The sequence below is a fragment of the Lynx canadensis genome, chromosome X (assembly GCF_007474595.2).
Source record: "Lynx canadensis isolate LIC74 chromosome X, mLynCan4.pri.v2, whole genome shotgun sequence".
Classification (NCBI taxonomy): domain Eukaryota; kingdom Metazoa; phylum Chordata; class Mammalia; order Carnivora; family Felidae; genus Lynx; species Lynx canadensis.
Window position 1 is genome coordinate 99,005,375 of NC_044321.2, and position 288,358 is coordinate 99,293,732.

Consider the following 288,358-nt stretch of genomic DNA (forward strand, 5'->3'; position numbering starts at 1 on the left):
AACTTTTCACTACACTGCCAAGGCAAACCTTGGAGGTCAGGAACCATGTCTTCCTAATCACTGTGTTCGAAATGACTAGCATGCTGTCTAGTCCATTAATAAGCACTGAGTTAATTTTTTTGAGTGAAGGAATGGATGAAGAAATTAATAAAGGAACCGATTGGGAAAACCTCATTTAAAAGTTGTGCATTGACAAATATAATACAATCCAGAATTCATACTGATTTTCTACAAATGTCATTCCTTCTTTTTAGAGTTTATTTATGTATTTTGACAGAGAAAGAAAGCGTGAGTGGGGGAGGGGCAGAGGGAGGGAGACAGAGGAACCCGAGCAGGCTCTGCCCCGCCCGTCAGCCAGCCGGAGGCGGGGCCCAAACTCTCAAGCCTGGAGATCGTGACTTGAGCCAAAGTCAGACGCTTAACCAACTGAGCCACCCAGGCGCCCCAAATTTCATTCCTTTTTGTGAACAAGTATTAAACACCTACCGGGTGCCAGACGCTAGGGGAGCCATTCTGTCATAGAGCGCCGAAGGGCAAAGGAACTGTATCTAATGCGAACTGTTTGGGGGAGGGTCTCAGGGAAAGTGCTCTGAAGGCGGGACCCTTGAAATAGGCGAGGAGGTGGGGAAAGGGAGTTCCGCCTAGGAGAGAAGCGTGTGCAGAGCCCAGAATCAAGAAAGTCTGACCTGTCTGAAGAACTACAAGTGGGGGTTTTGAATGAGAGGTTTGAGGCCACTGACTGCAAATTCTCAAGGGCGCTTCATGTTGCACTAGGGGTCCTGGGGGACACATTTAGGATATATTTCGGGTCTCCTCCTACAGATGAGACCGATTGAAGCTGGTATGATGGGCTTTGAATTTCTGAGCAGGAAACATGTTTGTTATTTTCTTTTTAATGTTTATTTTTGAGAGAGAGAGTGCGAGTGGGGGCGGGGCAGAGGGAGAGAGGGAGACACAGAATCTGAAGCAGGCCCCGGGCTCCCACCTGTCCCACAGAGCCCGACGCGGGGCTCGAACCCACGGACCATGAGACCATGAGCTGAGCCAAAGTGGGATGCTTAACCGACTGAGCCACCCAGGTGTCCTGCCCCTGTTCCTTATTTTCTGAAGCAGGTTTTGTGAGGTGTGTTGGGGGATAAGGGAAAAGATACTCATTCACTAGGCAGCCATCACCTGAACGAGGCTTTTGCTGGGGCTGAATGGAATATATGAGTCTCACACAGGCACCTTTTTATTTGAAATATATATTCAAATTAAGCCACCTTGTTCCATGAGTTAGCTGAAACCTTGTGTCACTTCATTGCTGGCCTCTACCAGTGTCTCTTAATCCTGTGAAATCATGCCAACAGTGTGCATTGTTCTCAGTGTACCCAGAAATTCTGGGAGATAGTGATAGGAGAAAATAAGACCGAGGCATGGCCCTCCTGGAGTTTACAGTCTTGTTAGCAAAAAGAGATTTGCATTCATCATTCACAAGATATTCCCCCTTTCCAAACATAATAAATACATGGGCCACTGGCAAACGCGGTGTTGTTTAACTCGAAATACCCAAGGAGCAAAAAAGTGTAAATACAGGGGCACCTGGGTGGCTGAGTCAGTCGAGCACCTGACTTCGGCCCAGCTCATGATCTCACAGTTCTTGGGTTCCAGCCCCGCATCGGGCTCTGTGCTGTCGTTGCAGAGCCTGCTTGGGATTCTCGCTCTCTCCTCTCTCTGATCCAACCCTACTCGAGCTTTCTCTCTCTCAAAATAAATATATAAACAAACAAACACAAAGAGCATGGGGCGCCTGGGTGGCTCAGTCGGTTAAGCGTCCGGCTTCGGCCCAGGTCATGATCTCGTGGTTCATGAGTTCAAGACCCACGTCGGGCTCTGTGCTGAGAGCTCAGAGCTTGGAGCCTGCTCTGGACTCAGTGTCTCTCTCTCTCTCTGTCCCTCCCCCGCTTGCACTCTCTCTCTCAAAATAAACAAATACTGAAAAAAAAACTTTTGTTAACGTTTATTTTTGAGACAGAGAGAGACAGAGCATGAATGGGAGAGGGTCAGAGAGAGAGGGAGACACAGAATCCGAAACGGGCTCCAGGCTCTGAGCTGTCAGCACAGAGCCCGACGCGGGGCTCGAACTCACGGCCCGTGAGATCATGACCTGAGCCGCAGTCGGCCGCTCAACCGACTGAGCCACCCAGGCACTCCTGAAAAAGATTTTTAAAAAAGAGTGTAAATACAGTGTGACAACATTGCTAGATCATGTGGTATAGCCTATCACTACAACAGGAACACGGAAGGCTAAATGAGGGTGTGAACCAATAATGAGAGTGGGTTTCATGAAAGCGGTGTGACCAGAGCTAACAGATCTAAGATTATTGAAGGCCGTTCCAGATACTAAAACTTTATGACTGTATGTGACATATTTGTTGCTTTGTTTTGTTCTGTATGCAAGGTTAATGACGGAGGACAAAAGGACCCACTTGGGCTGTTAAGCTCTGTAGGCTTATCTGTGTGTCCTGGCAGGTATCTTAGAGGGGATTTTAATGTATCTCCATACATTCCATTGAATAATAACTCTTCGAACAGCATTCTGTCTTAAAAGGAATTCAGCCGCCCTTGCTTTCGAACAAAAAAACAGAAGCCCACATTCGCTCAAAGCACCGCTCTAGCGTCCCCTTTTCGTTTGGAAATGGTCAATTAATTCAAATGACAAATTGGAAATAGGAGCAACTCAGCAGGTGATTCTTGGTATGACTGAAGGGGCCTGGTGACCTTTCTGACTCAGTTTCTTCCTTTGTCCGTAGGAAGCGATGGTCTCACAGAAGTGTTATGAAAACTAATTGAAGTCGGTAGCTAGCGTGCTTTGAGATTCCTGCATGAGCCCTGCTTTTTCAAGGCGCGTGATTGCACCCTGCGGTGAGTCTCTGACTGGTTCCCTCTCCTCGGTCTTTAAAATGACCCAGCTCAGGTACATTTTCCTTGTTCTCAAGTTACCACTACTATATTTAGCCCTGATGCCAATTGTCTTTATTTATTTGCTCATGTTTATTTATGTTGAGAGAGAGAGTGTGTGCATGTATGTGTGTGTGAGTGTGCAGGGGAGGGACAGAGAGAGAGTGCGAGAGAATCCCAAGCAGGCTTCACTTTGTCAGTGCAGAACCCCAAGCGGAGCCTGATCTCATAAACCTTGAGATCATGACCTGAGCCGAAATCACGAGTCGGTGCTTAAGCAACTGAGCCATCCAGGTGCCCCAGCAGTTGCCTTTACAATCAAATGCAGCCCACGGTAGTAGTAAGGACCCAGACTAATCCTTTGGCTTTAGGATTTTTTTTTTAATGTTTATTTGAGCTCGAGTGGGGGAGGGGCAGAAAGAGAAGGGGACAGAGGATCCGAAGAAGGCTGTGGCACAGAGCTCGAACTCACACACCGAACTGTGAGATCACGACCTGAGCCAAAGTCGGATGCTCAACTGACTGAGCCATCCAGGTGCCCCTGGCTTTAGGATTCTTAATGTCTTTCCTTCTGCGGAGTTCAGTTTTCCAGACCACTCTCTACCTACATTTGTCAATTTTCCAATCGACTCACTCATCTCCTCCCTGATAATAATCCCAAAAGGTTGTAAAAGATCATCTCAGTGGCTTCTCCAAAACCTAAAAGGACACCCTTCTTGGCTTTGCTTAATACTTGCTAATTTCTTCTATGCCTTTCTCATTCCTTCCCTCCTCCCCTCTCCCCCATTTTAATTGGCCTGTGGGAAACACACAGCAGGTGAAATTCTTTAGATGACTCCACAGCAGGAGAAGAAAAGAGATGCTAAAACCCAAATGTTGAGTTGTTGAATGGGGGGGGGGGAGTGGGGCAGGGAGGGGTGCTGGGATCGGCCAAGCAGAAAACTAGAGGGGAGATGCGAGCAAGACCGCAAGACCGTGTGACCACATCAGAATCCTTCTGGATAGTAAGGGAAAAGCTAGAAAAAGAAAGCCAACTGAGAACACTGGAAGAAAGGACCATTGACCCCTACCCTGAGCCACCTTCCACAAACTCGCTTTGCCATTTTGCCATTTGAGAGAGGGAAGCAAGTGAATGTGATACCCTTCCCCATCACAGGAAAAACGTCAAGCTTATATATCCTAATGACCCTGGATCCATAGTGACATCTTTATGTTCAAAGGAAACCACGCTTTTTCTGAGCGTTTGCTTCTAAGGATGGAATATAAAATGGAATATGAGACTATGAGTGTAAATCAGGCTTTTTCTTGAGCTCAGTTTGAATTGTGTCAATATGTATGACAATTCCTTTAACTTTCTATTTTGAAATCATTTTAGAATTACAGAAAAGTTGCAAGAATAATACGGGATTTTCACATTTATCCCTCACTCAACTTTTCTCTAATAGTAACAACTCACAGAATTATTGATAGGGGAACATCTGTTATAAGATGGCAGGCAGGACTGATAGGGAAATTCCAGTCCCTGACCGAAGACTCCCCTTCCAGGTTCTTCTTCCGACCCTGCTTGCCCAGGCACCAAATTACTACTAATGCGGAATGTGGATGTGACAGACTATAAATTGTTCCCTCTGCTTACACGTGGAGTGCGGACCTCTGGAGAGTGATCTCCTCTGAGCCCACCGGTGTGACATAAACCTCCTGCCTTCCGAGATCTCCGAGTGCCACTTGGTTCTTGTGCCGGGTGATCCAGACCAAGTTCCGTAACATTAAAACAATAATGTAAGCCAGGATATTAGCATTGGCGCAATACACAAAAATAATACTTCACGGTAAACGGCTGACCTTACTTAAATTTCACCAGTTTCACTCCTAGCGTTCATTTTGTTCCTGGGTCCAGTCCAGGATCCCACATTACATATAGTTGTGTGTCTCATTAATTTCCTTCTGTCTGTGGCATTTCTCCATTTTAATATATTTTTAAATGTTTATTTTGAGAGAGAGAGAGAGAGAGAGAGAGAGAGAGAGAGAAAGAGAACGGGGGATGGGCAGACAGAGAGAGGGAGAGTGAATCCCAAGCAGGCTCCACACTGTCAGCGGAGAGCCTGACTCCAAGGCTCGATCCTACCAACTGAGATCATGACCTGAGCAGAAATCAAGAGGCAGATGCTCAACTGACTGAGTCACCCAGGCATCCCAGCATGTCCCCATTTTAAACAAGAAAATAAAGCCTGTTGGCAGTGATGATGTTAAAATGCAAGATAGATGTAAGAACATACAGATGAACTGCCTCCCTCCCTTCTTTTTTTTCCTTGCCAGCAAAAGTTAAATATTAGCTTTATTTTTATTTGCTATATAACTGAAGTAAAAAAATAAGTTATGATTTTTATTTTAAAGTAAAAAATGCAACTGATAGTTTTAAAGGGTTTAAAAGCTTCAAATAATCTTGTAATAATCTTACAATTGATTTTACTATGCAGTAAAGAATTTAACCTTGCCCGAAAAGAGGTCTGACCTTTGTTCTTGGCTTCTGAGAGGTTATCTCTAAGCCCTTGGAATGTCATGCTTGATAAGAGTGTCTTCACCTGCCTGGGCAATATGTGTGACAATTTTGACATGAATCCCAGGCACTTTCTTTCATTCTCTCGAACCCCAAAGTTATGTCTGCACTACCTGGGGGAGAGTTTCCTTTCATAGAAACCACTACTCAAAGAAGTGCCCATTGCTGAGTGGCGTCAGTTACCATTGCAAAACTAGAACTTTACCAGACTAAGATATCCAGAGAGTGGGTCAAGTTTCCTTTTACCTCGCAGGTAAGAAATATTTCCCTCTGGAGTAAGAAACACCAAGGGGGCTCGGCTTTTACGAAATGCTATAGCACTGCATATGCTTCTCACTTGAAGTGCAGAAAACTTCTGTTGTTTAAAATGTTAAACGTTTATTTATTTTGAGAGAGAGAGAGACAGGGGTGGGGGGTGGGGGAGAGAGAGAGAGCCGGAGCCAGGGAGAGGGAGAGAGAGAGGAAGAAGAGAAAGAATCCCAAACAGGATCTGCACTGTCAGCTCGGAGCCCTACGTGGGGCTCTATCTCACAAACGGTGAGACCGTGACTTGAGACGAAATCAAGAGTCAGATGCTTAGGGGCACCTGGGTGGCTCAGTCGGTTGAGCGTCCAGCTTCAGCTCAGGCCATGATCTCACGGGTTTGTGGGTTCCAGCCCCATGTAGGGCTCTGTGCTGACAGCTCAGAGGATGGAGCCTGCTTCGGATTCTGTGTCTCCCTCTCTCTCTGCCCCTCCCTTCTCACGCTTTCTCTCTCTCTCTCTCTCTCAAAAATAAATAAACATTAAAAAAAATTAAGAGTCAGATGCTTAACTAAGTGAGCCACCAGGTGCCCCCAAAACTTTTGAATAGTATCTATTTATATAACATTTTTGAAATGACAAAATTTAAGAAATGGAGGACAGCCCGGACTCCAAGCTGTATTACAAAGCTGTAATCATCAAGACAGTATGGTACTGGCACAAGAACAGACACTCAGATCAGTGGAACAGAATAGAGAACCCAGAAATGGACCCACAGACATATGGCCAACTAATCTTTGACAAAGCAGGAAAGAATATCCAATGGAATAAAGATAGGCTCTTCAGCAAGTGGTGCTGGGAAAACTGGACAGCGACATGCAGAAGAACGAACCTGGACCAATTTCTTTCACCAGACACAAAAATAAACTCAAAATGGATGAAAGACCTAAATGTAAGACAGGAAGCCATCAAAATCCTCCAGGAGAAAGCAGGCAAAAACCTCTTTGACCTTGGCCGCAGCAACTTCTTACTCAACACATCTCCGGAGGCAAGGGAAACAAAGGCAAAAATGAACTATTGGGACCTCATCAAAATAAAAATCTGCACAGCGAAGGAAACAATCAGCAAAACTAAAAGGCAACCGACATAATGGGAGAAGATATTTGCAAATGACATATCAGATAAAGGGTTAGTATCCAAAATCTATAAAGAACTTATACAACTCAACACCCAAAAAAACAAATAATCCAGTGAAGAAAGGGGCAAAAGACATGAATAGACACTTCTCCAAGGAAGACATCCAGATGGCCAGCTGACACATGAAAAATGCTCCACATCACTCATCATCAGGGAAATACAAATCAAAACCACAATGAGATACCACCTAACACCTGTCAGAATGGCTAACATTAACAACTCAGGCAACGACAGATGTTGGCGAGGATGCGGAGAAAGAGGATCTCTTTTGCATTGTTGGTGGGAATGCAGGCTGTTGCAGCCACTCTGGAAAACAGTATGGAGGGTCCTCAAAACATTAAAAATAAAACTACCTTACGACCCAGCAATTGCACTACTAGGAATTTACCCAAGGGATACAGGTATGCTGTTTCGAAGGGGCACATGCACCCTAATGTTTATAGCAGCACTATCAACAATAGCCAACGTGTGGAAAGAGCCCAAATGTCCATTGATGGATGAATGGATAAAGAAGACGTGGTATATACATCCAATGGAGTATTACTCGGCAATCAAAAAGAATGAAATCTTGCCATTTGAAACTATGTGGATGGAACTAGAGGGTATTATGCTAAGTGAAATTAGTCAGAGAAAGACAAATATCATATGACTTCACTCAAAGGAGGACGTTAAGAGACAAAACAGATGAACATAAGGGAAAGGAAACAAAGATAATATAAAAACAGGAAGGGGGACAAAACAGAAGAGACTCCTAAATATGGAGAACAGAGGGTCACGGGAGGGGTTGTGGGAGGAGGGATGGGATAAATGGGTAAGGGGCACTAAGGAATCTACTTCTGAAATTATTGTTGCACTATATGCTAACTAACTTGGATGTAAATTAAAAAAATAAAATAAAAATTTTTAAAAAGAAAAGAAATGAAGGACAGCTTAGTGGTTGTCAAGGATTGGGGAGGGGAAGGCAGAGGGAGATGGGTATGGTTACAAAAGGGCAACTGGGGCAATCCTTGTGGTGTTAGAACTATTCCGTGCCTTTTTTTAAAAGTTTTATTTATTTAAGTAATCTCTACACCTAACGTGGTACTCAGACTCATGATCCTGAGATCAAGAGTTGCACACTCCTCTGACTGAGCCAACAAGGCACCCTGGAACTGTTCTGTATCTTGACTGTGCTGGTAGATGCATGAATCTACATGGGTGATAACATTGTGTATAAATTTTTTTTAATACTTAAAAAAATTGTTTTAAGTTAATTCTGCTCCCAGCGTTGGGGCTTGAACTCACAACCCTGAGATTGAGTTGCATGATCCACTGACTGAGCCAGCCAGGCACCTCCAAATTGTATATAAATTAATATACACATGCACATGTGCATGCATGCGTGCACACACACACACACACACACACATTAGTACAATTAAAACTGGGGAAGTCTGAATAAGACCAGTGAATTGTATCAATGCCAATGTTCTGGTTGTGATATAATGCCGTAGAGGCCAAGGGCAGGCTGCCCCAAGATAGGCCCCTTTGGTATGAAGATTATTTTGAATTAAAAGCAATATAAAAACCCAACAAATTCGGGAAAAGCTCTTTACCTCCCCCCAACTGCCTACTAGCTGTACCAGGAAGAGAGCTATTACAAGAGATTCTTCTTTACCTAAGAAGCTTACCTGTATAACAGGGCAACTTTGTTTTCCAGACATCTCTTCTCACCTTCCTGTTAATGGTCTTCCTCCCATTTGCATACCCAGATCCTACCCCTCTCCTTAGCTCAGAATGTCATTTAAGCCTCATGTTGCCTGTATCTGAAATTTCATGCCTGCGTGGACTCCCCATATATACAAAGCTAAATTTAATTTTCTCCTGTTAAATTGTCCCATGTCAATGTGATTTTTGGTCCAGCTAGGACCTTGAAGGGAAGCGCAAATTTCTTCCTTCCCAGCAATACTATAGTTTTGCAAGATGTTACTGATGAGGGATGGAAGCAGAAAAATGTTCACCTTTACCCCAGAAGGCTGACCTATAGCCTGCATAATTTTTTTTTTAATTTTTTTTTCCAACGTTTATTTATTTTTAAGACAGAGAGAGACAGAGCATGAACGGGGGAGGGGCAGAGAGAGAGGGAGACACAGAATCGGAAACAGGCTCCAGGCTCTGAGCCATCAGCCCAGAGCCTGACGCGGGGCTCGAACTCCCGGACCGCGAGATCGTGACCTGGCTGAAGTCGGACGCTTAACCGACTGCGCCACCCAGGCGCCCCTAGCCTACATAATTTTAATAAGGATCAAATACATGCTAGTTGCTACATTCTATAAGGGTTTCATTACTGCCTGTATATCTCACTGATGGTTGATTTCAAAATGAATGATAAGCACCAGAGACATCTTATGAAAGTAGTTTTACAAGTAGAAATTTGATGAAGACTTTTATGACCTGCCTACACGTGCCCTCCTTCTTGAGCACTAAGCATATAACCACCAACTTCATACATCAAAGGTGGAGCACTTTCTGCCCAAGGGTTCCGTCCCTGTGCTACTCAAATAAAAGTACTAAGTTGCACCACACAATATCTCAAGAATTCTTTCCTGACCATTGTACTCAACAACCGCCCAACATTACCCAGGGGGGTACCCAGGCAAAGTGTACAAGGGATCTCTCTGTATTATTTGTTTACAATTACAGGAAAACCTCGGTTTGCGAGCCATAATTCATTCCAGAAACATGCTTGTAATCCAAAGCACTTGTATATCACAGCGAATTTTAAGAACCATTGGCTCAGTTGTGATCATGTGACATTCAGCATCACATACTACTCATATTGCAAGACATCGCTCGTTTATCAAGTTACATTTATTAGAAATGCTTGCTCATCTTGTGGAACACTCACAGAACAGGCTACTTGCAATCCAAGGTTTTACTGTATTTTTATGAATAAGGGTAGGGAAATCATACTGATATTTAGACAGAAATTTACCTTAACCCAGGTGCCATCACTGTAAAACGATTGGTTCAGATTTGTTTTGAGAAACGAATAAATCTTATAAAGGTGACATCTTCATACTAAGACTATCAAGTGACAGCAAATGTTGTAGATCCAGGCTTGTTTTGTAAATGAAGAAATATTAAGTCTAGGTTTTGAATATATATATTCGAGGGGCACCTGAGTGGCTCAGTTGGTTGAGCGTCTGACTCTTGGTTTCGGCTCAGGTCATGATCTTTCAGTTCGTGGGATTGAGCCCTCAGTTGGGCTCTGGGCTGACAGCACAGAGCCTGCTTGGGATTCTCCCTCTCCTCTCTCTCCGCCCCTCCCCCCACTCGTGCGTGTTCTCTCAAATTAAATAAATAAACTTGAATATATATTTGAACCAAAGAGGTAGCAGTAGATAGGACCAAAGTGAGAAAGACTCCAGTTGATTTACTCTGTTAGATAATTATTATGTTGAGGGAATAAAAGAGGAAAAACCAGCTCAGCCCATCTGTTTGAGTATGAAAACCTTCTTCAATTAAATTATTCTGTGGGAGTCAATAATGAGGTAATTCAGATAGCATCAAACTAACAAATACCTTGATATAGAACTGAAAAGAATTCTGGGTCAAAGTCAAATCTCTGCCTCGTATCCTATTGGTGTAATACGCAAAACTAGGTGCGGCTGAACAATAACAGATAATGCATATACTGAAAGTCCAACCACTGTGCAGATATTCCTGGCAAATTACAGCATTCTTTCAAACAACATCCTGAAGGCTCAACAGGATGATATTTTCCATCCTCAGAAAGACTTGAAGGATATCATCCAAGCAAGGAGGAAAATAATTTCCTGCAGGCTGAGTTAGGGATCTCAGTGCCAGTGTGGAATAGGAGAGAGCTCATAACAGAGCAGACACAGGGTCAAGATCACCGTGTTGGGGAAAACATGGTGAGAGAGGGACATGCTTCTCTCCTAGACGTTTTCAGAGACACGTGGGCAAAATGGAACTGACAGCTAGGTACACTATAAAAGAATTAAAGGGCTATACAGTAGTTTCTAGGGAGCCAGAAGAAAGACTGGGTGAAGGGAATTGAAAAAACAATGACTGAAAGCAAAAATGGGAAAAAGAAGCAATGAAAACCTGATGGAGAGGCTGCAAGTGTTAGCACAGAACTGATTCCAAGACCTCCGAATGGCTGAGAAATTATACATGAATGGAAAATGTATAAAACATAGAGCCAGTGCTAGGCTGTAAGAAGAAAATGAAAGGAAAATAATTAATAGGAATTTTAAAAATGAGGATTTCAGAAACGTATTACATAGGAGTTGGAAAGGGAGTCTGACTATATGTAATTCGGCTTTTTTGGAGCAAAGTTTACATTGACATTCAAGTATCCCGGGTGGTCTCTAACCCAAGCTGGTAGCATCAGGCCAATCACAGTTTCATGGCTGCTTAAAAGCTTATGGTGTATTATTTCAGAAACAAATCAAGGGTCTTGGTGGTAATTCTTTCTGTAAATACAATATTGTCTTAGATAATAATGATTATTTTTTTTTAAGTTCATTTATTTTGAAAGAGAGAGAGAGCACAGCGAGTGGGGAAGGGGCAGAGAGAGAGGGAGAGAGAGAGAATCCCAAGCAGGCGCCACAGTGTCAGCGCAGAGCCCGATGTGGGACTCAAACCCACAAACCGTGAGATCATGACCTGAGCTGAAATGAAGAGTCAGACGCTTAACCGACTAAGCCACCAAGGCACTCTTAATAATTACTATATGGAAGCCTCTTCTTCCTCTCTGGGGCTAAGCATGCTGTATTATAATTTTCTACTGCTCATCAAGTTCACCAGACAGATTATAAACTCCTAGAAGGTAAAAACCATGGCTTACTTTTTCTGAATCCCAAGTATCTGGGATATGCTAGGAATTCAATAAATGGTTGCTTCTTTAATAAATGAACAGCAAAGAAAACTTAAGAAAAATGAAAGGGGGGGTGCTTGGCTGGTTCAGTTGGTGGAGCATGAGACTCTTGATCTCAGGGTTGTGAGTTCAAGGCCCAAGTTGGGTGTAGAAATTACTTTAAAAATAAAATTAAAATTAAAATTAAAATTAAAATTAAAATTAAAATTAAAATTAAAAAAAAGCAGTGCACCTGGCTGGCTCAGTTGGTGGAGCATGCAACTCTTGATCTCAGGGTCCTGAGTTCGAGCCCCATGTTGGGTGAGGAGCCTACTTGAAAGAAAGAAAGAAAGAAAGAAAGAAGAAAGAAAGATGAAAGGCAACATTAACCTACCCACTGGTCACCAGCTAAATTCTGACCGTGCTTCTTAGTAATCTTTACATGAAGGCATTCAAGGAAACTAGATGGTGACCTAATCATTTCTTTGAGGGAGTTTGGGAGAAACGGTTCACAAAGCAACAAGGAATAATACCGGAGAAACACAATTCCTGTATGACATTCTAAGATGTGATGTAGACATAGTTCAGCAGTAAATTACAAGTGGTAACAACACCTTTCCCTTCTAGACTTAGATTCAGCTTCCCCTTTTCATTACCCACTCCCTGAGGCGCACCTTCTGTTTTGTTTTTCTTTAACGTTTATTTATTTTTGAAAGAGCACTAGCAGGGGAGGGGCGTGGGGGGCAGGGAGGGACAGAGGATCTGAAGCGGGCTCTGCACTGACAGCGGCTAACCCGATGCGGGGCTCGAACCCACAAACCGCGAGATCATGACCTGAGCCTAAGTCAGACCTCAACCGACTGAGCCACCCAGGCGGGCCTCCCTTTTTTTAAAACCACAAAATACCATTTGTCTTTCCTGAGATAGGCTGTGTCCTTTCAGTCCTCTATGCCTTGGTTCGTAATATGCCCTCTGCCTGGAAAAGTTCTTTCCTCCGTTATCTTCCTAAAGAATTCTTATTCGTCTTTCTAATTGCCAAGTCCCTCTCATTTACCTATTGCTGCATAACAAACTCCCCCCCAAACTGAGTGGCTTTCAACAACTTTATTTATTATTTCCTGAATCTGTGGGTTGTCTGGGCAGGTCTGCTGGTCTTGCCTGGGCTCCCTCCTGTGCCTGCCGTCAGCTGGTGGGTCATGGGGGGCTGGGCTCAGCTGGGACACTGTCACACCTGTCCTCTCTCCATGTGGTCTCTCCTCCTCCAGGGTCTCTCTCTCCACACAGCCTCCTCCCAACAGGATAGCCTAGACTTTTTGCCATAGTAACTGGGTTCCAAGAGCAAAAGCAGACACTGCTAGTTCTCTTAAGACCTGCCTAGGATCAGAAATCCCAGAATGTCATTTCTGCTGCATTTTATTGGTCAAAGCAAATTCCGCAGTCAGCCCAGATTCAAGGGGAGGGGAAATAGAGTGCACTTCTTGACAGGAGGAGCTACAGAATCACATTGCAAAGGGACAGGAAACAAGGGGAGGCATCATTCATTGGGAGCCATTTTTAACAATCATACAGCTGAAATGTCACTTCTTTGTTCCTTATTTGTGATACACACGCAGAGACCAAGAATGAGAGAGAGAGAGGGAGAGGGAGAGGGAGAGAACCATCACATTATCTCATGGACATGATCTCATTCTTGTGTCTATGTCTTTTTTTTTTAACATTTATTTATTTTTGAGAGAGAGAGAGAGAATGGGGGAGGGGCAGAGATAGAGGGAGACACAGAATGCGAAGCAGGCTCCAGGCTCTGAGCTGTCAGCACAGAGCCTGATGCGGGGCTCGAACCCACGAACTGTGAAATTATGACCTGAGCTAAAGTCAGATGCTCAACCAACCATATAGGCGCCCCTCTTGTGTCTATGTCTGTTCCCCTTAGTATACTGTGGCATACTCCTGACGCACTTGAAGGAGGCAGGGGGTTAGGAAACCAGTCTGAAAGAATACCTTTTGGTAATCGGATTTGGGGGAAGCTATACCGGCAAGATGCAGTTGGAAATATAGTTTAGGGCCAGATTGTGGAGGCCCTTGAATGTCATGCTAAGGAATTTAGATTCTATCTTGCAAGCACTCAAAACCTAAGTCAAGAACATCTCTCCCCTAACTGCTTCTCCTATATTTCCTATCCTAGTGAATGGCAGAAGTGGAGACTCATCTTCTACTTACCTCATCCAAATGGCCTCCAAGTGCTGCTTATCACAATTCTTAAATATCTCTTGACTGGCCCGTACTCCATCTACACCGCCATACCATTAGCCCGGGGTCTGCCTCATCATCTGCAGATGTTAGCCTCTTTATCACAAACCTTCATGGATTTCTATCACTCTCGAGATACAGTTCAGTCTTTAGCACTGATTACAAGGGCCCTCCATGATTTGGCCCCTGCCTAATCTCCCTCTACTCCCCTCCCCCCCCCCCCCCCCCCCCGCTGCCCTTTATATATTAGCAATCCAAACTTCTTGTAGCTTCTCAATTCATTCCATGCCTCCTTAGGTCTTGGTGCCTTTGCCCATGCTAGACTCTGTGTCAAAAAACGTTGCCCTCTTCTCTTGCCCTCTACCCCCTGTCATTCTGTATGTATGAGGTGCCTCTCATCTGTGTTATGATAGCACCTAGTTCTTATTGCTATCATAATAATGATACTTATTGGGGCGGCTGGGTGGCTCAGTCGGTTAAGCGTCCGACTTCAGCTCAGGTCACAATCTCACGGTCCGTGAGTTCGAGCCCCGCGTCGGGCTCTGGGCTGATGGCTCAGAGCCTGGAGCCTGTTTCCGATTCTGTGTCTCCCTCTCTCTCTGCCCCTCCCCCGTTCATGCTCTGTCTCTCTCTGTCTCAAAAATAAATAAGCGTTAAAAAAAATTAAAAAAAAATTAATAATGATACTTATTGATCACTCACATACATGAATAACTCAATTCGCATACTGACCACACGAAGGCAGTTCTTACCGTGGCAGCTAGTACGTGACAGAGTTGGGACTTGAATCCAAGTGCCTGGCTCAAGGACCTACTATTGAAATCACTGTACTACTTTCCTGCTCAGGCAGAGCACACATCACACTGTATGGTAACTGTCAATTTGCCTGTAGGTCTCCCCCCATCTACTGTGAGTTTCTCGAGAATAGCAATTGTGTCACATTCATCTTTTTATCCTCAGAACCTAACATAATGCCTGTCACATAATGGGCACTCTATAAATGTGCACTGAATGGATGGATGGACAAATGAATGAATGAATGACTCCTGAAACTTATGAATGATTCTTCTTACTCTGTTGTTTTAGCCATTTTTTAAAGATAAAAATGCCTACCGAACTAGACACATACTTTGATAAAGACCCAAATTATATTAAGGAAAAGAACAGAGGACTGCTCATAGGTGATAAATTTTCTGTTTACTGATGTTCTGTCAAGAGTTTAAAAAATGCATGCAAAATCGTTTTATTAAGTAAAAACATACAACAGTGGAATGAAAAAGGCACTAGATAACAGCAAGAGTTTAATTCTTCCTTCAACTCCTCCCCATTAAGGTAAGAAATGAAATGAAGTCCACTATTAAGGTAATCCAGAGAGGGACACAAAGGCTGTCCAAAAAAGATATGTTTGACCAGAATGAAGATATTCATGATACATAGAAGTATAATGAAATGATACACTGGAAGGTGGCTTAGTTGTGGAAAGCGCATGTATTTTGCATCCTAATAAACCTGTGTTTGAATCCAGGCCCTGACGCTCCTTGGGCAAGTCACTTAAACTCTCTGAACCTCGGTTTTCCCATCTGTAAGTTGGGGATGATAATATCTATCTTAGAGGGATGTTATGAGATGTACAGATAAGGTGCCATGCCTAGTCCGGTGCTTGATGTAGAATAGGTTGTCGATAAATGGTAGTTTGACTTAGTACTTACTTGGTTCTTTATATGTCTCAAAGCGCTTTCATACATATTGTCACAGAGTGAGTTAGGGATAGAGAAAGAAAATGTCATGAAAAGCGGCAGTGTACTATGGAAAAAGCACAGGGCTTGGAAACCATGAGACCCAGGACTGAATCCTGGCCTGACCATTTCGGAGCTTTGTGACCTAGGGCAAATTCCCTTAACCTCTCTGAACCTCAGTTTCCATATCTATAAAATAGGAGTGACAGTACCTAGTTACAAAATAAGGGAGTTTGTTCACCTATACACAGGCCTGAAAAACAATAAAATCAGGGGCACCTGGGTGGCTCAGTGTCCAACTTGGGCTCGGGTCATGATCTCATGGTTCTTCGTGAGTTTGAGCCCCGAATTGGGCTCGCCATTGTCAGCGCAGAGCCCGTTTTAGATCCTCTGTCCCCCTCTCTTTCCACACCTCCCCTGCTCACCCTCTCTTTCTCTCAAAAATAAAAAACATTTAAAAAGACAATAAAATCAATCAGCATTTCATTTGTGAGCTCTGAAAATGCATACTTTATTTTTTTAATGTTTATTTATTTTTGAGAGAGACAGAGACAGAATGCAAGTGGGTTAGGGGCAGAGAGAGAGGGAGACAGAATCCAAAGCAAGCTCCAGGTTCTGAGCTCAGTACAGAGTCCGACATGGGGCTAGAACTCACGAGCTGTGAGATCATGACCTGAGCTGAAGTCGGAGGCTTAACCGACTGAGCCACCCAGGTGCCCCTGAAAATTCATACTTTATAGTTATGAACGATAATGAAATGTAAAAGTCACAAGCATCAGAAGACATAAATAATCTAGTGCAGTCCTAAAGACTTTGAGAAGACATTCTTGTAAAAAGAATACGAAGTAATATGGAAAGCAAGAAGAATCTACCTTCTTATACTTGAAGTGGCTTCAGTAGTATCTGGATACTGAAAACAGGGTGTCTCAGTGGGTGCACCAGCAAAATGCAGGCCCTGCATCTGCAGAAGTGAGTTCTGGACTCTGAATTACGGTGATTTCCTCCAAAGGATAGCCACCCAGCAAAGCCCGTTTTGGATGAAGAGCTGATCCCCTGCCACATTATCTCTATCGCAAGTCTCTCTATCAAAAAGCAACTGTTGACAAGATTGCACACAAACCAAACAGACTAGCTTAAAACAGTTTTCATTAAACTAGTTCTTTCCCCTTGAAAGAATTATATACAATTGCACTTCTAGGTAGAGAAACATCCCCACGTGTGCACAAAGATATTTACTATACAACTGTTGTTAGTAGGGGCGCCTGGGTGGCTCAATCGGTTGTGCCTCCAACCTCTGCTCAGGTCATGATCTCACGATTGGTGAGTTCGAGCCCCAGGTCAGGCTGTGTGCTGACAGCTCAGAGCCTGGAGCCCGCTTCAGATTCTGTGTCTCCCTCTCTCTCTCTGCCCCTTCCCCGCTCGCATTCTGTCTCTCCCTCTCAGAAAATGAATAAACATTTTTTAAAAATTTAAAAAAGAACTGTCATTGACACTAACAAATAGAAAACAATCTCAGTCTCCATCAATACAAGAATGACTAAATACGGGGTGCCTGGGTGGCTCAGTCGGTTAAATGTCTGACTTCGGCTCAGGTCATGATCTCATGGTTCATGGGTTTGAGCCCCACCTCTGGCTCTGGGCTGACAGCTCAGAGCCTGGAGCCTGCTTTGGATTCTGTGTTTCCCCCTTTTTCTGTCTCTCCCCCACTCACATTCTGTCTCTTTCTCTCTCTCAAAAATAAATTTAAAAATAAAAAAAAGAATGACTAAATAAAATGTAGCTTATTCAATGGAACGCTATACGGTAGTTAAAAGTCACGAATTAGTGCATGTATCAACAGGGATAAATCTTAAAAACATAATGTTGAATGAAAACCACAAGTCACAAAAGGATATGTATGGCATGATACCTTTTATGTAACATACTACACTACTATTTATTTTTGTGCCTATTTAGGTAAAAGTATTTAAAAGATTTATCTGGAAGGGGACACGTGGGTGGCTCAGTTGGTTAAGCGTCTGACTCTTGATTTCAGCTCGGCTCATGATCTCACGGTTCGAGAGACGCAGCCTTGCATCCGGCTCTCTGTCGACAGCGTGGAGACAGCTTGAGATTCTCTTTACCTCTCTCTCTGCCCCTCTCCTGCTCGTGCTCTCTCTCTGAAAATAAATAAATAAACATTTAAAAAAAGAAAAGATTTATCTGGAAGAATGCTCATCAAACTAAAAAATGTTTCTCTATGGGAAGAAGGGAGAGGGACAAGCTGGGAAAGTGGCCAAGGGGAGGGTCTGTGATGGTTAATTTTATGTGTCAACTTGACTAGACCACAGGGTTCCCAGATGTTTGGACAAACATTCTCGAGGTGTCTGTGCGAATGTTTTGGAATGAAATTAACATTTCAGTCAGGGACTGAGTCCGGCAGATTGCCTTCCCCAATGTGGGTGGGCCTCATCCAATCAATTGAAGGCCTGACTAGAACAGAAAGGCCGACTCTTCCTCCTGCTTGATTGCTTAAGCTGCTCAAACTGAAACATTAGTTCTTCTTGGCTCTCGAGGCTGTCAGCTCTCCCAAGTCTCCAGCTTGCCAACTACAGATCTTGGGACTTCTCAGCCATAATTGTGCTGAGCCAATTATTTATTTATTATTTACTTACTTATTTTTAAACAAGATTTTTTTAATACTTATTTCTGAGAGTGAGAAAGTGCAAGTGGGGAGGGGCAGAGAGAGAGAGGGGGACAGAGGATCAGAAGAGGGCTCTGTGTTGTTAGCACAGAGTCTGATGCCGGGCTCGAACTCACGAACCACGAGATCATGACCTGAGCTGAAGTCGGATGCTCCACAGACTTAGGAGCCCTGTGCTGAGCCAATTCTTAATGATCAGTCTCTCTCCCTATCTATATATCTCTGTATCTATCTATCTATCATCTATCTATCTATCTCTCCACATATACATATACATGGTTATAGGTATAGCTATATGTATAGATATATAGATATCCTGTAAGTTCTGTTTCTCTGGAGAACCCTAATACAGAGATTTTAGCTTTATCCTTTTTAATGTTCTGGTTTTGTGAAAGGAGAATGGATTCGTGTGTTATATTTATTAACTTTATCTTCAAAGAACCAAAGTGTGTCAAGCCTGTCTTTTTATTCCCAGTTCACAGATAATGAAACTAAAAGGTTAAATGATTGCCTCAGTCTTTCTCCTTAGCTCCACATACACAATTCGAAGGGAAATTGCAAAGGCAAATGCAGCATTATAAAAGAAAAGTACTTAGAGCTCCTTGTTAGGACATAGAAATTAAAGGTATCATTTTTGATTTTTCCTTCTCACCTTCTTTTCTCAGATCTTCTACACCAAAGGGGTGAAGTCACACACATGGAGAAAGAGAGAGGAGGCAACAAATGTCTCATAAACACGGTAATTAACTCTATGTTACTTTCAAGATTTGAGGATGTGCCAAAAGTTGACCCCCAGAGTGTGGAGTGAATACTGCTTTGGAAATCATCGAGAATCAGTGCTTCAGAAACATAATTTACAGGCACAGTAGCTAGACAGCAAGATTTGCAGTGGAAAATTCCTCTCACTCCCAGGTTAAAGGATGGGGATAATTCTCCATCCTTTCTGGACAGGAAAAATGTGCTTGGAAATATGTAAGAGGAAGGCAGAAAAAAGTTTAAAGGGGGGAATCTACATGAATATTTATATGATCCTGAACTCTCTTGACTATTTCTAGGGAAAGATATATTGACATGAAATCTACTTGGAGGATTTTCTATTTTACTTAAAAGGGGAAAATAACCATAAAACTGTTTCTTTCTCTTGTCAACAGCAGTAGAAACCCCTTTTCCACCAAATGAAGTAAAGGCTACTGTGTCTTAGATTTTGGGAGGTCTTGTGTAACTACTTGAATGTCTGTAAACAGGAAAATAGAATAGTCCCCCTTCTCTGCCACATCCCAAATCAATGGTTTGACCTTTAAATTAAAAATGTTGTATTAGTTGTTACAGAAGCAAAATGCCCTATTATCCAAATAGAATCATATGTTTTTTCAAACCTGGTCATTTAAAAAATTTTTTCTTAATGTGTATTTATTTTTGAGAGAGACACAGAGAGTGTGAGTGGGGGAGGGGCAGAGAGAGAAGGAGACACAGAATCTGAAAGACCCTCCAGGCTCCCTGCTGGCAGCGCAGAGCCTGACACGGGGCTCCAATCCACGAACTGAGAGATCACGACCTGAGCCGAAGCCGGAAGCTAAACCAACTGAGCCACCCAGGCACCTGTCAAACCTGGTCATTTATCAGAATACTTCTGAAACCTGATTTCAGAATTCTTCCTTTGCCTTGATTGAATAGAATCTTTTTAAACCATATAATTTAAAGGTATAAAAGAACAGCATTGCATTTAAGGAATTCCAAAATGGTTATGTGGACTTCTGGCTTGAACTTGGACATGATCTCTCAAGAGACTGCATATGTGGTACTTATATGATGTATGCTAGTGCTATTGTATTGAGAAGTTTTCATTCCTTTATCTGTAGAATCTAATGTTTTTAGAGTGTATCACTGAGCTTTTATGAAATACCCAAATGCATTTTAACTGAAATGAAAAAGGGTATCCGAATTTCGCACAATCTTTATTTATTTTGTATTATTTGAGATCCAAGACAAATAGTCTGGCTTTATAGTATTTCATTTCTTTTATTTATTTGTTTATTTATTTATTTATTTATTATTTTTTAACAGAATCATTGGTCTTTTTTTTTAATTTATTTATTTTGAGAGACAGAGACAGCGTGAGTGAGGGAGGGGCAGAGAGAGAGAGGGAGAGAGAGAGAGAATCCCAAGCAGGCTCTGTGCTGCCAATGCAGAGCCAACATGGGGCTTGAAATCATGAAACCATGAGATCATGACCTGAGCCAGAGTCAAGGGTCAGAGGCTTAACTGACTGAGCCACCCAGGTGCCCTCATTTCTTCTTTTTAAAACTTTTTTTTTTTTTAATTTTTTTTTTCAACGTTTATTTATTTTTGGGACAGAGAGAGACAGAGCATGAACGGGGGAGGGGCAGAGAGAGAGGGAGACACAGAATCGGAAACAGGCTCCAGGCTCCGAGCCATCAGCCCAGAGCCTGACGCGGGGCTCGAACTCACGGACCGCGAGATCGTGACCTGGCTGAAGTCGGACGCTTAACCGACTGCGCCACCCAGGCGCCCTAAAACTTTTTTTTTTAAGTAATCTCTAGGTGGGGTTCAAACTCATGACCCTGAGATCAAGAGACGCATGCTCTTCCTACTGAGCCAGCTAGGCGCCCTATAACTTCTGTTTTTAAAATTATGGAATGTTTTACATATACAGAAAAATATAGAGAATGATATTATAAACTCCCATCTGCCTGCTGCCCGGGTTGTCAAATCTTAAGTTTCCCATATTTACTGAAGATCCTTTTTTAAAAAAAGAAAGAAAAGAAATATGACTTTACAGATACAGTTGAAATTTCCTGCCTCCATTTATTTCCCATCTCCCTTTCTCATAAGTAGCCACAATCATGGATTTGGTGACTTTCTTTTTTTTTCTTAAATTTTTTAAAATCTTTATTTATTTTTGAGAGAGTGAGAGAGAGACAGAGTGAGAGCAGGGGAGGAACAGAAAGAGAGGGAGACACAGAATCTGAAGCAGGCCCCAGGCTCCGAGCTGTCAGCACAGAACTGGACTTGGGGCTCGAACCCACGAACCGTGAGCTCATGACCTGAGCCAAAGTCGGACACTTAACCGACTGAGCCACCCAGGCGCCGCTTGGTGACTTTCATTTCCATTCACCTTTTTGTATTTTTATCACATGGGTGTATATCTATAAATGTATAGAACATTGTTTTGCCTATTTTAAACTTTATTAAATGGCATCATACAATCAGTAGTAGAAGCAGTATAATGCAATGAATAAGAGCACCAAGGGGCGCCTGGGTGGCTCCGTCGGTTGAGCGTCCAACTTCGGCTCAGGTCATGATCTCACGGTTGGTGAGTTCGAGCCCCGCGTCGGGCTCTGTGCTGACAGTTCAGAGTCTGGAGCCTGCTTCGGGTTCTGTGTCTCCCTCTCTCTCTGCTCCTCCCCTGCTCATGGTCTGTCTCTCTCCCTCCTTCAAAAGTAAAAAAAAATAAAAATAAAATTAAAAAAAAAAAAAAAAGAGCACCAATATTGGAGCCAGAGGTGCTCTGGAATTTCTGCTGTACATGTTACTAGTTGTGTGACCTTGGAGAAATTACTTAATCTCTCTGTGCCTCATTTTTCTCATCTATAAAATGGAAATTCATAAAAAATATTTAACTTATAAGGTTGTTTTAAGGATTAAATGAGTTGATATGTGTAAACACTTAGAACATAATAAACTAAGCATAAATGTTAGCCATTACTCTGCACCTTGATTTTTTTTTTACCTAACATTGATTTTTTACCTAACATTTTTCAGATTCACCCATGTTGATTCATGTAGCATTAGTTCATTTTCACTACTACAAAGAATTGTCATATGAACATATTGCAATATATCTCCTCTTCTGTGATACACACGTAGGTTGATTCCATTAGAAAAAGTGCTGCAATGAGCATTCTTGTAGATGTTTTTTGTGCACATATATATAAGAGTGTCTCTAGAGTTCTTCATCTTTAACTTTCTTTTTTTTTAAGTTTTTATTTTTTTAGTAATCTCTACACCCAACATGGGGCTCAAACTCATGACCCCAAGACGAAGAACTCTTCTGAATGAGCCAGCCAGGCACCCCTCATCTTTAACTTTCTAGAAAGATACATTTTTAGAAAATATGGCTTTTATTTCTTTTTCACAGGCAAAGGAACTATGTGTCTCATCCATTTCAATGTCTCCAAAATCAATAGTCATATTATACACCTGAAACTAATCTAACAGTGTATATTAATTACACTTGAATAAAATATATGTATATATTTAAAAAACCAGTAGTGTTTGTGACTTTCTAACCATTTGCAGCTGCCCTGTTGAGCATCAAAATCACAGTCTGGTTAAAGTGATGATGTCATGACAGCAAATACTGGTCTTACTGTTTTTTTTCATTGCCTTTTAATTTTCACACACTGCAATCTGCAAACTGAAAGTGTAGAACCTGACCTCCAATCAAAGAGCATGCCATTTCTTATGCTTTGTATAAAATCCGATTTTTTTCATGCATAGTGATTGATCATTGTACTTGAAAGGTCATTATACTTCAAAGGTTTTTGAGGTCTGTGTCACAACAGTTGTAACTAATGAATGTCTTTTCAAACTCCATTTTGTTATTTCTTCTTGGGAAGAGACTGAATTGGTCAAGTGGGTGTTATATTGGTCTTAACTTGCTGAATGGTAGGCTGTAAACCTTAAGAATGTTTCGACAACTCATAAAGGGATAAAGACCCCGGTTGAAATGTCTCTGATGATTGGGATCTTAGACTGCTAACCTCATTAAGTTTCATCTGGTAGTCCCTTTGAAAATTCATTCAAATTTTATCATTTTCTCATCCTGAAGATTGTAGGGAAGTGTTATTTTTTTAAAAATAGGGACAACTTCCTTTTTTTTTTCAAACAACTTCTGATAGTCATTATTTCTTGCATTTTCTTGTGCCAGTAATTGATACGCTTCTCTTTTAAGAATATCTAAATGGCTATAATGTTTTGCCTTGTGAAGTGACTTTAAATGGATTCTCAAAGTGTTCTATAAACCGTATTTAAATCTGAAAGAATAAAACCTCAGTAGAGATTCCAAAGCTGATCTCATTTTATGATTTGGCTCCTAGACATTTGGATGTCCCACCCTCTGTGAAACAAGCCGTCTACTTTCATTGTTGGTAGCCAGCTCTTCATTTACAGCTCTAAGAAAATATGTCAGGTTTTATGGCTTCGTAAATAAATCTAAAAGCATCTTTGAAAAAAAGCAAAAGTCTGTGTGAAAGGCATTCCAAACTAATGGATATATCAAATGTCTATTGAGCACCAAGTTTGACTTATCTACTGTGCTGGATAGATGTCCCTATTCTCAAAATGAGTAAGCACACTAAGTTTGGCCAGCAAGTAGAAGGCTATGATCCAGTATCTAAAAGTGGTCTGGAAAGTGTGTTCCCAGTGGTGTAGAGAGATAGCCTAGGGTTTGGAGAATGAGAGGACTAGGGTGTTGCTCCTAGCTCTGTCACTGGACCCTGTGTTATCCTGAGGACATTGATCTCTTGACTCTTCAGTTCCTCCTCTGAGAAATGAAGGAGTCAGTCTGGATGCTCTATGTATCTTCTAGACAACTCTATGAACTGTAAGGAAGGGACCAATGTGGAATGTAGTATTCAAGAGAGACATTATGGAGAACACGAAGCTTCACAAAGTCCTGTGAAGGATTCAGATGCTTGGGAGGCAGTGTTCGGGCATAACTAAATCGGTTTTTACTGCTAGATATGATTGCTTTTAGTTTACAGTGTACAAGAAATAATTGCAAAACTAGAATAATGTACATATTTACCTACTTTCCGGGGTAGATATGTTTGAAATGTATTTTCAGATGATTACAGGATGGCATATGAAAATAAATTATTATCATTACTATAATTGTTGAGATTTAACATCATTAGGTTTTTTGAATGTATCAACTCAGGTTAAAAGGAAAAGAGAATTAAATTAATTCTGTCAATTATAACACACAAAAAATTCATGACTCTGGACATTATCTTTGACTTTGATCCATGGCAAATACGTTTTAACAACTGGCTCTCCATGGGGGAAAAATAGCCCTGATTCTCTTGCATTTGCTGATTTGCATGGTGTAAATGCCCTCACCGTGTCTGATTTCAAGATCCCAATGTGAGGTCACGAACTGAAGTCGGGAAGACATGTGCACACTCAGCTCTTGTGAGCCAGTGCTAGCAGGCTCTAGCACACCACCATAGTATATAACACGGATATAAGGAATATATTTACCTCTCTTTCTTTTTTTTTTTTAATTTTTTTAACGTTTTATTATTTATTTTTGAGACAGAGAGAGACAGAGCATGAACGGGGGAGGGGCAGAGAGAGAGGGAGACACAGAATCGGAAGCAGGCTCCAGGCTCCGAGCCATCAGCCCAGAGCCCGACGCGGGGCTCGAACTCGCGGACCGCGAGATCGTGACCTGAGCTGAAGTCGGCTGCTTAACCGACTGAGCCACCCAGGCGCCCCGATTTACCTTTCTTTCTGACCCATTTGAGTATAAGTTGCTGACACAACGCCCCTTTTACCCTTATATAGTGCAGTGTGTATCTCTCAAGAATAAAGACATCTTGTGGCACCTCTTCACCTCCATCGGTGAAGCATGCAACTCTTGATCTTGGGGTTGTGAATTTGAGCCCCACATTGGGTGTGGAGATTACTTAAAAAGAAAAAAAAATGAAGACAACCTCCCAATAACTACAGTATAATTATCAAAATCGGTCAATTAATATTGTTACAATATTATTATATAATCTAAATAGACCTTATTCAAATTTTGCCAGTTGTCCCAATAATACCCATTATAGTTTAAAAAAAGGGTGTGGTCCATCCAATCCAGGGTTGTCTACATTTGGGGGATAAAACGTATTTTTTCAGAAGTTTCTCCTTCCACTTTGCAATTCTCCCTTCATCTTTTCTTCACACCTCTTAATCTTTCCACGAGGAGTTCTAGCATTAATTTCTAGTGTCTAACATTAGAAGTGCTATCAACATATAACAACAGTAAACTTGCTACCAATGATACACATCAAGTGCTTACAGTGGTTCTAGTGTTTGAATTTTACTTAATGTTGGTAGTTAGTAATAACAAATGCGCTTAAATTCAAAGAATAGTCTTTGTTGTTATTAATGGTAGTGTCCTTCCTAGTCATTAATACGGTCTTAGCTTTATAAGCCTGCATGCGTGCCAATGAAAGAGAGTCTTAAAAAAGAGACAGTCTTATTGGAGGTCCTGGGCAATGCTAATTTTAACCAAATGACTTTCAGCCATATATGGAAATATGTAAAAAAAATATTTATTTTGGGGGCACCTGGGTGTCTCAGTCGGTTAAGCCTCTGACTTTTGGTTTCAGCTCAGGCCATGATCTCACGGTTCATGAGTTCGAGCCCTGAGTTGTGCTCTGCGCTGACCACGTGGAGCCTGCTAGGGTTCTCTGTCTCTCCCTCTCTCTCTGCCTCCTCCCACCCCCTGCCTCTCTCTTTTCTCTCTCAAAAATAAATATTTAAAAGAACTTTAAAAAATATTTATTCTTGGGTGTGTGTCTGTTATTCTGCTAACAAGAATGCTTCTGCTTACAGTACTATTTCTATAAAAAGTAGTATCCACCAAGGAGTTCCACAGAACAACAAACAAAATGAAGAATAATGTAATCATTAAATGTGTATAGGTTTATTTATTTATTAAAAAAATTTTTTTTCAACGTTTATTTATTTTTGGGACAGAGAGAGACAGAGCACGAATGGGCGAGGGGCAGAGAGAGAGGGAGACACAGAATCGGAAACAGGCTCCAGGCTCCGAGCCATCAGCCCAGAGCCTGACGCGGGACTCGAACTCACGGACCGCGAGATCGTGACCTGGCTGAAGTCGGACGCTTAACCGACTGCGCCACCCAGGCGCCCCTAGGTTTATTTTTTAATTAAAAAATTTTTTAAAAAATTTTAATGTGTATTTTTGAGAGAGAGAGAGAGACAGAGCATGATTGGGGGAGGGGCAGAAAGAGAGAGGGAGACACAGAATCCGAAGCAGGCTCCAGGCTCCAAGCTGTCAGCACAGAGCCCTATGTGGGGCTGGAACCCATGTACCCTGAGATTATGACTTGATCCGAAGCTCAACCAACTGAGCCACGCAGGCGCCCCTTAAAACATTTTTTAATGTTTATTTTTGAGAGAGAGAGACAGAGACAGAGACAGACAGAGCTTGAGTGGGGGAGGGGCAGAGAGAGGGAGACACAGAATCTGAAGCAGGCTCCGGGCTCTGAGCTGTCAGCACTGAGCAGGATGTGGGGCTCAAACCCATGAACCGTACCGTGAGATTATGACCTGAGCCGAAGTCAGTCACTTAACCAAATGAGCCACCGAGGTGCCCCAAATGTGTATAGGTTTAAACTGATAAATGTCTCTGGAACATATTGAAAAATCCTGCATCACAACAGGGCCTTTAAAATAATCCATAGGTCTGAAGTGATAGGTTTGCCTGTGCCTTGATGTCTTTTCTGTTGTTGTTTTTTAAATGCTGGCACTCAAAAAATAATGCAAATGTCATCTGTCTGCACAACAAATCCTATGACATGTTTAACTACTTAATACAAATAACTAGGACCAGTGCCAGCATTAAGTGATGAAAGAATTAGCTGCTGATAGGAATGGATTATTTTGGCTAGTATTTCTCAAATGATTGAAGCAGAAGGCAGAAGGTCGTTTTTTCCTTGAAATTTCCAGATATTCATACTAAATTTCTACTTTGCTTCCATGGAGATCTGGACATTCAGTGAAAGCTATGTCTTTATATGCAAAAAAAAAAAAAAGTTGAATGGATGATCAAATAAAGACAAAACAAAGACGTTCACTGTAATTACCTTCTTTCAGGCCAAAAAGCAGCACATGTGCCCTGTCTAAACCCTGAATACATTTTTACTTCCACTGCTTAGTCTAAGCCTCATCACCTTGAAAGAGGACTTCAACTACCTCCATTTTGACCTTAAACTTTCTAATTGATTAAATTCTTTCCAGCTTATCTCTTAACTCAGGCAAAAGACCCGGTGGGCAAAGCATCCAGTGCTGGGAACTGAAATTACCCCCTAAAGCAATAAGGACTGCCCTGACGCCAGCAAGACCCCTTAAATCCCAAGACAACAATCGACCTGACCTTTCCTGCCCACCTGCACGTACCCACTGACCTTTGTCTCACATTTTCCTTATATGAACCTGGAAGGATTTTCAGCACTGGAGACAGTCTTGGAGACATTAGTCCACTGTCTTCCCCGTGTTGGCCTCACTGAAATGGATTCCTTTCTAGTTTCATCACCAGTGCCTTCGGATTTTGTTAGAGGCAAGCGCTGAACTTGGTCTGTTTGGGATCCTCAGCGCCGGTTGCCCTTGTGCCCATGCACACTGGCTACAACCTCTTAGATTGTCTATCCCTTTCCGATCCATCATCCAGAGACGTCTTTCTAAAATGTCAAACTGAGCATGTTGCGTCCATGGCACACCGTTGCCTATAGGTACCAAGCTCCCTCCTTTACATGGGCATCCCAAGGGGCCCCTGTGATCGGGATCCTGCATACATCTCCAGCATAAACTTCTCCAGCTCTTTTTTTTTTTTTTTTTTAATTTTTTTTTTCAACGTTTATTTATTTTTGGGACAGAGAGAGACAGAGCATGAACGGGGGAGGGGCAGAGAGAGAGGGAGACACAGAATCGGAAACAGGCTCCAGGCTCTGAGCCATCAGCCCAGAGCCCGACGCGGGGCTCGAACTCACGGACCGCGAGATCATGACCTGGCTGAAGTCGGACGCTTAACCGACTGCGCCACCCAGGCGCCCCACCAGCTCTCCTTTTAACAGAGCTCTCTGCCCTCCACTTCCTAGTCGTTAGCCAAACGATTTGTAGTTCCAGGAGGAGAGGGGCTCTCTGTTGTGACTTTCTGTGCCTTTGTTCACACTCCTCCCAGAGTAAAGCTCTTTATCTTTTGTTTGCCTAATGAACACTATGTAATTTCAACTCTTACCTTCCTTATAAAGCCTTTTCTAACTCATGCCCACATTCACCTTTGTACACACATTCTATTTCGTCAATCTTCTGTAGTAGCACCTATAACACTTGATTGGATTTATTTGATCCTGACTATCTTTTCTTAACAGGTTGCAAGCTCTTTGAGGTCAAGCACCATGAATTATTCATCTTTGTGTCTCCAGCCCCTAGCCTATTCTGTGTCTGGCACATGGGAGGTACTCAGTAAATACTGTTGAATGAAGAAGAGTTGTAACTAAAATTGTCTAGATAGCTACTGTCCCGTACGTAGCCACTAGCCACATATAGGTATTTACATTTATATTTTAATTAAAATGAAAAATGCGGTTCTTCAGTCACACTGGCCACATTTCAAGTGCTCAGTAGCTACTTGTGTGTATCATACTGGACAGCCCAGATAACAGAAATTTCCATCATCGCAAAAGGTCCTAATACATAGTGCTGATCTGGAAAATTCTTTATTTTCCTGTTTCAATTTAATGAACATTGATTTTCTGCTATAGGCTAACATTTGTGCTAGGCGTGGTGGTTATCGCAAATGTGAACAAAATGTGAATACTATTATGATTATTTGCAAGGCATTTGAAATCTGGTAGGAGGAAGCCTTGTAAAATGAGAGAGATTATTTCCATATTGGGACATCGGGGAAGGCTTCATGGAGATTTTCTCATTTAAACTGGGCATTTAAGGATGGAGAGTATTTGAGTAGGGCAAATCTTAGGAAAGGAGAGAAAATAGTGTGAGCAAATGTACAGAGGTGGGAAAGTACTAGGAAAATGGGAAGTAATTTAGTTCCCTTAGAATATATGGTATATGAGCTGGGAGTAGTCGTTTAGTTTATTAATTCATTCCTCAAATCATTCAATAGTTTTTGAGCACCTATCCTGTTTCAGGCTCTATACTAGGTCCTGGAGGGGTGCCTGGCTGGCTCAGTTCCTACAGCACAGAACTTGATCTCAGGGTAGTGAATTCAAGCCCATGGAGCTTGAATGTGGAGCCTATTTTTAAAAAGAAAAAAAAATGTATATATATCACACACATACACACATACATACTGAGTGCTGGGGATAAACAGAGGCTATACAGACATCGCCCCAGCAGAGTTCACAGTTATGAGTGATGAGATTTGGATAAAACTATGGCAGGCACTGAAAACTACCCTAAAGAGTTTGTACTTTGCTCCTCTGGCCCTCACACTCAAAGTGCGGACTTTGGACCAGCAGCATGGGCTGGGCATGACCCGCGAGTTTGTTAGAAATGCAGAATCTCAGGTCCCACCCTAACCTCAAACCTACTGAATCAGAATTTGCACTTTAGCAAGATCTCCAGATTATCCTTAAGCACATTAACGTTTGAGGAGCATTGTTGTAGGCCAACTGAGCCAATAAGAGAGTGTGCAAGTGAATGAATTAAAGTAAAGGAGTAAGGATGTAGGAAGTAAGCAAGCATAAAAGTAGGAAGTGAGGTGGTATTCTAATCAGTATTGGGTTGAAAGCAAAAGAAACCGGACGTGGGCCTATTACTGTAGAATGAGATGAGAAATGGGAGGGGTTGGGTGTGAGAGACAATCAATCTTTTGTATACAGGCACAGCTTCCGCTCCATGAACTCATACTGGAAATATTGTCTGTTATTCAAAGTGAAAAAAATCAGCAAATTCAATAATATGGTATCTGAGATGTCTTAGAAGGTGCCAGCTATTCGTTTCAGAAAAGGCTTATTGGTAGGTCTACTTCCTGTTGACGCCACAGGTCCATAGTGTACTCCTGAGTGTCAAAGTATCAGGCCCTTAATCTTATACAAGTTCATACAGGGATTATGATAAGGGATTCAGAAATTAAATCACTGTACCAAAGTTCACAAAAAGCTGATTTATAAACGAGAAATTCAATTGATACAAATTTTTAAAAAACATTTTTTAATGTTTGTTTATTTTTGAGACAGAGAGAGACAGAGAGAGACACACACACAGAGAGAGAGAGAGAGAGAGAGAGAGGAGGAGGGGCAGAGAGAGAGGGAGACACAGAATCTGAGGCAGGCTCCAGGCTCTGAGCTGTCAGCACAGAGCCCAACTCTGAGCTCAAACCTACCAACTGCAAGATCATGACCTGAGCGGACGTTGGAAGCTTAACCAACTGAGCCACGCAGGCACCCCTAGAAGCTCAATTTATTAATTTACAATGGAGTAATTACCTTTCCACTAGCCAGAACTTTCTTTTATTACCAGCATTAAAATTTTTAAAAGTTTTTATTTATTTATTCATTTACGTGATCTCTACACTCAACGTGGGGCTTGAACTCATGACCCTGAGATCAAGAGTCCCATGCTCCACCGACTGGGCCAGCCAGGTGCCCCTAGGTGTATCACAATTTCTTTAACCAATTTCCTTAAATGATGCCATTTCTATTTTCAGTTTCTCTTTATTACAAAGCTACACAGATCTTTGTGTAATTTGTACAAGCATCTATGTATGATAGATTCCTAGAAATAGAAATGGCAGGTTAATTTTACATCTTGTATGCTATGAGATACTTTTTAAAAAAATGTTTATTTATTTTGAAAGAGAGAGAGAGAGAGAGAGAGAGAGAGAGCGTGAGCGGGGGAGCGGCAGAGAGAGCTGGAGACAGAGAATCCCAAGTAGGCTCCAGCTGTCAGCACAAAGCCCAAAGCGGGGCTCAATCCAGAGTTGAAAGCTTAACTCACAGAGCCACCCAGGCACCCCTGGGATACTTTCTTTTTTAATGTTTATTTATTTTTGAGAGGGAGGGAGGGGGAGAGGGAGAGGGGAGAGGGGGAGAGAGAGAGAGAGAGAGAGAGAGAGAGAGAGAGAATGAGTGGGGGAGGGGTAGAGAGAGAGGGAGACCCAGAATCTGAAGCAGGCTCCAGGCTCTGAGCTGTCAGCACAGAGCCCCACTCTGGGCTGGAACTCAAGAACCGTGAGATCATGACCTGAGCTGTAGTCGGATGCTTAACAAACTGAGCCACCCAGGTGCCCCTGAGATATTTTGTTTTTAAACAATTCCCACCAATGGTACGTGAGAATTCTCAGTGCCTCACCAATACTGAGTACTATCAAAAACTTTTAATCTCTGGGGCACCTGGGTGACTCAGTCGGTTAAGCGTCCGACTTCAACCTAGGTCATGATCTCGCCATTCCGGACTTCAAGCCCCTCATCAGCGTCTGTGCTGACAGCTCAGAGCCTGGAGCCTGTTTGAGATTTTGTGTCTCTCTTTCTCTCTCTCTCCCCTCCCCCATTCACACTGTGTCTCTCTCAAAAATAGACATTAAAAAAATTTAAAAAATTTTAATCTTTGCCAACCTGGTAGGTATTTAGTTTGCATGTCTTAGTGGCGGATGAAGTTCGGCACCGTTTTATGTATTTATCAGTCATCTGCATTTCTTTTCCAGCAAGTTGACTCTTTATATTCTTTCTCCGTTTTTTAAAAAATTTTTTCAAGGGGCGCCTGGGTGGCGCAGTCGGTTGAGCGTCCGACTTCAGCCAGGTCACGATCTCGCGGTCTGGGAGTTCGAGCCCCGCGTCAGGCTCTGGGCTGATGGCTCAGAGCCTGGAGCCTGTTTCCGATTCTGTGTCTCCCTCTCTCTCTGCTCCTCCCCCGTTCATGCTCTGTCTCTCTCTGTCCCAAAAATAAATAAACGTTGAAAAAAAAAATTTAAAAAAAAAAATAGAAAAAAAAATTTTTTTTCAAAATTAAAAAAGAATTTTTTTCTGACACAGAGAGCACGCACGCGGGGAGGGGCAGAGAGAGAGGGGAACAGAGGATCCAAAGCAGGCTCTGCACTGACAGCGGCAAGCCTGATGGGGAGCTCAAACTCACGAGGAACCATGAGATCATGACCTGAGCCGAAACTGGATGCTCAACTGGCCGAGCCACCCAGGCGCCCCCTTTCTCCACTTTTCTACTGGAGCATTTTTATCTTGTTGATTTGTGCGAGTTCTTCATATGTGTCATGCCTTTCTCATTCATGTAGCAAATATAGTCTGCTCATACTTTATCTTTTGACTTTGTTTATTGTACCTTGCTATACATAATTTTAAATTTCTGTGGGCTCAAATTTATTCACCTTCAGGCTTCTGGATTTTAGTTCACATTTAGAATGGTGTTAGAAAATACAGACTATATATACATGCTGCCTAGAGTAGGAGACTATCTAGAAAATTTAAATTATAATCAGAAGCTTGTTCCATTGGTATAGATGGAGTTAAAGAGAGCTGTGGAATGCTTTATTTAGATTGTGGTAAGATAGGAAGATTATCTCTGCTACCCCGTGGGGTATGCATTTCTAGTGACCAGAATATTTTTGCATCAAATAGTGTCTTGTCCCTTAAATAGCATCAAATGTTCTAAGTATTCAACTTTCCTTTTTCTTATTTCTCATCAGGCACTGAAAGTTTCTGCTATTATAGTATTATCTCATGAAGGAAAGTTTTTTTTTTTAATGAAGGCTATGTTACAAATAATTAGATTAAAGCTTATTTTACATCAGTTACATATTTCATTTGGTGGCATTTTCTCACTTTGTCCTCAAATTCAAAGGGTTCCCTTTTTGGTCTCTCGGTACCCTATGAAATACATTTCACTTCTTAGGACAGGACTGGGGCACACAGCACTATAATCTGTACATATTGAAAGCTCAATAAGTATTCTTGTGAATAAGCTCTAGAAGAAAAGAGAGGCTACTGTGAAACACTCAAACATCAGTACAAATTTGCTATAAAATTTTCTTCAGATGTTATACCAGTTAGTTACTGGTTTTCTTAAATGGTATTTTTCACAAGATGAAAGAAAGTTTACTAAACAGAGGAAGTTTTCAATGTTTTTTCAAGGTATAAAATTGTTTAAAGTCTCAGTTGCTACAAAGACAATAAGATAAGAATATGAATTTACAAAATAGGTGAAAAACTGCACCATGTACTATAAATGTGACGTTTGGAGCAGAAAATCAGTAGTTTTCAGCTAATACTAAGGCAGGAAATAATTTAATATCAATTGATAGTAAATTGGCACAATTGAACTAAATTAATGTAAAATGATTTGGTACAGAGCCCAATTTTTCTATTACTTTAAGTGGAATTTTGCATTAACTTATGTAACTGTAAATTTTCCACTACTCCCTATTTAATGTTCTAGCTGCATCATTCCGTAACTTGAATCTATTAAAAACTGTATAACATTCTACCAAAGATGGTCTATAAATGAAATGGAAATTTATTTTGAATAGTATTCCACTCCCCAAAGCTTTAGAGGTAAGTAAAAACGTCTCGGATTTTATTTGTTATTGATATTTAGATGTTTCTGTTTAACTTTTATTGTTCAGTTGATTAAATATACCATAACTCTTTTTTAAAGTTGCAGAAAAAAAACAGTAAGCACACAGAATGGGAGAGAAACTAAGGCGTGTTAGGAATATATTTTGAGGACTGAAATTAATCATTATATTCCATTAGGAATGCTTTGAAGATGATATCGGGTGAAATCTCCTCGATTTACACGGGGCTTTCGTTATTTCTCATTTGGAAAATTTGTCAGTAACATTTACATTTATTCCTTTTCTTGTAACTAAAAGGTAATTCAGTATCAAAGGAATACTCTAACCAAAATTTTTTAAAAAGAAAGAGGAACGACGTGCCTTTAACTACACACTATTGTGGGAACCTGGGAACTTCTCTAACAGCAATGGAGACACGGTAATAGGTCACTTCTTCCTGTCCTAGGAAAAGCGGCGCTTCGGAGGGGACAGGGCCTCCCCGAGTTTTTCTCCCCCGCGTAGAGAGTTCTAGGTGGTCAAAGGTCCGGGACGCTGGATTCGAAACAAACAAAAAAATAAAAAGGGTGATAAAGACTGGAGTTAACAGGGGGGTCAAAGGAACGTAAGGGCTCCTTTCGCACTTCAAACACCTTGGGATTAGGGGGGAGGGGGCAGGACAAGGAGGAACCAAAATTCTTAACAAAGTCGTGAGGCAGCCCTGTCCCACGTTTCCAGGAAGACAGTGGATCAGCGGGGAAGGCGGGGGAGGACGGGGAAAGACCGGGCAGGTCCCTCTCGACTCCTTTAGCCCAAATTTTTGATTTCCCTCCACTTCGCTCCGTCCCGTTTCCTCCCCCCACCCCCGCCCCAAGAGTCGAGAATAAATTGGTCGAGCGCCCGGCCTAGCCTAGTAGCCCAGTTCCTTAAATCTCTTAGACCCTAGAGGGGGAGAGACCACATTTTCTGGGAGACGGGAATAGTGGGCTGCAAATAAAAAAAAAAAAAAAATTTTTTTTTTCCTCCAGTGTCAAGTCTTCCCGGTGAAAAATCGGCTCGCTTTCTCTCCACAGCCGAAGCAAAAAAGCAAAAACAGAAACTCAAAAAGCGAAGCTCCTGAATCACTTAGGATCAGGTGCCAGAGTTCCGCGAGTAGACTTCTTTCGGTGGGAAGGGGTAGGGACCGCGGGGGAGAAGAAGGTCCCGGAACTAGGGCGGAAGGCCCCTCGCTGGGGCGTGCCAGAGGAGGGGACAGGGAAGGGTGATGCCCGGCTGGGCTGCCAACCTCGGGCTGCGCTCGGGGCACAGGAGCCCGGGGGACGAGTCCCGCGCGACCCCGGTTTCCGATTTCCCACGGCCCGGGGCTCTGCCGGACATTCCTAACGACCTCCTTTCGACCCCCCCAAATTAAAGAGAGAGGAAACGCGGCGCGATCGGGTCCGCGGCGGAAGCGCGGCCAAACGAATGAGTAAGTCAGGCGCGGGCACGGAACCGTGTTTACCCCACTCGGCGGCGCGCCCCTGCGGGCGCCTCGTTTGCAGGCGGCGTCGGAGACGCTGAACCCGGGAGGCAGTCGGCCACGATTGGTCGTTGATAGGGAGGAGGACGCTGGGAGACAAGCGTTGCAGTGTCAGCTCGCTGCCGCTAGATGCCGCTCCCTCCCAACAGGAGCCGAGCGCGGGTTCGTGGCCGACAGATGGCGCCTGCGCGTTCCATTCGCCTCCAAGTCGCCGAAGAGCGAACACCCCAAACAATCCCGAAGCGCCACCAAAAAAAAAAAAAAAAAAAAAAAAAAAAAAAAAAAAAAAACAAAAAAAAAAAGAAAAAAAAAAAAACCCGCCGGATCCGACCGCCACTTTCAAAACCCCCCACCGCTCTAGAACCGCGGGAGCTTCCGTCCCTGAGTAGAATTCGAGGGTGTAAAGAAGAGGAAGGGGAAAATATCTTGTACCAGCCCAGGGGTGAAGAAGCCCCCGGCCTGAGAAAGAAGGAAGGAGGAGTGGGGGAGGCGAACAGTCTCGTTGCTGCCTCTGTGTACGCTGAGGGGGGAGGTAAGTTATAAAATGGCGGAGGCGAAGCTTCTAGAAGTTTGGAGGGGCACCCGGAGGGCGCGGGGCCCACCGTGAGGTGTGTATGGTTGAAGCAGGGCGCGAGAGAAGAGTTGGGAGGGAAAGAGAATGGGCACTCTGTTGCCACTTAATTTCCCCTCTACTCCCTTTGCCCCCAGCGGGGCCAGCCATGGAGCGGGTGGCCAAGTCAAGACGGGGAGAAGCCTCCCCGTCCCCGCGTAACCCCCAACCCTTCTTTCTTCCTTCTCCCCCCAAGTGGCCACCTCAACACTACCAAGGAACTTCCAGCCCCCCTTCCTCCCTACCTCCTACTCCTAGAGTGGCTTTCTACTGCACGACTCTTCTTTTCGACTACCCTCGCTGAAGATTTTCTCTTCCTTCCCTCGCCCAACTCTCCCTCGGGGCCTCCACGGAGACCCCCCCCCCCCCATGGGTGGCCCAAAATGGAGAACGCGGAGCAGCGCAAGATGGAGGCTCCGCTTCTCAGTGTTGCATTAGATTTAGGTGCCTTTTCTCCGGCAGGCTCTTAAGCCTGGGAGAGCCCAAACTGGAGGTGGGGTGGGGTGCGAGCCATAGTCGGGGGAGGAAAGCCGGGGAGGCTGTGGCTGGGGTGGGGGAGAGCGCGGTATCGTGGAGAGGGGAAGGAAGAGAGCAAAATGGTGGTGCTGGGAACCTAGGGGGGAGGGGAGAAGCGGAGGCTCAGTTGTGTATATTTGGGCCTCGGACCGAGGGAGGCGAGGGAAAATCTACTCTGATCACACCCCTCCCTCGTGCCCCCTCCCTTCTCCCTTCCCCTCTTTCCTTTCCTCCCTCCCTCCGCTCCCTCCCTCTCTTCCTCCCTTCCTAGAGAGGGAACAACATTCATGTGACGGGCCCCTCTGCTTCTCCCCCGCCCCATCATCTCCAGCGCGTGGTGGGGGAACTGCTTGGGAAAGCGATTGGCATCGATCTCTCCATCCCTTCCGAGGCCCGACTTCGGTCAGTTTTCTTCGGGCAACAATTTTATAAATAGGCTGGGGTCTGGCAGTGTTGGCCCCCGCGTGCAGACCTTGCCCCGAAGGGGGCCCTGCCTGCCTGGCATGGGAGGAGGGGGGAAGGGCGGGAGTGGAAGGCTGTTTGTTGGGGGGTTTTGGCGCCACTTTTGTTTTAGTTTTAGTGCTGCTTTTCGTTCCCACCCCCACCCGCACTGTCTTTCTCAAGGCAGGAACTGAGCTGATCCTTGCCCCAGGTAGGCAGCTTCTGTTTTTTCTCTCTACACTTTTATTCTTGCTTGGGGTTGACTTTCTTTTTTCTTCTGTCGCGTACCCGGTGATCTGTGGCCGGCGATTTTAGCACGAAAAGGGTCTGATGGGCCATGGGAGAGAGAAGGTGTGGGAAACAGCATCAAGTAGTTCCGCAAAACTTTGAGCCCCGTTCCCATTTTCTTCTGGCCTACATTCGTAAACGTATTGTTGATTTCTGCCTTTTTTTTTCCCTCGTCGCGAGAAGGTCTTGTTTTGCCTTTAGTTTTTTATAAACCGCTGTACTTTCGACATTTAGTTTCCGCTCTCCCTTGGTGTGTATGTCATTTTATTTTTAATCCTGAACTATAATGGGTTTTATCGTGAGATTTTTCATGCTGCAGTGTTCAGCTTTAATTTTTAATATTGCATTAGTAGTTTCATCCGGTTTGTGAGACTTTCTCCTGCGTGGCCTAGAAATGTTTTATATCTTGTTGCCTACCACCCTTTCCTACCGTCTCCCTCCTTTCTCTCGGATGGTTTCTTAATTGAGGGTCATGGTGTTTGATTAAATGGTTATTTACAGTTTACACGATATATCTATTAGAAACTTTTGATCTGTGGGATTAGGTTTAAGTAAACGAAAAGCTTGTGTTGCTTTGAAATGGTTCCTTAAAATGCGCGGGCCGCCCCCCCTCCCCTTGGTAAAGCCCCATCTTCCCCTCATACTGGAGTGTAAATTCCATACCCCTTTTCTCCCACGGACCGCCGTATTTCACGGCAGCCACACCCTGTATTTGTCTCTGTGGATTGGACTCATTATCAGCTTAATTTAGTGACTCTTAAACCACCATGATGGGACTTGCTTAAGCACGAAGCTTCTTTTCCTGTTTAGTCCTAGTGGTTAGTGTCGAAAGAGGAATAATCGAGGTTTCTTGATGAAACCTGGTGCGGTCCAACCTCTGCCTTTTTTCTGTTGTCTTTTTTCCTACTCCGGGCTGTTGGCGGTGTCAGCACCGCTGCTGGGGGCGGGGGTGGAGGGGAGAAAGAGTCGGGTTACCGAAGTGCGTCATTCCTGGCTCTAGCAGGGCCTGCTCGGGAGCTGCTGGTGTTTGTTACTGTCCTCGCAGCACTTTCCTGCCAACCTTCTCTCTCTGCGTATTGGTTAGGAGCAAGAGCAGGAGGCGGTCTTCTAATTCTATCTGTAGCCTAGCGCGTTGCGTTTCAGGGTATATGTGAACTTATTAAAAAAAAAAAAAAAAAAAACCTGGGCCCTGGAAAGTGAATATACATTTCTGTTTAATGACATACAATTCAGGTAGTTTAGACTTGCTTTCATATATTTTCCAATGAACGGTGGGGTTAATTTTGAACATTTTAAAACGCTTACGTTAAAATGCCTGGTTTTCTTTTTACATTGATATCAATCTGTAATTAGGGATCAGAAGGACCAGTTAAGGCATAAGCATTCAGCGGTTTTTCAAGTGGTTGAATTGTAATTTTATGATACATTATGTTAAATAGTCTGTTTTTTTTTTTTTTTTCGTTTTGAGCCGAGGTGCTACATGAATGTAAGCTAATTGCAGATATTTAAGTTCATTTTCACCACCTATTCCTATTTCTCCTTTTAGGTATAATTTTAAATATGCCTTTTGGATCTTATGGACTTTATTAAAATTCTTAAAGATGGCTATTTCTTTGTTTTTAACTGAATTCTTAAATTTGCAAGTAGTTGTTTTAGGGTGACAGTCACTGTTAAATTCTTCTTACTAGTCTTTGATACTTTAGCATCTTTGGGGTTTTTTCAGGGTACTTACCGAGCACAGTGTCTTCTTAATTCTTTTCTGAAGATAATAATTGGAAGAGAGAGTGGTGGGAGGTAGAGATGAAACAAAAGTGGCCTTGAGTTGATCGTAGCTGGATGAGTACAGGGGAGCTTATTGTACTATTATTCTCTCTACTTTTTTGTGGGTACTTGAAAATTTCCACAATTAAAAAAATTGGAAGAAAAAATTTCAAATTGGCTGGCAATTTTGATGTGATGGCATACGTTTGTATTTACCTATCAGTTATCTGCGTGGAAAACTTGGCGTTTTGCATAAGTAATTACACAATGCCTGATATACAAACTTTCAAAAAAATATTTAATTTGAACCAGTATAGAATAAGCAGTATACATACTTACAAATCGGTTGAACTCTAAATGTTTGTAACTTAGTCTGAATGTATTCTACTTTTAGTTTCTTTTTTAATCCTTTGAAAACGGGAAAATTCCATTCTCAGATTTTGTAAATTTTGCTTGTTGTCTATTTCATTAAGTTGGGGTTACAGTGAGTCAGTATGAAAGGGATTTACTATTAATAGGAGGGGCTTTGGCAGTTGCAATAAGTGACAGTGGAAGGGATTCGGGTGCCCTAGGGCGCATTCCTGGTAGGAACATAGAGGTAGGAGTTGAATTCAGTTTCAGTATTTGGTGTTTAATGAATGGGTAGAGACTAGGATTGGAAAGGAAATGTACTTATTAGCCATTCTATCCTACTGTGAAATAACTATAGCATTCTAAGGTTATCAGAGACTGGCAGTGGGGGTGGGGTGGGTTCTTTAAAAAAAAAAACTGATATGAAAATGAACATTTACTTATAAAGTGAGTTAAATCACACTCCTCACTTTAAGGATTTAGTGTAGTTAAAAGTCGATATGTAAAATATTCTAATGTTTTTCTATTAAGGCCATTCTGACCATTACCCATCAACAGTAAAAGTGCATTGCAATTAAAATCCTCAGTTTCCTTAATTAATATATTTGTGAATTGCTTCTACATTCTTTGAAGGTAAGTGCCTTATTTTCTGCAATTTTGTGTTGTTCAGTGTCAGGCTTTTTACCCCTATAAGATGTATTTTTTTTAAGATTTTATTTTTAAGTAATCTCTACATCCAACATGGGGCTTGAACCCACAACCCCAAGATCAAGAGTCACATGCTTCACCAACTGAGCCAGCCAGGTTCTCGGATGTATTTTTGAATATGTCAAAGTTCTAAAGGAAATCCAAAATAATGGATATTTAAGTTTTATGTTGGGTGAAGTGTGTTCCCTCATCATTATTAAAACAAAATTCCACCCTAGTCTAGGAAGATATTTCATAACTGTTGATATTAGTCTGTGTATTCATATGCAAGTTTTAGCTTTAAGAATGTTATGAGAAGACAGATGACATTTTTTGAATTCTTGTATGCAAATAATCTTAAGTAGATGATGAAGATTGTGGCTTCAGATTTATTGTGGAAGGCCACAGCTAAACTAAGCCAACAAATTACGAGTTTTGTAACTTTGAAGTGTATTTAGTAAGGATTATTAATTTTTAAAATTTTATTTATTTAAAAAAAAATAAGTAATCTCTACACCCAACATGGGGTTTGAACTCACAAGATCTAGAGTCGCATGCTCTTCTGACTGAACCAGTCAGGTGCCCAGTTAGGATATTTTTTAAAGCCCAAACACTAAAGATTTGAATGAAATTAAGTCTTGCATTTCTTTTTCATAATTTTCTTTATCGATCTTACATTATTGACTTTGGTGGTTGTCTGAGGACCTATGTATTAAAATGGGTGGGGAGAAGTGGGGAGTAGGCTCAGGCTCAAATAAATTATCTTTTGGGAATATAGCATTAGATGTGAAAATATGCCTTGGACGGTTTAGTAGTGCTTAATATTCTGCATGTTTAACTGATGCCACCCACAGTCATGTGTGGGAAGAGAGTAAACAGTGAATAGTGTATTCTTTTTGCTTTGGGCTCTATAATAGATGGAAGACTTCAGTTTTTGATGCTGCAAGTTAACTTTTAATTTAGAATTTACATTAAATGGACACCTGGACACTTGGGTGGCTCACTTGGTTAAGTGGCCAACGTGGGGCTCAGGCCATGATCTCATCATGAGTTCAAGCCCCACATAGGACTTGGCTGCTGTCAGCACAGAGCCTGCTTCAGATCCTCTATCCCCCTCTCTCTGCCCTTTCTCTGCTTGTGCACACTGTCTCTCTCAAAAATAAATAAACTTTGAGAAGAAAATTTATGTTAAATGGACACCATGATCTGTTCATTACATCCTAGCGGGATAAGATTCATATCTCTTTAATATTGTGACTTTTGTGTCTCATGTTTAAAAACAACAACCGGGTCTTATATTATTAGCACTTTGAAATTGCTATTCGTAGATTATTCAGATATTTGAAATGACAGCTCATTGTACAATGGAGCACTATTGTATACCCATTTTGGAAATTGGGGGAGCTTAGCAAAGGAAAGGGATAGTCCCAGTTAGCTATGGGTATCAGTATATCCTGAAATGTGATTAATCATTGGAGAATAAAGAAACTTTAAAGATACAGGCAAATTTAAAAGTTCTTTACATTTTCCTTTTGTAGTTTTCTACATCTGATACATGCATTGAACTTTTAATTTGTGGCTCAGTACTGTCCCTGTATAATAATTCTCTGTGTCTCTGGCTATCATGAGCAGTGGTTATTGCATGTTTCTGTTTGGTAAAGATAATGTGAGAAAAAATTGTCAGATTTTTTTTTTTAACATATCCTGGGTTGCCTGCTTTGCATTTAATTGAACCAAATTTTATATTCCTTCTGTGTAAGTGGTGTTGCTTGTGGAGTCTTAATTTTTGAATATGTGCATTAAAAAAACCCCTACATCTCTAGCAGCTGTGGTGATCTGCTACCTGAACTGTGTTCTTAATGTATGCTTGCTATAGTTCCATCTTTGATACTAACCAGAAGAAAACAAGAAGTCTTTACATATAGTTAGTCAAGAGGTTATTGAACTTGTTTTACACTCCTCATTCCTCCAAAGGAAGGGAGGGTGAGTAATGTCAGTGCTCTGTTCTTTTTTATTATTTGATTGGAAAATGCATTACTAGGATTGATGAGACCAACTAGAGAGATATCTGTAAGTTCTGAATAATCTAATGTAAACTCAAAGTAAAACTCTTTTATAATGTCAGAATGTTAGAGGGGGAAGAAGTAAGTCTTGTTTACACTAAAATTTTGCATGCACAACATTTGTTGTAATTGGGTTTGACCTCTAACTTGTTGAATCTTGAGATATTCTAAGAAAGAAACTTAATTTAGTGTACTTTTAAGTTCCTTTTGAATGCCAATAACTGTTTTAACATTTATTGTTTTATCTTCTCAGCTGCCTTGCATGATAGGTGGTTATTATCATTTTACAGATGGGAAAATTGAGGCTCTCAAAGAATAAATGACTTGTCACATAATAATTGACAGCCTGAATTTACACCCAAAGTAATTTGGCCTCAAAACCTTTGTGTGTGTATTTTTTTTAAGTTCAGTAGTTTCCCTTAACTGGTTTAGGTCTTGGGTTATTTATCACCAGAAAGCATGCCTCATTTTAATATTACAAAATGAAGATTTTTTTTCACATACAGTGCAAGGGAAATACAGATTTTTACACAGGGTTAGATGAGTTGTTGCCCGATGAAACGTCTAAATTGTGTTTTACGCTAAGAGATAGTTGAAAGAAATCTGAGCCTTGGTTTTGTTTGTGTGTGCTCATTATACAAAAGTTAATGTGATAACATGTTGAGTTATAGTTTTGACTTTTTGGGGGTAGGGGTCATACTATGGTAGATAGAATGGTTTCACTGAAAAATTTTTCCCTTATGTCATTTATGTTCTATACAGAATGGAAGCTGAGTGTGTCTGAGAATAGTTCCCCAGTCATTCAGCTTGTTTATTGAGTGGTTTAGATTTGAAATAAAAATTTATGCAACTTTTGTAGTTCACTGCTCTGATTGATTCTGTAAGGGGATTTTGTTGTTATTTAATGGTACCTTAAAAATACTCTTTCCTCCTGAGTGTTAATATCTTCTCTGCTTCTAATTTCTAGTTCATCTTTTCTCTTTATTAAATTTTCTTGTTCTAATTTGTATCAGGTAATAGTTAATATTGGTGACCTGGATTATTAGTAGGTTCATTAGTCTCAGCTTTCTTTGCTTTTTCCTTCTTGCTTTTCATAAACTACAACTAGAACTTTTCTTATCCGAAGGACTGCTAGATGTTGGATATCTGGCCTAAGATAAATTAGTGGAGATGAGGTAAAACAATGTATAATGTTTTTCATAGCCATGAGTGCAATTTATATGTTTTATGTTAATTATTCCCTTATTTTGTCGGAGTGATGCAGTCTTCTGTCCAGATTTCTTTGTTCAATATTGAGTCTTTTCATCCATATTTTCCCCTTTTGTACTCCAAGAATACCAAGACCCTGGTGTTCTACAACGGAATTATGCCTCAAGACATCCATTGTACACAATGAATTAGTTTCTCTCCTGTGTATCAAGGAAGATACTAGTTTTGTACCATTCTTGGGAGAATTCAGGAAATTGTCACTCACATTATTTTCTGAGTTCTGTGGTTAACCTTGTGGAACCCTGGATGAGAAGGGCTGCTAGAATATTAAGGGACTTGGTTTGGTGCTAAGCAGTTTTACTTTTCACAGTTAACTTTCCTGTCAGTAACCCTAATATAGCTCTACTAAACTTTTGTATGATAAAATGTGAATGTAATTGATAATATTGTCATCTCTGTGGCATAAGTTGGATAAATTGGTTAGTGTTGATTTCAAGCAGTTAGTGCTACTTAGTTGTTTCAAAGAATTGAATGTGGGAAGTTGAATAATTTTATTTGTAAAAAGGAATATTGTAGGAGCACTGTTCATTATACAAGTCAAAACTTAAAGTTTTTTTTTAATGTTTGTTTACTTTTGAGAGAGGGGGAGAGAGAGAGAGAGAGACGTGAGCAGGGGAGGGGCAGAGAGAGAGGGAGACACAGAATCTGAAGCAGGCTCCAGGCTCTGAGCTGTCAGCACAGACCCCGATGCAGGGCTCAAACCCACCAGACGTGAGATAATGATCTGAGCCAAAGTCGGACACTTAACCCACTGAGCCACCCAGGCGTGGCAGTGCCCCTCAAAACTTGTTTTTTAAGTTTATTTATTTTGAGAGAGAGAGAGCGTGTGCATGTGAGAGCGAGGGAAAGGGGGAGAGAGGGAGAGAGAGAATCCCAAGCAGGTTCCGCGCTGTCAACGCAGAGCTCGACGAGGGGCTCTATGTCACAAACTGTGAGACTATGACCTGAGCCGAAATCAAGAGTCAGACGCTTAACCAACTGGGCCATCCAGGCGCCCCTCAATTCAAAACTTCTTATAAAGTATTTGATGGTGACTAACATAAGGAATAGTTAACACTAACTGAATTCTTAACTCTGTGTCAGACACTGTTACAAATGCTTTACATTGCATTACCTCTCTTAATCTTCATAACCCTGTTACCCATTATCCTATAATTTATTGCTCAAATCAGGATACTTTTTAAAAAGTTTATTATTTTGAGAGAGAGAATGCAAGTGGGGAAGGGGCAGAGAGAGAGGGGGAGAGAATCCCAAGCATGCTCTGCGCTGTGAGTGCTGAGCCTGAGGCAGGGCTCAAACCCACAAACCAGGAGATCATGACCTGAGCTGAAATCAAGAGTCAGACACCTAACTTGATTGAGCCACCCCGGCATACTTAGGAGAATGAAAGGGGACTCTAACTAGATGGCATTCTGGGATAATAGTATAAATGGGAACTGTCCCAGAGAAGCTAGGATATATGACGTCCCTAATGAATACCCCATTTTTCAAGAGGAAACCTTGCCTAATTAGTAAGTGGTAGGAAGGGATTCACAGCCTCTACAATTTATTTGGGCATGAAAGTGATTTAATTACTTTAAACGGCCATATTCTGAGAGTTTGTTATTTTTACTTGGAGGAATTTCTGTTGGTGTGGGGTTGACAGTAAAAGACGAGAGACAGTGTTTTTAAAATTCTACCCAGGAGAATTTCCAGTTGGCTTTTTTCAAGTGACTATTGGACTTTTGAGTCACTGTTAAAAAAAAAAAAATAGCTTCTGAGGTCCACTGAAATAAAAGGAAAAAACCAAGATAACTACTTTTACTGTTTGAAATCTGTAAACAGATTTTCTTACATTTTATTCAGACTTCCTTTACTGTTTTCTAGGGAGGAAATGTTAATTGTATGCTTTTTCATGGAGGTTTTTATGTGGGAAATCTCTTCCTAGAAGAAAAGTGAGAGAGAAATAATTTTGTGACTAGGGAGAAGTGGTGTTAGAAAAGAAAGAAAAACTTACAGGTTAGACACTTATTTGAAGTTAAATTGATTCTGTAACATAATTTGAGAGTTGTCTTGTAGAGTTTGAAGTGTCATTTCATAAAATTAATAGTTCTCTTTTATTTTGATGACTTTTATACTTGCCTTATATTCCTGCCTGTTTATATTTGTGGTACATCCCCCCCCCCAAAAAAAATGATTACTGTAGGTGAATTCAAACATTTGGAGAAATGAATTCAGCGTAATTGCAGATTATACTCTATTGCAAACGAAAATTCCCTCCCCACCCTTTTTAGTGGGGGTGAGTGGCAGAGAGCTGATCTTAAGAGGACTTTAAGTTTTTTCATATTTGGCTGTTTTGATATTTTGTTGAGGAATTTGTGTGTTTTTTATCCCCTGGCTAGTTTACTTTTGGAGGTTTTGTTGGTGTCAATATCTTATAAACAACTGCATGGTTAGTAAGTAGGTTTGTTTAGTTTTGTAAATCTTTTAATTCATTAAAAGCTATCATGAAATTGGAAGTGGGGGGATTGCCTGGGTGGCTCAGATGGTTGAGGATCTGACTCTTCATTTTGGCTCAGGTCATGATCCCAGCATCGTAGGATTGAGGAGCTCTGCATCCAGCTCTGTGCTGAATGTGGAGCCTGCTTAAGATTCTCTGTCCCCCTCCCTCCCTCCCTCCGTGTGTCTCTCTCCCTCTCTCTCCCTCTCCCCCTCTCCACCCCTCTCCCCCTCTCCACCCCTCTCCCCCCTCCCCTTCTTCCCCCCCTCATGCTCATTCTGAAAAAACAACAACAACAACAACAACAACAAAACAAACCACTATGTACTGGGATTACTATATATAAAAGGATATTATTAGGCTAAAACCAATAGTCATCAATGCAGGTTTTATTTTTTTTTGATACAGTGCTCTTAATTTGAGATAGTGACAAGTATTTTTTTTAAGACTTTATTTTTAAGTAATCTCTGCACCTAAAGTGGTATTCAAACTCCCAACTCCAAGATCAAGAGTTGCTTGCTCTACCAGCTGAGCCAGCCAGGCACCCCTGGTGACAAGTATTTTTAAGGACTACTTTGAAAAGTTTTGGGAGAAAAAACAATTGACTTTAAAAAAAAACATTTTTTTTAATGTTTATTTCTTTTTGAAAGAGAGAGAGACAGAGAGTGACTGGGGGAGAAGCAGAGAGAGAGAGACACACACACAGGACCCAAAGCAGGTTCCAGGCTCTGAGCTGTCATCACAGAGCCTGATGCGGGACTTGAACTCACAAACAGTGAGATCACTACCTGAGCCGAAGCCAGACGCTCAACCTACTGAGCCACTCAGGTACCCCAACAATTGAGGACTTGTAAGTGTAGCGTTAGAATGCTTCAGTTTTTGGTGGTGGTTAATAAACTAAATTAGGGGCACCTGGATGGCTCAGTCGGTTGGGCATCCTACTTTGGCCTAGGTCATGATCTTGCAATTTGTGAGTAGAGCCCCATGTCAGGCTCTGTGCTGACAGCTCGGAGCCTGGAGCCTGCTTCAGATTCTGTGTCTCCCTCTCTCTCTGCTCCTCCCCTGCTCATGCTGTCTCTCAAAAATAAATAAATGTTCAAAAAAATAAAAAAAAAACTAAAAGAGACCACGATCATCTCCTATAACTAGTTACTGTTATCCAAAAGTTGAGACCTAAATGATGTTATGGTGTTGTGTAAAAGCAAAAGAGGCAATCAGTAGTCACTGTTATATGGCATTCTTCTGTGTCTTTATTTCATGTTGTAAATGCTTGCTTTTAAATAGGAATTTTCGGGTGCCTGACTGGCTCAGTTGGAAGAGCATGTGACTCTTCCAGGGTCTTTCAGGGTCGTGTGTTTGAGTCCCATTTTGGGTGTAGAGATTACTTAAACTTAAAAAAAGGGATTTAAAGTTATGCATGTTTGTGTTTATCTTTTTTTAAAATTTTTTTTTAACGTTTATTTATTTTTGAGACAGAGAGAGACAGAGCATGAACGGGGGAGGGTCAGAGAGAGGGAGACACAGAATCTGAAACAGGCTCCAGGCTCTGAGCTGTCAGCACAGAGCCTGACGTGGGGCTCGAACTCAGGGACCGCGAGATCGTGACCTGAGCCGAAGTCGGCCGCTTAACCGACTGAGCCACCCAGGCGCCCCTGTGTTTAACTTTTTGACTTTGAATTCTTTGTTAGAATGTTAGCTTGAAATGTCTTCATAGCACTATATGATACTCATTAAATTCATTCTCTGAATATGATATACATGATGATTTAGGTTTGGTGTATTTGAAGTATTTCCATTACAGGATTGGGATGTATGATACCCTCTTTTCTTGCATTTCTAATCATTTTCCCTTTTTCAAAAGCAAGGAGAGTTTTTCTACACTCACCAGTGTATCTACTGCCTTGTACCTAATTTGCAAACTTTGTGGCAACTAGAATATTATTACAAAGAACATGTTTAATATCCTCTTCCTAAAAAATGCCTTTTTTTGTGGTTTAAAGAAATCGTATTAAAGATAGGAACATGAACCTTTGAGAATTTCCCTTTTACACTAAAGAAGTAACGAAAATGTAGGGAATATTAGCAAAGCCGTAATATTTTTCCTTTGGGATATATCCCTCCCTGTTTCCACTACTCATTCAGGCCAAAAGGCATTCCTCAGACTTTATTCCTGGCAGGAGAATTGAGGAAGTGGTGGTAGCCATGGTTGGCAGGGAAGCAGAAGCATGAAGGTATGTTTTTGAAAAGCAAATTTGTCAATGATAAATGGATTTTTCCAGCTCTGTGTATATGTACTTTTTTGAGTTTTGATTAAATATCAATGCATAAAGTGCTACTATTCATTGAGGAATATTCAGTAGTTGCATTCATATTACGGTGTTCTAAATATACTTGAAAAATTTCAGAGGGATTATTTGGACAATATGGCATTATATTAGAAAAGATTCTTTAGTAGGAAATTAGTTCCTAAACTTTTGAAGTTAGATTGAAACAGGTATCTAGGTTGCTGCAGAAAAATAGCAAATCTAACATGAGAGCTAATTATATGTGTGTGTATAAATATATAGTGTTTAAATGTACAATATTGGTGAATATTCATTTATCTCTTATAAGTAGATTGTTAATTTCTTCTGACTACGAATTGTGTTTTTATCTAATTTTGAATCCTTGTGTCATGTACTATATGTTATACAGATTCTCAAGTGAAGATTGAATTAAACCTTAGGTTTTCTAGAAATTTAACCCTGCATTATAATTACATTATTAATATTCACATTAAAGGGCTGTATGTTGGAAGAGAAGTAGTTAATTTCCTCTAGTTGGCTTTGCCTTAATGAGAAATCTTAAGTTTGTATAGGATATCATTACCACATCTACTACGTGGCAAGTTGTACATTCCCTAACATTGACTTTTTTTATTTCTTTCAACATCCTGTGAGGCAGTTGGTGGTATTTTCATTTACTGAGGTTCCAGAATGGTTAAGTGACTTGCCTAAGTTCACTCAGCTAGTAAGTGGCAGAGCCTACTTTTGAATACAGTTCTTTCTGCCTGATTCCAGCGTACAGTACTTCTTTACATGGTGATACACTGCCTCCCAGTGGGCTGATTTATAGATTTCATAGTGATAATTTTTTTGGGGGAAAGAGAATAAAAGGAGACAATAATTGGGGTGCCTGGCTGGCCCAATTGGTAGAGCATGCAACTCTTCATCTTGAGGTCATGAGTTCAAGCCCCACGTTGGGCATGGAGCTTACTTAAAATAAATAATTTTTTTTTAAAGAGACAGTAATCCTGAATTGTTGAGACTGAGGAGGAAGTTAAATTTCTCAAAGTAGCTAGGGAACTTTTGGAAATAAAGTAGGAGCAAGGCTTTTTTTTCTGCTTTGAGAATTAAAAATGCATGAATTTTTTTTAAATTCCAGTATAATTAACAGTGTTCTATTAGTTTCAGGTGTATAATATATTGACTCAACAATCTATACATTACCCGGTGCCCATCACAATAAGTGTACTCTTTTTTTTTTTTTTAACGTTTATTCATTTTTGAGAGAGAGAGGTTGACAGAGTGTGAGCAGGGGAAGGGTAGGGAGAGGAGGAGACGCAGAATCTGAAGCAGGCTCCAGGCTCCAGGCTCCGAGCTGTCAGCACAGAGCCTGACATGGACCTCGACCTCACGAACCGTGAGATTATGACCTGAGCCGAAGTCCGATGCTTAGCCGACTGAGCCACCCAGGTGCCCCACAATAAGTGTACTCTTAATCCCCTTCACCTATTTCACCCATCCCCCTATCAACCTCCCCTCTGGTAACCATCTGTTCTCTATATTTAAGAGTCTATTTTTTAAAACTTTTATTTTTGAGGGGCGCCTGGGTGGCTCAGTCGGTTAAGCGTCCGACTTCGGCTCAGGTCATGATCTCACGGTCTGTGAGTTAGAGCCCCGCATCGGGCTCTGTGCTGACAGCTCAGAGCCTGGAGCCCGTTTCAGATTCTGTGTCTTCCTCTCTCTCTGACCCTCCCCTGCTCATGCTCTGTCTCTCTCTGTCTCAAAAATAAATAAACGTTAAAAAAAATTAAAAAAAAATAAAATAAAATTTTTATTTTTGAGAAAGTGAGAACATGAGTGAGGGAGGGTAGAGAGAGGGAGAGAGAATCCCAAGCAGGCTCTGGGCTGTCAGTGCAGAGCCCAAAGAGGGGTTCAGTCTCACAAACTGTGAGATCATGACTTGAGCTGAAATCAGGAGTTGGACGCTTAATGGACTGAGCCAGCTAGGTGCCCCTAAGAGTCTGGTTTTTTTCGTTTGTCTGTCTCTTTTTTTCTTTGTTTTGTTTCTGAAATTTCATGTATGAGTGAAATCATGGTATTTGTCTTTTCTGACTGACTTCACTTAGCATTATATTCTCTAGATCCATGTTGTTGCAAATGGCAAGATTTCATTCTTTATGATTAGTATTTCATTGTGTGTGTGTACACACCACGTCTTTTTTTTTAAGAATTTACTTAATATTTAAAGTAATCTCTACACCCAATGTGGGGTTCAAACTTAACCCTGAGATGAAGAATCGCATGCTCCACTGATTGAGCCAGCCAGGTGCCCCTCTATCACATCTTTATCCGTTCATCTATTGATGGACACTTGGGTGCTTTCATATGTTGGCTATTTTAAATAAGACTGCAATAAACATAGGGGTGCATATTCCAATTAGTGTTTTTTTAAATGTTTATTTTTGAAAGAGAGAGGTTTTTTTTTTTTAATGTTTCTTTTTGAGAGAGAGAGAGAGAGAGAGAAAGAGAGAGCATGTGTGCACATGCACAAGTGCGGGAGGGGCAGAGAGAGACAGGGACAGAGGATCCAGAGCAGACTCCATGCTTGACAGCAGCAAGCCCAATGTGGGGTTCAAACTCAGGAGCTGCGAGATATGACCTGAGCCGAAGTTGGATGGATGCTCAACTGACTGAGCCACCCAGCCACCCCTCTGATTAGTTTTTTTGTAATCTTTGGGTAAATACCCAGTAGTAGAATTATTGGATCATATGGCAATTCTATTCATTTTTTGAGGAACCTCTATACTGTTTTCCACAGTGGCTGCACCAGTTTGCATTCCTACCACCAATGATCAAGGATGCCTTTTTCTCTACATCCTTGCTAACACTTGCTGTTTCTTGTGTTTTTTAAACTAAACTCTACTCCTGATGTGGGGCTTGAACTCATGACCCCTAAAATCAAGAGTTACCTGCTCTACCGACTGAGCCAGCCAGGCACGCTGTTTCTTGTATTTTTGATTTTGGAGAAAGGCTTATTTTCTACCAGTAGTTGATAGAGGATAAATCATTCTTAGTCTGAAGTTACATGTGATGTTTCATATTTTATAATAAGTGTTGAATAGCACCTAGAAGAGCGTTGGATGGGGGGAAGATGATAAAGTTTATTATATTGTATTTGTTTTAATCCTCAGTAAAATGACATCTGAATTAATTTTAAGAAATTAAACTTGCTATAAACTATGAAATAAAATGTTGTCTAAAGCACTGTTGGCACATATCTTACTGCTAGTGTTCCTACTAAAGGACAATAATACTAATAGGAAAAATCTGTTCAGGTAAATTGGTTTAAGTCCAGGCAACATTATAATGCCACTTTGTGGTAGTGTGTGTGTGTGTGTGTGTGTGTGGTGTTTTTTTTTTTTTTTTCTTCTTCATTTTTTCCTGTCTCCATTTTCTGCTGCTTTTCCACTTCTGGTGTCTTTATGATTTCTAAAATTCAGCATGGGAAGTGGAAACATTTTGATGATTTAAAAAAAAATTTATACTATTACTAATACTAACACTACATAACCAAATGCTGCGCACTGAGATAGAAATGATATCAGAAAGTAACCCATTTAATTCTCCCAACAACCCTGTGAAGTAGGTACTATTATTATTTCCTGTTTACAGTTGAGGAAACAGAGGTGCAGAGCAAAAATGTAAACTGCCCAAGGGCACTTACCTAGGAAGTGGTGGAGCTTTGATGTGAACCCAGGCAGTCGGGCTATAGAGTCCATGTTCTTAAGCACCATACTGCTGATTGGTTGACAGTAATGTGAAAGGTTTCCTCATCTTGGCTGCGATTTATTTATTTATTTATTTATTTATTTATTTATTTATTTATTTATTTGGAGATGGAGATAGCACAAGTAGGGGAGGGGCAAAGAGAGAGAGAGAGAATCCCAAGCAGGCTCCGTGCCTCTAGTGTAGAGCCTGACACAGGGCTTGAACTCATGAAACTGGTGAGATCATAACCTGAGCCAAAATCAAGAGTGAGAAGCTTAACTGACTGAGCCACCCAGGCATCCCTTGGCTGTGTATTATTTTAAGTCATTTCTTTAGTTGTAGAGTGTTTCTTCATCCTCATAGGAATTTTAGGTGTCCACAGAGGATTGGACAAATTTCTGATTCTCAGGTTTCCCAGCTGTAAAAGAAGTAATGCTATCTGATTTATGTTATTATGGGGATTATATAACAGTACTTTTTCTGAGTGTTTCTGTGTGCCTGACAATATGCTGAGGGTTTTGCTGGTATGTAATAATTTCATTTATTGAGTACATTCCATGGGTCAGATATTTGATGTAATATACTACCTTTACTTATATGGTGTAGGGGATGTTATATACCCAGTTTACAGATTGGAAAACTGAGGCCTAAAGAAATTAAGTAATTTGCCCAAATAATTTGGTTCTTACCTCAAGGCCTTTGTATTTGCTGTTCCCTTTGCCTGGCTTGGTTCATTTTATCAGGACACATTTTGCTCAAGTAATTAGCCTTTCGGTGTAGCATTCCTTGGTCATGTTCTGTAAAGTAATATTCTTTGCCCCCAGCATTCACTTTCCTCCTTACTCTGCTTTCTTTCTCTGTGTGGCTCTTTTCACCATCAAACACAACTTTACATGATTTGTCCCTTTTCTGCCTTCACTCCAGCACTTAGAACAGTGCTTGGGACATAGTAGGTTGTATAAATATTTGAGTGGATGCATTATGTGGTATCGTGAGATTATAGACTGCATTTGTGAGCTGATCCTAAATTAAACTGATTTAATCTTAATGGGCCAAGATGCCCATTCCCTGGAGTAAAGAAGTGCTGTGGCATGTGCTTGGGCCTGTTCTGGGGTGGGAGTAGGGAGATAGCAGAGTCTTTAGTAGTTTTAGAAACCTTTCTCATGAATTGTCTTCAATTCCAGGAGGAGTATGTGCACTCAGCTCAGTTTCTAGGTTCTGTGAAGCCTTTTATCTCTTAGTAGAGGTCTGCCTTCCAGCTTCTTCTTACGGTCTTAACTTTCAATCCCTCATTTTGCCTAAAGATTTGTTCATTGAGCTTTTATAGTGCATTTGTAATGAATGCAGTATGGAGCTAGATATGAAGTAAGGAGTTGGCTTCAGAGAGGAGGATTCCTAGCTTTGCCACTTACAATTTAGTAGGAGATAACATACATACACACATACGTACATATGAGTGTATGTTTAAAAAACCGCCATGTATTGAAACTTTCAATAATAATATTTTAGTTAATATTTTGATAGCACATAAGTCATTATTTTATGATGTTCTGGAATGCATACCTCTTTCTTTGTTTCTACTTCTTGAAAAATTTCTTGCAATAATTTATGTAGTTGGAACACAGTAGTGATAATATTGTACTGTGCTCTTGCATTTAAATGGTAGCTGATTTTGGAGAGAAAGAGATGAATTATATTTTAGATACTTCAACCTTAAGCTGATATTATGCAACTGGAGTTCAGTAGATAGAAGAACAGGAAATATATGTTAGGGATTCCTATGCATAGAGTACATTGGCTTTTAGAGGGGAGAACTTATAAACAGGAGCAGAGGGTCAGGGGTGAAAATTTCATTGTTAATTGGACAGGAGCAAGAAGTAGGACCATTGATACAGAGTGGTCAGGGAGATAGGAGAAAATCTAAGAAAATGTAGAATAAAATCTGTAAATATCTGAAATTTGAAAAGAATCCATTTCTCATCTGGGAGATGCTTTTAAATTGTATACAGTATAAAAACTTGTTCCAATTGTGTCAGGTTGAAATTCTCTTTAAAGCTGATATAATCAATGGTTATCCTCATGTAGATTGTTTTCTTTGTGGCATCTCTTGGGAGTTGGGTTCTTCTTGTACACTGGGTCCCAGGTTACCAAGAATAGCACTAAGCTGTGAAGTGGTCTGGGACAAGAAGGGAGGGCATACCTGGCTTATTTCTTTCTAAAAATTCAGTGGAATTATTTTGTCTTTTTAAAAAATGTTTATTTTTGAGAGAGTGAGAGTGGGGGAGGGGTAGAGAGAGAGAATCTCAAAGCAGGCTCTGCACTGTCAGCACAGAGCCCGACATGGGGCTTGATCTCATGAACCGTGAGATCATGACCTGAGCTGAAATTAAGAGCCCGATGTTCAACCGACTAAGACACCTGAGCACCTCTTGGAATTATTTTGTATGAAACATTTATGTTAGTGTGGATAATCAAAGAATTGATTGTTCTTGTATGTGAGCTATGATAGTTACGATTGGATATGTTGGAGTCGATTTTTTAAAAAATTTTAAATGTTTATTATTGAGAGACAGAGACAGCATGAGCATGGGAGGGGCAGAGAGACAGGGAGACACAGAATCCCATGGAGGCTCCAGGCTCTGAGCCGTCACCACAGAGCCCGACGCGGGGCTCGAACTCACCGCGAGATCATGACCTGAGCCAAAGTCAGACACTCAACCGACTGAGCCACCCAGGCACCACTGTTAGAGTCTACTTTGAAAAGGAAAGCCTTTTTTTCTTTGCTTCTATGTGAAATAAAGTTTGTAGATAATCACTTCAGTTTTCTTCAAGTTTTTGGAAAAGCTATTTTGGGTAGAAATAACGCCAGGCTGAGTATCTTGTAGAATCTTCTCACTTTTCTGCTTCTTGGGATAACATTTCAAAGAAAAATTATTGATCTGAAAAACTACCCAAATTCTAATACTTATTACTTCATTCCAAAAATACTTTTTCTTGGTGAACTTATATTTTACCATTTTAAGTGTACAGTTCAGTGGCGTTAAGTACAATCACATTGTTGTGCAGGTATTACCACCACCCATCGCCAGTGTTATTTCATCACCCCATAATGAAACTCTGTACCCATGAAACAACTGCCTCAGACAGTCCCTGATAAACCAGTGCTCTCCTTTGTGTCTATGGATTTGACTATTCTAGGTACCTCATCTAAAGGGAAACGGAATATATGTCCTTTTGTGACTGACTTCTTTCACTTGTCATAATGTTTTCAAGCTTCCATCTATTTTGTAGGATGTGCCAGAATTTCCTTCCCAGTTGAAGGTGAATAATATTCCATTGTGTATATATAACATTTTGTTGATTCATCCATGATGGACATTTGGGTTGCTTCCACCTTTTGACTATTGGGAATAATGCTCCTGTGAATATGGGTGTACAGATATCTGTTTGAATCCGTACTTTCAGTTCCTTGGTTTATATACCCAGAAGTACAATTGCTCCACAAATATTTGAGTGTCTAGTATGTGGCAGGCATTGTGCTAAGCACTGGAGATAAAGCAGTGACCCTGGTCCCTGCCCTCAAAGAATTTAGTCTACTGTTGGTAAAAGATATTAAATCAGCGGTTAAAATTAAGTATTTAAGTGTTAGAAAAGGACAAGTACAGAGTGCCATGTGTATGTTTTACATGGTTGTAGTAACGTATATATTATTAGTGAGAAGAATACATAATATCAAATGCTTTTCCATATTCCAGTATAATCCCTGCAGCACCCCGCTCCCCCACTCCCCCACCTACCACCACCTGGGAAACTTCATTTTTTCAAGTGTAAAAACTTAATGCCTGGGGGCGCCTAGGTGGCTTAGTCTGTTAAGCATCCATCCGACTTTTGCTCAGGTCATGATCTCATCGTTTGTGAGTTTGAGGCCCATGTTGGGCTCTCTGCTGTTAGTGCAGAGCCCACTTTGGATCCTCTGTTTCCCTCTGTCTCTGCCCCTTGTGCGCATGCTTTCTCTTTAAAAAAATAAATAAACATTAAAAAAAAGTTAATGCCTGGAGTTTTTTACTATGATGTGAAGTAGGGCTGTTGTGATATTGTGATTTATAAGAAGTGTGTGTGTGTATGTTTGGTCTTTGACCCCATTCCTGGCGCAAAGCTCCTGAAATCCTTGGAATTTCCTAAGTGTTGAGAAAGAGTAACGTGTTTTTCATTATGTTAATGAGGTTACTTTTGGAAAGCACTTGGGGATGGGACTAGTTGGTTGCCAGTGGTGCCAACCTTGTGCTTTGACGTCTGGAACCTTCAGCTCCGCCCCCCCCCACGCCTCCCACCTCCCGCCTCCCACCTCCACGGAGTGGGGAAAGGGGCTGGAGATGGAATCCAGTCACCAGCTGGCCAATGATTTAATCAGTCTCCTGCCTCTGTAATGAGGCCTTCATAAAAACCCAAAAGGACAGGGCTCCAAGAGCTTTCAGGCTCGTGAATATGTGGAATTTCAGGGAATGGTGAGCTCTGAGTGGGCAGGGAAATATGTCCTTTCTCTGTACCTTCTTTTATGTGTCTCTTCATCTAGCAGTTCCTGGGAATTATATCCTTTTATAATAAACCGGTGATCTAGTAAGTACAGGATCTCTCTGAGTTCTGTGAGCTCCTCTAGCAAATTAACCGAACCCAGGGAGAAGGTCTTAGGAGCCTCTGATTTATAGCCAGTTAGTTAGCAGTACCGGTAACAACCTGGACTTGGAGCTGTCCTCTGAAGTCTAAGGATGTGGTCATGGGAATGCCCAGTCTGTAGCCCATTGTCAGAAGCACAGGTAACCTGGGTTTGCAACTGGGAGCAGAAGATGCTAGTGGGGCGGTGGGGGGGGGGGGCAGTCCTGTAGGACCGAATCCTGAACCTGTGGAATTTGATGCTATCTTGCAGTAGATTAGTGTCAGAATTGAGTTGCATTGTATGACACCCAACTGGTGTCTGGAGAATTACTGGGTGCTCTGTGAGAAGAAAAACACATTGGAATTGGGTCTCAGAACCAACTTATGTATACATACTTTTGTCTTTTTTATGTTTATTTTTTATTTATTTTATTTTTTAATGTTTATTTACTTTTTGAGATAGACAGAAGCACGAGTGGGGGAGGGGCAGAGAGAGAGAGGGAGACACAATCTGAAACAGGCTCCAGGCTCCGAGCCATCAACACAGAGCCTGACAGGGGGCTCGAACTCATGGACCACGAGATCATGACCTGAGCTGAAGTTGGATGCTTAACTGACTGAGCCACCCAGGCACCCCTATTTTTTATTTTTATTTTTTTAATTTACATGTTTATTTTGAGAGAGAGAAGGGGAGGGGCAGAGAGGTGAAAGAGAATCCCAAGCAGGTTCCACACTGTCAGCACAGAGTCTTGATTCCATGAACCCTGAGATCATGACCTGAGCCAAAACCAAGAGTTGGACACTTAACCGACTGAGCCACCCAGGTGCCCCATTTTCGTCTTTTTTTTTTTTAATTTTTAATGTTTATTTTTTAGAGAGAGAGAGAGAGCGTGTGCAAGCAGGGAAGAGTCAGAGAGAGAGATGGAGACACAGAATCTGAAGCAGGCTCCAGGCTCTGAGCTGTCAGCACAGAGCCCGATGTGGGGCTTGACCTCACGAACCGTGAGATCTTGACCTGAGCCGAGGTCAGACGGTCAACCGACTGAGCCACCCAGGCGCCCCACATTCAGCCTGTTTCTTGATAGTAATGATCATTTTTAGTTATGAGCAGGGTAGATAAATTAAAAATGGCTGTTAGACATTCTTTTTAAAAAATAATTACATGATTGCATTTATGGTTATGTCAGATGGTGGTTCATATTCTACTTTCAGGAAGAAAGTCCATAGGCTTCCCTATTGAGAATTTGTCAGTGCCATGGCCTGGTGAAACCTATGGAAAAAGATACTCTTCTTTCTTTAGGATATCTGAGAATGTTCTTGACTATTTAACTTTTTTTTAAAAAAGTTTCACCCTTTACTATTTTTTTTTAAAGTTTATCTATTTTGAGGGAGAGTGAGAGAGTCTGGCAGAGGGGCACAGAAAGAGAGAGAGAGAGAGAGAGAGAGAGAGAGAGAGAGAGAATCCCAGGCAGGCCCCACACTGTCAGTGCAGAGCCTGAGGCGGGCTCAGTGTGGGGCTCGAGGCTCAAACTCACAAACCTTGAGATCACGACCAGAGCTGGGATAAAGAAATGCTAAACTGACTGAGCCACCCAGCTGCCCCTGGACTATTTAACTTTTGAGTTATTATTATTATTATTGTTATTATTATTATTGTTAAATAGGCTCCACAGTGGGCATGGGGCTTGAACTCAGGACCCTGAGATCCAGACCTGAGCTGAGATCAAGAGTCAGATACTTAACCAACTGAGACACCCAGGCACCCCTAACTTTTGAGTAAATAAAGATGCACTAGTAACTTAAAAAAAATGTTTTTAACATTTATTTTTGAGAGACTGAGAGAGACAGAATATGAGCAGGGGATGGGTAGAGAGAGTGGGAGATACAGAATCTGGAGCAGGCTCCTGGCTGTCAGTAGAGAGCCTGACGCGGGGTTCGAATCCACGAACTGCGAGATCATGACCTGAGCTGATGTTGGACGCTTAACCCACTGAGCCATCCAGGCGCCCCATCAACTTTTTTTTTTTTTTTTAATTTTTTTTTCAATGTTTATTTATTTTTGGGACAGAGAGAGACAGAGCATGAACGGGGGAGGGGCAGAGAGAGGGAGACACAGAATCGGAAACAGGCTCCAGGCTCCGAGCCATCAGCCCAGAGCCTGACGTGGGGCTCGAACCCACGGACCGCGAGATCGTGACCTGGCTGAAGTCGGACGCTTAACCGACTGCGCCACCCAGGCGCCCCCCCATCAACTTTTTTAAAGTAAGCTCTATGTCCAGTGTGGGGCTTGAACTCATGACCCTGAAATCAAGAATTGCTTGCTCTACCCACTGAGCCAGCCAGGCCAAGCCTGCACTAGCAATTTTATAGTGAAACAGTTTGCAGGTCTGGGGAGAGAATTTTGGAGCAAATGGAAATACAGAATAGTTAATTTTCAGACGCTCTATAGATTGACTTATTTTAGTTAGATACATAAAATGTATTTATAGCTTTAGGTAATATGTGCAAATGATCCCCTCTCAACACAATCACCTTGTTTTATTTTCATGGTAGCTTTTACCACTGCTTGGTATTTTCTTGTTTCTTTGTGGTCTTTCTCCCCCCACTAGAATTTAAGCACTGTGAGAGCAGGGACTTTGTGGTTTAATGCTGTAACCTTTGTGGCTCTAAGTTGGTAGAGCATACACTTCTTTTTCTTTTTAGATGTTTATTTATCTTGAGAGAGAGAGTGAGCGCGCAAGTGAGCGTGAGAGCATGTGCGCATGCTTGAAGCAGAGAGGCAGAGAAGGAGGGAGAGAGTCTCAAGCAGGCTCTGCACTGTCAACACAGAGCCCGACTCGGCTTGATCCCATGAACAGTGAGATTATGACCCAAACTGAAATCACGAGTAAGATGCTCAGCTGACAGCCACGCAGGTACCCTGAGCACGCTACTCTTGATCTTGGGGTTGTGAGTTTGAGTCCCATTGGGCGTGGAGCCTACTTAGAAGAATAATATTACTTTACCTGGATACTGATAAAGTATTTAGAAGTAAATTCAGTCCTAGTTGTGAATGTAACTAAACTTCTGAACTTTCAGAAATCACTCAGGGTGTTTTGCTTTTTGTTTTAAATCTGAGAAGTGGAAAAAGTTCTGAGATCTGAGGAGCCTTGTCAGTATTACTATAAAATACAAGAAATTAGAGGTGAGGCTAAAAAAAGACTCCAGTCTCCAAAGTCCATTAAATAAATGTTGTGCTGTATGTAACTATGTCTGAGCTCATTATCTGAGTTATGACTATTAGCATATTTTCTTCTGATCAGTTTTATCTTCAAGTTAAGGTAAGCTTTTTCTGTTAAGCATCTGATTTGGTACATTTCCAAACTTAGCTTCTTTTGCAAGTTGCAGAAAAGAAATGTGAAAAAGGTGAGAAAAGAGTAGTTAGAAACTGTATTGCTTTTTTGCCACCATCTTGGAGGAGGATCAGGGGAGGGGAGTTATGTTTGCTTGCACTTTATTTTCCAGTGTTGAACATATTACCTAATATCAAATTCCAAATGTACTGCTCATTATGTGTGTTAATCAAGTGTAACAGTAGCGATGATTCCACCATAGTTTCAGTGCATTGTAGAGTTTATTATAGCATTTTCAGTATGTCCTCATAATAATTCTTTAGAGGGGGGGAAGTCTTGTGGTATTTATGCAAATACTTTACACATGAGGAGTTAGCCTTTCACAGGTGCCAAACATGGCCCAAGGTCACACAAGTAAAATTGGTAAAATAAACTCTAGAATATACATCTTGTTTCCTGGTTTCGTGTTCTTTAGAACCGTAGAATTTTAGATCAGGAAGAAGTTTTAAATACTCTTAATCTCGGGGCGCCTGGGTGGCGCAGTCGGTTAAGCGTCCGACTTCAGCCAGGTCATGATCTCGCGGTCCGGGAGTTCGAGCCCCGCGTCAGGCTCTGGGCTGACGGCTCGGAGCCTGGAGCCTGTTTCCGATTCTGTGTCTCCCTCTCTCTCTGCCCCTCCCCCGTTCATGCTCTGTCTCTCTCTGTCCCAAAAATAAATAAACGTTGAAAAAAAAATTAAAAAAAATACTCTTAATCTCATATATATATATATAAATTAGGAAATAATTTAGCATTACAAAGCTAATGTGCCAGTATTCCAATCCAGCTCTCATCCTCAGATTGGTTCTGTATTGTTTCTAATCTTCCATGTCTTTGATCTTGGAGATATGTATGCTACTGAATGAATTGACTAGCTGATAGCAAAGGTATTTGGGTTTCTTAATAGTTTTCTGGTTCATGTGTATACTTGTAATGGTGAATGGCTTCCAAAAATATTTGAATGTATTTTGAGGCATCTTGGAATAGTGGAAAGAACATAAGCCTTCGAGCAAAGCAAACTTGTTGGAATCTTAGGACTCCTTTCCTCAACTGTTTGACCTTGTGGAAATTACCTAACTTCTTTGTTTTTTCATCTGTAAAATGGACAGGATATCACCTACCTTAAAATAAAGATAGCGTATTATGTTAAGTTTCTGACACGTGGGATATACTCTGTTAACATTACTTTACAAAATGTCACATACAAAACTTTTTTACAGTATAGAAAGGAACAGCTAAGATGAAAAAACAAATTTGGGGGCACCTGGCTGACTGAGTTGGGAGAGCATGTGATGCTTGATCTTGAGGTTGTGAGGTTGAGCCCCACATTGGGTATAGAGATTACTTAAATAAAACAAAATTTGGGAATGCATTTATAGCAAATACGACCAAAGGTTTTATATTAGAATTCATACAAATTGATATAAACAACTATTGTCATCTTAAATGTTAGTGGACTTGAAGGTTTTAATAATATTACTACCATTTACTGAGTCTTACTTAGTGAAGTGCTTGACAGCTGTCACTTTAAATCCTTAGGCAGTAACCATGCAAAGAATAGGTGCAAATCTCCCATTTTACAGATAGCCAAAAATCGTAAAAATGTACCTTGTCTCTAATCAAGAGCCCTGGAATAAATGTTGATCTACTTGGATCTAATAATGAGAAAATCAGGAATAATTCAGCATAAATCTATATGTATATAGGAAGCAGTGTTATAATGAAATAGTGGAGTCAATCTTAATGTCTAACAATAAATAAATAGGTTATAGGACATCATATCTGGTGGAATTTCATGAAAACATTAGTTTTTATTATGAATATCACAGAGGTGGTAGAAGTGCATATATAGATGGAAAATTATGCACTATTAATCCACTCTGTGTTTACAGTTTTGAAAAGATTTACATCTAGGCATTTATGCACACATATATAGACAAAGCCTGGAAAGAAAAATGAAAATAAGTGATTTATCAGGGTAATGGATGCTGTGTGATTGTTCTGAGTTTCTTAAAGGTAATTTTGTGTGTAATTTTGTGGAAACCAAGGTAATAATGCTTCCTGTGTAGTGTACATTGAAGAACATTGCCCTTAAACTATCAGGGGACTTGACCTCGAGGACATGGTCCAATATACTGTACCTTCTACCTTCGGGGGACTTTAATACTCTTAACTACTGGTGTTTTACTTTTTTCTTCCAGTAGACTTTCAGCACACATTATCAGTCAACCTATTGTATTTTACCGTGGAGTTTCAGGGTTATTCTTCTTCTTGAAAATCATAGCTACAATAAGTAGACCTACATATATTATATAACTATTTTTTCCCTTAATGGATTTATTTGAGATTCTTCAACTTCTTGGTGAGATGAAAGAAGCATGCTTATTTAAGCCCCAGATATATGTCTGTCCCACTGCAGTATTATGAGGGAAACCATCCATTGTAATCTTCTATGCCCATTGCCTTTTGTGGAGCTTGTCTTGTCAATCAGCAAAGCAAATAACTTCACTGCTCTCTGCCTCCCAAATTACTTCATATATTTTATGGTTGATATATTTTATGGTATGTGTGTTCTTTTCTGTTTCATTGCTTCCGTAAAAAAGACTGGTTGAGGTGTTAGTTTTGATTCCTTCTCTTTTTCCATTCATCTGTACTACAAGACACAGTGCACCATTGATTCTTGTATTTCTCATTTATATACTGATTTTAAAAGAAGCTTGTTAGAATTTACTTGTGTAAGGGGCGCCTGGGTGGCTTAGTCAGTTGAGTGTCCGACTTCAGCTCAGGTCATGATCTCACGGTTTGTGAGTTTGAGCCCCGCATTGGGCTCTGTGCTGACAGCTCAGAGGTTGGAGCCTGGAACCTGCTTCTGATTCTGTGTCTCCTTCTCTCTCTGCACCCCCCCCCCCCAACTTGTGTTCTGTGTCTCTCTGTCTATCAAAAATAAATAAATGTAAAAAAAAAAAAAGATTTTACTTGTGTAAATAGTATGATGGTCGTGGCGGTTTGAGAACTTACCAGAATCCTTTTTCAGTTGTTTGCACTTGTGTTCCAGTTAAGGGTATTACTGTTAAATTGATATCCCCTGCCTTCCCCCAATGTGTATGCTTGTGCATGCACCCCTCTGATTGGTTTTAAATTTTTTTAAGTTGATTTATTTATTTTGAGAGTGTGTGTGTGTGCGCGCGCGCGCGCGCGCGCCTGCGTGCAGGGGAGGGGCAGAGAGAGAGGGGGAGAGAGAATCCCAAACCAATTCCAAGCTCTCAGGGTGGATTTGTTTTAAATTAATATTCAGGGAGCGGTGCCTGGGTGGCTCAGTGGGTTAAGCATCCAACTCTTGATTTCAACTCAGGTCATGATCTCACTTCCTAAGTTCCAGCCCTGCATTGGGATCTGTGCTGACAGCATGGAGCCTGCTTGGGAATCTCTCTCTCCCTCTCTCTCTGCCCCTCCCCTACACATGGGTACATACTCTTTCTCAAAATAAGTAAATAAACATTTTAAAAAATATTCAGGGAGTGAAATCATTGAGAGTTCTCTGTACTGTGATTCTTTGGAATGTTCATATTTCTTGTATCATGTATTTTACACAACCATTGTTTGGAAAATTTACAGGTTGTGTTGCATGGTCTTCATGTCTTCCAAGGATTTAAGAAGGATTTTTAAAATGTTTAGAGCAAATTACTTTGAAAGAAGGAGTAACTGTTGTATAAAAATAATGATATCTACCCATGGTAAAAATTCAGTACAAAAGAGGCGTAACGTGAAAAATTCCAATGTCACCATTCCCAGTTTCAGAAGTAACCACTGCTAATAGTTTCTTTGGATCCTTCTAGAAATTTTGTTAAGCATAAACAAATTGGATCATATTTGAAAATTGTGGTCTATGGGGTACCTGGGTGGCTCAGTCGGTGGAGCATGCAACTCTTGATCTCAGGGTTGTGAGTTCAAGCCCCACATTGGGTGTAGAGATTATTTAAAAATAAAATCTTGGGGGGTCCTGGGTGGCTCAGTCAGTTAAGCGTCTGACTTCAGCTCAGGTCACGATCTCATGCCTCATGAGTTCGAGCCCCACGTTAGGTTCTGTGCTGACAGCTCAGAGCCCGGACCCTGCTTCAGATTCTGTGTCTCCCTCTCTCTCTGCCCCTCCCCCCCTCAAAAATAACTAAACATTAAAATAATGTTTAAAAAAAAGTCTTAAAAGGAAACATATGTATTGGTCTGTAATTTGTTCTTTCTACTTGATGACACTATCCTAACATTTAATAATATCAGCACATTTTTTAGCAGTATATGCTTTATGAATCTAATTATCCATCATGGCTTTTAAAAATGCACATTTTTTTCTGGGAGTACATGTAATTTAGTGTTTTTTTTTTTTCTTCCAGAAAAAGTGGTATTGTATTATTCTCTATACTAAGTTCTCCTAAACAGTTTTTGTTGTGTGGGAAGTTCATGGGGATGTGATTTAGGGCATACCTTATTCCCAGAAAAGAACTTTATTATAATGGTGTCTTTTCAGTGTGAATTGTGTATAAGATGCAGTTTTTGTCCTCAAAGAGTCCACAGTCTGAATACAGAAGGTAGCTAAGGAAACAAAAACATTAAAATATAGGATCATTATTGTAATGATGGAAACTTGTGTAAAGTTTAGGAATAGAAAGAGGTAGTGATTATCTGGAAAAGTTCAGGGAGTATGCCTTACCATAGTGATTGAGATTCAGTAGAAGTTTATCAGGGCATTCCAAACCAGCCAGCCATCCCCCTCTCCCCCTCTCCCCCTCTCCTTACACATTGTAGTAGTATCCAACTGCTCTTAGTTCCCTTAAACATACCACGCCGTTTGATGCCTACATGTTTCTTTGCTTGAGCTTTCTAATGCCTAGAATATTCCTGCACCCACTTGCCATCATAACTGTATATGTCCTTCCAGATTTAGATTGGGGTCACATGGGAACCATATCTGAGCTCCTTTTTCCTAGTTAAGAGCCACTTCTTTGTGCCCTGGGGCTTCCTATGCATATTTATGCCAGTGTACTTTCAGTATACTCAATTGTGTAATTGCTTGGGTGACACCTTCACTGTACTGTAAAACTCATTTGCAGGGGTGTGTGTATGTGTGTGTGTGTGTGACTGTTTTATGCATCCCCCCATATTTTATTATGAAAAATTTACAATATACATAATTGTACAGTGATCACCCATATATCCATCACTTAGATTCTGTCTTTAACATTTTGCTATAATTGCTTTGTCAGATACCATCCATCTAGCCACTGCTCCCTTCTATCCATCGATGACCTTTTTTTTGGTGGGATTTCAAAGTAAGTTGTAGGGGCACCTGAGCGGCCCAGTCAGTTAAGCATCCGACTTCAGCTCAGGTCATGATCTCATGGTTCGTGGGTTCGAGCCCTGCATGGGGCTCTGTGCTGACAGCTCAGAGCCTGGAGCCTGCTTCAGATTCTGTGTCCCCCTCTCTCTCTGCCCCTCCCCTGCTCGCTCACTCGCTGTCTCTCTCTCTCTCTCTCTCTCTTTCTCTCTCTCTCTCAAAAATAAATAAACATCAAAGTAAGTTGTAGACATTAGTACCTTTCTACCCCTAAAGACTTCAGCATTATGGTCATTAAATGGAGTCCGTGTTTTATTTTCATCCTTTTTTTACATTTTGAAAATTGTACCTGTTATTTTTATCAGGGCTGTCACAGTGCTAATATAGAGGTGCTTAGTATTTGAATTGAAATCCTTAATTTTGTGCATTTAACTATATATTGCACTTGAAAGGAGCGATTTATTAAGGGCTGGAGTAGAGAGAATTTCATAGAACAAGGGTAATTATTATGATTATTAGAATAATTTATAATTTAAAGGCTGAAATAAATGCTAGGTAAATAGAAAAGGGTAATTAGGAAATGGATTTGGGGATAGAGTGGGGAGGACTAGCGAGGTTTGAGAGGATGCCAGGAGCTGATGTTAGAAGCTAGGGTTTTAATTGGGCTTTACAGAATGGTTCTAGGTTGAGCAGAAGAGGGTGGTTATGGTTACAGACTGGAGAAACAGAGATGGGAATGAATAACTTTCATGGAATAATGAGACCAGCATTGTAATTGGGATTATAGGTTTGTTTTCAATAATAAAAACATTAGTTTCTGGTCTTTGCCGGATCTTCTCAAGATTGGGAAGTGGCTTGTGTGACAAGTGCTCAGAGATTATCTTGTATTTTTCTTAAACTCACAGCTTAAAAAATAAACTCTTTTTATCTGATACTTTTTTTCAATTAAGTAAGCTTCTGTCTTGGGTTGTTCAGACTTCAAAAAACAGGCAGCGTCTGGTATTTCCATAGAATATAGAAATTGGAAGGAGGAAGATCCCAGTGGCAAATGAAGCCTATATGGAATAAACTTCTGGAGATTTACAATCTTGATTAACTTAAATTTGGGCAATATCTTATAGAAAAGACCTATTTCCTTCTTGTGGAAAGAAGAGTGGTGTGGTGACCACCGGTGGCTTCGACTCTGGGAAGCTTCTTAAGGACATTTTGGGGAAGTGCATTGAGCTGTGGGTTTCTGGCATTTGAGTGAGTAAGGTTCAGATGATTAAGTGGCCCAAGGCAGGAAAGGGGAAGTGTGTTTGTTTCTCTTCCCAACTACTCATGCCTTCTCAGTCTCTAAAACTGGGTCGTTTTGTATATTAGAGGTTGCAGATTCTATGGCTTACAGCAGCTTTTCTTAAAGTGTGATATGGACCCATCTGTGTAGGGGATTTATAAATAATACAGATACCTGAGACTTTAATACAGATTTACTGAAGAAGTCTCTTGGTGTGGGTCCTGTGACCTTGCATTTTAATAAGCATTTTATATGATTCTTACGCAGTTGGAATTTAAGAGAATCACTCTTATACATAGACTTTTCCATTATTTATTTATTAAGTGATCACCTGTAGACACTATGGTGGGGCTACTGCTCCCCTTCAGAAAAGTACAATTATAGGTGGCAAATGCCTATTTGCTTTATAATATGATTGATGGTAAAATGCAGCTGTTGTTGATTTTCTGCTGCTCTAGATTTTGCTAGAGATCATTTTGTGTACACAATTGTAAAGAAACAATCGTTTTTATTGCATGTATTGATCATGGTGTGTAAGATATTTCGGCGTTTTTTCTATGTAATTGTTTTAAACATTTAAATACAGAGGAAGGAAACCAACACCTCTCTTATATTTGAAATGGACTGATTCAGAAGACTTGAAGAGCATAATCTCATTTATGTTCTGAAGATATGGTATGTGAATTAGCCTAACAAGATACCCATCTGTCCCATCTATTTGTGAAGCAAATATGCAAAGACAGGTTCAAGCCCCAGATTTCTGCCTCTTACTATCTGTATAACCTTGGGCAAGACTCTTAACCTTTTAAAAAATATTCAGTGTTGATGAGTGTTTACGGAGAGTTGATGATGTGTTGTAGGAACCATGTTATGACATTGCTTAAATATTTTGATAAAACTTTTGCTTTTACCATGATGTGAGGGATGTTTTGGGTATGATGCAGAAATAACGAGGTGAACAGGAAAAAACCCTTTGCAAACTTTTTTTTTTAGCGTATTTGGTGACAGATAAAATGTGCAGATCACAAAAGAAAATATGTAAGGAGGGTCTGTAGTGCATCCAAGAAGCATGGAGAGTGGTGAGCTAGCTTAAGAGGGGATGGCTGATCTCAAAAATCTCAAGTGTCCTTTGTGGGTGGCAGTGGTGAGCAGGGTAGAAGATAAAGCTTTGGTAGACAAGGTTTAGTCAGACTAGGAGAGATGATAGGGTTGTATATAACAACTATTGCATTGCCTGAGAAAGGGCTGTATATAACAACTATGGCATTGCATGAGGATGCCATATTAGCAGGAAGTGATCTGTCTGTGGAAGCAGTGGAGAGAATCTGTGGCTTCTCAAGCCTGAAAGAATATCCTGACACTTAAAGAGATTTTTGAAGTTGGCAAGAAAGAGGTCATTAGCCTGGTGTAGTCAGTCTTTCTCCACATCCTGTGCCCCTGGCAAGCAGTGATCTGTTTTCTGTCCATAGTTTTTACTTTTCTAGACTGTCATGTAAATGGAATCCTACAATTAATAAGTAGTCTATTGAACCTGGCTCCTTTCAGTTAACATAATGCATTTGAGATTCAGTGGAGTCATGTGTATCAAGTTTGTTCCTTTTTACTACTGGGTAGTATTCCATTGTATGGGTGTAACATAATTTGCTTATCCATTCACCAGTAGGATTTTTGGATTGTTTTTCTATTGTTTAGTGGTTAATGAATCACTTTGAAGTTTTATACTTTCAGGTTTTTACACTGACTCTAGCATTCATTTTGAGTTAATTTTTGCATATGGTACGAGGTAATCGATAAGTAACTTCTTTTGGTATATGGGTACCCAACCTTTGAAAAGGACCTTTCTTCATTGAAACTCCTTGGTAACTTTGTCAAAAGCCAAGTGACCATTTGTGGTGTGGGTCTGTTTCAAGTTTGTAGTTCTGTTGGTCTCTCTTGATCACCATTTGCACTGCCTTGATTATCGTAGCTTTATATGAAGCTGTGATATAATGTATAGTGGGAGTCCTCCAAATTTGTTGTTTCAAAATTGTTTTGGCTGTTGTAGGGGCGCCTGCGTGGCTCAGTCAGTTAAGCGTCTCACTTCAGCTCAGGTCATGATCTCACGGTTCGTGAGTTTGAGCCCTGCTTCGGGCTCTGTGCTGACAGCTCAGAGCCTGGAACCTGCTTTGGATTCTGTGTCTCCCTCTCTCTCTGCCCCACGCCTGTTTGCACTCTGTCTCTGTCTCTCAAAGATGAATAAACATTAGAAAAAAATTGTTTTGGCTGTTGTAATTCCTTTGCCTTTTCACCTAACACAAACCATGAGACAATGACCTGAGCCGAAATCAAGAGTCAGACACTTAACGACTGAGCCACCCAGGTGCACCACCCCCCATACTAGGATTTTAATTAGACATTTTAAAGTTTTATTTTGGTGTAATACTAGAGTCATAAGAAGTTGCCAAAACAGGAGAGAAGTCCCATGTATTTTTCACTCAGTTTTAACCAGTGGAAACATCTTGCAGAATGATAATACAATATCAAGACCAGAAAATTGGCATTGGTGCAACCCATAGAGTCTATTTATTTAGATTTTTACAGTTATATGTGCACCCATTTGTGTGACAGTGTGTTTATAATTCTGTCCAGTTTTACCACATGTGTAGATGAATGTAACCATCACCACCAAGATAACAGAACTGTTCCATCATCACAAAGATCCCTCATACTACTTGTTTATAGTTATTTTCATCCCCCTCCATCACCTTCCTCAATTCTGTCCCTAATCCCTGGCAACCACTAATTTGTTTTCCATAATTGTGTCATTTTGGAGACTATTATAAATGGAAATGATATAGTACATAACCTGTTGAGATTAGCTTTTTTTGCTCAACATAATTGTCTTGAGTTCTGTCCAAGTTGTTGCATTCCAGTAGTTAAGTCCTTTATATTGCTGAGTCATATTCCATGGTACAGATGTACCACAGGTTAACCATCGACTCATTGAAGGAAATTTGAAATTAGTGTTCATGTTAATTTGTATTAGTTTGCTAGGGCTCCCAGTACCAGAAAGTGGGTGACTTAAACAATGATAATCTATTGTTTTGCAGTTCTGGAGGCTAGATATCCCAGAGCATGGTGTCAGCATGTTGGTTCCTTCTGAGGGCTGTGGGAGAGAGTCTGTTCCATGCCTCTTCCCAAACTTCTCATAGTTTGCTGGCAATCTTTGGTGTTTCTTGGTTTATAAAAGCATCACCTTGGTCTCCTCCTTCATCTTTTACATGATGTTCTCACTGTGTGCATGTCTGTCTCAATTCCCTTCCCTATTAATTTTTTTAAATTTCTTTATTTTTAAATGTTTACTTATTTATTTTGAGAAAAAACATAAGTGGGGGAGGGGCAGAGAGTGAGAGGGAGAGAGAATCCCAAGCAGGCTCCACACCATCAGTTCAGAGTCCGAAGCAGATAATTTTTTCTCTTACACTTAAACTCTTGATTTTTGATACCATTACACTTAAACTTTTGATTTTTAATACCATTAACCTGATTACTTATTTGCTATCCTACAGGAAAAAGAAAATAGCTTTGGACGAACATGATCAGTATTATAACAAATGATAAAAGTATTTAAAATTTTTTTGCCTTAACATTAACATTTATTTATTTTTGACAGAGCACGAGTGGGGGGGGAGGGGCAGAGAGAGAGGAGGGACACAGAATCCGAAGCAGGCTCCAGGCTCTGAGCTGTCAGCACAGAGCCTCACATGGGGCTCAAACTCACGGACCACAAGATCATGACCTGAGCCAAAGTCAGATGCTTAACTGACTGAGCCACCCAGGCGCTCCACAAATGATAAAACTATTAAGTAAAGTTTAAATTTTCCTTAGATTTCATTTTGTCTTTGGAATTCATCACACTAAGGATGTTGTGTTGTGTTTTGGAATCTTAGTATAAGCACTTTCTCTGTATATTTGTGTTATTTATTCAGTGTACATGATTAAGTTTATTTTTCTAAATTTTTTCAACTTCAGGCATTTCAGAAATTCAGTTTCATGTCTCCAATAGATAATTCATTTTCCAAAATCAGAAGTTAAAATTCAACATAGAAGGGCATACATAGAAGTCTCCAGAGACTCCTGCCTTCTCTATTCTTTCTTTTTTCTTTTTCTTTTCCTTTGGTAAATATTATTTATTTATTTATTTATTTTTTTGAGAGAGGGTGAGCACGAGTGGGGGAGGGGCAGAGAGCATATATCAAGCTGACAGTGTGGAGCCTGGTGGGGGCTTGATCCCATGATTGTGACCTGAGCCAAAATCAAGAGTTGGACGCTTAACTGAGGAGTTGGTCCTCCTCTATTCTTTCTTTCATCCCCTTCCCCTCACAGGCAACCTAAAAAATGTTTCTTGTCAATCCTTCCAGTATTTCCTTCTGGGCAGACAAACACATCCATGTATACATTCTTATTTTACTATACTATCTTGAAAGTAGTATACTAGTCAAAATAATTTGTTACATGGGAATGCAGCCATGGTAGAAAACAGTATGGAGGGTCCTCAAAAAACTAAAAATAGAACTACCCTATGACCCAGCAATTGCACTACTAGGCATTTATCCACGGGATACAGGTGTGCTGTTTCGAAGGGACACATGCACCCCCATGTTTACAGCAGCACTACCAACAGTAGCCAAAGTGTGGAAAGAGCCCAAATGTCCATCAATGGATGAATGGATAAAGAAGGTGTGGTATATATATATATATATATATATATATATATATATACACACACACACACACACAATGGAGTATTACTCGGCAATCAAAAAGAATGAAATGTTGCCATTTGCAACTACATGGATGGAACTGGAGGGTATCATTCTAAGTGAAATTAGAGAAAGACAAAAATCATGACTTCACTCATATGAGGGCTTTAAGAGACAAAACAGATGAACATAAGGGAAGGGAAACAAAAATAATACAAAAACAGGAAGGGGGACAAAACAGAAGAGACTTATAAATATGGAGAACAAACTGAGGGTTACGGGAGGGATTGTGGGAGGGGGGATGGGCTAAATATGTAAGGGGCACTAAGGAATCTACTCCTGAAATTATTGTTTCACTATATGCTAACTAATTTGGATGTAAATTTGAAAAAATAAAAATAAAATAATTTGTTACAGACATTGATATTAGGTGCCAGACCTAACAGAAGAGTTGTGTTGATGATGTCTTCCATGGTGTGAGAGTTGAATCTGCCATACTGACCTGAACCATTTCATGATCTGTCTGCAAGTTATGATCAATATGAAGTAGTGAGATAGTTTCACTAGTAACTGTGCTAATGATTAATACAACATTGGAGAAATCTGCTTGTTACTATGTAATTTTAGAAAGAAAATGAGAGACAGATGAAATATAGTTGAATACCTAGTAAGTGGTTATTGCTAGCCAAAGCAAGTGGTAACAGGAGTAACCTATGTGTGTGGGGGTGCACAATGAGTGGGATATTCGGCAAACCTTGGCAGAATAATTTGCAAGAAGCAGTTGAAGAAATCTTTTTCTTGTTTGAAACTTATTAATCAGAAAAGCTGAGCATAATCTCGGATGGTAGAGAGATTGCTTTTCATGATGAAAAGAGTACTTTGAGCACTTTTGCCAAAGTAGTAATAATAGAATAAAATGGGAGATACTTGAATATGAAGAATCTCCTTAGGCATGTTGTTCTCAGATTTTGCTAAATTATTTGGCACTTTTTTTTTTTATAAAGTGGATCGTTACACACGTTTTTCTATTGAAAGTTTTCTCTTTTTTAATGTTTTTATTTATTTTTGAGAGAGAGAGAGAGAGAGAGACAGAGAGACAGAGCGTGAGCGGGGGAGGGGCAGAGAGAGAGGGAGACACAGAATCCGAAGCAGGCTCCGGGCTCTGAGCTGTCAGCACAGAACCCGATGTGAGGCTTGAACCCACGAACTGCGAGATAATGACCTGAGCTGAAGTCCGACACTCAACCAACTAAGCCACCCAGGCACCCCAAAAGAGTTTTCTAACTGAAAAATTTCTTTCCTTACTAATGACTTCACAGATAAATCATCAGTGCAACAAATTCCATCTTAAAAGTAAGGGTGCAATAACTATAAACCTCTCCAATTTAAGATAGTAGTTTCAAGTTCTCTGCAATATAGTATACTTTCAAGTATACCTAATACTAAAACATTAGTTCTAAGATATATTTTCCTTTAATAACATATCGTTCTTAATATTAAATGTGTACTGAGTCATTATTTTGCTTCCTTTTTTAGCATTTAGATAATCCTTTTAGGGGAAATTTTGTAGGATGCTTTAATATATTTGTGGTGGCTTAGAAATAAGGTGGTCTTTTGGTCTCAGTTGCTCTATGAGTTTAAAAAATTCCCATCATCTTAGAGCTCACATTGAGAGTTGGTTTTGTTTCCTTCTTTTTCACCATTGGATGGCATACTCAGGTGGATGAAATACACTTACAGGGATATGGGATATAAAGGCACTAAAAATGGAATAGGTTACAGGGCAAAATGTGGGGGCCCTTTGTAATATCTAGTATCAGTAATCTGTATATGTTTAACATTTTAATATCTCTTCTTACTGATCATCTTCATGAGGTATGCTAATGATTAGCTCCCCCCACCAAATTTAATGGAACCACATGCTACATTCTAGGGATCAGTAGTAACTCCTCTAATTCCTAGTATCATCACATGATGCAATTCTAGCATGTTTAGCCCTTGACTGCAGCCTGCTTGATTGCTGCGAGAAGGTTCTTGTTGCTTTTTTCCAGCTTTAAGTTGTGTGCTGTTTTCTTGTGGGAAACTATGAAACTTGTACCATCAAATTTTATAATTAATTTTTTTTTTAACATTTATTTATTTTTGAGACCGAGAGAGACAGAGCATGAACGGGGGAGGGGCAGAGAGAGAGGGAGACACAGAATTGGAAGCAGGCTCCAGGCTCTGAGCCATCAGCCCAGAGCCCGACTTGGGGCTCGAACTCACAGACCGTGAGATCATGACCTGAGCTGAAGTCGGATGCTCAACCGACTGAGCCACCCAGGCGCCCCTCAAATTTTGAACAAAGGAGAGAAACATTGAACATTTATTAAATGGGTTTCAATGATCATTTTTATACTCTGGTTTGTAACTTTAAAAATATAGCTAGGCCTAGCTTACCTTGTTCAGTCTAAACAAAAAAGTGCTTCCATTTTTTTTTTTTTTTAAATCTGGATGTTTCTTTGGATCTTTTGCCATAAAGTTACACAAGCTTTGGTTCATTTTTTACCATATTAAAGAGACAAAAAAATCTGTTTGCTAAAGCAAAATACTTTGAGTGTAGGTATAAATTGTTAGTGTCTTATTTATAAAACTACATTTCAAAAGATGTCAATAGTTAAGGTCTGTAGTATGCTTATTCAGTAGAAAGGTGTTCTCAAGTGTCTGGTGATACAATCTTGTGAGACTGTATGATACAAGAGATGCTTACTTGATAAAAGGTTAAAATTTAATTTTATTGTGGTAAAAAACTTAAAATGTACCATCTTCACCATTTTTTTTGTTTAAAAAATTTTTTTTAAAGTTTTATAGAGAGTGCAAGCAAGAGAGGGGCAGAGGGCGAGAGAGATAATCTTTTTAAAATTTATTTTTATTTTTTGACAGAGAGCGCAAGTGCACATGCGTGCGTGATTGTGAGCAGGGGAGAGGCAGAGGGAGAGAGAGGGAAAGAATCCTAGGCAAGGCTCCATACTCAGCGCAGAGCCCCATATGGAGCTCTGTCTCACAGCTGTGAGATCATGACCTGAGCGGAAATCAAGAGTCAGACACTCAACTGACTGAGCCACCTAGCCCCCCACCTCCACCCCCCCGGCCCCCGCCATCTTTACCATTTTTAAGCAGACAGTTCAGCAATTAAATTGACATTGTTGTGTAACAGATTTCTAGAACTTTTTCATCTTGAAACTCTGATTTAATGATACCCATTAAACAACTCTCCTTTTCCCACTCCCTCCACCTCCTGGTAAACACCATTCGACTTTTTGTTTCTTTGGATTTGACTACGTTAGATACCTCATCATGTCAGTAGAATCATACAGTATTTGTCTTTTTGTGACTGACCGGCTTATTTCATTTAGCATAGTGTCTTGGAGGCTCATGCATGTTGTAGCATGTGACAAGATTTCCATCCTTGTTAAGGATGGATAATATTCTATTGTATGTATATACCATATTTTATTTATCTGTTCAGCTGTTGATAGACGTGGGCTGCTTCCATCTCTTGGCCATTGGGAATATTGCTGCTATGAATGTGGGTATGCAAATACCTGAGAACCAGCTTTCAGTTGTTTTGGATATACACCCGAAAGTGGGGATTGCTGGATCATATGGCAGTTCAGTTAAAAATTTGGGGGGAACCTCCACAGTGTTTTGCATAGCACATGCACGGTTGTAACAATCTTACCAACAGTGCACAAGTGTTCAGTGTTTTACACATCTTTGTGGACACTTGCTTGCATGTGTATTTTGGTTCTAGCCATCCCAGTGAGTATGAAGTGGTATCTCATTGTGATTTTGATTTGATTTTGATTTAGATCCTTTGCCTATTTTTTATTTGGGTATTTGAATTTTTGTTGTTGAGTTGTAGGAATTCTTTATATATTCTGGTTATTAACCTTTTACCAGATACATGATTTGCAAATATTTTCTCCCATTCTGTAGTTTTTCACTCTGTTGGTTGTGTCCTTTGATGTGTAAAATTTTTGATACTGTCTCATTTGTCTGTTTTTTGCTTTCGTTACCTGTTTTTGGTCTCCTATCCAAGAAATCATTGCCAAGTTCAGTGTTATGAAGCTTTTCCTCTACATTTTCTTGTAGGAATTTTATAGTTTTAGGTCCTACATTTAGGTCTTTAACCTGTTTTTAATGAAATTTTTTATATGGTGTGAGATAATGAATTGTTCAACTTCACATCTTTTGCGTGTGGATATCCAGTTTCCCCAGCACCATTTGTTGAAGAGGCTTGTCATTTCCCTATTGAGTGGTCTTCATACTTCTGTCAAAAATAATTTGAATGTGTATGCAAGGGTTTATTTCTGACCTCTCCGTTCTATTCTGTTGGTCTTTATGTCTGTCTGTGTTTATGGTAGTACAACACTGTTTTGATTACTGTAGCTTTGTGATATGTTTTGAAAGCAGGAAGTGTGATTCCTCCAACTTTCTTTTATTCTAAATTGTTTGGGTTATTTGGAGTCCCTTGAATTTTATGATGATTTTTTCTGTTTTCTGGAAAAAAATGCTCTTGGGATTTTGATAGCAATTTCATTGAATCTGTGGATTGTTTTGGGTAGTATGGACATCTTAAATGATAATACATCTTCCAATCAATTTACATAGGTGTCTTGTGACTTATTTGTGCCTTCTTTAATTTCTTTTTATTTTCTCTAAGACCTTAAGTAATTTCTACACCCAATGTGGGGCTTGAACTCATATCCATGAGACCAAAAGCCACATGCTCCACCGACTGATCCAGTCAGGTGCCCCAAGTGTCCTCTTTAATTTCATCCAGAAATATTTTGTAATTTTCAGTGTATAAGTATTCTGCCTCCTTGGTTAGGTTTATTCCTAAGAAGTTTTTTCTTTTGATGCAATTGTAAATAAACTTATTTTCTTAGTTTCCCTTATTGGATTGTTCATTGTTGGTGTATAGAAGCAAAACTGATTTTTTTTAAGTTTTTATTTATTTTGAGATAGACCGTGTGTGTGCACACAAGCGGGAGGGGGCAGAGGGAAGGAGAGACAGAATCCCAAGCAGGCTCTGCACCACCAGCGCAGGGCTAGATGTGGGGCTCAAACGTGTGAACCGTGAGATCATGACCTGATCCGAGATCGAGTTTGAGTCTGTCCCTTAACCACTGAGACACCCAGGCATGCCGAAGCACAGCTGATTTTGTGTGTTGACTTTGTATCCTGCAGCTTTGCTGAATTTGTTCATTCTAACAGGTGTGTGTGTGTGTGTGTGTGTGTGTGTGTTTGTGAAATTTTTCGAGTTTTCTACATCCAGGATCATCTGAAAACAGATAATTTTCCTTTTATAATTTGGGTGTCTTTTATTTTTCTTGTTTTTTATTTTCATTAAAATTTTTAAATGTTTATTTATTTTTGAGAAAGATGGAGAAATAGTGAGCAGAGGAGGGGCAGAGAGAGAAGGAGACACAGAATCTGTAGCAGGCTCCAGGCTCTGAGCTGTCAGCACAGAGTCCAGTGTGGGGCTTGAACCCACGAACCGTGAGATCATGACCTGAGCCGACGTCCGATGCTGTCTTTAACTGACTGAGCCACCCAGGTGCCCTTAATTGCTTTTTAAAAAATGTTTATTTTTGAGAGAAAGAAAACAAGTGGGGAAGGGGCAAAGAGAGGAGGACAGAATCTGAAGCAGGCTGCACACTGCAAGCAGACAGTCCGATGTGGGGCTAGAACTCATGAACTATGAGATCATGACCTGAGTCCAGGTCTGACATTTTAACAGTCGGAGCCACCCAGGCACGCACCCCTCTTGCTTAATTGTTTTGGGTAGGACTGCTGATACTATGTTGCATAGAAGTGGGGAGAGTGGGCATCCTTGCCTCATTCCTGATCTTTTTCTTTTTTCCAATGTTTATTTTTGAGAGACAGAGACAGAGCATGAGTGGGGGAGGGGCAGAGAGAGAGGGAGACACAGAATCTGAAGAATCTGAAGCAGGCTCCAGGCACCCAGCTGTTGGCACAGAGCTCGACAGGAGGCTCGAACCGTGAGATCATGACCTGAGCCGAAGTTTGACGCTTATCTGATTGAGCCACTCAGCCCCCCCCCCCCCCCCCCGCCTCATTCCTGATCTTAAAGGGAAAGTTTCAGTCTTTAACAGTAGGATATTAGCTGTGGGCTTTTCACTAGTGGCCTTTGTTTTGTTGACTTTCCTTCTATTCCTAGTTTGTTGAATGTTTTTATCATGAAAACGTGTTGAATTTTATCAAATGCTTTTTCTGCATCAGTTGAGATGATTATGAATTTTTTTGTCCTTCATTCAGTTTGGTGCATTGCAATGATTGATTTTCATATGTTGCACCAGCCTTGCATTCTAGGAATAAATCCCATTTGGTCATGGTGTATACTATGTTTAAGGTGCTATTGAATTTGGTTTGCTAGTATATTTTTAAGGATTTCTGTATTGGTGTTCATCAGGGATGTTGGTCTGAGGGTTTTCGTAGTGTCTGTCTGGCTTAATTTAACTTTTAAAATGTCGTTTACATGTTTTAGTCTTTAGGAAAGTTTTTTTTTTTTTTTTAACGTTTATTTATTTTTGAGACAGAGAGAGACAGAGCATGAACGGGGGGAGGGGCAGAGAGAGAGGGAGACACAGAATCAGAAACAGGCTCCAGGCTCTGAGCCATCAGCCCAGAGCCTGACGCGGGGCTCGAACTCACGGACCGCAAGATCGTGACCTGGCTGAAGTCGGACGCTTAACCAACTGCGCCACCCAGGCGCCCCTTTTTAGGAAAGTTTAAGGTTAGAATTTAAATAAATTTAGTTTACATATGTATGACTCTTCTGTCATTGTCATTGTGTAGAATTAACAAATGAAGAACCAACCTCTTAAATCTGAAATAAGAAATGGGAAGTATCCATACTGGTTTATAAACTTCATTGTGAAAGCATATTTGATTTCTGAACTTCCAATATAAATATAATTCAAGCCTATGAATTGTATACTGTGGGTGTTAGTAGAAAGGTTAGCAGTTTATATCAAGTGGATGCTAATGCTAGGTATTTTAACAGGTTGTTATCTAACCAGAAATAGAAGGCACAAAAAATATTAAATATGTAGCTTGTATGTTGTGTTTCCTGGTCATACTAAAATGACAATATTTTTGTGCTTACTAGTAGTAACTGAAAATTTACACTTTAGATTAAAATTTCCCATTATCCTCTATAGAGTGGTTTTGCTTGTTTACACTTTGCTTTTATTGTTGTTTGTTAACTGAATTGTTATCTTAGTTACAGTTGTATCTCCATATTCCTGTGACTTATTAATAAACACTCAGTATTTCATTTAGATACTTTTTTTGTACTACCTTGAATAAATAAATGAAAGTTTTGATATAATCCGAGAATATGTGAGATAAAAATGTGGATTTCCCTTGAAATCCAGGTAGGATTATCCTTATTTTCATTTACTTTGCTATCACATCTGCTTTGCTATCTGTTGCTTGAAATCTGCCAGTGAGCTAGTGGTGCCCAATGTGAAGTGGGTTTGATGGTGATAATGTACTGTGCTTATACTGTATACCATTTATAAGTATTTACACATGAATTTAGCTCATGGTTGTAAATTTGGTTTTCAGATCTAGATATTCATTTATATCAGCTAATTGGGTCTCACCTTTGAAATGTTGATAGCCACTACACCCAGTTGTAATTATCGCTGTTTATTCATGATGTCTTAACATACAGAAAGTTCTGTCAGTGGGGGCATATATATATTTTTAAATTAACTCAGTGTCGAAAGGTAGGTATGGTATTCTGGTATAAGTTAGATGAAGAGTGAGCATTGATAGTATTTTTAAAAATTACTCATGATTTAGCTATTGACCTTGGCAGACTGAGATAAGAGTTTAAGGTGATAGTTTATGGTAAAACAAATATTCTGTTTTGATGTTTAGCTTGATACTTATTTTGATATTTATCTGTTTTGATATTTATTTATAAAAGTCAACTGCAGCTTGTTAGGACACACTGGGGAATCAGCAGACTTGGAATTAGATAGTTGATACATGTCCAGTATATCAGGTATGATATGATATCCAGTGTCTAGCAGCAGCCAGTGCCGGTATGGTAGACAGATGGGAGGACGATGTGGCATTCAGATTAGGGCATCTGGAGAGACACAGAGATGCTGTTTTTAGGGTGGGTTTTGGGCAGGAATCCAGTTCATGGGATGGGGTTGGTAGATAATTTATAGCAAGAACAAAGCAGGGTATTGATCCTGGGATGACTCAGACACAGGGTACAACTGAGTACAGGGTGAAAGAGTAGTGGGTCTGCAGGAATAAAGCAGAAGCTTTTTCTTATCTCCCTCCCCTTCCCCTGCCAACACCCCCCCTCCCCCAACTGGTAGTACTCATTTGTTGCAAAGTTGAGGAGTGGCATGCTAGATTTTCTACAGAAATCAGAATCGATGGTCAAGATCTGGGGCAAGCAGAATATGTAGGTTGGGCCAGGTGATTCTAATTGTGTTTAGCACTGGAGTCATATTTGGAAGGTATTGGGGAATGTGGGTAGACAAGGAAACTAGCAAGATTGCTGAGCACCTACTATCACATACTTAAAAATAGGAGGGGAACAGGTGGATGTTTCCAGTTCTGTCTGGCTTTAGTTTCTGGCAATGTGTAGTGATAGCATATCTGTGTAGACTGTGCCCCAGCTTGCTCCTTCCCCTCTTCCTGAAGTAGAAGTTGTTTCTGAAGTGTCGTGGCATTGTGTTCAGTTTGTCTACTTATTTGAGAAAGTCCTTTTACTTCTGGCCTCCCTCTTTCCTTCTGTATATTGTTTTTTAAGTTTGTAAGGGCAGATACTTGACCTATCATACAGTTAGTTAGGAAATGTAGGTGGGGTCATTAATTCTCTGAAGTGCGCAGATTTCTTCTAGTCCTACCGTTTCCAGATTACCTTTTCCTGTGCTAAAGCAGGTGCTTTCAGTAGAAATTCTTAAGGACTCCATCTAGGTTTATGGAAACGAAAATATATTTGCAAATGATACACGTGGTAGCTACGATATGAGTATGCTATCAAGAAATGTTTTGGTTGAAGTTTTGTTACTGGTCTGGGTGTACATGATCATTGCTTGATTTGTCATGCTTTACACCTTGTCATCTCCTTAGAAGACTATAGCAGAAATTGGGGAGATAAACAGAGGGAAGAAAAACATCTTTTTGAGCAAGGAGAAATCTTTTTTTAAGAAGGTTATTAATCATTAAAGGGACAGTAGATTTTCTTCTTTTGAAGGTAAGTATTTACGATTAGCAGTTTTTTGGTGAGCTTTTCATTTCTTGCCCTATGTACTCAAAGTTGCCACGTATCATTTGACATAAGGAATGATAATAACTTTCCTATTTTGATTAAGTGTTCTGCTGCAGGAACTAGTTTACCTTTTAACATTCATGACCTCAACCTAAATGATAGACTCCTGCCAGTTGGCTTCTAAGAAAGTAGATAGGCCAATAAAAGCATACCTATGTTCATAAAGTTTTTGGGGGTGCCTGGGTGGCTCAATTGGTTAAGCGTCGGACTCTTGATTTTGGCTTGGGCCATGATCTCATGGTTTGAGTTTCAGCCCTGTGTGGGGGCTCCGCCCTGGCAGTTTGGACCCTGCTTGGGATCATCTTTCTGCCTCTCTCTTTGCCCCATCCCCCCTCAAAATAAATACATAAACTTTAAAAAAATATACAAAAAGTTTTTGTTCCCTGCTAACCTTGAGTAGATGAACATGGTAATGATCATTTTATGTGAGCGCTTGGATGGCTCGGTTGGTGGAGCATGCGACTCTTGATCTCAGGGGTCGTGAATTTGAGCCCCACATCGGGAGTAGAGATTACTTTTTAAAAAATCATTTTGTGATAGAACTCGGATTTTTGTAAATACTTTGAGATTATGGACCCGAAATATGAATAAATCAGCAGAGATAGTTTTGTAATTCCTCAGATAGTTCAGATTTTAAAAGATGACATTAAAAAAATACATCTCCACCTACATAATTTACTTTTTCCATACTAACAATAAAATTGTGAGTTAAAAATGTGAAAATCACCTATATTGTCACCATCCTGATGGTTTTTTTTTTCTCAACGTTTTTATTTATTTTTGGGACAGAGAGAGACAGAGCATGAACGGGCGAGGGGCAGAGAGAGAGGGAAACACAGAATCGGAAACAGGCTCCAGGCTCCGAGCCATCAGCCCAGAGCCCGATGCGGGGCTCGAACTCACGGACCGCGAGATCGTGACCTGACTGAAGTCGGTCGCTTAACCGACTGCGCCACCCAGGCGCCCCAATCCTGATGGTTTTTTTGAATGTTTATTTTTTTTGAGAGCGGGAGTGTGCCTGCACACCTGCGCAGCACAGGCAAGGGAGTAGCAGAACATGGAGAGAGAGAATCCCAAGCAGGTTCCCCACTGTTGGGGCAGAGCCCAGAGCTGTCAGTGCAGAGCCTGACACAGGGCTCAAGCTCAGGAACTGTGAGATCATGACCTGAGCCAGAATCAAGAGTTGGATGCTTAACCAACTGAGCCACAGGCATCCCACCACCCTATGTTAACTGTTCTCCTTTGCTGCTGCTTTTTTGTTGTTGTTAATATTGCATCCATTGATAGAGGGCTTTGATGTATCAAACTTTACCCATGTTGCTACACAGTCATCATAAATAGTTGTAGAGAATGAATGTTACATTATTTGTGTTTTTGTACCGTAAGTTAATAAATGGCTGGACATTTAGGTTGTTCCTACTTGTAAGTGTTTATATTATAGTGATGGTGGCATTTCAGAGGGTTATGTGTATTTCTTAGATGTGATTCTTAGAGAAGGATGTAATCCTTTTGAGAAGAGTGTTAAGATAATAGATTAGCATGTTTGTATGTGCTGAATTTGCTGGCCTTTAGCAGCTGAATATTTCTCCATTTTTAGGGACATAACACACCTAGTCATTTTAAATGCTCCCCTCACTCCCTAACAATACGTGGATTCTGAGGGACCTTGTTAGTGATGGCTCTCTGTTTTGGAGCTTTTTACTTTCTGTTTTGAGACCACTTGGGATTTGAGTTAAAAGAACTTTGAGGGGCGCCTGGGTGGCGCAGTCCGTTAAGCGTCCGACTTCAGCCAGGTCACGATCTCGCGGTCCGTGAGTTCGAGCCCCGCGTCGGGCTCTGGGCTGATGGCTCGGAGCCTGGAGCCTGTTTCCGATTCTGTGTCTCCCTCTCTCTGCCCCTCCCCCGTTCATGCTCTGTCTCTCTCTGTCCCAAAAATAAATAAATGTTAAAAAAAAAAAAAAAAAAGAACTTTGAAACAATTCTTTTACCAAAAAATCAAAATTACTCTAAGATTTTTAAACAGTATCATAGGAAAACATGTTTTTTGTATATTTTTACTTTTTTTGGGGGGGGTAATTTTAATGAATTTATTAGCAGGTGATTCAAAGTTAATTATGCAAACATAATGACATTTTTTGTATATTTGTGTTTGTATGTTCTAGTTATAGGAGTCTAACAGGTTTTCACAAGTGAGGGAAGATTTTGTTATTGAGTGAATTTAACATGGAATGTAAATTTTGAATAATAGGCCATAAACATGTATTTATTATAGATAACTTGAAAAAGCTATGGTGATCAAGTTTTAGCTTTTAGATCTTTGTTTATATCAAAAGAAGTGCTACTGAGAGCATTTACTTGAATTTAATGTATAGAATTGAAAATATATAATCACCTATTACCTTTTATTCTAATAATTATGTGTGAATGTATTTAACAAACCTTTAATGGCAGGATACTAATACACTTGAGCTTAAGGAAATGGTTTTACTTTAGAGTATATTCAAACTGTCTACAAATGTGTTACTTAGTTTTCAGTAAGGAGAAACAGAAGCTAATTGTTATTGTATGTATTTTTTTCTTAAAAGGAACATAGTGATTAAGAGCTAAAGCAAATTTCATTTTTGTGAATTATCTTCCAAAGCTTTTGGAATGTTAACTCTTTTATAGTAGTTGCAGAGAATTTGTACATGTGATAAGAATCAGTTTTTCCTTGACACTAGGTGAGAGCTCCACCTTGTGATCTTTGAGCATATTTTTTAAAAAATTAGTAACCTATAGTAGGCCAGAAATGGTGTGATACGTTTGATCATCAGACTCTTACTTTTATTTGAGCATTACATATTCTTACAGTTTTGGGTTTTCCAACTTGGGACAAATGTTATTAAGTCTATTTAAAGACTTTGTTTATAAGTTTTTTAATGTAAGTCTTTGGGGGAAGCAACTGTATTTATATACAGCTGTAGACATTTAAAATAAAAAAATTTATAGCCCTTTCTACTGATAAAAGTTTATATTCTTAAAAAAACCCAGTGCTAATTTACCCATTAATTCCCCCTCCCCTTAAAGAAGTACAAAGCAGCTTTAATATGTATAATGTTTTGAGCTATGAAGAACTGTTTTGGTGGCAAATTGGTTATTTTGATAGTGATTAAAATAGCAAAGACTCAGATACAGGCAATTTGGTATTTATGCTTAATAATATTAGGTGGCAGTATAGGTAGGTGCCTTCTTGTAGAAATATATTTTCATGTTTATTGGTACAGGTAGTTCCATAAGGGTAAGGATCTCTCCTGTTCACCACTGTGCGCCCCAGTGCGCAGCACTGCATTTGGCATATGGTATAGATACCTTTAATTGGTTGGATGGATTTTTAATAATTAGAAACTTATTAGAACAAATGTTTAACCAGGATAGGGAGTTGGCGAGTTTAATAATTTTTTCCTAAATCTATTAGACCTTGTCATGGTATTTCTTTTTAAAATACAACTTGTAGGGGCGCCTGGGTGGCTTAGTCGGTTTAGCATCCAACTTCATCTCAGGTCATGATCTCATGGTTTGGGAGTTCGAGTCTCGCATCTGGCTCTGTGCTGTGTTGACAACTCAGAGCCTGGAGCCTGCTTCAGATTTTGTCTCTCTCTCTCTCTCTCTCTCTCTCTCTCTGCCCCTTCCCTGCTCGCACGCTCTCTCTCTCCCTCCTTCCCTCCCTCCCCCCCTCTCTCTCTCTCAAAAATAAACATTAAAAAATTAAAAAAAAATTTTTTTTCAACGTTTATTTATTTTTGGGACAGAGAGAGACAGAGCATGAACGGGGGAGGGGCAGAGAGAGAGGGAGACACAGAATCGGAAGCAGGCTCCAGGCTCTGAGCCATCAGCCCAGAGCCTGACGCGGGGCTCGAACTCACGGACCGTGAGATCGTGACCTGGCTGAAGTCGGACGCTTAACCGACTGCGCCACCCAGGCGCCCCTAAAAAATTTTTTAAGTACAACTTGTCTGAGACACTTAACATCTTCATAAATTCCATTTTTCCTTAGTGTTTGCTGTGGTTTCTAATTACCAAATCCATGTTAGTATAGCCCTGTATACTGAATAAATTAATTTGACCTGGCAAAACTTGTACACTAGAACTTTGTGCTATTTAGAGGAATGTGGTAAGTGTATCATATAATGCTTATTTTATTTAGTGTTCTCTGCTTTTCAGAGCTGATGCATTCTTTATATCCCTTAGGAGAATATATTTATGAACTACTTTTAAAAACTGTGTATTTAAGGAATGCATCAAGTTTGGTTTTACAAAGTGCTTGGGGGAGGGCTGAGGACATTGCAGGTAGGCAGACAGAACAAGCACTTCATTTCCATCTTGCCATCTAGATTGCCTGGTTAATGTTGGTTAGAACTTATTAGCTCTATACTTCTCCAACTCCTTTATAAAAAACAAAATTGTTTCTTAAGAAGTAATTTTTTTTTTAATAAGTTGGGATTTTTAGGAGGCTAGAGTGCATCCTACGTGTGATGGCAAGCATCAGAGTTCTGGTGTGCTACTTAGATAATTCCTTAGGTTACAATAAGAATAAAACCAAATTAACAATTTAGTGGTTTTAGAGGAGAACAATCCTGGGACCATGATTTAGTGCAATGAGAAGACCATACTAACGGTCATACCCAAATAAAGATTTTACAATATGAGTACTCTTCAGAAAAAAAGATCAACTCAGAGTGGCAGTATAGACAACCCCTGATTATTCAGGGCTTGATTTGTGGATTACTCATTCTTCTTGTTTCTCTTATTACCTCATTATTTTGCTGTTCATAGTAGCTTCATTAGAGTGAGCTAGGAAATGTAGTGTTTTGAATTTCTATTAATTGCATATTACTAGCCATTTATGATTTTTAGAGACTTAAAATTAATGGAAAAATATGGGGCACCTGGCTGGCTCTGGTTGGCAGAACATGCGACTGTTGATCTCAGGGTTTCAGCCCCACTTTGGGTGTAGAGATTACTTTAAAAAAAATCTTAAAATTAATGGAAAAATTGAATTATCAGTTTCTTGTATAATGTCGTATTTATTGGGAGAGATCATTAGAAGTTAATCAGTATGCAGTATTTTAGCATTATTATTTTTGGGGAGCATAGAGAGTGCATGTGTGTGTGCGAGCGGGGGAAGGGCAGAGAGAGGAGAGAGAAAATCCCAAGCAGGCTCCATGCTCAACACAGAGCTCAATGCGGGACTGAATCTCACAACCCTGGGATGGTGACCTGAGCCAAAATCAACAGGTGGACACGTAACAGACTGAGTCATCCAGGTGCCCCATAATGTTTATTATTAATTAGATATATTTAGTCTTATCTGCTTTTTCTTTAGGTGGCCATCAAGTACTGGATTCACATGGAAATAAAAGAAAAACATAAGAAAATTATAAAAGAAAGTTACACACAAGATTAAGAGCTTCAGACCCAGCCTATTTTTTCTTTTTTGTTATAGACAGACTTATCATTTACTTTTAGATCATTTTCTCATTTAGGATCTGCATCTTTGACCTTCAAAATTAGAAATAATATCCCTCCTATGGCCAAACTAAACTTATTTTGGTCACAAATGGCATCATCTGTTGTCTACATGACATTATTGGTATTTAAATTGATTGTTAAGTTCCTTGAGGGAATAGATCAGAGCTAACATTTTTTCCCCTTCTCTTTTCAACACAGTGTGGTATTATCATGACATTATTTATTAATAAGCAAGACTTTGGGCTGCTTCTTTTATTATAGAAGAACCTGCCTTTTTTTTTTTTTTTAAGGTAGGCTCTATGCCTAACATGGGGCTTGAACTCATGACCCTGAGATCAAGAGTTGCATGCTCTACAGACTAGGCCAGTCGGCACTGCTGGCTAGCTCCTTTTAACTGTACGGTACATCATCAGCAAAAAGCTGCAGAATTTTTAGGCATCTTGTATTATGGTTTTAAACTTGTCATAAAGATTTTAGGACCAGTAAGAGTCATATCCTGTTCCTAGTTAGGGCATACATCTCTTTAAGCCAGGCTAGAGAATCATAACAAATTTTAGTTATTTAAACCAGAACATTTATTTGTAACTTATTATTGAAATCCTTAAGATGAAACAGATGCTGCAGCATCTGCCCTCTTGGGTTTAAGTGTTGTTCTTTCACGGAATCCATGCTGGAATCTGCAGTATACAATTTTTAGGTGCCTCATTTGATCAGTCCCAGTGGTGTTTCATCTTTTAGCCTTGGCACTCCAGTTATACTTTCTCTTCCCCTTGGCAGGATTATTTGTTACAGGTTGGCTTTTTTTTTTAAATTTAAATTTCTTAAAAATATGTATTTATTTTTGGGAGACAGAGAGACAGAGTGCAGGCAGGGTAGGAGCAGAGAGAGAGGGAGGCATAGAGCCTGACGTTAGGCTCAAACCCATGAAGCATGGGATCATGACCTGGGCCAAAGTCGGACACTTAACCTACTGAGCCACCCAGGCGCCCCACCACAGGTTGACTTCTGAAGGTGGTAGGCCGTGGAGCCATGGTGGCGGCACAATGTGTGCGTCTTATTGCCACACTTTCCAAATGATTACGTCCCCTTCATCATCTCGTTTCTGTGGCCGAGACCAAGGAGAGAATCATAACAAAATTTAAAAATAATTGTCTGTAATACAGTGTTTTTTCTTTGTAACTGTTGTTGCTACGGTGGGGCTACATCTGTTTATAACAAATCCACATCTAGAAAAAGCAGTCAAATGCAAGGGGAAAAAAATCCTTATTTACTAAAGGACAGTAGCAGGCACTGGGAAATTTAGTTTTTGTTTTGTTTTGTTTTGTTTTGTTTTTGTTTGTTTTAAGATTTTAAGTAATCTCTATACCAGAACTTACAACCTGGAGATCAAGAGTTACATGCTCTACCAACTGAGCCAGCCAGGTGCCCTGGAGATCTAGTTTTTGAGTATGGATATCTTTCCCAATATTTTTCATTTGTTTGTAATAAATATGGCATCCCTTCCCTTAAAGGAATTGTTTGTCTTAGAAGAAAGAAGCAAACCATCATTTTACCCACGTAAATATATGAATATATTTCTGACATTGGGGTGTTCCAGAAGATGATAAAGAAATGATAGCAGCTCCAGAAATACCAACTGATTTTAATCTACTACAGTAAGTATATTATGAAAATTTTTAAATACTTGCTTTTTCCACGAAATGGGAAGGATAGTATATTAATTTCAGTTAAAGTTAGTTCAGAAGATCTAACATATAAGATAGAAGATAAGCATGTAACTTTGAAACAGTTTATATCAGTGCTGGTTTGTCTCTGTAACAGCAATTCCATGGTTTTCTGTACTATGTGTTAAATTTATTTTTTACTTTATTATTTTGCCGTGCGATTCTTTGAATCTGTACTTGGTTTTACAGTAGCAAACTGTTTGAGGGAGTGCTGTGAAATTCTTAAAAAGTACAGTGTTCTCATTAGTAAGGAATATGTACCATGTAGTAGCATTTAGGATGTAATATCAGATTTTTGTTACAAAATCCAATGATAATAGGATAAAACAAATCTGGGAGGGTAGGATATACTCTTCATATTTTTTTCCAGAAACAAATTACATGCTTAGTGGTCCATAAAGTAACTTCAACGTAGGTATTTTCTTTTACCCTTGTTCTAAAAGCTACCTATACTCCTTATTCAACTTTTATTCTAACTACTTTTTAGTATTTGATGTAGGAAGGAATTTGAGCGACTGTATGTAATAGTAGTTTTCACACTAAGCTGCAGTTTCCTGAGGTGCCTCAGTGAAAAGTGAAACTTTAAACTGCCTTTGGATCCCTTTAACTTTACACACATATACACCATAGTATATTTGCTGTTGGAATTTTTATAAGACTTGATTTGAAAATAGTTTGGTTGCTAAAAATTGTGAAAACATTAGATAGATACCTTTGTACATAATGGTTGCCCGTGTCTACTTTTGATGCTGTATAGATTTTCATGTTTATTTATAAAAATTACAAATTTTTAATTTTAATTTTATTTTAGAGAGAGAAAGGGGGATCGCAAGCAGGGGAGAGGGGCAGAGGGAGGGAGAGAGAATCTTAAGCAGGCTCCATGCTCTGCGTGGAGCCAGACTCAGGGCTTCATCCCACAACCGTGGGATCATGACCTGAGCTGAAATCAAGAGTTGGATGCTCAACCGACTGAGCCACCCAGGTGCTCCTAGGTTTTCATTTTTGAAATAACTTTATTATTTTCAGTGGAGACTATGGGGGGGTCTACTGGGATGTTGCCAATATTTCAAAGTACGTTTTTTTTTTTTTTTTTTAAATTTTTTTTTTTCAACGTTTATTTATTTTTGGGACAGAGAGAGACAGAGCATGAACGGGGGAGGGGCAGAGAGAGAGGGAGACACAGAATGGGAAACAGGCTCCAGGCTCTGAGCCATCAGCCCAGAGCCTGACGCGGGGCTCGAACTCACAGACCGTGAGATCGTGACCTGGCTGAAGTCGGACGCTTAACCGACTGCGCCACCCAGGCGCCCCTCAAAGTACGTTTTTTAATGTGACTTCAATCCCAGTGTTTATTAATTCTATTTTAAGATTCTTGAGGGACATTTCTTATTTTTGTTTGAGGGAGGATATGGGATAGTCTTAGGAAAAAATAATTTTTGGTTTGACTATTGTAAAATTGGGAAATTTCTTAAATTGTTAATTAATATTGGAGCCAGTTAAGACTGTTTATATTATAGGGGCATCTGAGTAACTCAGTCGGTTGAGCATCCGACTTCGGCTCAGGTCATGATCTCGCAGTCTTTGAGTTCAAGCCCCGGGTCAGGCTCTGTGCTGACAGCTCAGAGCCTGGAGCCTGCTTCAGATTCTGTGCCTCCCTCTCTCTGCCCCTCTCCCACTCACACTCTCTCTCAAAAATGAATAAACGTAAAAAAAATTTAAAAAAAAAAGACTGTTCATATTATAAACTAGACTACTATTAGAATATCTCAAGTAATTAAGGACTGAAATAGGATAATGGATAAGTGGGAATTGTTGTGGAGGTAGAATAGCACTATTTGGTGGGGGATGAGATGGGAGCCAGGGTAAAGAGAAAGGAGTGGGTGGTTCAGTCATATGATAGATGACTCATGAAATTTCAAGCCACTAAAAGGTTAACCTCGTATGCTCCATAAACATACTAGCATAGGCTATTTTACCTAGGATAGGTGGTGGTGTTCTTTTGATCTTAAAAGCAGAGGAAAACACTGGAGGAAGACAGACTTTCAAGAATATTTTTTCTCTGGTTGGGGATATTTTAGACTCTTATCCTGATTACTCCAGATTTCTTCATAAGGTTTTCCAGTTTGTAATCAAACCTCTAGTGGCTCATTCTTTTTAGTTGGGATAGCCTGGAGATGAGGATTAGGAGTGTAATTGAGCCTGTGATTACTCTGTGGCCATTGGAATATTGTGAAGACTAGTTATTGTTTGCAGACATACTGCAGTTCCTGAGCTCTCTAAGAGAGATGGTGTCCCACAGATGTCTTGGGAAGGAAGAAGTATTATTTATATTCAGCAGATCCTTAAAAACATTTTTTTTTGCAAGACCATATAGGTATGTGGGGAGAATATTGATGACAACAATCTTCCTAAGATGTAACAGGCATTAGTTTTTCAGGGTTAATATTATAGTAGTCGTTTAGGTTTTGGTGCATTAACTCTGGGAAATGGTATTTATTATAAGCCCTTTCCTCACAGCATTATAGGAGATAGTTAAGATTGCCACTATCTTCAGTACATTGTTTAAATTACTTTGTATCTGAGTGCTATAAATAGTAATTTTTTTCCCTGCTAGCACCTTAACCATTATTATACGTATGTAAAGTATTCCTACCTCATAGCCTCCGGACAACTGGTTATTGTGGCAATAAAAATGGAAATAAAAGAAATCTAGTTAGAGAAGACTAGCTTTAGAAAGATAGCTTTAAATTTTGATTGCATTTATTTTAAGCAAAACTGGTACGAGGTTTACATATTTGGAGTGGCAGACTTTTATCTTTTATGGGTGTGGCTCAATCCTAAAATCCATTATGACCCAAATTCCAAGTATGCCTTGGCTTAAGCATTTAAATGAGATTATGTTAGTACTATTTAGATACAGAGACACATATTTACATATATATGAAGCATTACACATATGTATTTAAATTAGTCTTCTTCCTCTTGTGTATGAAAATCCAGATAATACAAAACACCCCACCTTCTCCAAAATAAAGGACAACTTTACTTCTTGTACGAGAATGAAGAGACTTGAGAGATTTCATTCTTTCTTGCATATACATTGTTTGTAGATGAGAAGATTGAGAGATTGTCACTTGTTTAAGATCACACAGTTTCTTAGTACTAGAATCAGTTCTCCTGACTATATAGCTTACCACCTCTTTATTTCAAAAAGGATTTTGATCAATTAGCACACCTGTATTTCAAATGGTTTAGTTTGTAAAAATGTTTTATATATACCTTTCAGAAATACATGTTTTGTATAGTTATATTTAGATATACAAATATTTTTTGAGTGAGAGAGGAGTGGTCAGAGGATCCTTAATATTGCTAAAATTCCCTAATATTAAGTTCATCTAGTTCTTAGTGTTAAAATACAGTTTTCTGAGCACAATGGTGTTTCAATCAGAAAATGAAACCAGCCATTACAATAGAACACAATTCCTAGGGTTAAAATTTTGAGAACCATTGGTTTTGTTTTTGTATTTTGGTTAAAATTAACAAAATAAAAAAATGTTTAGATATTTGTGTTTTAGATTATTGTTTTTGTAGTTATGTAATTTTATGTTTGGGAATGTGCTGTGGTATGATGCTTTGGGGAAGCATCTTCATTATATTTAATGAATAAGAATTAATTGAAAATAATTAATTGAAAAGAATAAATCAAACCTTTCTGTTAGAAAATATGGCAAAAATTATTAACTCCACCAATGTTTTTTAAAAAAGTTTTATTTATTTTTGAGAGACAGTGCGCAAGTGAGGGAGGGGCAGAGAGAGAGTGGGACACAGGATCTGAAGTGGGCTCTGCGCTGAGAACATTGAGCCTGAGGTGGGCCTCCAACTCACAAGCTGTGAGATCATGTCTTGAGCTGAAGTCAGATGCTCAACTGACCGAGCCACCTAGGTGCCCTAAATTCCACCTGTATTTCTAAGGAAATGTTTTTGTTGTTTTTTTAAAGTTTATTTATTTATTTTGAGAGAGAACATGCATGCTGGAGGGGCAGAGATGGAGGGAAGGAGAGAATCCCAAACAGGCTCCCTGCTGTCAGCACAGAGCCCGATGTGGGACTCGATCCAGTGAACCATGAGATCATGACCTGAGCCGAGATCAAGAGATCAGATACTTAACCGACTGAGCCACTTAGATGCCCCTATAAGGAAAGTTTTAAATAATTGCTTATCTTTCTGTCACAGGGAGTCAGAAACACATTTTTCTTCTGACACAGATTTTGAAGACATTGAAGGAAAAAACCAAAAGCAAGGCAAAGGAAAGGTATGTACAGACTATAACTTTATTTTGGTTCTTAAGGTCATTTGTACACACACACACACACACACACACACACACACACACACACACAAATATATAGTTTTAGTTGTATCTCAGATATTCTGTTTTTTTTTTTTAATTTATTTATTTTGAAAAAGAAAAAGGCAGGGAGAGAGAATCTCAAGGAGGATCTGCACTGTCAATGTGGAGTATGATGCAGGGCTTGAACTCATGAGCCATGAGATCATGACCTGAGTCCAAATCAAGAGTCAGACTGACTGACTCTTGCAGCCCCAGTCAGGTAGATATTCTCTTTTAAAAATGCTTTTTTCCTGGATTGGTGTGGTAAACCTTCTGAACACATATGGTTTCTTTGGCTTCTAGGCCAAATATCTTTTTTTTTTTTTTTTGAGAGAGAAAATAAAAAGGGCAGCACAAGCAGGGAAGGGGCAGAGAGAGGGAGGGAGAGAGGGAGAGAGAGAATGAGAATCCCAAACAGGCTCTGTGCCATCAATGCAGAGCCCAATGCAGGACCTGATCCATGAACCATGGATCAAGAGTTGGGTGCTTAAAATCAAGAGTTGAATGCTTAACTGACTTAGTCACCGAGGTGCCCCTGGGTCAAATATCTTTTGATTATCTATTTCCACTACTGTAAAGTTGAAATTAATAACACATCATTGTTTCTTTTTTTAAAAAAAATTTATTAAGTTTTTAATTTTAATTCTAGTATAGTTAACATACAGTATTACATTAGTTTTAGGTGTCAGTATGGTGATTCAATAATTTTATACATTACTCAGTGCTCGTCATGGTAAATGTACTCTTTAATCCCCATTGCCTATTTCACCCATCCCTCCACATACCTCCCCTGTGGTAACCATCAGTTTGTTCTCTATGGTTACGAAGAGTCAGTTTCTTGGTTTGTCTCTCTCTTTTTCATTTGTTCACTTGTTTCTTAAATTCCATATAGGAGTCAAATCATATGGTATTTGTCTTTCTCTGACAGACTTATTTCACTTAGCATTATACTCTCTAGCTCCATCTATGTTGTTGCAAATGCAAGATTCCATTCTTTTTTATGGCTGAGTAATATTCCATTGTATGTACACGCTACATTGTCTTTATCCATTCGTCTATTGATGGACATCTGTTGATGTGCTGCTTCCATAATTTGGCTATTGCAAATAATACTGCAGTAAACATAGAGGTGCATATATCGTTTTGAATTAGTGTTTTTGTGTTCTTTGGGTAAGTACCCAAATCGTTAGTGTGATTACTGGATCATAGGGTAGATCTAGCTTTAGTTTTTTGAGAAACTTACATACTGTTTTCCACAGTGGCTGCACCAGTTTGCCTTCCCACCAACAGTACACGAGGGCTCCTTTTTCTGTACATCCTTGCCAACACTTGTTTCCATTTCTAATAGATTCTTTTGTAAAGCACAGTATGCTAAACACAATGTAATATTTTGTTGGCTTTACACATGAGTAGTCAAATATAAAGCAAAGCAATAAGATGTTCTATTCTAAAGATGTAACCTATAACCAGTTCAAGTCTAATAGGTTACAGTTGACAAGAGTTTCACTCTTTATAAATAATGCCAAGGATAAAAACTAACAAAGTAAGGTTCTGAGTCAATAGAATGCAAGTTTAGAATATGAGTAGTTAGCCTGAGGGCTCTGGACAACTGAATGGGTGAATTATTTTGATGATTTGGAAATACACTTGACCCTGTGCATGTGTGTGAATACATTGTACAAAGCTGATTCATTTTTGTTAACCATTTTCTTTCCCAAAATGAATTTTGGATTTATATTTTCTTATGACATATTTACTTAAAGTCTAAATAACAGAAATGTAAAATGAACAAAGTAACATTTCCCTATAAACGTATCATACAGAAGTAATGTATTATTTAAACATTTTGATGAACATACTTTTTTTATACATATACCTGTCTATAAACCTGCACGTAGAATTTTACTTAAATGGGTTTATACTATGCAGACTGCTTAATTTGCTTTTAAAACTCAATAGTATGTTGTCAGCAGCTTTCCTATCAGTGAATTTTTGCTGTAATTTCTAATGTTGTCAAGGCATCACATTTTATGTATGGAATATAATTTATTTAACTAGTCCTTGGAATATATTTTTAGAGTTCACATAATCCATGTTTCATAATTTCATATGCTTTTTTAGTCTGTTAAAAAGTGGAAGTTTTGAGACAGAAAAAGTGTGAATGAATAAAATGTTAACTCAGAACTATCCAAAGACAACTATAATTCTAGTGGGTAGTTTATGGTTTATTCATTATAAATCCATGTTTTCTTGTTCCACAAATATCTTGCAAAACTAAAAATCTGCTTTTGACTTTGATTTCATTTACAAGGTGGGATAAGACTAACAGTGGCATCTGAATAGAGGACTCCCCAAAGTTACTGTGCCACAGGTTAACTTTATATGAGCCACTGCTATGAGTGAGGTGTTAGGGGTCAGGTCAAGGATTTATTATAATAGTAACTTATGTTTTTTTTTTTTTTAAGTTTATTTATTTTGAGAGAGAGAATACATGCGAGGGAGGGAGGGGCAGAGAGGTGGGGAGAGAATACCTCAGATTCTGTCAGCACAGAGTCTGATGTGGGGCTCGATCTCGAACTGTGAGATGATGACCTGAGCTGAAATCAGGAGTCAGATGCTTAACTGACTGAGCCACCCAGTCGCCCTGGTAACTACGTTTTGACACTATACTATGTATATCCCAAGCACTATGCTAATAATAATGTTTGTTTAACTAATTTAATATTTGAACCACCCTGTGGATTAGAAATCTTCCTTATTTTTATAGATAGGAAACTGTGGTCCAGAGAAGTCCAGTGCTTAAAGGATTTGAGCCCACATGTTGAAAGATGGTGCTCTTAATCCGCTGTAGTATGCTAGCTCATAGTCTTTCTTTAGAGATGTTTTTCATCTAGAAGATTGTACCCAGGTTAGCATGTTTATTTCTTGTACTTCCTGTGTTATCATTCCTTGCATGTTGTTTTCTAGCATAGCATATTCTTTGAACCGTTTTAATGGTACTAATTAGTTTTCCATACCAACAGGGAGTATTGAAGCATGTGATAGACAGATTGCAAATATATAGTTCCGTTTAATTAACATTAACATTTTATACTTTTCTAGTGTACTCCCAGTAGTTGATTTTTTCTTTCACCCTTATCTGAAATCCTTCTACTGGGGACAATAACCTTTCATTCTACAATTAGTAATTAATGACTTAGTTTCACAAAGGCTGCGTCTCATTAAGAAAATAATGTAAGTTAACAAGTAATATATTTCAGTTGTTAGGAAGGAGTTTGAAGTAGTTATTATGAGTAGGGTGGTTTTGGACTCTTGAGGAAGGACCCTCTATGGAACAAAGTATAGACCCATACGGGCTGTCAGCAGAAATACATTTGTAGACCTGGCGGTAGATTGGGGGTTTGTAAACTATGACCTGTTTTTATACTGCCCATGAGCTAAGAATGGCTTTTATATTTTTAAAGGGTTATAAAAATAAACAAAGAACATGTGACAGAGATGGAATGTGGCTTGCAAAGCTTGAAATATTTACTGTCTGGTATTGTACAGAAAGTTTGCCGATCCTTGCTCTAGATCATAGAAACGTGTAGGTTGAAAAGAGACCTAGAAATCATCTATTCTAATCTGTAAAGATTTAATACAACTTTGACATTTTAGAAATGAGGACTCTGAGTTAGGGAATGACTTGCTTTTCTATAACAAGGTATAAAGGCCGTGGGAGGTATTTTATAACTGAGGCATGTAGGCAACCTTTTCACTGATTTATGAAGCCCCCAACCCCCCAATATTGACAGCTTCCTTATAAAGGTCCTTTGTTTCCCTAGTGTTCATTAACTGAATTTTCATGATAAATAAGTGTTGAGCTATCACCAGTTGTACAGAGGAACATGATTTTTTAAATTTGAATTTGCCTTCACTTATCCAGAATGAGAATGAGGTTGATACACCTGTTCATCCTTTTTAGAATTCCTTTGTCAGTCCGCCACAATAATTTGTAAGACTAACAATAGAATTTAAAAGTTTGAACTAAATATGAGCTACTTACTTGATGAGGTGTTTTGTTATTCTTGCTGCCCACTCTAGTCTGCACCCTAAAGTATGCAACCCTATGAGTAGGCACAGTTTTATCCTCACTTTACCAATGAGAAAGTCTGCAGCACAGTGTGGTTAAGTAACTTGCCCAATATCACTCAGCTGATAGAAGTAAGAATTTGGACCTATGCAGTCTGTCAGTCTGCAGAGACTGTGCTCCTAACTGCAACCTCATGTGAGGTGTCCGATAGGATAAGTAAACAAAATGATACCACAAAGAGGCTGTCTCAACATATGTGTATGGCACTCCTCTTTAGGTCAGGTTTAGGCATGTTACAATTATGTACCCTATTAACTGCTTCTGCCGAAGCTTTGTTTTGAATTTTCAAGGATAATGATATAACTTACCCAACTTGTATTTTTATGCAGACTTGTAAAAAAGGCAAAAAGGGCCCAGGAGAAAAGGGCAAAAGTGGAAATGGAGGAGGAAAACCTCCTTCTGGTCCAAACCGAATGAATGGTCATCACCAACAGAATGGAGTGGAAAACATGATGTTGTTTGAAGTTGTTAAAATGGGCAAGAGTGCTATGCAGGTAATGTTTATCGTATTCTTCCCAGTTCATTTGTACATTTTAAACTTTAGTGAGTTATATGAAATGCTGGAGATTTTGAATTGCATTTAAAAAATTTCTAACACTGCTTATTAGAAAAAAGCAATAAAGTCATCAAAACTAGGGATCTGTCCATTCAGACATAAGACCTTTAAGCTGTGTCTTGTCATTTTCTACTGCATTATTTTGTTTTCATGGTATATAATAAATAATTCTTTGCTCAAAAAATATGCTGATGTAAACTATGAGGTTTTAATTTCCCCTGAATTTATGTGTCTACCATTAAAATATGAAGTCCTTTGCCCATATAGAATTCTTGGTTGAGTGACCTAATATAATCACCATCCACTTTAGTGAATTGAATTATGTTGATCACTGTTATCTATTACACATTTTATTACTTGTGCTGTTTCTTAGCAGAAGAGTAAAAAGTGAGAGTCATATCCATGTCAGGTCATCCTAATTTTGTTTCTTCTGCATGATTTTGTGACGAGAAGAATTTAGGCTTTACATTGGAGACTAAACCTGTACTGTTTTAAAAAATTGAATAAACACTATACCCAAAGAAAATACATGCTTAATAAGGTTATTATTTACTTTATAAAAGCTACAAGGAATCATTTTCAGAGAATTAATTTTAATCAAAAAAAAGTACACATGGATTGATTTTGGAGAACTAGCCATTTAAGCTTTGTGTTATTAAAAAGTAAATATAATTCTTGTTTATAAATATGGACTTAATATGTATGGTTTTGTAAGTAAATTTTAAGTATCAATTAGGACTAATAAACAGCATTTTTACATGTATAGTAAAAATTGTGTGAGCTGTTACCAGTTGTACAGAGGAACATGATTTTTTAAATTTGAATTTGCCTTCACTTATTCATCTATGGTTTGCTTTTTATATAGTTGTGATGAGGGTATGGATTTTATTTCTTTAATGTTTTAAATGACTATTTCATATATACATTTGATATTTTAAAAAATAATATCTTAATTATATTACGGTGCTTGGTTTACTTAGTCGTTCCCTAATTTAAAAAGTTATCCCCCTCTCTGTTGTTCCCATGGTTTAATTTTATCAAAGAAATAAATTGTCTCAGTTACATCATATATAGTATTTCATTACTTTCTTTTTTATTTTTATATTATACTTTTTTTCTATAATATTTTATTTTAAGCTGTTAAATGCATTAATCTTTTTTCTGGTATCTTTCATTTTTGTTAACATCAGAAGTCTCAACTTATATCCACAGCTAATTAGACTGTTCTAATTTTGTCTGGTCTATAGGGTTTTTGTTTAACTTTTTGGCTCATCAAAAATTTTTAATAGAAAATGTGAGGATTTCACTTTATATTTAATTTTTTTGTTAATGGTATCTCAGTGTTTAAAGAATGAACATTTTCTTTATTTTTGTGATTATGGTTTGTCACATATGAAGATTGTACCTCTATGCTATTTGTTTTTCTATTTCTAAAAGTGTTTTCACCCTTAAAAGTGGAATGTCCACAGTATCTCTCCATTGATTTCCCTGAATTGTCTTCTACCTCTAGTTTGTTTTGTGTACTCTTACTTGTGTTATCTTGGTAATACAAAATTTGATCAAGGAAGTCTCCTGTTTACAAGCTTCCAACAGTTCTTCCTTATCTAAAAGTTCCAGCCCAGATTTTTTTTTATGGTGTGCTTGCTCTTCCCCAGCCACAGTGTGTACTCTGCTTCCACCCTACCCAGCACTCCCACACCTTTCTTTTCGTTTTTTCCCTTTGCCTGGAATAGCCTTCTTTCTTTTCTTTTCTCCTTTTCTTTCTTCTTTTTTCTTTTCTTTACTCTTCTTTCTTTCTTTCTTTCTTTCTTTCTTTCTTTCTTTCTTTCGGTATCACATAAGGTTGACTTAAATCATATGTCACTCTTTTGAGAAGCATTCACAGGCTCTGTCTCTTTCTTTCCTTGAATATATTTCTTACTCTCCTCTTTCCATTATAGCACTTAGTATATTGTATTATAGGTATGCATATGTCTGAAAATGCTTCTGGGTTATTAATTTCTTGATCAGGGACTTGTATTATTATACATGAAAGTAAGTACAAGACAGGCCATTGGTTTTCAAATAGTTTTTATTTTAAAAAAGGAGGGATCATGCATGCCTGTGCCCTTAGTTCTAGTAGATAATATATGTTGACTCTTATTGAATAGATTTTTTTTTTAAATTTTTTTTTTCAACGTTTATTTATTTTTTTTTTGAGACAGAGAGAGACAGAGCATGAACGGGGGAGGGGCAGAGAGAGAGGGAGACACAGAATTGGAAACAGGCTCCAGTCTCTGAGCCATCAGCCCAGAGCCTGACGCGGGGCTCGAACTCACGGACCGCGAGATCGTGACCTGGCTGAAGTCGGACGCTTAACCGACTGTGCCACCCAGGCGCCCCATTATTGAATAGATTTTTAGCAAGTTACTTGATGATGAAAATTTTAAAATATTTTAATGTGTTAGCTTGTATTTATTACACCAGCCTTGTATTCCTAGTACAAATTTTATTTGATCTTTCTCAGTAACCTTTTAATGTGATGTGATCTTTTTGTAAGATTTCATTAAATATTTTTGTATCTTTATTAATGAAAATAGCCCTTGTTCACTTATCTGTTGCTGCATAACAAATCACTCCAAGCTTAATGATTTAAGAGAACAATGATTTTATTAGGCTTAATGATTCTGTGTTGGTCTAGAATTCAGATGGAACTAAATAGGGATGAAATTGTCTATGCTCCTATCCATGATGGCTGGGGGCCTTACCTGACACAGCTTTAATGCTTGGAGGTTACATAAACAGTTAGGGACTATAATCATCTGGAGGCTTCTTTATTGATGTTTGGTGTCTAGTCTGGAGTGACTTGAAGGCTGGGCACAGCTGGAACTGTTACCTGGAGTGTGCACAAATGGCTCTTGCATGTGGCTTGGGTTTCTTACATTATGGCTTCTGGGTTTGGATAGTGTCCTGAGCAGGAGCATCTAGTTCTCTAGTGCTCCAAGAACCCAATGCAGTTGAATGGTGTTCAGTGACTTACCTTTGGAAGCATCATTTTTACTGCCTTCAGTCCTAGATAAGGGAACATAGATAGACCCCACTTCTTACTGAAGAACAGTGTCCAACATTTTGGGCCATATTTTAAAGCTCCCACAGTCCTATAATATATTCTCTTGGCATTTATTAATTGTATCATATTTGGGAATAATCCTAAATGTGTTAAATTGATTTAGTTAACATACCTAAGCTGTTGTAAAGTACAGAAAAGGACTGAAATCTAGAAATTAGGTAAAATTGTAGAAGATTTCTTCTCATTCTCTGAGCCAGGTAGTTCTTAGATAATACTTCCTTTTTATTTTCTTTAATGTATATCAAATTTTACATATTTTATTCATTTAGTTTGTACCCAGGTTTTATATTTGTTGGTACAGAAGTTCAGTGTTTTCCCCTCTTGACATTTTGGTTCTTTTAGTAGCTCTTATTTTTCATCCTAATTTTTAAAGCTTGGTTTATTTAAAAGTAATTTTCATCAGCTTTGTGGTTTCCTCTTCTGTCCCCCAAAGAATAAAGTGCTGCTTTATTTTTTTTTAGCTCTGTCCTATTTACAGAAAATATAATGTTGAAACATACTTCACATACCATAAAATTCACCCTTTACAATGTAAATTCAGTGGTTTTTAGTATATTCACCGAGTTGTGTAGCCATCACCACAATCTAATTTTACAATAATTTAATTTTTTTTGTTTTTGAGAGAGCATGAGCGGGGGAGGGGCAGAAGGCGAGGTGGGCAGAGGATCGGAAGCGGGCTCTGTGGTGACTGCGGTGAGCCAAATGCATGGGTGGAACCCATGAACCTCAGGATCATGACCTGCACTGAAGTCAGAGGCTCAACCACCTGAGCCACCCAGGTGCCCCTAATTTTGAGATATTTTTAAAGAAAGAAACCTTGTGCCTCTTAGCAATCATTTTCTCTTCATCTGCCCCACATCTAGGCAACCACTAATTGACTTTTTATAAATTTGCCTATTCAGAACATTTCATATATATGATCCATTCAATATTTGGTCCTTTTTGAGTTTTTTCTTTGACTTAACATAATGTTTTCAAGGCTCATCCATATTGTATGTATCATAACCTCATTCTTTTTTATTGCCAAATATTCCATTTTGTTTATCCATTCATCTTTTGATGCACATTTTGTTTGTTTCCACTTTTTGGCTGTTGTGAATAATGCTGTTACAAGTATTGTACAGGTTTTTGTTTGAACATACATCTTCATTTTGCTTGGGTAATACATACCTAGGAGTTGAGTTGCAGGATCATATAGTAACTTTTTAACCATTTGAAAAGCTGCCAAACTATTTTTCCAAAGTGGCAGCACCGTTATATGTTCTTCACCAGCAGTGTTTTAGCATTCAGTTTCTCACATCCTTGCCAATACTTGTCACTGTCTGTATTTTTTATTATAGCCATCCTAGTGGGTGTGAAGTGGTATCTTATACTTTTTATTTCCATTTCCTCGATGGCTAGTTACATTGAGCATCTTTTGATGAGCTAACGGCCATTTGTTTATCTTCTGTATAGAACTGTATTCAGAATCGTTGTGTATTTTTTAATGTTTATTTTTGGGGGGGGGGAGTGGAGGGTAGAGAGAGAGAGAGAGGGCGAGAGAGGGAGAGAAAGAGAAAATATGAATATCCCAAGCAGGCTCCACCCTGAACATGGAGCCTGATGTGGGGCTTGATCTTATGAATGTGAGATCATGACCTGAACCGAAAATCAAGAGTTGGATGCTTAACCCACTGAGCCATCCAGGTGCCCCTCTCTGTATTTTTAATTAGATTATTTGATGTTTAAAAATTATTAAATTGTAAGAAAAATTTTTTAATGTTTATTTATTTTTGAGAGAGAGACACACACACACACACACAGAGTGTGAGTGGGGAAGGATCAGGGAAAGAGGGAGACAGAATCTGAAGTAGGCTCCAGGCTCTGGGCTGTCAGCACAGAGCCTGACGCGGGGGGCTCACAAACTGTGAGATCATGACCTGAGCCGGAGTCGGCCGCTTAACCGACTGAGCCACTCAAGTGCCCTGTAAGAGTTCTTCAGATAGGCATACCTCAGAGATATTGTTGGTTTGGTTCTAAACCACCGCAGTAAAGCAAATAACACAATAAAGCAAGTCAGATGAATTTTTTGGTTTCCCAGTATGTATAAATGTTATGTTTATACAGTACTGTGCTCTGTTAAGTGTGCAACAGCATTATGTCTAAACTGTATATACTTTTTTCAGAATTTTAAAAAATATTTAAATGTTTTTAGAGAGAGTGCGAGTCAGGAAGATGGGCAGAGGGAGATAGAATCTTAAGTAGTCTCTATGCTCAGTGTGGAATCTGACGCGGGCTTGGACTCACAACCCTGGGATCATGAACTGAGCTGAAATCAAGAGTCGGATGCTCAGTTGCCTGAGCCACCCAGGCACCCCTTAACTGTATATACCTTAATTAAAAAATACTTTATTGCTGAAAAATGGTAATCATTATCTGAGCTTCTGGTGAGTTGCCGTCTTTTCGCTGGCAGAGGATCTGGCTTCAGTGTTGATTGATGGCTGCTCATGGATTGAGATGGTGGTTGCTGAAGATTTGGGTGACTGTGATAATTTCTTAGAATAAGACAACAATGAAATTTGCCACATCAATAGACTGTTCCTTTCACAAATGATTTATTTGTAGCATGCAATACGGTTTGATAGCATTTTACCCACAGTAGAACTTCCAAAAATGAAGTCAGTCTTCTCAAAACCTGCTGCTGCTTTATCATTTAAGTTGATATAATATTCTAAATCCTTTGTTGTCATTTCAACAATCTTCACAGCATCTTCACCTGGAGTAGATTCCATCTCAAGAAACCACTTTCTTTGATCGTCTATAAGAAGCATTCCTCATTCGTTAGAAGTTTTGTCATAGGATTTCAGCAATTCAGTCACATCTTTAGGCTCCATTTCCTCCTCCTCCTCCTTTTTTTTTTTTTTTTTAATGTTCAAGGTGGGGGAAGGGGCAGAGAGAGAGAGAGAGAAAATATCCCAAGTAGGCTCCACACTGTCAGCACAGAGGCTGACGTGCGGCTAGATCTCACAAACTATGAGATCACAATCTGAGCTGAAATGAAGAGTCATATGTTTAACTGACTGAGCCATCCAGGGGCCCCTTCAGGCTCCATTTCTAATTTTAGTTCTTTTGCTATTTCTACCACATCTGCAGTCAAATTTCTACCACATCTACTGGAAGTGTTGAAGCCCTCAAAGTCAGCTATGAGGGTTACAATCAACAACTTCTAAACTCCTGTTAATGTTGATATTTTGACTTCTTCCCATGGATCACAAATATTCTAAATGGCATATAGAATGATGAATCATTTACAGAAGGTATTCAATGGACTTTGCTCATATACATCAGAGGAATCTCCAACTATGGCAGCTATAGCCTTGTGAAACGTATTTCTTAAATAAGAAGATTTGAAAGTTGAAATTTTCCTGATCCATGGGCTGCAGAATGGATTTTGTGTTAGTAGGCATGAAAATAACATGAATCTCCTATTCTACATTTCCATCAGAGCTCGTGGGTGACCAGGTGCTTTGTCAATAAGCAGTAATATTTTGAAAGGAATTTTTTTTCCTGAGCAGTAGGCCTCAAACGTGGGCTTCATATATTCAGTAAACCATGTTGACAACAGGCTTTGTTGTTCCATTTATAGAGCACATAGTAGATTCAGCGTAATTCTTAAGGGCCCTAGGATTTTTGGAATGGTAAATGAACATTGCCTTCAACTTAAAGTCACCAGCTGCATTAGTCCCTGACAGGAGGGTCAGTCTGTCCTTTGAAGCTGTGAAGACCAGCATTGACTTCTCTCTAGCTAGCTATGAAAGTCTAAGATGGCGTCTACTTCCACGATAAGGCTGTTTTATTTACATTGGAAATTTATTGTTGAGTAGCTACCCTGGTTAATTATCTTAGCTAGTTTTCTGGATAATTTACTGCAGCTTCTACATCAGCATTTACTGCCTCACCTTGCACTTTGATGTGAAGGAGACACCTTCTTTCCTTAAACTTCATGAACCAACCTCTCCTAGCTTCACTTTTCCTTCTGCATTTTCTTCACCTTTGCCAGCCTTTGTAAAATCGAAGAGAGTTGTGAGGCCTTACCCTGGATTAGGCTTTGGCTTAAGGCACTTTTGTGGCTGGTTTGATTCTCTTATCCAGACCTGTAAAACTTTCTCCATATCAGCAATAAGACCGTTTCATTTTGTTGTCATCGTGTGTTCAGTGAACAACACATCATTTTCTGCAAGAATTTTTCCTTTTCATTTATAACTTGGCTATTTGGCTCAAGAGGCCTGCCTATCTTTTGGCCTATCTCTGCTTTTGGCATGCCTTCCTTGTTAAGCTAATCATTTTTAGCTTTTAATTTAAAGGGAGAGATGTGCAACTCTTTCTTTCACTTAAACACTTGGAGGTCATTGTAGGGTTATTAATTGGCCTACTTTTAATACTAGTATGTCTCAAGGACTACACAGGTCTGAGGAGAGAGAGAGGTGAGGAAATCAGAGCACACACAGCATTTATTAAGTTCGCAGTCTTATATAGGCACGGTTTATGGTGCCCCATAACAACTACAATACTGACATCAAAGATCTCAGATTCCCATAACAAATATAATAATGAAAAAGTTTAAAATATTGAGAGAATTACCAAAATGTGACAGAGACCCAAAGGGAGCATGTGCTGTTGGATAAATGGCTCCAATAGACTTGCTTGACACATGGTTGCCACAAACTTTTGGTTTGTAAAAACAATACAACCCGCAAACAAAACAACCCGCGGTATCTGTGAAGTGCAATAAGACAATATATGCTTCTATATTTTGAGTACAAATGCCTTACCAGATACATGACTTGCAAATATTTTGCCCTATTCTGTGGATTGTCTTTTCTCATCCTTGATGGAGTCTTTTGAAATACAAAAGTTTTCAATGTGATTAAGTGAAATTCGTTGTTTGTCTCTCATGCTTTTAGTCTAATATCTAGGAATAGTTTGCTTAACACACAGTTTAAGATTTACTTAGTTGCTTTATTGTTTTAGCTGTTACATTTTGGTCTTTGATCATTTTGAGTTAAGGTTTGTGTATGGTATGAGGTAGGGCCCAACTTCATTCTTCTGCATACAGATACCCAGGTTTGCCAGCACCATTTGTTGAAAAGCTAGTCTTCATTGAATTGTCTTGGCATCAAAAAAATCAAGTAACCATCAATATAAAAAAAATAAATTTTTAGATTCTCATTTTTAGATTCTCATTTTTATTCCATTGATCGACACATTTATCCTTAAGCCAGTATTATCTTGATTACTGTAACTTTGTAGCAGGTTTTCAAAATCATGAAGTGTGAGTCCTCCAACTTTGTGTTTCTTTTTCAAGATTGTTGGACTATTCTAGGTCTCTTGAATTACCATAAGGATTTTAGGATCAGCTTTCCAATTTCTACTAAGAAGACAGCTAGGCTTTAAAAAAAGTTTTTTTTTTTTTTTAATGTTGTTTACGTTTGAGAGAGAGAGTGCACAAGTGGGGGAGGGAGGGACACACACACACACACACACACACACACACACACACACAGGCTCCAGGCTCTGAGCTGTCAGCACTGAGCCCAGTGCAGGGCTCGAACTCAGGAACTGAGATCATGACCTGAGATGAAGTCGGACGCTTAACCGACTGAGCCACCCAGGTGCCCCATTTAATAGGGATTGTGTTGAGTCTGTAGATCTATTTGGAAAGTATTGTCATCTAATAATATTAAGTCTCCAGATCCATGAACTGTCCTACTTTCTTATGATGTTTATTTAGCCATCAATTTGCTTTTGTTATTAACATGGGACTATTAGTGCTCAGTGTTGAAAAAAAATTGTTTGGTGGTGCATTTTCTCATTGACCCAGCCATTCACATCTTTTAAAAGATTTTTGTTTTCATTTCATTGAAATGTTAATACTCAAGTGTTATTTATATTTACTACCATATTTTAGTGAAAAAATATGGGTGTGATGTTTAATATTTTCTAGGATATCCTTAATGTCACTAAGAAGTAAGTAGTTACACTTTATAGAGTTGGGTCCCATAGTTTTCAGATTCCTTTTAATGCAGATTAAACAGAAGATCAATCATCATTTTGTGGCATCAGGTGATTATTTTATTGAATTCAGTTAAAATTTAATTTTAAATTTTAGTACACAAGTATGTATATATTAATTTGAAGTAATGGGATACCATTTAATGTTGAATCTTAATGACTTTAATCACACTTAATTCTTAGAACATTGCAAAAGCTAATTTTTTTTTTTGCATTAGCAAAAGTTAATTTTTCTTTAATTTCCTCCTCTGCTGTAGTCGGTGGTAGATGATTGGATAGAATCCTACAAGCATGACCGAGATATAGCACTTCTTGACCTCATCAACTTTTTTATTCAGTGTTCAGGCTGTAAAGGTAAGATACATTTATTTTGGAAGCAGAATGTTCTCAAATGATCTCTTTCTGTTCCACCTAAATATACATTAGTGCTTTACATGGAAAATAATGCCAAGATACTGAATTGTTTGCATTATAATCATACAAAATGTTAAAGGAAAAAAGAGCAAAGAACAAAATAAGAAAGAAACTCTGTTGAGACCATTGTATTCATATGTGAAAGTTAACTAAAAACTTGGCAATTTATAATTATTATATTACTTTTATTAGATATATTTCCCACTTTCAGCATCTGGTTTTAGGAACAAAGAAATGGATTAAGAAGGGAGGAGGAAGATAATGAAGAGATACAGGTTCAAGTGGCAGGGAATTGTAAAGTGTAGGGAGTTTAAAAGTGCCATGAATAAGAGTAAGTAAGTAGGTAAGTAAGTAACTAAGTTAAGTAAGGTTTTGGTGAACTTTCTAGTTTTTTTTTTTCTCTAAAAAGTAGAGAAGTTTCGGAGTAGGGTTTTGTTGAAAAATTTTTTTCACTTTATTTAAAAAGATTTTGAAGTAGGAGTGAGGTAAATATAAAATACAGTAGTGTCTTCCCTGGGGCAAAAATACTTAGTGCAGACATTTGGCAGGGAGACAAAATTATGTAAGTTGGGGGGTGTCATACATCCTGATCTGGATCAGTAAATGATTCAGACAAAATCCTGGGCAGGTTAGGACCTATTTTGTTTCTCTGTAATACTTGGTCCGTCCTTGAAATTCTAAAAGGTGTCCAGGAAAATAAATGTTACAGAGTTTTCCAAGAGTATTACATTTTTTTTAAATGAAAGTGGTACCAAAAACAGGCATTAGTAATAAGTCAGGAGGAGGGATGTTTGCTTAAAAATAGATCTGAGAAGTTAAGATGTTAATGACAGATTTAAGTAAATCTGTAAAGAGAATCCAAAGAAGCACATTATTTATGTCTACTCCTTTAATTCTATAATAATACTTTAAAAGTACTATTATTGAAGTTGTAAAACAAGTCACGTTTTTTAAATGAGTTTTTACTTTATTTTTATTTTTTAACTTTGAAAGTGACATTTTATTGAAAATAGAGTTTACATTCTTCTCACATTACTTTCTCTTCCAAGTAGCATAGGAGTAAAATCCTAATTCTCAAAATTACACTGCTCAGTGTAAAATTTAGATAATCTGTTTATATAAAGACTTTTTCATTTAGGTTTTTAAAATATTTATTTTAATTTCAGTGTTGTTAACATGTATATTCTGTTATTTTCAGGTGTACGGTATAGTAATTCAGCAGTTCCTATGAACAAGTAACCTTTTAAGAAATGATTCATTTTATTTGAGGTTGATCACAACATTCAGTGCAGCATGCATACTAGATATTATGTATGAGAGTCCAGATGGATAAAAAATTAACTTCTTGAGTCTTACCTGCATAATCTCATTAATGTGGTCAGTTTTGAGATTTTAAAAATTGTCTTTTTAGAGACTTTAAAACTTTAGAGTACAGAGTTGCCTAGTGTACTTCTCAGCTATAGGTAGCCACAAATCAGTATTACAGAATTCTGCAGACTCTGCTCAAGGGGTGTGTAGTAATGACAGAGTGATGAATCAGAATAACACTTTTCATAAATGAGATATATCAATATTATTTTTATTTTGTCTACGTCCAGTCTATTTTTCTGGAGTAGAAGAAATCAGTTACCTGTTTGTGGTGGTGTGTAATCAAGGGCCCTGTCCTTTTTCTTTAGATTCTTTGACAGTGGAAGGTTGATTGCAGAACAACTGAACAGGTGCCAGAAATAACTTGATGAGCTAAAATTCTGATTTTTATGTTTAGTCTTCCCTGTTATATGGTAGTTTGGTTAGTTTTAGTTTCCTTAGTTAGGCTCCTCATTGTAGTTTTAAAGCAAGGCCGTAGTCAGAGCATTTTCCTTTATCAGATTCATTCCTTTTCTGGCACCAGCGTGTTTTATGAATCAGGAGCCTGCCAGTTGAGCGTTTGGATACACTTGGTCATAAACTAGGTTGTCCAGATTTTTAAAAATTGAAGGTGTTGAAAACTTAAATTATCAGGTATATTTAAACACTGCCATAATATTTATTTTAGAATCAAGAAAGTTCCACAAAGGAGAATTTATCATATAATCCAAAGTTAAGCTCATTAAATGCTTTCAAAACATACTCAGCATAATTTAAATTGAATTCTTTTATGAACAAGTTAGAAACATCGTTATGTATATGTATTGTACTTTAACCTTTTGCTTTTGGAGTCCTGATTGTCATCATGAACATCAGTTATTTTACTGTAGTTTTGCCTTTAGCAGCTATTGAGGTGTGGTGGGATATTTGGTGCTACACTGAAGGCTTCAGGCTGCTTTGTGGTGGCTGAATGTGGCCAGTGTTTCCTTCTTTCTTTCCTGGTCAGCTGTCACTTTTCAGTTTATCAGCTTTTAGCAGTCTGTCTTCATCTCTTCTACAATTTCAAGGCAGTGCCTTAGGCCTGGTGTCTTAATGGCACCTTCACACTTGCCCCAGGGGATACATGCACGGAGTTTGTGACAGCTATTTTTTTTCTGCTTATTTTTGGGTTTCTGGCTGTTATATGGTCAGTGAGATCAGAGAGGAGCTTTAGAAATGGGACACTTGTCGAAATGTATGCAGCATGTTTGCTTTGAGATTTATTTATTATATGCATGTTTATTTTGTAGAAATTGTTTCAGGGATTGAGCAACATGTCTTTCTATAGCATTGCCACGTTTATAGCACCTGGGTGTAAAGTGTAGGAAGGTTCTGAAGATGGTATATCCATGATTCTAGATTAAAATAAAAACCTTTGGAATGTTTTTGAGAATGTCCTTCTTTAGCAAGGAAAATGGTGCTTCCTTCCAGATTTGTTAATATTTTAAAACCATCATGTAGTTCTTTAATGTTGTGGTAAGTAAAGGCTCTTCACAGCACCACTAGAAACTGATCTTACCTGGGGGTGGCAGCATGATGAAGATGAATCATTGCAGACAAAGTATTTAGCTTCTCTTCGCCTTAGCCTTTAGCTTCCTCATCTGTAAAGCTAGGATTACACTGCCTGCCTCATAGGCTTGTTCCCAGAGCTGCATGTATGTCACGTGGCTGGTGTATAGGAGGCTCATTGGATGCTAGGTCCTCTTGTAGCCTTGCTGGCATTATTATGCTACTGGGAAGTGTTAAATTGCATGCCCATAGAGAAGGAGCTCAGGTATCAGTTGTTCTTTTCTGGTTTGGGGTTGGAAAGAGAGTATGGTATTTTATTGTTGTTTTTAAATTTATATATACACACACAAGTATGTGCATATACAAAATATATCATGGTTAATTGAAAGAAGTCTAATTGTATCTAATTTAAAAAAATGTTTAGAGAGAGAGTGTGCATGTGAGCTGGTGGGGGGGGAACGCTAGGTTGAGGGGCGGGCAGAGACGGAGAGGTAGAGAATCCCAAGCAGGCTCCATGCTGTCAGTACAGAGCCTGATGCAGGGCTCAAACTCAAGAATGTTGAGATCATGACTTGAGCCGAAATCCAGAGTTGGAAGCTTAACTGACTGAGCCACCCATACGCCCCTTTATCTAATTTTTATAATATATCTCATCTTCTTATACCAAGACATTTTTTTTAGATGGTACTATATTTATGGTGTTCATAGTGCTATGACTGGCAAGGAATAAGTAATCCAGCAATAGAAATAGGAATTTGAGAATCTAGTTTTTACATGATTTTTTAAAAAATAATCTGATACCCCATCAGTGGAAGTTCATGTGCATCTTCTTCCTGTCTTGTCTTTTTTCTAGAAATCCCTTTTCTGATACTTGATCTCTCTACTGGCTAACTTGTACTACTTGTAATGTACCCCGTTTCTCCTCCCCTTTCCCATATTCCTTTGAAATTCTGAATGTCCTTATCAGATTCCTTCTCTGTGAAACACCTGACTTATGCTAATTTATTTATTTTTTGTCTAACCTATAGCTTTTGTTGGCATTGCCACTCATTAGGGCATTTCTTATATATTGCATTTAATAGTTTTTATTTTTTCCTTCCTCCTTCCAAGAGAGAGCGGGAGCTGGGGAGAGTGAGAGTGAGAGGGAGAGCGAGAGAATCCCAAGCAGTCTCTGCACTGTCAGCGCAGGGCCCTTCTCAGGGCTCGATCTTGTAACTGTGAAATCATGACTTGAGCCAAAATCAAGAGTCGGACGTTTAACTGACTGAGCCACCTGGACGCCTCCTTCCTGTTTCTGTTATTTATTAAAACTTCCAGCTAGATTACAAGATGAGCAGGAACTACAACTTACTGTCTATTTGAAACCTTTTGGAGGATAACGAGTTATTGCCTTATACATAGTGGTGTTTAATAAGGAAACTTGGCTAAAGTGAACTTTACCTATCACTCTCTTCCTTATTCAGTTTTATACTTGAAGTTTTAATTGTTACTCTGGGTGTTGCCTCACCCTTGATGACATGTTTTATATTAAAAGGGGTTAAGCTAGTATACATATTATAGGTAAGACTAGATTAAGTCAGTTAGAAATGTTATAGAGACTGACAGTGTTAGAGGCTGACTTAGAAGTTCTCTTTATTTTATTCATTCTACAATGTATATTAACTTCTTACACTTGCACATTTCAGGAGTTGTCACAGCAGAAATGTTTAGACATATGCAGAACTCTGAAATAATTCGAAAAATGACTGAAGAGTTTGATGAGGTAACTTATCCTAAATGTTTTGATAATTTTATGCATGTTGATCTTGATTTACCCTTGAAAGTATTCTTAAATTCTGAGTGTTAGTGTTATGGATAACAGCTTTGGCATCAGATTTAATCAGATGATGAGATGTGATCTTGGGCAAGTTGTTATCTTGGCATCAGTTTCATGATCTGTAAAATGGGGCCAATAATACTTCTTTCATAAGGCTGTTGTAAAGATTTAACTCAGTAATGTTTGAAAAATTTCTTAGCATTTTACAATGCCTGGTATATAGTAAGAACTTAATAAATGGTAGCTTTTATTATTGTCAAAAAATTAAAACTTCAAGAAAGAATAAAATGTAGTGCCTAAGAACACATCTTGGAATATTGTTAAAGATAGATTTGGTCAATATTTGGGGAACAGGTAGCTTAGGCAAAAGACTATACAGTTGACCCTTGAACAGCGGGGGGATAAAGGATGCTAATCCTCCCCCCCCCCCAACCACCATGGTCAAAAATAGGTATGTAACTTTGCCCCACCCCCCCTTAACTATTATAATAGCCTACTCTTCCCTGGAAGCTTTACCAGTGAACGGTCGATTAACAAACATTTGTATGTTATATACCATATTCTTATAATAAAGTAAGGTAGAGAAAAGAAAATGTTACTAAGAAAATAAATTTACAGTACTATACATATGTTTATTGAAGAAAATCCATGTATAAGTGGACCCGTACAGTTCAAACCCATGTTGTTTAAGGGTCAGTTCTCTATACGTTATTATTTAGAATATCTTTTATGTTTCAAATATGAGTAATAAGAACAATACAAATAAAAAAATACTAGCTTAGACTTGAGTGAATTCTTTATCACAGTGATGTCTTTGAAGTATTGTTACCAATAAAGACAGATTTACTGTAATGTAAGCTCCTTCAGGGCAGCGTTCACAGCTGCATTCCAGGACCAGCAGGTTTACTCTTCAAAACTTGTCGCTGTGGATTTTCAAGTAGAAAGTCTGGTCTAATTTGAGTTTTACTTGATCATTTTTTTTCTTGCTTACTCTGATGAAGGAGCTTTCAACTATCATTCTAAAAGATAGACAAGATTTGTTTAAAAAGGCTTTGATGATCACTAAGTGCTATTAATCAGTCTCCAAGTAGTTGAGAGGTAATTATGAGTAATGGTATTACAGCAGTCCCTCCCCGCCCCCCACCCCTTCCTTTATCCCCGGGGGATACATTCCAAGATCTCCAGTGGATGCCTGAAGCCACAAATAGTACCAGACCCTATATATTCTATATTTTTTCTATGTATACATACCTGTGATAAAGTTTAATTTATTAATTAGACACAATAAGAGATTAACAATAACAATAAAACAGAACAATTCTAACACTATACTGTAATAAAAGTTACATGATTGTAGTCTGTCTCTCTCAAAATATCTTGTGCTGTACTCACCCTTATGATGATGTGAGATGACAAAATTACCTACATGATGAGGTGAAGTGGGGTGAGTGACATAGGTGTTGTGACATAGTGTTAGGCTACTATTGACCTTCTGACAATACCTCAGAAGAAAGATCATCTGCTTTTGGATGGAGGTTGACTGTGGGTAACTGAAAGGTGGAAAATGAAACTGGATAATGGTGGGAGGGACTACTTTATTTTAACTTACTAATATCAAAATGTTTTAGTGAGAACCTTCTTACTAAAGGGAAATAGCTATTTGAGATAAGAATCCTGAAGTCTGATTTGAAAGTATCTGCAAACTAACAACAATTAAGATGATACAGTTCATTGTAGCCACTAAATGATTTAATCAGATAATATGGAAGAAAGGTTTTTTCTGGAATATTAGGATCTTGTTCTCAGATGAGAAATAACAGTTCAACTTCTATATGCCATGACCTAAAATTAAAAAAAAAAATGTTTCTCTGATGACAAAATATAGGGGTGCCTGGCTGGCTCAGTTGGTAGAGCATGCAACTTTTGATCTTAGAGTTGTGAGTTCAAGCCCCCTCGTTGGGCGTGGAGTCTACTAAAGAAAAAAAATATATCATGGTTAAAAAATGTACTAAACTGTACCAATAAAATGATCTTAAGTCTCTAGGATACTCTTGAAAGCAACTCTTACTTTTGGATATTCTGTGGAGTATTGGCCTTCGTTTTTATTTTTTAAGGATTTGTTTTTAATGATTTATGGGGATTCTCAATGTAACTGCACTGGAGAATGCCCCATCTTTATGTAGAAGAAAACTCAAGTACCAGTCTTTCCAGGCTATACTAGCTATCTTTACATTTCTTTTAAAAATTATATCATTTAAAAAAAATAACTGTCATTGTTTATGTCTTTTGACTGATGTCCTTGAAGCTAATGAAAATATACATTGTAATCTTTTGATTATTTATAAATCATAACATCATTTAGACTGGCTGAGAGTATGATTTCATCATTTTTAATCCATTAAAAATAGAACATTGGTTTGATTTTTGCTATGCTTTTGTTTTAAAGAAATTTAATCAGTTTATCTTTGTTAATCAGAATAATGTTTTGCTTTGATGGGAGAACCTTTATATTTTTAACGTTGAGTAATGGTATATATTTTTATTAGTTAAAGTGAATTCAGAATATCCATTTTGGTCTTAAAGAGAAGTGTTCAAAGGTACCTCCACCTTTGCATATTCTCCTGCCTACTTTGAGGATTTAATGGAGAAGAAGGGTGAGGTAAAGGAGTCTATTTTCAGCTTTTGCCTAGGGAATTTCAAAGACAAGCGAAATTTTGTTAAATCATGTGTTTTAAATGAAATTCCTGTTTAAAATTTTTGTTTTTAGGATAGTGGAGACTATCCACTTACCATGGCTGGGCCTCAGTGGAAGAAGTTCAAATCCAGTTTTTGTGAATTCATTGGCGTATTAGTACGGCAGTGTCAGTATAGCATCATATATGATGAGTACATGATGGATACAGTCATTTCACTTCTTACAGGATTGTCTGACTCACAAGTCAGAGCATTTCGACATACAAGCACCCTGGCAGGTCAGTATTTAAAATTTTTTTGCCTATTTCTTTAGGTTAGAGATGAAAATCATTTTCATTAATAGAAATGAAATAATCACACAAATTAATTTTGCTTGTAGAGTAACCATCAACAGGACACTCTTCCTCCACTCCCCCCCCTTGCCCCATGAATTACTGGGAATGCAATGATATTTTCAGTTTTGATTTTTAAAGGTATATTATAGTTAGTATATATTGTGATTTTCTTGTGTTAAACCTACTTGATTGCTATGCCACAGAAGGGGAAAAGAAGTGGATAGGAATGTGTCATGTTTTTGAAAGACGTTTTATCAGGGAGAATATTGACAGCAAATTTGGGGAGACTGTCAGTCACTTTGGATATGTAGTCCTAATGACCCTTATTTTGTCTCTGATTATGCACTGTCCCTCCTGGTTTGATGGTCCTGGCAGGATCATGTTTATTCTTTAATCACGCCACAAAAGTTTATTTTATTTATTTATTTTTTTTATGTTTCAGAGTAACTTTAGACTGAGCTAAATTCTTTGATTTTTGAAATGAGTTATATTTTTAAGCCTTACATAATTCTAGAACAGTGATTTTTGGTGTTGGTGTTTATAAAATCTTTTGGTTCCTCCTTTGTGCTAAAAGTAAAATTGTTGATACGCTATCACTGAATATGTACTTCTTGGTTTGAGTTGGAAAAAAATCAACTAGACTTTCATTGTTACTATAGTATTGTAAGCCTTAATGCTAGAATATATGATTTCTGCAAAAATTTTTCATTCTTTAAGTGTGGGGATATTTTTATCCTTTATTTTCCTAAAGAATTAAAGGTACAATTAAAAATGTACTTTTGCTAAGTCTTCCATTTTCAAAAAATGCAGGTAATCTGAGGGAAGGGAGTAGAGGAAAAAAAATGCAGGCAATCTTTCTATAGGATTTTTGTTTTTAGATTGGAAGTCACAAAATACGAATGTGTTCTTGCTCTATGAATTTAGGTAGTGTTTAATATTAAGAACTTGATGGCTAAAGTAAATGAAAATAAGTATGATGACGTAAGGTGGATAATTTTAGATCAGAATAACAATCTGAGGGAATGAAATAGCTCTGAAGAGAAAATTGAGGATCCCTTTTAAAGACACCCAGTAGCCACAAATTAAGATTTAGTTTTGTGCTGTTCTATTATGCAATGAGAAGTAGTCTGGAGTAAACTAAAAAATGCATAAAATGGTGAGATAGTAGTTTTAAATCACAGTAAGTCTGGTCTCAGGAGCCAGGGTTCGGTAACAGAAGGTGGGAATCTGGAGGAAGTGTAATAAAAAGCACTTTATTTAAAAAAAATTGTTTTTAATGTTTGTTTATTTTTGAGAGAGTACAAGAGGGGGAGGGGCAGAGAAAGAGGGAGACACAGTTTTACACACTATAGTTTGACATGAGCACTCAGATTGCTTCTCCCTTTGGTTATGGAGATAGCTAAATGACTGCTATATGAACCAAAATTTACTTAGAAGGTGAAATATCTCTGAAAAAGATCATAGGGGACACAGTTTAGAGTAGTGGGATATGAGCATAGTCTAAAGTCAGATTACCTGGTTTTTTAAAAGTTTATTTTTGACAGAGAGAGAGAGACAGAGACAGAGACAGAGCACGAGTGGGGGAGGGGCAGATAGAGAAAGGGAGACACAGAATCTGAAGCAGGCCCCCTCAGGCTCTGAGCTGTCAGCACCGGGGCTCAAACTCCTGGACTGTAAGATCATGACCTGAGCCAAAGTCAGATGTGTAACGGACTGAGCCACCCGGGTGCCCCAGATTGCCTAGTTTTGGATACTGGTTTAACTACTTATATGAACTGTATAATACCAGGCATATTCCTTAATCTCCCTGGCCTTCAGTTTCCTCGTGAATGAAATGGGGATAATACTTGACTTTGAGAGCTGTTGTGAGGTTTAGGAGATAATCCATGAAAAGTACTGTAACATAGGTAACTGACATAGTAAGTATTCAGTACACATTAGCTGTTGTTTATTTTGTTGTCATTTGTAGCAGCTGTATTTTTCTTTTCTGTTAGAAGCAGAACAGCCCATTTTGTCCTTAATTTCTCTTAACTTGATATTAAATTGTAAAATTTTGCATCTGTGAAACTAATTTCAACATTTTCCATTTAAAAATAGCTATGAAGTTGATGACAGCTTTGGTGAATGTGGCACTAAATCTTAGCATTAATATGGATAACACACAAAGACAGTATGAGGCAGAACGGAATAAAATGATTGGAAAACGAGCCAATGAGAGGCTAGAACTCCTGCTACAGAAGCGGAAGGAGGTAAACTTTTGTGTTGAGTTTTTTTTAATGCTATTTATTTATTTATTTATTTATCAAGAGTGAGAGCGAGAGAGAGAGAATGCGCACATGCACGTGTGTGAGCTTGAGCGACGAGGGTCAGAGAGAGGGAGAGAGCGAGTCCTAAGCAGTCTCTGCACTGTAGCGTGCAGCGCTACACAGAGCTGGAGCTCATGAACTGTGAAGCCATGACGTGAGCTAAAGTCAAGAGTTAGATGCTTTATTGATTGAGCACCCGGATGCCCCTGTATTAAATATTTAATCTGTTAATCCATGACCAACGTGGCCACCGTGAATTATCATATAACTTTGCAAGTTCATCAAACTTTGGGAATGATTTAAATTTAAATAACATTTCAGGTTGTTTAAATGTCCACTTCGGTTGACTGTGCAAGCCAGCAGTACCTTTTGCATGCATTTTCTTTTCTGTGTGGACTAGGATTAACAGTTCAAGGTTTTAAGTAAGGAGTCCTGGCCATTCCGACAAGTTGTTTTAAGCCTTAGTATTTATCTCTGCCATGAAAATGTCTCTGTTAACTTCTTCCCCAAGCTTGTTGTCAGGATGAATTCAGGTTTTACTTCTGTGACATCACTGTGAAAAATTACTTATGGGCTATTCATGGTGTCTCAATTGCTGCCCTTTTTTTTTTTTTTTGGTAGTATAGGAGGGCAGTTAGCATTAACAACTGACCGCCAAATTTAACTTTGAATGAGGAGACTATTTTTCAGCCTTAAAAATTTTTTTAAATGTTTATTTTTGCGTGAAAGATACAGAGGGTGAGCAGGGGAGGGGCAGAGAGAGAGAGGGAGACACAGAATCCGAAGCAGGCTCTAGGCTTGGCGCTGTCAGCACAGAGCTTGACGTGGGGCTCGAACTCACAAGCCGCAAGATCTTGACCTGCGCCGAAGTTGAACACATAACCGACTGAGCCACCCAGGCACCCCCTAAATAAAATATTTTAATGTTGTGTTTGTGATTTTAAATTCCTCCTTCATTAGTGATACATATTTTGCTGTCTGATATTTGTGATGTTTGTGCTCATTTCTGATATGCAAGATCTGATGTTTTAGAAGTGTTAGTAATGCAGTTGAGTTAATATTTGCCATGGTAATCCATAAATTCCTACTTGATTTTGACATATTTGGGGTTGGTAGTAGCTACAATTTTAGTTGGTTATTTTTGGGATAGTCAATAACTTTAAAATGTCCTGACTCAACAAAAGCCTCAAAATCTTGTCCATATTTTCCCCCTACCTAAATTCCTCATCTTTTTTGTATAGTTTGAAATGGAAGAATTGACCTTTTTGCCCCTTAATTTAGATAATAACGTTCATCAGATTTATTAGGTAAACATAATGCATGTCTTAGGCCTTGAAATTATGGTCCAATTCTTGGACATTATTTTAAGATTGTGAGCATAGAACGAGTGGATATAGGTAAAAGGATTTTGAGATTAAAATTCCTGTACAGGTATAAGATATTAATACTTCTAGGTTAGGGTTAAGTTTTTGACCACCTTGTACATTTGACTATTTGTGCTAATGAATATAAGAAGCACATGCCCTTATTAGCATTATTTGGAAATGCAAGAATGTATTTATAAAAGAAAAAAATACATTTTACAAAAGCACAGAACATAATCTAAAAGCTCATTGATACTTAAACTGTGAAAGATTTTTCTCCTCTCAAGCTCTGAAACAATTTTGTCTTCATTCTCAAACTCTGAATTGAAAAATAATGGGAGTAGATAAGTAAACTAAGATTTTAAAATGTTTACTTGATTATTTAAGGTGCGATTTGTTTCCTTCAAAAGAATTTAGCAGGGAGATTCATTTTTACTAAGTTATTTTACTCAAATATCTTTTGTTCTTTGAACAAGCACTGTAACATTTCTTTTTCTGATGATTATGACCAAGATAATGAAATAATGTTAGGCTTTTTTGATATGAACATACATGTTATATAATAGGTGATACGTGTGATAATAAATTACTTCACCGGTTCTTATGTGCCTTTTTACAGTGGAAATTTGTGACCCTTAGAAAAGGCTAATCTACCAGGTAAACATTAAAAGCCACGTCAAATATTCTAGGTATCAAGGGACTTTGGCTACCTGATCTACAGCAGCTGTTAATTTTTGTGTGTGGTTACTGTTGTCTAGTAGAATTAAAAATTAGATTTAATTACCAAAATACTGGGGAGACCTGCATTTGTACTTGTAACAACTTCTAGAAGTTCTTTTCATTGTCCTTCCTTACAATTGAAAAGAAATGATGTATTCTTTTCAGCTTCAGGAAAATCAAGACGAGATAGAAAATATGATGAATGCAATATTTAAGGGAGTGTTTGTACATAGATACCGGTAAGTCAGGACATTTTTTCTATGTAATTCTTTTTTTTATAGAGTTTAAATTTATTCATTTATTCTAAGAGAGAGAGAGAGAGCACACAAATGCACACGGGAGCTAGTGGCAGAGAGAGAGAGGGAGAGAATCCCAAGTAGGCTCTGTGCTGTCAGCGTGCAGCCTGATGCAGGGCTTGATCTCAAGAACCACCAGATCATGACCTGAGCCAATATCAAGAAATCAAGAGTCAGATGTTTAACTGACTGAGCCACCCAGGCGCCCTCGATGTAATTCTTTTTTCCTATTCAAGTTTGGGTATTTAGTGGTTTAGGCAGTATAAATCAGTGGAAGGAGCACTGGAACAAGATCAGTGTTAGAAGGTAAGGTCTTCCACTGACACTGATTGAGCTACTCGACAGTCAAGTTATTTAACTGCTCTGAAGTTGATGTTTTCTCTCTGAAAAATGGGGTAATGTGCTTGACTTAGAGCTGCCCAGCAGATGGAAGCTACTTCTATGATTAGGACTCAGAGCACAGAATACTTCATTGCCTTTGGATGTACTATGTTAATAGAAACTATGCATGACAATTCTGGGCTCTACTGTTTTGCGTGTCAGTGGGAAAGTTTGGATAGATTTAAGGGGTTTTTTTGTTCGTTTTGTTTTGTTTCGTTTTGCTGTTTTGAATGAGCAGAGGAAAGAAATAGGTAATCTTATCACCGTTTCTCCTCTAACCTATTCTTTAAATGTTGGTCACATTTTTATTCAACTTCTCCCTCACTTCCTCAACTTGTCAATTATTGAATCACTTCCTTTGTAATGTCCCTTTGTCCATTTTTTCCTTTTTGTTTCTGGTGTCACCATTATCTTAGTCTATTCTCCCACCATTTCTCATACCTAGAGATTATTAAAGTTTTCCTAAAACATTCTTTTGTTGTTCTTCCTCTGCTCAGAAGCCTTCAGTAACTCACCAGTATCTATAGGCTGAATTCAAAATAAATTTAGTCTGACATTCAAATCCAAATTTAGCTTGGCCTCAATGTTATGTGTACCTAATTCTCTCCTGGAAAATTATGCTCTAACTAGACTAGTGTGCCTGCTGTTTTCTGAACACACTGTGCCCAGCAGGTGTGAGCAGAGGCTGGGATATGGCATGATATAAAAGGTGAGGGATTCGATTTTGTTTGTAGTTTTATTTAATTTTAAATATTCATGCGATGACTATTATGCTTTGCCAAATAGACTGTAAGCATTCAGGTGTCATGCATCAGTTCTACTTTTAAATCCCCAGTAATCCATAAAGGTATTTGGCATCTCTTGACTAAATCACAAATCCTGTTGCTGTAGTGGCACTAATATATGTAATTTTTCTTTCCTTCATTTAGTGATGCAATAGCTGAAATCCGAGCTATTTGCATTGAAGAAATTGGCATTTGGATGAAAATGTATAGTGATGCCTTTCTAAATGACAGTTATTTAAAGTATGTTGGTTGGACTATGCATGATAAGGTGAGATATGCTCTTATAGAATATTTGTGTACATATAGGCATAGCTATCTACAGCTCTCATTCGTGAGGAGTATCTGTGTATAGGTATGCCTGGGACCACATTCCTTTTTTTTTTTTTTTTTTTAATTTTTTTTTTTCAACGTTTATTTATTTTTGGGACAGAGAGAGACAGAGCATGAACAGGGGAGGGGCAGAGAGAGAGAGGGAGACACAGAATCGGAAACAGACTCCAGGCTCCGAGCCATCAGCCCAGAGCCTGACGCGGGGCTCGAACTCACAGACCGCGAGATCGTGACCTGGCTGAAGTCGGATGCTTAACCGACTGCGCCACCCAGGCGCCCCTAACTGGGACCACATTCCTATAGGCCCCTCTCTTTTATTCTTTTCTATCTTTTCCATGAGAACATGGTCTCCTGTATAAAAGTCTCCTAGACTTTTAAATCTTGGCCACTGATTTGGACATCAATCTTGAATTACTTTTTGTAACGAAACATTAGAATCATGTATGAGGTGGTGGTCAGGCATTTCTTAGAGCAGTCAGAAGAGTCCTGATTCTTAATATGTGAGTGCTAAATACTTTTAAAATTTTTCTAACTTTTCTTCTCTCTTTGATAAACACATATCTTTGCCAGATTATAAATTACTTTGCCTTTGACCTTTTTTATTTTCTGTTTTTTGTTAATCTACCTTTCTCTCAGGCTACCTTTTCACTGGCCTTGAAGTTCTTAGCATACATCCTTTACAAATACTTTTTTTGAAGGAAAACTTACTGTCAAATGTTCTACTATTGTCTTTCACGGTAGTATTGCTCTGAATAAGTTTTCAAAAAATTTTCATTTGACCTACAGAAATAGTAACCCAAAAGGTCTTTAGTCTTAAATGTATGTATTGATTTCTATTTTTGCATTATCAGGGATGAGAGGTTTTGAAAATGAAAGTTTTGGAGAATTGTATGGAAGATACTTAAATATTTAAAGTAGAAAATACTGTTTATGTCTTGAATATTCACGTTGAAGATATGCAGAGTTTTAATGCATTTTCTCCTCTTGTTTCATTTAGCAAGGTGAGGTAAGACTCAAATGTCTCACTGCTCTACAAGGGCTTTATTATAACAAAGAGCTTAATTCCAAACTGGAGCTTTTTACCAGTCGGTTCAAGGTTAGTATAACTTTAAGTTTTTAAAAATTACCTGTTGTTTGAAAATATTTTTCTCTAATTTTTACTTTATTTTTAAAAAATTTTTTTTTCTAATTTTTACTTTAAAAATATCTTAATTTTTTTGTCCTTAGGATAGAATTGTATCTATGACCCTTGACAAAGAATATGATGTTGCAGTACAAGCAATAAAATTACTTACTCTTGTTTTACAGTAAGTATGTATTTATTGCATATTATTAATGTTCAGATGTTTAAATAAAACATTAGAGTATATAGTTTAAATTTATCTGGTTTTAAATTTTAATTACTTAAGTCACAGAATTTTTACAGCTAGAAGTTTAATTTTCTCACATAAGGTTGTAGAAACAGGAAGAGGAAACCATTAGAGTAGAATATTTTAACTGAGCTAGGAATTCATGTGTTCCCATTCTGATGGCCAGTTTCCTTTCCATTTCACTGTCTTAGGTGCCCTTGAAATAAAGTTAAACACTTGAGTATATTAAATATGCCTATTATATTTTGTCACTCTTTTAGAAAATAGTATTTACTGAAATTTCTCTGTAAACAATCTGAATTTAAAACATTCTTTTATGCATTTAACCTCCCCACCCCCCGCCCCAGGTGGGGGGCATTAAGGAGGGCACTTTTTCGGATGAGCACTGGGTTCTACCTCTGAAGCCAAGACTATGGCTATGTTGACTAACTTGAGAGTAAAAAAAAAAAGAGAAAGACTAAAAAAGAAAATTCTATTATGTTCAAATGTAATAGTGATGCAATATTTTTTCCTTTTTAGAAAAATTTACCATCATATTTTAAAAAATTTGTTTTTTAATGTTTGTTTGTATTTGAGAGAGAGAGAGCATGCACATGAGCAGGGCAGGGGCAGGGAGAGGGAGAAACAGAATCCGAAGCAGTCTCCAGGCTCTGAGCTGTTAGCACAGAGCCCGACACAGGGCTTGAACTCCCGAACCGTGAGATCATGACCTGAGCCGAGGTCGGATGCTTAACCGACTGAGCCACCCAGATGCCCCTAAAATGTTTAATTGAAGTGTAGTTGACATAATATTAAATTAGTTTCAGGTATACAACATAGTATTTCAAAAATAATATATATTATGAAACGCTCACCACAATATGTATATCATAGTATTATTAACTATATTCCCTATGATACACTTTTCATCCTTGTCACTTACGTTATTACTGAAAATTTGTTCCTCTTAATCCCTTCATCCATTTTGCCCGTTTGCCCCATTCCCCTCCCCTTTGGCACAGGGGTTCATTTTCTCCACAACCTCACCAACACTGTTATTTGTCTTTTTGATACTAGCCATTCTGACTGTTGTGAAGTAATACCTCATTGTGGTTTTGATTTTCATTTCCCTGATGATTAGTGATGTTGACCGTCTTTTCATTTGTTTGTTGGTCATCTGTATGTCTTTGTAAAAATGTCTGTTCAGGTCCTCTGTCCAGTTTTTAATCAGATGTTTTTGGTATTGAGTTGTATGAGTTCTTTATAGATGAAAACAGTATGGTGGTTCCTCAAAAAACTAAAAATAGAAGTACCATAGGATCCAGTAATTCCACTACTGGGTATTTACCTAAAGAAAATGGAAACACTAATTCAAACAGATATATGTCCCTCTATGTTTATTGGAGTATTACTTACAATAGCCAAGTTTAAGAAGCAGGTAATCTGTCCCATCAAAAGATGAAGGATAAGATACGGTGTACACATGTACACACACACACACACACACACACACACACAGGAATATTACTCAGCCAATAAAAATTTACAATTTTAAACATTTTTTAAGTGTATAGTTTAGAGGCATTTAGTATGTTTATTTTGTTGTGAAGCCATCACCATTATCCATCTCCAGAACTATTTTTATCATCCCATACTGAAACTCTCTACCCATTAAACACTAACGCCCTATTCCTTCATTCCCCCCCAGCCCCTGGTGACCACGGTTCTACTTTCTATTTCTATAAATTAGACTATTTTAGGAAACTCCTATAACTGGAATCACATAGTATTTGTAATTTTGTATCTGGCTTATTTCACTTAGCATAATGTCTTGAGTTTATTCATGTTATAGCATGTATCAGGATTTCATTTACTTTTGAGGCTTAGTAATATTCCATTGTATGTTTATGCCACATTTTGTTTACCCATTCATCTGTCAGTGGACATTTAGTTTGTTAGCATGATCCAAATAATAATTGCAAAATGATTTTTTTAACGTACCATGCTAATTCTGACACTCGTATGGAAAATTCATCATGTAATGGTAGCCAGTGAAGCTGTGATAAAAACATTTAGTGAGTGATGACTGCCCAGAATTATTTTTAAAAAAGGATATTCTTTGTTCATTCTAAGATTATGTTCTTTCCTTTTTTTTTTTAACATTTTTTTTGAGAGAGAGTGAGCGAGCATGGGGGAGGGGCTGAGGGAAAAGGTGAGAATTTTTTGCAGGTTCCATGCCCAGATCTCATGACCCTGAGATCACGACCTGAGCTGAAATCAGGAGTTGGATGCTTAACCAATTGAGCCACCCAGGCGCCCCCCAAAATAAATTATTTTTTACCTATGTCCACAAATGGCTGGAAGTGATTTGGTTAAAATTAGCATTGCCTAGGACTCCCAATAAAATTCTCCCCCTCCTCTTTTTAAACTCTTTTATTGGCATATAACAGACTGAGCCACCCAGGCACCCCTGCGCAGTATCATTTTAAGTCATATTGTAGAACCATAGTAATTTTTAGATTTCGGTACTGGTGTGTGAATAGACTGTGATTAGTAGCAGAGAATAAAGAATAGAGACAAGCACAAATGAGTCAGGGAACCTAGTATAGGGTGAGGGTGACATTTTCCTATAAGAAAATAAATGGTTAAAAAAAAAAGAAATGGTTTTGTGACAACTAGGTTCTATTTGGGGAAAAATAAAATCGGATTCCCATCCCATTCCTTATACAAAAGTAATTTCCACATGGATGAAATGTTTAAATGCAAATAAGTGAAACCATTCAAGTACTAGATGAAAACCTGGGGGAGATTAAACATTTTTATTTGATATGTAAAATGACTGAGCAAGATCTTTCAGAGCTTGACATAAAACCTAGACATAACAAAAATCATTGAATTAATTACATAAAAAATTTAAAATGTCTGTATGACATAAAATACCACAAACACAGAGAACCAATGACAGATTGGGCAAAATATTTTTTTATCAGAGGAGTTAATTTCAGTAAATCAATTTAAAGAATAGAAACCCAAAAATAGTCCAGAGTCAGGAAACCAAATCATGGGCAGAAAAGAAAATAAAAATTTAAACATATGAAAAGATGTTGAGCCACACATAGAGACAAGTATATTAAAATGAGATCATTTTTTTAACCTGTCATTTGACAGATATACAAAAGTGTTTGCTAATACACTATTTTGTTAAAGCTGTGCAAAAACAGGTCCTTAAACATTATTGATGTGACTATAAATTGATACAACCTTTTTGGGAAGAAGCTTGACAGTATCTATGTTCAAAATTTTAGTTGCTCACATTCTATAACATAGCATTGTTTATAATAGAATTTAAAAAAAATGTTTATTATTGAGAGGGGGAGAGAGCGTGCGAACAGGGGCAAGGGGAGGGAGAGAGAGAGAGAGAGTCCCAAGCAGGCAGCACATGAGCTAGCCTGACATGAGCCTGACATGAGCCTGGGTCTCACGAACAGTGAGCTCATGACCTAAGCTGAAATCAAGAGTAGGATGCATAACTGACTGAGCCACCCAGGCGCCCCTGAATAGAATTTTTGATATGGCCTAAATGATTATCAATAGAGGAAGAATTAAATTAGTATGTAAGATAATAGCTGTTTTGAGCATTCTTAACTATTGCATTTTCTTTTTTAGTTCAACTTAAAAATTATAAATATTGTATACGTTATGAAAGTATTGAAATAATTCTGAAATAAATAAGAAAGTAATAGTACTCTACGTGTATTTCCGTAGCTTCTCCCTTCCTCTGTAATACCTTACGGATATCTTTCAATATTTTTTTAAAGGATAATAGCCATTTAGTTGATTCAGCTATTACATACTTCATCACTGGAACTTGTCAGGAGCATTCCTTCTCAAACAGTTAAAATGAGTGAACTACTGCACATTGATTTGAGTCAGTATATATATATTTTTTAATTATAAAATGACCCAAGTGGGGGCGCCTGGGTGGCTCAGTGGGTTGAGCATCCGACTTTGTTCAGGTCATGATCTTGCATTTAGTGAGTTCAAACCCCGTGTCGGGGTCTGTGCTGACAGCTAAGAGCCTGGAGCCTGTTTCGGATTCTGTGTCTTCATCTTTCTCTGCCCTTCCCCTGCTCGCATTGTCTCTCTTTCTCAAAAATAAATAAACATTAAAAAATTAAAGAAAATGACCCAAATGGTTTTTCCAATAACGATTCAGTATTATACACGGAGTAAGTCAAAATGCTTTTGAAACTTGAATTGTAACATTTTGGCTTTGTTTCTCTTAAAGAGAAGTACTATTTCCTTAGACATCAGACTTCTGGAATCCTTGGGCACAGCAGAAAACCAAAAAGGATCTGAGCTCCTCATCTAACCATCTAACATACTTAGACTTCTTTCTGTGTTGGTGGTCCTGTGATTCTCAATTTACATATAATGCTAAAAACCTACATTGCATATTAGGGGTGAAGGAGGTACCAGAGGCCAGGACCCTGAATACAGAGTCCATAAGGGAAGAACTTAACAAGGTTTACCCTGAGGTACTGTGGTTGATGGGCCTAATAATGACTTTTATTTACCAAGAGGATTTTATTAGGTTAATTTGTGTGTTTTTAAAATTTTTTTTTACATTTTATTTTTGAGAGACAGAGAGAGAGACATAGCACAAGTTGGGGAGAGTCAGAGAGAGAGGGAGACACAGAATCTGAAGCAGGCTCCAGGCTCTCAGCTGTCAGCACAGAGCCCGATGTGGGGCTCGAACTCAAAAACCATGAGATCATGACCTGAGCTGAAGTCGGCCACTTAACCGACTGAGCCACCCAGGCACCCCAAGGTTTATTTTGTTTTTTAAAAATGAGATCAGGGAAATGAGCAGTACATTTTAGTAAGATTTTTCCAATGATAGATTGCAATTAAAGGTCTTTGGCACTTGAATTTTAACTATTTCAAAAATCTATTTGCATTGCCTTATGGTGTTCAGTACATGGCAAATGAAGTATTCATCATTGTGAGAGAATTGGGGTGTTGGTATATTTTAATGTTGTGATATTCTTAATATCACTATGAAGTACAGAGAGTATTTTCTGTGATTATTAACTCTAAGCTCTTAGAATGCCACCACTTAATTTTTTACATCAGTTTTTATTCTGTCTTCATTTCTCTTTTGCATCCTTGTCACATTATCACTTCTCTTCATCATATATTTCAGTACATTTGGTATTCACTCTAATTTTTCCTCCCATTGATCTTAGATGTTAAAAAATATGCAGCTCTTTTGTCAGTGTAAGCTTTTACTGACAGATGATACTCAAATAAGGTTGATTTTTTTTTCTTTTTTTTTTTAAACAGAAGTTAGTAAAAGTGTACTGTTTTTTAATGTATGAGCACGGATTGTTGTACTCAGTGTCTTTAAAATTAAGTCATTGTTGAAACTGCTCCTGCTCATTTATTTTTTTAGGAGTAGTGAAGAAGTTCTTACTGCAGAAGATTGTGAAAATGTCTACCATCTGGTTTATTCAGCTCACCGGCCAGTAGCAGTAGCAGCTGGGGAATTTCTCTACAAAAAGTAAACCTATATTTTTGTTATTTTGTAAAGTATACTTTTATGACAGTAATTCCTTGTGCTGTAATTGATACTAAAGATGTATATAACTCATTTAAAAAATTATTCAGTACAAGGTGTAACTTTCACATTTAAACCTTTCTCCAATTCACTTGATTTGTAGAAGTTAAATCTTTAAAGGGAAATGCCTTTTAATGGATAAAATATATAAAAATATATCTATATCGTCATGTTAAGACTGACCTCTTCCTAATTTTTCATTCTTTTCTCCCATGTCAGCTTCCAAATATTGCCCTTCCTAATGTAATATTTAGTTTTTTAAAAAAAATTTTTTTAATGTTTATTCTCGAGAGAGAGACAGAGACAGAGTGTGAGTGGGCAGGGGTCAGAGAGAGAAGGAGACACAGAATCTGAAGCAGGCTCCAGGCTCTGAGCTATCAGCACAGAGCCTGAAGCGGGGCTCGAACTTACAAACTGTGAGGTCATGACCTGAGCTGAAGTCGGACTGAGCCACCCAGGTACCCCATAATATAATATTTAGTCTTAAGCCTGTAATTGTTTTGCTTTAGAAAATATTAAAAGGTTTTGCCTCAAGTGTTTGATATAGTGTGACATAAGAATCCCAAGAATCCTACAATCTTTTTCATGTTGCTACAACACCTCAGATCAGGTAGTATGGATAGCAGTGTGAATATCTTGGCCACAGAAAACATTCGGCAAATGTTATGTAATGGCTTTTAAAGAGAACAATTTGAACCACATGGACTAAACTATGTATCTTTGAGATTTTATTAAAATGCCTATTTGGCAGAAGCAATTTTATTAGAAAGTTCTACATGACATAAAATGTTCATATTCCATTTTTCTATTGGTTGCTACCAGTGATGGTTCTCTTTTGTCATATATAAGGAAAAACCACACCATGATGTCCATAGAAAGAGGCCACTAAATTCAGACTTTGGGATAATTGCAAGAAGGATAGAAAGAAAATACATGTTTAGTTTTAAAGAGATGAGTATCATAGATTTAGGGCATAAATGATATAGGCTAGTATAATATTTTTATGAAAAGGAATGGTTGCATAAAATGCAGTAATGTTTTTAAAAAGAAATAATTCATAACTCCATACAATTAACTTGAGAAGTTAATTTAAGAGGACTTAGAAGTACTATCAAGTTTGAAATTAAAAAGGTTTATAACAGTTATTTACTTGGGTATCATGTTGTACAGTACTCTACCTACCCAGGTTTCATTTACTCTCCTTAGTTAGATGCTAAAAATATGGAATCCAGACAGTTTGTTTTTATTAGGAAATACGGTTTTTTTGTTTTAAAAGTAAACCTTTTGTGTTGATTGTAGGCTCTTCAGTCGTAGAGATCCAGAGGAGGACGGAATGATGAAAAGAAGGGGACGACAAGGTCCAAATGCCAACCTTGTGAAGACATTGGTTTTTTTCTTTCTGGAAAGTGAGGTTAGTTAATGTTCATTTTATGCGTATGTTCAAAACAATTTGGAGAAAAGGTTGAAATAATGTATATTTTAAAATCTTCCACATATCACAGAAAATCTTGGATGGAATAGTTGTACCCATTACACAAAGTTTAAAAAACTTTTGACTTTTCTTAAGATGTTCAAATAATAGGATTTATGTACAGAGCTTAGAGTATGAGCTTTGGAATCAGAAAGACCAATTGGGGTCCTCTGATTATTATTTGTATAACTTTGTTTTAGTTACTTAGTTTTTCTCTGCCCCATTTCCCTTGTAAAAATATGGGTAATAATTTGTTACCTAAGAAATTAGCTATCTAATCCATGTAAAACTCTTAACACAGACCCTGCATTTCGTTCTCAGTATTTGGTACCTGCTTTATTACTTTTGTTGTAAAGAAGGAGATAGGGATTTACATTTAACATCAGCTCTTAGGTCTCCTTCAGGTTGAAAACCTGTTGACAAGAATTTGAGAGAATCCAACATACATTTTTGGTGTCCATATTCTGTATCACTTAATCACTTTTAGAGTCTTTTAATTAAATTTTCTAATTGTTTCTGCATATAGAAATACAGTTGGTTTTTGCATATGGACCTCTTAACTGTAACTTTGCTAAATTCACTTATTTGGGTAAGTTTTTAATAGATGAGTTTTTAATAGATAGTTGAGTTTTTCTCTAATAATACAATCAAGTCATTGCAAATAACGATAGGTTTATTTCATTTCATTTATGCCATTTTTCCTTGGTGTTACTTTTTTGGTCACTGTTTGTTTATTTTTTGAGAGAGAGAGACACACCGACCGTGCACATATTAGTTGGGAGCAGGGTGGACAGAGAGGGAGACAGAGAATCCCAAGCAGGCTCTGCACTGTCAACGCAAGCCTGATGCGGGGCTCTTACTCACAAACCTGTGAGATCATGACCTGGGTCAAAATCAAGAGACTGAGTCACCCAGGTACCCCTTCCCTGGCATTATTGCACTGGTTAGGACATCCAGTAGAATGTTGAATAGAATAGGTGAGAGTAGACACCTTTGGATTGTTGTTGATCTTCGTGGAAAAGTGTCCAATATCTCTCTGTTCTCTTATTAGTTATGGGTATTGTGTAACTGTTTATTTGAGGATGTTTCCTTCTATCCCTTTTGCTGAGTTTTATCTTGAATGGATGTCAAATTCTGTCCAATGCTTTTTCTGTGTCCCTTAAGATTGTTTTATTGTATCCTTCATTATGTTAATAATTGAACTATGTTGATTGGTTTTTTGAATTTTGAACCAACCTTGCATTCTTAGGGTAAAACCTACTTAGTCGTGATCTGTTATCCTTTTTATATATTGCTGGTTTCTATTCCCTCTATATTCATGTAAGATGTTGGTCCATACATTGTTTTATTTGTAATGTCTCTGACAGCTTTTGGTGTTATTGTAATGTTGTTTCCCTAAAATGAGTTGGGAAGCTATAGGGCCTTTTAAGCTTCACAGAATGAAGAGAAATAATATGCTTATATATTGAATTGATAAGTTAAACATGTATTTTATGTTTTAAGTAACCATTATCACCCCCATTAAATTAAAATCCCAGTATAATTGTATTAAAATCCCAGTATAATTGTAGTTAATTCATGTAGTATTGAGTCAAAATAGGCACTAAACTTAAATGCATATAATCTTTTCAGAATTAATTTTCTTGTAAACTGTTTAATGATTATTGTGAGGAATATTTAATGATACTACCTAACTAGGTTAACTTATACACAGCAAGCTGAGGCAAGTGTCTTCTTTGTCCTTTTTTCCATTTGACCTCAACAAACAGACATGCTGTTTGAGTTTGTACGTGGTGCCAACAAAGCTTCCATTCCTTTGAGTTAAGGCTAGTGTACTATTTGTCTAAGAGCACGTTGCTCTTTTTAAATTTTAGTTACATGAGCATGCAGCATACCTTGTGGACAGCATGTGGGACTGTGCTACCGAGCTACTGAAAGACTGGGAATGTATGAATAGCTTGTTGCTGGAGGAGCCACTTAGTGGAGAAGAAGGTAAGTGGTTGTTTTCTTGTCTAGACAGTTTTGAAAATGGATTATACTTATTCCATTTGTATTTAACATTAAAACGTAACTGAAAATCTTTGTGAATAATCGTGTTTTCATATACACGAATACTATGTAAAAAGATGTAGTTGCTGTCAATATTGTTGATTTTTTTCCTCCTGGTATCTGTGTTCATATCTTTGGTCAAATTGTGGACCAGTGATGCACAGATTTGTACTGTTCAGGATCGTTTACCTTGTTCTCATCCTTTTAGTGATACAGTAATGGGATATTCTTTAGTACATTAGGTCAGATTCTGTCACAGGCAGAAGGAATTGTTATGTAATACTTATAAGTGGCATATAGGAAAAAGAAACAGGTTAACTCTTTCTGATTCTTTTTTTTTTCAGCATTAACAGACAGACAGGAGAGTGCTCTGATTGAAATAATGCTTTGTACCATTAGACAAGCAGCTGAATGTCATCCTCCTGTGGGAAGAGGGACAGGAAAAAGGGTATGTCAGTATAGTTTCAGTATTTTAAAGTATATTTCTGCCTTTTCAATATCATTAAAAAAATTCTTGTTTTTAATTTTTTTTTAATGTTTGTATTTTAGTTTTGAGAGAGAGAGGTCGAGTGCGAGTGGGGGAGGGGTAGAGAGAGAGGGAGACACAGAAGCCGAAGCAGGCTCCAGTCTCTGAGCTGTCAGCACAGAGCCCGATGCGGGGCTCAAACTCAGACTGTGAGATCATGACCTGAGCCGAAGGGACGCCCAAATGACTGAGCCACCCAGGCACCCCTAAAAAAAATTCTTGTTTGTAACTATAGAGCCATATTTTTGAATCTTAAATTTTATTTTTCAGATGATCTTTGCTAATATGTGTTAGAAGTAAATTTTAAAGCATTAGCAATTTGGAAAATTTGAGTTCCTTCCATAAGATACTTTGGTAGTTACTTCAGGAGATACAGTGATAGTCTCTGCTCAAGACTAAATATAACTCACAAGGGCATTTAAAAAAATATATATATATGTATTTTTGAGAGAGGGAGAGAGAGACTAGACAGCAGGAGAGGAGCAGAGACAGAGGGAAACAGAGAATCCCAAGCAGGCTCTGCACTGTGCGGGAAGAGCCTGACATGGGGCTCCATCTCTTGAGCTGCGAGATCCTGATCTGAGCCGAAATCCAGAGTCGAATGCTTAACCAAGTGAGCCACCCAGGTGCCCCTAGAATGGTCCATTTTTGTGTTTTGGTTTATTTGTAGACTTGCTTTCTCTTTCTTTTAATAAAAATTAGAAATTAAAACATGTTTATTCATTAAAATGGAGAAATACCTATTTCCTTGGATTATTTTTTAAGGTATCACTGCAAAGTTCACATATATTTGCATTGTAAACCAATAATTCACCAGCCTTTTAAACATTTTGATTATGAGGCATAAAAATACATGGTTTGTCACCTGGTATACACCTATATATGTGTGTTTATGTGTAACTGAAATAAAACTTCATCAAACAATACTGAAACTTACAGTATGTAACTTACTTTGTTTTCCATTTTTTCTTGTTTTTCTAAATGATGATAGTAACTTACTATGTTGAATTCATAACCCATGGATCATGGCCCATAGCTTAGAGTATGCTGAAATGCTACTCAATCTCGTTATTATAGAAGATCCTAAACTACATTTTCTATTCCTAACTGCTTCTTTATTCATCTAATGGTAGAGTTGGTTAGTCTAATTGGGTATTGATTTTGCCTTTGGAATCCTTCAAAGTTTTTTATTGTTGTTATTTTAGGTAGCTTTTAAAATAATTGTGCAGGTTATTCTCTGTTACTTTTGGGTTTCATATTTTATAGTAGAAATTTTAGTATCCATCATTTAAAATACAGTTTCATTGCTTATTTTGTATGTCTTAACTTGAACTTGAGCACCTAACAATGTTAATAGGTTTAGTAAATACTTAAAAGCATTGCTGTGTTCATTCAGGTGCTGACAGCGAAGGAGAAGAAGACCCAGTTGGATGACAGGACAAAAATCACTGAACTTTTTGCTGTGGCTCTTCCTCAGTTATTAGCTAAGGTACATTTGTGTAATGTCAGAGTATTTCTAAGAAATTACAGGATTTGTTTGGAAATGCCGTGCAGATTTTTATCATAATGTCTACTTAACATTTTTGTGATGTTTTGTCATGATTTTCTTTTTATTTCAAAGTATTCTATAGATGCAGAAAAGGTGACTAACTTGTTGCAGTTGCCTCAGTATTTTGATTTGGAAATATATACCACTGGACGATTAGAAAAGGTACAGTGTTTTCTCTGTGTAAAGACACCTTGAACAAAAGTTATTGGTTTAGTTCATCTCATCATATTGTTTGTTTATATTTTTGAAACTTCTAATGCTAAAGGAAACCTACATTTTATATATCTTCTTTATTTTCTCTAAGTTGGATTTAAAGAATGGCATTAATGAGGCTTCCTTTTGATTCATGCCCATAGCCATACCCTCATTGCAAATATATCTGATCATTTATGGAGATTGGGGTTAGATAACTGGATAATAGTAACTGTAAAATGAGAGCAGTTAATATTCATTGAATACCTTTACTGTGTTCCAGGAACTATTGTAACTTCTTTGTATTTTCACCAAAGCCCTATGAGATTGGTAATATTATTCCCATTAAATCTGAGGAAATAAGTATGGGTGGGTTATTGTATTTATTTTCCACAACTGGAAAAACATCAAAATGTATGCCCTATTTGTTGTAGAGTTACCATATTTGAAGCTTTTTGTCGCAGAGGTGTAGTCTTTCTGTGCCTATCATATGTACCTTAGTGTTTTTTTTATTTATATGTTCCTTAGTTTTACTGGAAAAAAAAAAACCTTTGATTTTGCAGCATTTGGATGCCTTATTACGACAGATCCGGAATATTGTAGAGAAGCACACAGATACAGATGTTTTGGAAGCATGTTCTAAAACTTACCATGCACTCTGTAATGAAGAGTTCACAATCTTCAACAGGGTAGATATTTCAAGAAGTCAACTGATAGATGAGTTGGCAGATAAATTTAACCGGCTTCTTGAAGATTTTCTGCAAGAGGTATATATTACAAGTATTTTGTCAGTTGGGTTCCTCCCCTTCAGTAACCGAATTATTCATGTGTCCTGGTCATAGTCCCTAGCAGTATGTTTAAAAATGTTCAGACTTTTTGTTCTTTGATTCATCATGTTACTGTTACTCCACCAAAATGGGAAGGTGGTAAGAATCTGTGACTGGGAGAAGGTGGAAGCAAAACTGATACTCCCTCCCCTTTTGTTAATTTAAAAAAAAAAAAAAAAAGATCTCAGAAGTTACCAGGGTTTAGCTGAACCAGAAGCTATTAGGCAATTAGGGTATAAATGGAACAGAAAAGTAGAACTAAACTATGGCCATGTAGCCTCATAAAAGAAGGCTATTTCTTAGTGTTTTGACAGTGTTACTAAGGAAAGGCAATTAATGATCTTTGATATTGTAAAGCCTTGATAAATTGCTGTTATAGGGGCGCCTGGGTGGCTCAGTCGGTTAAGCGTCCGACTTTGGCTCAGGTCACGATCTCACGGTCCGTGGGTTCGAGCCCCGCGTCGGGCTCTGGGCTGATGGCTCAGAGCCTGGAGCCTGCTTCCAATTCTGTGTCTCCCTCTCTCTGACCCTCCCCCGTTCATGCTCTCTCTCTGTCTCAAAAATAAATAAACACTAAAAAAATTTTTTTTAATAAAAAAAAATTGCTGTTATAGCCACTGTTCATTTGGGGGTTTCCTTTGTTCTATTATATTCCTAAAGAGACTTAAATTGTGACACTCAAATACACTTGTATTTTTTGAGTTTTGTATTTTCTGGAAATACATACCTAACAGTAATTGACGTGCATAAAATAAAATGTCATAATTTTCAAATGAATGCATTTAGCCTTTTCTACCTAACTTTTGTCATTAATGTTACAAAAATCATAATGGACTTTGTAATTTTCAGTTTTCTTGTTTGTTACTTCTTTAACTTTCTTGTTTTGGGTGTGTGTAACATTCCATGCTTACTAAGTTTTGCTTAATTGGAGGTCTGTGCAAATATGTTAATGTACAATGATGACATTTCTTAGTTAAAGAATTTATTTTTTAATATTTATTTTTTGGGAGAGTGCAAGCAGGGGAGGGACAGAGGGAGACAGAGGATTTGAAGCGGGCTCTGCACTGACAGGCTGACAGCAGCAAGCCCGATGTGGGACTTGAACTCAACGAACCACGAGATCATGACCTGAGCCAAAGTCAGACATTCAACTGATTGAGCCACCCAGGCACCCCTTTAGTTAAAAAATTTAATGGCTGTACTGTTGGCTAGATGTGATTGTGACTAGGAGAAGTTAAGTCAAAATCAAGCAATGGATTAAGTTTATTTTATTATTTTTTTAAATTAAAAAAAAGTTTATTTATTTTGGAAGAAGAGAGAGATAGAGCCCAAGTGGGGGACAGGCAGAGAGAGAGGGAGACACAGAATCTGAAGCGGGCTCCAGGCTCCAGGCTCCAGGCTCCGAGCTGTCAGCGCAAAGCCCAATGCAGGGCTCTAACTTATGAGTCTTGAGATCATGACCTGTGCTGAAGTCGGATGCTTAACTGACGGAGCCATCCAGGCGCCCCAAGCAGTGGATTAATTAAGTTTAATTACTTGTGTAGAAAAATTCAAGTTTAGAAACAAAATGTTTTTTGAGAGACACAGGGTTCAGTATAGTAAGTTTGATAGTATTTAAAAAAAATTATAAGTTTCATGGCAGTAAGACTCATAAAATTTTCAAAAACTTAAGTTACTCTAAATTGGAAAATTGATACTCACAAAGGTCAATATGTCTTTCTTGAGCACTGTGTTTCGTTCATTTAGGTTTTATCTTTTAGGTGTTGTCTTTATGATCTCTTGTTTGTCCTTTACTATATTTTTCTTTATTGTCCTAATACATCTTTTACTGTGAAAGAGTAAATTACTTCCTAGTTTTGTGTCAAGGTTACGTTAAGGGAAAGGGGAGAGTGTCACTCAGTTTTTCTTTCGTGAGTATAATGTACCTGTGATAACAACTCTATTGACTCATTACTCCAGCCATACTGCTTTAAATTTGAACAGACTAGGTATTGAATGAGAAACTTAGTTTGTGGTGTTAGGTTATTTTTCTCAAGGTGGTATCACCAATGTGATAGCCTAAAGTTTTTCATGTGGGTAGTTATTAAGGTTTAATGCTGTCTAATTAATATTTGTAGGGGGAAGAGCCTGATGAAGATGATGCATATCAGGTATTGTCAACATTGAAGAGAATCACTGCTTTTCATAAGTAAGTTGAATTTTAATATTCTGATATCTTAAAACGAGCAAAATCAAAACCAGTTTGTGTGTTTTAGGGTTATAATGTTATCACATTCTGCTAGATTTCTTGCACTTTTATATAAAAAGTAGTTGGTAGAATCATGTTCTGAATTGGGGAATAATTGACAAATTATCAAATACCATACTTTTTAAAACGTATTTCGTTTTTGTTGCGGGTGCATGTTAAAAAGTTTGTTTTATTTACTTTAACAGCATTTTTGTTAACATTCAAGTCCCAAATCACTAGAAGTGATTAAGCTTAACGTTTAAATATAACTTGTCTTTTACAGTGCTCATGATCTTTCAAAGTGGGATTTGTTTGCTTGTAATTACAAACTATTGAAAACCGGAATTGAAAATGGAGACATGCCTGAACAGGTTTTTATTTATTTTCAAGTTACATGTTTAACTTTGAGAATGAAAACTTGTGACTTTTTAATTTTAACTGTATTCTTTTCTTTTTACAGATTGTTATTCATGCCCTGCAGTGTACTCACTATGTGATCCTTTGGCAGCTTGCAAAGATAACTGAAAGCAGCTCTACAAAGGTTTGTGGTGGTCCTGTGAGGTTCTTATTACGCTCAGTGTCATTAACTGTTTTCAGCACACGTACACATTTAGTAAGATCAGTTATTCCAGTAAAGTGTTGCTTATTTCTAAAGTACCATTTAGGCATGTATACCATTAGAAAGTTTTTTTTGTAGTTTGATATATATTCAGTGAAAGAACATTAATATGTTATGATTCAAGGCATGATTTTAAATTAAAAATTCTTTCACATTTTAAGGTGGCATAGTTTATGTACGTCCATATTCTCAATAGTATTGAGAACATATAGAAATACAGATTTTGTAAATTATGACCAAGAGCCTTTGAAACCAGCATACAGCTATTGGACTATATAAATTGATGATAACAAGCCAGTTGCCCCTAGATCTTCATAGGCCTTAGTATTGTTTTGGGATCACTTTGTTCATACCTAGATCTTTCTATTGATGTTCCAAATTCATGATAAATCACTTTCTGGTTGAGTATAATGTGGCAGCTACAAGGTAGTAGAACTTTCAGAATTTTATCCATAATGGTAATCTTTGATGTGTTCAGTAATTGAACTAAGCAGTACTGCCCCTTTGATTTGTAAACTAGAAGCTTAAGCGCTGTACGTGTAGTAGATGTTGCCTTAAGTATTATATAATATTTTTATAAATATTAAGCACTTTCTAGAAGATAGAGACTTAGTTGTTCATAGCTTTTCCCTCAAAAACCATAGTCTTGATAATAAATTTCTTTTGCATAGAATCACAGAATAATTTTAAATGCTTAGAATTTCTCTGAGTTGATAATGCACAAGATGCTGTTTATCCACAAATGGATATTTCCCCCTTGAAAAAACAATTGAGTATTGTTGTTAGTGTACTTTTGTCAAACACCCAAGAAATTTATTTAACTCAATGCCAAGCTTCTAGTAGGAACAGTAGCCATATTAGCAAATATGACTGCTCGTCTAAGTCAGAAGCATTGAATTAAAAATTAAAATGGGAAAGGAGATTATATTTTGAGTAGAGGAAAAGGATAAAAATGAATGTTACTGAATACAAACTTGTTCTGAAGCTTGGTTGAATTTTCTTTACCAAATCAATCTCCAAGTTAAACTTGTTTTTCTTTAGCTTTATGGTCTATTACAATATATTCATATTCTATCATTTGGGATCCAGTATTAGGTGATGGGTCAAGGTTATACCTTAAATTAGTGAGGATGATCTTTGTAGAATAGTTTAATATTTTAAGGTAATTGGTAAATAATTAGGAAAAAAAATGTAAGGAAAAGATTTATTTTTATTGTATGTTTATAAGACCTTAATTTTTTTTTAATTGGAGCAATACCATGAAACTGATTTTTGTCCATCTCTGTTTTTAAAAAGTACAACTGGTATACTTCAAGTAAGAAATAAAAGATACCGTCTCTTTTATTATTAATTAATTTCGTCATCAATTGGCTACCCTTCAAATTACAAAACGATGATGGAGCATAAATCTTTACACATTCTGAGTTAGTAGATTTATAAAGATAGCCATATATAGTCATATAGGTTTTCTACTTTTAAAGGACCCAGACCACTTAGGATATTACCCATTAATATACCTGGTATTTTTAAAGCTGCAATTTGTTGCAAATTTTAAGAAAAATGGTCTAATTTGTCTTTTTCGTTCTGATGAATAATAAATAAGTAACTCTAATGTACAGAGTTAATATAGTTAAACATATGATATATTTTATGTAATTTGAAGTATCTTAATACATGAGGTTTGTATACAATATCTTAAATTGTTTATGTTGGATTTTTCAAGGAGGACTTGCTGCGTTTAAAGAAACAGATGAGGGTATTCTGTCAGATATGTCAGCATTACCTGACCAACGTGAATACTACTGTTAAGGAGCAGGTTAGTAATTACTGTAGATAGCCATCTTTTGTAAGCAACCTTTACAAATGTCTGAACTAATACAGAAAATTAAAGTAATACTGAGGTTGAGCAAAGTAGAAATGACTTGTATCTGTCCATGTATATGATGCTCAGAAAATAGATTAATGTATTTCATGTGGAATCTGTAAGTTGTATTGTAGATTACCCTCATATTGTAGTTATTCTGTTATTGTTTCTTTATGACTCACATGGTAAACAGACCCATATACACAAATTAGATGCATGAAATTACGTAAGTTATTCTTTTTTAAAAAACTTTATTTCAGGAGAGTTCATGTGAGTGGGTGAGGGTCAGAGAGGGAGAGCCTCCCTCTCCGTGCTGTCAGCACAGAACCTGAAATGGGGTTCGATCTCACGAAGTGTGAGATCATGACCTGAGCCAAAATGAAGTGTTTTGGACACCTATCCGACTGAGCCACGCAGGCTCCCCATTGAAATGAACAAGTACAAGTGTGCCTCAGGGAGGAGAATGGGTCCATACAGTTTTTGTCATCTCTGAGAATATTATCAGATAGAGACTGATATTCCTGTTCATCCTGATTGTGTACATTATTTTTCCTTTTGTGGACTTGAAATAAAAATTTTAATCATTTTCCTGCCTTCAAAGAGTTACCTTCGCACTTCATATGCCCTCATGATTTCATTACTACTATTTACCTCCTCATTCTGGAAATATATATTGTTAAATGCTGCCATAGGTAATTTTCCCATCTGTAAAATGAATTCTGATCCTTGGACTAAGAGCCTGGTTAGTTTTAATTCCCTAGTAGAGGATTAAGGTTTTTTGGACATATGCTTTTTAAATGCTTCTGTGAGGAAGACATTTTCATAATCCTGTTATAAGAAATATTAATGATGATACAGTGAAAATGGTTATTGTGATATCAAGGGTTTTTTTTTTTTTTTAGCCATTTCATTCTCCTTAACCTTTGCACATTGGGATAGATCCCTAGCAGTCATCACAAGTGCTATTTTCAGCAGTTTGTGTTCTGTTGGGTACTCTTTATTTTTTCATTTTGGGGTATACTGTTCATTTAATTTATAGTGTATTTTTTATTTTTTTAATTTTTTTAAAATTTACACCCAAGTTAGTATATAGTGCAACAATGATTTCAGGAGTAGATTCCTTAGTGCCCCTTACCCGTTTAGCCCATCCCCCCCCCCCCCCCCCCCCCCCGTAACCCTCTGTCTGTTCTCCATATTTAAGAGTCTCTTATGTTTTGTCCCCCTCCCTGTTTGTATATTTTTGCTTCCCTTCCCTTGTGTTCATCTGTTCTGTGTCTTAAAGTCCTCATATGAGTGAAGTCATATATTTGTCTTTCTCTGACTGATTTCGCTTAGCATAACACCCTCTAGTTCCATCCACATAGTTGTGAATGGCAAGATTTCATTCTTTTTGATTGCTGAGTACTACTCCATTGTGTGTGTGTGTGTGTGTGTGTGTGTGTGTGTGTGTATACACATCGTCTTTATCCATGCGTCTATTGATGGACATTTGGGCTCTTCCCATACTTTTGCTGTTGTCGATAGTGCTGCTATAAACACTTGGGGTGCATGTGCCTCTTGGAAACAGCATACCTGTATCCCTTGGGTAAATACCTAGTAGTGCTATTGCTGGGTCGTAGGGTAGTTCTAGTTTTAATTTTTTGAGGACCCCTCATACTGTTTTCCAAAGTGGCTGCACCAGTTTGCATTCCCACCAGCAATGCAAAAGAGATCCTCTTTCTCCGCATCCTTGCCAACATCTGTTGTTGCCTGAATTGTGAATGTTAGCCATTCTGACAGGTGTAAGGTGTATCTCATTGTGGTTTTGATGATGTGGTTTTGATGTATCTCATTGTGGTCCCTGATGATGAGTGATGTTGAGCATTTTTTCCTGTGTCGGTTGGCCATCTGGATGTCTTCCTTGGAGAAGTGTCTATTCATGTCTTTTGCCCATTTCTTCACTGGATTATTTGTTTTTTGGGTGTTGAGTTTGATAAGTTCCTTATAGATTTTGGATACTAACCCTTTATCTGATATGTCATTTGCAAATATCTTCTCCCATTCTGTTGGTTGCCTTTTAGTTTTGCTGATTGTTTCCTTTGCTGTGCAGATTTTTATTTTGATGAGGTCCCAGTAGTTCACTTTTGCTTTTATTTCCCTTACCTCCGGAGATGTGTTAAGAAGTTGCTGCGGCCAAGGTCAAAGAGGTTTTTGCCTGCTTTCTCCTTGAGGATTTTGATGGCTTCCTGTCTTACATTGAGGTCTTTCATCCATTTTGAGTTTATTTTTGTGTATGGTGTAAGAAAGCGGTCCAGATTCATTCTTCTACATGTCGCTGTCCACTTTTCCCAGCACCACTTGCTGAAGTGACTGTCTTTATTCCTTTGGATATTCTTCCCTGCTTTGTCAAAGATTAGTTGGCCATATGTTTGTGGGTCCATTTCTGGGTTCTCTGTTCTGTTCCATTTATCTGAGTGTCTGTTTTTGTGTCAATACCATACTGTCTTGATGATTACAGCTTTGTAATACAGCTTGAGATCTGGGATTGTGATGCCTCCTGCTTTGGTTTTCTTTTTTTCAAGATTGCTTTGGCTATTCGGGGTCTTTTCTGGTTCCATACAAATTTTAGGATTGTTTCTTCTAGCTCTGTGAAGAATGCTGGTGTTATTTTGATACGGATTGCATTGAATATGTAGATTCCTTTGGGTAGTGTTGACATTGTAACAATATTTGTTCTTCCTCTCCAGGAGCATGGAATCTTTTTCCATTTTTTTTTTGTGTGTCGTCTTCAATTTCTTTCATGAGCTTTCTATAGTTTTAGTGTATAGATTTTTCACTTCTTTAGTTAGATTTGTTCCTAGGTATTTTATGGGTTTTGGTGCAATTGTAAATGGGATTGATTCCTTGATTTCTCTTTCTGTTGCCTCATTGTTGGTGTATCAGAATGCAGCCAATTTCTGTGCATTGATTTTATATCCTGCAGCTTTGCTGAATTCCATCAATCAGTTCTAGCAGTTTTTTTGTGGAACCTTTTGGGTTTCCCATATAGAGTATCATGTCATCTGCGAAGAGTGAAAGTTTGACCTCCTCCTGGCCAATTTGGATGCCTTTTATTCCTTTGTGTTGTCTGATTGCTGAGGCTAAGACTTCCAATACTATGTTGAATAATGGTGGTGAGAGTGGACATCCTTGTCTTGTTACTGACCTTAGGGGGAAAGCTCTTAGTTTTCCCCCATTGAAGATGATATTAGCGTTGGCTCTTTCATATATGGCTTTTATGATATCTCGTGGTATGAGCCTTCTGTCCCTAATTTCTGAGGGTTTTTATGAAGAAAGGATGCTGTATTTTGTCAAATGCTTTCTCTGCATCTGTTGAGAGGATCATATGGTTTTTGTCCTCTCATTGATGTGATGAGCCACATTGATTGTTTTCTGGATATTGAACCAGGCCTGGATCCCAGGAATAAATCCCACTTGGTCGTAGTGGATAATTTTTTTAATGTACCGTTGGATCCATTTGGCTAATATCTTATTGAGGATTTTTGCATCCATGTTCATCAGGGAAATTGGTCTATAGTCCTCCTTTTTAGTAGGGACTTTGTCTGGCTTTGAAATCAAGGTAATGCTGGCTTCATAGAAAGGGTTTGGAAGTTTTTCTTCCATTTCTATTTTTTGGAACAACTTCAAGAGAATAGGTCTTAACTCTTTCTTAAATGTTTGTTAGAATTTCCCTGGAAAGCCATCTGGCCCTAGACTCCTCTATTTTTTGGGAGATTTTTTGATTACTAATTCGATTTCTTTACTGGTTATGGGTCTGTTTGGATTTTCTATTTCTTCCTGTTTCAGTTTTGGTTGTATATGTTTCTAGGAATTTGTCCATTTCTTCCAGATTGCCCATTTTATTGGCGTATAATTGCTCATGATATTCTCTTATTATTGTTTGTATTTCTGCTGTGTTGGTTGTGATCTCTCCTATTTCATTCTGGATTTTATTTATTTGGGTCCTTTCCTTTTTCTTTGTACCAAACTGGCTAGTGGTTTATCAATTTTGTTAATTCTTTCAAAGAACCAGCTTCTGGTTTCATTGATCTGTTTTTTTGTTTGTTTCAATAGCATTGCTTTCTGCTCTAATCTTCATTATTTCCTGAGTTCTGCTGGTTTTGGGTTTTATTTGCTGTTCTTTTTCCAGCTCTTTAAAGTGTAAGGTTACATTGTGTATTTGAGACCTTTCTTCCTTCTTTAGGAAGGCCTGGATTGATATATACTTTCCTCTTATGACTGTCTTTGCTGTGTCCTAGTGGAATATAGTGCATTCTTTTTTTTTTTTTTTTTGATGTTTTTATTTACTTTTGAGACAGAGAGAGACAGAGCATGAACTGGGGAGGGGCACAGAGAGAGAGGGAGACGCAGAATCCGAAGCAGGCTCCAGGCTCCAAGCCGTCAGCACAGAGCCCGACGCGGGGCTCGAACTCACGGACTGTGAGATCATGACCTGAGCTGAAGTCGGACGCTTAACCGACTGAGCCACAGGCGTCCCTAGAATATAGTGCATTCTTAAAGCTACAATGGAAGTATTTCAGATATAGTCATCCAACTATAAAGCGATCAGTAAAGTTGTTCCACCTTTGTGCTTGTTACTTGTCTTTATTTTATTTTATTTTAGAATATCAAAACTGATTTCAGGGAAGTATTTGGAGTTATATAGTGAAAAATTTACAGTCAGTTTCCAACTGTTAATCTTAATTTTCTTATTTCCAACTCCCTTTTGTCCCTCCCATACATACATACCTGGGCATAAATACATTAGAAAATATTAAATGGCCAAGATCCACTTACTGAATTTCATGTTTTTCATGCAAAAATATGAAGTATATTCTTGTAATTATTAAATTGCTGAATTTTCCAGTTTTAAATATATAGTTTTGAATTATAGCAATAAAGGATTTGGAAATTCAGTTTTCATCTCTACATTTCACATGAAAGGAAGAAACGTTTCTGTAGGTAGTAAATTGAGTTTAAACTCTTAGGATATGATTTCAATGGAGGTATACATGGATCCAAATTTAATTCGTGAAATATTACTTGATATATTTTCATATGCCACCAAGATACTCAGCTTAATATTCCCTATTTCTTAACAGTGTTCACACAGTTCCTTATCGGTTATCATATGTAATCTATATAACCTGCTGTTCAGGCCTTGGCAATTATTTGGTCATGAAATATTGGTCATGAATTCTCTTGTGTGTCAGTCTTCCTAACAGCTTCCAGAAATAGTTCCTGGTTAGTTCACTTGACCTGCTAGTTCACCTAATTAGTAAATACCAACATGCTTATCACTTTGTGTTCTTACTGTATATGTTGCAAAAGTTTTTATAAACTCAGATATCCTGATGGGTATAAATGGCTACTATAATAGCAAAATGAGAAGAGACTGAAAGAAGAGATGAAAGCATAAAGTGAAAGAGAAAAAGGTTAATGTGGTTAGTTCCAAAAAGGTAAAACCATTAATGAGATCTGCTTTATGCTCTGTAGTATACTCTTAGAATCTGTCTAGCAGTAGTCTTCCTTCAAATGTATTTTACTGTTGACTTTGTGACCCCGAGATTCTATGTTGATTACAATCCTTTCCCAATAGGTAATTAAAATTTTCCGGTTTCCTTCTATTTTTACTAGTGTTTGAGTCCATGTAAAACTCCTGGCAGAGTTTTTATAAAGCTCCTTAAGATATAGCATTAGCTTTATGTTTATTATGATATTATCTGGTTTGCCTGATGAGTAATAAGGAGGCACATAATTGGTTGTGTTTTTTCTCTACTTAATTACCACACATAATGAGAATGAGCATGCTTAAAAAGTACCAGAGACTTTGTGATCTCTCTTCTAAGAGATATTCTAGGACATTCCATGTTTATATGTTATTTCATATTTAGGAATGTATAACATGAGATACTGTCATATAGTGTAGAATGAGATTTGGAGTCAGAAAAGCTATGGTTGATTCCTGACTGCATGTTTTGGCAGTGTTAATATGTTCAAGTCACTTAAAGGTTGCTGAAAAGAAACAATATTTGTGAAGTTACCTTGCAGTTAGTAAAACATGATTGCACATATCAGTGATCATTATTATGAAAATTACATTCTTCAGCTTTAAAAATTTAGTAAAATACTAAACTAATTTTTTTAAGCAAAAGTTAGATTCTGGTTTTGTGTTAAATATGTCACTTGTGGTAGTTGGTGAGAAACCTTGAATTATAGCATGCTGTCCTTTTTTTTAATAGGCCTTCACTATTCTGTGTGATATTCTGATGATCTTCAGCCATCAAATTATGTCTGGAGGACGTGACATGTTAGAGCCATTAGTTTACACCCCTGATTCTTCATTGCAGTCTGAGTTGCTCAGCTTTATTCTGGATCATGTCTTCATTGAACAGGATGATGATAATAACAGCGCAGGTAATTTTAGTGATATCTTTTTGTGAAATCTTTGTATCCAGCAGAAATTTAAGTAAGTGGTAGAATACTATTTGATATTTTACTCTGAAAACTTTAAACACAGGTTCATGTTCCGGCACATTTCTATTAATTTTTTGTAATATTGTAAAGATAATGTGATATCTTCTTACCAGGTTTTAGGTAGTTTGAAAAGAATAAAGTGTTTCTTTAAGTGACTTTTTTGTTGTATTAAACTGTATAATTTCTCAATGTTAGAAAATGTTTGAAACTGTTCTGTAAATGTCTGGGGCAGTACAGAGTGTTCACAGGAAAATAATTGCACCAGCCTTGCCTAGTGTTAAATTACTCTTCCTACCCTAATTACATACAGATGCCTTACTTGAACAAGAGGTCATGGAAAAACAGTGTTGGGTGGCTTCTTTCTCGGTTTGTTTTTAATTTGAAGTGCAATATAACATCAATATATATGAATCTCCATACATATAATGACACATCACTGCAAATCAGATTTTAAACACCTACAATTCTAGACATGGCTTATAGCTTATTTTTATCAATAACCAGCTTTGTTTCTCAAGTATTAAAATTTAGCTAAAACAGAATGAAGAAACCTAGAGTAGCAGAAACATTTGTTAAGAGTCCATGTATTGAAGTTTATTTACTTAAAACTTTTTACCTTTGGGCGCCTGGGTGGCTCAGTCGGTTGAGCGTCCGACTTTGGCTCAGGTCATGGTCTCGTGTTCTGTGAGTTCGAGCCCTGCGTTGGGCTCTGTGCTGACAGCTCAGAGCCTGGAGCCTGCTTCGGATTCTGTGTCTCCCTCTCTCTCTGCCTTTCCCCCACTCCTGCTCTGTCTCTGTCAAAAATAAATAAACATTAAAAATTTTTTACCTTTTACTTTGAGCTGTTGGTTTAGTTAGACTTTTATTTTTTAACATTTATTTGACATTTATTGGTCAGCAGGCAGTATACTAGATGCTATGGATATAAAAAAAATGAAACAGTGGCTTTTCCTTTGAGAATTCAATTCAAGTGGAAAAGCCATACCTATTTTTTTAAAAACGTTTATTTATTTATTTTGAGAGAGAGCACATTCAGGGGAGAGGCAGAGAGAGAGGGAGAGAGAGAATCCCAAGCAGGCTCCAAGCTGTCAACACAGAGCCTGACTTGAGGCTCGAATTCCTGAACCACGAAATCATAACCTGGGTCGAAATCAAGTCAAATGCTTAACCAACTATCCAGGTGCCCTGAAAAGACATATCGAAACACAGATAATTTCACTGCAATTTGATAAGTAATAGAGGCATGTTCACATTGTTGTGGGCTTGTAGAGAAAGTTTTAACTGGCCTGGGAGTCAAACCATTGAAATAAGCTAACATTTGAATCAGATCCTAAAAGAGATGAGTAGGAGTTTTTAAAACTTCTATGGGAAAGCATAGTTGCATTCCAAAAACTGATAAAAATCAGTTTTGGTTTACCACCCTTTTCGTTAATTGGGTGACTGCCTCTACTACATTTATACCATGAAACTAGAAGAGAATAAGCTTGCCAATACTCCTGAGTTTTCTAGAAGCTTGTTGAAATTACACTCAGTCTTATTGGGCTTTTTTTTCCTATTTAAACCTTAAAAATGAAATGTATTCCAGTTTTTTTGAAAAATATAAAATATAACACATTTGTCCATATCTACCACTAGCACTTGTCAAATTTTGCCTTATTTGTTACTGATTTTTATTTTTGAAGGAATAAAGGGAAGATACAAAAGAAATCCTTGTTTTTATCCCTGCCCAGTCCTATTATTACTCTTTTTCCCTGGAGATAACTGCTATTCTAAATTTGCCGTTATCATTCTTTGCTTTTTAATTTTATTATTAGAAGTTTATATGTCTGATAATATATAGTTTATGTTACTAGTTTCCACATAAATGGTATTATGTTGAACATTTTATTTTGCATCTTGTTTTTTTGCATTAACATTTTTGAAATCTGTCAGTGTTGTCATGGTTATAGCTTATTCATCTTGACTGCTGTTACATAATATGAATTAACTCTACTTTAATCCATTTTTATGTTATTTCCTTTTTTTATTTTGGGGGGAGGAGTGAGAGAGAGAGAGAACGAGAATGAATGAATGAATGAATGAATCCAAAACAGGATCCACACTCAGCCCGGAGCCTGATATGGGGCTTGATCCCATGACTGTGAGATCATGACCTGTGCTGAAATCAAGAGTCGGACGCTTAACTGACTGAGCCACCCAGGCACCCCTATCCATTTTTATATTGAGGAACATTTAGGTTGTTACCAATTTTTTCCCTATTGTAGTGCTACAACAAATGTTTTCTTACACTTTTCCCCTTGAGCGCACGTGCAAATGCTTTTCTAGTGCATATCTAAGAATGGAATTGCCAGATTATATAGTCTTTGTGTGTCTTAACTTGACCACATGTTGTGAAATTATTCTCCCAAGTTGTTGTATCGTTTTATTTTCCCAGCAGGAACATGAGTTTCCATTGCTTTTCGTTTTCATCTAACCCCTGATGTTGTAGACCCATGGTTATTTATTTGATTTGTTTGTCTACATCTCATGAGAAGGGGAGCGTAAAACAGAGAGTGCTTCTAGAGGCAATGACAACACAAAATAACAATGGCAGCTAACATCTATGAGAGGCCCAGTGGGTGAGATAATTTTCTAACATTGTTTAATCCCCACAAGTGGCTGGTTTTCAGTAAGAAGTGGAAAAAAACCAGGGTGCCTGGCTGACTCAGAAGTGTATGTGATTCTTAATTCAGGGTCATGAGTTCAAGCCCCACTTTGGGTGTAGAGACTACCAAAAAAATAAACTTTAAAAACAAACCCAAAATCAGAGCTCAAAAACTCTTAATATCTGGGCAATTTAGTCTGTAGGGGGAAAGCATCTGAATACATGTACCTCCTAAGAATAGTACTAAACAGTGATTGGAAACAGTATTGTATAGAAATCCATTACAATCACAGAGATGTTTAGACAAAGCTGGTATATTCAGTGCAATCTTTTAAAAGAGTAAACACTACATTTTAGGTTTCTAATCAAATGGCTTTGGGATTCTGGAGTATGCACTCATGATAACTTTTTCTGATGCTCTGTCTGAAATTCCTATTCTCAAAATTTGGTTTTGACTTACTAGCAGTTATCAAGGATCATCAGAGACAGGGTAAAACATTTGTTTTAAAGAACATTCTTACTTTACACAAATTAGTTGTTTGATATTGGTGATCTTATATTGAAGAGCTGACAGGATATGCAACTACTGTTCACAAAAGAGGAAATATAAATGTCTAATCAATGCACGAAAAACTTCACTGCTAACCAAAGAAATGTAAATCAAAATTAGATAGTTTTTATAAGGAATTTCGTTTGTAAAATTTATCCAGAAGAAAATACGTAGCTTTATATATAAAAGGTATCATCACAATTTCATTTGCAGTATCAGATAATTACAAAGAGTCTTTTGGCAGTACTTGGAGGCTATAGTCCAGCTTCCTTGACTATTCAGTTGGAAGTGAGTCTTACTCCTTGATAACTCTGAATGTCAACATCTCACACAATGGATCTGAGCAGAAATGTGTGAAGTTACCTTAAAAAGAATGGTTCCTAGGCCAGACTTACTGAATATATGTAATATTCATAACATAAGTATGTTGAGGGTAGGGTAGGGTCGAATCATCCTTGAAGGGATAGGAAGGTTTCTGAGCTTGGCTGTCCCCTGTGAAGAGCCTTAACCAATAGACACCGAATCTGCAGATCTCATTGGCAAACTATCCTTTAGGCAAGTGAATGAATGGGTTAGGCAAGCTCAGCCTGACTTCACTAAACATCAGTTCCTCTGACTCATTCCACTTGTTCCTGTTATGTCTTCAACAGGCAGCCTTATGATTACTGTTTGAGTTCACAAAAATTTTCTCTCTTGGGATTAAGGAACTGATCATTCACTGAGATATTAAGAGTGACTATAATTTGCATTTCATTTAAATGCTTTTTCCTTATTTTTCAAATTCTCCAAAAGAAAGGTATTTTATACTAAGAATTAAAAAATACATATGGCAGAAGTAAAATACAAGATGGCTTAATGTTTGTCATTTTTTTTCTCAGACGGTCAGCAGGAGGACGAAGCCAGCAAAATTGAAGCTTTGCACAAGAGAAGAAATTTACTTGCAGCATTTTGTAAGCTAATTGTATATACTGTGGTGGAGATGAATACAGCTGCAGATATCTTCAAGCAGTATATGAAGGTAAAGTTGAAAAATGGATAGCAACTTATTTTTATAATGCTTAAAAGAAAATGAGTGTAACACTGGCTTTTATGCCTGATTGCTATTGAATTTTTTAAACAGTAAATTACTTTTCTAGCATAAAGTAACATTTCTTTTAAAATCTAATTTTTTCGGTAACATGACCTCATACTTCTACTCTTCCATTAATGGACATTTTGGATTTGTTGGTTCACATCTTTTACAGTATTGGAAACATGTTGTCTTAGGTTAACTAGCACTATTAGAAATTACCTTTGTGATTTGGTTTAAGACAACAGGATGATGTTCCTCCTCTGCTTGATGTAGCATAAAAAGGGTATTGTTCCAGGAGTCAGGAGACCTAGCTGCTATAGTTCTGGCTTGGTTACTATGCAGCTCGTGACCTTGAGTAATTCAGTACCTTTTGTGTCCTGTCTTTCTTCATCTGTTCCACTGTGATAACTAAGGTTCCTTTAGGCTTTGAAAATCTGATTTGATTCACAGTGGGTTATTCACAATTTTCATAAGTACCTGTGAGATTCTCTAATTTTTAAGTGGTAGTAGAAAGGATATTATTAGCGGTACTAATGAAATATGACTAAATGTGGTAGGATAGTTTTTCTTTAATCCTTTCTCAAGTAAAATCTAATTATAAATGTGAACTTTTTAAGACTTTGCTGTCACTAAATATGCAATAAATTTGTCAAAACCTAATTAATTAGTTCTCTCTTTGAACTATTTTGCTACATGATAGAACTCTCTTAGAACCATTGTAAATTACTTTGGAATTTAAGTTATTTGGCATTATTGTTTTTAGATTTTTTTAAAAAAAAACTAAGGTTGTGAAGTCATTTTGCAAGTTTAAACTTTTTGACTTACGTATTGTAAAGTCAGTTTTATTAGTCATAAATAAGGGTATGGTTATCCTGTTATCTCTGATAGTTCTGTATTCATTTTGAAACAAGGTCTTAAATTAGAAGAAAAAATTCATGTGCGATGAATGTATAATACAAATGTCACACACAATGAGTTTTTTTTTTTAAATGTTAACAGGCTGTTAGTTTGTATAAGCCAAATTAATAAAGTTGGAAACTGCATGTGACCTGTGGGCCTGTTGTAACAATGAATAAGTTCTAAATGTAACTGGGATTATATTCATTGTCTTGATCGTTCCCAAAGAGCACAAGAACTTTGTTTATATCCTTTGTGCTATTTCTGACAATGTGCATAACCTGATTACTTAGTGTTTTACTCCGTACCTCCTTAAAACCAGGTCTGGAGCGTAATGTGATTGGATCTCAACTGTCTGTTTCAGAATTTACTGGTGTTAGGGATTATATACTTAGAAATTATTTTAAAGTTTAGTAACATTTTTATTCTGCCTCTGAATGTGTAAGCTCAGCCAAATACGTATTTTGTGGCATACTCACATGGCTAACATAAAATTAGTCTTATTGTCCAAAAGTTTTAGGAGATAAGGCTCTAATTTTAATTTGTACAAATTTCTTTTCTAGTATTATAATGACTATGGAGACATCATAAAAGAAACGATGAGTAAAACAAGGCAGATAGACAAAATTCAGTGTGCAAAGACCCTTATTCTCAGTTTGCAACAGGTAAGATACAAAGTATCAACTTGGTTAAACATAATTAACATCTAAGAGTTTTCAAGGTAACAAGTAGAAAACTGGACAAAGGATGCAATACACAGTTCATGAAAGTAGAAATACATGATTTTGAGTCTCACTAGTAGACATTGTTCAAGTGAGATCATTTTTTGCTTTCAGACTGGCAACACTTAGAGCTATCTAAGATATGGGAGAAATAGGTACCGTCAGCAGTATGTGTTGGTACAAGCTTCCTGGTCGGCAGTTGTTTGGCAGTGTATATCAAAATGTATAACGTGTATGCCATTTTTGGCCGCGCTTCAATTCTGCTTTTAAAATTTTATCCAAAGTGGTAATAGGACAAGTTTGCAAAAAGGGGTATATAATATCACACATGGCAGGGTTGTTTAGAATAGCAAGAAATTAGAAATAATCCAAATGTCTATCAATAAGGTGTTAGATGAATATATTGTGCAATGCATCTCTTGCAATGACTATTGTGTAGTACTTAAAATTGTTTTTTTTCCCTTTTTGTGTAGCACTTAAAAGTGTAGATCTGTATTCACTTTCACTAATGTGTAAAGATCAAATGTATAGTTTGAGAATAAAATGAAAAAGAGTATAGTACAGCATCCCTGTAAAATTGAACTTCTCTGTATATCTATCTGGAAAAATCATCACCAAAATTTTAGCTGTGGTTAACTTGCTTTGGTAGTTTTCAAGTGAATTTTACTGTTTTTTTTTTTTTTCATTTTCACATTTACCTTAATGAGCATTTATCAGTTTTATAATCAAACCACAATACTCATTTTCATTTTGACAGTGGTGAGGCAAGTTTAACTTCGTAAAAATCGTTTGCTTAATATGCGTTTGTCTCTGGAGACCAAATGCATATAGAACATAACCCAACCTATTTCAGTTTGATAAATTTCCTTTTCAGAAATCTAGGTATTGAATTTCTTAATCCCATTTGCATATTTGGATATTCTTTAATGTTTAATAGAGCACAAGTAGAGGAGGGGCAGAGAGAGAGAGGGAGACACAGAATTCAAAGCAGGCGTCAGGCTCTGAGCTGTCAGCACAAAGCCCAACGTGGGGCTCGAACCCGCAAAGTATACGATCATGACCTGAGCTGAATTCAGATGCTTAACCAGTTGAGCCGCCCAGGTGCCCCTGGATATTCTTTTATTTAAAAAAATTTTTTTATTTTAATGTTTATTTATTTTTGGCAGAGAGCATGAGTGGGGGAAGGGCAGAGAGAGAGGGAGACACAGAATCTGAAGCAGGCTCCAGGCTCCGAGCTGTCAGCACAGAGTCCGACGTGGGGCTCAAACTCACGAACCATGATATCATGACCTGAGCCGAAGTTGGGCACTCAACCGACTGAGCCACCCAGGCGCCCCTGGATATTCTTTATTAAAGTCAATAGAGGGGTCCCTGGGTAGCTCATTTGGTTAAGCGTCCGACTCTTGTTTTGGCTCGGGTCATGATCTCACAGTTTGTGAGTTTGAGCCCTACGTCATGTCTGTGCTGACAGTGTGGAGCCTGTTGGGATATTTTCCTTCCACCCCACCTCCCCCCAATCTCCTGCTCACGTGTGTGCTCTCTCTCTTCCTCTGTTTCTCAAAAATAAATATTGAAAAAACGTTAATGGAATTTAAAAGGATTTAAGGTTGACATTTAAGTAACTTTTCTTCTCTTATAAACCAACAGCTTCTCCCTGTAAAAAGTTTAGAAAATATAGGAACTAGAAAAAATACAATATCCTTGTTTTTCACCTAACAAATACATTTTTAGTTTTTAATAGCCTTCATAGTCTTTTATGCCTATATGAAACCTTAAGTTTTATAAAAAATTAAGCCATATTATGCATTCTATTTTGTAAGCCTGAATTTTTCATGTTAATAAAGCAATAACACTTTCATGCCATTACTTTCCTGTAATGTTTTATTTATTTTTGAGAGAGTGCAAGTGGGGGAGGGACAGAGAGGGACAGAGGATCTGAAGCAGGCTCTGTGCTGACAGCAGTGAGCCTGATGTGGGGCTTGAACTCACAAACCACACAATCACGACCTGAGCCAAAGTCTGACACTCAACCGACTGAGGCACCCAGGCGCCCCTTTTTTGAGCATTTTAAATGACTGTATAGTATTCCATTTTATACAAGGACCATAATTTAATCAATATCTCTCCTTATTTAGCGTTGAGGTCTTTTACTATCCTTGCCATTATAAATAACACCAAAACATTTTTGTACCTATGTATCGTGCACAGATACTATTATTCCTTTGAGTAAAGTCCAGTAATTAGAATTGTTTAGATAAAGGACATCAGACTTTTACAGTTTTCAATACAGATTGCTCTATAGAAAGGTTATCTTTCAATTATGTTTCTAGCAAGTCACAGTGCTTGTTGCATGATAGTCTTATCAGTAGTAGCCATTATTTGTTGAAAACCTTGGCCATTTGGTAGTTGAAAATTGTATTTTGTTGTGCTTACTTATGATGGAAGTTCTTGATGTGAAGATTCATCATTTAAATGGGAAGTAACACATAGTTGCCTAATAATGGAGTGGGTTTCCTTTTTCTTTATATTTTTATATGCTGTTTTAATATCCCGTTAATTCCAGCAGAATAGAATTATACCATAATTAACCTAAAGAGTTCTTAATGTCAGTAACTCCCTCTAGTCTGAATGTATGAAGTACTGTAATTTTGGTCATTTCTATCATGTTCTTAAAAATCCATGTTTTAGAATAAAATACAGTGCCTCATTTATGGATCATCTAAAGAATATGAGATCTTAAAAGATGTTAGTAATCTATACTTATTACAAAACTCTAACATGCTTTCTTTCTTCCCAAACAGCTTTTTAATGAAATGATACAGGAAAACGGCTATAATTTTGATAGATCATCCTCAACATTTAGCGGCATAAAAGAACTTGCTCGACGTTTTGCTTTAACTTTTGGACTCGATCAGTTGAAAACAAGGGAGGCCATTGCTATGCTACACAAGTAATCTCCAAATATTTTATTCAGCTCTCCTGTTTTTTAATCATGAAATTTTTTTGTATTTACTTTTGTTTAGAATAACCAAATTCAATTGATGCTTTATAATTTTTTTTTCAAATCTGTGGCATATCTCCTTTCTTGAGAACCAGTAATAATGCTATCTCCATTAACACATGTATTGGGACTAAAACTTCTTTTATAGAAAGTCTTTGCTTTAATTAAAACAATACAAAAATCCTTATAAATTATGTGAAGAAAAGCAACACATATTCATCAGGTATTATAAAATCTCTTTTAATAGCTTTTATTAAAATCTCACTGCTAGGTAGAGAAATTTTTGAGATTTGATTCAATTTTTCTCTTTCTGTGGTTCTGTTTTCTATTTTGTAGTGTTCTTTTCCCTTGTTTTGAGCCACAGCCTTCTTTCTGCCTGCATTTATTCTTTGCCCTTATCAAAATTGAAAATTATCTGATTTTATTTTAGTCATATATTTTAGCATTCAGTCATGCTTTTTTTTTTTTTTTAATTTTTTTTTTTTTTTCAACGTTTATTTATTTTTGGGACAGAGAGAGACAGAGCATGACCGGGGGAGGGGCAGAGAGAGAGGGAGACACAGAATCGGAAGCAGGCTCCAGGCTCTGAGCCGTCAGCCCAGAGCCCGACGCGGGGCTCGAACTCACGGACCGCGAGATCGTGACCTGGCTGAAGTCGGACGCTTAACCGACTGCGCCACCCAGGCGCCCCTCAGTCATGCTTTTAAATAGGAGTATATTTTAGAGTTTTAACATAACCAGCATGTGGATAGTAATACGCTTTACTTCTTAATTCTGGATGAAGAGCCTGGCCTTTGGGAATATCAAGAGGCTTGGACTCTCTTTCATGAAAGCTCTTTGTTTCATTTGTGTCTCTTTTACTCCTTGCTTACTTAGTTATAAATGTGTTAAATATCTCCCTACAGGTATTTTTCTTCTTTAAGTTAGTCCCATACCCCAGTTTTAACTCCCTCTCTCCTTTTACTTTGTTCTGAACATCTCAAATTCCTTTTTATGCCTTTCTGTAATATATTGGATGATAATTTTAGGTATTATTTAAGGACCACACATGTAGTGATTATTTTGAGAAAGTAATATATTACTTTCTTCTTGTAGTAGCCTTCCATTCCTTCCTCCCCAATTTCATCGGCTTATTTTTTACACAGTTACATTTTTGATAGACTATAAGAATATAACATTGGGTTGTTGTCTTGATTAGAGGTATTTGTCACTAAATAAATATATTTAAAATGGGCCCTAAGTGAAATTAAATTTTGAAATTGACTCTTAAATGCAATGTTAGAAGTATTTTTTAAATAATATTTAAATTAGTTCTAAGCGTCATAGTAGGTCTCCTTATGCCTTGAAAAATACAGAATATATATTGATCATTACATGAGAGAATTTGGGCTGTTTTCTTTGGAGAAGAGATCCAAGAATGTAGATGTACCAAACCACATTCAAAGTAATGCTAGCTGGTTTGTGTGTATTCCTCTGTGTGTTTTAGTTTTAAAATAACAGTGACATAAAGTGTACATGTACTTGCTCATTCTCACACTATAGGCTCCTTATTCTCTTTATTCCTCAGATTAAATGCATGGCAGAGGAAACATCTTAATAGTGGAACAAAACTATATATAGAGAGAAATTTCCTTTCTGTGTTACTAAATTTCGTATTGTGACCCTTAAATGTTTTGTTTTTTTGTTGTTGCAGAGATGGCATAGAATTTGCTTTTAAAGAGCCTAACCCACAAGGAGAGAGCCATCCACCTTTAAATTTGGCATTTCTTGATATCTTGAGCGAATTTTCTTCTAAACTACTCCGACAAGACAAAAGAACGGTGTATGTATTTGCTAAAAATATTCTATTTATGTTTGTGTTGAAATTCTTGTGTGTTTTGTTTTGTTTTGGAGAGAGTGTGTGCGAATGGGAAAGTGGGGCAGAGAGAGGGAGAGAGAGAATCTTAAGCCTGGCGTGGAGCCCAAGGGGGGGCTCTGTCCCACAACCCTGGGATCATGACCTGAGCCAAAACCAAGAGTCAGAACCAAGAGAGCCACCCACGCATCTCTGTTCTGAAATTCTTAAAGATGAGTTGTTACACTTGGTTTTTCTCCCTTCTGCACAGTTGTAGGATTACATTAACGCACAAAATACTTTATGCATCAAAAAATTCTACAATTTAAGGATTATAACTGTATTTTATGCGTAATACTCCATTTTAATTCCTGTGTTGCCCTTCAGTGTAGTTGTGGCTTTAGAGTTGTTACTTGACTGCTTTATGTATTCTTATCTGCATTCTTCACCTTAACCTAATAGACAATAATGTCAGTAATTCATCCAGGCTCATGTTAGTCTCTGTGTTGAGCTGTGACTACACTGGAAAGTAGAAGTTTCCTTTTTATCTTTTTTGCTTTAACCGACTAGTCCTATCCTCAGCAGACCAGTTAGACAGAATTCTTTTCTAGTGTGGTCTCCTAAAATGGTGACTTATATTCTAAGAGAGCCCAAGTGAAAATTCTCAAAATTCACTCCCCTCCTTGAGGTATAAAAGGGCAGAGGAATAGGAGTGACTCATAGTACCTCTTCTGAAAGTCTACCAGTATTTTGCACTGAAAGATTGTGTAGGTTTTACATGATTTTCTGAAGTAGACAAAACTAATCTCTTGTGGTAGAAATCACTGTAGTGGTTACTTTTAGGGTTGGGGGTGTTGAATGGGAAAAGGGACATAAGGTAATTTGTAGGATCATGGGAATGTTCTTTATCTTCATAGATGTGTAGGTTACATGACTGCATTAATTTGCAAAACTGATCCAACTGTATTCTTAAGTTCTCTGCACTTTATTATATATAAATTTATCTCAATTAAAAATTACATTAGCACTATTAACCAGAGAAATCAAAATTATAAAACAATGAAAAATCATTTCTCACCTAGCAGATTAGCAAAAATTAAGAAGTCTGATAGTGCAAAGTAGTGTCAAAGATGTGGAGAAGGAGACTTTTATCCATTGTTGGTGATAGCGTAAATTGATACAAGACCACTTTGTGAAGCTATTTGGCAGTGTCTAGTAACTTTTAATATTCTCCCTATCTCATGATCCAGTAATTCTGTTCATAGGTAGATACCCTAGAGAAACTTACACATGTGTACATGGAGAACCACAAAAGAATTTGACCAGTGCAGGTTTTGAATAGAGGAAAGGTCAAAACAACATCTATAATTAGAAAATGAGATCAATTGATTGTTATACAATAGGATGTCATAAGCAGTCAAAATGGTTAGATCTTTTCCAAAGTAAACATAATTCCTTAATCTCATTAAACACCCAGTCATTGTTCAAATTTCTAGTAGTCTCATGCCATAAATTACTTTTATTTGAGAGAGAGAGAGAGAGAGCGAGCATGAGTTAGGGGCAGAGAGAGAGGGAGAGAATCCCAAGTAGGCTCCACGCTGTCAGTGCAGAGCCTGATGCGGGGCTTGAACTCCCAAATCGTGAGATCATGATCTGAGCCAAAACCAAGAGTTGGAAACTCAAGCAACTGAGCCACACAAGCGCCCCCAAATTGTAATATATTTAAAGTGTGCAGTATGATGATTTTGTATATTTTGAGAAGATTCCTCTGATCAAATTAATTAACATGTCTGTCACCTCACATATTTACCTGTTTTTTTTTTTTTTGAGAATACTTAAATGCTCCTCTTTTAGCAAATTCCAATTATACAGTGTAATAATAATACACCAAATACACCATCATCAACTATAATCACCATGTTATACGTTACTCAGATGTCATCTTTAAATTTTTTTTTTTTCAACGTTTATTTATTTTTGGGACAGAGAGAGACAGAGCATGAACAGGGGAGGGGCAGAGAGAGAGAGGGAGACACAGAATCGGAAACAGGCTCCAGGCTCCGAGCCATCAGCCCAGAGCCTGACGCGGGGCTCGAACTCACGGACCGCGAGATCGTGACCTGGCTGAAGTCGGACGCTTAACCAACTGCGCCACCCAGGCGCCCCTCAGATGTCATCTTTAAAAGCTCTCTTCTCAACTTTACTGAGATATAGTTGACATACAACATTGTACAATTTTAAGGTGTACATTTTGATTTGATACACTATATATTGGAAAATTATTAACACCATGGGATTAGCTGACACCACTCTTCCAAAAATGGTTAGATCTTTGAAATATAATTTTGAGTGTAAAAGTCAAAGTACAAAACTGCTATAATAGTTATAGACAAATATATATTAAAAATATATTATGATTTCACTCATGTGGAATTTAAGAAATGAAACAAAAATGATGGGGAAAGGGAAACCAAGAAACAGACTCTTAACTAGAGAGAACAAACTGACAGTTTCCAGAAGGTAGGTGAGTAAGGGGATTTATAGGGGATGGGGATTAAGGAAGGTACTTGTTATGATGGTACTTGTTATGATGAGCACCAGGTGTTGTTGAATGCCTAAATTCTAAACCTGAAACTAATATTATACTGTATGTTAACTAACTGGAATTTAAATAAAAACTTGAGAAAAATATTTATTAAAAGTATTAAAAATATGCATGGGGATGTTAAATAGCAAATTCAGGTTAGTAGTAAGCCTTTGTGGCAGGGAAGAGGACAAAGGGAAATAGCGTCAGGGAGGGCCCCTTATCTGGAATGTTCATTTAAGCTATGTGGTGGATACGTAGCTGTAAATCTTTCTACCAGTGAGTATATTTTGGCCCAAGCTCCATATCTTGCTGCAGATTGGTAACAGTTTTCAGAATGATGGCCAGTTGATAGTCTACACTTTGAGGAGTACTGTACTACTCTGTATACCTGAAATATAATTAATAAATAGTGAACTAACCCCAAGCAGTATCTTTGTAACTGATTCCTCCTATCCTTTGTCTTTAATGGTGTTTAAAACTGGTGATTTTGAATTGATTCGAATTAGTCATTATTGTGACAGCAGATTATTTGGGTTACACATTATAGTTAGTTGACAAAAATTGTGTTCATGTATTTGAAGCATAATTTAGACAATAAAGCACTGAACTCTTAGTGTCAAAAGTCTGGGAATTTGAGGGGCACCTGGGTGGCTCAGTCGGTTAAGCATCTGACTTTGGCTCAGGTCATGATCTTGTGGTTTGTGAGTTGGAGCCCCGCATCGGACTCTGTGCTGACAGCTCAGAGCCTGGAGCCTGCTTCTGATTCTGTGTCTCCCTGTCTCTGCCCCTCCTCTGCTCATGCTTTGTCTCTCTTTCTCTCAAAAATAAATAAACATTTTAAAAAGTCTGGGATTTGAATCCTGGTTCTGTTGCTTTCTCATTCTTATCCTTTGCTTCCTCATCTGTCAAGTAAGGAGAATATCTCCCTCACAGGACAATGAGACTAAAGTTAAAGAACCCAAGAATAAAATGCCTAACACATAATGTAGTCACACAAATGTTAGTTGAATTGTTATTGCTATATTACACATAAGCCATGGAATCCTCATGATACTTGGATCCATGGGTAAATGTATGACTTCCATCAGACTGCAGATAGAGGCCATAGCTTTTTCATCTTTGTACCAATCCCCAGTGCTGAGGACATAGTGACATAGTGGATGCTTGACAAATACTAAGCTGAAATGCTCTGGATTATTTCATTTAATGAAGAATCTTGATAGAGACAAAATACCTTGTCACTGTACCGATGAGGCTGAGATTGAATCATGAAGTAATGTGTCCCTGCATGTACAGCTAGGGCTTGGTGGAACTGGGACTAGAACCCAAATTTGTGTGATTTTCAATCCAGTTCTCTTTCCAGAAATATTATTTGGTTCTCCTAGCAGAAGACCTGTAAAGTTAGGATAGAACAGAAAGAAACATAATGGAAAAGAAAACACTAAAATCCTTCAGTTGTTACTGTGTGTTTTGAGGAAATGTTTGTTTCATTCTAATTTACTTTTTGTTTAAGTCTAATTAAATCATTGACTGTTCCATATGGTATGTGAGCCTTAAGATTATTAGGAGGAATAAATAAAAATTGGCGGGGGGGGGGAGAACTATGGCAGTTTTATGTATCAAAGCTAATGGTTTCTACTTCTTTTTAAGGTATGTTTACTTGGAAAAGTTCATGACCTTTCAGATGTCACTCCGAAGAGAAGATGTGTGGCTTCCACTGATGTCTTACCGAAATTCTTTGCTAGCTGGTGGTGATGATGACACCATGTCAGTCATTAGTGGTATCAGCAGTCGAGGGTCAACTGTGCGGAGTAAAAAATCAAAACCATCTACAGGAAAACGGAAAGTGGTTGAAGGCATGCAGCTTTCACTCAGTAAGAATGTAGTTGATTCTCTTTATACGTATCCCTTATGTTTACCAACAGAATTGTCATTAGGTTCACCTTAGTGTTAAATTTGAGCTATGTGTTGTTAAATAATACCTTGTACAGTACAGTGTGTCTAGTTACATGTAAGTTTAGCGTTTTAAGCATTTAATATACATAAATTCAGTTCTCATAACTCTTTAGGTACATCCTCCTTTTTCAGATGAGAAAACTAGTAGAGTGGCTTGGTTAAGTAACTTAGCCTGAGGTCACACAATTATTTAGTACCCAGGCAATCTTACTCCAGAACCCCTGCTTTTTTTTTAATTAAAAATTTTTTTTTTTTTAATTTTGGAGAGAGAGCACAAACTGGTGGGATGGGCAGAGGAAGAAAGAGAGAAAATCCTCAGCGGACTCCACGCTCCGCGTGGAGCCTGACATGGGGCTCAAGCCACGACCCTGGGATCATGACCTGAGCCGAAACGAGAGTTGGATGCTCAACTGACTGAGCCACCCAGGCGCCCCTAGAACCCATGCTTTTTAATCACTATGCTACACTGTATATGCATAGGGATATGGACTAAGTATTACAGAGCTAATATTACCTAAGAAACCAGATTATTTAAGTGTGGAGCAACAAATTCAGAGAGGTTCTGACTTTGAGTTTCTGTGAAGAGGTCATTTATCCTGAGGAACTTGGTATAGATACAAATTTCCATCTGGAATCTTAGAAATAAGAATACATTATGATGCTTGAATCTCTTGGACTCCTAGCACTGTAGGGCTGGTTCATAATGGGCCTGGGGACTTTTTCCCTCTCCTTCGGAACCTTTAAACAAATTAGTGGAATTGCCAAAGTTTGTTCCAGTTATTGCTGAATAACAAACTACCCCAAAACTTAGGACATATAAGGGACATGGTGTCTGTCGATGCTTCAGCTAGGAAGACTCAAAGACTGGTGACAAATCCTATGGAGGCACCGTCACTTATAGATAGTATCTGGGACTTTAACTGTCTTGTCTGCCAGAACACCTACGTGTGACCTCTCCATGTGGCTGTTTGGCTTTCTCACAGTATGTGACTGGGCTCTAAGAGCAAGTGTCTGAGGAGACACAGGAAGTAGAAGCTGCCAGTTTTTTAAGGCCAGAGAGTGGCATAGCATATTCTGTTGACCAAGCGTATTCCACCATATTCTCTTGACCAAGCAGTCAGAGCCCAGCTTCAAGGGGATGGAACATAAATCTTCCACCTCTTAATGTGAGGAGTGTCAAAGATTTGGGGGCCGTATTTTCTAATTGCCACATAATTCTTCAGCCATCGTCAGGTATATAGTGTTCAGTACTTGGTTGTCTGTGGCTTAATGGTTGTATCTTTTGTCCAGTAATAGAAACGCATGAACTTACAACTGGTACCCTTAGATCTAGACTTGGTTGGTTATACAGTTCCAATGTCTTGGTCTGTGAGGAAATCTCTTGTACAGTGTTCCTGACCAGTTAAAATAGGGTTAGTGGTTTATAGGAAGTTAAAATAATTTTTTTAAGTAGAAAAATTATCCAATTAAAAGATGATATATCCTGCATATCACTACAAGTTTTTCTCATCTGAACAAATAGTAGTTAACAGCTTAATGCCAAGCCACCAGATCTCTCCTTTTCTATAGACTACATGGGGCACAAATGAATTGGTATTTATATAACATCTTGAGGGTAGATGATCAAACCAGATAGTTCAACTTTTACAGAAAGAGTCAATACTCTTTAACAGATTTTTGGAGAAAGCCATAGAAATTGGGGCATTAGTAGCTTGGAAGGATGACCACTGATAGGTTGTCCAGATCAGTGCAATTTTGAAGAGAGAATTGGAGCCTGACACAGTAGAACTTAAGGTGTCATGTAATTATATTGCAGATTGTGAAATTTTACATCTAATCTATTTGTTACTAGGGCATTAGCTACTAGTACATTTTTCTTTCCACTCTTAAAAACACCTCTGTATGCACATGTGTAATTTTCTAATAAAACCGTTTTCCTGCAAATTCCTGTTCAGTCCGTCCTCAAGTGCTGCAATTTCACCTCCCAAATCAGTGATTTAAAAAAAATTACTATGAATTCAGTAACACTTGCATGTGAATTTGTCTTTTATTAATCATGGCAGCATCTACAGATTTGAAAACAAATAGCTCTTGCAGGTGTGAAATCTAGTGTTGTTAGTCCAGTATATGGATTTGTGCTCCCCTTGGAGTTGGCGAGCATCCTATAAACTAGGAATCATTCTTCCATTGTCTCCGTTTCTCTTCCCACCTAGCCTCCTAACTAGCTCGTGTGCTCACTAGTCCTCATGTTCCTCAGTCCGCCTTCTACACTGCCACCACATACTTTGATTAAGACCCGTAACTGAACCACATTGCTTCCCTTCCATAAAACTTCAGTGGTCATTCCTGTCACCTTAGCACAGCTTGTAAGACTTGCTGCAAATTGGTTCCTGCCTCTTTATCCAGCCTTACCTTTTGCCACTTGCCCTAGGAGTACCAAACTCTTAGTCTGAATCATATGAAATTGCCGTCTTTGCAGGTCAAAACCTGCTGAATGTCAGCAAGTTAGTATGGTTCAGTCATTGTAGTTTCGTGCCTCAGTGTTTTTGTGTTTTTGTTTATGTTCTTCCCCCTGCCTGGCAAATGTCACGGTTGACGCAGTATCTACTATAGTTAGAAGTCACTTTTGGGTAGTTGGCTCTGATCCTTTTCATTGCTCCCATTCCACCTGTGCTCCCCTCTCTTGTAGCACTTACACCGTGTTGTCATTGTGTGTGTTTTCTTTGTCTCCAAGGACAGGGACTGCACTTTACATACCTTGGTGTATCCCCCTGTTTCAAGCACTAGCATGGGAAAAACAGCCAGTTTTTGTTTTTTTGTTGAAACAGACAGTTTTTTTGTTGAAAACAGCCAGTTTTTGTTGTTTTGTTGAACTGAACAGGTTATGTGAGACATTTCGTTTGTCAAAATTAGTTACTGAACTTTATTGCCATCAATTTTCTCATTTAGCTGAAGAAAGCAGTAGTAGTGACAGTATGTGGTTAAGCAGAGAACAAACACTGCACACCCCAGTTATGATGCAGACACCACAACTCACCTCAACGATTATGAGAGAGCCCAAAAGATTACGACCTGAGGATAGCTTCATGAGCGTCTATCCAATGCAGACTGAACATCATCAAACTCCTCTTGATTATAAGTAAGTACATTTGATTATTTTCTGTACTATAACTTTATTAATTATATAGAAAAAAGTTAAGTTAAAAGAAGAATAAAATTCTCCTTGAAGCACGCAGGTAACATGGATGTTAGCTCAAAGACAACACGAGGAAGCAAGGCAACAGCAGGAGAGAGCAGCAATGAGCTATGTTAAACTGCGAACTAATCTCCAGCATGCCATGTAAGTGAGAGTGCCTTATTGTCTGAGTCTAGGAAGTTCACTAATTCATTTTCACATATTTTAATGTGTGCCTTACCTAAAAATTTCAGCAAACTCTAGAGTAAGCTGAAATAATCAAGGAACTAAAAATTGGTCTTTCCAACAGAAGAAAACTTCCAAAGTTAAATATTCACTAGTTAGCTAAAGGACCAATCTTAGGTTGATCTGTTGGAAAAGGTTAAATTTGAATCCTTGTTTATTTTGGTACACAGAATTATAGCTTAAAAATTCAGTTTTGTTACATCTTAATTGATTCCCCAGCTTAGTTCAGGCCCTCATCCCTCATCTGAACCATTGTATTAGCTTTCTAACTTGTTTCTTTCCCTCAAATCTCCCATGTATCCTCTCACCAGACTCCTCCCCTCACTCCCCCCCTACCACTCCATCATTCAACTACCATCAAAAATGACTATTGTAGAATAAGAATCTGGTCATGTAACTCTTTGACTTAAAACCTTTCCATGGCTCCCCATTGCCTACAGGATAAAGTCCAAACTCCTTAGCTCATGGCATGCAAGATCTTTCAAAACATATGCCCCCTGCCTACATACTAGTATGATACCCCCCATTCCTTGGCAGGTGGTAAAAGCACTGTGAAAGAATAAGCTCGGGTGTCACCTTAAGTGAAGCTGTGGTCATCTGTGCTCCCATAGCACTCTGTGTATTCATATTTCTTACAGCACTTACCACATTGTACTGTAATTGTTTATGAATTTGTCCCTTTCTCTAGACTGTGAGCTCCTTAAGGGCAGGGACCACTTTCATTGCCTGTTGGTGCTTGGCACATAAAATGTGCTAAGCAAATGTTCGTTGAATGAATAAATGTCCAATGCAAAAAAAAAAAAATTGTAGTATAACTTTTAAATACTTTGTTTTTACTGGAATCTGTATGAGGGTTTTATGAATCTTTATTAGCTTTGGCTCCAGAAGAAATGGCAGAAAATCAGTCTTTAGATGATTGGTACAAAGGGAAGATCTGATGATTCTGATTATTTAAGTTTTGAGTTTGAAAGTTTTGTATTTGTAACATAATGTGGTATATGTTTTAATACTGGGAGACAGTAATTGTTACCTTCTTTTTAAAATTCATGTTTCGTTTCATTTTGTTTTTAAATGATGAGAACTTCACCTGTTTTTCTTGAGAAGTGATCACTTATCACATGCTTGGTAACCTATTAGAATTCACCTTAGTTATGGCCTTAGGAACCTCTACAGTTACGTACACTCTATCACATGTATAGATTCTGATCCTGACTTGGCTGATAGGGTCATCATCTATACTATGACTTGGTTCTGCCCTCTGTTCTCTTTTCCCGTGGCCACATTCCCCTTAATATGTTCTTGTTTCATGCTGGATTCAACAGCTAATTTCCTAGCTTCCAACCAGTCACCAGTTCAGACATTCTGGAATTCTACCGTACAGTCATTTGGTCCTTATCTCTCCCCCTGAAAGTTTTCTGCCAGTCTCTAAGATCTTCCATAGCAGCTCATTACTCAGTGCCATTTATCATTATTCTTTTATTTGAAGTTTGTTTTAATTCCTGTTGAACTTCCCCAGCTGACTATAAGAGATTATCTCATTTAAATAATTATTACCATAGGAGTCTTTTGGTTGTGGTGCCATAAGTAGTCTGTTGCCTGAAACTTTTAAAATATTTTTGTTTTACAATGATTTCTCTGTAACGGCATCTGCTCTACAACTGGAAATACTTCCAAATTATCTCTTTGTTTTTTTTTATAGTTTATATCACATGTATCTTCCTTATACTCCAAATGAGATGCACAATAGATTTCTGGTTTTCTATAATATGATTCACATATTTCCTTCACAGTTGCCTTTACCAGATACAATAAAATTGTCATTTAACTGTCCAGAACTCTTAGAAAATAGGAACCATTGCCAACATATTTCTCCAGGTAGCCTGGATGAGACATCATGCCTTGCTATCTTTATATTATTTTTAAAGACTCAACATAAGTTGTGTAAATTGTAAGTGAATAATTGATTTTGGTGATGGTGGGAATTTTTAAATGAGTGAGAAAAGAAGGAAATATTGGCCAAACTGGGGAACTACTTGCCTTCAGTTTTGCTATTATGTTGACTCCTCTATGCTGGTCTGGGCTAATTTGTGAACTTGACATTTGAGTTTATTCCTTGTGATTATGTGATAACATACAGAATTTTTGGTCTTAAGTTTTTATTTTACTTTTCTATATATGTCTTAGTTTTGATTTTTGTAGGACAGAGAATCCAAGTTTCAGCATAAATGTTACTTATTTCTTCCTGAAGCAGAATTAATCTCTTCTTTCAGTAATCTTTTATAGCCCTTGGTACATGATTCTCTTGCAATATTTGCCACATTTTGTTACAGTTAATTATTTCTGTTTTCCTGTAGTAGACTGTGAGCTCCTTGAGGGCAGGAACCATGTCTTATTTCTCCTTTTTTGTTTTGCTTGCATCCATAGGCTATAAAAGAAGCCTGACATGTAGTAGGCACTATGTGAATGAATGAGTGAGTGCCTGGTACACATTAAGTACTGAGTGAATTCGAGTGAGTGATGGGTAAAGTTACTGTATATTAGTGAAAATATCTGTGTTCTGAAAATGTCATTTCTATGGTCTCTGTTTTATATTTGTTTATTAATTTGTACCCTGCCTACTTTCACAAAGGATTTGAGGTATCTTGTCTGTTCCCATGTGGGAAATTCTCATTGAACTTTTATGTGGGATATCAGAACTGTCAAGCTAAATGTATTGAAGTAATGTAGAATAAACAACTCCTTAGCATTTTTAGACCAGTGAACATTGGGGTTTTGACATCATTGATGACATGATCAATGCCTAATCATTTTCCCTGACCTTTAATTCCATCATTTTCCATTACACTTCAATATAGAGAGCTACATAGTTGCTGCCAGCATATTAATAGTCACAACATTGGTTCAGATCTTGACCTTGTTTTATATTTCTCTAGTCGGCGTGGTACAAGCCTAATGGAAGATGATGAAGAGCCAATTGTTGAAGATGTTATGATGTCCTCAGAAGGGAGGATTGAAGATCTTAACGAGGGAATGGATTTTGACACCATGGATATAGACTTGGTAAGAAACTTAATGATTTCTGTATGATTTTCATTTAATATCCTTTGGAAATTAAGTTGGAATTAGAGGAAATGCCTGCCATGAAAAGTAAGTTTTGGAGAAAGATTAAATAAAATAGTTGCTAGGTGTTTAGGTATATGAGAAGGGATTGGGGAGAGGGTGAGGTTGATGAGGCTGTTAACTCTTAGTTTAAGATGGCAGATTTTCAGATTAATTTAAGAATATATCGATTTAAAGACTACATTTTGCTTACTATTATACTAAGTATCATATCACCTTATCATTTTCCACTTATTTGCCATTATCAAAACAATACAATAGTAATTTGATACTACCCTGGTATTGAGACTTAAACTTGGAAATTAAATACATATATAAGGATATATTCTTTATTATATCATATGTGATTAGGGCTTTATCATACATAAAATGCTTCTGCATTATTTCATCTTGCCACATACCTCATTCAGCTTTGTGAGGTAGGCTGGGAGGATTGAGGATATTGAAACTTAAGGCAATTAGCCCATCCAAGGAGACGAAACTAAGAAACAATAATGCTGAGACTTAATAAACTAGGTCTTCTGATTTTATTTCTTAGTATACTATGCTGTGTTCTCCTTCAAAGGAAGAAATCAGTTAACATGGGTTCTCTTCAGAGTTGTGTAATGCGGCGTCTTTAAAGGAAAATGATTTGAGGGGCGCCTGGGTGGTTCTGATGGTTAAGCATCCAACTCTTGATTTCAGCTCAGGTCATGATCTCACAGTTTGTGAGATAGAGTCTGCGCTGTCAGCGCAGAGGGTGCTTGGGATTTTCTCCCTCCCTCTCTCTCTCTGCCCCTCCCCCGCTCTCTCTCTCTTTCTCTCTCTCTTCTAAATAAATAATAAAAAATAATAGTAAAGGAAAATGATTTGAGAGAGGCATTTTTTTAAAGTAAAACAAAAAAAGTGAGTTTTGTAGCTTTCATCTTTCAGAATGATTATTTGTGAATGATTTGCTTTTGTATTTTTATGCATTCTGTAGTTTTAATATACAGTATTTAAAATATTGTAACGTACACTTGCAATTACATATGTCATGTGAGCACTTAATGATAATTTCAATATTTTCAGCTGCTATCTGGTTTATAGATAGAGTGTCAACTCCCTTCCTTTTCTTTTTTTCCTTAGCCACCATCGAAGAACAGACGAGAAAGAACAGAACTGAAACCTGATTTCTTTGATCCAGCTTCAATTATGGATGAATCAGTACGTTCAATTTAAATGTACCCCAGGATTGCAAAATCAAAAGTACAGGCAATCCCTAAGTTTGAGATTGAAGAGCTGGGACAGCACGTTGAAAATGGATAAAAACAGTTGGACAGGAGAAATAGAGGCAGACAGAAGGGATTTCAGGAGGAAGGGGGGTTGGTGATACAGTGGTGGGACAGATTTAAAAGTACCCTTGAATCCTTGGCCAGCTGGGACTTAAGTATTATGTTCAGGAATTTGGACTCTTTCTGTAGGCTTGAGTTACCCATCCAAGGATGTTGAATGAGGGAATGGCATGATCAGAATTGTGTTTCAGAAATATTTCCTTGGCATTTATGGATGGATAGGATGAATGAGAAACCATAATCATAATATGAAGACATAGTAAGACATAGAACTTGAATAAACTTTGATAATAAAGAGAAGGGGAAAGAGACTGGTTATTGTTAGGTATTCTCACTGTGTCTTAAGTACCTCTCATATTTGTCCCCACTGCCATATCGTCCCCAACAGTGCCTTGGTACAAGTCCACTTCAGTTTTTACTTGGCCTGTTGCAAGTAGCCTTTAGACTGCCTCTTGCTGCCACTGCTTTATATTTCCTTTTATATTTCTCCTTTATATTTCTTTTGTGGTCACCTTCCTAAAATGCAAATCTGGTTCTCTCCCTCATAACTTCAGGGCCTTTCATTGATTTTTTTCCCCCCCTTGCCATTAAGAAAAAATTTTGGATCCTCAGCATGACAAAAATTTTTGGGTTCTTGCTCCCTCACCAACTTAACCTTGACTTTTTCCTTACATGTATCCTGCTCTCCAGCCATACCAAGTCTTATAGTTCCTCCCATACACACCATGCTCTTTCATGACACCATGACTTTGTATAAGCTTTTCTCTCTGCCAGAATTGCCCCTGTCCTTTTTCTCCTAGTAAATTCATCCTTTAATAGTTCTGACATTACCTATAAAGTTTTTGCTGACCCCTCCAGATAAATGCCTTTTTTGGGGGGCTCTTGTACCACTTTGTGTACATTTTTAATTTGGTAATTACTACACCTGTGTAGTGAAATAGGATATTACATTTCGCTCAGTAGGCCTAATGCCAGGCAGTGATGATTTTATTCATTTTGAGTTCTGCCCAGCATAATAGGTGTTTAGTTTTGTCAAATGAATAAATCTGTTAAGTCCCCTTCCATCTCATTTTTTATCGTCTACCCATTTGTGCTCCTTCCTCCTAACCCTTACTACCGCAGGCGACCATCCTCTGAGTCCTGCCTTCTGTGCCCCAATTTCTGCTGTTCTCTCCTAGCCCTTCCTCACCTGATAATCTGCTTCAGATAGTTCTTGGGAAAATTTTAACAAACTAACTCACACCAACAGACTAGATTAATAAGGCCAGTTACCTGAGTCAGGACACACCGTCACAGAGCAGCAGGTTTAGGAATCTTTGGATAAGCCACCTCGATGTCCTTTAAATCAGTGTTTCTTGTCTCTGGTGCACATATGAATCATCTGGAGATCTTATTCAACTATAGATCTGCTTCAGTTGGTCTGCAGTGTGGCCTGAGATTCTGCATCTCACAAGTGCTGTTGATGCTTCTGCTGACCATACTTTCAATAGCATAAGTGAGCTAGGCCTACCTATAAGTCTATAGTTTCAAGTGCATTTTGAAGTGTACGGTTCCCTGATAATCCAGGGATATGTATCTTCAGTTTGTTAAATAAAATGTGAAGGTGGTGACTGTGATGAGGACTAAAAGAATCTTTTCAAGCAGTTATAATGAAATGCATTAATCTAACAATTTATTGGGCTGGACTTTGGTGCTAAAATGACTTCGATGTTCTCCCTGCCCTCCAGGAGTTTGTATTCTAGTTCACAGTGACTATCCCTTTGAAATGAAAGGGACAGAGCTAGTATTTGAGAGCATAATGTGCCTGATGCTGTGCTAGGCATGATTTAGATGGATTCTCTCAGCTACCGTGTGAGAAAGGTGGTAGGACCTCATTTTTACACTCAAGCAAATTTGGGACTGAAGGAATGGTTCATCGGCTTGTTCAGTCTTACAACTCTAGTGCCAGAGTAGTAATTTGATGAGAGTTCCTTTTGATTTAAAAAATCTCATGTTGTCTCTGCTGTTGTACTTTCCAGAACTAAAATCAGACATCATTTAGAAGAAACACCAAGAACATAATTTAGAAATTGGAATGATTAACTGTAGTCGATAAGGGCAGTTAGAGATCTCTTATTTTTTCATGTGTTCACCTAAAGTGAGCCTAAAGGTTTGCAAAAAGGTATTCTTCACTTGAGATTACTAAAATAATGAAACAGCAATGTAAACCATACGTATATATTTTTGGCAACTTATAGAGAAACTACAAGCTGAGTGAAGCCAGATAGGAACCTAATAATTACTTGTTACTTACAGGATTTTTTTTGGCATTCTCGTGTCTTGTTGAATAGGTAATGTTATAACTAAGAGGATAGTAGTTGAGCTGTTTCCACTAAAATTAGGAAAATGAGCACATGCATCTGTTTCTGTAGTTTTATAGTGTTACCACATGATGGCAGCAGTCACATAACTGAGTGGCCAGTAATCTTTCAAGGTTCAGTTATCTTTGACCATATAAATGTATGTATATTTATATATATGTTTAAGTTAATATATGTATTAAGTTGATACTAATTTATCTTAAAATATACATTAAACTTTAGCTCATATTGTCTCAGCAATAACTTAAGAAATAGAATAATAGAAATTTTTAAATGTAAAAATCTGTGTTTGCCTTTATACAATAGCTTACATCTGTTTTTAACTCAAGCCTGTGATAAGTGAGTCATCAAAACAATAGTAAAATTGAGACTTAAATCCTTATACCCAGTTCTAAGATTCTCTTCTTCTACGTAAAATAATGAAAATATCCTGTATAGATGCTTTATTACTAAATACATCCTAAACAGTCTTTTGTACCATGATATTCACAAGATTCAGAAGTGGTAGCATCAAAACTGAGCAGCTCGGTTTGGGTTGCATATACACAAGATTTTGCACTTACGGTTTAGTGAGTTGTATGTCTGGAAGCAGTGTTGGTTTATTTCATTGTGCCAGTAGTCGCTCTCTGCTACTAGTGGGTCATTATTGCCACGACACACTAAAGCTTGCTGTTTATACTTTTTAAAGATATGCTTAAGTGTTTATTAATGTTAACATCAGAAACAGATGTTTGTTAGCACAAAAAGAGAATAAATGTCATTGGTGTCATTCTTCTATGTTAAGATTCTCATATTAGAATTATCTGTAGTGTAAAATTGCTAAAAGAAGTGTTCAGTCTAATGGAGCTAACTTTGTGTTCTTATAGAAGAATCTACTTACAACCTAATCTGTACAAAAGCAAAAAAATAAATGTTCACATGATTTCTAGTTAGGTGTTCTGGAAAGAACGTGAGTTCATCTTCATGCCATACTCTACACTAAGAGTTGCTAGTAAGATTTATCCTTCAATTCATCAGACATTTCCTTACCCAAAGTCACAGAGTATTATGGCTAGAAGGGACCTTTAAACATCATGTAGGCTTCTTTGGTGGAAATACTCTAACCACCCGAACTCTGACTCTAGCCAAAAAAGGAGAATCCTAAACTTTATTGGAGGGTCGGGGGGAATAAGGGGTGAGCAGTGGTGGTGGTTTTGGTGAATGACAGGTAAGGAGTGGGGAGCATTTTATCCTCTTTGTTCACGTTACTGGGAATTCCAAATACTTTACTTGATATAATTCATTATAAGGAGGCTGCAGTCAGATAGATACTTGTTTCCTGGTCTGGAAACACTCACTTCCTTCAAGTGAGTACTGAACAAGTACTGAGTTCAGTAACTTTTTTAAAAATGATTTTTCATTTACAAGTAAGAACCCTGTAATCCCAATCTTAGCTCATTATAGTATTTAAAAATACTCCTTAATTGTCCTAGTAAATGCTGGAATTTTAGTAGAATAGCCTAACTTTTAGTATATGTAGCTAAAAAGTTATGTCTTGTTTTTGTTTGATGAACAAGAGAGAGTTGGCTCCATTCATCATATGCTTTTACTTTTTTCAGTTAGTGACAAGTAATTATTAGATTTTACCTTTCTTTTCCCAACTGGAGTGGTATAAAAAAAGCATCAGTGTAAGTTACTTTGCCCAAATTTCACATTACTTATTAAAATTTGTAGTTCTGTTCATTGACTCGGACTAGATTTTCTGGATTTTCTACATACTTGTATTCTTCTTGGATATTTTTAGTCCGTGTGTTCAAATGCCTTTTTAAAAGCAATACCCACTTCACAGTGCAAATCCCAAGTCTGCAAGACATTCTTAAGCTCTTTCCAATGAGCCTGTGCCAGAAGTATATGTAAAGAAGCACATTCATTTGTCCATTCAACAAATGTTGAGTGCCTGTGTGTTCAGGGCATTATCTAGGCATCAACGGTGTGAATAAACCTATACATGAGACATGGTCCCTGCTCTTAGTTATATGTGTGAGGTAAGTAGCATCTTGAGTAGGCCTGATGTTGTTACTTCATTACATATTTATGGTCGTTTCAATTTTAGAATTCAAGATCTGAAGGGAGGGGAATTTTTCAAAGTGGTTTTATTAGCATATTATTAAACTTAGTATTATCAAATATTAATGTAACATATACAGATCGTTTTACAAAGAAATGAATGACAATTTTAACAAGATTTTTTTTCTTCTCTCTCATTAGGTTCTTGGGGTGTCAATGTTTTAATACCAGTACACAATTAAATCTGTGGTGAAGTCATTTTCTAAGTGGAAGAGGAAGTTTTAAAATAAAGTGTGGTAGATACAGTGAAATTCTGTACAGATTTTTCTCTAAGGAGAATATGACATGCTTACGCTTACCAAGATCAAGTGCATTGAGGGGCAGTTTTGTTTGCCTGAAAAAAGTAAAGGACAAGTAAACAATTTGATGATAAGCTACAGTTTTTCTTAGAAAGTAAATATTTTATTTATGCGCTGTTAGTTGGCTTTTGAATCAATTATTTCATGCTTTTTTTAAAGAAAATATAACAATCTAAAGAGGCATTTGGTACAGACATGAATCCTCTCACATTTATTTACTGGGTGTACTAAGTAATGATGACCTCTGCTGGATTTCTGTTTACATCCAAGAAACAAAGTTAAGGATGAATTTATTCCCCTGCCCTGAAATTATAGGATAGAATTGTTTTTAGCATTCTAAATTTAAATGCTTAAAACATCAATCAACAAAGCTTTCTTTTAAATATTGTAATTGTGGAGAAAAGTAAACTTATAAGCAGAACTTTTACAATTTTTTCATCTAAAATGTATTTTAAGATATTTTTAAAATCCAAGAGCTTCTCTATACTTTTCAGAAATATCCAGATGCAGTGAACTGCCAGAAGGTAACCAGTCTCAAACATGCTTATCCCATTATCAGCCCTGAAAGTTTGCTTGTCCTTTAAGATAAAAATGTAATGTTGTGATATTCCTTCCAGTAGTGCCACTGTATTTTGTCTCCAAATAAAAGAAGCTTATTGTAGTATGTTTGCAGAAAAATTCTAAACAAAAATTATACAGCTTATTAGAGTGTGGGAATAGGGATCTAAATTTTAAATAAAATTATATATATATATAAATTGGTGCTGATTTTATAATTGCGCAGTTTGTTTAGTTTTTTCTTACTTTTAAATTCCAACTTAAAATTATGAGGTTTCAGAAATATATTGAAAGTTTAACAATGTTTAAAAATAGAAAAGCATGAGTGTTCATGCTTTAAAATGATTTTTAAATTTGTATTTTATATTGTTTTATCTATCTGTCTTTGCAAGCAGTCTTCAGGTTAAAGATACTTCTAACAGGTTACAGTACATTTCCTCTGTATGTAAATTAGATGGGATAATAGAATTCATAACCCATAATATTCTTTGAAAGCTAAGCTTTAAACTTCATTTTATGTCCTTTCACAAATAAATTAGTTTAAAACAGAAAGTGGCTACTTGCCATTTTGACATCAACTCATTTTGCGAGGCTTAGGCAGCTAGACATCGTTTAAAACAAAATATTAACTTATATTACATGTATATCTATCTTTTGTCAGTCGTCTCTCAGTTCTTGAGGTATATTATTTTAATCATTCCATGCCTTAATATGCTTGCAATACGAGAATATCTTCAGATGGGTGAATACCAAAAGGCTTCCAGTTCTTAGAGTCAGAAATCAACAAGCATTGGGCTGTGGTAGCCAAAAACCATAGGTTAGCTAAAAGATCATGATACAGTACAATTGTTTTATTAAATCATGATTAATAACAAATGAAACCAGACTTGTCTAAACAGATTTTCCATCTACAAATATTGTTATGTGCAAAAAGTACTGCCTATGTTGTTTTTCACACCACTGCATTTACTAGAACTGCTGAGAGGACTGTATATATGATTTTAAACCTAAGTTGATTTTGTTTCTCACTCTTGAAAGGAGTACTTCTTTGTGAAAGCAGTTCTTACAGCTTTGTTTTCAACCAGCTAAAAATGTTTTATATATTACTCTAACCTGTTGTCCTCCACATTCTATTGTCCTAATTGTACTGTTTTCTGATTTGTATTTATGTCTTGAGACAGTAACTTTTTGAATAAAAATAAACCTACAGTATGTTGTATGTTTTATCTTTTATAATTAAAGGAGGAGGGTGGCTATAAATGGCTTAGAAAACATATCCATCATCACAGACTTTAACATGTGTCGGTGAGGTTAATTTATAAAGAACATTGCCATTTTATATTTTTAATAAATCATGTATTTTTAAATGAGACTAAATCCCTAATTGGGTTATTACTTTAAAATAGAAACTTGTGACCATTGTTACTTTAATTTTTATTTGGTATGGGTTAAACGCTCTTTAAAATGTCTGCATTATTTATCCAGGATACATTTGAGTGAGTACTATGTGCTAGGCATGTGTTAGAGATCTTAACAGTGAAGAAGATAGATAAGGTTCCTCCCTCCTAGATCTAGTGGGGTAAACAAAATAATTAAACTTATAAGGAGTGCTAGGAAGGAAATTACCAGTGTGTGCTGAGCTAGAGAATGAGTGTGTGTGTGTATAACCTTTCTTAGACAAGGGACTCATGCTTAGAGGTGGGTGAAAGCCAACATTTGAAAAAGAATTTACTAATTGACTTAAAAAAAAAGACTATGGTCCTTAACATGTTAAGATTTGCATTGTACTCTTTTTTTTAACTTTTTTTTTTTTAAGTTTATTTTTGAGAGAGAGGGACACAGGGCACAAGCAGGAGAGGGGCAGAGAGAGGGAGACAGAATACAAAGCAGGCTCCAGGCTCCGAGCTGTCAGCACGGAGCCCGATGTGGGGCTCAAACTCAGAAACTCGAGATCATGACCCCAGCTGAAGTCAGACACTTAACCAACTGAGCCACCTAGGCCCCCCTGCATTGTACTCTTAACGTTAGCACATTGGTTCACCTGGTTTGTAGAGGATATTATGAAGACCAGTCTTCTGTAATTGGTGATTCAGAACTAAGCATATTAAATGATAGCTAATAGCTGGGGCACTGTTTTAAGTGGTTTTACATGCAGTAACTTTTTAAAATGTCGTGGCAGTAGGTGATACAAGTTGTCCCCCATCTTTCCTTCTCCCCCTTCCCCCACCTTTTTCTAAATCAGGAGGCAGGGAAGAAAATGAGGCACAGAGAAGTTAAAATACCTTGGGCAAGGCTATTATGTAGCTATATGAGGCTGTTTAAGGCTAGTAAGTGATGGAGTTGGCATTCACGTCCCGGCAGTCTGGCTGCATTAAGTCCCAAGAGCATTGAAACTACTTGATACATAAGGACAACCTAGATGATTGCATAAAGGTAAAATGGCACATGATTCATTGTGCCATGGTGAGGAAATGGAGGATCTTTAAGGGGTCCAGCTGGCTGTAGAACTGAGTGGTGCGAAGAAACATTGTCCTAAACATGCTACCCAGCTGACTTGTGTAAAGAGTATAAATTGAGCCTTGAGCCCATAAATACTTACTAGTTGATAGTCTTTAAAGTTGAAAGACTGGGAAAGAAGTAGATAACCCAGAAGAGAGGTCTTCAATATCCTACCTCAAAGGGAACTTGTAAGGATTCACACGGATGAGTTCCAGGTCATATAGATGATTCTGGTAGCTGTAATCATTCAGCTAAAGAAAGTAAGCTAATCCAGTACAAGGTTTTTGGTTATGAGGAAACAAGGTGATGAAGTTCACTAAATGTCCCTTCAAGTCAACTGATCTTACATATCTACTGTGTGCCTGGCCTTGTGTTAGTTGCTGAGCAAAGACCAGTAAGACAGACTTCCTTTTGAAGTTGTTTACAGTTCTGGGGGGCTGGGATGCCTATGCAAAACTAATAAAATGAAGCACACTCAATGGTTTTATTGGGTGTTCTGGGACCCCAGAGGAAGGGCACTAGCTGTGGCTGTGCTGTGGGAGGAGTCTTCCTATATATAAAGCTGTCACTTGAGTTCCCCCCCCATGTTTAAAATGCAAATTTTCGCACAAGCAATGCTGAACTTTACAGTGAACGTATTTTATTATACTTGCTTTACCACATACCCATCTATCAATACATCTCATTTTTAAAGTATATTTCAAAGTAAATTGCAAACGTGGGCCCACTATTTAAATATTTAGCATGCTTATCATAGGACTTTAATATTTGTTTACGCTTTTTTCTTGTGTAAAATTCATATGTGATGAAATACTGTATATATTTGCTGAGTTTTAACAAATGCATAATGGCCGTGTAACCCAATTCCCTATCAAAGATGATGAACATGACCACCAATCCAGAAAGTTCCTCTATACTCCTTATCGATCAACCCCTGCTTCCATCCCTTCTAGAGGCAACAACTGTTTTCTTTCCACCATAGATCAAATTTGGTCATTCTAGAACTTGATATGAATGGAATTATACAATATGTGTTCTTTAAAAAAATGTCTTAACGCTTATATTTGAGGAAGAGAGAGAGAGTGCAAGCAGGGGAGGAGCAGAGAGAAGAGGGAGACACAGAATCCGAAGCAGGATCCAGGATCTGAGCTGTCAGCACAGAGCCCGATGCGGGGCTCGAACCCACAGACCACAAGATGATGACCTGAGCCGAAGTCAGACGCTTAACCGACTGAGCCACCCAGGCACCCCATACGATGTGTATTCTTTTTGTCCAAAGTTTCAGTATGTTTTTGAGATTTATCCATGTTGTATGTGTCAACAGTTTATCTGTTCAGTAGTTGATGGACATCTGGGTTGTTTCCACCTTTTGGCTGTTATGAATAAAGCTACTACTTGAGTTGAATTTTAAAAGGTGAGAGGTAAGCTAGGTGCAAGGGGATGACATGACCAAGGCTGAGAATTCTAGGCAAAGGCAACAGCATCAACAACTGTCATGGATGTAAGAACTATTAAGTAGCTGTTTAGGGTAGGTGAGACAACACTGGAAGATAGTCGGCCATCTGCTACCTCACATCAGCTCTAAAAATGAAAAAGTGTGTTCACAGCATGTTTGGTAACTTAAGTATTACATGCAGTGCTCTCAGAACTGGCAAATATCCCAAGTAGCTGTAGTTGGGTGCTTTTATAATGAGTTTTGATAAATTGATTTGTTTACTGATATGGGTGTTTTATATGTTTTAGTCACATTAGGCCTTGTTGTACCATTGAGAAATAGAGTACTTTTCCTACAGTTCATCACTTGTGTAGTTGTGTTAAAAATGAGCTGTGAATTCTTGAAAAGTGGGTTGCTCAGTTGAAGTCAGTTTGGGACTGATAGGGCAAACTAAAAGTGAAAGGTCAGCTACGGTAAGTTTACTATTTTTTTAAATCTTTTATTTTTGAGGGAGAGAGAGAGAGAGACAGGGTGCGAGTGGGGGAGGAACAGAGAGAGAGGGAGACACGGAATCCGAAGCAGGCTCCGGGATCCGAGCTGTCAGCACAGAGCTCGACGCAGGGCTCGAACTCACGAACCGTGAGATCATGACCTGAGCTGAAGTTGGATACTTAACCAACTGAACCACCCAGGCACCCCAAGTTTACTAATTGTTTTTGAATTTACCTCATTTACCCTCTGCCGTCTTAGGTGTGAGGAGTTTTCTCCAGTGAGTCTTTGGCAAGCTAGCTTTTAAATAATTTTACAGTACTTGTAAATTATAGGTAATTTTAATTTTGTTTAATGTTTCTTTTTGAGAGAGAGCGAGCACAAGCAGGGGAGGGGCAGAGAGAGAGAGAAGGAGACACAGAATCCCAAGCAGGCCCCAGGCTCCCAGCTGTCAGCACAGAGCCCGATGCGGGGCTCAAACTCACGAGCCATGAGATCATGACCAGAGCCAAAGTTGAACGTCCAACAGACTGAGCCACCCAGATGCTCCAATTATAGGTAATTTTAAAGAAATAGCCAGTATTTATTGGGTGTTCACTGTGTGCCAAACACTTCACGGTGCTTCAGTGATAGTTCTTGCTGTGAACTTATAGTTGATAGTATCCGCATTTTACAGGTAAATACACTGGTGCACATGTTAAATCAACTTGCCTAAGAGCACATAACTCAAAAGTGATGGAGTCTAGATATGAACCCAGGTCATCTGACTTCACTGTCCATGCTCTTATCCATCTCCCTTCATCTTTGTGCTACCAAATGCACCTGCCTACTTGCCTCTGAATTTGTATATACTACGTTTCCTTTTCTTAGGGAGATCAGCTCTCCCTGTTTTTGAGACCCTGGATTCCCCCCCCCCCCGCATTCTTTATTTTCCCCTCAACTGGATCATTCCTAGAAACATACAAACATCTCCAATCTTCAAAACTGGGGGAAAAAACATTCATTTCACTAACCCTCTCCCTCTACTGCTCCATCTCTCTCTCTTCGCTGTCTGGATTCTTCTCCCGTTCTCTCTTCATTCCTCCCACTCCGTTGAAACTCTTCTGTGCCCTATTGACCTTCATTTTGCCAAGTTTTCTTACCAGTGTTCTCACTAACCTATCTATAGAATCTAGTTTCCTCCTCCAAATTACTGTCTGTCCTCTGCCCCAGGCTAACCCATTGATGGCAGGTTGAGTTTTGTGCCATTTTGGTGGAGTTACGGGGATGCCGGGTTTTTTTGTTTGTTTTTGTTTTTTTTTGGCTGCCATCTCCGGGAACTGACAGAGGGATGTTCCCATGGGACTTTCCCAAAGCCTGTGCAAGAGTAATTGAACTTGTAACTGCTATATTTAGTTCCCAGCCTCCATAGCTGTCAGGGTCTGTCTTATGCCACATGGAAATTTCCCTGTGATTTCCTGGCTTTCTGTGTTAGTGGAACAACCAATTTCATCATCTTCCCATCCTTTGCAAATGGCTTTGGTAGTGAGTTGAGAGAAGATTGGATGGATTAAGCTTGGAGCAGAGCATGGAACTCCATTTCATGCCTGCCAAAACGTGTTTGGGTCAGATTCACATTTTCCAATTCTAAATCCCTTGGGACCAGTGTCCTTTGTACAAGTTTTAGTATAAGTGTAGACACATTTAACCAGCCCTTCCATAGCATTTAAAGGTTTATCTGGCACGTTCTTAGGATTTTAGCACCTTCAAAGTCCTTTTATTAAGAATTGTCTTCTTTGGGGGCGCCTGGGTGGCTCAGTCAATTAAGTGTCCGACTTCGGTTCAGGTCATGATCTCATGGTTTGTGGGTTCGAGCCTAGCATCGGGCTCTGTGCTGACAGCTCAGAGCCTGGAGCCTGCTTCAGATTCTGTGTCTCCCTCTTTCTCTGCCCCTGCCCCGCTCATGCTCTGTCTCTGTCTGTCTCAGAAATAAACATTAAAAAAATAATAATTGTCTGCTTTGAGAGCCCCAGGGCCTCTATAGGCAGAAGGCTAAGCTATTGTAAAAGAAGACTTAATAGCAATTCAGTGACTTAATACATTTATTTATTTCTCCCTTTGGTAGCAATTCAGGATGACTCTTCCAACGACCCTTCCAAATTGGCAGGTGCCTTTTCTCTATATAGTTGTTGTAAGACACAGGCTAATGAAAAGCAACTCTGCCATCTTTAAAATTTTTTTTTATGTTTTATTTTTTATATTTGAGAGAGAGACAGAGAGCATGTAGGGGAGAGGCAGAGAGACAGAGACAGAATCTGAAGCAGGCTCCAGGCTCCGAGCTGTCAGCACAGAGCCCAATGCAGGGCTCGAATTCACGAACTGTGAGATCATGACCTGAGCCGAAGTCGGACGCTTAACCGACTGAGCCACCCAGGCACCCCGCAACTCTGCCATCTTTAACACATGGCTTTCAAGGTTGTTTGGTCATCACCATTCTAGCCCACAGGAGGTGGGGAAAGATCATGGAAGAGTACATGTGGGAGTTTTCCCATGGGCCAAACCTGAAAGTGGCAGCCATCGCTTTTGTTCACATTCCATTGGAGAGAAATCTGTTATATGGCCACACCTAACTTGCAAGGAGCCTGGGAAAAGTAACTTAGTCATATGCCCAGAACGAAGGGAAGAATGGAGTTTAGCAGACCACTGGCAGTCTCTGCCTTAGTCTTCCCCCTTTTGCCATTCATGTGTATCCTTCTTGCCATTCTTAGGACGTACTTGCCCCCTCCCTCAAGGGAAACCACCCAAAGCCCTATCCCAGTTACTACATGCAGTTCAAAGTCCAGTATCTCTGGGTTATGCTCAGTCTTCTCCATCAAGCCCACATATAGATAGATATCCTCTAACACCCAATATAGAAATGTGAAGCATGGACAGAATGACCACAATCATTCACATTCAGAAAAGAGAAGGATGGAAACTGTAGCAGTCATTTGGTCCATAGCAAACCAGCTAGACAGAAATTGTGAAGACTTCCTACCCTGGCAGTGGAGGTCCTTTGGTCAGATTCTGGTTCTGCTCTCTGAGTGGGATTTCCTTATCTTCTGTCTTCCTTATCCTTCCTCTGGAAGTTTTTTCTTGTCTACCATCCTCCACGGCCACCTCTGAATTGGGCAATGCCAAATAGTTTATTTCTTTCGGAAGCATCCCTCTTTCAGGTATGTGATCTGTGTTAGTTGATGTAGAATACATTGCTGTTGCAAGACCCAACAGTGGCTTAGATGCAGTGATCTACATAAGAGAGGCTTTTTTTCCCCCTTTACAGCCCAGGGTAGCTGGTCTAGGTTAGGGTGTTGCTCCTCTTCTATGTGGTTATCTGTGCTGATTGTGGGAAGTTCTGTAATTTTTTACAACTATTTTTTTTCAACAAGCATAACATTTACTAAAGTTCAATATTTACAGCTCTTTTTGTAGAAGTGTATTAAATGTTTTATTTTGAAGTAATGTCAGACTCATAGAAATGTTGCAAGAATTAGTACAAAGAAGTATTTAAAAAAATTTTTTTTTCTAGTTTTGAGAGAGAGAGCGTGAGTGGGGGAGAGGGGCAGAGGAAGAGAGAGAAGCTTAAGCAGGCTCCATGCTCAGCGCAGAGCCCAACATGGGGCTGGATCCCACAACACTGCGATCGTGACCCGAGCTGAAATCAAGAGTCAGACGCTCAACCCACCAAGCCACCCAGGCACCCCAGTAGAAAGAAGTCTCGCATGCCCTTTATCCAGATTCCTTAAGTGTTAGCATTTTGCCATATTTTATCATTCTCTTTCAACATACACACATTTTTTTTCTGAAAAGTTTGATTATGTTGAACACGTGATACCCCTTTAGCTCTAAGTAATGTATATTTCTTAAAATACAAGGATATTCACTTACATAACCACAGTACACTTAACAAAATCAGGAAACTAATGTTGACGTGACACTATCCTTTAACCTACAGACTTTATTCAATTTTTTCCTATTGTTCCACTCATGTTCTTTGTATCAAGAGAAGAAAAATATCTGATCCAGGAACTAATTCATGATGACATATTGCATTTAATTGTAATGTCTCTTTAGTCTCTTTTTATCCAGAAACATCCCTAGTCTTTGTCTTTTATGACATGGACATTTTTGAAGAGTACAGGCCAGTTATTTTATGGAATGTCCCTCAATTTGGGCTTGTCTAATATTTCCTCATGATCAGATAGATTCAGGCTATACACATTTAGTAGGAATTCTACAGAAATAATGTGCCCTCAGCGCATCATATCAGGAGGCACATGAGGTTGATTTGTCTCATTACAGGTGATTTTAACTTTGATTACTTGGTTGAGATGATGCTGGGTTTTCACCAGTGTAAGTTACTATTTTTTGCTTTGTAGTTAATAAGTATTTTGTGGGGAGGCTCTGTGAGTCTATGTAAACATTCTGTAACTCATCAACTTTCTTGCCTTAATCAATTATTACTATTTATTTATATCAGTATGGACTCAGGAATATCTTTTAATCTATGGTTGTAATTCATTAATAGCATTATTTATTTTGTTGATCAAATTATCACAGATTTGGCCAGTGGGAGTCCTTTCAAGCTGGCTCCTGTGTCTTTGATATGTTCTTTTTTTCCTTTTTTTTTTTCATTTATCTTTTGATACATTCTTATCATTCTTTGATTATTTCATTACTTTTTGATAACAAGATATTCCAGGCTCCTTTTGTACTTTCCCTGCTAAGCCTTGGAATCAGCCATTTCCACAAAAAGCCCCAGTTCCTTTTATTAGAGAATAGTATTTCGCTAAGTTCTTTATAGATTTTGGATACTAACCATTTATCCAATATGTCATTTGCACCATCTTCTCCCATCCCGTCGGTTGCCTTTTAGTTTTGTTGACTGTTTCCTTTGCTGTACAGAAGCTTTTTATCTTGATGAGGTCCTAATAGTTCACTTTTGCTTTTATTTTCCTTGCCTCCAGAGACATGTCTAGTAAGAAGTTGCTGTGGCGGAGGTCAAAGAGGTTGCTGCCTGTTTTCTCCTCTAGGATTTTGACAGTTTCCTGTCTCACATTTAGGTCTTTCATCTATTTTGAATTTATTTTTATGTATGGTGTAAGAAAGTGATCCAGTTTCATTCTTCTGCATGTTGCTGTTCATTTTTTTTCCAGCACTATTTGCTGAAGAGGCTATCTTTTTTCCATTGTTGGATGAGCAGTGGGTGTTACATGTAAATGATGAATCACTGGGTTTTACTCCTGAAACCAAAACTACACTGTATATTAACTAACTTGAAGTTAAATAAATAGATTTTAAAAAGAGAGAGAGAATGGTATTTAGAAACCAGGATATGGGATCTACATGTATTCATTGGTACTGGATTGTGACGGCTTCTAGAAGCCATCTTAGATGACAGAGTTGGGAAATACCTGTATGTATACACACACATATGCATACTTGTATAGCTATACAAATGTTCTGTGTCACCCTCCTCCCCCACCACTGCCACCAGAGTGGGGTTATGATATTCATTTGACATACAGCTAGGTTCATTTGCTTGTGTTTATATCGCATTTCTGGGTCCTCCTCAATCCTTATTGATTTTATTCATTTTTGAATATGTGAAATGTTATTTACATGATTCCAAAAGACAAAACAGGGGTGCCTGGGTGGCTCAGTCAATTAAGTGTCTGACTCTTGATTTCGGCTTAGGTCATGATCTCATGGTCCATGGGTTTGAGCCCTGCATCAGGCTCTGTGCTAACAGTGTGGAGCCTGCTTGGGATTCTCTCTCTCCTTCTCTCTCTGCCCTATCCCCACTCACCCTTCTCCAAATAAATAAGAATAAACTAGGGGCGCCTGGGTGGCGCAGTCAGTTGGGCGTCCGACTTCAGCCAGGTCACGATCTCGCGGTCCGTGAGTTCGAGCCCCGCGTCGGGCTCTGGGCTGATGGCTCGGAGCCTGGAGCCTGTTTCCGATTCTGTGTCTCCCTCTCTCTCTGCCCCTCCCCCGTTCATGCTCTGTCTCTCTCTGTCCCCCCAAAAATAAATAAACGTTGAAAAAAAAATTTTAAATAATAATAAAAAAAAAAGAATAAACTAAAAAAAATCCCAAAGCCAAAACTATACGAAAATATATATTTAGAGAAGCCTCACTCCTACCTGATTCCTTCTTTTTGTTTAAAAAAATTTTTAATGTTTATTTATTTTTGAGAGAGACAGAATAAGCAAGGGAGGGGCAGAGAGAGGGGGACAGAGGATCTGAAGCAGGCTCTGTGCTGACCTCAGAGAGCCTGATGTGGTGCTCGAAGCCATGAACCGTGAGATCATGACCTGAGCTGAAGTTGGACACTCTACTGACTGAGCCATCCAGGCATCCCACCCCTGATGCCCTCTGTCCTAATTTTCATCCACCATTCTTTCCATCTTTTTCCCACTCACCCCCTGTAGATAACCAGTTTCTTTGGTTTCTGGTTAATATTTCTTATGTTTCTTTTTACAAAATAAGCAGATACATGGATATTTTATTTTCCTTTATTACTCTTTTGCATTCTTTTTTTTTTTTTTACTTAATACTTCCACTGTATGTTAATTAACAATACTGGAATTAAAAAAAAATAGACCAAAAAACCACAGTATTTCCTAGAAATCACTCCAAATCATTTATAGATTCTCATTCTTTCTTGTGGTTACATAATACTCCATTGTGTGGGTATACTATAGTTTAACCACTTTCCTATGTAGGAGCATTCAGGTTGTTTCCATTGTTTTGCAATCACAGAAATATGGTACAATAAATAACTGTGTATGTATGTATTTTTGTACTGTTGAAGGTTTATCTTCAGAATAAATTCCTAGCAGTGGAAATATTGGTTCAAATGGTAAGTGCCTGTGTATTTTTGTTAAATATTGCCAAATTCCCTCTCCACAAGGCTGTATCAATTTGCATTCCCACCAGCATATGGTACTGAATGTACAAGTGCCTGTTTCTCCACAACCTCACCAACTGACTGTCTTGTCTTACTTTTTAAGTTTTTCCCATCTGATCACTGAGGAATGGTATCACAGTGTGGTTTCAATGTACACTTCTATTATTTAAGTTAAGTTGAACATTTTTATTGTTTAAAGGCCATTTTTACATCTTTTTTGTGAATTGTCTGTTCATGTCTTTTGCTTATGTTTAATCAGGTTTTTCTGGGTTTTTCACTTAATTAATTTTTTTTCAATGTTTATTTATTTTTGAGAGAGAGAGAGTGCGAGCAAGGGAGGGGCAGAGAGAGGGACACACAAAATCCAAAGCAGGCTCCGGGCTCTGAGCTGTCATCACAGAGCCTGACGCAGGGCTTGAACTCACGAGCCGTGAGATCATGACCTGAGCTGAAGTCAGACCCTTAACGGACTGAGCTACCCGAGCACCCCTCCACTTAATTTTAAAGAAGTCTTTAGATATTAGAATTATTTGCCCTTTATCAGTGATATGTGTTACAAGTATTTTCTCTCAGTTTGTCATTTATCTTTTTTTTTTTTTTCATAAGCTCTATGCCCAGTGTGGGACTTGAACATACAACGGTGTGATCAAGAGTGGCATACTCTACTAGCTGAGCCAGCCAAGCACATTGTCGTTTGTCTTTGGCTTTTTGCTTATGCGTCGGATTGATTCTTTTTGCCATGCAGAAGTTTTTACAACTTGTATGTGGTCAAATGTATGAATCTTTTATGGCATCTGGATTTTGAGTCATAGTTAGAAAACCATTCCCTACACAAAGCATGTATAGGAATTCAGTAAAATTTTCTTCCAGGACTTATGTGATTCAATGTATTTATTCAGCTCTCTGATCCATTTGAGATTTATTCTTGTGTGTAGTGTGAGTTGTGACCCTAATTTTATGTTTCCCCAAATGGCTATCCTGCACTGTTTGTTAGAAGTTCATCTTTGCTCTAGTGATTGTATTTTATTTTATTTTATTTTATTTTATTATTTTATTTTTCCCTAGTGATTTTAGATGCCACTTTTATCATACACCAAATTTCTCTGTGTACTTGGTTTATATTTCTGGACTTCCTATTCTGTATCGCTGGTCTATTTATGTGAGCAGAACCACACTGTTTTATTTATAAAGGCTTTATAGTATGCTTTAACATCCCATATGTGGTTTCCTTTTCAGTGTTTTCCTAACTATTGTTGCATGTTTATTTTTCCCTATAGATAGTATCAACTTGTCTAGCTCCATAAAAAATCCTTTTAGTTTTTTATTGGGCTTCTGTTAAATTTAAAGACTAACTTGAGGACAGCTGATATCTTTATGATGCTAAGTTGTTCTATTCAAGAACAGGAAATACCTTCCCATTTGTTCATCTCTATTTTGTGTCTTTCAGGAGTATTTAAAATTTCCCTCACATAGGATTGGCACATTTTTTGTTAGGTCTGTTTCTAAGATCTTTATCTTCATTATTGTGATTTGAATGGAACCTTTCTCTACTATTATCTTCCCTGGTTATTTCTTGCATATATAAAGGCTATTGGTTTCTGTATCTTAATTTTATTTCATTTATTTTTTAAAATTGTTTATTTATTTTGAGAGAGAGTGTGACCGAGTGGGGGAGGGGCGCGGGGCAGAGAGAGCATCCCAAGCAGACTCCACACTGTCTGCCCAGAGCCTGACGTGGGGCTTGATCTCATGAATCGCAAGATCATGACCGGAGCCAAAATCAAGAGTCAGACGCTAAACAGACTGAGGCACTCAGGTGCCCTTGATTTCTGTATCTTAATTTTATATTCTCTTCCCTACTGGATAAATATAGTGTTGGAACAACTGGACGACCATATGAAAAAAAATTAACCTCAACCCCTATCTCACACTATGTACAAAATCAATCTGAGATGGATTCTAGATCTAAAGCTTCTATAAGAAAACATTAGGGGAATATCTTCATGATTTGGCAGTAGGCAAAAGTTTCTTAAGCCACAGATAACAATATCTATCAAAGACAAAATTGATAAAATAGACCATCAAAATGTAAAACTTCTGCTAATGAAATGACACCATTGAGGAGATATGTAGGCAAGCCATAGATTGGGAGAAAGTATTCATAAAACGTGCATCTGAAAAAAGACTGGGACCCAGGATAAGTAAACTCCAGGGGCACCTGGCTGGCAGTTGGTGGAGCAACGCAGCTCTTATTCTCGGGGTCATGAGTTTGAGCCCCATGTTGAGTGTAGAGATTATTTAAAAAAAAAAAAAAGAAACCCAAACTCCTGACAACTCAATGAAATAAATACCTAATGAAAATGGGCAAAAGATTTGAACACACACTTTACAATGAAAGATAGGTAGACAGAAAAGAAGGCCATGAAAAGCGTTCTATAGTACTCATCAGAAGGGGAAAGCAAATTAAAATAACAGTAAGATACCACCACACACCTACCAGAATGGCTACAATCAAAAAAGCTGAAGACACGAAATATTGGCAAGGATGTGGAGGAAGTGAAACTCTTAATATTTCATTGTGGGTAAAGGTCTAGCAGTTTCTTAGGAAACTAAACATACACATACCTTATGATCCAGCAATTCCACTCTTAGCTACTCACCCAAGAGTAGTGAAAGCAAATGTCTATAAAAAGACTTGACCAAGCATGTTCACAGTAGCTTTATGGGTGATGGCCCCAAACTGGAAAGAGCCCAAGTTCCATCAACAGGAGAATGGATAAGTAAACCAAGGTATACTTATACAATGGAATATGACTCAGCAATAAAAAGGAATAGTGGGAAAAATCCTAACGTGTTTGCCTTTGGTGTGTAGATTCCAGAATTGACTGGAAAGTGACACAAGCTTTGCCCTGGGTAACCCAAACCTTAGATTTAAGATTTGTGCATTTCATATTATTTATATTTTACTTAGTAACAAACACCATAAACAAATTTTTAACTCTAATATTTATACTGAAGTATTTAGGTGTGAAATATACTGATATCTTTTTTAAATTAAAAACGTTTTTAAATGTGTATTCATTTTTGAGAGAGACCGCACAGAATCTAAAGCAGGCTCCAGACTCCCAGCTGTTAGCCAAGAGCCCGACGCAGGGCTCGAATCCAGGAACTGTGAGATCATGACCTGAGCCAAAGTCGGACGCTTAACCGACTGAGCCACGCAGGCGCCCTGTACTGCTATCTTAAACTTATTTCAAAATGTATCAAAAATAGGATCAATTTATGGATGAGATGGGTAGATGAATCGATACGTGTGGTTAAAATATTAGTTGTAGACTCCAGGTGGTGGGTATATGAGTGTTCACTCTGGAAAACTTTCTTCTGTGTTTGAAAATCTCCAGAACAAACTGTTGAAAAGGAAGGAATGAGGAGAGAGAAAAGAATCACTTATCCCTAGCTTCTAAGCAACAGGGATGTAGTCTTTGGAAACAGGGAATGCTAACAACGTGTTCCTAGTACCAGATAAACAGACTCTGAGACAGTTAACTGATCATACACAGACAGTACACGGTTTGGGAAGACAGCTTAATTTACCATTGTTTAAAAAGTATGTACAGTTGCAATTAAAGAGCTTGGCCAACAACAGCAAGAACACCACTGCTGGCTACTCACTTCCCCTACGGCAGAGCTCCTCAAATTTAAATCGACACAACCTGTTTAAACAAGATTTTGTCTTGTCAGATAATTGGCAGTGTGGCTGCATTCAAAAAGCTATTTAATTTTGGGGACTTATCATAGAGTGGCAGAACTGGAAAGAACCTCAGGAATTTCTAATCGAACTCACTTCATTCTACACGGACGGAAGAACAAACAGGGACTAACAAAGCAAGTTAAAGGCAAACCCAAGTTTTTTGACTACCTGTCTCTAATTTACCTCACTCCCAGGGGTTGTCCGACATTTTAGCAGATCTATTTCGTGAAATGAAACAGTACACAGAACTGTTTTTTATATGCAAAATATAAAAATAGTAAATGAGTTCCACAGAACTCTTTGTTTCAAAGAATAACAGTGGTGACTGTTGCACAACTCTGAATATACTCAAAAACACTGAACTGTACGTTTTAAATAGGCGAATTTTATAGTATGCAAATTATGTCTCAAATTTAAAAAAGCAGTTATGTGGGGCCAAATCAATTCAGTCCAAGGATACAGTTTTCTTGTATTCAGGGATACACTTTTATCCAGGGATACGTTTTCTTTTCTTTCTTTCTTTTTGTTCATAGGCTCTATGTACAGTGTGGGGCTTGAACTCACAACCCCGAGACCAAGAGTCGCATGCTCTACTGACTGAGCCACCTGGGTGCCCCCAGGGATAAATTGTCGACGAGAGAAATGGATAGACTTCGTAGTCTTCAGGCAATCCTCCATAAATTTGATTTCTCTCAGCTGAGCTTTTGATAAGTTCAACAACTGTGGGTTTGAGGGTATGCTGTCTGGCAAGTCCTTAGAGCGCAACTAGTCTGTGTTTGCCAAAGTACAGAGCTATGTGTGTTAAAAGTCAACCCAAGTGAAAGATGAGTCAAACAAGAATCCATCCTGGAATAGAAAGCAACTGCCCTGCGTGGAGACAGGCCAAGGGAATACTCACTGTCAGGGCCAATATAACTCTCGAGAAGGAAGTTGTGGTCTGCTTTAGCACATAGATGAACCAGACCCCCAAATTCTACACTAGACAGCATCACTGTAGTAATTTTAGGTTGGAAAAAACCTAAAGCCGTAACCAAATCTCAGTCATGAAGATGAATGTCAGGAAAGATTTAGCTCTGAACAATAATTCCTGATGAACCAGCCACCAGAGAAACTAGCTGTAAAATGTATGCCTAGGTAACCAAACGAACTGACTTGCCGAAAAGGATCGTTAGCACTGCACTTGATAAATGTTGAGGAATGTCTACCAAGAATGGTGACTTTGATTTTCTAAGGGTATGTTTGAAACCTCTCTTTATTATTGTCATTCCTAGTTTGTGATAATAAAACCTGCATATGGGAATACAGAAAGCATCTTTCTTCTTAGTTCAAACTGACAATAAATTATGAGGGTACACCTAAAATTGAGGAAGAGCCAGAACAGATGCCTGTTGGATGAATCAGAAAATTTACAGAAGGTTACATGAAATACTCCTTGTGGTTCTGATGTTCTTGTTTAATTGGTGACTGTCGGTGCACTGAATTACATTTGAGCATCCTGCTAAGTGACTAGGTGTTAAAATCAATATTTACCTGAAGCCAAGGCCAAAACGAAATAACACTACCATAGAAAAAAGTTCTGGAATATAAGAATAAATCCAAAATCCTATTGAAAAATTATCACGATTTTTGTGAAAAATGAGGTTTTCACATTGAAAAGATTTTTTTCACATTTAAAATTTTGACATTACATTGCAGGGACACTCATTTCTCAGCACTGCCAGTTTTGTGTACTGCTTGAAGAAAATGCTTTGTGAATCTTTTAAAAATAGATTTTGTATTTTAGAGTAGTTTTAGCTTCATAGCAAAACCGAGCGGAAAGGGGCGTCTGGGTGGCTCAGTTGGTTAAGCGTTGGACTTTGGCTCAGGTCATGATCTTGCGGTTCGTGAGTTCAAGCCCTGCGTCGGGCTCTGGGCTGACAGCTCAGAGACTGAAACCTGCTTCAGACTCTGTCTCTCCCTCTCTCTCTGCCCCTTCCCCGCTCGTACTCTCTCTCTCAAAAATAAACGTTAAAACAATTTTTTAAAAACTGAGTGGAAGGTACAGAGATTTTCCATATACCTCCTGTTCCCTCACATGCATAGTCTCCCCCATTATCCACACCCCGTACCACAGTGGAACATTTGTTACAATCAAAGAACCTATATCAGTGTATCATTGTCATCTGAAGTCTGTAGTTTACATTAGAGTTCACTCTTGGTGTTGTACATTCTATGGATTTGAACAAATATATGATGACGTGTTCATCAATATACTATCATAAAGAGTAGTTTCATTGCCCTAAAACTCCTCTGTGCCCTTCCTATTCATCCCTCCCCCTTGTCCCCAACCCATGGCAATCACTGAACTTTTTGCTGTCTCCATAGTTTTCTTTTTCCCAGAATGTCATGTGGTTGGAAACATTGACTAGGTAGCATTTTCAGATTGGCTTCTTTCACTTAGTAACATGCACTTAAGATTCCTCCATATCTTTTCATGCCTGGATAGCTCAAGTTTTAAGTGCCTAATTGTCTAGATGTACCAGTTTGTTTATTCATTCATCTACTGAAGGATATCTTGGTTCCTTCCAACTTTGGCAATTACGAATGAAGCTGCTATAAACACGTATGTGTAGGGGCACCTGTGTGGCTCAGTGGGTTAAGCATCCAACTCTTGATTTCAGCTCAGGTCGTGATCTCGAAGGTTGTGAGTTTAAGCCCCGCATGGGGCTCTGTGCTGACAGTGCGGAGCCTGCTTGGGATTCTCTCTCCCTCTCTCTCTGTGTCCCTCCTCTGCTTTCTGTCTCTGTCTCTGAATAAATAAATAAATAAATAAATAAACTAACTAACTAACTAAAAAAAAAAAAAAAGTGTCTGTGGAGGTTTTTGTTTGGGCATAAGTTTTCCTCTCCTTTAGGTAAATACCAAGGAGCATGATTGCTGACTTGTATTATAAGAGTATATTTAATTTTGTAACAAACCACCCAACCGTGTTCCAAAGTAGCTGTACCATTTTGCATCCCCAGCCAGCAATGAATAAGATTTCCTGTTGCTCCCCATCTTCACCGGTATTTGGTGTTGTCAGTGCTCTGGATTTTGGCCATTCTAATAGGTGTGAAGTGGTATCTCGCTGTTATTTTAACTGGCGTTTCCCTGATGACATGTGATGGGGAGCGTCTTTTCATATGTTTATTTGCCATCCGTATATCTTTTTTGGTGAGGTGACTGTAAAGGTCTTTGGCGCATTTTTTTAATCGGGTTGTTTGTTTTCTTATTATTGAGTTTTAAGAGGTCTTTGTATAGTTTGCAAATATTTCTCCCAGTCTGTGGCTTGTGTTTTCATTCCTTTAAGAGTGTCTTTTGCAGACAAGAGAGAACTTAATTTTAATGAAGTCCAGTTTATTAATCCTTCCTTTCATGGATTGTGCCTTTAGTGTTGTATCTAAAAAGCCATCTTCAAATCCAAGGTTACCTAGATTTTCTCCTATGTTACATTATAGGAGTTTTCTAGTTTTACATTCTACATTTAGATCTGTGATCCATTTTGAGCTAATTTTTTGAAGTGTGTAAGGTCTATATCTAGATTTATTTATTTATTTTTCGCACATGGATGTCCATTTGTTTCTGCACCATTTGTTGAAAAGACTATTTTTTCTCCATTGTATTGCTTTTGCTCCCTTGTCAAAGACCAGCTGACTATGTTTATGTGGATCTATTTTGGGCTCTCTATTCTATTCTATTGATCTATTTGTCTATTCTTTCACCAATACCACGCTGTCTTGATTGCTGTAACTTTATAAGTCTGGAAGTCGGGTAAGGTCAGTCCTCCAACTTTGTTCTTCTCCTTCAATACTGTATTGGCAATTCTGGGTCTTTTGCCTCTCCATGTAAACTTTAGAATCAGTCTGTTGATGTCCACAAAATAACTTGCTAGAATTTTAATTGGGATTACATTGAATCTACAGATCAAGATGGGAAGCACTGACATCTTGATAATATTGAGTCTTCCTATCCGTGAACATGGCATATCTTTCCATTTATTTAGTTGATTCCTTTAACCAGAATTTTGTAGTTTTCCTTCTATATATCTTGTTCCTATGTTAAAATGTGGATGAGGGACAGTGTTCTCCGACTGAGAAGGCACTTTGAGACCAAAAAATGTTGCAAGTCACCCCATATTGTTTATACAGAGTTCTGTTCGGGGTAACTTACTAGCGGGGGGGGGTTGGGCACACCAACAATCCAGACACTACCCAGCCGTTCTCCGCCCAGTTCGAACATGAATCCTTAACTTTTATAGAGGCACTGTGGTGAGGTCAAAGGGTAATTAACCAAAGTGGTGCCACCTGTACACCACTTTAGGGTAGATCAGAACAAGCCTTCTCACATTCCAGTCAGGACATACATTAACCTCCAGTAGTCCCGGAACATGCAGCCTCCTGGGAGGTAAGCACACAGGCAAAAATAAGATTGAGGGCCCAAAGATGGAGTCGGTCTGGTTAGAACCCCTACATATACTTACTGTTAGATTTATACCTTAGATTTTCATTTTTTGGTGTGCTAATATAAGTGATATTACATTTTTGATGTAAAATTTCATTTATTCATTGCTGGAATATAGGAACGCAGTTGACCTGTATCACTGTTTATGAGTTCCAATCTTTTTTTTGGTTTATTCCTTTGGATAGTCTACATAGACAAGCACATCATCTGCAAACAAAGACAGTTTTATTTTTTCCTTCCCACTGTATACCTATTTTTTTCCTTTTCTTGTCTTACTGTATTTTTAGGCCTTCCATTATGATGTTAGCAGAGATGAGAAGGGACATCGTGCTTGTTGATGTTCTTAGTGGGAAAGCTTTGAGCCTCTCACCATTAAGTATGATATTAGCTATTGCTTATTGGTAGATATTATTTCTTTTTTAAAACTGTTTTATTTATTTTTGAGAGAGCGAGTGCGAGTGGGGGAGGGGCAGAGAGAGAGGGGGACAGAGGATCCGAAGTGGGCTCTGTGTTGACAGCAAGGAGCCTGATGAGGGGCTCAAACTCACAGACTGTGAGATCATAAACTGAGCTGAAGTCAAGATGCTCAACCGACTGAGCCACATAGGTGCCCCTGTAGATGTTATTTCTTAAGTTGAGAAAGTTCCCCTCTATTCTTAGTTTACTGAGAGTTTTTATCATACGTCAGTGTTGGATTTTGTCAAATGCTTTTTCTGCATCTGTTGATATGATCATGTTATTTTTCTTCTTTAGCCTATTGATGTGATGAATTAAATAATCAGTTTTCAAATGTTGAGCTAGCTTTACCTACCTGGGATAAATCCCACTTGATTGTGGTGTATAATTCTTTTAATGCATTGTTAGATTCAATTTGCTAATATTTTGTTGAAGATTTTTGCATTTATGCTCATGAGAGATACTGGTCTGTAGTTTTCTTGTAATGTCTTTTGTTTGGTTTTGGTATTAGGGTATGCTGGCTTCATAGAATGAGTTACCTCTGCTTCTATCTTCCAAGAGATTGTGGAGAATTGCCATAACCTCTTCCTTAAATGTTTGGTAAAATTCATCTGGGCCTGTTGCTTTGTTTTAAAAGATTATTAATTATTGGTTCAATTTTATTGATGATATGGGCCTATTCGGATTGTCTATTGCTACTTGTGTGGGCTTTGGCAGATTGTATCTTTCAAGGAATTGGTCCATTTCATCTAGATTATCAAATTTGTGGGCATAGGGTTATCGATAGTATGCTTTATTAGCCTTTTAATGTCTATGGGATCTGTAGTGATGTCTTTTCTTTCATTCTAGAAACAAGCATATCTTAGAGATATTGAGGGTTTGGTTCCAGACCACTACAATATAGCAAATATCACAATAAAGTGAGTCAAATTAATTTTTTGGTTTCCCAGAGCACATAAAAGTTGTGTTTACACTGTCCTGTAGTCTATTAAGTATGCAATAGCATTATGTCTGAGAAAACAATTTCTGTATGTTAATTTAAAAATACTTAATTGCTTGGGCACCTGGCTGGCTCAGTTGGTCGAACGTCTGACTCTTGATTTTGGCTTAGGTCATGATCCCAGCATCATGGGATCCAGCCCCATGTTGGGCTCTGCACTGAGCATGGAGCCTGCTTAAGATTCTCTCTCTCTCCCGCTGCCCCTCTCCCCTGCTCTCGGTCTAAAATAAAAAAAAAATTTTTTAAGCTTAACATAATTGCTAAAAAATGCTAACCATCATCTGAGCTTTCAGTAAGTCATAATCATTGATCATAGATCATCATGACAAATATAATAATAATGAAAAGGTTTGAAATATTGTGAGAATTTCCCAAATGTGACACAGAGACACAAAGTGAGCAAATGCTGTTGCAAAAATGGCACCAATAGACCTGCTCAACACAGTGTTGCCACAAACCTTAAATGTGTAAAAAATGTAATATTTGTGAAGTACAATAAAGAAAAGAACGAGCAAACAAGGTGTGCCTGCATTAGTAAATTGTGTTTTGTCTCTTTTTTTCCTTAATTAGCCTGCCTATAGACTATCACTTTCATTGATCTTTTCAGAGAATCAGCATTTGGTTTCAGTGATTTTGTCTATTGATTTCCTTTTTTCAACTTCATTGATTTCTGCTCTAATTCTTTTTTTTAAGTTTTTATTTTAATTCCAGTTAGTTAAAATACAGTGTTATATTAGTTTCAGATGTACAAGATAATGATTCAGCACTTCCGTACCCCATCCTGTGCTCATCACAAATGCACTCCTTAATCCCCATCACCCATTTCACTCATCCTTCCACCCACCTCTCCCTGGTAACCATAAGTTCTCTATAGTTTAGAGTCTCTTTCTTGCTTTGTCTCTCTCTCTCTGCTTCCCTTTGCTCATTTGTTTCTTAAATTCCACATATCAGCTCTAATTTTTATTATTTCTTGTCTTCTGCTTAGTTTGGACCTCATTTGCTTTTCTTTTTTGAGTTTCCTGAGGTGGACGTTTAGATTATTCATTTGAGATCTTTCTCTTTTTTTAATATATGCATTCAATACTAGAATTTTCCCTCTAACCACTGCTTTCACTGCATTTCACTGGGTTTATTAAGTTGTGTTTTCATTTTAATTTAGTTCAAATATTTAAAAATTTCTCTTGAGGGGCGCCTGGGTGGCTCAGTCGGTTGAGCGTCCGACTTCGGCTCAGGTCATGATCTCGCGGTTCGTGGGTTTGAGCCCCGCGTCGGGCTCTGTGCTGACAGCTCAGAGCCTGGAGCCTGCTTCGGATTCTGTGTCTCCCTCTTTCTCTGCCCCTCCCCTGCTCATGCTCTGTCTCTCTCTGTCTCAAAAATAAATAAAAATCAAAACATTAAAAAAATTAAAAAAAAATCTCAAGAGAAATTAAAAAAAAATTTTTTTAATGTTTTTATTTATTTTTGAGACAGAGAGAGACAGAGCATGAGCAGGGGAGGGGCAGAGAAAGAGGGAGACACAGAATCCGAAGCAGGCTCCAGGCTCTGAGCTGTCAGCACACAGCCCGACGCGGGGCTCAAACCCACGAACCGCGAGATCATGACCTGAGCCGAAGTCGGACGCTCAACCGACTGAGCCACCCAGGCGCCCCTATCTCTTGAGATTTCTTATTTGGCCCATGTGTTATTTGGAAATGAGTTGTTTAATCTCAAAGTATTTGGGGATTTTCCAGCTCTCTTTTTGTTATTGTTTTCTAGTTTAATTTTATTGTGGTCTGAGAGCGTACATTGTATGATTTCCGTTCTTTTAAATTTGTTAAGGTGTGGTTTTGGGCCCACAGTGCGGTCTATCTTGGTGAATGTTCTATGTGGGCTTGAGAAGAATGAGTATTCTGCTATTGCTGGATGAAATAGTCTATAGCTGTCCATTATGTCCAGTTGATTGATGCTGTTGTTGAGTTCAACTTTGTCTTTACTGATTTTCTGCCTAGTGGATCTATCCATTCCTGATACAGGAGTATTGATGTCTCCAAGTATAATAGTGGATACATCTATATCTCCTTGCATTTCTATCAGTTTTTACCTCGTGTGGTTTGATGCTCTGTTAAGAACATGCACATCAAGGATTGTTGTCTTCTTGGAGAATTGACCCCTTTATCATTATGTAACGCCCTTCTTTATCCCTGGTAACTTGTCCTTGTCTGAAGTCTGCTCTGTCTGAAATTAATGTAGCTACTCCTGCTTCTTTTGATTAATTTTAGCATGGTATCTCCTTCTCTATGCATTTGCTTTTAAACTATATGTATCTTTATATATAAAGTGGGTTTCTTGTAGATAACCTATAATTGGGCCTTGTTTTTTGATCCACTCTGACGATCTCTGTCTTTTAATTGGTGTATGTAGACCCTTGATGTTCAAAATGATTATAGATATAGTTGAACTACCATGTTTGTTACTGTTTTTTATTTGTTGTCCTTGTTCTTTGTTCCTATTTTTGTTTTCCACTCCTTTTTCTGCCTTTTGTGGTTTTAACTGAGCATTTTATGTAATGCCATTTTCTTTCCTTTTTTTTTTTAGCATATCAGTTATATATTTTTTTTAACTTTTTTTAGTGGTTGCCCTAAAGTTTGTAATAAACATTTACAACTAATTCAAGCCCACTTTAAAATAAGACTATACAGCTTCAAAGATAGTGCAACTATCTTATAATAACAAAACAATCATAACATATCCCTCCTGTCCTTTGTATCTTTTCTGTCTTTTATTTCACTTATACAATAAGCATACATGAGCACACACACGCATGGCCATACATGGTTGAATACAGTGTTGCTATTAATATTTTGAACAGACTTTTGTCTGTGAGATCAATTAAGAATAAAAAATTAAAAATTTAATGTTACCTTCAATTATTCCTTTTGCAGTGTTCTTCCTTTCTTTATGTAGGCTGAATTTCTTTTCTTTTTTAAAGTTTATTTATTTTGAGAGAGACAGAGACAGCACAAGTTGGGGAGGGGCAGAGAGGGAGGGAGAGAGAGAATCCCAAGCAAACTTTACACTCCCAGCGCAGAGCCCAACATGAGGCTCAAACCCACAAAACCATGAGGTCATGACCTGAGCCAAAACCAAGAGTCAAATGCTTAACCGACTGAGCCACCCAGGCGCCCCATGTTGACTGAATTTCTGACCTATATAATTTTTTCTTCTCTTTATATAACTTTTAAAAACATTTCTTGCCAGGCAGGTGTATTGGCAACAAATTCCTTCAATTTTTGTTTGGGAAATTCTATTTCTATTTTGATTTTGAAGGATTCTTTTGTGGAGTATAGAATTTTAGATTGGTGGTGGTTTTTTTCCTCTCAACACTAAATATTTCACTCCGTTCTCTCTTTGCTTTATGAGAAGTTGGGTATAAACCTTATCCTTGCTCCTCTACGGGTAAGGTTGTTTTTTCCTTTAATTTCTTTCAAGAACTTTTCTCTAATTTTCTGTAATTTGAAAATTATATGCTTAGGTGTAGGTTTTTTGGGCATTTATTTTGGTTGGTGTCCTCTAAGCTTCCTGGGTCAGTTTGGTGTCTGACATTAATTTGGGGGAAATTCTCAGTAATTATTGTTTCAAATATTTCTTCCATTACTTTCTTTGTTCTCCTTCTGGTGTTCCCATTATGTATGTTACACCTTTTGAACTTGTCCCACAGCTCTTGGATATTGTGGAATTTTTTTCCAGTCTTTTTTTCTGTTTATTTCTCAGTTTTGGAGGTTCCTATTGAGATGTCCTCAAGCTCAGAGGTTCTTTTCTCAGCCATGTCCAGTCTACTAATAAACATTCTTCATTCTTGTTACAGTGTTTTTGATCTGCAGCATTTCTTTGTGGTTCTTTCTTAGAATTTCTATCTCATTGTTTACATTGCCTATCTCTTTTTGCATGCTGTCTACTTTGTCCATTTGAGCCCTTAGCATATTAATCATGATTGTTTTAAATTTCTGGCCTGATAATTCCTATATCCCTGCCATATCAGAGTTTGATTCAGATTCTTTATTTCTTCAGACTGTTTTTTGCCCATGAGTATGTCTTGTAATTTTTTCTTCACAGGTAGGCATGATGTACTGGGTAAAAGGAACTGCTGTAAATAGGTCTTTAGTGATATAGTAATAAGGTGTGGGGGAAGGGGAAGCATTCTATAGTCTTAAATTAGGTCTTAGATTTTAGTGAGCCTGTCCCTCTGGAATGTGAACTTCACATGCGCTTCTCAGGTTTTTTCTCCCTCCTCAGGTGGTATTGGATGGCTTGACTGAGGTTGTGTTGGGTGTTTTCCTTCTCCCAAGTGGAAGGCTACAACTGGCTGGATTTGAGTACTTCCTTCCTCAGGCCAGTTAGGTTCTGATAAACCCCCAGCAGGCTAGGTTCTGGTTAAATAGTTTCTCCTGAGGGCAGACCTTGTTAAGGAGAACAGAATGCTCTGGCGTATTTCAACATAGTTCCTTTTCCCCTCTCCTTGCCAGAAGCAGGAGGGGATTTTTCTCTGATACTGTGAGAATCTGGTAGAAATCCAGGAGGTAAAACTCACAAAAGTGTGGGGAACCCCTGATGGCTGGGTCCCTTTAGAGTTTTTGACTCTCAGACTTGCCCACAATGAGCCTTCAGTGATTCATCCATTACAGTTCAGGTTTCCCTAACCCAGCATTGGTTTCCTCAGAGGATTCTGCTTGGGTAAGTTGTGATTCTCTATATTCACCTGTCAGTCCCTTTTGTGAGCACTGGTTTGTTCTTTGACCTCACTTTATTTTTTTTAACCTGACATCCTTTACAGATCTAAAAAGAGTTGTTGATTTTTCAATGTGTTCAGCCTTTTACTCGTTGTTAGCCTGGAGAGGCGACTTCCAAGCTCTTTACGTGCTAGACTGGAAACTAGACCTATATTATTTAGTAATCTCTGAAAGCCTTGAGGTCAGAAACTGTGTCTTGAACTTTGTCATAAATTCAGCAACTTACATAATTCTTGGCGCATGATAGGTGCTTAGCTAATATTTGTTAAGTGCGAGAATAAGTTATTGAAAGAATGAGTGTTGGCAAACCAATTTACAGATGTTTTCAGCTAGACCTCCAACAGCTTTCGAGACTCCCCCTGAACTCCCTAGGTTCTTTGCCCAAATGCATAGTATCCAATATGGGGAAATAACTATTTTCTCTCCTAGTGGTGCTTACAAAGTTCTTTCATGCTGGACTGGAAACTGGAAACCCCATTTTCTGTTTTTTCAGATGCGGTTTTAAGATTGTTGCCCCCATTCAACGCTTTTACCTCTGATACCTTGTGTGACCTTGGTGGGGTTTTTTTTTCCCCTTTAGGTTTTTATTTTAGATTGTATTTATCTCATTTTTATTCTATTTCTCAGTTTAACATACAGTAAAATTGACCTTTTTTTGGTGTACACTTCTATAAGGACTTCATGAACTATTTTATAGAGTCGTTTTCTGAGCTCTTCTCTCTCCGCCATCTCCCTGCTACTTTCTGATTCCTGGGGCTTCCCTAGTCAGTCCTCTGGCCAGAAAGCTGGGACTTCAGTACCCTGTTCCGCTGTGCACTTCTGGTGACTGTGCTCATGTCTGGGAGGAAAAAAGCAATGGTGATGTGCTCTACCCTTTGGTACTACGTTTTCCTGAAGAGGAAGGTTTCCCCGCCTCTGAGTTTTAGACCCTGTGGGTCCCTGCTCCTGATGCTGTCGGTGCCGCTGCCTGTGTTACCATGGGTGCCGATTTGTTGCCACTTTGAATTCTTGTCTTCTTTTCCAAGATCTCTGCTACCACTTAGTTTGCAGAATCCTCAAATAGCTGCCCCATGCATTCCATCCAGGTTTTACAGCTGCATTCGGTGAGGAAGACAGAATGGAATGTGCTTCTCTATCTCAGCAGGGACAGAAACAAGCCCTTGCCGTTGTATAAAATCATTGGTGAAAAATGTGCCTTTCAATTATGCATCTAGAAATGTGACAATGGAGCAATGTAACAGACTCCAGACTTTAAAATTAGCTATGATTTTTCACCTCTATCTTGGTATTTATTGCACGTATACATCCAGTCAACACCCAGAAGCAGATTAACTGAGCTGACACACAGCTGCCCACAGGCACATGAAGGCCATACCCAGAGCTGCCCAGCTGAGCCCAGACTAAATTGCCAACCTGAAGAATCGTGAGCCAAATAAATGGTTGTTATATTAAGCCATGGAGTTTTGGGGTAGCTGTTTTCATGTAGCAATAGCTACGTGATACTGTAAGCAAGTAAAACAAAAGCATTAACCCATTGTGGTATCTGATTTAAAAAAAAAGATTTCTGGGTGTTTCTGCATGTCCAAGTGTACAAGGCACAAAATAAAAAAGTAGTACATTTCCTAGTGTCACTAATCATTTTGTGCACGGAATATAATTCACAGAAAATGTTTTCCAGTAATTTCATTTCTAGAAGGAACTTTGTAGCTAGGAATTATAGCTTGAGCAAATCTCAAAAATCCTACAATTTCAACTACTGAGAGTGGTTGGCAGTCCATAAGCATCACTTCGACAAATTTCGTTCAGGTTTTTTAACGCCATAGACCTAGAACAGGAGGAAGTGCCTTAAAAATATTTCTTAAAGTCTGTTTTAAAGTTTGCTTAGCGAGAATCAAACTTTGGCTATTTCACTTGTCTCTAAGACTTTCTTCCCTTTATTCTCGTGACATTCATTATTATGTTTGGATGGAGCATGATTTATCGTAGATATACATGATTTGGGAGTTTTTCCTTCTTACGAAATTTCAAAGTGGAAAAGTTGACATTTAGCTTTTATTTCATCCTCATAAGCTGTGGAAAGATTTTTGAATAAGATCTCTTAAAACATGCATGGTCTTTTTGTAATTAAAAACGAAAAATTAAGTGCCGTTCTTAAACGTGATTTTGTTTATTGTTTCGAATGCTAATACAAAAAACAATTCTACAAAGATTAGAATTCTATATTTTTTAAATTTTTATCTTATATTTAAATAAAAAATTATTGGCTCAAAAGAATGCTCTTAAGTTTATTTGTTCACTGCATGTTTTAAAGTAGGCTCTAAGCCCAATGGGGAGCCCAAACTCAGGATCCTGAGATCAAGAGTTGCATCCTCTACTGACTGAGTCAACCAGTCACCCCACTGCATGTTTTCTTAATGTTTGTATTGACTTTATCCATTTCCCTATTTAACTGTAAGTTCCTAAAAATTATGTTCGTACATAAAATTAAAAGCTTTCACAATCATCGTTAAGAACCAGGATTTTACTCCTGCCATAATAAATATGTATTTATATGTCAATGACCGGAAGATTTCAACAAATAACACAGGGAGATTTCCAGTCTAATTGTCATCTACAGTGCTTACCTATATTTGAAAACAAATGTTCAGATGTTAAAAATAAGTCTGATGTTCTTTGTTCATATTACTGACATTTTCGTGCTGATTATATATTATGGTAACATACATAATTACATTCTGCCCACGTTCTGTGATGGCAGAAATGATGTTGAGGTAGACATTCGCCCTTCAAAAGGGTGAGGCCATATGTGAGAGAAGATTTTTGGCCCAAAACTTCAGAGCATCCCTACAGTTGACGCTTATTTATTTCTCTGCTCCAGAACTTTTGTGGCTAATGTGACTTGGTAAAGTGCTGGGATGATTATAATCCATCGCAGCGCACAGAGGCACATCATAAAATCCTGCTTCGTTCTGCCTCATTTGCACGTGGCATCTTGTGTTTTCACTCACAGCCCACACCTGCCCCACAAGACATAAATCTCTTCTATTTGCCCTTTTACGGTGAATAGCATGGGGGTGCCTGGGTGGCTCAGTCGGTTAAGTGTCCGTCTTTGGCTCAGGTCATGATCTCACGGTTCCTGGGTTCGAGCCCCATGTCGGGCTCTGCTGACGGCTCAGAGCTTGGGGCCTGCTTCGGATTCTGTGTCTCCTTCCTTCTGCCCCTCCACCTCTCATTTTCTCTCTCTCTCAAATATAAATAAACATAAAAATTGTTTTAAAAAAAGATGAATAGCATGGACAAGTAAGTGGACAGTGCACCTGTAGTGGGGAAGAGATACCAGTGAAAAAAAAGACCGTGAGTAGGAGATGAGTTATGAAAGGAACGAAAGAGGACAGTGGTTTTCTTCAGAGAAGGCCATAGGAGTAGAAGTAGAGCATCATTTGAATGCTTGTTGGAAATTACTCATTGTTTCTAATGGGTGTGAAGATTGTAAGTTTTAAGGAAAACGCCCTTTGATTGAATAAATCACATTAAATGTTGGACAAAGTTGCTGAGGCAGGATGTCAGGCATGAGGAGGAACAAGAAGCAATGGAATGATGATATTCTCTGAAACCAACAAACATACTCACTAGGTGGACTTTCCAGTTGGATGCCTTTATGGTTTTGTAAAAAGTGAGACTCAAAGGGTGTCCTGACCAAGAGAAGGGTTTCCCTCAAGCTCCAGGTTGTCTATTGAGGATTAAAAGGAAGGACTGCTAAATGCAATGCAGTATCCTGGATTGGATCCTGGAACAGAAAAAAAACAAAACAACAACAAAAAAAACAACTACCATTGGAAAAACTGTTGAAATCTTAGCCTGGAGTTCTGAAGTGTAGTCAATAGTCATTATCAATGTTGGTTTCTTGGTTTTGACAAATGTACCATAGTCATATAAGAGGTTGACACTGGGGAAAATGGCGGGGGGGGGGGGGCGGAGATACATGGAAATTTTCTGTACTATCTTTGTAAGTTTTATGTAAATCTAAAATTACTTCAGGGGCGTCTGGGTGGCTCAGTTGGTTAAGCATCTGACTTTGGCTCAGGTCATGATCTCACGGTTCATAAGTTTGAGCCTCGTGTTGGGCTCTCTGCTGTCATTGCAGAGCCCGCTTCAGACCGTCTGTGCCCCTCCCTTTCTGCCCCTCTCCCGCGTGCTGTCTCTCAAAAGTAAAATAAACATTCAAAAAGAAATAAAAATAAAATTACTCCAAAAATATTTTAAAATAACTAAAGCTGGGGGGCAAAAAAGTGCTTTAATTTGAAAGTAAGATACTGATTTTGGTAGAGAGGTGTTGCCCTTGGTGCAAGGCACACCCAAGAGAGAATGTCAGATTAGAAGGCTGTAAGGACTGCTCCAGATAAGGAGTAAAAAGTAAGGTAATGGAACACAAGCAAGGAAAAGAAGTCTGCGGCTAGACTTGCATCAGAGTACTTAGTGTAAATCCTGAGGAAAATCTCTCAATAGTAATAATGCATATTGCAGTGAAATAGTAATGGTTGGTTTAATACAAGCTCATTCTCTAACATAGGTTATCCTTTAGTCTTTAACCAGTGTTCAATTCACATGGAATTAATATTTGCCGCCTTTAGTTAGAGTCGTGGGAAATCAGAGGTATTCCTTCCCTTCTTCCTTATAGACATGAGCTGCAGTTAAACCCTAGGTTTTGAGTGAGACAGCTCCTGTTTTGTTCTTCTTTGCATGTTGTTTCATTGTGTCAAATCCTGCATTTAAAAAAATGAAACAGCTTCAAAAATTATTATAAACCACATCCACCTTTGTTCTTTAAAATCTTTTTTTAATGTTTATTTATTTTGAGAGAGAGAGAGAGAGAGTGCAAGCGTGCCACAGAGGAGGGTAGAGAGATGGGGAGACAGAGAATCCCAAGCAGGCTCCGCAATATCAGCACAGAGCCCTATATGGGGCTCGATCTCATGAACTGTGAGGTCATGACCTGAGCCTAAATCGAGAGTCAGACATTGAACCGACTGAGACCCCCAGGTGCCCCAGCCCTCTTTTTCTTTTTTGGCCATGTCATACAACAGGCATGCTTTGGTCATGCTACCAGGCATTCTTCATGTCCCCCGAGTCTGTATATGGTGGCTGGGCCTTAGATCACCACTTTTTGGATTTCTGAATTGTTACTACATGTGTAACAAGTCACAGGCCATCCCACCACCTAGCCTGCTCTACAATGCCAGCTATGCAAGTTGTGTCAGCTAACCAGTCTGGTAGCTTCACTCCCCTTTGGTCGATTTTTGGATAATGGAGTGGATTCGGTAAGATTCTGGTTTTAAGTAGTAAACTGTATCTCAAGCCAGCTTAAGCAAAAAGATATAAATGGTCATTCACAAAAAGGAAATGGTGGAGGTCTCGTGGTATCTGCAGGCCGGAATGTAGCTGGACCTCTAGAGGAAACCAGATCTAGGAGCCAGAAAGTCAGCACAGGAGCCCAGAAAGCATATTCTCTTTTGGTCTCTCATCTTTGCTTTTCTCTCTTTGTAGAATGACTTTCTGGGCTTCTCTGTCAACACAGAGACTGACTGGCTGACTCTATGTCCTATGAAAAATTCCCAGGAGGAAGACTCTTATTCGTTAACTTCTTGGCAGGCACTACCCCTAATCTAGTCAACTGCAATCGTGGGGGCAGAGTCACACATTGTAAACCTGACTTCCTCTCCATATAGGTAGAAAAGTAGTACTGAGAGAAGCAAGAAGTACTGTGAGCTATGTAGACACCTCAGAAGCTGTTTACTATAAGAAATGGGCATAACCATAATGGAGAGAAGAAAAAGGAGATCTGATAGTTGTATGAAACATACAACTACACAAACTATGTGACATGGAACATTCTATTCTCTTAGGGTCAAGAGTCAAGTGTTGCTTCAGTTCCTCAAAAAATATTGAATATTTGTGCATGGGTTTGGCTAAGTACCATTGGCACAAATTATCAGGTATGGTCTCGTGTCCTCAGTTGAGTTAGGGAGAGGTGTCTATGAGAAAATAACCCCTTATTCTTCCTTCCCTTTCTCAAATTCCAAATATGAGTGAAGTCATGATTTCTTTCTCTGACTTATTTCACTTAGCATAATATACTCTAGTTCCATCCATGTTGAGGGAGGCAAACCGTAAGAGAGCTCTTTTTTTTTTTTAACGTTTTATTTATTTTTGAGACAGGGAGAGACAGAGCATGAACAGGGAAGGGTCAGAGAGAGGGAGACACAGAATCTGAAACAGGCTCCAGGCTCTGAGCACAGAGTCCGACACGGGGGCTCGAGCTCACGGACCGCGAGATCATGACCTGAGCCAAAGTCGGCCGCCTAACCGACTGAGCCACCCAGGCGCCCCAATAAGAGACTCTTAAATACAGACAACAAACTGAGGGGTGCTGGAGGGGAGGAGGGTAGGGGATAGGCTAGATGGGCGATGGGCATTAAGGAGGGCACTTTTTGAGATGAGCACGGGGCATCGTACGTAAGTGATGAATCACTGGGTTCTACTTCTGAAGCCAAGACTCCACTGTATGCTAACGAATGTGAATTTAAATTAAGAAAATAAAATAAGATTATTTTATGTCTTTAAAACAAAAGAAAATAAACCCACAGTACAAGAAAGTACAATATTAAATCACAAGTAATACAGATGTTAAGTTCTATTTGGGTTTATGTCTATAATGAAAATGTATCGTTTATCTTTTTAAGGTCCAAATTACTAACGGTACAAATGCATACTCGTGTTCATTTTATTTTATATTTGTATGAAGACCGTAGGGACTGTGGAGAAGCCCAATGACTGTGTCTCAACAAGGAAGTTGCTTGAAGAAATTTGTGCAGGGGCACCTGGGTGGCTCAGTCAATTGAGCATCCGACTTCGGCTCAGGTCATGATCTCACAGTCTGTGAGTTCAAGCCCCGTGTCGGGCTCTGTGCTGACAGCTCAGAGCCCGGAGCCTGCTTCGGGTTCTGTGTCTCCCTCTCTCTCTGCCCCTCCCCCCCTCACGCTCTGTCTCTGAAAAATGAATAAATCTTAAAAAAAATTAAAAAAAAAGAAATTTGTGCAACAGTGATCTAATTAAGCCCAACGCCTCCAGGGCCTGCCCCACCCATAGGTGGGCCGAAATACACAATGTCGTCTCTCCTGGTCATTTTTGTGGACACTGCCCCACAAATTCCTTTTGTAAAACCATATGTCTTCTAGAGTACCCTGTTTGAGTGCAAACTGCGCTTTGCAATACTGTGTGATCAAGCATTTGTAACTTAGCATGATTGGTTTAGAGACTGGTAAACTTAGATGAGAAATCCAAAAAGATCTTGAGTACAGAGCAGAGGCAATAGCCCCTTCGGGGACTTTGGAAGTGAATGATGAGATGTGGAACGAGATGGTGAGGGGCCACTGGAAATTGAGTCACTTAGTTCAGGTTACTGCCAAGAATTCCAAAGGCTGCCTTACAAATTTCCATTCCTGGTAAAGCTACCATAAAAATCTTAATGGCAAAGATTAGGTGTCCTGTTTTCTCTTTAACCTCCTATAAAGGTTTAGGGGCCCCTAGGTGGCTCAGTTGGTTAAGCATCTGACTTCAGCTCAGATCACGATCTCAAGGTTCATGAGTTCGAGCCCCACGTCAGGCTCTCTGCTGTCAGCACAGAGCCTGCTTCAGATCCTCTGTCCTCCCCACCTCTCAAAAATAAATAAACATTAAAAAACTAAACTCTTACCAGGTTTATACTCATACTGACTTTCCTTATTCTTATAGAATCCTGTGAATAAATCTTCGGTTGACTGAAGGATCAGAGTTAGGGAATATACTGAAGAAAATAGGAGCCTCAACACTCTGATTCCATCAGAGGAGCCAGTCTTCTGTGTAGCCTCCTGTTCCTGCCCCAAAATAGCTCTCTGGCTGAACTGATGCCAGGAAATTTCCTATTAGAGTCCTTGCTTATATATAGGTTCTTTGGATATTATTAACTAAGCCCGACACGTAGATGGTGTTCAATAGTATTTGTCCTAAGATATGGTGATGACATCAGGGATTAGCATGAATGTCTTTCAGTTTAATGAGATCAGCTTACCCATATAAAAGCTGTTGGGTAGAGGAAGGTTGGAAAGATATAAATCATGGTTCTATTTATGCTGTGACAGCACAACATAGCACGTTTAAGAAGACCAAGATAGAAAATACAAACAGGCTATGAGCACCATGTCACAGAGAGGTTTACCCCTACCCCATCACACCGCTTCCCCTCTCTTCCATGATATCCTAGCCACGTGCCGATTTACGTCTGCCGATAAGGCCGTGTGGGCTGAACTGCTCTGCCAGGGTGAAATATACAAAGCCACTGCTCATCCCTCCTCAACTGCTCCAAACAAATCGTCAGAGGGTGAAAATAACTCAGTGACTAGATTTCCTGGTTTGACTTTGTTCACGGCAATTTATCTAGATAAGCCTTCCTTTTTTCTCCATTATTCTGGGGAAATACAGTCAGAAAAGATCATGCAAAGTAAATATACTGGGTTTTAAGGAAAATGTATATATTCCGCTTCTAAGAAATATGTTTAAGGGGAACAAAAGGAATTATGGAGTTTTTGTTGCCGGTTTTGACACAAATCAGCTGCGTCTTCATCACCCGGTAACCACCTCACCCTTTTTGTTTCTATAAAATTAGACAGTGGCTGGAAATGGTGAAAAAGTATGCTGGTCAATCAAGAGGAAAAATTTTATAGTGAAAAACAGAGATTAAAAAAATCGCACCAAGAACTTGGAGAACAATTTGACAGATTTCGAGCCAACCTGTGTCATTTATAGTACAATTGAGTCCAAGGACTGTGTGTATAAAACAGATTAAAATGACTGGTCCCTGGAGAAAAGGGATTTGAATACATAAGTGCTTTTCTATGTCAGCTATGTTTTTAGTAAAATTTTGAGAACACTGCAAAGCTCACATTTGCTACTAAAATTTTTACTTTTTAGAAATGTAGTTCATGTAGATAAAGGTTTCCCGGACCCAAATGAAAATTATTCTATGGGAGAAACTGTCTCCAGTTTAAAAACTATGCCATAGAGTGCCTATCGGGGTAAGAAAATAGTTCAATTATTTTTTAATATTTGTCCAATCAAAGCAGCACCATATCTGACTAATTCCATTATTATAATTTGAATACTCTATTACAGTATCGATATCCTGCTGCTTTTATGGTATGTCTTGTTTTACACAAGCAATGAACTCAGGAAAATGCTTATGGAGATAGAATCCTATTACCCTCCACTGTGTCTAATATGGTTCTGCTGTTTTAAGGACACTCCTTTTCCTCTCCCCCCTTGTCCCTCTTCTGTCTCCACCCTCACCCCCGCCCAGTTCAGTGAAGTGCACTAGGCCAGCGGGATAGGGAGGCACGGGGTGATATACTGGTCAGAGTAAACTTTTTTCTTGAAAAACCACTGACTGTCAGCCACCCCAGTATGGCGTAAGAACACTTAACAACGGAAACACCAGATCGATTTGAATTAAGCTTTTCATGCAACAAACACAGCTGAACACTGGTGTACTGGTTGTTTTCGGCACTGGAGACACAAATATGAATAAGATAGTTTCTGACTCTATTAAGTGAAGAACATCACTTGAAAGAGGAGGGAGGAGTGACAGTTTACAGTGTGGCTGGGTTTTAAAGGATTGGATAGGAATTTGCCAGGTGGGCAAGGAAGAGAAGGGCTTCTGGGCAAAAGGCATAGCATGGGCAAGGCAAGACGATATGAAATGACAAGACGTTTTGGGGGCTTCTAAGCAAATGGTGAGGGGAGGAGAGGATGGAAAGTGGCCAGGGATGGTGTTGCAAAGGGACAAGAGCTGGGCTGCAAAGGGCTTTGTAGACCACTGATTGTTAGAGAGGCGTTCTCTCTTGTTGGGTGGGGGTAGTACATATGGCCTGGATGAACTGGCCCCAAACCTTGTATTTCTTTTGATCCTCATTTCATGCTTACTAAGTTGTTTTCTGGCTGGATCTTAGAGATACCTTCGGATCAGGAAAGGAACACTCAGAGCATTAAGCAGAAATAAAATGGTAAGTGGAGAAATAGAACTCCATTTAAGATGAATAAAGTAGACAGAAAATTCAGAAACAGACCCAACTCTCTTTGGAAATTAATTATATGCTAAAACTAGCATTTCAAACCAATATAGAAATGGTGGGCTTTTCAGGAAATGATGTTGGGACAATTGGTTAGCCTCTTGGGGAAAAAAAATTAAGCTTGATTCTCCCCCCATCAAAAAGCAACTTGACCCCTACCTCATTCCTCATACCAGATAAATTCCAAATGGAGCAAAGATTTAAATATTAAAACAAAAATACTAGGAGAAAATATAGGCAAACATTTCAATAATCCTAAGGTGGGGAAGATATTTTAAAGTATGATCCGAAACTCAGGAATCACAGAAAGATTGAGAAATTTGACTACGTAAAAATGTATAGCTTCCTAAATAGCAAATGAACATTGAAAATAAAAACAATGAACCGTGGAAATTATTTACATTTATGATAAATGGCAAATTTACTTAATGTATAAAGAGCTTTTTTGAATAAAAAAAACCCCTCAACACCAGAATTAGGAAAATAGCCAATGGATGCTGATAACCTAATCAGTCTCTCCAAAATCAAAGTAACTTTAAATTATGTATCCTAAATGTTAAAAAATTCAACTAAAAATTCTTTAATGCCTTATTTCTTTCATCTTTGTTTCTTTGGACAAAGACTGACTCTCTTTCTTCTCAAATATGTATAACTGACGAATATTTTGCCTTCTTTATTTTGACTGCCCTTGTTTTCAAAATGTGTACTTGAAAACTGCTTTTCAAATGTATATTAACCGTTTGAAATATGTCTATTTTTGAGCTTCCCTTCCTGGTGAATCCCAAAACAATACCTGAAAAGATATGGGGGTAGATCTTTGTAACCACTTAAAAAGAAATGTAGAGGCGCCTGAGTGGCTCAGTCGGTTAAGTGTCCGACTTGGGCTCAGGTCATGGTCTTGCAGTTCCTGGGTTGAGCTCCATGTCGGGCTTTATGCTGACAGTGTGGAGCCTGCTTCGGATTCTGTGTCTCCCTCTCTCTCTGCCCCTCCCCCACTCGTTCTCTCTCTCTCTCTCTCTCTCTCTCAAAAATAAATAAACATTAAAAAAAGTTAAAAAATAAACAAAAATAAACATTAAAAAGTAAGAACAAAAAGAAATGCAAAACTGGTATGCTGAAATCTGAGGGTGTACTAGTTTCTGGATTCTGGCTGGGGCTCAGTCCCTCTCATTGCTTCATGCACACTGATGTTTTGTAGCTTTCAGTACACAATTCTTTGACCTCCTTGGTTTAATTTATTCTTAGGTATTTTCTTCTTTTGGATGCTATGGTAAATGCAAATGTTTTCTTAATTTCCTTTTTGGATTGTTCATTGCTCGTGTATAGAAATGCAATTGATTTTTGTATGTTGATCTTGTATTCTGTAAATTTACTGTGTTCATTTATTAGCTTATGTAGATTTTTCTGGAGGCTTTATAATTTTCTGCTTATAAGATCATGTCATCTGTGAATAAATTTCAGCTCTTCCTCTCCAATTTGGATGTCTTTTCTTTCTTTTTCTTGCCTAATTGACCTGGCTAGAACATCCAGTACGTTGTTGAATAGCAGTGAAGAAAATGACATCCTTGTGTTGTTCCTGAACTTAGGAATGTGGGAGGAAAGCGTCCAGTCTTTCACTGTTGAATATGATGTCAGCTATAGGTTTTTCATAAATGCCTTTTATCAGGTTGAGAAAATTCCCTTCTTTTCCTAGTTTTCTGAATGTTTTTATCCTAAAATGGTGTTAGATTTTGTCTAATGCCTTTTCTTCATTAATCAAGATGATCATGTGGATTTTTTCTGTCATTCTATTAATGTGGAGTATTATTACGTTGACTGATTTTCTTATGTTGAACTACCCTTGCACTTGTGGGACAAATCCCACTTGATCCTGGTTTATAATCCTTTTAATATGCTGCAGAATTTGGTTTGCTGGTATTTTCTTGAGGATTTTTTTTTTAATTTTAGAAAGAGAGAGAACGTGTGCAAATGGAGGAGAGGGGCAGAGGGAGAGAGAGAGAGAGAGGGAGAGAGAGAGAGAGAGAGAGAGAGAGAATCTGAAGCAGGCTCCATGCTAAAGCTCGATCCCATGTCCCTGGGATCATGACCTGAGCTGAAATCAAGAGTCAGATGCTCAACCGACTGAGCCACCCAGGCACCCCAAGGATTTTTGTATCTATATTCATAAAGGATATTGGTCTGTAGTTTTTCTTTTTTGTTATATCTTTGTCTGGCTTTGGTGTCAGGGTAATGCTAGCCTCAAGAATGAGTTAGGAAGGAAGTATTTTCACTACTAATGCTTTTTGGAAGAGTTTGAGAAGGGTTAGTGTTTATTATTATTAAGATTTTATTTTAAGTAGTCTCCACACCCAACATGGGGTTCAAACCCACAACACTGAGATCAAGAGTTGCATGCTCTACCAACTGACCCAGCCAAGTGCCCCTAGTGTTAATTATTTTTAAATGTTTGGTAGAATTCACCAGTATAGACATCTGGTTCTACGCTTTTCTGTTTGATTACTAACTCAGCCTCTTGTTATAGATCTGGTTAGATTTTTTATTTCTTCTTTAGTCAGTTTCAGTAATTTTTGTCATTTATTTTTTAAAAATGTTTTCAGCATATGCATGAAATCTGCTTTTTGTCTCTGATCCTATCTTGGTTATTTATGTCTTCTCTCTTTCTTTCTTATTAAATAAGCCCACCAAAAGTTTGCCAATTTTACTAATCAATCTTTTCAAAAAAATTGGATTTGTTGATATTCTTTACTTTATATATGGTTTCTATGTAATTAGTCTCTTTGTTTTTGTTTTCTTCTTCACTTTAGTTTTGGTTTTAATTCATTGATTTTCATACATTGATTATGTATATGGGAAATATTAGTTTGGGGTATATAAAATAGTCTTTTTTTATGGGAAACTAATGATCAATATGGGCAATTTAATGCAGTTCATCCTAATATTTAAAGCTAAAAACATTTGCTGTAAGCAATATTTTTTACAAGGTAGAAAAATGATATTACAAAGATTTTATTGTTTATGAGTACATTTTTCTTTTTTTTTTAATTTTTAAAAATTTATTTATTTTTTGAGAAACATAGAACAAGTTGGGGAGGGGCAGAGAGAGAAGGAGACACAGAATCTGAAGCAGGCTTCAGGCTCCGAGCGGTCAGCACAGAGCCTGATGCGGGGCTTGAACTCACAAACTGTGAGATTATGACCTGAGCCGAAGTCGGACGCTCAATCGACTGAGCCACACAGGCGCCCCTGAGTGCATTTATTTCGAGTAAAACTGAAAATCATACACGGGAAAGATATACAACAATTTCGAGATAGTAGTTACCTTAGGGAAGGAAAGCAGGTGAAGGGATTTATGTGTAATATTTTATTTCTTACAAAGAAAATATTAAAAATATAAATAAAGATGTAGAGCAAATGAGGCAAAATACCAACACCTGTTTTATTTTGTTGGTGGGGAAATCCCACAAAACTTGATAATTAGAATTTTTGTTATCATCCTGTCTAGATGTTAACAATTAGTGCATCCAGGTAAGTACTATATGAAACACTTATATAAACAAGAACAATAATAACGTTTTTATAAATTGTGTATTTCATTGATGATTTCTGTTTACAATGTGCTATTGACTTTGTTCATTATTTCTACTGATTCTTGCTCCTGGAGTCTAGTTTCTTTGCATGCTTGCTCATCTTTGTGTGTTCCTTGTTGTATTTAAATTTTTTTTTGTAAGAATAATTTGAGATCAGGGATAAAGGTATCTTCTTCCAAAGAGGATATGTATTTTTTTCTGTCAGGCACTTGGGGCACCAAGTGCTTTAAGTGTAGTTGAAAGCTTGAGGTTCTCTGAGGGGGGCCTGTGTGGCTCAGTCAATTAAATGTCCGGCTCTTGGTTTTGGCTCAGGTCATGGTCTCACGGTTTGTGGGTTTGAGCCCCACATCGGGCTCTGTGCTGACAGTGTGGAGCCTGCTTGGGATTCTCTCTCTCTCTCTCTCTCTCTCTCTCTCTCTCTCTGTCCCTCCCCTGCTCACTCTCTCTCTCAAAATAAATAAAGTAAAAAATAAAATAAAAAACAAAGCTTGATGTTCTCTGAATAACCCAGAGAATTGGACTTAGGCTGTGATCCCATGTAAAGACTGTCCCAATTCTGGGCGAAGCACTCTCAGGACTTTGGGGCCCTGACTTCTGGGTCCTGCCTGTGGGAAGTTCTCCTGTTTGTGAGGCCTCTGGGTTTTACTTCTGTCCTGCTGCCACTTGTTCTGTGAGTCTTCAGAATGAAAATTCACAAATTGGAGGGATTGTCAAGAACCCTCAGAGAAGAAAGTTGCTTTTGTTCTTATTCATCTCCCTGGTGAATATTTTCCTGTTAATTTTGGCCTCGTAATTCCCTACTGTCGTGTTGGGTCTTTTATGCTTTTAAGGTGGTAATTTTTCTATTTTATCTAGCTTTTTCACTTGTTTTCAGCAGGAGGGTTGTCCAAACAATCTAGCCCTCGATTATCAGAATTAGGAAGCTAGCATTTAATTCAGTTCCGTCTTATCTTCTCTCTCTCTTCTTAAGGTGAAAGTCGTCCCTGTAGGTTGTTTCAGGCTCGATTCCTCACCTCCCACGTGTGATCATTCAAACAGGAGAAGACATATTTCCACAAGAGTGAGCAGTGATCATAAGGCCGAGGACAGTCCCCCAGGGCAAAAGAAATCTGCAGATGAGGTGACTCTAGTTCACCTAGCAATTTTTACAACCATTTATATTATCAAACAGAACTCGGTTTATCAGTCTAACAATATCTTCATTTGGGATGCGTCAGAGTTTCTTTCGAGAACGAAGCATCATGACTTACTCTGCACGTCTGGAACTGAAGGGCCCATCCAAAGGGTTCTCCCCAGCTGCTCCCCCAAAAGCAGCAGCTTGAACTAAAGACGAATTCACATTTCTAGTCGTCAAGTTCTGTACTTGAATTTTTTTTTTTTAATTTTGAAAGCGGGAGTGTGAGCAGGGGAAGGGCAGAGAGAGAGGGACAGAGAATCTAAAGTGGGCTCTGTGAGCCCGATGTGGGGCTCGAACTCACGAACCTTGAGGTCGTGACCTGAGCCAGAGTCCGACGCTCAACCGACTGAGCCACCCAGGTGCCACATGTGCTCGTATTTTTTAAATAACGGCTACCTCAACCTTTACCCACCAATATGTTTTAAAAGTTCCTAGGGCCTCACAATTCATCATAACAGGCAGACTCCACTGGACTCCTTCCTCCATCTTCCCCCTTCTTATCTTTGGATAGTTTAAAGGGAACAAGGTTGGTGACCCACAATGCTGCCTTTCATAGGAGCCGCCTGCTGCTATAGGTCTTGTCAACACATTCGCTTATAAAAACAGGCGCCTCTGTGGCAGTATTTCATTCCAGTGATGCTTTTTCCATTCTACCAGTACGTTCCAGAAACGCAATCGTTCTGGTCGATGGCCCTTAGTGCAATGGAGCCAATGTGCAGCTTTACATTTTTTGGTCTTGTGTTTTGACTGGCTGAGAACCCCAAGCCGAGGTGTCTGAACACATCACAGTGATGCTGAATTTTATGAATAAGGAAGAAGCTGGTACATGAAGGGGACTCTCTATTGGTTTTGAAATTTGAAAATTAGTGCTCATTGTTCAGCAAGTTTTTATTTCTTATCTGATAGAAGTAGAGGCTGTTTCAAAGAGGCATCTTAAGATGCTGCGTTTTAGAACAATTTGTTTGAACCCAAGGAAGTTTGTATTTCGGGTGTAGGTGGGAGATGGACTGAGACGGTCTGCATGTAATGGAAAGCACATCGGAGAGGAAGGATGAAGGGAGGGAGGGAGACCACGGCTTCTGAGGCAGAGGAGAAGAATGGATGATGTGGTCAAAGCTGGCCGCCTGCCTTCTCCGGTGCTTCCGTGTTTGTAGGGACAATCAGCGGAGGATATACCAGGTTATGATATAGTAGCAAATGGTCACAAAGTAGTGCTTTAAGGCAACAAAGATTCATTTGTCCCTCATATCCAGTGTGGGTCTGAGGGGCTTTCTAGCACAACTGTGCCTCTATATGGCAACTAGACCATCCAGGCTGATGGGGGCTTTACCATCTAATAATTGCCCCATCTTGAACATATGACGGTTTTACATTGACTGATGTAGCATGAGAAGAGAGGCTGAGGGTGTTGCACAAGCAGTTAAGTACTCTGTTCCAGAAGTTCTATGTGCCACTCCAGCCTACAACCCATGGGCCGAACTTGCCACACGACCCTAACCAACTTCATGACAGATGGAGAAGTGCACTTCCTTGTGTGTCTGGAGGAGAGCCAGACGTTAACGAACAGAAGTCTCTGCCACAGAGGTGTGTGCCTGATGCCTTTCCACCTTGCAAGTTATGTGTCATAAAAAGAAGCCCAACTGTATGGTTCTTAGCCACAGAATACAAGACTCAAATGTATGGCTGTGGCATACTGTGGAGAGAAAGGAGCCATTTGTCTTTAGAAAAAGTCCTTCCCACTCCTGAAGGGAGTACATGTAGAATAACACTCCATTCTTTTGGGTTTTCACAGACCACCACCACAACATGGTGAAATGAACAACAGTTTGATGGGGCGGCTGGGTGGCGCAGTCGGTTAAGCGGCCGACTTCGGCTCAGGTCACGATCTCGCGGTCCGTGGGTTCGAGCCCCGTGTCGGGCTCTGTGCTGACCGCTCGGAGCCTGGAGCCTGCTTCGGATTCTGTGTCTCCCTCTCTCTGACCCTCCCCCGTTCATGCTCTGTCTCTCTCTGTCTCAAAAATAAATGTTAAAAAAAAAATTAAAAAAAAAAAGAAAAAAAAAAAAGAAAAGCAGTTTGATGGTTGATTTTATGTGTGAACCCGGCTAGATGATGATACCTAGCTGTTTCATCAAACGCTAGTCTGGATGTTGCCATGAAGATATTTTTTAGATGTGAATAACATTTATAATCAGTTGACCTTAAGTAAAGCAGAATGCTCTCTATAATATGTGCCATGGGTAGGCCTCGTCCAATCATTTGAAGGCCTTAAGAGCTGAGACTGAAGTTTCCTGAAGAAGTGAATTCTGCCTCAAGACTATAACATAGGAATTCCGCCAGAGTTTCCAGCCTGCTGGCCTGCCCTGGAGATGTCAGACTCAAGACTGCAACATCAACTCTTACCTCAATTTCCAAACTGTTGGCCAGCCCTACAAATTTCAAATTTGTTGGCCCCCACAATCACGTAAGCCAATTCCTTACAAGAAACCTTTCTCGCCCTCTACACACACATATACACCACCCCCGTATACACACCCTATTGGTTCTGTCTCTTGGGAAGACCCTAATACAAACAGTATCTATTACGTTTTCATCTACAGAAGGCCCCGGGAGAATCCTGTAATGAATAGCCATGCTTTGATGGAGTTAAACAAATTGCTAAAATTCATTTTTAGCCGAACATCCTCTCAAGGTTCTCTGGAATAGCTTCAGCAGGACTCATGGGAAGAAACCCTTAAAATCTTGGTAGGGATTTCTTGGTAGGGAGACGGAGTGTAATGAAATATTATAGTTAAGACATTTCAAAAGGCTATTTGTAAGGGACGGTGATCACGTGAATTTGAGTAGAGTCACAAAATTTGTCTAGTGAAAGATTAAGGGCCTACCACTCTGCTGAGACTGTAACTTTCTTTCTCTGACAGATCATGTGACATGTAATTCTGTCTATCACGGGGGCTGTTTCTTCATCAAAATGTATCTCTGAAGGCGCCTGGCTGGCTCAGTCGGAAGAACATGCAATTCTTGGTCTCAGGGTCGTGAGTTTGAGCCCCGTGTTGGGTGTGATTACCTGAATAAATAAAACTTAAACAAAAAAAGAATGTCTTCTTAGTAAGGCACACATATTTTGTGTGATTCCATGACCTCCGAGTCTCTTCTCTGTAACGCCTGTCATAAGTTCATGTGTGAAAGTGATTTTGCCTTACACACACATTTTTGTTTATTGCAAGTAAACAACTTGATTTGAGGGGGGTGGGGAAGCGCCTCAAAGTCAGTGTTTACAGGGGGCCCCCTCTGAGAAATGTTTATGCCCCTAGACCAGTGCTTCTCAGACTTTAATGTGCACAGAGAGCGCTGGGGAGCTCGCCAAAGTGAGGATTTGTGTTCAGTAGGTCTGGAGCGGGGTTGGAGATTCTGCATTTCGAACAAGCTCCCAAGTGATGCCTACACTGCTGGTCACTGCCCCGCACTCTGAGTAGTAAGGCTAGGCGGTTTCATCTATGAATACGGTTCCAATCACCACTTTTGCTGGTAACCCCCGAATCTCTGTCTTCCACTGAGGTCTCCCTCATTTCTAACACCCCGCTCCCCCCGCCCAGTAAACGGCAGCACCCAGTGCTCAAGTCAGAGACCCGAAAATCCTGTGTGACCTTTCTTCCCCTCTCCTTATCTAATCAATGACCAATGTCAAGTCTGCTTTGAAAACACCTCTCAAATTCAACTTCTCTTGTTCTTCACTGTGACATCTATTGCCCTCTCCCAGGTCACCATCCCGTTTCTTGCTTGGGCCACCAAACATTGCCCTCTAACTGGGCTCCCTCCTTTCCCTCTTGCCCTCTGGCCATCCCTTCTCCTCTATGCAACCAGACTTATCTCTCTGCTGCAAACCTGTTCGGGCCACTCTCCTGCTTAAAACTCCTACTGCCATTAGGATAAAGTCCAAATTTGATCCCACGGTTTGCAAGGCTCTGCGGTACCGTTTTTCTGATGATTTCTCTAGCTTCACTTCCTGTCAGTCTCCCATTGCACTCTTGCACTCTGAGATGCCGCTATGCGGTCTTTGTCTAGCTCTCCAATCGAGTCTTTTACCTCCGTGCTTTTGCACAAACTGTTCACTTTGCCCGGGCCACTCTTTCTCCACCTCTTCATCAGGCAAATGCCTATTCATCCTTCAGGCCTCAGCTTAGACATCACTGGAATCTCTCCCTGAGTCACCCAAGTCGTGCTGAGGGCCCTCCTCTGTGCCCCCTCTCTGTGTTCCCCTGTATTCCCCACCCTCATAGCATTATAATTAACAGCTTTCAGTTGACCTTTGAACAACACAGGTTTGAACTGTGCAAATCCACTTATGTGTGGATTTTTCTTTGATAACCGCAGTAGAGTACTATAAATGTATTTTCTCTTCCTTATGATTTTCTTGGTAACATTTTCTCTTCTCTAGCTTACTTTATTGTAAGAATACAGTATATAGTGCATACAACATACAAAATATGTATTAATCGACCGTTAAGGTTATGTAAGGCTCTGGTCAATAGGCTATTAGTAGCTACGTTTCTGGGGAGTGAAAAGTTATTTGTAGATTTTTGACTGCATGGGGGGGTCGGCGCCCCTAACCCCCAAATTGTTCAAGGTCAACTGTGCTAGTTTCCCTCACCAGGGTGTGAGCTCCATACGGGCAGGGACCCCGTCCATCTTGTCCAATGCCTAGCACACAGCTTAGCAATTGGCGGGTGTTCATAAGCATTTGCAAATGAAGGACTAAGTAAGGGAATGAGTGAATGTCAGACATTCTGTATCTCCTGGTGTCAGGATTCTACTGGTGTCTCAGCCATCAGTAAATTTCTGGTTTTCCTGGGAAGGAGCTCTCACCAATTTTCTTGTTTGATTTGCTCCAGGCATGCAGTGCAATCTTAAGGATACACTCAGGGCAAAGCAGCCAAGTGCAAGGGGTTGGAGGATGGGACAGTAGGGTAGGGGTGGTGCTCATGTACCTGGTGAGTTAGTGGTGTTGCTTGTGTCGCTGAAGGCTGTTTTTTCATGCTTGCAATTACAAATTTTGTTAATATCAGGTCTGTCTTTTTCAAGTGGAATGTCAAGTCTGTGAGGACTGGTGCCCAGTTTGCTAACACTTTTGAAGGCCTTCAACTTTGCTGGCCCAGTGCTTACCCCTTGATGAGCAGGAGCCCCAGGAAAGTTTGTGTGCAGGGAGAGTGGATGTTTTGTTTTGGTTTGTTTAGCTCACCTTGCCAGAGGTGGCCAAGTTTGGCTGTGCATTGGTTGCTAATGAGTTTGAGAGTCATTGGCAAAGATAACCAGACTAGAAGTGTGCTCTTGCCCTTGTTGTACAGAGGTGTGGGGTATCCTCTTGAGTGAAGGCATTGCCATATGCTAATGCCGAGTTATTGTCATAACAGCTTTGCTGTGGGAATAAAGTGTCTTCCCAGGTCTTTGTTATTCATTTTAATGTGTAAACATATCAACCGCTGAGTTTCCTTGGAGATCCCACCAACCACTTCTGAAAAGAAAAAGGGGCGCTTTACATGTGGGCGTAGAGATCGCTCTTGTCCTACCCTTGTGAATTTCTTATTCTGTATGACTGATGTCACAGTTTTTATTTCACTTTGCCTTTTAGTCTTCTCCCTGGGTTTGGTTAACAAGGGACCTTTTGCAATTCACCCCAGAGAACCTGTGGATTAATTTATATGTTGTGTCAGAAACACCGAGGTAGGCAACACAACACACGGTAAAAATTCAAAAGTATGTGAAAAGAGTTAACCTAAGGTTCAACACAAGGGTTACAGAATTCTTTAGAAAATGATCTATAAATAAACATTTAGATGTGTTAGAGAAATTCTGAACTGAATCCTTTTGTTACCTATAATTCATGCACTGTGAATATATAACCCACATTTGAGCTGGTTTAATAATTTACATTTTCATATTGTATTCTTCTGAGATCAGGTACAATAATACTGAGAGATCACCTACCTATGTCATTTTGTGTGTGTGTGAGCCTCAACCACCCATTCTCTGATATGTACAGTTATAAACCAATGTTGTAAACATTAGTGCTATTAACCAAGTTTTTCTGGTTCTCTTTGGCATATGGTAGGATTTCACTTCCTGGCCTCTTTGAAGTTGGGTGGGGCCTGTGATTTGTGAGTAATTGCTGTACCCTGGATGTTTGCGTGCCCTCAAAGTTCATCTTAAAGCCCTAATCTCCAATGTGATAGCTTTTGGAAGTGGGGTCTTTAGGAGGTAATTGGGTCATGAAGGTAGAGCCTTCAGGAATGGGATTAGTGCCCTTATAGGAAGAGACACACAAAAATAATAAAGAATAAAGTAAAGATAACCAGGAGGAGGAGGAGGAAGATGAGGAGGAGGAGGGGGAGGAGGAGGAAATAAGAGACAAGAGAGATGCTCTCTCTGCCATGTGAGGATACAACAAGAAGACACCCATCTGTAAACCAGAAAGAGGGCTCTCACCAGGAACATCTTGGCTAGCACCTTAATCACGGACTTCCCAGTGAGAAATAAATTCCTGTTAAGACACACAGTCCATGGTATTTTGTTATAGCAGCCCAAGCTGATAAGACAGTGGCAGTGACATGTCACTTTTAAACCAGAGCACTTAGTTACCAATGGGAGACTCTCTGGAGCTTTCTCTTTCCTTCAGGCTGAGTCCATGCATGCTCGTAATCAATGGAGACCCTTGCCAACTCGTGACAGACACGAAGCATGAATGAGATATAAATATTTGTTATTTTAAGCCACTGAGATTTGAGGATTGTTACTCCAGCAAATCCTAGCCTATCCTGATTGATACACCCAGGCGTAGCATGGGCCTTGCTTCTATACAGAGGTGGCATCAGGGATGTTAATCTTAGAGGAGCCATCTGCCCAACTGTAGTACCCCTTTTAAGTTATTTTGTGGCTTCATCTAATCATCTAACTGGGAAGGACTTGTGCCCCCTCAGCCCTGTAGCAATTGGAGTCCTGAAAGGTAACCTGTAAGTTGACACCATTCCTTTCCAGAAACCTTCCAATCTTGTCTCTTCCAGACCAAAGATACCCTGAACTACAGTACAGAATTTGGGAAACAAAAATTTGAGGGCTATCGAGAGTCATGATTTCTTCAGTGACTGTTCTGCTCCTAACAGATCCTGTACCTTTGGTCAAAGGGTGGCCACCTGACCCAAAGTGGGCTAGTCAGAATTTTCCCCCAGAATTTTTATACTCATACAGGATACAAGCTATAAACACAGAAGCCCAGATCTGTTTAAAGCATTTTTCCCTGCCTCATGTAGAAAATCCAATGGGAGCAGGTAGAAAAGGAAACATTCCAAGAGGAGCAGCAATGAGAAATAGAGAAGTGGAAATCTACAGATAGTGAGAGCAAGCTAATGGTATTTGCGTTCCTTTATCCAGTCATCATGGAAGCTAGCTCCTTCTCTGCCATTGACACATTTTTGGTTCTTGAGTCAATGAATGTACTCGTCCACCCCCACTGCTTATTCACCTTCAACTAGTTGTAGTTGATCCACTTACAACTAAGTCTTGATTAAATAAAGTGGTTTAAGCAACTCTCTTCCTTTTTCTTCTTATATTAATGTGATTTCCCAACTCTTTTATATCATGACACATTTGTGATGACATTTGTATGACACCTGGGGGCAAACTATGGGGTGTGTTTATGAGACTCACTGACAACATCCATTACTTTTTCATGTCATATAATTATAAGAAAAATAAAAACAAAATGTTAAAGAAAATATTAAACATGTATGTCAAACTTATACATAACATATTTTCAAAAATGTTTAATGAAAAACATGAGCTTCCTTCCTTCAATATAACTTTTTATATAGGTGTTGTGCTTGAAGGGATTGTACACCATTCCCTATCAAGATTTTGGTGATGAGTCTTTAAATTCTTCGTGGTCCCCACTGACAAGAAACTTTGTTGCCACAAGTAGATGATCAAGACAATTTAAACCTGAGGCGCCTGGCTGGCTCAGCCCATAGAGTATGTGATTCTAGATCCCGGGGTTGAGTCCCATGTCGGGCATAGAGATTACTTAAAAGATTAAAAAAATGTTTTTTAATCTTTATTTACTTTTGAGAGAGAGAGAGAGCAAGCAGGGAGGGACACAGAGAGAGGGAGGCACAGAACCCGAAGCAGGCTCCAGCTCTGAGCTGTCAGCACAGAGCCCGACACGGGGCTCGAACTCACAAGCTGTGAGATCATGACCTGAGCCAAAGTTGGACGCCCAACCGACTGAGCCACCCAGGTGCCCCTAAAAAAATTTAAAAAAAAAAAAAATTTTTTTTTCAACGTTTATTTATTTTTGGGACAGAGAGAGACAGAGCATGAACGGGCGAGGGGCAGAGAGAGAGGGAGACACAGAATCGGAAACAGGCTCCAGGCTCTGAGCCATCAGCCCAGAGCCCGACGCGGGGCTCGAACTCACGGACCGCGAGATCGTGACCTGGCTGAAGTCAGACGCTTAACCGACTGCGCCACCCAGGCGCCCCTAAAAAATTTTTTTAAATAAAAATTTTAAAATTTATTTGAGAGAGAGAGAGAGAGAGAGAACACACATGCACACACTTATGATGGGGAGGGGCAGAGGGAGAGAGAATCCCAAGCAGGCTCCAAGCTCAGCACGGAGCCTGATGTGAGGCTCGATCTCATGACCCTGGAATCATGACCTGAGCCAAAATCAAGAGTTGGATGCTCAACCAACTGAGCCCCCCAGGCACCTCTAAAAAGAGACAATTTAAACCTCGTTTGACAATAATTCCAAAATTTATAAGAGTTGAAGTATATTTGAAGAGTCATTTTCTGTTATTGATAAATACTATGATGAAATATCTTTTGATAACACAAATGGATTTCAAATCCAGTCAAACTTTCTCATGTCAAGCCTACTGATATTTTGAAATAGTGATGCTACAATCTGCAGAACGCACATGTAGTCACCATGTGGCTAACATGGGTGCAACTCAAAGGGCATAGGAAACGGATTCTAAGTATGGGACATGTGAAGATACAGACTTGAGTCTGGTACCCGGAGCTGCACCCCGTACCCAGCAGTTTCCCAACTCACTCTCTCCCCTGGTCTCCCTCAAAGCGATGTCCTGGTGGTGGAGAACCTCCTCGATACGCTCAGCATGAAGCAGTGGAACAGTGAGTGTGGGAAGTGCCCTTCGTGCTGGCTGCCTGTGAAGACTGCAGGGAAAATTCCAGATTCTGCTCTACAGGGTCTGTCTTCTGAAGGAAAAACAAAGCATCTCAGCTGCTAGCAGCTGGTGGCAACTGGCCTGGGGGCTCTGGTTCCCCTAAGCTCTGCCTGATTGTCCCAAACCCTGAGAAGATCAAAACTTTGCCCACTTCTAATCCACGGACAGCACTCCAGTGTGTCAGGGCCCATCATTTGGGGAGCTCTGCTTTATCTATTAACGCTTTCACTCGAATTCTATAAGGAGATGGCAGGAAGTCTCACCGTTGTAGGCCCTCAGAATGGGGTGCCTCGCTGGCACTCTCACTCACTCTCTCTCAACCTCTCTCTCTCAAGTCTCCCCAGTATTTGTTCTACAGCCCGTCCAGCATTCCCACCCTCTTCCTTGGGAAACTATACTCGTCTCCTCAAGGGGAAGAGTTCCAGCGTGTTTTGATTTCTTCACGTGAGTGCAGACGGAGGCTTGCTGCTACCCAGGTCTGCCGGGCTCTGAGGCAGAGACCTATGGGTGAGGTGACCTTCCCACAGCTGAGTATAACATGCCTCCCGTTACTACCCCCGACATCTAGAGAAGCTTCTGTGCCAGTGCATGCCTCAACCACCGTGCCACCCAGGATGGGGTTGGGCTGCTGGACTCCTAGCAATGCTGTGTTTTAGCAACAGTGGCAACAGCTGAAGAAAACATCTCCTAGGTGGACTGAGCGGGCTTCCAGCTTTCTTTTCTCAAGGCAACAGAAGGCAGTACTGCCCCTTTGAAATGAGTGCACACTCCTGAGATTTCACAGAACTCTTGTGAAGGGGGCACCCTGGAGAGTGAAGAAACATATTCTAGTAATAGGTAAGATGAGAGGCTAGGGATAACTTAATTAGAAAAGTAATAGAAATTTAATTATTTTACTTCAAGCTAGAGAAGCGGTATATATATATATATATATATATATATATATTACACTTTAAATGTGTTCTTTTCCAAAACATAATTGCCTTAAGCTATTATTGGCTTCTAGCACAACTGGTCTTAAGAGGGATGTGATGACACATTAAAGGAGTGGAACAAGCGGGCTGCCCTCTCTGTTAATCATGCCTGTTGTGGACTTGAAGTCTCCCCACAAACCTCACTTTCTTCAGGGCAACTAATCCCTGTTCTGTCAGCTTCTTTAATCCTGGGTGTCCTTGGAAGAGTAGAGCTAAACTTCTGCATTTTCATCATATTTGTTAGTCATTCACATTTATAGGATTGAACCCACCAGCTGATCACTCAGCTTATTGAAGTGCTCCCTCCCATGGTCTGCCCCCCCCCCCCGGGGAGCATGAAGAAAAGAGCCAAGTAGAAAGGAATGTTGGAACCAGAGTCAAGGTCCAGGGAGTTGTCTTCTTTTCTCCCTGGAATTATGAATACCATGCAGGTCACGAAATTGCTACCTGGGTTAACAGCCAAGTCTCTGCCCTCAGCTGGGCTGGTAGATCAGCTCGCCAATCTTGCTATTTGTTTCTTGTTACCTCTCATGCTTCCTCCTCTAGGCCCGCCTAAGCAATTAGGGTGCTTCCCACCACAGCACCACCACTCCATCTACTTCTGTGTCTTTGCCACTGTACTGAAAACCCAATGAGGTCGGATCTTACGTCAGCCTTGTTTTTCACTGTACTTCCATCACCTGGCACAGGGTCTGCCTGGCATAGAGTCAGCATTCAATAAATATGCGTTGTGTGAATTGAACCAAACTATTTGCTTTTGTAACCTGAGCAAATGTATTCCTTTCTCAAATCCTTGGTCTTCCTATGTGTAAAATGACGGCTATGGGCTATTCTCCAAGGTCCTTTTCAGTTCTTGACACGTCATGGTTTACTTTCCTCAAACCTCAGTCTCACTCACTGATAACTTCACCTTCCATTTTGATAGTACCAATTGTCCAGAGTGAGATCTTGCAGCATATTATTTCAAAATTATTTTGCATAAACACCCTTTCTCCCTTCTATCACCTCTTGTTTCAAGGAAGAGAACTTTCTCCTCTCATCCAAAGCCCACTCCTCCATACTCTCCACCCCACCCTACCTTTCTTCTCTGGGATCTCACTTTCATCTATTCATTCAACAGACATTTGTTGAGCATCTACTATGTGCCAGACACCATACTAGTCACTGAGGAGAGAACTGTAAGTGTCTGATCTGTACTTTCAAAGAGCTTAAAGTCTTCCCCTATCGAATCTCTGTAAGTGTTCTCAAATCTTTACCTTCAGCCTGGATACTTTCCCAAAGCTGCTAACTCTGATATTCCAACTTTCTTTTGGGACCCTCCATATGGACATCCTACCAGCCTCTCGTATCACAGGGAACATATCCCAAAATAAACTCTTCTCCCCCGAACTGTTTTCTCTTCTTGTGGATATTCTTACTTTGGTCAGTTTTTCTATCATGATCTGAGTCATGCAGACTTGAAGCCTGAATTATAGTTGCCTTCCTTCTTTTTGCTATCTGTGATAGGCAAATAATGGCTCCCCACAAGATATCCACATCCTAATCCCTGCAACCCATGCCCTTGTATGGCAAAGGGACTTTGCAGATGTGATTAAGATACTGAAATAAGATAGCTCAACACCAAAACAAATCCCATTAAAATTGGGCAGAAGAGGGGCACCTATATGGCTCAGTCGGTTGAGCATCTGACTCTTGATTTTGGCTCAGGTCATGATCTCATAGTCTGTGCATGGAGCCTGCTTGGGCTTCTCTCTCTCTGCCCCTCCCCTACTCGCACACATGGTCATGTGCACTCTATCCCTCAAAATAAATAAATAAACATGAAAAAAACTGAGCAGAAGACATGAATAAATGTTTTCCCAAAGATGATGTACACGTAGCCAACAGACACATGAAAAGACACTCAACATCACTCATCATCAGGGCCATGCAAATCAAAACCACAATGAGTTGTCATCTCACACCTGTCAGAATGGCTAAAATCAAAAACACAAGAAAGAACAAGTGTTGGTGAGGATGTGGAGAAAGGGGAACACCTGTGCGCTGCTGGTGGAAGGCAAACTGGTGCAGCCACTGGAAAACAATATGGATGTTTCTCAAGGAATTAAAACTAGAATTACCATATGATCCAGTAATTCCACTACTGGGTACTTACCCAAAGAATACGGTAACACTAATCCAAAAAGGTACATGCACCCCTATGTTTATTGCAGCATTATTTACAATAAGGCAAGCTATGGAAGGAACCCAAATGCCTATCCATAGATGAATAGATAAAGAAGAGGTAAAAGAAAAAAAAAAAGAAGATGTGGTATAGATATACAATGGAATAATACTCAGCCATAAGAAAGGACAAAATCTTGTCATTTGCAGCAACATGGATGGAGCTAGAAGTATCATGCTAAGTGAAATAAGTCAGACAGAGAAAGACAAATACCATATGATTTCACTCATATGTGGAATTTATGAAACAAAGCAAATGAACCAAGAAAAAAGAAACAAAAAACAGACTCTTCAGTACGGAGAACAAACTGGTAGCTGCCAGAGGGGAGGAGGGTGGGGGATGGGTGAAATAGTTGAAGGGGATTAAGAAGACATTTATTGTGATGAGCACTGAGTAATGAATAGAATTACTGAATCACTATATTGTACACCTGAAATTCATATAACACTGTATGTTAATTTTACTTGAACAAAAAGCATCTAAAAAGAAAAAAAAATCCTTCCTCAATGCGCAGCCTACTTTTTTGAGGTTTGATCATATATATATATATATATATATATATATATATGATATTCAAATATAGGTAGCTAATGGGCTTTACAAACAGTTTTCAAAAGAACCTTATTCTTTTTTTTATAACTTTTTAAAAAAGTTTATTTAAGTAATCTCTACACTCAACATGGGGCTCGAACTCACGATCCCGAGATCGTGAGTCGCATGCTCTTCCGACTGAGTCAGCCAGGTGCCCCAAAAGAACTTTATTCTTTAAAAATATTAATCAAGCCTGATATTTAATGAAAAAAAGTGTTGCTATTCTTTTCTATTTCATGAAGTTATGGAGCCCTTGGATGACTGTGTCTGTAACACGAGTAAGTTGTTTATTAGTTGTCCTCACAAGAAAGTTGAGAAAATTAACAATTGAATGCTTATAAACTTTTTTTCTTGATTGAAAAAAACAAGAATCTTGAAATGGGAAGATTATCCTGGATTATGTGGTTGAGTCTGATATAATCGTAAGTGTCCTTAAGAGACAGGCTGAGGGAGATTTAACATGGAAGAGGAGAGGGCATTGTGACCACGGAGGCGGAGACTGGGGTGACACAGACACAAGGCAAGGAATGGCAGCAGCCACCAGAAGTGGAAAGAGACAAGGAACAGATTCTCCTCTGGAATCTCCAGAAAGAACCAGCCCTGCCCATGCCTTGATTTATGTAAGATTCGTTTTGGACTTCTGGCCTCCAGAACTGTAAGAGACTACATTTCCGTTGTTTCCACCCACTGAATTGGTGGCACTTTGTTACAGCCACCATAGGAAATGAATACACCCTCCTACCTCAAATCAGCTGCTAGTTTACCTCCACCTGTCTCCCAAATCCATCCCCCCCCACCCCTGCCATCTCCACCACCAGTGCCCTCATTCCCATTCTCATTATCTTTACCCCACGTGACTAAAAAAGCTTTCTAGTGAGTCTCCATTTCTTCAGTCTCACCTCTTCCAATTCATCTACTGGAGTGACCTAAAAACAGTGTGGATCCTCCCTGGTATTTCAGACCTTCCACGGGCTGGCCATAAGCCTCTGCCCGAACACATCCAGAGCTGAAGAGCTTCCTGGTTTATGATGTATGACTCAGGATTGCAATTATTAGTTAACTCAGGTTGTTTGAGAATTATTCCTATAACTTCGATTAGGCCTACGTCTACCCATCATGCCGCTCCTGGTTCCCAGCCTCTACCTCTGTCCTCTCTGGGCAGTTAACTTGGCTAGGCTGAACTACATTCCCCAGAATTTCCTTTCCTGTTTCCCATGATGGTGAGCCACAGGAGAGATTCTTGTGTGAGGTTTGAAAGGCAGAAATGAGGCAGCAGCCATGTTGTAGCTCATGCATGTTGCCGGTCTGTTAACTCACCTCATTCGCGTGAGGCAATGGCTCCACCTGCTCCTGGATCTCTCTTCGGCTTCTCCAAGTCCTGTGACGGTTGTGTGTGGCTAGCAGCACACCATATTACCAAAGTCAGAGGCAACAAGAACTAACGCGAGTTTTGGTCTACCCTTGTCGGCTCTAGCGTGTGCTTGCGGGTTTCAGCATGTCTTTGTTCTTCCGCACCATGCGCTCATCTTCCCTTGCCTGCCCTGTGGACTTCAAGCTGTAATATCAGACGCAAAGACAATAGCCTTATGGACATGCAGAGCCTACTTTACCAGCTCTCACAATTCTGCCAATTGCACGCTCAGTTCCAGACCACTGCAATAAAGTGAATTATCACAATAAAGAGTTGAATGGGTTTTTTGGTTTCCCAGTGTATACAAAAGTTATGTTTACACTATATTGTAGTCTGTTAAGTGTGCAATAGTATTAGGTCTAAGAAAACAATGTACATACCTTAGTTGAAAAATACTTGATGGCTAAAAAATGCTAACCTTTATCTGAGCTTTCATAATCACCGTAACAAATATAAGTTTTTTTTAAGTTTGTTTATTTTTGAGAGAGAGAAAGTGTGAGTCAGGGAGGGGCAGAGAGAGGGAAGAGAGAGAGTCCCAAGCAGGCTCCAACCTGTCAGCGTAGAGCCTGATGCGGGGCCCAAACCCACAAACCATGGGATCATGACTTGAGCCAAAGTCGGACGCTTAACCGACTGAGCCACCCGGGTGCCCCCAAAAAACTTTGAAATATTGCCAGAATTATCAAAACGGGACATGGAGACATGAAGTGAGCAAACTCTGTTGGAAGAATAGAGTTGGCCAATAGATTGGCGCCAATAGATTGCTCCATGCAGGGTTGCCACAAACCTTCAATTTATAAAAGAAAAGCAGTATCTGCAAAGCACAATAAAGTGAAGCCCACTTCACTTTATTTTCAATAAAACGAGGTCTGCCTATAATGTCACATCTCTGTAACAAACCTATATAGCACATATAGACAGGCTCCAAGAAGTTAATGCAACTCCTAGTGGTTCTGCTTCTTCCCTGACTCATGCACTCCTCCGGTTGGGACCATTTACTAGAGAATCATCCAGTCGCTCAGCTACAACCTCAGCTCTGTCCCAGGCTCTAAGGATGTACCCTGACCACAGGCCAGAGGGAAGTCAGTGGTTGTAGCTGGTCTTCTGAGACTCTTCCTCAGTCAGGTCACTTTTGTTGCCAAGCCGACTCTGAGCTCAGGTTCTTGGGTCACCCACCCACCTTCGTGTTTGAGGAGGTGGGGGCGAGTGATTGGCAGTACGAGGGGATCATGAAAGGTGCGGGGGAAGCGCGTGCTGGGTGGACAAAGGGGAGATGTTCACCAAATGCCTGCCAGCTTAGCTTGTCCCCAGTACCTTCAGCTCCATCAAGAAGTTCACTTTTCCTCAATTATTTCCATCCCATCACAGGAGGCCTAGCAAATTCCCTACTGTATAGCCCTTCACAGTGCTCTTTGTGGACCATGTTTGCCACACTCTCAAGGTATGAATTATTCTGTCTTTTGGAATAGTGTAGAACAAGTCAATTTCTCTTCTATATAGCATTCCTTTCAAGAGTTTAAAACAAGCCTTAGACTCTACTTGGCCTCTTCCCTCCCCTCAACCTTGGAGTCATCTCTTTTTCAGGCTAAACATACTTCCCACTGCCTTCAGCCCTTCCATGTTCCACTTGAGTCACCTTTTTGAGAGTAGGAACTGTACCTTAAGGTCTGGCACAAAATAGGTGCGTAGTAATTGACTCATTAACATGGTTTTATACTAATGACTCTCCCGGTCAGTCTTCTGGATGCAGTCAGATTGGCACTGGCTTCAATCGTGCACAGACTGGTGCAGAAGATTGGGGGGGTGATCACTTCTTTGGATGCGCTGCTTATCTGAGTTCAGTGTAGTGAGCTCAGACCACATTTGGGAACGTGGTAGCAATTGTTCCATGATGGCCTTTGGGTTCACTTCTACCCCAAGCCTCCCAGACACCACAAAGTCCAGAGGCTTGTTCAACTGAGTTTTCTTGAAGCTGCTAGGGGGAGGGGGTGGATGCATTGGCAACAAACAAGTTGTAGCTGTGGAGTAAAATTCAAAGCCCCCATGGGCATGTCTGCACTGCTATGCTACCCAGGAATGTTAATTATAGAGAAATAAGGACGAATGAGCAAAAAGAAGAGAAGAAAGACCCATGATTCCACTCTCCAGAGGCAGCCACTGTCAACACTGCACACCATAGTTTGTATCCTTCCAAGTTAACGTTGTGGCCCTACCGGTGCTTTGGGGCTTTGGCCAAGTTTTCAACTTCTCCTGGCTTCAATTTCCTCATCTGAGAAACAGATGATAATGCCAATCTAGCAGAGATGTTGTGAAAATCTGATGAGATAATTTCTGTAAAGCACCTAAGGCATAGTTACTCTTAACTTTGTGGCTATTAATTGTTTTATTAGTTCATTCCAATTCCAAATAACAGCTTTAACCACTGATCTGATGTTCCTTGTGATGCTTTTCTTCCTAAAAAAAAAAAAAAAAAAAAGAATGGGACTATAGCTGGAACAAAATTGGCCACAAGTTGATGATTATTGAGAATGTGGGTTCATCGTGGTCTTCTCTCTACTTCTGTATATGTGTAAATTTTCCATACCGAGGAGTTTTTAAAAGACAAAAAAAAAAAAGTAAGAAGTCCTGAATGCAGCCATCGCCTCACTCTTATTACCAAGTCATTTCGTATAGTTTAGGAGCCAGCAGGAAGAAACTTTGCAAGTTGGGGCTGGCAGGTGTGAACTGGGGCCCATAGCTAAGGGTATTTCTAAATGTAACAGTGTGGTCACAGGCACTAATTTTGGATTGCATGGTTTGTGCATATTGAGGTGAATGAGTGACCATTCCCCTAAAGGTCATAAAGCCTATGACAAGTAGTTGAAGTGATATAGAGGTCTGCATCGAGAGGCTAATGTGGTGGTGACGTGACAATATCTTCGAGTAGTTCCTGCCATGGAGACCGGTATCGCCGAGTTGAAGGCCTGCTACCTCCCTTCCATCCTGTGAATTTCTCCCTATCAGCTCTGAAGGCCATTGTTAACTTCTCGGGAATTTTGTGAGCCAGACGATGTCCCACTGGTAGCTCGCAATAGGCAGGCCATGGTAGGAGTATTTATTTGATGGGAATAAGTAAACGCCACAACTCAGATTTTTTGTCGTTGTCGCTGTTCTGAAGAGCTGGTTGTTAAACGTGTACCAGGGCACCACTGACCATACCATGTCAGGAAATTCTTCTTTTACTCAGATTGGCCAAAGTTGGATTCTGCTACCCCTCTCCTTAGCTTTCTCCATGTAAAACCATTGGTGACAAAGGACACCTTGAAGAGAGAGAACAGCCTGTTACTGCTGCTGCTGCTAAGCGCTGAACACGACATGGGACTCTTTTAAAGTCAAGGACTCCACAGATACCGATAAAGTACTTAATTTCCTCTTCTGATTGTCACACAGCTTTTGGCGGAATTCTAAGTGACAGGCACCAGCACTGGAGACCTCACGGGAGGCAAAACTGCCACAGCCTCTTTCTGAACACCTCTGACTCAATACACTCCATGGTCTATGACATTCACTCAGATGGAGAACACCATGAGCTGCAACTGATCTCTGGCATGTTTCTCACCTTTAGTGGTTCATTGATTGCAATGTCATTTCAGGTTTTCTCTCTGGTTTGGGAATCCAATCTTCCTACTGCATTAAGGATACTTGGGTTGTCTACGTGACTGTCACTAACTGGCTGTCAACGTGGGCAAATCTCCTCTCTTGAGGTTGCAATCTGTAAGTTTACTCGTGTCTCTGGCATCCTCTAACTATGCTTGTTGTTGCCCGAGAAATGGGACCACCACTGATTCCCCACCCCAATCTGCTTTAGTGTTGTTTAAACACTTATCTTAAATAAGGTTTAAAATCAGATGATTCTTTTAGTGAGATGGATTCACTTCTGTTGTAAAGGTTCAAGTAACATAGAGTTACATGTAGTAAAATATGAGAGTTCTTTATTCCTTCCCCATTCCCCCTTTCTTCTCCTAGAAGTAGCTATGGTTATTAGTTTGTATGTTTCCATCTGGTTCTTTTAAAATGCACTCACAAGGGCGCCTGGGTGGCTCAGTCAGTTGAGCGTCTGACTCTCGGTTTTGGCCAGGGTCGTGATCTCACGATTCGTGGGACTGAGTCCCAGGTCAGGCTCTGCACTGACAGTGCTGAGCCTGCTTGAGATTCTCTTTCTCCTTCTCTCTCTGCCCCTTCCCTGTTTGTTTATCTCTCAAAATAAATAAATACACTTAAAAAAAAAAAAACCATACCCTGGTACCCTTCCCCATTCCCAAGCTTGGCAGAGGCCTTGAAGACAACAGGCCACACTCCTCGTACAAGCACCCAGTAGGGAAGGAGTAGAACAGACTTTATTCCTAAAGGATTGTGGCTAATTTTTGGACCTGTCTGACATCCCCCAGGAGGATTAGCTCAAAGGACTTGCCTTTATTTTACCTAACTTGGAACTTCCTCAGAGCTGAGGTGGGGCTATTTGCTGAAAATACTGAAAGGTAAATGTTTTAACTGCTGCTTACCTGGGGCGATAGATAACAGTAGTGGCAAATAGAAAACTGAAAAGCTTGGGAGGAGAGGCTGGAAAATGAACTGCTTTGGGGGAAAAGGACTTCCGAAAAGCTCCTATAGATTCCGGGGAATCTATAAGGTGACTGCGTATAGCTGAGACGGTGTGCATGCCCAGGAAAGCCCTGAGAAGGCCATGAGCTCTTCTGTATGGCTCACGTGGAGTCCTTGTGTGAGCAGGTAGTGAAGGCCCAGGCAGAGCTGTTAACTACCTAAGTGTTGATGGCATACCACAACACACACAACCCCTCAGCAAAGACTCAGAGACTGGGGATTTGTTGTTGTCATTCCAGGCATCAAAGGGATTCTCTGTTAAATCACTGGCTGATCACTGAGTGTATGGAACGAGGAATTCGGTGGCAACAAGGAATATAGACCCTACAACATTAATTCAGAAAAGTCACTGAAGAAGGAAAGGAACAACCCTCCTCAAACTCTTCCAAAATATAAAACAGTAGGGAACACTTCTTAATTCCTTCAATGAGGCTGGTATTACTCTGATAGCAAAGCCAGACAAAGACCCTCCAGAAAAGAAGAGTACAGACCAATATCTCTTAGGCATATAGATGCAAAAATCACCACCAAAATACTAACAAACTGAATCTTGCAGCATATTAAAAGGATTATATACCATGACCATGTGGAATCTATGCAAGGTATGCAAAGGTGGTTTTAACATATAAAAAATTATACGATGTAATATACCATATTGGAGAATATTCTTTAATTAATATTCTTATATTAATAGAATGAAGGGTAAAACCCCACAAATTCATCTCAGATGATACAGTAAAAGCATTTGACAAAATCCAATATCCTTTCATAAGAAAAACACTCAGAAAACAAAGGATAACAAGGAACTTTCTTAATATGATAAAATGTATAAGTATTCAATGAAAAACCCATAGCCAACATCATAGTTAATAGTGAAAGATTGAAAACTTGCTCCTAAAATCAGACAGAAGACAAGAATGTTTGCTTTCTCCATCGCTATTCAACATTGTACTGGAAGTTCTAGCCAAAACTATAGGCAAGAAAAAAGTCACCCAAATTGGAAAGGAATAAGTAAAAGTATTCTTATTTGTAGATGACATGATCTTATATGTGGTAACCTTGAAGAATCCGCAAAGTAATTATTAGAGCTAATAAATTTCAGCAAATTTGCAGAGTAAAAGAACAATGTACAAAACTCAACTTTACTTCTATATACTAGCAATGAATGATCTGAAAATAAAATTAAGAAAACAATTCCACTTACAATAGGATCAAAAAAATACTTAGGAATAAATTTAACCAAGGAGGTTCAAGACGTACTGGAAACTAAAAAAGGTGGCTGAATTTAAAGAAGACCTCATAAAAAGACACCCGTTGTTTATGGACTGAAAGATTTAATATTGTTAGGATAGCAATGCTACCCAGAGTGATTTACAGGTTCAACGCAATCTCTATCAGAATCCCAATGGCATTTTTTTTTTTTTTTGCAGAAATAGAGAAATCAGTCCTAAAATTTGTATGGAATTACAAGGGACTCCAAATGGCCAAAACAATCTTAAGAAGACCAATATTGGAGGACTTACATGTTCTGATTTTAAAACTTAATACAAAGCTACTGTAATCATAGCAATGTGGTACTGGCATAAGAATACACATACAGACCAAAGAAATAGAATTGAAAATCCAGAAATAAACCCGTACATTATGGGCAATTGATTTTTGACAAGGGAACAAAGACCATTCAATGGGAAATAAATTGTCTTCAATAAATAGTGCTGGGACAACTGGACATCCACACACAAAAGGATGAAGTTGGACCTCTCTACCTTATATCATATACAAAAATTGACTTCAAATGGATCAAAAAACTGAATGTAAGAGCTATAAAACTCTTAGAAAGAAACATAGGTGTAGATCTTTGTGACCTTGAATTAGGCAATGATTAAACATGGTACCAAAAGCACAAACAATGAAAGGAAAAAAATAGATAAATTGGACTTCATAAAAATTAAAAACTTTCATGCTTTGATGGATACAATCAAGGAAGTGAAAAGACAACCAGTAGAAGGAGAGAAAATATTTGGAAATCATGTATCTGTTAAGGGTCTACTATCCAGAATATATAAAAACTCTTGAGGGGCACCTGGGTGGCTCAGTTGGTTGTCTGACTGTTGGTTTTGGCTCAGGTCATGATCTCATAGTTCATGGGTTCAAGCCCCGCATCAGGCTGTGCACTGACAACATGGAGCCTGCTTGGGATTCTGTCTCCCTCTCTCTGCCTCTCCACTGCTCGTGCTCTGTCTCTCGCTCTCAAAAATAAATAAACATTTAAAAAAAACCTCTTGCAACTCAACAACAAAAAGAACAGTCCAATTAAAATGAGCAAAGGAATTGACGTTTTCCAAAGAATATATACAAATGGCCAATCAGCACACAAACAGATGCTAAACATCATTAGTTACCGGGAGAATGGAAATCAAAAGCACAATGAGATACTACTTCATATCCACTAGGATGGCTATAATAAACAATGACAATAGAAAACAACAAGATGTAGCAACGACGTGGAGAAATAGGAACACTCAAACATTGTTGGTGGGAATGTAAAATGGTGCAGCTTCTCTTAAAAACAGTTTGTCAGTTCTTCAGTAAATTAAACATAGAATTGCCAGATGACCCAGCAATTCTATTTTTAGGTACATGTATATTTAGGAGAATTAGAAAAATATGTTCACATAAAAACTTTTAGACAAATAGCAGCATTATTCATGGTACCTGAAAAGTGGAAACAACTCAAATGCCCATCAAGTTATGAATGGATAAAAAATGTGGTATATCCATACAATGAAATATTATTCAGCCATAAAAATTAAAGATGTACTGATACATGATACAGTGTGAATGAACCTTAAAAATATTATGCTAAGTGAAAGTAGCCAGACACATGAAGTCACATATGATTCCATTTACATGAAATGTCCAGAATAGGTAAATTCATAGATTTATGTAGATTTTAGATTTATGTAGAATGTAGACTAATGGTTACCAGGGGCTTAAGGAAGGAGGGAATGTGAATGCCTGCTTAAAATGTATAGCTTACTTTTGAGGATGATGAAATGTTCTGAAATTTATATAGTGGTGATGGTTGCAAAACATTGTGAATGTGTTGAAAACCCTTTAATAAAATGAATTGCCTGTTTATATCCTTTGTTTATATTTCTGTTGTATAATTGGTGTTTTATTAATTTGTGGAAACTCTTTATATTTGGTGCCTATTAATTCTTTGTTTTATATGCTGCAAATATTTTCTCCCAGTCTGTTACTCATCTATCAAATTTGTGTTATCTTTTGCTGTACAGAATTTGAAAATTTTTACATAGTATGATTGTGAACTGTTTCCATTATGGCTTCTGAGTTTGAAACTTAAGATATTTTCCATTCCCAAACTGTAAAAATGTTTTCAACATTTCCTTCTAATGCCGTTGAGCTATTTTTTAAATGTAGGTTTCAAAAAAGTCTGGAATTTTTATGTTTGGCATAAAGTGGGATTTTAACTTTATTTTTTCCAAATGGCTTCATACAATTCATTGAATAATTCATGCTTTCCCCACTAATTTGAAGTGTTCCCTGTACCTATTTTGATAATAACATTGAAAATGTAGTAGTCTTCCACACTTAGGTCTTTCAGATATTCCGATGTAACAATTGATGGTCAGTGTAGTTTATTTGAGTTATAGACACACAAAAATAATATTTACACCTATGCAGTTAGTTTAACCATTTATCACCACAAGGCACTTCTGTATCTCTTAAATTATTTGCTTGTCTTAACAGTTTTTTATGGTGGATGTATTTGTCTGCTTGGACTGCCAAAACAAAATACCATAGACTTCGTGGTTTAAACAACAGAAGTTTGTTTTATCACAGTTATGGAGACTGGAAATCCAAGATCAAGGTGCCAGTGAGGTTGCCGGCTGGTATGGACTCTTCCTTTGGGTTGCAGATGGCTACCTTCTCGATGTGTGCTCACATGGCCTTTCCTTGATGTGTGTGCATGGAGAGAGAGAAAGGGGTGGGGAAGGAGAGACTCTGGTGTCTCTTCTTTTTTTTTTTTTTGTTTATTTATTGTTGAGAGTGAGAGAGAAAGAGAACAAGGGAGGGGCAAAGAGAAAGGGAGAGAGAATCCAAAGCAGGCTCTGCACTGTCAGTGTGGAGCCCAATGTGGAGTTCAAACCCATGAACCATGAGATCATGACCTGAGCTGAAACCAAGAGTTGGAAGCTTAACCCACTGAGCCACCCAGGTGCCCCTCTGGTGCCTCTTCTTATAAGGACACTAATCCTATCAGATCAAGGCCCCACTCTTATAACCTTATTTAACCTTAATTACTTCCTTAGAGACTCTATTTCCAAATACAGCTAATGTGGGTTAGACTTCAACAAATGAATTTGTAGGATGCAAACATTCCATCTATAATATTCCAGTCCTGGTCCCCCCCCTCCAAATGCATGTCCTTTTCACATACAAAACACATTCATTCCACCCCAACAGTGCCAAAGTCTGAGCTTATTCCAGCATCAACTCTAAAGTCAAAAGTCCAAAGTCTCATCCAAATTTCATCTAAATCAGATATGGATAAGACTGGAGGTATGATTCATCCGGAGGCTAAGTCCTCTCCAGCTGTGAACCTGTGAAACCAGACAAGTTATGTGCTTCCAAAATACATCAGTGGGACAGGCATAGGATAGACATTCCCATTCCGAAAGGGAGAAATCAGAAGGAAACAAAGAGTGACATGTCTATTATGCTAAGAGAAATCAGTCAGTCAGAGAAAGACAAATACCATATGATTTCACTCATACATGGAATCCAAGAAACAAAACAAACGAATGTGTGAGAAAAAAAGAGAGGCAAACCATAAAACAGACTCTTAACTATAGAGAACAAACTGAGGGTTGCTGGAGGGGAGGTGGGCAAGGGGATGGGTTAAATGGGTGATGGGCATTAAGGAAGAACTTGTGGTGAGCACTGGGTGTTGTATGTGAGTGATGAATCAGTAAATTCTACCCCTGAAACTAATATTGCACCATATGTTAACTAAATGGAATTTATTTATTCATTTATTCATTTATTTAATTTTTTGGAGAGAGAGAGGGTAAGAGGGGCAGAGGGGGTGGAGAGAAAGAGAGAGAGAGAGAGAGAGAATATCTCAAGTGGGCTCAACGCAGAGCAGGATCCCATGACCCTGGGATCATGACCTGAGCCGAAATCAGGAGTCAGATGCTTAACCATCTGGGCCACCCAGGCGCCACCCCTCCCCCATTTTTTGCCTTATGGACAGGGTGTGAATTTTCCAAATCTTCAAGTTCTGCTTCCTTTTCGCTTAACAACTCCTTCAATTTAACTCTCTCCTCTTGCATTTTTCTATAAGCATCAGGAAGGCCCTCCAACATTTTGCTTAGAAATCTCATCAAATACCCAATTTCATTATTCATAAGTTCTGTTACAAAGCACCAGAGAACAATTCAGCCAAATTCCTTACCACTTTATAACAGGGATCACCTGTCTTCCAGTTTTCAATCACCCACTCCTCATTTCTGTCTGAGACCTCAACACAACGGATTTTGACATCCATATTTCTACCAACATTCTATTCACTGTTATTTACGTATTCTCTAAGAAGGGAGAGGCTTTCTCTGCAGCTCTCCTCATTTTCTTTCTGAGCTCTCACCAGAATCACCTTTAGCATCCATATTTCTGCCATGAGTCCCTTTATGGCAATCTAGGGTTTTTCTAGCCTGTAACTCAAAACTCCTCAAAACCCATCACCCAGTTGCAACACCATTTCCATATTTTTAGTTAGTTGTTACAGTAGCACTCCTCTTCTCAGTACCAAAATTTGTATTGGTCAGGGCTCTCTGGACAAACAGAAACAAATTGCCCTCCCGAATGTGGGTGGCCCTCACCCAATCAGTCGAAGGCTTGCATAGCACAAAAAGGTTGACTTTTCTGTAAAAGGTGGAACTTCTGCTTGACTGCCTTTGAACTGGGACATCTGTGTTTTTCCTGCCTTTGAACTCAAACTGAAACATTGGTTTTTCCTGGGGTTTGAGCATACTGACATTCAGACTGAAACTACACCTTTGACTCTCCTGGGTGTCTAGCTGGCCAACTGTAGATCTTGGGACTTCTTAGCCTCCCTAATTGTGTAAGCCAGTTTCTTATAATAAAACTCTTTGCACACACACACACACACACCCTATTGGTTCTGTTCTGTTTCTCTGGAGCACCAGAATATAGTGGGTGAAGCAAGTGTTATTAATCCCATTTTGTTGATGGGTAAGTTGAAGCCTGAGAGTGATTTGTATTGCTAAATAAAGATCATTAAGTAAGTTACAGACTATGACAGGGTTTTCCAGATTGTGCCCTCTTGTCTACTGTCCATCTCTCCTGAGAATGCACATAGTTAGGCTCATTGTTACCTGCCCGCTTTTTATACTTTATCAACTCTTCTGAACAAACTAGACCTCCTCGCAGGTCCTTGCATTATATTAATAGTGAATAGACAAGGCTCTCTCACTTTAATACCCCCTTGAAAGTAATGTCCATGTTCTAGAATCTATGATTTGTGTCCTGTGGGGCATCCCGAGCCCAACCTCTAAGGCAATACCTTAAAATATTAGTAATTTTTTATACTAAGTACTTTCTTCCTAAGTACTTTCTTACGTAGCTTTTAGAAAAACACTCCATTCCTTTCTCCTTCCTTCCTTTCCTGCATCCGTTCTACCTTCTGTTGGCAATAGCACCCCAATTTCATTTTGGCAAATTCTCCGTATATATACTGGATAAAGATTGGTAGGAATTTTAATTAAGACACCCTGTCCTCTCCTAGCTCAGGAGCAGTGATGTGGCCCCAATCTAGGTCAATTAGAAACTTCCTCTTGAATTTGATTCATGAGTGGAATGATAAAAAGACTGGATGAAGCATCAAGCAGTTCTTGCTGGACACCTTCTGGAGTTGTCCAGTTTCTGAAGATCTGGGATATCCAGGCTTTTCTTAAACCTTTTTGATCCCCTGTATCCTGCAAATAATTCCTCTTTGTCCCAAGTTAGTGAGAATTGAATTTTATTATTCATAACCAAAAAGCCCCCAGCTCATATAAAGGTTATTCATTCATTCAGCAAATATTTATTAAGTCTTTACTATTTGCCAAGCACTGTGCTAGTCACTGGGGAGGTTTCTAAGTGTTTCTAAATAGGCTGGTCTCTTTTTGTCAATAAGAAGGAAAACTGGAGGTTAACACTACAAGCCTTGATTATAAGTGCCAGGAGAAAAAATGAGACTCTACGAAGCTCTCAGTGCTTTGCAAGAGAATAATTAACTATCATTAAATAAAGTTTAATAGAAACAATAAAAACATGAATGTTGGAATTGTGATAATTTTCTCTAATTGAAATAATTATTCAGAGCTGTAATAATTTTCAACTTTGTAACAAGTTTCTTTAGAGGTCTGGAGCACGTTTGAGTAGATCCCTGTCGCTAATCACTCAGGAACACGGTACATGGTGTTGCGCATATGAGAAGCAGCCCATCAGAGAGCAACGCTGATTATTTGAGGCATCTGTGCTTGTGATTTATTAATAGCCATGGGGGTGGTGAAGATACTCGGTATTCCAGGCATTTAAAAGATGAAGGGGTAGTTTGAGGGGAACAAGTGGTTTGGGGGAGTTACATACTGATTCCTCTCTACTGCACTCTGCTGAAATAGACAGTTTAAGCTCTGATATCATCTTAAAGATCTTGGAATTCTGGACGCTGTTCCATTAATAATGATTTTAGCAACCTCGCAGGCTTAGTAATTGGCTCCAACATGACCTTTTCATTGGAACATTTAGGCTCTCCTTTCAGATTCCAGACAGAGAACTGGTGTAGATTCTTTGGCGTCATTGATTTGGAGCTCAAATTTAAAAGCACTATTTTCTCCTGCAGAAGCATCTGAATTCATAGCTCACATATCTTCTGACCCGCAGCCAAATGTCTCTTTGAACTGGACTTTGGTTTCAACTGCCTGTGAAAGAGCATCGGTCTCTTGATCTCGCACCAAACATTCTTCTCATCGCACGTTCATTTGCCCTTGGAACAGCCTGTCTTTCTGACTGGCCCTCACATGGGTGTGCCTTGCGAACTGTTCCCTCTCTCTCAAAATTCTCATTTAAAAATGTTCTTGGTGATGGGAAACTCCTATGTATTCAAAACCTTTCAGGTAAATGTAAACTGGGGGGCATTTCATCGCGTTGTGTTCCGAGACAAGGAACAATAAGAATTAACGATTTTGAAAAATAACCAGTTTATTCATAATTTTTGAAGGTCCTCTTCCTCCAGGACAGTTAAAAAATTTCATAAAGTGTAAATCTCTTAACTCATACACATCTTGAAAATGATGGGCCACACAACACATAATACGAAAGGAAAAAAAATAACCAACGTGCCCGGTAGTGCGTCCGAAGTTAACCGTGTCGATATAACGTATTCTAAGTCACACCACTCAGACATAGCCTCCAAATCTGATGAAAATCTGTGCGGCTATTTCCATACCATGGAGAAACTGACAAAACTGGATGTTAATCACATAGGTAATCTGTCCAGTCAGTAATGACCCTGGCCTTCTTCCTTGACTCCTGCTACTCATTAGAACCTCCACCAGAGGGCAGGCAGTAAAAGAGAAAGGAAAGGAGAGGAAAGGCTGGGAGGCCCTCAAAACACGAAGAATGAAGAACTCAGAAGCTACCCAAACTCATCTTAGAACCCATTCCCCCTACTCCTGGTGGGTCTACCTTATTTGAATGAAGACATTTTCCCAGATAGGGGAACTGGGTCCAAACCACGGTTCGGTCACTGCAGGCAGTCAAGAACTGTTTATTGAGTGTCTGCTATATGTGAGGGCCTGTTCTAGATGCCCTGTTCTAGACACTGGGGATACAGCAGTATACGAGACAGACAAAACAGTAGCTTGGGGAACTAACATTCTAATATTGTATTTTCATAATCCCTGTGAGCCTCGGTTCCCTTATCTTTACCATGGGGGCAATAATACTAGAGTTATCCGTGAGCAATCAGATGAGATACTTAAGCGTCTAATGAAGTTTCTGGATTTATTATAATTTACAGTTCATACAGTAAATCACAGTTTTTATATAAGGTCTACAAAATTGCATATTCTAGTTTGTTCAATTTCATAAACACTTTCCTATGAGTATTTCTACTCAGTGGATTAGCAATTATGTAACATTTCCTTTTGTCAATTTATCGTAAAACTTAAACATCACTCTGTTCTAGTACATATTTTGTTCATAGTAGGTTCTCGGGAAATATTTGTTGAAAGAATGTATGAATATCTCACATTTATATGATGTGCATCTTTTCAATTTTGCAAATAACACTCTTTATTTTTTGAAAAAAAAATTTTTTTTCCACGTTTATTTATTTTTGGGACAGAGAGAGACAGAGCATGAACGGGGGAGGGGCAGAGAGAGAGGGAAACACAGAATCGGAAACAGGCTCCAGGCTCTGAGCCATCAGCCCAGAGCCCGACGCGGGGCTCGAACTCACGGACCGTGAGATCGTGACCTGGCTGAAGTCAGACGCTTAACCGACTGCGCCACCCAGGCGCCCCTCTTTATTTTTTGAATAAACTTTCTGGGAAAAGTTCTAAAAGTAAGACAATTGTATCAAAGCGTAGGACACAAGGCATGAGTATTTTCATGATCGTTAAATAGATATTGCCATCATGCTGCCCTAAAGACTGGCACTAATTTATTCTTTTTATTATTTTTTAATGTTTATTTTTGAGAGAGAGAGAGAGAGACAGAGTGTGAGCAGGGGAGGGGAGAGAGAGAGGGAGACACACACATACAGAATCCGAAGCAGGCTGCAGGCTCTGAGCTGTCAGCACAGAGCCCGAAGTGGGGCTCGAACCCATGAACTGTGAGATTGTGACCTGAGCTGAAGTCGGACGCTTAACTGACTGAGCCACCCAGGTGCCCCAGACTGGCACTAATTTCAAATAAGCCTACCACATTGTGATTTAATTTGTATTCTTTAATTATTCGTATTGTTAAATTTCATTCATATAGTTACTTACTATTTGGCTATCCCTGTCATACATCTCACATGTTTGGAGGGAAGACAGGAAAGGCCCTCCATGTAGGATGCTAACTGAGGAGGGTAAGACTCAAAATCCACCCCCCACCCCCAGCCTTAGCCATCAGGGCATCAGGAGCAGGGAACGCGGTGACAGAAGGAAGAATGGGGCAGAAAATGAATTAGAAGGACAACGAAGGGAGATGTTCGAGTTTTGCCAAAGACTAACAGATGACAGATAAAGACTATCACCACAAAGGAGTACCTCTGTGTCGCATCACATCAGGGGCGGAGCTGTTTTGTGCAATGAACACCTGCAGCCCTGGAAGGGTAGCCTGCAACCCTGCCTTCTTGGTCGGACTTGAGAGAGCTGATGTAGCACTGGGCATGGAAATGTTGATGAATTAGTATGAATCAGGGCCTGGCTGGCAGTGTGATTTGCATACCTGTGGTTTGGGGTTAGGCATTCTGTATCTCTGCCTCTTTGCCTTGAAGAATCGACTTGGTTGAGTGGTTGAAATTAAGCAATGAGACTTTGATCTGAAATGGTTTGGTAACATAAGCAATTGTGTGGTTTTGAAAAATAGTTGTATTTTGAAATAATTTCAAACTTGCAGAAAAGCCAAGTGCAGCACAGAGAACTTCCATGTCCCTTTCACCCAGTTTCCTAACTGTTAACAGATCACTGCACGTGGGCTTGCCTGCCATTCTTTCCAGTTCCCAGAGCTCATTAAAAATGGTGCCAACTGCCCCAACAGTGTTTCTTTTCCCTGTCCGGCCCAGGATTCCATCCAGGAACATGGGTTCGCATGCAGTTTTTTAATCTCTTCAGGCTCTTCAACCTGAAATAGTTCCGTAGTCTTTCTCGATCTTTCACGTCCTCGGCAGTTTTAGAAACTACTGGTTTTACATTTTGTAGGATGACCCACGTGCGTTTCCTCAGGACTAGACTCAGGCCACATTTTCTTGGCAGGAATACCCCAGAAATACTGCCATGCTCTTCTCAGCACCTCACATCCGAGGGCACAGGACACCAACCTGTCTTCTCACTGGAATGTCAACCTTGATCACATGGTCATGTTGGTGGCTGCTGGTTTCTCCACCCTAAAGACACCATGTTTTTTCTCTATAATTAGTATTTTGTGGGGAGATATTGCCAACGTGCTGTTCCTCATCAATCCTCTAGCCACCACCCTTAGGCTCCTGAATCAACCACTACTGTCACGGTGCCCGGAGTGATTTTCTCTTTCCATCAATCAGTCTGCCGACATTTTATTAGCTGTCATTCTCCTAGAAGGAAGAGAAGGGATTCTCCCATGCTCCAGCTCTCTATTGCTGTGTATCAAACCATTTTTATTGAACTTAGTGGGTTAAAACAACAACATTTCTCTAGCTCACGAATCTGCATCTGGGCAAGGTGATGTGTCAGCTGGGGCTGGGGGATCCACTTCCTATGTGGTTCACTCACATGGCTGACAAGTTGGTGCTGGCTTTTAGTTGGGACCCCGGCTTAGGGACGTCAACCAGACCCCCTCCACAAGGCCTCTCCATGTGGCTGCTTGATTTTATTCTAGGATTGTGGCTGAAGCTCAATGGCAGACATCTCAAGAGAGTGAGGTGGAAACACGCGGCCCTTTTCTGATGCTCTCTCAGAAGTCACGTAGCTTCACTTTCATTGTATTCTGTGGTTGAGGTGGTCACAAGTACGCACCCAGGTTCAAGGGAAGGGGACATAGTTCTCAACCCGCAGTGGGGGAAGGGGACATAACCCTCACCCCTCAGTGGGAAAATTACATTGTTAACATTTCTTTGTAAGAACGGCATGTAGCATAGAATACACTGTGGTGGGTATCTTCGTGAGATACAGTCTGCCCACCCCCCATTTGTTTATTCATTTATTTGTTTATGCCAATGTGGACTCATGGATTCCTATTTTATATAATTGGTTATAATCCACTGTTATCATTATTTATTTTGATGCTCAAATTGTCCCAGACTCGACAGTTGGGAATCCCTTTCCAGGTGGCATCTGTGTTCTTTTGGCATATTCCCATGATTCTTTGAGCACTTCCTTTAGTGGAGGGTAGTATAGAAAACCCATGACCCGGACACTTGGGTGCTCATTACCAATGGGCTGTCATTGCTTCTAGGCCCTCTTGTAAACAGAGCTAGTCTGTAAGAGTGCCTGCAACACACACACACACACACACACACACACACACACACACACACCCCTATAACTATTTCTCCATTTCTCTAAGTGTGTATGTTTAAAAAGCATGGGTTCATATCAAAACCTCCAATTTCAACTCAGAATCTTGGGGTTCAGTCTGGTCTGGCTCCTTTCCATGTTTCTGCGATCTTCTCCAACGGTGAGAAGCATGGCACTTATAATCCTCCCTTATTTGCTCAGTTAATGTGACCAATCTCCAAAGCACATTAGTTTTCTCCTCCACCTGCCCTGCACCTTGTCACCAGCACTCTGCATTCTCACAAAGCAGCAGACACATTGCCAATGCCCTTCCATGTGACATCTTACACTGCTTCAGCACCCCGTGTCTTTGGGCACCAAGAGACACACTCCCAATGTGTCTCTATGCAGCCTTGGTGTCAATGGGCATGCTATTGACATCCTCCATATAGCGCCTCCTGTCCCCCTCCCTAGCAGTCTACGTCCTCAGGCAGGATTGCCACTGATGTGTCTCCATGAGGCAGCCCCCTTCACTGCCACTGACTCCTCCAAGCTTGGAATGGGAGATGAAAGGGAAGATAAACAATTGTATTTCAGCATGATCAAAAGTGTCCGACACATGGTTCAGAGCCCTCTGTCTGTGAACATCCACACTAGTTCCTTTATAATCATCTTTTTCGTTTTTTTTTTTAATTTTTTGAGAGAGACAGACAGAGTAAGTGAACAAAGACAGAGAAAGAGAGGGAAATAGAATCCCATGAAGGGCAGAGAGAGAGGGAGGGAGAGAGAGAGAGAGAGAGAGAGAAATGGGGCTCACCCAAAGCTGGGTTCGTGCTTACCTGCAGCGGGGCACAAGCTCACCCAATGCGGGACTGGAACTCACAAACCGTGTGATCATGACCCGAGCTGAAGTCAGATGCTGAACCGACTGAGCCACCCAGGTGCCCTATAATCATCTTTTTAGAAATGCACACTTGATCTTGTTTTTCTCTTACTTAAAACCCTTGGATGACTCTCTGGCTCTTCCACTAAAATCGCCAAACCCTACAAGACCCTACATCTGACACTCTGCCTATTTTTCCAGTATCACCTCTACTTTATTTCTCTGGGTTCAGTCAGTTTCGGATTCAGAACAGAATCTTCCAATTTCTTGCTTGGAGTGTGTAAACCTGGCTGTCAGTATTTCGGGAACTGAGCCAAGGGAAGGGCTGGAGGTCTCAGTGTTCAGAATGCAGACTTCAGTTTAGTCTGTTTTCAGCACGGCATATCGGTGGGCCCTCAGCTGCGCTTGCCTGAAGTGTTCAGTCTTTTGCCAGGATCAAGGAAGGGGTCTGGGGATTAATTGTTCCTTGTAAAAATGTTCAATCAATCATCCCGATTTCAACTCCATGCCAAAACTCCCACTTTCAGAGATACCTGGTACCTTCAATTCCTGAGCCTTTTGGGGTTTGCAGTACAAACATCTTCCTTGGGTTTCAAGCCTTCTCTAGCCTGCTAAGTCAGTTACCGCTCATTTATCCATTGGCTAGTTTCCACATTTTGTAGGAGGTGGGCCGGGGTCTGTTGTCTTGCCTGTTGTAGGCTTTCCTCCTGTTTCCTCTGTCCTCATGGTGTTTGGCCTTTTAATTCCTTAATGTCTTTTTTGTGGGGTCTCAGGAAAGAGCTATGTGCATGTATTCAATTTGCCAGATTTAACTGGAAGTGGGATTCTTTTAAATAGCAGTCAGTTGGGCGGCCCACTCTTGATTTCGGCTCAGGTCATGATCTCATGGTTCGTGGGTTCGAGCCCTGCATCGAGCTTTGCACTGACAGCAGGGTGCACGTGCTCTCTTTCTCAAAATAATAAACTGTATTTTTTATTAAAAATTTTTTTTAGTTTATTTATTTTGAGAGAGAGACAGAGAGAGAGAGAGAGAGAAATCAGGGGAGGGACAGAGAGAGAGAGAGAATACCGAGCAGGCTCCGCACTGTCAGTGCAGAGCCCGATGTGGGGCTCGAACACACAAACCATGAGATCATGACCTGAGCCAAAATCAAGAGTCAGACGCTTTAACCAACAGAGCCACTCAGGTGCCCCAAAATACTAAACATTAAAAAAAAATAGGAAACACCCTGCTTCCTTTTAAAGCAGCTCCTGTGAACAAAAATTGGATTTCATAGAATCATGAAATATTTTAACTAGAAATAGTCATCCAGTCCAGTGGTTCTTGTCTTTTTCTTTTAAAGACTTTGTTTAATGGAGCAGTTTCAGGTTTACAACACAACTGAGAGGAAGCTACAGAGATTTCCTACATACTCCCTGCTCCGACACACACGTATAACTCCTCCATTATCAACATCTCCTCCACCAGAGTGGCTCATTTGTTACAAAGGATGAATCTACATCGACGCATCATCACCCAGAGGCCATAGCTTACGTTAGGGCTCACTCTTGGTGTTGCACATATAATCATCGTTATTAGATCACAGAGTGCGTTTTTGCTGCTCCAAGAATCCTCTGTTCTCTGCCTATTCATCTGTCTCCCCCACACGTACACCTGTGAACCACTTATCTTTTTATTGTTTCCATAGTTTTGCCTTTTCCAGAATGTCATAGAGTTGGAATTATATAGCATGTAGCCTTTTCAGATTGGCTTCTTTCACTCAGTGATCTGCATTTAAAGTTCCTCCATGTATTTTCGTGGTTTCCTAAGCCCATTTTGGGGGGCACTGAATAATAATCCACTGTCTGAATGTATTATTGGTCCATGTGTTTTGACCACCAGGTACACACCCCTGCTCCCCCAAATCCCCATATTTGAAAAGATTTAGACTTCAAAAACTCAGTTTGGGAAACTTTGGTCTAGTCGGTGCCTCATTTTACAGGTGAGGAGACTGAAGCTCAGAGAAGAGAGGTGGCTGCCAAAATCTCACAACTAATGAGGGTCCAAGTTGGGCTGTGAACCCAGGTATCCTGCCTTCCCCTCTAGTGCTCCTTTTAGATCTAGGATGTGGGATGTCTGCCCTAAAACTGACGGGCAGATGAGGGAAATCTGTCCTGATTTTCCTGCTGTGGTTTTACTCAGAAATATCATCAGTGGCATTGAAATATTACTTTTTTTGGTGCGTAGGAAGAAAATGCCTCCCTCCCATCTTGAGGGCCACAGAGGGCTGAACATACTGGGCCTCACTGGTGCTTTCTAGGGCTCCAGGGGAACTGTTTGTTTGAAATGTAATAAAGGTCCCTCTATATCAAACATGGAGAAACCGGCAATGCTGGGAACACTTCAGAGTCAGTGCGGGAGGTCTTGTCTATCCTAGGCCACCAACCAATCAGCAAGGAGAGACTAGACTCCTACTGTGAGCTTTTGTGTTCCTGAAGTTACCAAGGATACACTGCCTTTGCCCTGAAGGGGTTTATGATCAAATTGCAGAGACAAAACATCTCATCAACCAGCTTGTAACCTCTCTAAAGGCATGGCCTTTGCCTTCCCATTTCTTGTGGGCCTCAGTGCATCTGGCCTCCTTCTGGATATACGTTCCTTATCTATGGTTTGATTAAAGCTTCTTTGTTGCACTATTTCGTCTCACCAAAGGGGAAATAAGGAGTGCCGAGTTGATGCAACCGTGTAGCCCTGTTCCCGGAGGTAAAGTGACTACATACATTTCCTCTGGAAACTCACGGCTTTCTGCAGACCCCTTTCACACTGGTAAAGGTTAAATTTTGCTATTCTCCTGGATCTTTTGAAAATATCTCCTACAAATGAAGAGGCTAACAATAAAACCCCTTCTGTTTGTATAGGCTTTGTAGTTTACCGTGATCTCATTTAATCTCCTTTCTTGTCTCTTTCCTCAGTGCTTTGTACACAAATGTTATTGATTCCCTCCAGAGGCAGCAGTGTGTGGTGGAATAAACGGCAGGAGGCTGGAATCTGATGCACCCACCTCCTCACTGAGCTGTCTGAGTGTTATCGAGCACGTTGCCTCCCTGCATGGGCCTCGATTTACCCACCTGCGGGAGGAAGACTCGGTTTGCATTCCACAGAATCTGCGTCTCCTTCCACTTTCTGATTGGAGCGCGCTGCCATTGTGTGGTTTGTGCTGTGGGCGGGGCTGTTCCAAACCAAAGGGCAGGGACAGGATGCAGTCGGCTGATCGGGGACACAGGAGGAGTGGCTGAGCTGCTCTGCACACTGGGGGTGCCTCGCTCCCTGTCCGCAGATTTCCCAGGCTGTTTAAGTTCACGATCCTAGGGCGCGGCCCGTCCAACCCCCGCGCCGCCCCCCACCCCCGGCCTCCCGTCACCCACCCGGTGCCATTCAGGGTTTCTTTCCCAGGGTCGGCTGCAAAGCCAGCGGAAGGTTTTCAGAGGTCTCGGATCTTCTTGTTTCTTGCCCTCTTGACATCTGAGGCCTGAAAAGAACTTGCGTTGCCAGCCTAGGCAGGCTTCCGGAGGCCGCTGCCTTCTGTCTTCCGGGGCTGGGGGCAGGAGGGTGCCCGAGCCAGCGCCGGCAGCCATTGTTTGGGTATTGACTCAAAGGAGCAGGAGCCACAATGCACAGGAAAAAGGATGAGCTCACGACGGCTAAATGAAAAGATTCTTATCTTGGAAACAGCGGTTTCTTATGCAAAACAGGGGGCGGCAATGTGATTGTGCCCCACGGAGTGCATTCAACAACAGGGATTTCAAATGAAGAAGCTATTTTGCATACCTATGGGAGCAGCAAAGGGCCAGATTGTTCATTAATTAAAAAGGGGGGGGGGGGCACCGCAAAACTCACGCTCACGCTCGCTGCTGAACCGAAATAATTCATTTGCCTTCCTCTCCGTCCCAGTCGATCAGCTGGGAGACAAATGTTTTTTCAACCAGAGCCCCCTCCGGAGAAGGGAGGGGAGGGGAGAAGAGGAGAGAGGACGAGGCGGGAGGCGGGGAGGGCAGGGGTGGCACAGATAACCAGAACACAGATAACGGTGATCTCTCAACCATTTCTGTTTGGCGTTCAAATGTGTTGTACGGAGGTGGTGGGGTTTTGTTGCCCTTCCCCCCACCCCCACCCAGGAGCTTAACCTTCCAGTTCTGTTTGATTTCATATGAAAGAAGTCTGAGCAAATCCCCAATGATGAGGTGGGGAGGAAAGAGAGATCAAGACCGTGGGTGTGGGAGAGGCTTGGAATGTGTCCTCTAACTACAGTGCTCCTCCTATTTCACCGGCTCTGACAAGTGGTGCCCTGAACGGATGGACTAGAACAGTGGCTGTCCTGGAAATTCCGGAATGTAGGTCGCGTACCGAATGGGTAATGCCACAAGTGGAGAGTTGAATGTGGTTGCAGGTGGAGGCACCACCGATGCCTCCCACGCATCTTTCCTACCAGCCAGACTGCTCTCCTTCTACCCCACATAATCTTTTGATTTAGGAATAAGAATGGTTATCATTTATCAAGCACTTTCATACACATTACTTCCTACGTTATCTCTCATCGCTGTGTTATACATGTGTCCCAGGCGCGTTCGCTTGTGTTAGTGTACGAGAGCTTCTCACGTAGGCTGGGCGATGACTGAGTCCTGCTGCCCCGGTCTCAGAAGTGAGGAAACTGAAGATCACAGACATTAAGCGGGTTACCCGAGGTCACACAACTTGGATAGAGCAAAGCTAGGATTTGAACTCACATTAGTCTGATGTCAAAACCTGGGTCCTAAATCTAATGTAACACTGTATGTTAACTATACTGGAATTAAAATTAAAAACTTAAAAAAAAAAAAACACCCAAAACCTGTGCCCTAGACAACTGTGCAATGCTGACTCTCTTCCCTTCCCCCATTCTTCCCTAAACTGTATTTGCCCAGCTGTTACCGAATTGCCAGGGTTAGGGGTGCCTGGGTGGCTCAGTATGCTAAGCTTCCAACTCTTGGTTTCGGCTCAGGTCCTGATCTCATGGTTAGTGAGTTCAAGCCCCGCATGGAGTTTGTGCTCACAGCACGGAGCCTGCTTGGGATTCTCTCTCTTTCTCTCCCTCTCTCTGCCCTTCTCCTGCTCACTTCTCTCTCTCTCAAAATAAGTAAGTAAACTTTAAAAAATTGCCGGGGCTGGCATTCTGGCAAGCAGGCCCATGAAGGAAGCCTTTTCTGAATGGGAGACACTTCCCCTAGCTATGCGTACCCTTCCATATGGAAACAAGCAGGAGCCGGCATCCATTTTGCCAGTTCAGATGGAAGAATGAACACGACAGGTCACATCACCCCCAGGTATGGCTGGACTGCCCAAGGAACATGTAGGCCTAGGCTCAAGAGATAGGAATGCTTGCTTATCATTCAAACGAAACTGTAAGACAAGTAGTTAATCAACACTACCCTAGAGATATAATCACATGTACCTAATGAAATCTCTAATGTAAAAAATAAAGTTATTTTTTAGAGTCTAAGTCTCTTGAGAGGGAAAAGACCTCCAGAGGCCCAGACGAAGTAGGGCCAGAACACCTGCTTGCATAACCTCGTGGGCCTCCAATCGACTGCATCCACCTTCTGAGAAGACTCCCGTCCCAAATTTTGCCCTTAAACCCCTCATTTGCAAGCCATTGGGGAGGTCAGGACTTCTGAGCATTAGCTCCCCGTTCTCCTGGGTGATGCCACACCAATAAATCACCTATCTTTCTTCACCGCAAAAGCTCTGTGTCAGTTTTTATTGCTTTTCTGCGCACTGAGTGGACAAACTCTCATTTGGTTCAGTTAGAAAGCTAAGCAAGCAAGCCTGATAGACCCTTTCTCTACCACAGTCTCACTAGTATGATTCATGTTCTTTTCAAAAATGTTTATTTATTTTGCGAGAGAGAGAGCGAGAGAGAGCAAGAGCATGTGTGAGCAGGGGGAGGGGCAGAGAGAGAGAGAGGGAGAGAGAGAATCCCAAGCAAGCTCCCACTGTCAGTGAGGAGCCCCCCACGGGGCTCAACCTTACGAACCGTGAGATCATGACCTCAGTCGAAATCAAGAGTTGGACACAACCGACTGAGCCACCCAGGCACTCCTAATTTGTGTTTTTTTAAAGTCAGGTTTATTGTGGCATAATTTTCATGCAGTAAAATTCTCCTTTTTCAAGTGTACAAGATCAATGAATTTCAACAAAGGTATATTGTTGTGTTACCACCAACACAATCAAGATATGGAATATTTTCATTACCCCAAAAAGTTCTCTTGTGCCCCTTTGCAGTCAGTCCTTTCTCCCTATATCCAACCTCTGGCAACCACTGATCTATTTTCTATTCCCATAGTTTTTACTTTTCCAGTAGGTTATATAAATGGAATCATACAATATGTAGGATTTTGGGTTTGATTTCTTTTGGTTAGCATAATACTTTTGACATTCATCTATGTTTTAGTTCATCCCTTTTTAATTGCCACATAACAGTCCATCGTATGGACGTACTATAATTTGTTTGCACTTTCACCAGTTGATAGATATTTGAGTTTTTCCCAGCCTTGAGTGATAATTAATAAAGCTGCTGTGAATATTTATGTACAGTTTTGCATGAACATATATCTTCATTTCTCTTGCGTAAATACCTGGGAGTTGGATTGCTGGCTCATAGGGTAAGTGTATACCTAACTTTGTAAAAAAAGAATCTGCCAAACTCTTTCCAAAATGGCTGTCTCTTTGTAAATTTCCACCAGCAATGCATAAAAGTCCTAGTTTCTCTGCATCCTTTCAAATACGTGCAAAAGGTCAATCTTTTCAATTTAAGGGTCCTAACGTAGGTGTATTGTTTCTCATTGTGGTTGACATTGCATTTTTCTAATGACTAATAATGTCAAGTGTCCTTTCATGTTGTTGGGGAGGAAACATTTTCCTACTCCCTTTCTAAGTTCTTTGGCTGGTCTAATAATTAAATTGACAAAGGACAGATTAACAGGAGAAAAACAAATTTAATTTCATATGTACAGAAGCCCCACAAAGACACAAGAGGTTCAAAGACAGGCAGTTGAGGCTTATATGCCGTCTCGAGCTAAGAGATGGGATAAGCGCCTAGGGCTTCAAAGGGGAGGAGGGTGATTCACAGGACAATAATTAGAGCAGATGTTTGGTGATTAAATGCTTGTCCCACCATCCAGATAGGTCATCCAGATAAAAATTATCTCTGGCAATAGCTCTCTCTCTGAGCCTGTATCTAACTTTTTTTAGATAGTTAAAGGAGAAGGAAAAGGTTTTCTTGAATCTGCTAGGTCTTGATTGCCTTCTGATCAAAATAATCCACATGCCAAAGTGGCATATGTTGGGATCATGCAATTTGCTCCCTTTCAGTGTGCTTATTTGCCACCTCTGTCTCTTCTTTGGTTAAGTGTCTATTTAAATATTTTTACTTAATAGTTATTTATTTAATAATTTATTTATTATTATAATTTATTTATTTAAATATATTTATGTAATAATTAGTTGGGTTGTTTGTTTTCTGGATTGAGTTTTGAGCTATCTAGTCTGGATACAAGTCCTTTATCAGATATGTGCTTTGCAAGTATTTTCTCCCAGTCTGTGGCTTACCTTTTTATTTTCTAACCCTGTCTTTCGAAGAGCAGAAGTTTGTAATTTGGATGAAGCTCAATCTATTGGTTTTCTTCATACACTGTTCATTCTTTTTTGGGTCATATATAAGAAATCTTTGCCTGGGGCACCTGGGTGGCTCAGTCGGTTAAGTGTCCAACTTCAGCTCAGGTCATGATCTCACAGTCTGTGAGTTCAAGCCCCACATCAGGCTCTGTGCTGACAGCTCAGAGCCTGGAGCCTGCTTCGGATTCTGTGCTTGCCTCTCTCTCTGCCCCTCCCCACCCCGCACACACTCACACTCTGTATCTCTCTCCCTCTCAAAAATAAACATTAAAAAAAAAGAGAAATCTTTGCCTAACCAGAGGTCACAAAGAGTTTTCTCTTGTGTTTTATTCTAGAAGCTTTATATTTCAGCTTTATGTCCATGATCCATTTTGAGTTAATTTTTATATACGATATGAGGTTCTTTTTTTTTTTTTACATATAGATGTCACATTGTCCCACTACCATTTGTTGAAAACACTGTCCTCTCTCCACTGTATTGTCTTTGCCTTTTTGTCAAAAATCAACTGACTACACATGTGTAGGATTACTTATAGATTTTCTAATCTGTTCTATTGACTTATATATGCAGCCTTATGCCAATGCCACACTGTTTTGTTTACTGTAGATTCATAGTCTTGAAATCAGGTAGTGTAGGTCCTCCAAATTTGTTCTTTTTAAAATATGGTTTTGGCTCTTTGATGTCCTTTGCTTTTCTTTCTTTCTGTCTTTCTTTTTCTCCTTTGCTTTTCTATAAAAATTTTAGAATCATCTTGTCAGTTCCTACAAAGAAGCCTGCTGGGATTTTGACTGAGATTGTGTTGAATCTATAGACCGCTTTGGGGAGAATTGACATCTTCACTCCATTGAGTCTTCTGATCCATGAACACAGTCTGCCTCTCCATTTATTTAGGTCTCCTTTAATTTATTTCATCAGTGTTTTCATAGTTTTCAGCATAGAAATCTTGTACCTGTTCTGTTAGATTTATCCCTGAGTACTTCATTTTTATTATGCTATTGTAAATTGTCCTGTTTGTTAAATTTCAATTGATATACAGTTGATTTTTGTTTATTGACCTTGTGTCCTATAATTTTGCTAAACTCTTGTGAGTTCTAGTAACTTTTTGGTACACTCTGTGGGATTCTCTAGGTAGATGACCATGATGTCTGTAAATAAATAGGGTCTTAATTTTTCTGTTTACATGTTTTTATTTATTTTTGATAGAGAGCATGTACACACGAATGGAGGAAGGGCAGAGAGAGAGGGAGACAGAGGATCTGAAGCAGGTTCTGTGCTGAAAGCAGACAGCCCAATGCAGGGCTCAAAGTCGCGAACTGTGAGATCATGACCTGAGCCGAAGTCGGACACTTAATTGACTGAGTCAGCCAGGCGTCCCTTAATTTTTCCTTTTTAATCTTTGTGTCTTTTATTTCTTTTTTCTTGCTTAATTGCCCTGGCTAGACCGTCCAGTGCAATGTTGAATAGAAGTGGCAAGAGCAGACATCTTTGTCTTGCTTCTGCCCTTAGGGGGAAAACATTCAGTCTTTTACCATTAAGTGTGATGTCAGGTGTGGGTAAATTTTGTAGATGCCATTTGTCGGGTTGAGGATGTTCCCTTCTATACCTGGTTTCCTGAAAGCTTTTATCATGAATGGATCTGCATTTTGTCAAATGCCTTTCTGCATGAATTGATATGATCACAGGGTTTTTATTTTTCATCCTTTTGATATGATAAATTACACTGATTGATGTTCAAACGTTTACCGAACAAATGTTCACTACTCTTGCATTCCTGAGATAAACCTTACCTAGTCATAAGGTATTATCCTTTTTATGTGTTGCTGAATTCGATTTGCTGATATTCTGTTGAGGATTTTTTTGGTCTATTTTCATGAGGGATATTGGGCTGTGTAGTTTTCTGATAATGTCTTTGTCTGGTTTGGTATTTATTGGATTCTGAACTGAAGTTATTTTTCAAGTAGAAAGGCTGAATTTAGAGTTGGTCTGAGGCACCAGTGTTAAAAGAAGGGCAAGTTTCTCTGAGGCACTCACTTTGCCTTCCTGTACTCTGCTGAGCCACACTGCTGACCTTTCTCCCCGCAACTGCGGATGGCACTGGTCTCAAATAGTCCCTCTGCTGCTCAGGGCTCTGAGATTTTCTGTCTCCCTTCTCCGCTTCGCTTCCAAAACTAACAACACAATGCACAAAACAACAGAGACCTGCTCCCTGTATGGAATAGGTACCTAATCAGACGCACTGAACATCAGGGACCCAAGAGACCTGTATTCATACCTCTGTCTATGCTTAAGGTGACCCGCATGAACTCAAGGGGCACCTGCACACGTGGTCACCAGAGTACATGGGGTGCCGAGGGAAGAGTGCATCCAGCTTGTGAATGGGAGCACTTTCAAATCGTCACCTGCACTTAGCAAAGGTTTGAGAGTTCTCTGTAGTATCTTGAGTATTTAACAAGCATTCTGATGCTGAGTGATGATTACAGCTGTACATAAAATAGAAAGATTAGACTCTCAGTTGCCTGCTTAATATGTAGATGTATCCCGTTATGTGCGTGTGCTTCTAATGAAGTAACTTGTGCTTCTGTTTCCTACATTGAGAGTGACTGATGAAAAATAAACACTATAACCCCATCAGAAATTAGCAGCCAGCAGGCCCTTTGAAGGGACTCTGTGGTGCTGCCTGGCCTGGGGCTAGGAGGCAGTAGGACTGGGTTCAAGTCGGGGCTTCATAATTGATTTCCACTTCTCTGGGCTATAGGAAGGCAAAAGAAAGTAGACTTCCTTATATCCGGCTGAGCTCAGAGAGTTGTTGATGACGGACTGTGAAATAACTTCACTTACCTATTTACTTTGGATTGGTTCTCATTCAACATACAGGTATGGATAAAAACAGCCACTTCCAGGCACTGTGCTCCTCAAACCTAGCAGATTTGTGTTTGGGCTAATCTAGTGCTTTGCTTACATTATTTTCTTCAATCATCACACCAGTCTTGGAAGATAGGAACGACTATACTCCCATTCTATAGATAGAGACACTGAGGCTCCGAGAAGGTAAGTTCTTGACCTAATCTCACCCTGTAAGTTAACGGCTAGGCTGAGATTCAAATTCAGATCTCCATGGCTACACCTCCCTGTCTCTCCCACTGCTGAGGATGGTAACATGGGCCAGAATTGTCTCACATATCTGTAACTGGATGCGCTTGGAAAGAGGAGGGATATTCTGTGTGTCTTTGATGAGGTACTAGGTCCAGAGAGGGACTAGGGTTGAGCACTTTCTCTAGCACCTTAGCACATACACACTGTTCTCGGGCTTTCACGACGAGGGAAATGATTTGAATCGCATCTCTTCTAAAGTCTGCTGTAGGAAGAGCATAGAACTTCCACTCGCTATCTCTGCACCAGTAAAGGGGCTCTCTTCTGTTGCAGACCCCTCAGAGCAGCTGAGGGACTGTGTTCTATGGACCGTCTCAAACTGGGGAAAAAAAAATTATAGCCCTTATTATACATCAGACGCTTTCCATACATTAACTCATATAATCCTCACAACAGTTCTGTGAGGACCCTTATTATTGCCATTTCACAGATGAATAAACTAAGCCACAGAGAGGTGAAGTGATTTTCCAAGGCCTCCCCGCCAACAAGAGGTAGAGCTGGGATTCGAACCCAGAGAGTGTGGTAACTCCAAGACCTGTGCTGGTCCATATGGTGGACACTAGCCACATGTGGCTATTTAAATTTAAATGAATTAAAATGAAATGAAATTAAAAATTAATTTTCTCAGTCATACCAGCCACACTTCAAGCACTAAATAGCCACGTGTGGCTGGTGGCCACCCCGTGGGATGGTGCATTTATAGAACATTTCCATCATCACAGAGAGTTACGTTGTATAGCGCTGGGTTAGAGTCTGTGTATTTAATAGGTTAAAAGGCATTTAGATGGTACGGCCGTCTCAGAGGACGATCTGAATGCATGTCCCTGTGTTCCTGGGTGGGTCTCCATTTATCTTTGTCTCCAATTTCCTGTCCATTCCCCTTCTTAGCTTGATTGGTGAACAGGATAGCACTTTCAGCCCTTTTAAAATCTGGCTTTAAACTCTGACCTAAGCCTCTTCTGCTGACTACCACCCACGCCCACACTCCTCCGGCCCCACCTGACCTCAGGCTCCTACCGATGCTTTGATGTTTCAAGAGCTGCAGACTCTGCTCAGGACTTTGTGTTAGGCCTGCACACCCCTTCCGGAAGCCCCGAGTCACGGCAGGGAGAGGAAAGATGCCAAGGCGGTGTTTGGCTTGTAGCCCCTTGCTGCTTCGGTCTCCAGACCTTGGTCCTTACCAAATCAGTCTGATGTGTTGTTTACAGGGGAAGAAAAACATAAAGGAGCTTCCAAATAAGAGCCACGGAATAGGACTCCGCAGCAGCCCTCCTCTGCGATACTGATGAACAGGCATTCCCACGAAATCCCCCAGGGCTGGGGCCAGCTGCCAAGTGATTGACAGTGATTACCAAAGGAGATTGTTGTGGGTTTTCAGAGGCCTAACAAGGTAGGGTCCTCCTTACTGGCAGATGGCTGCTATAGGGAGATTGACAAGGCTCTGTGCCCTGCCACCCCTAAAATAAATTTCCCTCTGGGACTTGCAGCGAGCCTGTGATGCCTCCTCCCCTTCAGAGCGAGTGTGCTGTTCACTTGTTGGCCCATATGTCACATCAGCGGGGCAGGGTCCCGAAAGGAGTGCGGGGTGGGGACATTTTGATGGGTGGGGAGTAATTTGCAGAAAAGTCGCAGACGTGCCAGACACACTTCGCTTAGTTCTCTGTTTAGCCCGTGGCCCTTTCTGTAGGTTCAAACTCAGGAAGGAAGAGAGGTTTGCTAAGACTATCGACACACTGCCTCCCATCAGTGGATGGTTCTCCGCGCATGCCAGGACCAGGATTTTGAGAATAATACTGACAAGCTTTTAAAAAGAAAGGGGAGGCCGCTGAGTGATTATGTGTGGTTAGGTCTTGGCATCTGTGGTCAATACAGCAGGTGCTTTGCTGCCATATTGATAGGGTCGGGCGAGGGTGGTGGCAGAGGCTTTTTATTCCACCAAGCACCCAGGCCCTGGGTGAGAGGGGACTTGGAGAACCCATGTCTGAGTCAATATTGTCCCCTCTCCTTGCTCCTATGCCTGGAAGCAACCTATTGCCCTCATTTGTATTGCTCTAAAACCTCTTCCACATGCCCTTCAGGGCCCATCAGAATGGTAATAACAAACCTTCATACCGGAATGGCTGCCTACAGCTTATAGAGCATTCTCTTTGGTCTCTCTTCACTCTCACCTGTTGTCTCTGAAGAGAGAGGGGTGGCAGTATCCTCTCCATTTTGTGGTGAGGAGATGGAGGCCGAGAGAAGCCTCGAGGTTTCTCTGCAAGGTAGTGTTTGAGTGGCACCTGACTGAAATCCCACACACCTGGCCTTTAGGAGAGGGTAGAGAAGTTCGGTTTCTAGGAAGGGCAGGCATCACAGCTGCCAAGATGTGCCTCATGGGCTCTCCTGCCTCACATTTGTTCTTCCGCTCTTCCCTTTTGAGCTCAGTCTCTTTCATTTTTCTGGAGTCAGGAAGCCCCTCGGCATTATTATGATTTTTTTGCCACTGTCCAAGGTCCAGTGATGACAGTGCAGACACAGGAATCGGAGGAATGTTCTGTCTTCTGACTTTACAAGATGATGTCCGGCATGCCTTGCTGACTGACAGTACTCCTGGGGATAAAGCCGTCCTTTGAGGACTACGGAGCACTTGAAATGGCAGGTTAACAAGTTTGGGCTTTGTCTTGTAGGCAGAGGTTAGCCATGGAAGGGTCGGTGTGCTGGGGGGCGGGCACAAGGCAACTCTTGGAAAAAGGTTTACTCTGGGAGGTTGTCAGACAAGCGGGGCAGGAGCGGCTCTGCAGGGGTAAAGGAGGTGAAGGGATCACTTCAGAAATGCGATCCCGGGAAGACTTCATGCCAATTAATTGCCAATTTCTGGCTCCTCACCTCCCAGCAAATGGTTACATTAAGCTGGTCACAGCCTTCAGGTGTCTTGTAATTGTCTGTTTACCTGTCTCCTTTCCCTGCTTTTCTACGAGCTTTGAGAGCAAAGGGATCTACTCTTATTCCCCAGTTCCCCTAGCACAGGGCAAGACCTGGAGTAAGTGCTCAGTAAATCCTTGTTTGAATGGTGGGAATTTCATACCTTTGTTCACAGATACTGGCAACAAATTCCCATCAAGAACTGCCAATCCTTAGTGGAGTCTTTTCTGCTTATATATGAGGCACCAGGTTGGAGCCACTGGGGTCCTGTTTAATGGGCTGAAGAGGGTCTTGACTAACTAGAGAGTAGTTAGCTAAATGGAGCCTTGGTGTCTGGTGGAGGCAGTTTTTTCCTTTAAGGGCTTGTTAAAGAAAAATTATTCTGACACCTGTTAAAATGGTAAAGCAGACTTTCTTCAACACTATTGCAGTAGGGGAGAGAGAGACAGAGAGACTGAACTCAACTCCTAATATAACAACCACAAGTGGGGATTTATAGCCAATGAGCAGAGTGAGGGGGTCTGTGGATGCAAAATTACTCCGAGGGATTTGAGTAGGCGTTATTTTGGAGTGAATGTTTGTGTCTGCTTCCTTATTCATATGTTGAAGCCTTAACCCTCTTATGATGGTATTTGGAGATGGGGCTTTTAGGAGGTGATTACTTAGATGAGGTCATAAGGGTGAGCCCCCCCCCCCCCATGAAGGGATGAGTTTCCCTATAAGGGGAAGAGACACCAGCATTCTCTCCCTCCCCTTCTCCCGCACTCTCCTATATGATGATGCAGCGGGAAGGTGGCTTGCAGCCAGCCAGGATTCTCACCAGGGACTGAGTCTGCCAACTTCCTGATCTTGGACATGCCAGTCTCCAGAACAGTAAGAAATGAATGCTATTTGAGCCATCCAATCTATGGTAGTTTGTTACAGCAGCCCAAGCTGACTAAGACAGACATCGAGGGTGAGGGAATTCTTGCTAAACTGGGATAACAGGATTTTTGCTAAAGGCAAGCCAAGGACTTAGAAGCCAAGGCGAGGGGACGAGGGGACGGGGCACTTGACCAGATAGCAAGTGTGATCAGATATCTCTGGTGGTGGCAGGGGGGTTTGCTAAACTGACTTAGCAGGATTCTTTGCTAAAGACAGGCCAAAGTCAGGGCCTAGTTGAATGGGGGTCGGGGGGCTTAGAAGAGGCTGACTAAACTTCAGTGAAAGAGGGAGTCTTTTTCAGGCTTAATCAGCTGGAGCACAGTTTTGCTTCTGTTGGCCATTTGCTGCCCCACTGTAGCCTCCCTTTACCTGGGCAGCTACGCCTGGTGGGGAACCTGGCTGACCAGTGGCTGCCCACTGCAGCGATCCACTACAGTTCCTGGGGAGTAGCTTTAAAACTACAGCTGCCCTGGGCACCTGTTTATAGCACAGTGAAAACTGGGGGCGCCTGGGTGGCTCAGTTGGTTAAGTGTCCGACTCTTGATTTCGGCTCAGGTCATGATCTCGTGGTTCATGGGATCAAGCCCTGTGTTGGGCTCTGCGCTCATGGTGTGGAGCCAGCTTGGGATTCTCTCTCTCCCTCTGCCTCTGTCTCATAAATAAATAAATAAACATTAAAAGAAAAACCCTCTGCCTAGGCCCCATCCCCTACTTACTAAATCTGGATTGATGAGATTACGCACCCGTATATTTAACAAGCTTTCCTGGGGATTCTCAGTATCAGCCACGTCGTGGACAGGAGTGAGAACTGGTTGTTGGAGAGGGGGGATCCAATATCTACTTTGCTCCCTTTTCCACAGACATGGGTCCCTTTCACCCCTGGAGAGTGCCAGGACTTGTGTACTCAGCAAAATGGCAGAATAAGCGAATATTGTTTGTAATATCTGCCACCTTTGCTTTTCAGGCCCTATTTCTCAACATGGGGCTTGAACCTACGACCCCAAGATCAAAAGTAGCAAGCTCTGCTGACTGAGCCAGTCAGGAGCCGCCCCTCTCAGGATTTTCTTTTCTTTTTTTTTTTAAACCCTTTCAGGGACTCTATTGCCCTTCAAACATCTGGTCCCCTTCTCTCTACTTTCTTCGTTTTGAAAGAGGCTGGTTAGGTACTGCTCTCTTAGGTTTATATTTTTGATGAGGCAGACTGGCATTTTTAAAAAGCGGACAAATCCAGAAGTTAAAGGACTGGATGTTCCCAAAGTAGGAGATTCAGACATCTGAGGGGGGCAGCAAGGGTGCGTGCCTGTGTGTGTGTCTGGAGGTGTTCTGGGTAAAGGCTCTCTCGTATGCCCACAAATTACATAGTTGCTTTCTTTGCCTGTGCCTAAAAGCGGCTCAGATACATTGTCTATGCCCCAGATTCCTAGGACTTTCTGGGAGATCTTAGGCAGAATCCTATCTTTTTCCTAAAAGGACAGGAAAATGAAAGGTTTAAAGCTAAACCCGGACCCTCAGGTAAGACGCAACCCTTACTGAAATAGCACTGTGTCAGCAGAACGTGGTCTCATTGCCTCATTATCAGGTGAGGTCAGGACTTTATTTCTGGCAGCTTCTGAAAGCCACAGCCTGTTAGAAAAAAGTCTTCCTGAAGGTTTAATACAGCTTGCTCTTTCTCAGGAGCACAGCACGCTTGTGCGTCCTCTCTCTCTCTTCCTCTCTCTCTCTCTCTTCTTGGGCTTCCTTTGAAAATGCTAATGAAATTTGCTTGATCCACTGCCCCGCCCCAGCTAATTTTAGAGATCAAGAAAGAGAGCTTGATATCTATAAAAGATGTGTCTGTCTTTCCACCTGAGCTACCTTTGTATTTCATTCTGTTTTATTACAGGAAATTGTGTCAGGGGCCCTAAACACTAACATACATAACATTGATTGTATCTGCATAACAAATTGGATTAGGATAATTACCACACAGATGTTAAAAAACCCAGAATGCAAATCAATGCAATTAGTCATGACTTAATATACTATAATTCACACATTGGAATGTCTTATTGTGATTATACTATTTTAGAACAAAACGCTTTCACAAAAAAAAAGGAGGAAAAGAATTCTTTTACTCTGGCGCTGCACGTGCTCTGAACAAGAAATTGTTTTATGCTAATTTGGAATTTGACTACTCAGAATTCTTATTAACTAATCAGATCCTTCAATTTCTCTTGCCCCCTTTTATATAGAGAAAGCTACTTCTTTAGCAAGACAATTTCATGCGCAATTCAACTTGAATGCCACCATTATGAACAAAGGAATTTGCACACGGGTGCTTTTGACAAACATGGCTTTAGAAAAGCGAGCCTTGGGTAGTGGGGGGTAGGGGCCCCCTCATTGATGGCCAGGACCCTGAAACAAAGCAGACAAGTGTAAGCAATTGGAAGGGGCCCAAGTTAGCCAGCACATAGGCAGACAAAATGGCTCAGAGCTGCCACAAAGCATCGAATGGGGGCTCAACTCTAGCCTGGGGTCCGTGCTCCAAGTTCTGCAGTCAGGTGACCCACGGAAAGAGCACCTTTTTCTAATTCACACCAATGTGACTTGTGGCCACGAGGCAGGAGTTTGGTCAGAGAGTGAAGAAAACAAAACAAAACAACCAAGTCTCATCCCCAGAAACTACAGCAGCTAGGACCCCTGGAGTCTGAACTGTGAATTCAAATCCAATTCCCACATTCTTTTCAGGTTTATCCTACAGCTCTTCCCGCCCCGCCCGCCCCACAGTGCTCTGGGCTTGCTTAGAATTCCCCTGAGATCGAAGTTTCACACTCTCAAGTACACGCTCTTTGTGATTGTTCTCTATGTCAAAGCTTTGCACGCCCAAGTGATCTGGGGGTGGGGGAATCTTGAGGGTGTAGTGGAGGATAAATTGTTTTCCCTCTACCCTTTTAGATTCTTGGCCAAGACCCCCTGCAACAAAAAGATTAACAGGGGAAAACAGACAGATTTAATAACACGTATATCTCCTGTATACATGGGAGAGACCCAGGAAAACTCCCAGCAATGGCTCAAGCCAACACCTTAATCTCAGGGAAAGCCAACACCTCATCTCCAGGGAAAGACGAGAGATGTTGGGGGAGAGGGGAGCCAGTTACGGGAAGCTATCTGGAAAAGCACAATAAACAAGGGTATGATTGTTATGCAGATTTATGTCCTGGCCTCCACTATTGATGAGTTTCTGGAGATTTAGAGTCCTTCTCTTCAGGGTACTGAGGGGGAAACACCCTTACAAATGGAGATTTCTCTTATACATGTAAATGTCTCTTACAAAAGGTTAACTTCTCAGTTTTCAGAGCTTTCCCAGTGTCTGTTCTTAAACATAATTGGCCTAAAGGAATCCCCCATGCCAAATAAAAATACGGGATGCCCAGTTAATTTGAACTCCAGATATGCCTTGACTTCCAGATACACGATTGCTTTTATACACGCATCACAGGCAATATTTTGCACATACTTCCATTAAAATTAGTGTTGTTTATCTGCAATTCAAATTTAACTTGGCATTCTGTGTTTTATCTGGCAACCCCACCCCAGCACGAAGCACAGAGCTTGTTGATTAAAATAGATTTAGGCCATTGGTAATCACATTCGAGCCTGCATCAGGATCACCTGGAGGTGATTAAGACACAGATGGCTGGTCCCCACCCCCAGAGTTTCCGGTTCAGCAAGTCTGGGGAGGTGCCTGGAAATTTGCATTTCTAACAGGTTCCCAGGTGATGCTGCTGCTGGCCTGGGGACCACACACTGGCACAACCTTAATAAATAGATCCGATGGGAGCGAAGTTCTTGTTGCCAACAAGCAGGCAGAAAGCCTCCCTGACCTCTTGCCCCAGGGTCTGTGGGCTCCCTTCTAGGGCCCCTTCAACGAGCGTGTGAACCTGTGTTGCTCTCAGCTTTCTAGGGAGAAATCCCTCGAAATAATAACCCCTCTTATTATTACTTACTGCCTTAGGTCGGTGATCCATGCGATTGTAATGTGGATTTGTTGCTTCTAGTCTTGTTCTTGCATCAACTTTCACGACTCTGCTTCCTCCCTTCTTCTAGGTGCCCGTGTCTCTCCATCCCCTGACCAGGGATGGCAAATCTGTGCTGTGGGTCCCTTATTTCCTAAGCAGGGGGGCTACCCTATGGAGGTCACCGGCAGTTTTTAGTGAACACGTTGATTCCCTTTGAGGCTTTCTTCCTTTCTTCTAGGCAGCTTGCAGAAATGGCCTTTTAGTTACAAAAATATAAAGCACGCTATGCCTGTCGACCTAGGACACCTACAGCTGTCAGGAGGGAACGAGGGGAATTTGCATAAGGGCACATTTCGAGGGGCTTGTATTTGAGACTGGGGTTAAAGTCCTGAATTTCTGACTGAGATCCCGACCCAAGGCCCCTATTCAAGGCCCAAAGTTAGTGTAACGTGTTGGGTTGGACTAGGGTGGTCCTGGCCCATTCTAGGGATTGGGAAAGGGCAGCGAAGCTCCTGAGATAAAAAGCACCATGAGGGTAGGAGACAGGACCAGGTGGCTGGCCTGGGCCCTTGGGGATCTGCGGTGAAGAGGTGAGGAGATGTTGCTGCCAAGTCTTTGAAGCCCCAGATACAGAATCTGCCTCAACACAGCCCCTCTTGGGGGCAAGTTTCAGCCACAAGCAAAGATCGTGGGACGTGCAAGAGTTGGAAGAGTCTGGGTCTATTTCATCTTGGTTTCGTCTGGGGCAAGTATGTTCCGTTGTCCCTGTGGCACATAATCCAGTCCAGCAGCCAAGCCTGTCCAGTGGTCTCAGGGAGTGTATTGGACACTGTGTATTCGAAGGGACCTCAAGATAAAGGCTGGATTTCCTGTCAACATGGGCATATAAAACCTCAGCCAGAATTTAAACAGTGAAGGCAATTCAAATTTGTATTTTGAGTTGATGAAGGGGGATGTACTTCTTATACTTTATGTTTTTGCTCTCCCCCTTTTGCTCTCATGGTAGACACTTATTTGATCACAGCCTTCCTTCTCATTGAGCCCGGGGGTGCCTTTGGATCCCTCAGTTATGAATTAGGGCATTCTTGGTTGCAAGTGGCAGAAGGAAACTTTTAAATAAATCTTTCTGTAGCATTTACTATATACCAGGTAGCATTCTAAAGGCTTTATAAATTTACAAGTTTATAGACTCTTTTATTTTTATTCTTTAAAGTTATTTGTCTTGAGAGAGAGAGAGAGAGAGAGAGAGAGAGCGAGCGAGCAAAAGCAGGGGAGTGGCAGACAGAGAGAGGGAGAGACAGAATCCCAAGCAGGCTCTGCACTGCCAGTGTGGAGCCCGACATGGGTCTTGAACTCACATGCTGTGACATCATGACCTGAGAGGAAATCAAGAGTCAGACACTCAACCAACTGAGCCACCCAGGTGCCCCCAGACTCTTTTAAATCAACCATAGAAGGCAGTGCTATTCTCCCAATTTTACAGATTAAACAAAAAGGAGATTTTTTTTTTTTGGTATGGATTCAGGGGTGTCTCACAAAACCCAAGTTTCTGAATCTAAGTGATCTTCAGAGATGAACTGGGACTGTGGGAGAAGTTGTATGTAGATTCTCTACCACTTGCTTCTGTACCTGTTTGTATCTGTGTTTCATTCTTCTTCCTTTAGATCAGCTTTCTCTTTCTAGACCATATGGAGGAAAATATGGGGCCTAATACCACCCAAGTTTCCCATGTGATGAAACTAACCATCCAGAGCGAGAAGCTGATCTCTCTCTGAATTAAAAAAAAATCCCACTGGAAGGAATTTATTAGCTCAGTTTGGGTTAGGTGTCCAGTCCTGGACTCAGTCTCCTGGGGGTCAACTTTCACTAACCAGATGTAATTCATAAAAGAGGGCTTTAACAAAACCACGGACAGAGGGCAGCAAGTCCCATTGCAGGAACATGGAGTCCCCACTGGTATCATGTGGATAGAGGAAGGGGAGGGAAAAGTCCTAGAAATGAAGCATTGGGAAGACAAGAGCTGTCTGCAGAACCTTGACTCCACTCTGCACTTTGCTTGTACCAAGTGATAAGAACGGGCACGTGGTACTATTTGTTGTCTCTGCTCTGACCTGTTCCCTGCATCAGTATGAGGTAATGGATGTCGTAGCCTCATGGATACTCGTTGCAGCGGTCCGAAGGGAGGATCTTCACATCTGTCCCAATTGCCCCCTGTTCCCTGCCCCAGTAGCCCTTTCCTGCTCCTATCCAACACTGCTTCACCTCATCCTGCAGGTGAGCTCAGTCAACTGAACACACTGCCAGTGACCTTGTCCTAGGCATGGTGACAGAGCTGTTACAGACCAGGAAGTTAGCCCTGAGAGGATGTGGCAATTAGGGGAGTGAGGCAGGGTAGAGGTGTCATTAAGAAAGTTTGTCTGAAAAAAACAGAAAAAAAGGAAGTTTGTCTGTCTAGCAATTTAGTCAGGTACTAACTAGTTAGGCCCAAAAACTTTGTCAGAGCTAGAGGTCAGTAATCTCATGGGGCCGGACTCCTGCTAACCAAATCTAAACCGCAAGGGATCGCTATACAAAGCCTGAATTCTATTTGATTTGTTTTTCAGGGGGTACAGATAACTGGTAATCAGACTGGGGTTGGCATGTCAGCTGGTAAGGCCAGACTTGAAAGGGAAAGTTAATAATAGAAGAAGGTTGTTTGGGGAGCAAGGAATGAGAAGTAGGGGATTCCTTGGATTATCTTTACAAACTTTTCTTAGTTGACATACAATGTTACATTAGTGTCAGGTGTATAACATAGTGATTCGACAAGTCTCTATGTCACGCCATGCTCACCACAAGGGTAGCTACCACCTGTCCCCATACAATGTCATTACTATACCATTGTCTATGTTCCCCATGCCGTGCATTTTATTCCCATGATGTATTCATTCCATTCTGGGATTATCTGAATGGCATTGGCCATCCACCTATGATAGCCCCACCCTACAGATAGGTCAGAGAGCAGGTACTAACTACTTTGATTTGTATGTGAGAATGAGCTTTCCTGGGCCAGTTGAGCAATGTGTTGAGAGTTTCTCGTTCTTTGACTCAGTGCTGTCTAGATCTCAACGCTAAAGTCTCCTTTGGTTAACACGTTTATCTTCAGCTTCAGTCCAGTTACTGTGTGATTCCTGATCAACAGCATTACCTCAAACCAGTGTTCTGAGAAAGGAACGTTGTTCTGCAAGATGATAATTGATGGTTGCAACTCAACATTTTTTCAACACTGAGTTAGACTTAGATAGGTTTCTTTTTCAAAGGACTTCTCGGAATCTTTAGTGAACCAATGTGCCCCATGAATTTCCAAAAGAAGGCTAGAGACCATAAATTCATCTGATGACTTACTTGTATTATTCAAAAGAAGTCATGATGGTAAGTGTATTAGTTTCCTATTGTTGCTGTAGCAAATTATCTGTTATCTTACAGTTTTGTAGTTCAGAAGTCCTAAGATCAAGGTGTTGGCTGGGCCATGTTTCTCCTCTAGGGGAGGATCTGTCCCCTTGCTTTTTTTAGCTTCTAGAGGCCATCTGTATATTCCTCCTCTGTCTTCAAAGTCAGCATCATCATAAGCATCTTATTATTACTATTTTTTATTTTGAGAAAGAGAGAGACAGCACGCAGGGGAGGGGAAGAGAGAAGGAGAGCGAGAATCCCAAGCAGGCTCTGTGCTGTCAGCACAGAGCCCAATGCAGGGCTCCATCTCACAAACCGTGAGATCATGACGTGAGCAGAAATCAAGAGTCAGGTGCTTAGCTGACTGAGCCACCCAGGTGCCCCGCGTCTTTAACTCTCTCTCCGTTTCCTTCTCTCCACTATTGTCCTCACATCTTCTGACTCTGATGCTCCTGCCTCACTCTTATAAGGACTCTTGTGATTACACTGGACCTACCCAGATAATCCAGGGTAATCTTCTCAAGACATTTAACTTAATCACATCCGCAAAGTCCTTTTTGCTGTGTAATGTAACATGTTCCCTAGATTTGGGGGATTAGGATATGGACATCTTTGGGGGGTCATTATTTTACTTACCACAGGGAACAATGGGAAGCACTGGACTATGGTATTAAGCATTCTCATACAATCCTACTATTCTGAGACTATGCTGAGGTCAAACTTCATTGGATTTGGGGAGTTCCTGACATTTCTCAGCTAAATTTTTAGAGGTTAGAATGGGCTCCTCTAGATCTCACAGAATTCTCAGAGGGCACTTATTACCTACAAGATCTATTGCTTTCTACTTGGGCAGTGGCAAAAGCTCCTGGATGGAGGAAGAGAAAGGGCTTGTGTACTGAAGAAGGGGACTTTCCTCAAGACTCCTTCCCAGAAACATCTTATTCTCAGACACCAAAGTCATGCAGAAGAAGTCCGTGTCAATGGGTTAGTTACTTGTTTAATCAAAAGTAGAGATAACCTATCGTTTGAAATGGAAATTAGGGCTCCAGAATATCTTAAATGAGAGTGTTGCTACCCTGGGAAACCCCCTGTTGACTGGTGAGCAAGAAAGTAAGGCTTCAAGCAGTTGACCTTTTCATATTACCCGCTGTATTTGTGACAGGTGCTATGTTGTGTTTGAAGAAATTGACACCCCCAATTCTTCACTTTCCTGCAGAGAAAACTTGATACCTTCTTTCTCTAAGGATACTTTAACCTTGTTTCACGGATGATGGTAATAACTCTTGACTTTGAACTAGTTTCTGTTGGGTGTGGGGGTCCCCAAAGCTGATGACGTCACCAGAAACCAAACTGAAGACAGAGTTACTGAGATTCCATTAATGCTACATTAAGAATTGTAATTTCAGCTCGAGCACCTGATTGCACCAAAGATTCCATTGCAGAGGATGAGTAACTTAAATTGTTGAGAGGTAATTCCTCCTGAGGCTTTGGGGCTGCTTGGGAAAATACGTACCAGAGGTCCCCAGGTAGCTTTTTCTCACCAAACCTCAATCGCCTTTTCTTCCCTCCTATTTTTTTCTCTTCTCCCCATGGACACTGACTACCTTAGCTTATTAAATTTTTAAAAAATATTTTGGCTTCTATGATCCTTATGTGAGCCTTATGCTTCTTGTTCCTCTCTCCCATTGACCACATCTCTCTTGTATTTCCTGGTTTTCTCTTTTCTTCACCTTCACTGTGGATTCTCTTGAAGACACAGTCATTGACCCTCTCCTCTTTTCTTTGTATACTCTTTCATCCACCCATCACACATTTTTTTTAACGTTTAAATATTTGTGTTTGGAGACCTATATTGTACTCTGGGGATACAGAAAGGTATTGGACACAGTCCTTGTCTTCTGGGAACTCAAAAGCTAGGGAAAGAGACAGACAGGAAATCAATGAATGAAATCAATGAATACTTCATATCTGAAGTGTAAATGAAATATTTTTATGGAAACCCATGGCAGAGATATCTACGTGTATTTCCAGTTGGGATGCTTTCAGCTGCAAGTAACCAAAAACTCAAGATGATTTAAACAGTGAGGACAAATATTATTTCTTAAAACAAGATATCTAAAGATAGGGGGATCCAGTGGTTCGAGAAGCTCATTAAGAGCCTGGGTGTTTTCCATCTTTTTACATGCCATCTTTAGCATATTCCTACAGGATGGCTTCTGGCAGTGCATTTATGAGTAAGAAAAACCTACCTTCTATGCCCTCTCCCAACTTCTCTTCAGGACTCATGGGCTAAGATTACCTACATCAATCACTGACAAGGGGAATGAAATTCCCATGATTGGCCTAGACCAGTGGATCTCAATTTTGGCTGGACATGAAAATCACCTGGAGGGGGCTTTTAAAAAGCCCATACCCAGGGGCATCCTAGAGCAATTAAATCAGAATCTCCGACTGTGGGACCCAGGCACCAGCATCTTTAAAGTTCCTCAGGTGATTCCTCTGTGCAACCAAGGCCGAGAACCAGTGGTCTAGACCGGTCCCTCCGATTCTCCCCTCTGGAGCATGAGAGCTCCCAGCCTCCCTTAAGAACAGGAGTGTCTGCTCTAGGAAAAGAATTGGGATTCTGTAAGCAAGGAAGAAGTGAGGAATAGCTTTTTGGTAGGCAAATCACAATGCCTGCCACAGTAACTAATCAACATGCATGGTTTCAACTAGCACTTGTGTGTGGAGACGGCCGCTTCTGGCCCTGACCTCATCTGAGCTCCTGACCTATTTCTTCAACTGTCTCCTGGCATTTCTACTTGGATTTTTTTGGTCCACACCTCAATCTCAATTTGTTCCAAACCAAGTGTTCCAGCCTGCTTCCCTTCCTGATGACATTATTTCCATCACGTGGTACTAGCATTCTCCGGGTATTTCAGGCTCAAATTCTGGGAATCTTTTTTTATCCATCTCCTTTACCCCTATTTTTAAAGTCACCTCACCCTGTTTTTTTTTTTTTTTTTCTTCCTGAGATATTTTAATTCTACTCCACTATATTCCCTTCCCTCCTGGGTTAGGCTGCCCTGCAGCCCTGCGTGCCCACCTTCTGTAACTGCTCACAGCTGGTTTCCCGATTCCAGTCTTTGACTCTCTTAGATCCTCTTGCACATCACCCCAGACTCCTATTCCTAACACGCCGCCTTCATTATGTGACTCTGCACAGTGCCTTTTGATGGCTACCACATTCTCATCTGTTTTTTTCAAGGTCCTTCAAGGTTCAAGCTCTTCTCATCTTTGAAGGCCCGGTTCAGGCCCTAGTGCCTCCAAGGAGGCGTTTCTGCTTACTCCAGTGCTCTTGGATTCCGACAGATCATGGTTGAACTCCTGACTCTGCCACTTACCACCTATGTTTCCTTGGCAGTTTGCATAACCTTTGTGAGTTTCGGCTTCCTCATCTGTAAAGTGGGAATAATACTGGTTTCTAACTCCTAGGGTTATTTAGGGTTTTAAAAGTTCCTTTTCTCCCTGCCTCTTTTCTGACCTTTTATGTCACCTCTTTTACGATATAGCTTAGCCTTTTATTCTCTAATGCCCTCTACTCTGGCCTGATTGTTTCATGACTATAAGTACCTTTTCTCCCCAACTTGATAGTAAAGCTCTCTTTTTAATTTTTTTTTTAATTTTGGGGAGAGCAAAAGCAGGGGAGGGGCAGAGAGGGGGGCACAGAGGATCTGAAACGGGCTCTGTGCTGAAAGCAGAGAGCTCCACGTGGGGCTTGAACTCCCAAACCGTGAGATCACGACCCGAACTCCATCGACTGAGCCACCCGGGAGCCCCAATAGTAAAGGTCTTTTAAGTGCAGGCACTGGACTTGCCATTTTCTTCTCTTGTGCCCTTCTGAATTTTTTTGTACACTGAGCCAGTATAGAAGGCACTGCGTGGATGCTTGCCAATTTTGTAAGTCTATAGCATGAGCTACAGGTACTACAGGAGCTGGGAGGAAGGAACTGTTTGCAGCTTAAAGAGCTGGAACGTCGATGAAGAGGAACTCCATGGCAGTCAGCAACTCCCATGCTTGGTTCCTGGAGCAGAGGTGCAGGTGATCTTATTTGGAGAGAAGTCTCTCCCCACCAATTTCTATTGCTTCGACTCTGGGGGCCGGCGGGGAGGCCTGACTTGCTGCAGCTCTGGGTTTGCATTCAGTGGCCTGTTCGTCACACTGGTAAAGGCCAAAGGGCTTGGGCTTCCGGTATGGTAGGGTGCTTGTGTAGTGGTGGAGGTATGATTTTTCCACTTGAATCTCTATTTGGCTGTTCTCTCTGAATGCTACCGAAGTTGTTGCACGGAGATTTTGCAAATGGAGATGAAGAAAAGTGTGAAAAGTGGAGAAAAACGTATCATGTATTTTTCTCTGTGGCTTCACACTATTTTGGTTTCTTTTGTTTAATTGTTTGGTTCTTTATCTCAGTTGTGACGTTGTCATTGGCTGGAACACATTTGAACCTGAATATATATAGCTAGAAATTCACTCGGAAAAAAGCCTTGGACAGAGAATTAGAAGACCTCAGGCTGTGTGTGCCTTTAGCCAAGTTATTCCTTTTCACTGTGCCTCAGTTTTATCATCTGTGAAATAGGAATAATGCCTGCCTTACCTATCTCATGTTAGTGTGGAAGGAATAAATGATTAGCCAGGTGAGCGTGCTGAGGAAAGTGAAAAGCCTTCGCAAATGTAAGGATGTATCCTTTTAAATGGAATTTAAACATGATCTGGCTTCAAGGAAACATTCTTTCACCAGTGGGAATTAGTAAATTTGCTTCTCTGATTAAGCGTTAACCTTCTATTATTGCCTAAAGGTATCCCGCTCCTGGCAGTGTTCGTGGCTTTGCAGGTGTGGTGGCGGGCTTCTGAAGCCCGTATTCCATATGATTTTCCTCTGTTGAGTGAAACCTATGTGATTTATTTAGAAATTCTCCTCATCACCCCCTCCCATTCCACTGTTCTTGTGTACGTTAGCGAGTCCTAATTAAATTCATTGTGAAATTTAATAACATTCTTTGAACACATACCATGTATTATAAACTGGCCTTAATCAATTTGGTTGTATCCATGTGCTTACCCCTTTGGAGATAATGGTAGCTGGCAAAGAAGTAGGAGTTGGAGATGGGTGCTGTTTATTTACCTTTTCACGATATCCCTATGGGGTTATAATGAAGCCAAGTCTTGGACTAAATTTTGTCATACACATTAACATTTATTAAATGAACGTTCACTAATGGCAGTGACAAAAGAGTTCACACGACCTGCTCTGTAAGCTTGATAATATCTCAACAATCTGTCGTTTAAAAGGTTTTGACCACAGGGTGCCCGGGTGGCTTAGTAGGCCAAGTGTCTGACTTTTGGTCTCAGCTCAGGTCATGATCTCCTGGTTTGTGAGTTCGAGCCCCACATTGGGTTCTGTGCTGACTGTGGAGCCTGCTTGGGATTCTCTGTCTCCCTCTTTCTCTGCCCCTCCCCCATTTTCACTCTGTCTCTCTCATGATAAGCAAATAAAACTTAAAAAAAATCAATCTTTATTGTAAATAAATAAATAAATAAGTAAACAAATAAAAGGTTTTGACCACAACATGCCTATAATAGGCTCACAGGAGGAAGGCACAACCACATTTCAATAGCAGAATTTTTAAAAATTATTCTCTTTATTGAGGTAAAGTTCATATAAAATGGACCGTTAATCATTTTAAAGTGTACAATTTGGTGGCATTTAGGGCATTTACAATACTGTGTAAGCATCACTACTATCTAATTCCAGAACATTTCATCACCTTCAAAGAGAACCTTATACCCATTAAACAGTCATTCCCCACTCATTTTCTCCCTATCTACTCTTTTGGCCCCTGGAATCCACTAATCTACTTCACTCTCTTTGGCTATACCTATTCTGGAATATTCATATAAATGGAATAATAGAATATGTGACCTTTTGTGTCTGGCTTTTATTTTATTTTATTTTATTTTATTTTATTTTATTTTATTTTATTTTTTTTAATGTTTATTTAATTTTGAGAGAGACGGAGTGCGAGTGGGTTAGGGCAGAGAGTGAGAGAGACATAGAATCTGAAGCAGGCTCCAGGCTCTGAGCTGTCAGCACAGAGCCTGAGGTAGGGCTCGAAATCACGAACCGTGAGATCATGATGTGAGCCGAAGTTGGATGCTTAATGGACTGAGCCACCCTGGTGCCCCTTGTGTCTGGCGTTTAAAAAAATATTTATTTTGAGAGCGAGCAAGCACAAGTGGGGGAGGGGGGGAGAGAGAGAGAGAGAGAGAGAGAGAGAGAGAGAGAGTGGGAGGGAGGAGAATCCCAGGCAGGCTCCATGCTGTCAGCATAGATCCCAGTGTGGGGCTCAAGCTCATGAACTGTGAGATTATGACCTGAGCCAAAATCAAGAGTTGGATGTTTAATGGACTGAGCCACCTAGGTGCCCTTGGCGTCTTTTCTTAGTATAATGTTTTAAAGGTTCATCCATGTTGTAGCAGGTATCAATATGTCATTCCTTTTTATGGCGGAATAATATTTTACCGTATAGGTATGCCACATTTTTTATCCATTGATGGCCACTTAGGTTGTTTCTACATTTGGCTATTGTGAATAGTGCTCCTGTGAACATTCATGTGCAAGTGTTTGATCGAGTACCTGTTTTCAGTTCTTTGGGGTATATACCTAGGAGTGGAGTTTCTGGGTCACAGTGGTAATTCTGTTTAAGTTTTGAGGAACTGCCGAATTGTTTTCCACTGAACGGCAACATTTTACATGCCCACCAGCAATATACGAGGGTTTCCATTTCTCCACATTCTTACCAACACTTGCCATTTTCTTTCTTTCTTTTTTATTATAGCCATCCTAGTAGGAATGAAGCGGTATCTCATTGTGGTTTTAATCGTCTTTGCCTAACGTCGAATGACATTGAGCATCTTCTCGTGTGCTGGTTGGGCATTTGTGACTTCGCGTTTGCTTTTTGGCCATTTATGACTGAGCCACCCAGGCGCCCCTGCCAGCTTTTATACTTGGTGATGTAGCTACCTTGACTGTTGTTCATTTCTTCATATATCTTCAGGTTATTGTCTAGGGTGCTTTGATTGCATCCTGTGGGATTCTCTTTAACATGTCTTATGTGGCATGTGATGAACTCCCTCAATTTTTGATTCCCTGGGAATTCCTTAAGTTTTCCTTGATTTTTTGAGGACTGATTTTTGCTAGACAGAGAATTATCACTTTATGTTACTTTTTTTTCAGAATTTTAAATATGTTCTTCTACCCCTTCTATGGTTCCCGAAGAGAAGTTGGCTGTTGAGCTTGTTGAGGATCCCTCGTATCTTCTGGGGAGCTTCCCTCTTCTCTCAAGATTCTCTTGTCCTTTGACGATTTAGCTATTGTGTCTTGGTGTGGAGATCTTTGGATTTATCACGACTGGGTTTTGTTGTGCTTCTTGGATGTGAAGATTCTTATTTTCATCCAACTTGGGAGGTTTTTGGCCAACACCTCTTCCAATATTTTTTATACTTCTTTCTGTCTCTCCTCTTCCTCTAGGAATCTGTTTATATACATTGTCACACATTGGATGGTGCCCCATAGGTCTTAGGCTCTGTTCATCTTTCTTCACTCTTTCCACTTTCTTCTCCTCTGACTGAATAATCTCAACTGACCTATCTTTATATTTGTTGATTCCTTCTTCTGCAGATTCTTTTGCTTCCTCAGTTGCTAAATCCCTCTAGTAATTTTTTCATTTTAGTTCCTATATTTTTAAATATTTTCTATCCCTTCATTGATATACTCTATTTGTTGAGGCATTGTTCTGTTTCCTTTAGTTCTCTGTCCATCGTTTCCTTTAGGTTTTGAGCATATTTGGCAGTTCACTTAAGGTCTTTGTCTACAAGTTGAACACTTGGCCTTCCTAAGGAATTGTTTCAATTAATTTTTTCCCTATAGATGGGTCATACTTTCCTGTATCTTTGCACTCCTAGATTTTTTAACGTTTATGTTTGAGAGAGCGCGCAAGCGGGGGAGGGGCAGAGAGTGAGGGAGACACAGAATCAGAAGCAGGCTCCAGGCTCCGAGCTGTCAGCACAGAGCCCGACGTGGGGGCTTAAACTCACAAACTGTGAGATCATGACCTGAGCTAAAGTCGGACGCTTAACCAACTGAGCCATTCAGGTGCCCCAACTTTCTTAGTAATTTTTTGTTGTTGAAAACTGGATGTTTTGAATATTACCATGTGGCAATTCTGGAAATCAGATTCTGCACCCTACCCAGAATTGGTTGCTGTTGTCTGGTGTGGGCTTTTCTAAACTATTTTTGTAAAGCCTGTATTCTTTATCACATGTGGCTCCTAAAGTCTCTGTTCTACTAGCTTAGCGGTCAGCCGGTATTTTGACAGTTACCTTAAATGACTACAGCCAACAAAAGATAAAAAGAAGAGAAAAAAAGGAGAAAAAGAACTATTTTCCTAGTCTTTGCAGACTGGTTCTGTGCTGAGGGACTCCTTCAATGCTTAGCTATTTACAACTCCTAGTCTTTATTTCCTACTTGTGCAGAGCCTGAAGGCTAGCCAGGGGTTAAAGTTTAGGGTCTTCTCATTTTTTGAGTATGCATCCCACATAGGGCATGTGTATGCATTCCTCCAGTCCCTGGTACGCACAGGAGCTTTTAAAAGCCCTTATTTCCACATGTAGCTCCTTTTCTACTCTCTTCTTTTCCGGGCTTCTTGGTCTATATCTTATCCCAAATGTTGCTCCTTTCCCCAGACTGCTACAGCCAGTACCTGTACCTTTTGGAGTGCTTTTGCCTAGGAAGCAGTCCTAGCGCCGGGAACTCTGAGTTGGGCAAAACAAGGGGTAGCCTTTGCTCTGGTCCTTGAAGGAAGTGTCAGACAGGTTAAGACGCAACTTTTTGAGAATAAGGTCCATATTGCTTCCCCTGGCGCTGGAAATCTGCATCAAGGGCGCAGGCTGTGGTTCACGTAGCCACTGCCAATCTGTGGGGTGGGGGTGGTGGGTGGGCAATTTAGAATAACAGAGTGTTCTGTTACTATAAAACAGTCTCTTCTTTCTTCAAGTCTTCCCCTGGTTACTGTCAGTTTTTGATTTTTTGTATTCAAAAGTTCTTCAGAAGTTGAATCGGGCAGTTTTTGCCAAGTCATTAGTTACTTTTAGGGAGGAGCCCTCTAGTTTCTAGTGACATCCCTCCTACACGTAGGATTCTTGTGCCTTACGGTAGACGTTGGACAAGAGAAATTTTTAAGCTTGAAAATTAATACGTAGAGTCCTATTCCAGCAGCTGGGGGTGTCTGGGAGGATCTAGTGATGGCTTTAGGGCTTACGTGATCATGGGATGACCCAGGAATTAGACTTGAGCCTCCCTTTCTTTTTTCCTTCTACCCTGCCACTGGAGTATAGTGGTACTTGATCCGAATTTCAGTTCCCCTTGCCTGTCAAGATCCGAGGAGCAAGCACAAGATGAAATGCCCTTACATTTGATAGATGTGGATAAGGGCAGTCTTTTAGGACTGACTACTAGTGATTGATGACTGGAAATAGGAACATGAGCTCAGTCTTGCCTTTAAAGTATGAGACAGGTATCTGCTCTCACCGTGGTTTTCTGGACAGACTTCACTGACTGTGGAGAGCATATTCAGCTTTCTAGCAACATCTTCAAGGTAATCCCAACAGAGTTAGCTTTAAGAAGTGGCAGAAGATGTGGTCATCTACAGAATGATGTTTGGGGGAGGAGCTGGAAGCACATTACTTACCCCTGCCCCACCACGTTCTACTGCCAGTCATTACCTCGTTTCTCAATTTGTGCCTTCAGAAATCTCCTAGAAAAACGCCATATTTAGTAGAGATTCTACTAAAGTCCTTTCAGAGTAGAACTCCCCTCTGAAAAGTGACTTCCTTTTCATCAACTTTTGGAGGGCAGACAACAGCATGGGGACCATCAAACTTACACTGGGGGAAATGAGGATGTCAGGAATTTTCCAGATGGCTTGAAATGAATGCAGGTGTGCCTGGAACTCTGCCATTGCTCCTCATCCTGAAATGGTAGTCAGTAAATGCACTTTTGGTAAACAATTCCAATTTTAAATGTGCCAGTGGAATATGCTAGCTAAAGAAACCCAGCTCTGACTGTCTGTTCAGCAAATAAGTGTCCCTGTTTCTGAAGTTTGCATTTTTATTGGGGTTCCTCAGATTCTTAAAGTGATTCCAGAATCATTGTCACAAAAGATAGTTAAAGCAGGTAGAAAAGCTTATTTATAGATACACACACACACACCAGTGAGTTGTGTGTGTGTATGTAGACAAAGGAGGAGAGAAGAGGAAAGATTTGTATTGATAGGTTATGGGGTGTGTGTGTGTGTGTGTGTGTGTGTGTGTGTGTGTGTCTGTTTGGGCAGGGAGAGGTAACTAATATGTTTACTATGTGCCCAGCACTGAGCTAAGTGTCTTTCATGAGTTACTTTATTTCTCATGTCAGTTCTGAGGTAGGTACTATTATTCTCCTTTTATTGCTTTAGAGAGGTCACAGAGAGATTTGATTCTAGATAACAGGACACCCAGACCGAGATCTAGCTCTGTGACCTTAGGCAAGTCCTTCTTGCTGGGCTTGTGTTTCCTCACCTATAACATGAAAGATTATTTTTGAAGGACTTCTGGCTGTGACAGTCTATGATTTTGTGTCTGTGCTTCCTCCCATTGTCCTCTAAGTGTTGCTTCCTAAGGAGATAAAGGCCAGAAGTCCAGGATGACCGACTCACGAGCAGGGCTATTTACGAATGGAGCCATATCACAACACTGAGCTCGTGTCAGAGACAACAGGTTATCATGGACCATACATTTGTTTTGTCATTATTAGTGGTGGTTTTTCATTATGTTGATAAGTCCTTGACACTATTAGCACACTTTGTTCTCACCATTAACTTTTGTTTTCAGAGCGACTGATATTCAGAACATTTATAATAATTTTTTCTTGATTAAATTTGGATTCTTTTAGTGTTTGTTACCCTGAAGTGCTGTCCCTGTTGGCTGGGATCCTACAGTTCCCTTCATTCTACCACGCATATTTATTGAGGATCTGCCACGTGCAAAAGATTTTTCTAGGTATGGGAGATATATCAATGAACCAAAGAAATCTGCATTTCTGCCCTCATGGAGATCGTATTTTGGTGGACTGGGCAGACAATGAACAAACTATAGTAGTTCAGGGGCACCTAGGTGGCTCAGTTGGTTGAGTGTCAGGCTCTCGGTTTTGGCTCGGGTCACGATCTCACGGTTCATGGGATTGAGCCCCGCTGTGGTGCTCTGTGCTGACGGCGTGGAGCCTGCTTGGGATTCCCTCTCTTCCTCTCTCTCCGCTCCTCCCCTCTTTGTGCTCCCCCTCCCTCTCAAAATAAGTATAAAAAAAAAAACAAAAAATATCATAGTTCAATGCATATATAATATGTTAAATGATGATAAATTCGATGGCAGGAAATAAAGCAAGAAGGGGTCTTGGAGTTCTGAGTACAATTGCTTACTATCTCCCTGGGAAAATCAGTGGTAGTTTTCATCACAGCTTAGGTAATGGCAAATTCCTTACCTAGGCAATTAAGCATGGACTTTGGAGTCAGTAAACCTATTTTACTTTACAGCTCTGCTCCCAGCTTTGTGACCTTGGGCACGTAATCTTACTTCACTGAACCTTGAATCAGTCAGTATTGAATTAAAGAGGCAGAACCATTAGGAGTATATAAAACAAAGGATTTATTTTGGGGATTTGACCTTGCAATTGTGGGAGCTGATTAAACAGTTCACATCAGACTGTTGCTTCTGCGTCTGATGTTGGACTTGAAGTCGGCAGGACATACTGGGAAAGATGAACGTGAAGTAGGAGACAGCAAGGTCGAGCTAGAACTTATGAGGACCAGCTGGAATGCAGGAGAACAAAGTCTCTATGCCTCCAGCTTCAAAGATGGGAGTGTCCTGCAGGAGAAGGTGGTGCCCTTCATTATGGAGCTAAACGCACACGAGTCAGAGAAGCTGAAGAAGGAGATCTCATTGGAAGGGAGGAGTTGTGGCTTGTGCGTGTTGCCCACAAATTCAGAGCAGGTGAAGGAGGAAGCTTAGTGGTTGCTGGGGGCTCAGACACTGCCCCAAAACGCCAAAAACAAGAGCCAGGATGTTTTTTTTTAAGATAATATGGCTAAGTTGGAAGAGCACCTGTTGTCTTTCACCTATCATCTGGGTATAAAAAAAAAAAAAATGATGGCCACTACCTCACTTCTACCTCTCAAATTTCATGTAAAATCTCTCTCCTGGCCCATGCTAAATCTCAACTATTTGGAATAGAGGCGGGGATTCTAGAGACCCTAGTTCTAGCTTAGCTAAGTTGACAGAATACAGATCCACCACAAACCTGTTTCTTAATGGGGGTAATAATACCCAACTCCTAGGATTCTTGTAAATAATAAATGAGATAAAATCCATGTAAAGTATCTAGCACATAGTGGATAGTCAACAAATATTATCTTTCTTTCGACTACCCTTTGGCCAAGGAATAGCAGGCTTTCTGGCCTCAAGGCCTGCGGAGAAGATATTATTGTTTTTGATTTTTTGAGGCGGGTGTCAGGAGGCTGTGAGGAGCCCTTTTGATCACAGATAACTGTATCAGATTGTAAGCTGTTATGTCTACATTTGAGGTTGGCTTTGTTTGAGGATGCAGAATAGAAACTGCCTGCCCTAGACCACAGAAGACCTATGCAGCCTACATACATACACACAATAAAAACACATTGGAAAGGATCCCATAATGTGGAGTGGGGGGGGGAACAAAATGTATTAAGTCACAGGGTAAAAGAATGTTGGTGCTGATAGGGAATTAAGAGATCAACTAGTCCAACCCCTATTTTTCACAGATGGGGAAACTGAGTCTCAGAGTAAGGCAGTTAATTTGCTTAAATCACACTTGTTTGACCCAGGAACATTTTTATTTGCAGGATTTTTTTTTTTTTAGAACCCTGCAGAACTAATTAAACTTATTGTAAGGCTGTTGTTGAAGACTTCATTCATTTTATCGTTCAGTATCCTCTCTATGACATCCCCATGTGAGAAATTTCAGAATTGAGTACTAGGAAACACTTTGTTTATCCTGAGGAGCGGGTGTGCTTTTATTCCTCATGGACAATACAAATCTGGTAAACGGTCATGTGGAAACATGGTCATTTTGCTTTGGCTGCCAGGATGTTCAGAGCCAGATTTGCAGCTCCAACTTTATTAACCGTGTAGGACTCTCTGGCTTGAATATATGTGTCTCCCTCTTCCCTCTGGCTTTGTTGATTTTTTTTTTTTCCTGGTCTTGATTTGTAGTTAATACTATTTCTATATGCAATTTATTATATATATTATTGTAAGTTGTCTCAAATCCTTGGTGGTATGAGGAAGGCTATAAACCTATAAATAGAAGAATCCTATATTATTTGACCTCTGTGGTACGGTGAAAAAGCGCTGGGTTTGGAATAGCTTCTAGTCCCAGCTCTGTCATTTTAATAGACTTCTTAGACCTTCGGTGTTCTCAGCTTGGCTGTTGTCACATCTGGCAGGGTTCAGAAGAGAGCCTTGATTTCAGAGCAGAGGCCTCTGGAACCTACGTGATGATTGTCCCAGATTTCTAAACCGTGTTTTGGGTAACTTGACTCTAAGACATTCAGGGTGACTGGAAAGAAACATTTTACTCAGCTCTGGATAGGAAACAAGGATTAGAGTAAGTTTTAAGATTAGTGAAAAAGAACTGCATAAAGTAATTTGTTCATGTATTTGCTTTGATATATTCTTTTAAGTTTTAAAATTAGCTGCAGTAGAATCGTCTTTGGGGAAGCGTACGGTTCTCTGAATTTTAACACATGTGTGGATTCGTGTAATCATCTCCCCAGAAAACTCCCGGATGCTATCACACTCTCCTCCTACCCGCGTGCCTTGGTTTTATTTTGAAATGTCCTCCCCAATATTTAAAGAGAACAGATTAAGAACATCAATTTGATTCATCCGCTCACTCTCGTGTTCCTACCGTACGCTCCCCACCGTGGTAGGTTCTATGGGCCGCGTAAGGAGGGGCTTCGAGGATGTTGCAATATGGTTGGCAAGATGGTCTTAATACATCAGAAGCAATCAGAGCACCAGAGAAGTCACGGTACAAGCAAGTGCTAAATTGGCACAGAGCAGGGGATGGGGAAACATCTGTCTGGGCTAGAGTGTAGGCTTCTGCAACCGAATGACAAATGACACACTACTTGTATGTGTATATATTTTTCTGTGTGAGGACAGACTGGAGTGTATTTAGAACTGTAAAGAGTTAAGTTTCACCTCTGGAAGTGATAGATTGGTCTACACAGATGAAAGGGAGTCACATGCTGGTGAGAATATTTACAAAAGTCTTCGGAATCTACAGTGAAGGAAGTCTACCTAAGTACAAAAATTATTATTTTACTCTTTATAAGACATGGGGAGACACACGACTGCCAAATGGCTTTGCGCTGTGTCCAGAGAAATGTAACGAAGTTGACATCCAGATATCTATTGCAGAAGTCTGACTGGATTTTTCCGTTGTGAATACAGTACATGTAAATTCTGAACATATGGCTCCCATCAGTGATCTATGAGGAGGTGATGGAATGTAGGTTGGGGAAGACAAGAGGAAGGCCAAGTCTCTGACTCTGAAGTGAGAGGCAGCTGGACACCATATGTGTGCGTTCAGACTTGGAGCCAGCTTTATGTCGAGGGAGTAGGCATTCACCCAAGCCTCGTGATTTGTAGGGTGTGGGGAAAGGATCTGCTTTTGCCAAATTCTTCCCCTACAGGCAGGCCCCAAGGCCTGAACCTTCCATTAGAAAAAGAAACAAAATAGTATGTGTTCTGGAGCCTATCTTTAAAGTATAGGGAGCTGGATGGGGAGCGACACTGACACATTAAGCTGGAAACAGTTATCAGAGCCTTGCTGCAAAGCAGTTTATCTAATTGGCCTAGCAGAACTGGACGGCAGTGTAGGACCCACGGGATAGGGTAGGGATGTGTGTGTGTGTGTGTGTGTGTGTGTGTGTGTGTATCTGTCTGCCCATCTGTCCATCTGTGTGTGGGAGTTGTGTGTTTGCACAAAGCTGGCCCCATACAGATTAGCATGGCCGTATTTAGTGCACATGTGCTGTTTGGCTTCTCTGTCATATCCTCTAATTTACAGGTTGACCACAGAGGTTTGCTAAGAATCAATCAAGAAGATGATCCTCCGAGGCATCCTTGACCTGAACATCTCAAATGGCTTCCTTAAACACCCCAGCTGGTCCCCACAGAAAGTGGGGGCAAAGTCAGGAGTGTGAAGCGTATGACGTGAATGGAGAGATTAGCCGTTAGAAAAGTTGTCACGTCTCTAGAAATAACCGAGATATGTAGGTTAGAAGCAGAATGGTCTAGTGTGCGATGAGAGCCGGAAGCACCATCCTTTGCAAGCGAATAAAGTGATCTGGAAAGCAAAGCTTCCTGATCGCGTTCTCTGTACTCTGTGTCCTAGGTGTGGTCCTGTCTTGCATCCTGAAAACGGACCTTACTTCTCAAAACAAAATTGCCTCTTGAGTCCTATTTCCAAGCTATCTTTCGCAATCTGCTAAACCCCTCACCAAGTATTTAGTTCTTTTTTTCTTGTGAAACTGAGGGCAATCTACTCTAAGAAGCTGTGAAGATGGGTGGGATCTCAATAAATGTAGGACTCCACTATTTGAAATGTAGAAGTAAAATCAGTCCAGAGGCTTATCTAACCCTCAGAATATAGAAGGAGCATTGGACCTACGGAGTATCCCAGAACTCAAAATCTAGGGCCAAAACTAATGCTGTCTTGCTCATTGATACCTCTTTGACATAAAATAGTTAATTTTATGTCACAACCCCATCTCACTTTGATATTTCTGCAACTGGGCCTTTTGTATTCAGAAAGAAATGTACTTTTTAGATTGCTTTGGGGTAAAAAAAAATTAACAAAACCCCATGTGGGTGTGGGTGTTGGCTTTTCTGAGTTCAGTGTTGGATGGAAAATTCAGATTACTTCGCAGCTTGAGTCATCTGAAAAAAATTGGATTTGCTCATTTGCAGGTGGAAAATTTAATGTGCCCATTAATCTCTTCAGATGATGACATTTAAAGGTGAAAGTGGTAATGGTACTGGGAAGGTGTACCTGGGGATCATGATCTTCATGGTGCCGGGGCAGAGCACTAGCATTGTGGTCGTGTGAATTAGCCTTGTCAAAGGCAGAAGCCAGAGTCCTGGTATGGTTTCCCTGTAGATTGATAAGGGAAATTTCCCATTACAGCTGGTGGGCATATGATGTAGTGGAGATTCATAAATAGAATACTTGGGACCTGAGATCTGCTTTGTGCTGGACAAATGGATATTTTCTAACTTTTGGCTGGTATCTAGGGATGGGGACCCCATCAGCTTTCTTAGTAACTCGTTCCGTTTCCCGGGAGGTCAAGAAACTTTATTTCCAACTATGTCTCTTTTACTTGAATTTTGCCTGTTTCTCCTTGGTCAGTGTTCCACTTACATTGAAAAGAACTTCTCAGCCTTGTCCTCCTCAAATCCATTCATGGACTATTGGACCATACTCTTCAAGTCTTCTCCAGATAAAATAGCTTTCTGCAGTGACAGTGTAGGCCTTTGTCAATTCACTCCAGAAGAAATGGGTTTTTTGGTTTCTTGCTTTTAGAATAACAATGATAATAATAATAGCTAATCATTTTTTTTTTAAAAGCTAACATTTACTGAGTGCCTAGTAATTGCCAGGCAGTGTGCTAAGGACTTTACGTTAGTTATTTTATCTTCCTGATAATCCAGTGGGGATAGAAATTATTATTTTGCCATTTTAAAGATTAGGGAACTGATGCTGAGAGTTAATTTGCCCAGGTTTGCACTGTTAATTTAACCCATATTTTTCCGTGATGCTCTATAGCTTCTCTAATCATTACAGTTGCTCTGGTATTCACATGTTATTTTTCAAAAATATTTGTTTGTGTGTACGTATATGTATACATATATACACATCCACGCATATACATATATACACGCACCCATAAACATATACATATATGTACACACACACACATATATATACATGATAATGATGCAGGTAAATATGCTAAATGTGTGCCACGTTCCTTTGTGCCACCCTGCGATATTAACACTTTTTTAAAGGAAAGACTAGCTGACCTTCATCTGTACTGAAATTATTCCCTTAGGAATATTCCATTTCTCTTTTCCATTAATAAGCTGCCTTGAAGAACAAATTAGTTCTATGAAGGATGCTACATTAAGTTTCAAAGTGCTAAAGCCAAAGGAATTTTAATATTTTCACCTTTATTCTATCCACATATGTCATAGTTGATAAAATTTTGTAGTAGTTCCTACTCTGTGCATTGCCTCTCAGTCCTAGGGGCTGTTCGAGGGTAACTAAGAGGAACCATTGCATGCCCCCAATGCATGGACCACAGGCCACTTTGCAGCCCTTCATGGTCTGGTAGGAGGAATAAGCAGAAGCAAACGCCGTAGGTGAAAACCCATCACGTTGCACATGCTGTTGTGCACTAAGTACATTTCCAGAGTTGCTCCTGGTCCCACGAGGATTGAGGATTGCAGACAGTAAAGTATACATTTTCAGGGGATTTATTAGTGTCTGGGAAGTCAGGGCGCCAGGGTAAGGCATTTGGTTTAAGATTTGAAGGCCAGGACCCAAAGAGGAGTGGAGGAGTTCCTGAAGGGGAAGTCAATAGTTCTGTGTCGGAATTGAGCTGCTGGTCCCAGGAGGGCACTTCTCTGTTCCCTGTGAGGCTGGAGGCTGAAGACACAGCAACGCTTGTATCCCAAGCCTGGCTTTGCCACTCTGTAGGTGTTCAACCTTGGGCAAGTGAAGTCTTCCCTCTGGGCCTCGGTTTCCTTACTTAGAAAGGAAGAGTATGAGATGAGGGGTGCCTGGGTGGCTCAGTGGATTAAGTATCTGACTTCGGCTCAGGTCATGATCTAATGCTTCATAAGTTCAAGCTCCGCACTGGGCTCTGTGCTGACAGTGCGAAATGTGCTTGGGATTCTCTCTCTCCCTTTCTCTGCCCCTCCCCCTCCCTCCCTCCCCCCTTCCTCCCTCTCTCAAAATAAATAAATAAGCTTAAAAAAAAAAAGAAAGTGGAGATGAGACTATACTTACCTCATAGGTAAACAGGTTAGCAAGCAGGAGACTGTTTTAAGTCTACAGAAAGCATTAGAAATGTTAGCAATTAGTAATATGTTTTAGATGTGTTGTAGTTTATATAAAATTTTTTGCTTATTAGCTTTTCTCAGAGATAAGTCTGTTACTTTTCCAAGTATGTCTCTTAGTATGGAATTGAAAATATTGTTTTAAAGGGCACCTGGATGGCTCACTTGGTTAAGCGTCCGACGTCGGCTCAGGTCATGATCTTTTGGTTCGTGCGTTCGAGTCCCGCGTCGGGCTCTGTGCTGACAGCTCGGACCCTGGAGCCTGCTTTGGAGTCTGTGTCTCCCTCTCTCTTTGCCCCTCGCCTGCTTGTACTCTGTTTCTCTCTCTCAAAAAGGAAAAAAATGTTAAAAATTAAAAAAAAAGAAAATACTGTTTTCAGCACTTGTAGCATTAAGTTTAGCCACTGATCCTATTTTGTCTTAGCCGCTCCTTCAGCCCACTTCTGAGCAGACCTAGGATGGCCTTCCCCTGGTCGAGACACTGTGTGAGCTTCTGAATTCTTAGTGAAATGTTCTCCCTACCACCCCCCTACTCAGTTGGCTTCAGAGTTCATGGCTTACGCTTAATTAGTAACCGAGGCCAGTGGTCTCCAAAGTGGTAGATGTATAGACCCGTAGAGGGTGTGCAAGATGATCTATTTGGGTGTGGGGAAAACATTACAATATACACTTATTTTTTACCTAAAAAAACAAAGAAATTAAGCCTTACTAATGTTTAACCTGTCGATTGACACTGCCTACTCATTTGGATCTCTGGGTTAGAGGTGTCACATATGTCCATCAACACCATGGAGGAAGAATGTTTCACAATTCATAGTGATTCTCGGTAGTGGCCTCGCTCGTTTTGCTTTCAGTATATTGCAACATACTGTGGTTTACCTGTGCAGGGAGAAGGTGATGGCTTATATCTAGATCATAGAATTGTTTGAATTTTTTTGTAAGGAGAGTGACCATGGAAATCTTTTGTACCACCCAGAGGGTTCACTAGTTATCTTGGCGAAAAGACTTTAAAAGTTGTTGAACTTAAAGATACCTCTTTGTTTAAACAAAGATTGAGTTCCAAATTTGCTGACTTTTACTTGCTGAGTAATTGGCAATTGTATGATAACCAGAAGATATTAGTTAGAAGAAAAAAAAAGACTTAATCTATCCCTTCAAGGTGAATTTTAACGAGTGAAAAGTACTGTTTTCAAAAAAAATGTATTTTAAAAGTGGATACTGTAAGTTAACTAGCTGGAATTAAAAACTTTCAATGAGTTAAAAAATAATACATGGAAACTGGAAAATGTTTCTACTTTTTATGTGATTTTATTGCTTTGTCACTTAAGAATTGCCAAACTTCCAATTTTAAAAATTGGGAAAGATCTTTCTAACCTCTTTAAAACTTTTTCAAGTGAA

General features: G+C 39.5%; 1 protein-coding gene across 4 annotated transcripts; it reads left to right on the forward strand.

The window, feature by feature from the left end:
* Nucleotides 1–35,548: 35,548 nt before the first annotated feature.
* On the forward strand, nt 35,549–174,821 carry STAG2 (stromal antigen 2). 4 transcript variants are annotated; one of them, XM_030306208.2, is made up of 34 exons: nt 35,549–35,866; nt 87,595–87,738; nt 92,041–92,119; nt 96,659–96,823; nt 106,303–106,399; nt 111,040–111,116; nt 113,938–114,142; nt 116,297–116,448; nt 118,755–118,828; nt 120,196–120,319; nt 121,379–121,477; nt 121,609–121,688; nt 127,186–127,293; nt 128,650–128,761; nt 130,696–130,813; nt 131,215–131,318; nt 132,793–132,885; nt 133,018–133,107; nt 133,701–133,904; nt 136,082–136,152; nt 136,475–136,562; nt 136,652–136,732; nt 138,534–138,626; nt 144,935–145,109; nt 149,242–149,381; nt 150,896–150,997; nt 153,856–154,004; nt 155,749–155,877; nt 160,127–160,350; nt 163,382–163,571; nt 163,662–163,772; nt 166,787–166,913; nt 168,081–168,158; nt 172,894–174,821. In XM_030306208.2, the coding sequence occupies exons 2-34, from the start codon at nt 87,695–87,697 to the stop codon at nt 172,915–172,917; spliced, it is 3,807 nt and encodes a 1,268-aa protein (XP_030162068.1). In that variant the 5' UTR covers nt 35,549–35,866; nt 87,595–87,694; the 3' UTR covers nt 172,918–174,821. The 4 variants fall into 4 exon arrangements, with proteins under 4 accessions (XP_030162068.1, XP_030162071.1, XP_030162069.1 ...); XM_030306209.1 differs by lacking the exon at nt 35,549–35,866 and adding an exon at nt 36,586–36,862; XM_030306210.1 differs by lacking the exon at nt 35,549–35,866 and adding an exon at nt 80,408–80,500.
* Nucleotides 174,822–288,358: the final 113,537 nt, after the last annotated feature.

Excerpts from the sequence above, each read along its gene's own strand:
- STAG2 (XM_030306208.2), top strand. The coding sequence starts at position 87,695 with ATGATAGCAGCTCCAGAAATACCAACTGATTTTAATCTACTACA. Across the intron at positions 132,886-133,017 it reads TTCCTCAGTTATTAGCTAAG|TATTCTATAGATGCAGAAAA; the intron begins GTACATTTGTGT and ends TTTATTTCAAAG. Across the intron at positions 133,905-136,081 it reads TTGAAGATTTTCTGCAAGAG|GGGGAAGAGCCTGATGAAGA; the intron begins GTATATATTACA and ends TAATATTTGTAG.